This window comes from Pongo pygmaeus, chromosome 2, assembly GCF_028885625.2.
Source record: "Pongo pygmaeus isolate AG05252 chromosome 2, NHGRI_mPonPyg2-v2.0_pri, whole genome shotgun sequence".
Classification (NCBI taxonomy): Eukaryota; Metazoa; Chordata; class Mammalia; order Primates; family Hominidae; genus Pongo; species Pongo pygmaeus.
The window spans coordinates 188429934-188642500 of record NC_085930.1 but is presented as its reverse complement, the minus strand read 5'-3'; the positions used below and the strand labels follow the sequence as shown (position 1 = coordinate 188642500).

Genomic DNA, 212567 nt, shown 5'->3' with positions numbered 1-212567 from the left:
GCTTAAATTCAATATTAACTCAAACTCTTAAAAAAATTTCTGGAAAAGTCAACAGGGTACATCACAGAAAAGCAGGCAGCTGCTGACAGTTCTTTGGTGGAAAAGTAAGTTGCATACTTATCCAAGCTGCCCAAATGATTACCAAGCCAAGTTTGTTTTTCAAAAATAGGTTTTAAGATACACCAAAGAAATCATACAATACAAACATTTAACAATGAAGTTAAAGTATACAGCAAAAGCCATATATGACAATACACACAAATAATGTATAAAAGAAGCCTTTCAATCCTAGAAAACTAAAATGGGGAGAACTTACTGAAGGGTAACATACATAAATGAGTACTGATAGCAAGGAATAATCCTCAACATTTTCCCAATGACTGACTAAGCCTCAAAAAGACAGCTTAAGAAAACGATTAACATGTAATTTTTCTTTTTTCCTAGCCAATTCAGTTCTACTTAGATAAATCTGGTTACCAATCAATACATATATAAATTAGAGTAATTTTTTTTTCTGCTCAATTACTACCATTTTTTCTTTTTCACCTTTTCCCTAATTTTCTCTAGCAACACTTTTTCTTTTGTTTGATCAGTTGAACTCAAAAGATTTGGTACCTAAAATGAGTATCAACTGTCATTGGAACAGCACTTGGAAAATGCAATCCTAGAAAAGGCAAATGTGTAACTGAGGTGCTTGACAAAGTGAAGTGTCCATTCTCCACACGGTAATGTCTCCCATGTTAATCACTAGGTTAATGGCTGCTCCTGGCTAGATCACAGGACCCTGCATGATACTGGAATGCTCCCTGGTGAGGTACTGCAGAGGTATGTGCACAAACACCCACCCATTTAAGCTTTCAATAAATACAAGGCATCATTTTAAACCATTTCAGTAAATTAAAAATATTGCATTTCTATTAGCCTGCTTTGCTTCTTGAGCTGGCCTGGAGTGTTGTTCATGACATAGAAGACACAATAGTTAATTAGTGGCTACCCCAAGCTCTTTAGACTCCAGCACTTCTCGCTCTTCAAGGCTCAGCACCTTTTTTTGCAGCAATAATGATATTCTTTTTTTTTTTTTTTCTTTTTTTGAGACGGAGTCTCGCTGTGTCTCCCAGGTTGGAGTGGCACGATCTCAGCTCTGCCTCCTGGGTTCATGTCATTCTCCTGCCTCAGCCTCCCGAGTAGCTGGGACTATAGGCACCTGCCACCAGGCCCAGCTAATTTTTTTTTTTTTTGTATTTTTAGTAGACACGGGGGTTTCACTGTGTTAGCCAGGATGGTCTCTGTTTCCTGATCTCGTGATCCACCCGCCTCGGCCTCCCAAAGTGCTGGGATTACAGGTGTGAGCCACCATGCCCGGCCATAATGGTATTCTTCATTAGCATTGCCACTGTCATGGGGCCAACACCTCCAGGAACTGGAGTGATATAACCGGCTTTTTGTCTGACTCCTTCAAAATCCACATCCCCAACCAACTTCAGTTTGGCAGTTACAGGATCATGAACTCTATTTATTTCCACATCAATGACTGCTGCTTCTTCCTTGATCATATCTGCTGTGATCAGATTTGGAATACCTGCAGCAGATATTACAATATCTGCAAGAATTGTATGTTTCTTCAACTGCTCTTTGGGAGTATATCGATGAGATATTGTAACAGTGGCATCACCGCCGGGACGTTCATGCACCCCACCTGTGTGCAGTAACATTGCAATGGGCATTTCAACATTTTTTGACCTTCCAGCCACAACCACATTCTTCCCTAGGGTTGGAATGTCAGTTCGCTTAATTATTTCCCACACACCTGATGGGGTAGCCGGTAACATGGAATACTGGTCCAAACACATTCGCCCTACATTAATTACATGAAAGCCATCAGCATCCTTGTCTGGAGAAACAGCATTGCAGATCCTTCTCTCATCAATATGCTCTGGAAGAGGCAGCTGAACAAGGAGGCCATCTACATTATCATCATTATTCAGTTTACTGATTAAATTCAACAATTCTTCCTCTGAAATTGAAGCTGGTTTCACAATTGTCTCACTGTTGATTCCCACATCTGCAGCTGCCCTGGTTTTGCTGAGGACGTAGGAGTGACTTGCAGAATTCTCACCAACCAGGATCACGCTCAGGTGTGGCCGTTTGTCACCTGAGGCCACCGACTCTTCTACCTCCTGCCGCACTTCCTGCTTGATCTGCTGGGCCAGTTTCCTTCCAGAAATTACAACAGCTTCATCTGGAACTGCCGCGAGGTGGAAGGGGCGAGGGCGGAGGGAGCAGCTGTGCGCGGGCTGCAGCAGCCGGGCAGCCAACGTGGACATGAGGGAAGTCGCAGCTATAGCCTGTGCCGGTGACCGCGCCGGGACCTGTTTAATATTTTTAATTTTTAGTAGAGATGGAGGTCTCTCTATGTTGCCTAGGCAGGTCTTGATTCCCTGGCTTCAAGTGATCTTCCCTCCTCAGCCTCCTAAAACGTTGGGCTTATAGATGTGAGCCACTGCACCCAGCCCCAGGTTAACTTTGGAATGCCCTTGGCCCAGAGGAGGGGTCCATTCCATTGGTTGGGGGGCTTAGAATTTTATTTTTGGTTTACAAAGGTATACAATGTATTTGATATACATATATTGTGAAATGGTTACCAGAATCAAATTAATTAACACATTGTTTGTCATAGCTACCCACCGCCTTCTTTTTAGTGAGAATATTTAAGATCTATTCCTTTAGCAAATATTAAGTATATAATACAGTATTGGCCAGGGGCTTTGAGTCTGCCTTGCTGACAAGCTTTGTGGAGTACTCCGAGTAGCAGGGTTATTTGACTACTAGGAAAGACAACAGTTTGAGGTAACAATAATTTAAGAGACTCTATGAAGGGCTGAAAGAGACCATGAAGCTAACTAGCATTTGCCCAGGAAGGGCTGCCTGATTCTCCAGCAATTTTGCTTATGGAAATCTGCATTTTCTTGGTCTGGATAGTCAGCTGCAGCTCCTCACTAGTTTCTAATAACATACTATCTTGCTAAGAGGGAACATGATGGAGTAAAAACATCACAAGTTTTAGGATTCAACACGTGGATACAAATCTTAGTGCTCTTGGGCAAGATCTTTTAACTTCTTCAGTTTCTTCATCTGTGGGGTGAATAAAATAAAGTCTTCCATACAGGGCTACTGAGAAGATTACACAAGCACTTGGCAGAGTGCCTGGCTCATAATAAATACAAATACAAAGGTCTAGAGTTGTTATCTTTACTATTATTAATATATACATTAGTTATTTCCCTCTCTTGTGGAAACAATGGCAAATTTATTTCAGAAAGTTGTTCTTGAACAATATGAGAAATATCTTCTGTTTGGGGAGACAAGATAGTAAATTTCCCAACATATGCTGGATGGTCCTTTTTCTTTTCAATGTCTTATTTCTAAAAGACATAGTAGGGGAAGGGCAGACTCAGAGAGAAGTGTGTTGACTTATTGATTCTCAGGAGCTTTATTTCGAGTGACTATGGACATTGCTCCTGACCCAGTGAATGTCAGACCTTTGATATAACTCCTTCCAGTAATTGAACCCCAAACAAACAATACTATTCTTCTACTTTCTTTTCTCAGCTAAACACCTTTGACATATACTGATCATTTTTCTTTAAATCTTCCTAGACTTTCGGTTCAATCTTTCTTTTTTTCCTTCATTAGCTCTTGTTTACTCCCTTCTGTCTCTGTTGCTTTTTGCTATTCACAAATCAAGTTGGGTTGGGTGGTAAGAATCTTTTTACTTAAAATGATTTTATGATAACTCCAAATGTGAGAGAACAGCAAAGTGAACCAATAGTCTTTTTTTTTGAGACTGAGTTTCACTCTTTTACCCAGGCTGGAATGCAATGGTGTGATCTTGGCTCACTGCAACCTGTGCCTCCTGGGTTCAAGTGATTCTCCTGTCTCAGCCTCCCGAGTAGCTGGGATTACAGGGGTGCGCCACCACACCCAGCTAATTTTGTATTTTTAGTAGAGATGGGGTTTCACCATGTTGGCCAGGCTGGTCTCCAACTTCTGACCTCAAGTGATTTGCCCACCTCGGCCTCCCAAAGTGCTAGGATTACAGGTATAAGCCACCATGCCTGGCTAACCAATTATTTTTAATAGATTTAAAAAAAGAAGTTCAGAAAAGTGTGCTACTTCTCTGAAGTCACACAGCTCATAAGTGACAGAGGCAAGATATGAACTTAAGTTTTTCTAACCTCATAGCTCATGTTCTTTCAAGTATGCCATGCTTATTGTCAAATCTGGGAGATAAAACAAGCACACAGACTATTATAATTCAAGCTAAAGTGGGTTATAGTGACTTAAGTACACAAGAGTAGTTTAGACCAAGTACTGCAAAGATCAGAAACAAGAAGGGATGTGTTCCGTGGGCAAACCAGACATGGCTTTGTGGACTTGATTTGAGACTGGTCTCTGTATGAGACACTGCAGTTCGTGAGAATAGCACACACACACACACACACACACACACACAGACACACACAAAGGAAAATCCCAGCACCTCTTCTCAGAATTAGGAAGAGCCAAGTTTCTGTGGAAAATACCATAGAGATAAAGCTAGAAAGGACAGGTTGGGGCCAGATTATAGAAGGCTATGCCAGGTGAGCAGGAACATATAATTCAGTAAACAACTAGAAACTGTTGTAAGTGCTTAGCCAACAAGTGACTTAATCAGAGCTAAATTTTAGGAAAATGAATTCAACAATAGTATATTGGATGGATTAGGGCAGGGAAAAGCAGAAAGCTCTATTTGGTGCCATGAAGGATACACAGATGCATCAGCCTTGTGTTCTATGTTTAAGATTCTCATTACACAGTAACTTTTTACACACAAAGAAAACTTCAATGAAAGGTAGAATTTAATAAATGTCATTGAAATATACAAAATGTCATAGTAGTTGAAGGTTGAGGTGGCAAAAAAAAAATTGTTTTTCGTTAGTGTAGAAGGATAGATTTATTAGACAATCATTGTCAATGTGAAAATTTTGAAAAGCTGGGTCTGATTTCATGGACATTTAAACTTCCTTGAAATTTATATTTCAGCTCATACATAGACCCAAACAATTAGCTCACCATCTCTCCAACCTAGGAATTCCTTCCAAATACTAATGCCTAAAATCATTTTCTTTTTTTTTTTTGAGACGGAGTCTCGCTCTGTCCCCCAGGCTGGAGTGCAGTGGAACAATCTCGGCTCACTGCAAGCTCCGCCTCCCGGGTTCACGCCATTCTCCTGCCTCAGCCTCCCGAGTAGCTGAGACTACAAGTGCCCGCCACCATGCCCGGCTAATTTTTTGTGCTTTTAGTAGAGACGGGGTTTCACTGTGTTAGCCAGGATGGTCTCCATCTCCTGACCTCGTGATCCGCCCGCCTCTGCCTCCCAAAGTAAAATCATTTTTAAAAATTATATATTAGGATTTCCAGTGGCAGGGTCTGGGGAAGGGGCGGCAGTTGCCATGTCCAGTCGCTAAGGTGGCAAGAAGCCCTTGAAACAGCCCAAGACGCAGGCCAAGGAGATGGACGAGGAAGATAAGGCTTTCAAGCAGAAACAAAAAGAGGAGCAGAAGGAACTCGAGGAGCTGAAAGTGCAGGCCATGAAGAAGGGGCCCCTGGACACAGGTGGAATTAAATCTGGCAAAAAGTAAGCTGTTCCTTGTACCTGAGTCGATGGTGACCATTGATTTCATTCGTATTTAAACATCTGTATTCCCCGCCATAACGTCTTTTGCCACCTATAGCTGGAATGAAGTGTTGTCTTGGAGCCTGTTGTACATTTAAGAAAAAACTTTTGTAAAAATAAAAAATAAAAGATAAAAAATTATATATTACTATAGAAGAGCTTGGTGGCCATGCCTGTAGTCCCAGCTACTTGGGAGGCTGAGGCAGGAGGATCGCTTGAGTCCAGGAATTTGAGTCCAGTGTGGGCAACATAGTGAGACTCTATCTTTAAAAAAAAAAAAAAAGGAATTATTTAGGTATGCAAAAAGGCAAAGTTAAGAGTAAGAGTTTCATTTTTAAAATAAAAGAAAAAAGAGCAAATCTACAGTAAGTTTTATTTTTAGAGCTGCTGCTTTATCAACTAAACCAAGATGAAACACTTATTCATAAGATGACAAAATTTTTTTTCTTCTTAAATTCATTTCTGAGTTAATACATATCTGACTCATTGTCACCAAAGAGGAACCTTCTTGCAGAGACTTGTGCAGCTGCCCTAGGGTCAGTCTCTACCGAAAATACACTTACCTTCATGCAATGCTAATAATGTAAATGTTAGTTGAAATCTGATTTTGATTATAAATAAGATTTTATAAAAATTGACAAGTGGACTAGAATTTTCTTTGCAAAAGTGAGATTTTTAACAATGAGATTTCTGGTTTCTTGAGAAAATACAAACTCCCTAACACAGACTCATTTGCAATGAGAACGTCCATGAAACTCTCAGAAAGTAAGATGGAGCAGTGCAAATATCTGTAACAAGCAATAATGCCACATTGCAGAAAAAGCAGGATTAATGTCATTCTGATTCAAAGCTTTTAAGCTTGGAAATCCATCTGACAGAAAGGATAAGAACTCAAGTTTATTTCAGTTGAAGCAAAACAGGAAGAACAATAAGTAGCTAATTCTGATAATGGGAAAAGAGGGGAAAAGATTAGCTGAGCAATTGATGTTTCCAGATTGAATGAATTGGTGAAGTCTGTGGGATTTGGGTTAAATGTTGGGGCAAATTGGGTGAGGATGGAATGGTTAAATTCACCTACCTGATTTTTGTTTATGAGATCCAACTGGTGAGATAGAGAAACTTCTGAGGCATTCATTTACTGGAGACTCTGCTCTGATTTATTTAGCAGGAAATACAATATTCACAATGAAACCTAAGCGAAAGCAGTTGTGGAGCTGTTGGAAGATAGGCTTCTTTTTTTTTTCTTGCTTTTTTTTTTTCTTTTTTTTGGTGAGATGGAGGTTTACTATTGTTGCCCAGGCTGGAGTGCAATGGCGCGATCTCAGCTCACTGCATCCTCCGCCTCCCAGGTTCAAGCGATTCTCCTGCCTCAGCCTCCCGAGTAGCTGGGATTACAGGCATGTGTCACCACGCCCGACTAATTTTGTATTTTTAGTGCAGACAGGGTTTCACGGTGTTGCCCAGGCTGATCTCGAACTCCTGACCTCAGGTAATCCGCACGCCTCGGCCTCCCAAAGTGCTGGGATTACAGGCGTGAGCCACTGCGCCCAGCCAGAAGGTAGGCTTCTAAGAGCAGGAATAGGAACACACTCAAGCATCAGGTCAGAAAGTTCTGGCTCCATACGTCAGTGCCACCATTTACCAGCTGTTTGATTGAATATAGGAGAGTCGCAGGGGCTGCAGTGTTGCTGAAGCATTCTGGAGTTTCATTTGCACAGTGAGCACACTCTTTCCTTAGGTTGTCTAGCTACTGTGGTAGCTTGGAGGACTTGAAGATGGGGGGTTGGGAAGAGTAAGGAGGACCTGACCTCCCCATGCCTACCCCTGGCACTGCCTCAAGACCTTGAGAAAGATGCTCAATTCTCTGAGCCTAAATATCCCCTTTGCACAATGGGAATAATAATATTCCCTTACAAATCTGTTGAATGTAGTAAATGAGGTTAATTAATGTGAAGTGCTGTCTCCTAAATGCTCCATAAATGTATGTTAAATGTAAAAGATATCAAAGGGGAAATACTAAAGTAGGAAATTTGTTTAAAAGCAGATTGTTTCTGTTAAAAAATTCTCAATTCTGCACTGTTCCTAGATGAGTTTTGGTATCTATTTTCAGATATAGTTAGCCTTCGATATCTTCTGCATCCTTAGATTCAATCAACCTCAGGACAAAAATATTTGAAAAAAATTAAAAATAATAATAGAACAATAAAAAGTATAAAAATTTAAAAACACAGCCTAGCAACTATTTACACAGCATTTATATTGTATCACAGGTATTAGAAGTAATTTAGAGATGATTTAAAGTATACAGGAGGATATGTGTAGGATATGCAAATACCATGCCATTTTATATCAGGTACATGAGCATCCTCAGATTTTGGTATCCGCAGGGGTCCTGGAACCAATATGCCAAGGATACAGAGGGAAGAATGTATTTAGCCCTAATAGTTAATAATAGTTTTTTGTTTTTGCTTTTGCCAAAGACATTTTAAAGAAGAGAAAAGCAGTTCTTGTTTAAATCATCATTACCCTGCGAATACTGTGGCTGAAATTCAAAGGGCTGCGTTTTCCCAAAGAACACTTAAAAACAGGGGACTTTATCACGCTATGAGAGTAGAAGCTGGTTTCTCTCACTCCTGGTCCCTGAGGAGAGTGAATTGCTCTGGAAGCCCTTATTTGCTGCTGTCATTTGGATGGTGAAGTCGTAGAGCAACTCCCCTGCCCCTCCCCACATCACATTAAGACCTAAAATGGGCTGGGTGTGGTGGCTCACACCTGTAATCCCAGCACTTTGGAAGGCCGAGGCGGGTGGATCATGAGGTCAGGAGTTCAAGACCAGCCTGGTCAATATGGTGAAACCCCATCTCTACTAAAAATACAAAAATTAGCTGAGCGTGGTGGCGGGCACCTGTAATTCCAGCTACTTGGGAGGCTGAGGCAGGAGAATTGCTTGAACCTGGGAAGCGGAGGTTGCAGTGAGCCGAGATCGCGCCACTGCACTCCAGCCTGGATGACAGAGCAAGACTCTGTCTTAAAAGAAAAAAAAAAAAAAGAACTAAAATGACAGCACAAAGAAACATGAAGCTATAAAGGTAGCTCAGTGCTCAAATGTTACTACCTCGAAGTGAAGGAAAATTGTAAAAACTGTCCCAAGTCTTAGAACTCATGCCCTACTTCCACCCCACATTGACTATCTCACCTGCCAGGAAAAGATTCCACTTCTAGAAGCATTAATGTTGAACCAAGCATTTTGTTAGCCTGACTCTATTTGTTTTTAAATAGATATGAAGATACCTTTTTATCTGAGAGTGCGTTAACTACTTACAGAAGAATGAATGAATGGAGCTCCCAGAGATTGTCCTTTAGAGTTCTGCATTCATTTGCTCCCTCATTAATTGAAAATTGGTGGGTGCATGTGCTGTGCTAAGACTGTGGCTAGAATGTGATAAGAAATGAGTGAGACCCCGGAGAGAGAGCTTGGCATAAAACAGTCATCCAATTATAAACCTCCGAATAATGCAAAGTACTGTATTACATTCTAGGCACTACAAAATGAGCATAATTATACAAAGGGGAAAACCATGTGGAATGTAGCTTTAATACATCACACACTCTACCTAAACTGAATTTGCTATCATTAACAATTTCACTTGACTTTCTTAGAATTTAAACGGGCTTTTGAAAACATGATTTGGATATCCTGGTCCATTTAGAGAAAATGGCTAAGGAAGTCTGAATTCATGAATCCTTTTTCTCTTAAATATTCCTTGGGGTAAGAAGAGGCATTCAAAATCATTCTCTTGACCTTAGACTTTTGTTCTAAAGAGCAGGCTCTTTAATTTTTTGTTTGTTTGTTTATGATAATGAGATTGGCATTTCTACCAACAAATAAACATGTTTAGAGTAAGAGTTGGTCCACAGGGCTCCTTTTCATCTTTTCTTACCTCCTAAATAGAGTCTGAAGTCTGGTCTATGTGGCTTGGTATCAGTTCAAAGCAATTGTTTCCATCAGGAAACTATTTGCCAAATGGATAAACCAACTGTGGTACTTCCATACCATGGAAAGCTACACAGCAATAAGAAAGAACCAAAGTGTTACGCTAAGTGAGAAGAGACAGCCTCGAAAGGTCACATACTGTATGGTTCCCTTTATATGATAATCTCAAAAAGACAGAACTCTGGGGTCAGAGGACAAATCAATGATTGCCAAGAGTCATGGTAGGGAAGACAGGTGACTACAATTAAGGCTGTAAATGGATAGTATGAGGGAGATTTGGGGAGTGATGGAACTGTTCTGATTATAATGATAATTACATGAATCTGTACATGTGTTCAAAATCACAGAACTGTACACTAAAAGAAAAAAGGTCAATTTTACAGTATAATTTTTAGAATCAAAGCAAAGCCAAAACAAATTTGTAAGGAAAACAAGATGTTTTCCATTGTTTGAAATATCTAACAGAACATATTAGCGTAAATGAAATCAATGCTCTATGGGAGGAAGGAATGGAAAGACAGAATCTTAGATTGTTGGAGTCTCATAGATAATTATTCCAGGGTCAGCAAATGTGCTTGTGGCATATTATATTTCTGAAGTTAGCTGCAATGATATGTGCCATTCAACATGTTCCTCTAGATAAGTCCATCCAGCCTGGGGAACATGGTGAAACCCCATCTCTACAAAAATACAAAAAAATTAGCTGTATGTGGTGGCACACGCCTATAATCCCACCTACTCAGGAGGCTCAAGAATCACCTGAGGTTGCAATGAGCTGACATTGCGCCACTGCACTCCATCCTCGGTGACGGAGCGAGATCTTGTCTAAAAAAAAAAAAAAAAAGGTCTATGTCCCTATCACATGAATTTGTGACTGCCTAGACCAAGTGAGGATAGTGGAAGCAACACTATGTGATTGCTGAGGCTAAGTCATAAAAACGCTATGCATTTCCTCCTTGTTCTCTTGGAACACTTGCTCTTAGAACCCAGCCACTCTAATGTGAGGAATTCCAAGTAGCCCGTGGAAAGGCCTACGTGAAAAGGAACTGAAGTTTCTGCCCACACACCTGGCTGATCTTCCAGCTAGCAGCCAGCACCAACTTGCCAGCCATGTGAGAGTGCCATCTTAGTAAGAGTCAAACTATCTGAGGCTGCATGGAACACAGAACACGTCTGCCAAGCCCTGCCCACGTTGGAAAGTCATGAACAAATTAAATAATTGTTGTTGTCCTAATCCACTAAGTTTGGTGACTTGAATAGAGCAATGGATAACTAATATGTCATCTCATTTTTAAACTCACGTTTTTACTCACTTAACAGAAACAGATCAGAGTTCCTTCTGAAAATGTGTTCAGAAGAGTTCTTGGGATGGAATGAAGCTTAGAGGGCAAGAGTCCATGATTGATTAGTGAAGTCATCCCTGGACATAGTCTGAGAGATGGCACCAATGTTGTCTATTTGTCAATCGTATTAGAATTCAGCACCTTCATTTTATATAATTAAGACAGAATGCAGGCAGGGTAAGATCTGCTTAAGATCACACAGATATTTAGTACCAGAGCCAAAGCTCTAAATCAAGTCTTCTGATGTGCAGTTTAGTGTTTTTTCACTTTACCATGTCCCTTTCCGGGGACCTGAATTCCCTGATGTCCCTGAATTCCCTGATTCCAGGGACCTGAATGACAGGACATAGAGCAGCAGACATATGCCTGCATGCTTCTACTTCCCTCTCCCATGCCTGTGACAGATATCACTGACACTCTCTTAAGGTCACTGGGATGCACTTGGATGACAGATTCCAAATTCCCATGGTTAACGAGAACCTGAGTGGAAATACACAAAAGCTATAACTGATTTGTATCACCAGTGTTAGAGGAGTACAGCAAAGGTGACTCAAAGTACAAACTGTACTTTGATATGGAAAATGCATTGTGTGTGAGCAAGAGGGAAGGCTTTAGGCTTGACTACTCTGTATCAAGGATGTCTGTCTGAAACCACACATAGACTGACTTCTTACAGAATCTACTAGGGAATTGCTTCTCATGTCCTTGGGGAACTGTGCTGTAGATCCTGTTAGATAATTTCCATTTAATATTTTATAACTTATTTTGTTGTAGGTGAAATAAAATCTGTTACTGTAGTTATGATGTTGTATGTATCTAATTTGGCCTCATTTCAAACACAGTAGAATTGGAATGCATACAACACATACAGGGCGGTACTGAAGTATTGTACACTTTAATGGCTCTGTTCTTCACGGTGTGCTTGGCATCATCTGAGAGCAAGGTAGGCTCAGAAAAAAAAAATAGACCATTTCTAGGGTAAAACTTAAAAGCAGGATATACAAACCTATGGCACTATGGATTACAGGGTAGCTCACTGAGTACAGCATTCAGATTCATCCAATGTAGGACCAAGAGCAGAGCTTCTCTGAACTTGATCATAGTGAAGGAAAACACCCTGCAAAAGAAACTGTAACTACACTCCTAGAAAAACAATGACCACTTTCTCCCCTCTTATGATTCCGACTAGCGTGTGGGATGGGGTGAGGTATGCAGGTTATTTGCATTAAACAAGCAGCCAAGTGCATTCACTCATTTATTTGTTCGTGGAGTACCTAGCAAATGCAAGGTGCTCTGTTAAACACTATGGCGGACACAAAGATGAAACGGACAAGGATTTTGTCTTCAAAGGTTCTCTAGTAGGGACCCACCATGCTCTCTTAATAGAGTAGGATTTGAGAACATGGGCCTAATGAGTTAGAAATCTAATTATCAGCCAGTGGCACCCAAACAAAAGATCATGGGGCTTAATCCTTAGGAGTAGGATACATCTCTACGATTCTCTACACAAACCAGCAGGCATTAGAAATGTTAATAGCATGCCCCTTCACCTTTCTCTCTGCCTCCCTTCCCAGTCTCTCTCTTTCGTTCTTCGTGGATTTCATTATCATTGGAAAAATCATGAATTGCTGGATCACTTAGATGCATTACTATGCTCTTATGAAATTATTCCTGATGATAAAATTCTTTTAATCAGCTCCACTTTCAGATTTTCAGTATAGGCTTGTCCTTTAACAAGTAAGTTTTTTTTTTTTTTTCTCAGAAAAATATGCAGCAGGTATGGCAAAACAGAAATACAATATTCTTGGAAGTAGATTCGTTTGGATAATAATTAAACTTTCCTTTTTCTGTACTTGGACTTTATTCTTCTAGTAATTTCTTTGTCTACGTTAAATTTTCAGGAAGGTTGACGTTATCATTCTTTTAAACTCTTCAAAAGACAGTCAAATTCTTGTTACATCTTTTCAGGTTTTGTATTTTCTGTTTAGGAGCTGTTCATTTATATTTCCCCTAATCTTTTCTGGAATAGACTATCTCATTGCTTCCCACTGTGTTTTCCTAAATACCAGCAACTTGTTTTTCAACAAATAATCTTAACCCAACAATCACCTCTCAAAGCTTTATAACATCTGGTAAATGCTAGTGCACAGGAACAAGGCAGAAAAGAATCTAAAAAAAGAATATGGGGCCGGGATCGGTGGCTCACACCTGTATTCTCAGCACTTTGGGAGGCCAAGGTGGGCAGATCACCTGAGGTCAGCAGATTGAGACCAGCCTGGTCAACACGGTGAAACCTCGTCTCTACTAAAAATACAAAAAATCAGCTGGGCGTGGTGGCTTCTGCCTGTAATCCCAGACTTGGGAGGCTGAGACACGAGAATCGCTTGAATCCGGGAGGTGGAGGTTGCAGTGAGCGGACATCACACCACTGCACGGTGACTCCGTCTCAAAACAAAAAAACAAAAAAACAAAAAAACAACAACAACAAAAAGAAAGAATGTGGGCTTTGGAGTTGATCCAATCTGATGTCATGCAAGGCTCTACCAGTACCTTCGTGACTCCGATAAATTAATCTTACCAGGGCATCAGTTTGCTTATCTGTAAAATGGGGATAAAATTCACACTTCAAGGTAATTATGAGGATTAAGTACAGTATAAGAAAGCAGAGAGCATGATCCGTAATAGGCACTCTTTAACAATTTCCCTTTGCTTCCTCCTAAAAATGACAATGATAAAACTCAGGATTTAATCATTGAAACATAAATAGTTACAGATGCAAAACACTCATGTCCCAACGAGCTCTTCTGACACTTTGATATGCAGAATATTTGGCATTTCTCTTCTTTCTTCTTAATGGAAAAATGCTCCTAATATTAGTAAAAATGAAAATTTTGGGGGAAAAAATTATCCACAGTTTCTTTATCTGTGGATAAAGAAAATAGAAACAGCTGCTTCTATTTTTGTCATGGCCTGGCTTTTATACAAAACGGTCACATTTTCCCCACAGTCACAAACAGGGTGTGCTTATCATGGCATCAGCTCTTTCAAGGGACTAATAGATTTATTCCAGGTGATAGTGGGAAGCAGCTAGAGAAGGAGGATTGGAAGGCTGAGGGGGTGTTAAAGTTATCTGATGATATTGTTCGAACCCTTCTCCGGCACAGAAACTCCACAAAGAACTCCTCTGCAGTTTTCGCTACCCAGGGCTGTTTCTTTAAATTGTTTGACGTCAGAGAAGGAATGCTATAGCAACAGTCTGTCAAACTGGAATTAACTCAGAAGAAAAATGGGGGTGGGGAGAGGAAAAATGCTCCCAGGCGGTACTGACTTCAGAGGAAGCAAATTGGATAGATGCATTTATTTTATGACATTTTAAACATAAAACACCCAGATAAATGTGGAAAAAAAAAAAACTCGATTGAGATGCATGTGGTGTTTAACTCACGCAGAGAAGAGCGACTTGGCAGGGATATCTGGAAGGCCTTCCAATTTTATCAATGACAATAGGAACAATAACTTCCAAGTATTGGCCATTTATTTGGAGGCAGGCTTCATGCAAACATCACTTCATTTAATATGCTTAGCACCTTTATAAGGCAGGTATCAATATCTTTATTTTGGCGATGACGAAACTTAGGCCCGAGACGGTACACGGTCCTACAACTAGTGATGGAAGAGCGGGGACTGCAACGCAAGGTTGTGCAACTCTGGGCTTCAGTTTACTTTCTGACATTTAGAATTCCAGAATGGGAAACCTAAATGGGACCTTTGGGGTCTTCTAGCTCTGCCCTTCGATCCTGCTAACAAGCAAACTGGCGCCTGTCAGCGCCAGAAAGGAAATTGGCCACGCCACTTAGACGGGCACTACTTAGCAGCGTGCCCCGGCGCCACACCAACAAGAAAACGAAACTGCCCGGGAATGAATGTTTTTCTTCTCCTTCTGGCAGGAAACGAGAGAGAAAATAGGAAGCAGAAGCTGCGCGCGGCGCCCGCTCCCTTCGCCCCCGCCCGGGCTGCGCGCGCTCCGAGGGTCTGCGCGGCCCCGGCACGTCCCCGCCGGGCCCGCGCGCCTCGTGCCTCGCGCCTCGCGCCTCCAGCCACGTCCCCGCCCCGGCTCCGGCGCGCCGGGGAGTTGGCTGCTGGGAGGTGCGGGACTGGGTGTGGCCGGTGGCTCTGGTCTCGGCGGTGCGCTGCGCTCTCCACGCCGGCTCCGCGCTCCGGGGGTTGCTGAGCGCCCAGCGGACCCCTGCAGCGCGCGGTCGACGCGGGCCCGAGCTCCCTCCAGGTAGGCGGCCAGCTCGCGAGCGGCGGCTCGTCGGTGCGCCCGGCGAAGCGATCCCGGGCTTCTCGTAGGGACGTGGGGCTCCGCGAGCCACCCCTGCGGAACGGGGCCCGAGTGACGGCGCGGGGCGGGGCGGGTCTCTCCTGGCTCCAAGACTGAGGGCTCGGGCGGCCGACGCTGCCCGGGAGGGACGGGGAGGGCGCGCCTGTGTCGCGCTCCGCTGCCGCGCGGGAACCGGCCCCACGACCGCCAGAGCAGGCACTTCCCGGGCGGTCCAGACCGCTCGCCCTGGGCAGCGAGGAACGGCCGGCGGTCCAAGTCCTGCAGAACCCCCGGGTTTCTCGTCACTCCCCGAGGCCTCCTTCCAGGAACTCAGAGCACGAGCCCGTGCGTGCCCCCAAAATAGCGGGTATTCGGGACTGCCCAGCAGGGCTGTTGGGTGGAGAGTGCTGGGAAGACTCATAAAAGTTCTACGCTGAGTCCGAAATTAGTCCAATGGTTTTGTTTCAGATTTATTTTGGAAATGATATAATGTCCAGAGTTTGGAGATGGGAGGGGATTAATGAATTTTGAATACTTGTGAGTTCAGTACAATAAAAAGTGTTTTCCTTTTCTCTCCACCTTTTTCTGCTTCAGAACACAGATGATTGCCATATACTTTGCTATGTATTGCTATTCGCTAAGGGAATATTGAATTTTCAGAAGTTTAAAACCAGGCTTTCATTTGTTTATACAAGCAATACTTTGTTATTTTGCGTCTCCTTGTGTTCCCTTTTCTCCCACTCCTTCCCTTTCTCTTTCCATAAAGGATGAGGATGCATCTTTCTCCCTCTCAGCCACCGACAAAGTAGCGTGGCGTGTGGATTAGCGGGAAGTTTTCTTAAAATGTTCAAAATTTAATTGTTGATTAGAACTTTTATTATGAGTCCGCCTCAGTGTTGCAAACAGAGTTTATGACCATTAAGTACATCTTCTAGGACAGAGAACACACGCTACTTAATTTAAGATGGGAGGGAAGTCATTTCTAGTCGGAGAGGAGAACGGCTGATTAGGTGCGTTCAAAATTGTGTGCTTTGAGTCTCTGCCATTGTTCATTTTAATACTCTTCAGGTGGGGCTTTTGGTTTACTACTGATTCTAGCCTCTGAAAATTTACTGTATATTTCAGTATATGGCTTAAAGACATTTTAAGATTTTCCATGTTGCATTTTGGTTTGTAGATGAATTTGAAACTGAAATAGAAACTTTTAAAATATCATCTCATTGAACGTTGTCAACCCTCTGTATATACATTTATAAAACTGATTAATACAGCTTGTGATGTTTTAGGTTGGTTCAACTCTTTGTGGGCCCATAAACATTATTTAGGAAGTTATTCCGAGTCATTGGCCTTTGTTAACCTGTGGAATTGTTTCTTTTAAACAATTGGCATGTAAGTATGTCAGCACATACTTTTACACTTTAAAAATAGACTCTGGGGCAATTTGAAAATTAAGAATTGGAACTAAGTGTTGGACATTTTTCTGCCCTTACCAAATACTGCCTGAGATGGTGTGATTTCTCTTAGGCGTGTTATTGAAGTCAGCTGGCTGTGTCATCAGTTTCTTTACCTTGCTGACTTTTAATCTGCGTCTCTTATGGACTTATTTATTAAAATATCTCTTCTGGGCTGGGGCAGTGCTGTAAGTTATTCTACTTATATCTCACAGTAACACCATTATCTACTTCCACAGGTAAGGAAATTGTCTGAGGTTTTAAGTAACTTGGCAGTGGTTATGTAGGCGTTGAGTAACTCAACTGGGATTCGAAGCAAGACCCCTCTGTTTCCAAAGTCCATGTTCTTTCCCCTGAGCCATATTAACTTAGTACGAGGGCATGAGGAGTGACCCTCAATTACTCATTAGCATGTGTGTAAAATATCCAAGACATGCCAGAAACATGTTTGTTTTTCCAGCATGATCATTATTGTCTGTCCCATGTTTTTATACAGCTCCTCACATCAGCCATTCTCTTCTCACCACTCTACTCCTAGTTAAATGTCTTCTTCCAAGTTCAAAACCTCCCTTTTGCCAGGGCACAGTATATCCTATTGATATTAATAGGTAGTGATGGCTTAATTATCTTGATAAAATAATAACTCCATTTTAATGTGGGTTTTCTAGAGATAGAGTTATAACTAATTTGGAAGGTTACAAACAGGACGGCAATCTATTTTGGGATATGAGAACCCTTTGATATCCCTCAAATTAAACTAGAGGATATTTTGATAGATATTTCCCTCTGCAATTTATCATACTCTCTGCTGCACCTTCAATTTGTCAGTTACTACAGAATCATTTACATTATTGTACAGTCTCCCATTTTAAAATAAAATTGTTTCTTGATCCAGTGTTCTGCTTCAGTGACTGCCTCATTTGTTTTTATTTATTTATTTTTATAAATAGAAGCGAGATCTCGCTGTGTTGCCCAGGCTGGTCTTGAACCCTTGGGCTCAAGCGATCCACCCACCTCAGCCTCCCAAAGTGTTAGGATTACAGGCATGAGCCACGGCGTCTGGCCCTGCCTCATTTCTCTACCTCACCTTGAGGAAGCGTAGTTTTTTGACAGAACAAAAAATAAATACAGGAGCGATAACCAGAAACTAATTAGTTACCTACAGGCACTGGGTAGGAACTGAGTAAATGGGAACAACAGAAGGAATGGCCTTGTTCTGAATATACTTTTTTGCATAGTTTTGAGTTTTGGAAACTGTTAGTCTTTTTTATGTTGAAAAATAAAATTAACAAGATGTGGAGAGTGGGACTCCAAAACAATACAAACAGCAACAACAAACCGTGTATTTCTGTGAATAATGTAAACTCCCACAAGGAAAAAAAAAATCCCAAGTAAGTTTTGAGCACAGGATTAAAGATTAAAGAACTGAAAAAATAACCTTGAACTCTGTGTAGTAGGCTATTATTTGTATGGTAGAGGTGTAGCAATTCTGAAACTATTTTATGTGCATTATAGGATTGAGCAAATGGGTAAATTCATTGATATTTTGGGAACTGGGGTTTTCAATGTGGAAGAAGATAAATAAAAATAAGAAACAGGCCGGGCGCGGTGGCTCACACCTGTAATCCCAGCACTGGGCGAAATGAAAAGTTAAAAATAAAACTTCAAACAATAACAATGCAGCTTTGCTTCAAAAAGAAAATCTTTGAAAGACTCCATGTAGGCTATCTCTACTCCCTATCTGCCGTCTTCTTCTGAACCCGCTTCAGAGACACATTATCCCTCCTTATTCCATGAAACAATTCTTCTCCAGGTCACCAGGGATGTCAGTCTTGCTAAACTGGATCTTCAGCCACATTTGACACAGGCAACAGATAACTCCTTCCTTATCAAAATGTCGTTTCCCCTTGGCTTCTGGGACACCGCTCTTTCTGATTTTCATCCTGCCTCATTGGCTACAGTTTCTCATTCTTCTCCATCTCAGTCAATGGTACCACCATCTACCAGTTGCTCAGGCTAAAAATTCTAATTCCCCTATTTCACTCATCCTAAATCTATTCCTTCAACAGCAAGTATTATGGGCTTTACCTTCAAAATCACTGCAGATTGGACCATCTTTTTTAAAAAGTTAATTTGACCATTCCTATCACCTACACTGCCACCACCGCCCTGGTGTCAAACTGTATTCTTCCCTGGCCTGGATGACTGCAGGAGCCCCCCAACTGGTTTGTCAGCTTCCACTGTCTGTCTCCCACCAGCCAGCATGAACTTTAAAAGAGGTAAATCAAAGCAGGTTATATCTCAGTCATCAGAACCCATTATTGTTAGATAAAATAAAAACGTTTTAGCCAGGCATGGTGGTGCATATCTGTGGTCTCAGCTACATGGGAGTCTGAGGCGGGAGGATTGCTTGAGTCCAGGAGGTCAAAGTTGCAGTGGGCCACGTTTGTGCCTGGGCAATAGAGTGAGACCCTATCTGAAAAAAAAAATCAGGTTTTTTTTTTTTTTTTTTTTTTTTTACTATGATCAAGAAACTGTGACTGGGCTCTGGCACACTCTTCTAGTCTCATCTGCTGCTCTCTGCCCTGCTCACTCTCTTCCAGCCTCACCATCGTCACTGCTGTAGGTCCAGCAAGTCAGGTTAGTTTCTGCCTGGGCCTTTGCTTGCTGTTCTGCCTGGAATGCTTTCTCCCAATGAAGACATAGCTCATCCTCTCATTTCATTCAGTCCTTACTTAATTTATTTGAAAATAGCCTTCCTCCTCACCCTCTAACCTCTTGAAGTTCTTGCAGTTTTTTTCTTGCATACGACTTATCTGTACTTAAAATTATGTTATTGATGTGCTTTATTATTTATCTCCTAGACAGATACAGAACAAAGCACTGTGGCAATGGGAAGTTTTGTTTTGTTTACTCCCGAATCTCTAGAGCCTGGAATATGTTTGGCACATGGTCAGGACTCAGATATTTGTTGAATGAAGGCATGAATGCATGAATTAATATTTGCTGTATCTTAGCTAATGCCGTTTCAAATGGAGAAGACAGTTTCCAGAGAATCTTACAGTGTTAGTGCTATGTAAGGTGTTTGGTGATGCTGCTAAAGCTTCTCTGAAAGCTGACAAGTTATCAACTTTGAGTGTTTCACGTTATCACCTTTCTTTTGTATGCCCTCTGGTGGAGTGATGGTAATAAGTCTCAAGTGAGTAGAATAGATCAAGAAACTAAAATGCAAGAACCTAGATCACAAACTGGATAATTAACTTAAAAAAATAGATTTGAAAATTTTAATTTTAGTTAAGCCTCCTGAATAATTATAATAAGATTAGAAAGAAAGAAAAGAAAATGAGCCACAGATTTGAAGAGATATCTGGCTTAGGATGAAAAAATAACCTATTGAGCACACCCAAAATGTTTGGATCTCTTAAAAGAATTCCTGCTGAAATATACTTCTGTCCCTTGAAGTATTTTAATATTTTTCCATCTTTAGTTCAAAGATCTCTTTCTCTCAATCATAGTAATAATTTCAGTGAACCTTTATTGACTTTACCATGTGTCGGTTAACGTACGCAAGTGGTGAAGCCAGTGTTCAAACTCCAGCAGTGGAGAACCAGAGTCAGTGCCCTAAATCATCATGCTTCACTACCACCTTTGTGCGAAGGTCCTGTGGATGATGCAGGGACCGGAGAATTTCCTTTGGAGCAATAGTTATGGACAGAAAAATGCTTGGTAAGTTCACAGTGTGTGTTCCTCAGTTCCATTTTCCAGTATGTTTATAGAGAGCCTTTTCTTCCAGAATTGCTGAAAGATGTGTTATTTTATCTTTTTTGAAATAGAAATCACATGAAATGTTTCTACGCTCAGATGCTACTGACTTGCTAAAATAATATAAAGTTTCTCTTAGTGTATATATTTCATATTTATGGCAGTAACAGCTTAATTGTTCCTCCGCTTTTGGCTTTAGCAGGGTTTGTTCATATACTGTATAGTTATTACAAAGGAAATTTAGTATACCTTACTGGGTAAGGACAAACTCCCACCGAGATGCTTATCTTGCAGTAGGAACCCTCTAAAAAAGAATTCACTCAGAAGATATCATTATTCTTAGTATCTCTGCAAGTCAGAGCACTAACACTGTCTTCTTAATAGCTGCATAATGTTTCATTGTATGAATGCATCGTATCTACTCTCCTATTTATATTTTGAATTTTTTGTCATATAAACAATTGGTTAATGAATATCCTTAAACATTAATTCTTACCTATTCAAAAGTGTTGGCCAGTTGCAGTGGCTCACGCCGGTAATTCCAGTACTTTGGGAGGCTGAGGTGTCAGATCTCTTGAGCCCAGGAGTTCAAGACCAGCCTGGGCAACATGGTGAAACCCCATCTCTACAAAAAAAATACAAAAATTAGCCAGGCATGATGGTATACGCCTGTAGTCCCAGCTACTTGGAAGGCTGGGGTAGGAAGATTGATTGAGCCCGGGAGGCAGAGGTTGCGGTGAACTATGATCATCCACTGCACTCCAGCCTGGGTGACAGAGGCCCTGTCTTAAAAAAAGAAAGAAAGGAAAAAAAAAGTATAAAGTACTCTTTTGAGAAGCCATGCTGTTTCTACTCTCTTACTTTTAGCTTGTCATGAATTTTCAGCTGTGGAGAAATTGATGAAATCTACTTTCTCTGTGGAACAGATTCTATCAATTTCTCTATAGCTGAAAAAAGAATACTACTTTGGGAGGGACAAGATGAGGACGATGGCCCCTATGCTCAAAGAGCTAATAATCACTAGGCTCTTATATAGGATTTTTAATTTTTTTTTTAATGGCAACACTTAGCAATGGCTTGACTCAGTTTTTTTCTCCTTATTTTTATATTCAGTTTTTTAACTAAACATCTTTACCCAGAGATTGTTTAAAATATGAAAATTGGTCATTAACTACTTGGTAATGTGAAATCAAAAACCCAGTAAGGCAGCTTAAGCTGAATGAGGTTTTATGTCTAATTGGCATGTGACGTAAATTATATACATTGTGTTTAGGATAGTTAAAAAGGCTTACGGTGGCTAGTTTTTATAAGGAAATAATTTAAGACATTCTAGAATTCTGCAAATTAAATTATGTATGTATGTATGTATGTACTTTTTGAGACAGAGTCTCTCTCTGTCACCCAGACTGGAGTGCAGTGGTACGATCATGGCTTACTACAGCTTTGACTTCCCAGGCTCAAGCAATCCTCCCATCTCAGCCTCTCAAGTAGCTGGGACTATAGGTGCATGCCACTGTGCCGGCGAAATTGTGTATTTAAATGGAACATGGTAGGCAGTTAATTACTTGAGGAAATTGAAATTTGTCAACAAGCGATCTTAGTTATCTGCATTACGTATTAAATGGGCTCTAGGGAAGCTGTTGAGAGGTTAAAAAAAAAAACCACCCTGAAAAATGTGATCTCCTTGCCATGTGGTCTAAAAAACAAAAAAACTTAGTATTTAAAAATTTTAAACTTAGATATTAGTTTTCATGGTTTGTGTTAACCTTACTATGGGAATTAAAATTTATGAACAAGAGATTTCATTTGGTTCATTAATTATTGAATATATCACCAGGGAAACTCTTTGGGGGGAAAAATGAAAAAACCACAGACTCCTCCTTGCTGTAAGACATGAAGAAGATAGAGATAGGTTAGTATGTAAATTTCATTCATGTTTATGTGTTGACTCACCTTTTAATGCAAAAAAATCTTTGCAAAGGTTTTAGAAATGATGACTAGACAGATTATGAGAGGATACTGAAGAATCGGGGGGATTGTGTGTTCTCTTAAGGCGTTTAAGAGCAGTATTGGTATATGTGATAGAGAGTATTGTAGGATAAAAACATCAATAGGAAAATCAGCAGTAGAACAAAACTAAATGTGACTATATGTAACAAAAAATGAATATTCTATTCAAACTGCATGGTAGAGATAAGACCCTTTGAATGATAGATTCTGAGAGCATTAGTGGTAGGGGTAGAGAATTGGGGATGGGATGGAATCCCAAATAACTTGAGTTATTAATTAGCTGCTAATCTAAACCTGAGACAGTAATTGTATAATATTTTGGTAAATGAAGTGTGATCCTGAGGTAGCAGAGATGGATATCTGCTCATCTCAGAACAGTATCATCGTAAGTACACTTATTTGTTAACTAAAACCTCTAAAATTTTATCTTATAGGTAGGCATTATGGCTTTGTTAAGAAAAATGAAATCTACAGTGAAAGACACTGGATGCTGTATTCTATTTCTACTTATTATTGGTAACTTTAAGATATTTTACCTTTTTTTTGAGACGTCTCACTCAGTCACCCAGGCTGGAGTAAAATGGTGAGATCTCGGCTCACTGCAACCTCTTTCTCTCAGGCTCAAAAGATTCTCATGCCTCAGCCTCCCAAGTAGCTGGCATTACAGGTGTGTACCACCACACCTGGCTAATTTTTGTATTTTTAGTAGAGATGGGGTTTCACCATGTTGGCCAGGCTAGTCTCGAACTCCTGACCTCAGGTGATCCAACTGCCTCAGCCTCTCAAAGTGCTGGGATTACAGGCATGAGCCACCATGCTCAGCCATAAGATGTTTTACTTTTATTAAAACTATGAACATAAGGAATTGTAGCTACCTTTCCATGGCTATGGTAATTGCACAAGTTACATTTTGTCCTATGAAGCAGAGTTAGCAAATAAGCTAGATGGTGATGCTTGTGAGGCACTCATAAACATTTGTTGGATGAAAATCTGATATCCCCAGTTGTCATATTCTAACCCTTTAATGGTGGGATTGATTTTTAAAATTTTTGTATGTAACCAAAAATAATATATAACCAAGTCTGGTAAATTTAAAGGGTTGTTTCTGGTAAAACAAAAGCAAGTTATGTGACTTTAAAGTGATACAAAACTGCCAGGTATGGTGGATCACACCTTTCATCCCAGCTGCTCAGGAGGCTGAGGTGGGAAGACAGCCTGAGCTCAGGATGTCAAGACAAGCCTAGACAACATAGTAAGGACCCCATCTCTAAAATTTTTTTTTTTTAATTAGCTTGGCATGATGGTGCATACCTGTAGTTCCAGCAACTTGGTAGGCTGAGGTCGGAGATAATTTGAACCACTGGGTTCAAGGCTGCAGTGGTGAGCAAGGATGGCAGTGCCACTGTGCTTTAACCTGGGCAACAGAACAAGACCCCATCTCTTAAAAAAAAAAAGTGACATAGGACTGTGTGACTTGGTAACGCAGAGATAACTACATGTGGTTGTATAAAAAAAATCCAAGAGATGATAATGCTTGAGTGGGTCATGTGAGAAAAGACAGGCTAAATGTATGATTTTAAATTTACATGATCATAATTTATGTTTCTAATGTTTAGTTCACAAAATCTTAGAGTACTAAAACCAAGAGGCTCCTCTTAAAGAAGGTAGTTTTAGGACTAAGTAAAAGGAAATGTCCTGCTGTTTTACCGAGCTGACAGTAAATTTACAGAACTTGTTACTTTAAGAAGTAGTACAGGTGAAAATATAAGCATACTAAAAATGGGTTCAGTGAATTCATGGACAATAGTTTCAAAACGTATTGTGTAAAATTTAAGAGAAATCCTTAGTGTGTTGAGTTCAGCCACATTCTCATAAACATTTGGTTTCAATGATGTAATACTTTAAATACAAGTTCTGTCATAGCATTTACACTCTAATATGATTATAGTGATGAGCCCCATAACGATGTTTCAGTCGGCCAGGCTTGGTGGCTCACGCCTGTAATCCCAGCACTTTGGGAGGCCGAGACAGGTGGATCACCTGAGGTCAGGAGTTCGAGACCAGCCTGACCAACATGGTGAAACCCCGTATCTACTAAAATACAAAATTAGCCAGGCGTGGTGGCGGGCACCTGTAATCTCAGCTACTCAGAAGGCTGAGGCAGGAGAATCGCTTGAACCCAGGAGGCGGAGTTTGCAGTGAGCTGAGATCATGTGCCACTCAGCCTGGGCAACAAGAGTGAAACTCCGTCTCAAAAAAAAAAAAAAAAAATGATGTTTCAGGCAATGAGTGGACTGTATATAGGGTGATGGTCCCATAAGACAATAATATCTTTTTTTTTTTTTTTTTTTTTTTTTGAGACGGAGTCTCACTCTGTCACCCAGGCTGGAGTGCAATAGTGTGATTTTGGCTCACTGCAACCTCTGCCTCCTGGGTTCAAACGATTCTCCTGCCTCAGCTCCCAAGTAGCTGGGATTACAGGTGCCGGCCACCCAGCCTGGCTAATTTTTGTTTGTTTGTTTTTGTATTTTTAGTAGAGACAGGGTTTCACCATGTTGGCCAGGCTGGTCTCAAACTCCTGACCTCACGTGGTCCACCTGCCTTGGCCTCCCAAAGTGCTGGAATTACAGGCATGAGCCACCATGCCTGGCTTTACCATGTTTTTACTGTCTTTTCTATATTTAGGTATGTTTAGATACACAAATATTTACCATGATGTTAAAATTGCCTGCAGTATTGAGTATGTAGTACAGGTTAGTAGCCCAGGAGCAATAGGCTATATACTATACAGCCTAGGTGTATAGTAGGCAATACCATCTAGGTGTGTGTGAGGACACCCTATGATGTTTGCACAGTGATGAAATTGCCTAAGGACGTGTTTCTCAGAGCATATTCCCATCGTTAAGTGATGCATGGCTGTATTGTTACTTACCTGTTTTTCCAATGGATGAATGTTTCTGATGGGGTGTGTTTCTGTGCCTAGCACAGGGTAGCTGTTAAATACATGTTTGTTGAGTGGAAGAAGGAATCACATGATGATTTAGATTGACAGTAGATCGGAATAATACTCATTTCTTATGTGCTTTTAGGAGTATAGGTGAAAATAATAGGAACAATGCAGAAGAAAATCATTTTGAAAACTTACCCAAAATGTTGACTGGAAAAGAGTTTAAACTTATTCATTTAAAGCTGCTACTGTATCTTTCTCTCTCTCTCTCTTTGTATATATATATACACACACACACACACAGATATATATACATATATACACAGATATACATATATACACATAAATACATATATACATATATACACATATATATAGCAATTTTTAAAAAATGCACTGAAAGAATAGAAACATATCAACACTATACTTAAGACATGTACTCTGCATTAGGTTTTAATTCCATGAATTCCTATTCATTTTTTATTTTTATGCATGAAATTTTACTGGGTATTAGAATTTACCATCCCTGTTTAGGTTCTGCATTGATGACATATCCTGTTCAATGTCATAACCCCTAATTATTAACCGTGTTCACCCCAAATGGATCCATTTATGATACATGGAGAAAGAACTTGTTTTTCTTCTTGGTCAATTTGTGCCTATATCGACTGATCACATTGTTCAGAAAACGTAATCACAAGTTCTTTAAAAAAAAGTAATAAAACATGTAAAAGTCAGCTGGCATTTCAGAATCTAAGTCCCTTTTTAATTCCCAAAATACATGAAACACTATTTTCTCGGTATTTTCTCATGTACTTTGCTACTTTAACAAAGATTAATTCATTTAAGTCTTAATTTAAAAAAAAAAAGTCTCAAGTGTCTCTTTTTTTAGGTAGCATGAACATTTCAAGATAAAAGAAGACAGCTTGGTTCCTAACTAAGCCTGTCCTTCCGGACCTTGGTATTTATTTCATTCTTATATTTCTTTAAGAGTAAAGTAAGACCAAAGGAGGTATAGCTGCCCCCCAAAAATCACAGTTCTGTTTGATGCATTGTTTCTCTCAAGGAAAGAGAAGATAACACCTGAAATATGTCAAGGAATTAATTGTTAATGATTTCTGTGTACAAATATTTTAAGTTGGGAGTGTTGAGAAAATTGCAATTATATAGGAACTTCTTTTCCCTTTCTGAAGCCATTCTTTAGAAAAAAATTCAAAATCTTATCACAATTCATATATGAGAAGTTATTTTGCTTTAAAATGAATTAAGAACAAGGATAATTTTTTGAAATCTATATTCCTTTTAATGTGTAAATCAAAGAAAACATCTGAGGCAAGTCTCAATCACTTTGTGAGGTTTATTTGCCAAAGTTAAGGATGTGTGCCTGGGAGGCAGGTCTATGCCTTTCTCTGAAGATGATTTTGAGGGCTTCAGTATTTAAAGGAGAAAGGGCAGGATATTGGGAAATACACAATTTTCATGTGAGAAATCAGTAGGGGAAAATATTCCATGCCTTTGAATCAGCGAATCTGTATTTTTACATAAGACAGCATAGACAAATAGAGCAGAAGAAGCAGTGAGATATACATTTGTCTCAGGTAAATGGAGGGATGATTTTGAGTTCTGTCCTATGTCCCCACACCTGTGAAGATAAGCTATCAGTTCACATTGCCATGGTGAGCTTCAACAGAACTGCTTTAGGGTAGAGATCTCAGGGCCCACAAGGATTTCCTCGTGGGCAAAGTGTGAGGGAGGTGTGTAGCTTTTCATCTTTGTAGCCATCTTATTTAGGAGCCAAAATGGGAGGCAGGTTTGCATGACCCAGCTTGACTTTTCCTTTAGGCTTAGTGAGTCTGGGGTTCCAAGATTTATTTTCCTTTCACAGATGTCTTTATGTGTAAGTATTTAGATGTTTATCTGATCAGGAAGATTATATAAGTGCCAGTTTAGTGATTTTTAGGAAGTGATTACTGCATGAACACAAGTTCTTGAACTTACCTCCAATCACACGATCTTAAACTGCTTGTGTAAATAAGAGCTTAGACCAGTGGCTCTCAAACTCTAGAGAGCTTCAGACTCACCGTGAAGACTTGCTAAAACACAGATTGCTGGGCTCTACCCTCAAGGTTTCCGAGTCTGTAGTCCTGGGAAGGGATTTATAAATTTGCATTTCTAACAGGTTTCTACGTGATGCTGATGCTGCTGGTCCCCACACTCTGAGAACCACAGATTGAAACTGTTTGGTTAAATTAGTGGTTATCAACCCTGGTTCTGCCCTTACACACTTGAAGAGTCAAGGCCTTAGGGTGGGGGATGGGCCATAGAGTCAGGTGCTGCTAATGCGGTGGGGCAAGTATTTAAATCTTCAGGATGTGGATGTAGTTTGAGAAAGCCCTTCAAATAACTGGTTGTTTTCTTCTATTCTCTGTCCCCCTTTGAAACCACTCTCCTCTACCCCTCAATAGGAGAGTCCTGGTGCAAATTAAACAGTGCTCATGGATTTAGTCCTCTCCCAGAAAATAAAACGCAGCCTTTATCAACAGTTGCCCCAATGCTTCTTAAGGAGTTCAGTAGAGGAAGAAGTAGTTAAATTGCAGCATAAGGCCAAGAAAGGACTTCCTTCTGGTCATTTCTTTTTCCATTTTTGTTTAGAGCACTATACTATTAGATCTGTCAAGTAATCACTGTAGATATTAGCCTGAGTAGTGTTCATGGCTATAGCTTCTTCATATATTTCCCTTGCTGGGCCAAATTGACTTAAATTTCCCAAGACATTAAAAAATGTGTATTATTTAATTCCCAGAACAATCCCATGGGGGTAGAGATCCCCACTGCACAGATGAAGGAATGGAGACTTAGAGTAGTTAAAGAATTTCCGGGGTCACACTGTAAGTAGTCATCTCTGGCTCCATTAGGTTGTGTGAACTTGGCTAAGGTCCATAACCTCCATGTGTAAAGTTTCCTTGTCTGTGGAATGAGAATGATACTGGTACCTACTTTCTGAGGTTGTTTTGAGAACTAAATAGTTACTACACAGAGTTGTGTACATACACGTAATAAATGCTCAATAAATATTATCTCTTGGTTGGCTAACTCCTAGTTAGTACTTTTTAAGTTCAGGGGTAATCCTGCCTTTTCTTTTTCTTTTTCTTTTTTTTTGAGATGAGGTCTCACTCTGTTGCCCAGGCTAGAGTGCAGTGGCACAATCGTAGCTAACTGCAGCCTGGACCTCCAGGGCTCGAGTGATCTTCCCGCCTCGACCTCCCAAAGCACTGGGATTGCAGGCAGATGCCACCACACCTGGGTAATTTTTTAATTTTTTTTTTTTTTTTTGTAGAGATGGATACCTGCCATGTAGCCCAGGCTGGTCTTGAACTCCTGGCCTCAAGTGATCTGCCCACCTCAGCCTCCCAAAGTGCTGGGATTATGGGCATGAGCCACTGCGCCTGGCCTGTCCTGCCTTTGTGCCAGGCAGTCCTCATGTGTATTACAGGTCAGTCTCTTAACAATTTAAAAACACCAAATACTCTTGAAAACTACAGGTTTTTTTTTTTTTTCCTTTTCATAAATAATTTAGTGGCAAAACCTTATACGACCTGAACTCATTTGGTGGCACAGTGTGACCTAAACTATAATAACATGAAGCTATTGCTTAGTCTGTTTTTGTTTTTTTGAGACAGACTTGCTCTGTTGCCAATCAGGAGTGCGGTTGTGCAATCTTTCGCTCACTGCAACCTCCGCCTCCCAGGTTCAAGTGATTCTTATGAATCACTTCCCAAGTAGCTGGGACTACAGGCTCATGCCACCATGCCCGGCTGATTTTTGTATTTTTAGTAGAGATGGGGTTTCACCATGTTGGCCAGGCTGGTCTCGAACTCCTGGCCTCAAGTGATCCGCCTGCCTCGGCCTCCTAAAGTGCTGGGGTTATAGGTTCTTAGTCTGTTTTTTTCCTACCTCGTATGAACATGCTTTACATTTTGCTTCAGAAATTTTAATTCTTGACTCTGTGGGTGCTGCTCTGGGGTCTGGTTGTGGTGTTATGCCAATACAATGAACATACCTTTCTAAAACCTGGAAACTTCCAAATTCTGAAATACATCTGGCCCTAGGGTTTAGGGTAATGGATTATGGGCCTGTGTGTGTATGTATTTATATGTCTGTCTTCCCTTTTAGACTGTAAACTCCTTGAGACCTGGGCCTAAGTTTTATTCATATGTAACCCCAGTTCCTGGCACATTCAGTAAATATTTGGTGAGAGAATAAACCCTACCAGGACATAACAGTTAGGTGAAGGGAAATAGACTGGAGAGCAGTGCCTTATTTATTTCCTGGAACACAAAACAGCCTGCCTTCAGTTCACAAGAAGTTGAATTGTTTTACTTTAGGGGTACTTAAAAATGCTCAATATAATGAGTAACTTGGTAGCAAAACAAAAAACAAGATAAAAAACCAAAAGTTAATGCCATATGCTACAGTTTCAGCATCTGCAACTTCTATTTTCCTCTCTTATCCACTTGCCCCATGCAGCTGTACGGTTTTGACTAACTTCCTGAGAAAGAAAGCCATGTGGAGATGTCTGTGTATGGAATACTTGGGGTGGGTGGGCATGCGTGTTTTAAAATTTCTTGTTTAAAAAAAATCATAAAAGCTTTAAATATTGTACCTGATTCATTATGGTTTTTAAAAATTATCAAGTGTAAGAAATATAAATTTGTATTGCAAAAAGAAAAGTAGAATACTAGAAAATTTGTAACGAATTAAAAATTATGAATAGACTTTTAGAGAAGCAAAAGTAGTTTGTACTTACATTTTTATTTTATTTTATTTTATTTTATTTTATTTTATTTTATTTTATTTTGAGATGGAGTTTCACTCTCATTGCCCAGGCTGGAGTGCAATGGCATGATCTCGGCCCATTGCAACCTCTGCCTCCTGGATTCAAGTGATTCTCCTGCCTCAGCCTCTCGAGTAGCTGGGGGATTATAGGCATGCACCTGGCTAATTTTGTATTTTTAGTAGAGACGGGGTTTCTCCATGTTGGTCAGGCTGGTCTCGAACTCCCTACCTCAGGTGATCTGCCTGCCTTGGCCTCCCAAAGTGCTGGGATTACAGGCCTGAGCCACTGTATCCGGCCTATCCTTACATTTTTAAAGTGCAATTTAAAATGACATTTTTTATGGCTTATATGAGCTTTCATGATCGGTATGAAACTTAGTAGCTAAGAAATACTTGTATTTTCTTTTCTTGTACAGATTAAAATGTGTTCACTAACACAGCAGTATAATTGTACAGCCTGCATAATGCCTTGCTTCAGTAAAAGTTCTGTGGACATTCTAAGGCATGGAGTGAGAAGGCCATTCGAATTATGCAAGTGTATTTTTTTCCATTTTATTTAACAAATTGGCTTGGATACAATGGCTCATTAGTATCTTTTGATATTTGTAACTGGTACAGCTGAACTCTTAAAAGATAACTGATATGCTGCTTTCTGCTCAACAATGCTTTCACTATGTGATAGTTATTTAAAATGTGTTAAATGAATCAAATATTCATGTTGAAACAGTGCTTAGTCAAGAAGTTATGGTAACAAAATAAGAGCACTGTGTTTATGAAACAATTTCTATTTAATTATTAGTTTAAAATTGCCTTAGCGATGTTAATGCCACTTTGAAGATTGTGATAGGCAGCTCCAATGTGATCTTGAGCAAAAATCACTATTGGTTGAAATTCTTTGGTGATTACATTGTCCCCTTCTGATTTTTTTTTGCAAAAGAAAGGGATGGTGTGTGTATCTCATATTCCTCTTTAGCTTTGCTTCCTCCCAAGAGGGAAGTTTCTTAACTAGCTTGATGAAGATAGAACCCTGGGACACATAAATCAATATTTAAATGAATGGAGGAGAAGGACCCACAAAGGTAAAAAGAAGGAATAATTAAGTACAAGTATAATCAGAGAAGTATGGGTTCATGAAAGCCTTAGGAATAAAGTTTCAACAAGGAGGGAGGATCATTAGATTGAGCAAAGAGGTCTTAAGATGCCTTTTGAAAAGAGGCCGTATGGCAGAGTGGTAAACAGCCTGGGTTTCAGAGTCATATGCTTGGATTCAAATCTGAACTCTACCTCTGATCTTAAGCAAGTTATTTAACCTGCCTAAGCTTCATTTTCTTTTTTCTTTATTTTTATTTTATTCCATTTCATTTATTTTATTGCTCCCAGTGAACTTCAGGTACAAGAGTTGGATAAATTATAAATGTACTCACCTTTGATTCCTATAGCACTCACTTTTATATATTTATGTTTGCTTGCTTATTTTATTTATTTATTTTTAAGAGACAGGGTCTCATTCTGCTGCCCAGGCTAGAGTACAGTGGTGCAGGCATAGCTCACTGCAGCCTTGAACTCCTGGGTTCAAGCGATCCTCTTTCCTCGGCCTTTGGAGTTGCTGGGACTACAGGCATCCACCACTCCACTGCATCCAGCTTGTGTGCATTCTTTTTTTCTTTTCTTTCTTTCTTTTTTTTTTTTTTTTTTTTTTTAATGAGACAGAATCTTGCTCTGTTGCCCAGGCTGGAGTGGAGTGGTGTGATCTCAGCTCACTGCAACCTCTGCCTCTGAGGTTCAAGCAATTCTCATGCCCCAGCCTCCTGAGTATCTGGGACTACAGGCACATACCACCACATCTGGCTCACTTTTGTATTTTTAGTAGAGACAGGGTTTCACCACATTGGCTAGGTTGGTCTCAAACTCCTGGCCTCAAGTGATCTTCCCACCTCGGCCTCTCAAAGCTCTGAGATTACAGGTGTGAGCCACTGCGCCTGGCCCATTGTGTGCATTCTTAAGCAATGTATCATTTAGTTGTAGTTGTTTTTTGAATTTTATAAAAGGGATATGATGCCAATGTGTGTCTCCTGGAATTTGCTTTTTTTTCCTCCCAATATTATTTTAAAGATTCATCTATGTTGCATGTAACTAGTTCATTTGTTTTCACTGCTGTATAATAATTCACTGTGAAAACACTACAGTGATCAGTTCTCCTGTCAGTGGGCATTGGTGTTCCAGTTTATTGTTATTATAAGTAGTGCTGTATGAACACTGTTCAATCCTGTGCACATGTACTATAGATTCCTTAGGGCTTATATATCCAGAAGCAGAATTGAATTGTCAGGTTGAAAGATATGTGTCGTCACCTTTGTTAGATGTTGCCAAATTGCTTCCCCAAGAGTTGTCCCATTGAATATGTCCCGTTTCTACAACCTTGCCAACCGTTGGTTGAGACATAAAATGTTATTTAATAGGCATGAAATTCTATCTTATTTTAATTTGCATTTCCCTGATTCCTGAGGTTGAGTGTCTTTCATTTGTATGTGGTCCTCTGAAGCTTTTCCTGCTGTGGTTTGCCAGTTCGTATCTTTGCACATTTTCCTGTTGGATTGTTAGTCTTTTTAATGATTCATTTGAAATAATTACTTGAAAAATTCTAGATGCTAATTCATTATTTGAATTTTAGCTTACAACTATCTTTTCTCAGTCTGTGACTTTTTTTTTTTTTTTTTTTTGGTGTTTTGTTCTTTTGAGGTATCTATGTTCTCATCATAGATACCTTGTGTTTACCCAACTGAAGCTGCTTGCTTTTTTTTTTTCCACCGTTAGAGACAGGATCTCTTTTTAAAATGTTTCCCAGGTTTGAGTGCAGTGGTGTGATTGTAGCTCACTGCAGCTTCAAATTCCTGTGCTTAAGCGATCCCCCCACTCAGCCTCCTGAGTGGCTGAGACTAGAAGTGTGGACCACCATGCCCAGCTGGAAGCTGCTAGCTCTTATAGTTGATCTTTTCTCATCTCCCCAGTTCTCTCATATATAGGAATAATTATAAAAATTGTCAGCAGTGGATGTGTCTGTGTGGTGGGGGTGGAGGGTACAGCTGGTCATTGAACTGTTGGTAAGCCTTTGGGGAGATTCTTCTCCCCTATGTTGAAAGCTTTTGGGTTTTGTTTTTTTGTTTTTTTTGTTTTTTTTTAAATAGCATGCTTGATGCCTCTTTGTCTTCATCTTTGGGGTTCATTTATCAGATCTGTGTTATAGGGAGAAGTCCCACTCAATTTTCTGTTTTGTCTATAACTAGTGTAGATGAAAAACTTTCTGTCTGTAATCACTTCGTGTTTTTATCATTATTTCAGGAAAAGTCTGATCAGTGAGAAATGATTTTTTTGGTTTACTCCCTTCTCACATTGGGCTCTTGATTATTTTAAACTTTAAGGAACACTGAATTAATTGATGCTGCAGTTAGTCCGCCTGGCTAAGACCCAATGGAGGATTTCTTCAGTAGTGGGTGACTGCCTTGCCAATTTCCACCCCCCACCCCCACTTTCCATATTTTTCTTTTCCTCACATCACAAAGCTTCAGACATCCTTTTGCCACTTCCCTGATTTCTGTTTCTTATTAAACTATGGATGTAAAGGAACTGCAGGAGGGCAAGTGGTTAGATGACTTTCTTTTCTGCTGTCAAAATGTGTCCCTAAAGACCTTCCCTTCCTTGAATTTACGCATGCTTTAGATAAACAGCCTGAGGGAGCTACTTACTAAACTATACCTGATGTAATAGTATTGTTTCCAAGAATTAAAAATTTCTATAGTCATGTTATGTACATGCATGTCAATACAGTTTGGCCACTTCGGATCCTTTTACCTTCAAACATATTTACTAGGACTTGCCATATTAGGCTTCACCTGGGGCATCCTATGGCCTTGTTTTACCCTAGTCAGCCTTTAGGTTTGTTTGAGAGTGGTTTATAATCTATTGGTCTGTGCTAGATTCATGCTTTATTGGTATTCTCAGGAATCCAACAGTTGTTGGCTGAGAAGAAAAGATCACCAAAAAATCTGTGTAATCAGAATGTTCTCTCTCCCAAGTGACAAAATGAATCAGTTGTGTTTTTTTTTAAAGAGTGAAAAGTTAGTTCCTCTTTTTAGCAGCAAAAAGGAAAGGGGAAAAAAGGGCAGCTTTGACATTTCTTGTTAGACATCCAAAGAAAGGTTGCGGTTGTCTGGCACAGGCATCACAAGGGTTCTGATTTTGCAGCTTAGCAACATTTCTCAGCCCCTTGCCTTATAACTACGCTCCCTTTCCATCATGCCTGCCCAAACATAGCCGGAGCCTGCTGGACATGAGGTTTGAGAACTCAGAATTTCATGTGAGAAAGTGGGGTCATGTGTAGGCAGTTCTCTTTAAAAGTCCTTGGTGAAGGGAAGAAAAAGGACTGTAAGTGATGGTGCAATGTGGAGTCAAGGAATTTTTTCTTTTTTCTTTTTCTTTTTAAGGGAGGGACTTGGGCATATTTAGCTGCTTGTGGAAAAGACCCAGTTGAAACTGAAAGGTTCTCCACAGATTGTTTGCTGGATGAGAGTGAGGGATTATATAGATTAAGCTGTTAACAGCTGAACACACTGAGGAATCTTAGCTTCACTGATAGTAGCACAAAGAAGCGTTAAGTTCATCCTGATGTGCTGCAGTATGAAGTGCACAGCATCACCTGGAAGGATTCTTGCCAAATATATTGAACCTGAATATAATCTAGCCGGTAGATCTAACTTCCTTCCAGTTTACAAGCAATCAGTATAGAAGATAAACAAGTTAAACAGTACCATAAGAAGTAAACAGAATGGGGTACATTGTGTAGGACAAGTGATTTAGTCTTTTTTTTTTTTTTTTTTTTTTTGAGACAGAGTCTCTTCATCCAGGCTGGAGTGCAGTGGCGCAATCTCGGCTCACTGCAGCCTCTGCATCCTGGGTTCAAGCGATTCTCCTGCCTCAATTGCCCGAGCAGCTGAGATTACAGGCGTTTGCCAAGATGCCTGGCTAATTTTTTTGTATTTTTAGTAGAGATGGGGTTTCGCCATATTGGTCAGGCTGGTCTCGAACTCCTGGCCTCAAGTGATCCACCCGCCTCGGCCTCTCAAAAGTGCTGGGATTACAGGTATGAGCAACTGCACCTGGCTGATGATTTAGTCTCTCTAATAAGTCAATGTCAGAAAGTGCAAAAGAGCAGGCAGGAGATTGATACTTCTAGATGGTGGGACAAGAGACATAACTAAATATATAGTTCTTAATTGGATCTGGATTTGCACAAATCAGATGTAAAAAGACATTGGTGGAAGAGTTGGGGAAATTTGAAAATCTACTGGGTTTTAGATATTAAATAATTTCTGTTAATTTTGGTAGTTATGATAATGGTATTGTGGTTTGGTAGATATTGAAGTATTTAGGGCTAAAATGTCTTGATGTCTGTAATTGACTTTAAAATACTTCAGCAAAAACAAAAGATAAAGCAAATACAGCAAAAAAAAAGTTAATATTTTGTAAACCTATGATGAATATTAGGGTTGTTCAATCTTTCTCTGTTAGAAAATTTTATAAATAAAAAGACTAAAAAGAGAAAAGTATAAGAGATTGAATATACTGGAAGTATAAGATTACTTAAAAGGTGAGAGTTTAAATCACTGGTGGAGGGGCTGGGCATGGTGGCTCATGCCTGTAATTTTAGCACTTTGGGAGGCCAAAGTGGGAGGACCAGTTGAGGCCAAGAGTTCAAGACCAGCCTGGGCAACATAGCAAGACTCTATTTCTCAAAAAAAAAAAAAAAAAAAAAAAAATTAGCCAGGCATGGTAATGCATGCCGGTAGCCCCAGCTACTGGGGGAGGCTGAGGTGGAAGAATTGGGTGCACTCAGGAGTTTGAGGTTACAGTGAGCTATGATTGTGCTGCTGCACTCCAGCCTGGTTGACAGAGTGACACCCTGTCTCCGAATGAATGAATGAATGAATGAATCACCAGTGGAGGAATTGGCCCAAACAGGAAAGAAGTCAGCTATTCTAATAGAAAGGAAGGGCCAGGTACAATGACTTATGCCTATAATCCCAGTACTTTGGAAAGCTCAGGTGGGGGGATCGCTTGAGCCCAGGAGTTTGAGACAAGCCTGGGCAACATGGCGACCCTGTCTCTACCAAAAAAGAAAAAAGAAAATTAGCTTGGCATGGTAGTGCCCACCTGTGGGCCCAGCTACTTGGGAAGCTGAGGCTGGAGGATTGCTTGAGCCTCGGAGGTTGAGGCTGCAGTTAACCACCACTGCACTCCAGCCTGGGCAGCAGAGTGAAACCTTGTCTGTCTCTGTGTCTTTCTTTCTGTCTGTCTGTCTCTCTCATTCACACACACAAAGAAGGAAGATGAGGAATATAATGAGTCAGTTATGTATGTATAGCTTTGTATATCTAGTAGTGGAAGATTGAAAAAGTTCATGTTTGATGGCTTCTACTTTATGATATAGATGGCAAGGTCATCTGCTGCAAGAGGGCTCGTGAGAACGTCCAAATTTTGAAAAGATTGCAAAGGAACTTAAATATTTGATAGCAAAAGCAGAAGCAGTGCATACAAAGCTGTGTAGGGTTGCCAGGTAGTTTTGAGGGCCCAGTTGAGATTGGTAATGTGAATTTGTAGTAGAACTGATATGCCCCATTGTTTGACTTTCTCAATCAATGTTTGGCCACTTGAGTGCTGGCTGAAAGAAAGTAGGTAGCTGATTTCATCCAGGGTTTTGCTTTTGCTGTTGAGTGTGACAAGATGGAAGGGCAGGCAGGCTAGGGTACTGTGAAAAGGCTTGAAGTGCTGGACCTAGAATGCCTGATGAAGTACTGGATGAAGCCTGGTTAAGAAGGGATGAGCCACAAACTCAATATTTTCCACATAAGAGCCCTCATCTTTTTTCTTGTGAACCCTGTATCCATGACTGCAAAGGGCCTGGGATCTTTACCTACTTACAAGCGAATAAATGCGTCTGTTACTGTTTGATGAGACTCCTTGGTCAGAGACAAAAGATTTTATTACTCACGGCGAGTAGCATGGTGTGATGCTGCTTTGTGTTGATTCCCTATGTTCCCCAGTGCCCACAGGGTGACACAGGTAGGCCCAGATGGATGCTGCACATGCACTGGATTTCATCACAGCCTAGAGACACTGAGCTCGGGGGTTTTACCCCTTTTACAGTAAACAGAAGCCATTCTGCTCTTCATCTCATGAGGAGACACTGTCTTATTCCTTGAGGTTGCATGTTGCAAAACAACCCTGAGAGATGGCCCAGGTAACAGCCACCAGGGACTTGTGTTCTTGGCATTCCCAGCCAGAATGTGCAGGAAGGGCCAGGGTCCGTGACAGATTGCGTCGCCCATCATCCCATCAGTGCCCCATCCACGGAGTGATGGTGGTGAGGGAACTGCTTTTTCTTTGTTTCCCATTTCTATTCATGGTACCTCCATCCTTAGGGGCACTCAGCCTGGAAATTCTCATTCGTTTGGTACAGATCATAGTCTATCCCAAGTAACTCTTATTACAGGTAACTCCTGCTTTAGAAGGTCCCTAGTATGTGTGTGTGGCTTTGGGGGAAGGACAGCAGTAGGATGGGTAACAGGTAATTTTTAATAAGCTTAAAAGTTCTGAGACCCAGGCTGGGCTCAGCGGCTCATGCCTTTGGTCCTAGTGCTTTGGGAGGCTGGGGTAGGAGGGTCACTTGAACCCAGGAGTTCAGGACCAGCCTGGGCAATATAGCTAGAACCCCATCTCTACAAATAATAACAATAATAGTAATAATAATAATGCAAATTTTTTAAAAGTCTCGAGGCCCTTTAGGGTCCCTCGATAGTTCTTTCTAGTATGTTAGTTAGTAGGAGGGATGTAAACTAGTTCTGCTTACCCAGAATTTTTTGGGACCCTAAAAATAAAGAGGTATCAAAATCAATCAGGGTTTCTAGGACTTTTGGGCCAGGGATATCTCAGGAATGGTCAGCAAGGGCAGCCAAGGTTGTGACTTTAAAGAGCCTGCACGCTGCTTGTCTTCACTTCAGCAGAATGCTATTCCAGACCGGCTGTAATCTGTCCAGTCTGGCCCTCTCTGAGATGCATACTAAATTGTTAAACAATCAAACTTTATCAGGGAATGGTTAAGACTCATAAATAAAAGATGGAAAATTTGGATAAACAGAGAAATATGCCACAATGTTAAATTGGAAATGGAATATTAGAATGATTTTAGTTCTTCTGGAACTGTTTTATACCTTAATGCCATTCCAGTCAATCCCAATACATTTGTTTTTTAATTGGACAAAATATAAATACAAAGTGAATTCTGAAAGAATAAATAGATACTGGTTTCTTTTTCTTTTTTTTGTCTGAACATAATAAACAGATATTTATACCATAGTTGATGTAATTGTAGGATAGACACCAAAACCAAATTCTCTCTCATGAGGAGAATCAGTCTTTTATAGGAATTTGGACTTAGGACAGTCATTTCAGGCTACAATCTTGACCTAAAAAGATATAAGCTTGGGTTTTGTACTTAGCGGAGCAGAAAAAGTCATTCTGTAGAAAGGAAAAAACCAAGGAAGATAAGAAGAGAAAAGAGACCAGGACAGGTAGAGAAAGAATACTCCCAGTTTCTGGCCTCTAGTGTCTTTTTGAGGTAGTAATATTCCTGTCTTTTGGTTCTGTGATTCATCCTAAATCTTTAGAATGAATATTCCTTTATTTGTTAAGCTATTTCAGGTTGCTTTATTTACTGGAGACCAAAGTATCTTAAGTGATGGGGATACAACAAAGAATAAAGCAGAGACCCTACCTCAAGGAACTTTACATCTTTTTTTTTTTTTTTTTTTTTAAAGCCAGAGTCTCACTCTGTCACCCAGGCTGGAGTGCAGTGGTGTGATCTCGGCTCACTGCAGCCTCCTCCTCCCAGGTTTAAGCAATTCTTGTGCCTCAGCTTCCCGAGTAGCTGGCATTACAGTCATGTGCCACCACACCCGGCTAATTTTTGTATTTTTGGTAGAGATGAGGTTTCGCCATGTTGCCCAGGCTGGTCTTGAACTCCTGGCCTCAAGCGATCCACCCACCTCGGCCTCCCAAAGTGATGGAATTACAGGCGTGAGCCACCACACCCGGCCCTTTACATCTTATCAGAAGGAAAGAGATCACAAATAAGTAAATACATGCTGATGGTGTTGAGTCTCATAGTGAAAAACAAGACAGGGTAAGAGGAGCATGTTTGGGTGCATGTGTGCTATCAGCAAAGTTCCCACTGAGAAGATCACATTTGAGCAGATGTAAGGGAGCAAGGGATTAAAATATCAGGGACAAGAGCTATCCAAGCAGAGGCAGGAGCAAATGCAAAGACACTGAGACTGGGGCCTGCTTAGCATGTTCAGGGAACATCAGAGAAGTCTTTGAACAACTGGAACAGAGTGAGTGTGAGAGTGATAGATGAGGTCAGAGGGGGGTGTGTGTGTGTAATGATACAGGGTCTGTGGGTCAAAATAGAGTTTAGTGGAGCGGAAGACCATTGGAGGATTTAAAGTGACTTGTATTTTAAAATGCTCTCTAGTTGCTCTAATTAGACCAGAGAGTGGTCGAGGGCAGTAGAAAGATACCAGGTGAGAGGTGATCATGGTGGTGTGGACCCAGACAGTAGAAGTGGAGGAAATCAGAATTAGAACTTGGATAATTTTTTAAGGAATAACTGAAATGATTTGCAGATGGATTCGATGGGGAGGGTATGATTAAAACAGGACTTCTCCCAGATTTTTAGCTTAAACAATTCTAAGTAAGGATGGACTTGCCGTTTCCTGAGATGGGGAAGGCTTGGGGGTGGGGTGGGGTTCAGTTTTGAGGTACTGTGTTAGGTGCCAATCCAGACATCCAAGTGGGGAAGTCTCTTGGTGTCCTCTGAACTATTGTAAAATATTTCTCACCGGACTCTATTCTGGCGCTAATTCCCCATAATTCAGCCTCGAATACTACAACTTGGAATTTCTCCTCCATCCTCTGATCATGTTCTTGTATAAAACCCTTCAGTAAATAACCTCATTCTGTATTTACTAAGCATCTTTAAATTCCCTTAATAATTGACTACCTCCGTTGAATTTCAGAAGGTCCAAAAAGAAGTTATATGTCAGTATTGTAAAACCAGATTAAGATGTAAATAGAGAACTGAATCTTTCTCTTGGTCTCTGTTTTTTAACAGCTGTTTTCACTCATTAGCTCCTGAGGTAAACAAATTGAAAAAATGAGCGAACTGGAACAGTTGAGGCAAGAAGCAGAACAACTGCGGAATCAGATTCAGGTAAAACCTTTTCAAAATGTTAGCACTTATTTAGTACCAGGAATCTACAAAATTTGCCTATTAGTTTATCAGTCTATATTAAATGATTTCTAAGGCTAGAAATGGTCTTTTTTTCTCTCACATGTGAAGTAAGAACTAAGGTCTATTTGTGTTTATCATGTCTCGAAAGAACTCTTCAAAATTCATTGCGAACAAGTACCTATGTAGAAGAATGGCCTCTATGAAAGACAGACATAATTCTCTTTTTATTTACATGCCTAGAATCATAGATTTTTGGTACAAAACAATAATGTAGATAGTGTCACAATATAATGTCACACTAGGAAAATATTAATCTGCACATTAGATTGCAGAAAATCATTAGGTTGGGCACAGTGGCTCATGCCTGTAATCCCAGCACTTTGGGAGGCTGAGACAGGTGGATCACCTGAGGTCAGGAGTTCAAGACTAGCCTGGCCAACATGGTGAAACTCTGTCTCTACTAAAAATAGAAAAATTAGCCAGGCGTGGTGGCATGTGCCTGTAATCCCAGCTACTCGGGAGGCTGAGGCAGGAGAATGGCTTGATCCCTGGAGACGGAGGTTGCAATAAGCTGAGCTCATGCCACTGCACTCCAGCCTGGGTGACAGAGTGAGACTCTGTCTCAGAAAAACAAAACAAAACTATCAGTGGCAGCATCAAAACATGTCTGACACCTTTACTCTTGGAATCAACTCAAAACAGCAAGGATAAGAAACAACTACAAACTCCATCTTTAACAAAATTAACAGACATTAGAACTTCAAAGTGTAATGGATGGAGAGGAGTTGCCAAATGTAGTGAAGCAGCAGCACGTGGGGAGGCTCTGAGAGGAGGCGTCTGCGTGGGGAGCACTTTCTTAGAGAAAGCACCACGGTCCCTTCTTTGGAACAATGGGAACAGATGCTTCCTTGGACTTCATTAGCACTGAGAAATATCAAGGAAGGCAGAGCTAAAAATGAAAGGATATAGACATGCCATCTTGTAGGAAGCCTGGCGGTAAGCAGGGTGGAGGAAAGAGGCTTTGAGTTGTGAGTAGCCTGGCAGCTGCCTACTTCTTTTCCCAGAGAAAAGTAAAGGCTAAAACAACGTACAAGGGTAAGCAGGGAGAATCTCATAACTTGGAACACAGCTGCTGCTTTTCCCAGTTTGAACCTCTCACAATAGCTGTTTCTGAAGAATTTGTCTAATTTAAAAGTGAAGAGTAGGCTGGGTGCAGTGGCTCACGCCTGTAATCCCAGCACTTTGGAAGGCTGAGGCGGGAGGATTGCTTGAGACAGGAATTCAAGACCAGCCTGGGCAACATAGGGAGATTCGTCTCTACAAAAACAAACAAAAAAACGTTAGCCGGGTGTGGTAGCTTGTGCCTGTAGTCCCAGCTACTTGGGAGGCTGAGGCGGGAGGGTTGCTTGAGTCCAGGAGTTCGAGGCTGCAGTGAACCATGATCACACCACTGCATTCTAACTGGACAAAAGAGCAAGACCCTGTCTCCAAAAATAAAATAAAATCTCTACAAAGATGATACAAGAAAAGAGAAGAAAGGATTAGGAAAAACAGGGATGGATGAAGAACATTCACCAGAAAAGTGTTGATTCTGAGTGAAGTCATAACCAGACAGACTTGTTGCCAGAATTCAAGGAAGTTAATTATTTAGATGTGAATAAGAATAATGAGTTGAAATCTTAGGTATCTCAACAAGGCTTTCAGAACAAAGGAGAGATTTATTTTGCTTGGGATAATCACAGAAGGCTTCGCAGGCTCATCTCTGAATTCGATGTTACTGCACCCACTAGAAGGAATTTCTGCCCTCTCTACTTTGTGTCACTTACTCCAGATGCTGAGCAGGAGCAGCTGATAGGCTAAACCATGTGGCCACATGCCCATCTCATTTAATCCTCACATCGACTCTGTGAAGTCGATGGTGTTACTTCATGTAATAGTTCAGGAAGCTGAGGCTCAGTGAGATTAAATAAGTTGCCAAGGTAACAGATCCAGGATTCAGACCAGGTGTGTTCTGCTATAACTTAAAGTTGGTTCTCCCAACCTTAGTTACTAATGTCCTTTCCTGCGACTTGTGCTGTAGCCATACTAGTCTGGTTCCCCGAACATGCATTACTCTTTCTCATCTGTTACCTTTTATCAAATTGTTCCCTTGGCCTGGAATTATACTCTCTCTGAGCCAATTTTGCTCTTTGGAAATCCTGTCTGTTGAGTCCTAATCCTCCAAGAGCCCTCCACTTGGATTTATCTTTTTTTTTTTTTTTTTTTTTAAATCAGAGTGAGATAGAGTCTCAGTCGCCCGGGCTGGAGTACAGTGGTGCAGTCTCTTCTCACTGCAACCTCTGCCTCCCAGGTTCAAGCAATTCTCCTGCCTCAGCATCCCGAACAGCTGGGTCTATAGGCGCACACCACCACACCCAGCTAATTTTGTGTTTTTAGTAGAGACGGGGTTTCACCATGTTGGCCAGAGTGGTCTCGATCTCTTGACCTGGTGATCCACCTGCCTCGGCCTCCCAAAGTGCTGGGATTACAGGCATGAGCCACCACGCCCAGCCAAGTTTCTTAACTTCATTGGTGATCAGTATCTTTGCTGTGAAGCAAGAGTACCAATACCCCACTTTATATGTTTCTGCAGGGGATTAAGTGAAATAACACATAGAGGCCAGCAAGTGGCAGTTTTTTACTCATACAGCATGTTGGACTTCTGTTATAGAGCTGATCACAGTCTGCCTTGTGTTGTAGTTCTTATGCACATTTGCCCCTACTGTTTGTACCTAGATGGATAATTTTGTGTCTTAATCATCTCCATATCTCACTAGCATCCCAAGCACCATGTCGTGGGCGCAGGTGCTCACCAAATCATCTCCTCCCATGATTTCAAGTAACCACATATACGTAAAATACTACGTACTTTTCTTCTCAGTTTGTCACACTATATTTTAAAATCTTTCCTTTCTTCCTCCTCCCATCCAGAGATATAATCTAACTATATTTTTACCTCACTATAGTGTAAATACATGGTATAATAGAAATGTATGCTATGTATTGTAAAAGATGATTTGTTTTAAATTTTAAAAAATGCAAACAGAGAAAACAGATTTTGTTTTCTTGTGTAATTGTTATGTCTTTGATTTGGAAAAAAGTATGTGTCGTCTTTCTTTTGCACAAAGATCTTACCAGATTTTGTATTTCTTATGGTGCTGGACAGTATGGAATTCAGCCTTTAATTGGGAATATTTTTTATATTCTGTTTTGTTTTACTCTTTTTTCCCTCAGGGACAGGGTCTCACTGTTTTGCCCAGGCTTGTCTAAAACTCCTGGGCTCAAGCGATCCTTCCTCCTCGGCCTCCCAAAGTGCTGGGATTATAGGCGTGAGCCATCACGCCTGGCCTTATATTCTGTTTTATAATGGATAATAGTGTTCATAAGAGAGAATTCTCAGTGTAAATAGAATCTTTGTATAATGTAATTTTGCACGTAACTGCTGCTAACATATTGTAGAATTCTTGTATTCCAACATGATATTTTAATTTTTGTTATCAGTTTTCACCGTAGTTGAATAATTTCCATTTGCAGTTTTTAAATTGTGTTACTAATATGAATGTAAGCTCAATGAGGGCAGAGATTTTTGATGCCTGTTGGTGCCTAGAATAGTGCCTGACACATAGTGTTCAACCCAGTTTTTTTAAACAACTAACTAAATTTAAAAAGATAGTCTAAACAATGGTAGTTCATTTTCATAAAGCTCGAAGTCAAAGAACCTTTTTTAAGAATTTGGTCTTCAACTCTACCATTTTTGGAACATGGTTCAGGCCCATCACTGTCATTTCTGGAAACTCTTCATTATAGGAAAGTGGGCTTCATTATTCCTTACCAGATGAGGTCTTTAAACCCACAATTTGGCTAAGAATGAAATAATCAAATCATATGTTTTGTGCAACTACTTCTGAACACCCTTACTTAGAAATATTCTAAGTGGTTATAAATAGGTTGAAAGGGCAGCCAGAAAGATCATGTCTGCCATCCAGTGTTTGCTGGGAGCTGAAGCAGGCATTTTTCCCTTGGCTGACTGGAACAAGTTGTCCCTTTGGGACATTTATTCAGCAAACATTGTGTGCCTTCTCCTTGCCCAGGAATATGCAAGTACTTAAACACTGTATAGAAAAAACAAAATTGAAGAGGATACTACTATAACCTTTGTGGAAAAAAGTTTAAGCCTAGCAGGAAGGATTTAATTTCATTTCTTATTTTTCTATGTATATAAATCCTCTAAATTTGTTAATTGATAAATTTGAAAAAAAACTGATGTTTGGTTTAAAACATTTTTTTATTAAATATGTTCTTTGCAGTCTTTAATTTTTTGTTAATTTCTGCTTTACCGTCTTCCTTTTGATAATCCTTTTCAGTTTGTATAAAAATTTGAGGTCTCTCAAATTTTTATTGACATCTCTCAAATTTTGTTCAGAAGAGGCAAATCCATAGAGAAAGAAAGCAAATTAGTGATTGTTAAGGGCTGTGAGAGAAAAAGGAATTAGGAGATATGGGGTTTCTTTTTTGGGGTGATGTAAATGTTCTGTAATTAGTGGTGATGGTTTCACGACATTGTGATACTAAAAATCACTGGATTATATGCCTTAAAATGGTTAAAGTGGTTTGATTTAGGTTATGTGATTTTTATATCAATTAAAAAAATTTTAAAGATGTGGTACAGTGAAAAGTAAATTCACAAATCTCTGTTTTCAATAAAAGTATCACTTTAGTCATTCCACAGGTTTCTAAATGCATTATAATCATCTTTTTTACTTCAGGATGCTCGGAAAGCATGTAATGATGCAACGCTTGTTCAGGTAAAGTTTTGTTTTTCTTTATTTCATTTTGGTAACTTATAAAATAATTTGACATAGAGGCAAATGACATTCAGATTCTTGTATTAGTACTTAATTGAAAAAAAGTTAAATGAAATCTCTGTGTAAAAGCACTTTGTAATTTGTCAAATGCTATACAGTGCGAGTGCTTTTTAAAATATATTGTTAAAATAGACATCTATGGAAAAATAAATGCTATAAAAATATACCAGCTATACCAACATGGTGAAACCTCATCTCTACTAAAAATAAAAAAAATTAGCTGGGCATAATCCCAGCTAGTTGGGAGGTTGAGGCAGGAGAATTACTTGAACCCAGGAGGCAGAGGTTGCAGTGAGCTGAGATCGCACCATTGTACTCCAGCCTGGGCAACAGAGTGAGACTCTGTCTCAAAAAAAAAAAAAAAAAAATATATATATATATATATACACATACACACATACATATACATACATATATATATATATATATATATATATTCAAGGCCAAGCACGGTGGCTTATGCCTGTAATCCCAGTACTTTTGGGAGGCCGAGGTGGGAGGATCACTTGAGGTCAAGAGTTTGACGCCAGCCTGGCCAACATGGTGAAACCCTGTCTCTACTAGAAAAAAAAAAATACGAAATTAGCTGGGCATGGTGGTACCTGCCTGTAATCCCAGCTACTTGGTAGGCTGAGGCAGGATAATCGCTTGAACCTAGGAGGCAGATACTGCAATGAGCCGAGATCACACTACTGCATTCCAGCCTAGGAGACAGAGTGAGGCTCTGTCTCAAAAAAAAAAAAAAAAAATATATATATATATATATATATATTTATGTATGTATATATATGTATGTATAGATTCATATAGTTTATGCTTCTTTTTAAGTAGTTTCTGATTCTTTTTGGTATACCTTGATTAAGTAGTTTTTTCCTTATGAAAACTCTTAGGTTGGCAATGAAATAGTAAGAGGGGTTAAGAAGACTAATATTTTTTAAAAATCTTGGGAAGGCTTCATGTTTAATTAATATTGATCATTATTATTAAGAAAGTATTTTATGTGCTCTACAAATATAAAATTGGCTTTCTTACAGTTAAAATTATAAATGTTTACTGTGATCTTTTGCCACTAGATTTTTATTTGTGGCTGGTTTTTTACTAAAGCGTAGAGGTATATCTATTCTTTTTAGTTAATAGTCTGCAGAAGGCATTCTTATTATATATTTATATGTTATTTATAATAGCACATAGGATTATTTTAAACTAATCATAATTTTCAGGAACATATTGATCCCATGACGGCTCTGTGGAATTATATACATTAAATTGCCTTCAATTACTATAAATGTACTTTATCTTTGCTTTTTTGACTCTTCACTGTTTCTAGTTCAAGTTATCTCATGAACTATGACTAAGGTAAAGAATAACATTTTTATTGCTTTCAAAAGATTACATCAAATATGGACTCCGTGGGTCGAATACAAATGCGAACAAGACGTACACTGAGGGGCCACCTAGCTAAAATCTATGCTATGCATTGGGGATATGATTCCAGGTTTGTACCTGTCATTACCTGTCATTATTAAACTGTTGCAGAATTATTTTCATTAAGAACCATCATTTGCATTTTCTTTGTTTACAAACAGAATATATTCATGAAGCGTTTGCAAAAAATGCATCTCAGATGAACATGTTGCTTTCAATAAGAATATTAATTGACTCTTTAAAAGTTTAAACATTTTTAATATGGAATCCAGGACAACTGTTTAGAAGAGGATTCCCTTTCTTTGCAGTGGGACATTGCAGACATTCTTTGTTTTTTAAACATGCACAAAGCGTTTTTACTGTATATGAAGCTTGAAATTTCAGTTCATAAGCAAATACTTATTGAACACCTATGTGCAAGTTTTTGGATATTGCTATAGTTTCTTATTACATAAATTCGCAAGTAATGGAAATTACACGAAACAAAGGTATTTGTACTGAATACATCTTTTACTCCCTCGACTGCATCACAGAAAGGTGTGTGCTTGAATGTGCAAGCTGACCATCTGCAGGTGCACAGGCACATGCACAGCTGCCATGTGGCCTGCAGTTAGATTGCTCATCACTGTCATTCACTATGTGTATAAGGCTACAGCACAGCCTATGCTTTTTCCATTGTCTGGCAATAGCAGGTGTGTCTGCTGCCACAGTGGTTTACTTGTTCCTTTGATTTGGTTAATCTTAATGGGAAATGTCTAAACCAAGAAACTTCTATGTTTTAATAGAAGTTGCACATTTATTCTCTTCTCCCAGAGACACTAAAATTGTAAAGTAGAGAAAGCCTCAATTGTTGCTCTAATTGGGATACTTGACCACAATAATATAGAACATGTGCCTCTCAGGAAGGGATACATAAAATTATATAATTGACAACTGACATAATGTCTTAATCTTTTTCTTTTCTTTTCTTTTTTTTTTTTTTTTTGAGGCAGAGTTTCACTCTTGTTGCCCAGGCTGGAGTACAATGGCGTGGTATCAGCTCACTGCAACCTCTGCCTCCCACGTTCAAGGGATTCTCCTGCCTCAGCCTCCCAAGTAGCTGGGATTACAGACATCCACAACCACACCTGACTAATTTTTGTATTTTTAGTAGAGAGGGGGTTTCACCATGTTAGCCAGCCTGGTCTTGAACTCCTGACCTCAGGTGATCCAACCGCCTCAGCCTCCCAAAGTGCTGGGATTAATCAGGTGTGAGCCACCGTGCCTGGCCGAATGTCTTATTCCTTTTCTTAAAGGAGTTGAAAATAAAAATAATTTACCTGTTGATAAAGCAAATTTTTAACTCAAAATATAATAACTTGAAACAATGTTTATGGTTCTTGCTTTCCTTAAACGTTTTCTCAAGACTGTTAATCTTCATAGAAAAATGAAACCATCATCCAGGAACCTATCTCACGTAGTCTTCCCACCCATCTTTGTTATCAGTCCATTACTTATTGTTCTCCTCAACACTTATGCTGATGATGCCAATTGATTTCTAAAGAATTTTCTTTAGATTCCATCCTATACCCCACTATCAGATAGATCTTCCCTTTTGTAAAACCTTGTAGTGATTGCTACCCAAGAACCTGATAATGTTATTTACCTCTAGGGAAAGGAACTGGGTGGCTGATGATAGGCCCAGGAAGGTGCTTTTTAAATTTTCTTCTGTATATCCTTTTTTATTTTTTGAATTTTACACCATGGTGAAAAATAAAAATTCCAAACAAGGCTGGGCATGGTGGCTCATGCCTGTAATCCCAGAACTTTGGGAGGCCAAGCGAGTGGATCACTTGAGGTCAAGAGTTCAAGACCAGCCTGACCAACATGGTGAGATCCCATCTTACCAGTCGTGGTGGTGTGCACCTGTTATACCAGCTATTCGGGAGGCTGAGGCAGGAGAATCACTTGAGTCTGAGAGGCAGAGGTTGCAGTGAGCTGAGATCATGCCACTGCACTCTAACCTGGGTGTCACAGTGAGTGTCTGTCTCAAAAACAAAACAAAACAAAAAATTTAATGGCTAAAATTACTTAGGCGTTCATACTCTTTAGTTTAACAAAGCTTTCTGCAGTTTAAGCCCAGTCTGCTTTTCTCAACTTATTTTTCTGTTTTCTCACAAACTGTGCTACCGGAAGACTTACAATTCCTGAAACACTCAGTGTATTTTTCTACCTGTCATTGATCTTACATAGCTTTCTCCTAAAATACAGCCATTTCTCTATCTTTAGCTCTCAACATTTTCTTTCAAGACTCATTCTCTTGTGATTAACTCAACTAGCCATTGTTCCTCCTTTACTCTCCTGTGGCATTTATTTTATACCCCTCTTCTGACAGTTTTTACTTATTTGATTTAATATAAATATGAGTAAATGTCTTATCTTCACCAGATGGTAGAGGCCTCAAGAGCAGGAGATGTATCCTGCGTTGTACCTCTAGTATTGTCATATTCTCAGGCTCTCAATTGGTGTTTTTAGATTGAATAAAATATGGTTGTTAGGCTTCTATGTACATTTTTGTCATTAAATTTAAGTAAGTCAGTAAGTACTAAACCAGTCAGCTAATATCCACCCAAATCTTGTATAAATAAAATGTTACCACAAAAAAGTTTAATCATAGCCAGACATTTTTAGTCAGTTGCTAAATTTTATTTTATGAAATATGTTCAAAATTTTTGGCATGCAGCATAAATTTTTTAAAAGTTGGAAGAACATTTTTTGGTATCAAGTTTTTAATTAGAAAAATTGTATTTTTTTCTGAATTATTCTACATTAATGCAATGCATAACCAATTTAAGCTATTTTTTCTCTCTAAGTGTCAAATTATTTTTGTGTTTGTTCCTCTAGGCTGCTAGTCAGTGCTTCCCAAGATGGAAAATTAATTATTTGGGATAGCTATACAACAAATAAGGTAGAATTTCTTCATAATTCTTTTAAATAACCTTATATTTGTTTGTCTGTTCACCAGTTCTTTCCTTTATTCTTTAACCTCAAACTTAAATTGCTTTCTGAGATAAATTTATTGTTTATTTTAATCTAGTTCTTCTCTTTTGTCTTAGTGTTTACTTTTAATGTTTAACCCTTTTTTATTTCCAAAGATGACTCTGTGTTTTACTAGAGGGCTCATATTTAATATATGAATATTAAAAGAGTACCATTTTACATATACTAATAAATGATTTTTAAAAATTCCCATTTCCTAATATGACAAAGACCTTGAGATTTTTATTTCTAGTTGTGGATAAGTTAGATGGCTAGTGGGAAGCTCTTCTTTGGCCCACTCCAGGCACTGATTTGCGCTTCTGGACTTTTTTAGAAGATACAGTAGATTGGAGGTAAATGACAACTTGTTTAGATCTCTTGGTGGTAAAAGACTGTGGATGGTCCTAATACATCCACTGGAAGGAATCCCCAGTTTAAAATTGTTGAGTAGTAGTGAAAAAGCTTCAGGAATACTTTGATAAGTTAATACCTTTATATCTGTGTATACGTATTAGTATTTTTATTAAACATTTGAAAATACCATTGTGAAATAAACGATAACTTCAACCTGATTGAGATTTTAAAGCTAGCTAAGACCATTTTGTAATATAATAGTTTTTCTTTATTAATCACCATTAAGCATGTTATCTTTCAACTATATTTTCATAAAACAAAAAAATGTATTTTAAGCATATTATTTTAGGTTAAGTGAGAGCATAGTAGTAATCCCGCCACGTGTTGATTCCCTGTATGGACTGTTTAGCCGTGGTATTCTCATACACCTTTCTCTTTTCCATCTGACCTTCAAATGATTGGTGTTAGGGTAACAAGGCAGCAGACAGTGTTGTTTCTAGAGCAATGCAAAACTATCACCATTGTTTGAATGAGATCCCAGAATAAGGGCCTATTAATAGAGGGATGCTAGTGTCATCTTTTCATGGAAGACTCATGTAATCGACTCTGATACTTGCTAATTATCTCCCTAGTTCTTGTTCAGAGTTATGTTGGAGGAAATTTCTCTTTTGAGCACTATTACAAAAGTGAAAATTCTGTTAAAACCTCTAACATTTTACACTTAATTTTTCAAATGGCAATATATTAACATTGAAACATCTTTATGTTCATTATTTTATTAAGAGAATTATTTCCAAAAAGAGCACTTTTTGACTCAAATGATTTGATAATACAAAACAATAGACATTTTAATGTGTGTTAGCGTTTTATTTTTCATGGTTCACTTTCTCAAGCCATTACATTATTTGACTTATCTTTCTTAGATATATTTAATTTTTAATAATATTTACTTCATTGTAAGTGGGTTTATGCAATAGATGACTGTTTTTGTAATCTGAGTGATGTGTGGTGTGTGCCCTACAGATGCATGCTATTCCTTTGAGGTCCTCCTGGGTGATGACTTGTGCTTATGCTCCCTCTGGTAATTATGTTGCCTGTGGAGGCTTGGACAACATCTGCTCTATATATAACTTAAAGACCAGAGAGGGAAATGTGAGAGTAAGCCGAGAGTTGCCAGGTCACACAGGTGAGCTTCCCTAAATATTCTTTCCCACAACACGTGATTCCTTGTGTGGAATGTGCTGATCAAGGATAAATGACAGATTGTGCTCGGCTGGCTAAAGGATGAGGATTAATCAGGTGGGAATGAAATTATTATGAACAAAGGAAACATTAACTTTTTATAGTCATACATTGATCATAATTTTATTTTTCTTTCAAAAATAGCTGTATTGTTTTTGTAAAAAATGATAAATTTACTGCACACAATTCAAACTCATGAAAAATAAGGCAAATAAAATGTTCTCCATTTTCTGCTGCCATATAACAATTATGGGATTGTGGCATCTGTACTCAATTACATAATTGAAAGTATGCATTAAGGTACATTAGTGAAGTGCTTTTCACCATGATAGTGTATTGCTTTGTTTGCCAGTGTGCCCATCATAGTTCAATAGTTTAGTATTGGGTTAGTGGTGTTAATCAGGAATTTATTGCCTCTTATCTGGTATCTATCCATCTGAATTTTTAACCATACTATTTGACCATGCTTTTACAAAATCTCTAGAATGGTGTTTTTCTGACATTTCCATATTTTGAAACACTGATGAATGCTAAGCATTCAAATGCCACATCTTTCATAAAGTCTTCACTGTTGTTCTTCTGATTTCTTACAATATTTTTTTTTAATACTTTTTATTTGAAAAGAAATTTTTTTTAACTGCTCCTTGCAGAGCAGGGCTAACTCATAGGCGGCGTGCCCAGAGGCATCCTCTCACAGTATTTTAAAACTATTTCTCCAGGGTGCTTAACACAGTCGGCCATAGATTATAGTTCTTCCCAAGGTAGTTGTCTTAGGTGGCAGGGGCTGTGTCTTATTCAATTTGGTAACTTTCAGAGTCCCCAGCACAATGTCATTAACATAGTAAATGCCTAAGAATGGTTTGTCGATAAAATTTGGTCTATAGACAGTGTAGGATTTGAAGTAACTAAAAGTAGAACTATGGATTATATTGACAAACACTTGTTGCCCAAGTATTCTATTTTTAAAAATATATATTGCTATTTCATGTGATAACTGAGTTATTCAATCAGTGATAACCTAAAATTTGCTACTCTTTTTGCTGTAGGGTACTTGTCCTGCTGTCGTTTTTTAGATGACAGCCAAATTGTTACAAGTTCAGGAGATACAACTTGGTAAGTTTATTCCAGAAGCACACTGATTATGGGTTTGAGGGTGGTAGCAGGAACTGACATAAGAAGAAGTAATTGTCATGAAGTGTTGTATTTTGTTTTTAATTACAGTGCTTTATGGGACATCGAAACTGCCCAGCAGACCACCACATTCACTGGGCATTCTGGAGATGTGATGAGTCTTTCTCTGAGTCCTGACATGAGGACTTTTGTTTCTGGTGCTTGTGATGCTTCTTCCAAATTATGGGACATTCGAGATGGAATGTGTAGACAGTCTTTCACGGGACATGTCTCAGATATTAATGCTGTCAGTGTAAGTGAATAGCATTTCCAGAGAAAACGTATTATGCGTTTAAAGTGTTGAGCTCTATGGCATGATTTTAACAACAAATTACCTTCAAGGATTCTTACGAGTAATGTGCTCTTATAACTTTGAATCTCCAAGTAATAAGGGTTTTTGATTTTTTAAAAAAGAAAGCTTCAATTCATAGTCCTAGATCTTTTTTGTTATTGTTGGATTTTTTTTGTTGTTGTTTTTGTTTTTTTGAGACAGTCTTGCTCTGTCGTCCAGGCTGGAGTGCAGCAGTGCAGTCACGGCTCACTGCAGCCTCGACCTCCTGGGCTCAAGCCATCCTCCCACGTCAGTCTCCTGGTAGCTAGGATTACAGGTACACACCACCATGCACGGCCAATTTTGTATTTTTTATAGAGATGGGGTTTTGCCGTGTTGTCCAGGCTGGTCTCGAACTCCTGAGCTGAAGCAATCCTCCTGCTTCAGCCTCCCAAAGTGTTGGGATTACAGGCATGAGCCACTGTTCCTGGCAACCTAGGTTTTTAATTTCTGGTGAATATCGCTTTTTTTTTTTTCCCCAAAGTGGAGGGATTATCATGAGTAAACAAGCAGATCGTGGATGTTCTAACAGTGAATTTAGATGAGAAAAAAGTCTTGTCTTTCTGGGACCAAAGTGAACAGCCCAAAGAGAGAACAATAAGGATGAAAAAAGCAGCTGATTAGTGTGGAGTATATAGCTTTTGAAGTCATTGCAACCCGGGACCTAATCAGTTCTGCTGCCATTAAGCACCTGTGTGAAACTAGTCATGCTGCTTCATCTTCGTGAACCTCAGATTCTTCAGTTTTTAAAATAGGGATAATACTACCTACATCAGAGAATGGTGTGGAGACTAAATGAAACTAGGTATTAGATGCTCAGTAAATGGTATAAATTATTATTATTATTATTATTTAGAGACAGCATCTCACTCCGTTGCCCAGGCTGGAGTGCAATGGCATCATCATAGCTCACAGCAGCCTTGAACTCCTGGGCTCAAGTGATCTTCCTGCCTCAGCCTCAGGAGTACTGGGACTACAGGCATACACCACCACACCTGGCTGGTGGTGGTTTTTTTTTTTTTTATCTTTGGTAGAGGCAGAGTCTCACTATGTTGCCCAGGCTGCTCTTGAACTCGTGGGCTCAGCGATCCTCCCACCTCAGAGTCTCCCAAAGTGCTGGGATTACAAGGAGTGAGCTACCATGCCTTGCTGGTATCAGTTATTTATAAGCTACTTCATATTTTAAAAAACTACCTAAACAGAAAATCATAAATAGATTAAGCCAGGTAAAAAGTACTCAGTATATAGGAGGATAAGCTAGTCATAGATATCTGTAAATTAGGGTAAAGTGAAAATAACATTTTGAATGACAATCAAAATGATTAGCAGATGGTCAGAATTGAGGGGGAGGGGTGTTAAAAGAAGGTAGGATACTGCTTGAGTTAGGTTACCTAAGCAGATCAGATGCCAGACAGTACAGATATGACTAGAATGTCCAAAAGTACCATAATTGCCAAGGATTTTAATGTATGAGAAACATTCTAATTTTATAACAAGACATTTTTGGGGAAAAAATTAGTAAGCTTTTCTTTATCGTACACTTATTGAAAGTCATTTCTTTTAAATGATTTTGTAGAAAACATCAGAGAAAGTAAATGCTGTGCTAACCCCATCCCCACCTCTTTGCCGTAGACCAGTCTGGTTAGAATAATAGAGTTTTAGAGCAGGCAAAGTTAACCCTCTCTATCTCTCAGCCCATTACTTTTATCAAGTTGAGATGTTCTCTCATAATTTGCTAAAGTCTTTATCAGGAAATAGTGTTGAATTTTCGTCAAATACTTTTTGTCCATCTATTGAGATGTTCGTGTGGTTTTTTTTCAGCCAGTTAAAATGGTGTGTTTACATTGATTTTCTCCTGTTTTTTTTTTTTTTGTCAAAACATTAGTACCATCTTTTACAAATATAAGTAAATATAGAGGCTTCCTTTTGGAATAAAATGATTCAAACAAAGATACTGTATATATAACAGTTTTCCTTTTTTCAGATGAAATTATGACCAACTTTATTATATTTTTATAATATTTTGAAATTATATTCAGTGATTATTTTAACAGTGACATTTCTCACACTGTTTAGAATGTTAGGCTTAGGAATGAAACTATAATAGTTTCATTTGTGGCTGAGCCCCATATATTCATTGAGTGAGTTGCTGAAATTTTCCATTTGGCTCTACATTTGTGGGGCCTCTAGGTGTCTCTCAGCAGTAAAGACACTGTTAATAATTGTAAACTGTGATTATTAATTTCATTAACTCAGTGCCAGATTCAGTTATTTCTATCATAGATCAACGCTTTTTTCCTCCCCAGCCCCCACTTTATTAAGGTATAATTGACAAATTGTATATATTTAGAGTGTATAATGTGATGTCGTATTAGATATAGGGCTATTTAGGTTATCCATTTCTTTTTGAGTGAACTTTCAAAGATTTTATCTATATCATCTACATTGTCATATTTATTGGCTTACAGCTATTTATTATACTCCCTTAATTTTTTTTGATATCTGTAGAGTTTACAGGATATCCTGCTCTCATTTATGATGTTGGTAATTTGTTTTACTTTTTTCCTGATAGTCTGGGACTGTGGGTTGAATTGTGCCCATCTAAAATGTATATGTTGAAGTCTTAAAGCCCAGGACCTCAGACTGTGACCTTATTTTAAAATAAGGTTGGTCCAGATATAATTGGTTAAAATGAGGTCATAATGGATTGGGTGACACTAATCCAGTGTGACTATTGTCCTTATAAAAGGGGGGAATTTGGAGACAGGCAAGCATAGAGGGAAGATGATGTGAAGAGACACAGGAGAAGACAGTCATCTACAGGACAGAGAGAAGATTACACATCTTTCTGTCACAGTCCTCAGATATCTTGGTTTCAAGTTTCTAGCCTCCAGAACTGTGAGACAATACATTCCTTTTGTTTAAGCACCCAGCTTGTGGTGCTTTGTTATGGCAGCCTTAGCAATGAACATATCTGGCTAGAGGTTTTTTTATTTTATCTATGTATCTATGTATGTATATATGTATGTATGTATGTATGTATCTATCTATCTATCTATCTATCTATCTATCAATAAATCAACTATCTGCTCAGAGAACCAGCTTTTGTTCTGAATGATACTCTGTTTTTCTCTTTCATTGATCTTTCACTCTCATCTTTATTATTTATTTCTGACTGCTTTCTTGGTGTATTAGTTCATTCTCACACTGCTATGAAGAAATATCTGACACTGGGTAATTTATAAAGAGAAGAGGTTTAATAGACTCACAGTTCTCCATGGCTGGGGAGGCCTCAGGAAACTTACAATCATGGTGGAAGGCACCTCTCCACAGGGCGGCAGGAGAGAGAATGAGTGCCGAGCGAAGGGGGAAGCCCCTTATAAACCATCAGATCTCGTGAGAACTCACTCACTATCACAAGAACAACCTGCAGGGAGACCACTCCCATGATTCAGTTACCTTCCACTGGCTCCCTCACAACACGTGGGGATTTGGGGATTACAATTCAAGATGAGATTTGGGTGGGGAAACAAAGCCAAACTGATCACTCGGATTCATTTGCTTTTCTTTTTCTTAGTGTTTTTTTTTTTTTTTTTTTTTTTTTTTTGAGAGAGTCTTTTGCTCTGTTGCGAGGCTGGAGTGTAGTGGTGCGATCTCGGCTCACTGCAACCTCTGCCTCCCGGGTTCAAGCAGTTCTCCTGCCTCAGCCTTCCAAGTAACTGGGACTACAGGCGCACACCACCACGCCCAGCTAATTTTTGAATTTTTAGTAGAGACGGGGTTTCACCATGTTGGCCAGGATGGTCTCGATCTCTTGACCTTGTGATCTGCCCACCTCGGCCTCCCAAAGTGCTGGGATTACAGGCGTGAGTCACAGACCCCGGCCTTTTTTTGTTTTTTTTTTGAGATGGAGTTTCATTCTTGTTGCCCAGGCTGGAGTGCAATGGCATGACGTTGGCTCACCACAACCTCTGCCTCCTAGGTTCAAGTGATTCTCCTGCCTCAGCCTCCCGAGTAGCTGGGATTACAGGCATGAGCCAACACACCCGGCTGATTTTTTTGTATTTTTAGTGGAGACGAGGTTTCTTCATGTGGTCAGGCTGATCTCGAACTCCTGACCTCAGGTGATCCACCCACCTCGGCCTCCCAAAGTGCTGGGATTACAGGCATGAGCCACCGTGCGCAGCCTTTTTTCTAGTTTTTTTAAGATAGAAGCTGATGTCATTGATTTGGAACTTTTTAAAATTTCTAATATTGGAACTTAAAGCCATAATTTTTTTTTTTTTTTAAAGACTGGGTTTCACTGTCACCCAGGCTGGAGTGCAGTGGTGCAGTCGTGGCTCACTGCAGCCTCGACTTCCCTGGGCCCAAGTAGCTGGGTATACAGGCGCGTGCCACCATGCTGGCTATTTTGTGTGTGTGTGTGTGTATTTTTTGCAGAGATAGGGCCTTGCCATGTTGCCCAGGCTGGTCTCGAACTCCTGGGCTGAAGTGATCTTTTTTGTCTTAGCCTCCCAAAGTGCTCGGATTTCAGGAGTGAGCCACCATGCCTGGCCCTTCTTCATGTTTCTTGTGTTTGGATCTATGAGTTTCTTTCTTTTTCTTTTTTTGAGACTGACTCTCGCTCTGTCACCCAGGCTGGAGTACAGTTGCATGATCTCGGCTCACTGCAACCTCCACCTCCCGGATTCAAGCAATTCTCTTGCCTCAGCCTCCTGAGTAGCTGGGACTACAGGCACACACTACCATGCACGGCTAATTTTTTGTATTTTTAGTAGAGGCGGGGTTTTATTACGTTGGCCAGGCTGGTCTTGAACTCCTGACCTCACGTGATCTGCCTGCCTCGGCCTCCCAAAATGCTGGGATTAAAGGCGTGAGCCACCGCACCCAGCCCCTAATCAGATTTTTTTTTTCCTGTCTCCTCCCTTCCTTTGGAGACTTTAAGTTACATAGACATTAAACCACTTGAAGTTTTCCCAGAGCTCACTCATGTTCTGTTCATTTTATTGTTCAGGATATTTTTCTTTCTGTATTTTACTTTGGATGGTTCCTATTGCTTTGCCTTCATACATCTTTTCTGTTGTATCTAATCGGCCATGAACCCATCCAGTGCGCTTTTCATCCCAGACGTTGTTGTCCTTGTCTGTTAATTTTATCTTCTGTGACCTTTTTCTGTTTTTTTCAACTGATTAATTTTTCTCCTAATTATAGGTCATATTTTCTTGCTTTTTTGCATGTCTGGTGAATTATTAGATACCAGACATTGTGAATTTTACCTTGTTGGATGCTAGATAATTTTATGTTCATAAAAATATTATTTAGATTTGCTCTGGGGCATAGCTAAAATCAGACTGGCCAAGTTAAGTTACTTGGAAACGATTTGATCATTACAGGGTTTGCATGTAAGTTTTGTTAGATGGGACCAGAGTGACACCGTGTGTGCTTAATTTTGCCCCACTGGTGAGACAAAAGACTTAAAACCCCTCTTCCCAAGAAATGACGAGGTTTTTCCTGTGTATTATGAGGTTTTCCCTCTGGCTGGAGGGGATAGGCATTATTTTCTTCCTGTGTACACACCAGGGTTTGTTTCCTGTAATCTTTTTGGGTGTTTCTTTCGCAGTTTGATTAGTTTTCTCACACGGCTCTGCTGATTGGTACTCAGTTGACTACCTAAAGGAGGTCCTCAGCATGCCTCTGGAGTTTTCTCTTTGCCAAGCTTTGTCCTCTCCGACACTCTCTGTGAACTCTAGATGCTGTGGACTTCTTGGATTCCCAGTGCTGTCTCCTCAACTCAGGGAGGCCAGTGGGCTCCAGCTGCATTTCTCTTCCCTTCACCATGACCTGTAAACTTTCACAGTAGGACGGTAGTAAGGTAGTAAGATGGAGCAGCTGTAGGAATTATATATTTATTTACTTACTTATTTTGAGACAGTCTCATTCTGTCACCCAGGCTGGAGTGCAGTGGCATAATCTCGGATCACTGCAACCTCCACTTTCCGGGTTCAAGTGATTCTCCTGCCTCAACCTCCCAAGTAGCTGGGACTACAGGCACCCGCCAACACGCTGTGCTAATTTTTGTATTTTTGGTAGAGACGGGGTTTCACTATGTTGGGCAGGCTGGTCTCGAACTCCTGACCTCAGGTGATCTGCCCACCTCAGCCTCCCAAAGTGCTGGGATTACAGGTGTGAGCCACCATGCCTGGCCTCTTTTATTTATATTGTTTCTCAGAGGCAGACTCCTTCGTTGGCTGATATCCAATGTTTTTAGAACCATGTTTTATATATTTTTGTCCAGTTGTTTTTAGTTTTTTAAGGCGTGGAGCAAATCCAATCACTGTTGCTCCATTTTGGCTGGAAGCAGAAGGATAGCCAAGAAGTAATTTTTAAAAAAATATCTTAGTTGAAAAACATTGAGTTGAAGGTCTAAGGGTCTTATGAAGTACTTTTTAAAAAGTAATTAAAAGAGGGGCCAGGCGCTGTGGCTTATGCCCGTAATCTCAGCACTTTGGGAGGCTGTGGCAGGCAGATCACTTGAGGCCAGGAGTTTGAGACCACCCCGGCCAACATAATGAAACACTGTCTCTACTAAAAATGCAAAAAAGTTAGCCAGGCGTTGTGGTGCATGCCTGTAATCCCAGCTACTGAGGAGACTGAGGTAGGAGAAGCACTTGAACCCAGGAGGCAGAAGTTGTAGTGAGCTGAGATTGCACCACTGCACTCCAGCCTGGGTGACAGAGCAAGACTCTGTCTCAAAAATAACAAAAAAAAGTAATTAAGAGAAACCAATACATCCTGTTGAATTTAAGAGTATCAAAAGATGGGAGAAAATTCAAGACGAAAACGCAGATTACCTAGATATAAAAGATTAAAAACCAAGCTAACTTCACACTTTTTTGCAATAGACACTGCTGGAAGGCTTCTGAACAGTATCTGCCAAGTGTTAAGGGAGAAATACTGTGACCCAATAATTTTAAGTATCAGAGATCATAGTCATGATGTGGGGAGAAATACACTAAATATAATATAGGATAAGAGATTAAGACCAAGAATAATCACTTAAGGCATTACACGTAAATGATTACTGCTATTAAAAGATACAGAATAAACTATAATGTTGTATGCAAGAAACACACCTAAAACAAAATGACCCAGGAAGGCTAAATGTAACAGTAAGAGAGTGGGTAAGTCATAAACTGGAAGGAAATCTGTAGTAATATTACTATATTACTATTAACTGAAGTAGAATTGGAGCAAAAACTATAAGATGAGAGAAGTTTTATCTTAATGAAAGGGACAGTAGTGATGCTATAACATTGAAATTCATAAAACAAAAGCCATTAAAAATTCAAGGACCCAAAACACCATTGTGTAGGAGACTTTAGTAGACAACTTGGAAATACTGATATCCTAAGAAGGCACGAAATAAGATACCGAGGATTTGAATAGTGTTATTTAATAATGTTGACTTGAGAGTATATTGTAAATTGCACCATATTTGGGTTTTACCAAGTATGCAGTATATTACCTTTCTAAAATCTGAAAAACTCTGAATTCTGAAAAAGAACTGTCCTAAGGGGTCCTTATAACCCTATAAGGATTGTGGACCTTTTATCTCCTTGCCGTTCGTTCTACAACAGCCACACACATACACATATATATTCTATAAATATTAGTACTTGCTTTAAATGTTTCAACATGACACATGGAGAACCAGAGCCAGTATTTGTTGAATACTTGCTGTGTTCTGAACAATGGGCTATGTACTTTGCGTATGTTATTTAATTCAGTCCTAACCACCACTTTGACAGGGAATCTAAGGCTTAAAAGATTTAAGAATCTTTAGTACCCAACATCGCTCACCTGGTAGGTAGCCAAGTTGGAATGTTAACCTAGATTTGTCTATTAGTACGCTGCCTCCTATGATTTTACATACATCTTTAGAGTAAATGTTTGTTACTTTCCTGTCTAGTTTTTCCCAAATGGATATGCCTTCGCCACTGGCTCTGATGATGCCACTTGCCGGCTCTTTGACCTTCGTGCAGATCAAGAGTTATCATTGTATTCTCATGACAATATCATCTGTGGAATCACTTCCGTAGCCTTCTCAAAAAGTGGGCGTCTCTTGTTGGCTGGTTACGATGACTTTAATTGTAACGTATGGGACACGCTAAAAGGAGATCGTGCAGGTTAGTAAATAAGTCCACATTAGGTTCTGATTTTCAGGAAGTGTGAAGAGGTTCCCATCAGTCGTGTTCTAGGCCTCCATGGACATCTTGGAGTTCTGGAAAGTGGTAACCCGATGGTTCTCATCATGTTCTTTGTTGTTACCTTTTGTTTGTGGTTATAATCCATAAACCATATTTACACTTTTGCTTTCTGAAGAATCACACTGAGGTCTGTAATATTTTCTTGTTTGGTAGACTTCAGAATTAAAGATGGATAGTGAATGTGATTCAGTGTGGTCTTTTAGAAATCACACTTTTCTTATCACCTGACAGGAAACATTGTAACTGCTGGTTTTCTTCCTTCTGAAGCAGATCTTGTATGGGACAGGACATAGACCTGTCGCTTGCCTTAGCCCCATACCCTGAGTCCTCCTCTGCAGCTTCTACAAGATGACAATACACATTAAGCCATACTGGGGACTGTCATTAGTAACAAGTCACACGGAGTAATTTTTAACTATTTTTAAAAATTAAAATTATACTTAAAGGAATCCAATTGTCCTATATAGCTTGTTACCAAAACACAGCAGTTGCTTCATTCCCAACCCATAGTTTCTGCTCCCCAAAGTAACTACATTTAGTCATTTACCTACCCGCCCTCTCTCCCCACCCTCTTTGTTTTGTTTTGTTGAGACAGGGTCTCTTTATGTTGCTAAGGCTGGTTTCTTCCAGCCTCAGCCTCTGGAGTAGCTGGGATTACAGGCTTGAATCACCTCACCTGGCTTACATACATATCTCTAAATAACATGCCTGTATTGCTGTTACTTGTTTAAAAAATAAAAATTCAGGTGTTATCTGTTGTTAACCTATTATCATGGATGATAAGGGTTTGGTTTTAAGCCGCTCCTGCCGTAGCCACATTCTTCCCAACCAGTTTTTCCCATATGATAGAGATTTTGTTTAGAATCACATTCACTGTTTACATAATTCCAACTTTTTAAAAAGTCATTTGCTGCTGAGCCATGAGACGTGTTATGACTTCTTTTGCCATGCAGCTTTTTTTGTATTTTCTAGAGTTAATTTTTTGGTTTATATTCTTAGTTTCTATGTGCTTCTCACTAATGAATCTTCACACTTTCTGCCAGTTTTGATGTGTCTTGGAGCGGATCCATTTTCGTTCATTGTGCTGGGTATTTAGTGAGCCTTTTTGATCGGGAAACTCATTACCCTATAGAACAGGGACACTTGGGGGTGGGGGCTTGTTGAATTTTATTTCTTCTCTATTATCATCATTCCCTTTTTCTAGATCTCCCATTATGTTGAAAATGGGCTTCCTGGACTGATCCTTTTGACTTTTTTTTTTAAGAATTTTTATTTTATTTTATTTTTTTTGAGATGGAGTCTTGCTCTGTTGCCCAGGCTGGAGTGCAGTGGCGTGATCTTGGCTCACTGCAGCCTCTGCCTCCCAGGTTCCAGCAATTCTCCTGTCTCAGCCTCCCGAGTAGACTAGCTGGGATTACAAGTGCGCACCACCATGCCCAGCTAATTTTTGTATTTTTAGTAGAGATGGAGTGTCACCATGTTGGTCGGGCTGGTCTCGAACTCCTGACCTCAGGTGATCTGCCCACCTCAGCCTCCCAAAGTGCTGGGATTACAGGCGTGAGCCACTGCTCCCGGCCTGACTTTTTAATTATATTTTTTATTTTCCATCTTTTTTGCTTTATCTTCTGGGAGGAAACCTCACCTCAGGTTTCAACCCTTCTATTAAGTTTTGGTTTTCATTTTCACTACCATCTTTTTAACTTAAGAGCATTATTAGTGAAAGAATTTTTTTTTTTTTAAGTTTCTTCTTCAAGCATAGTCTTTTGTGTTTCCAAGTTTTTTTTTTCTTCATTTTTGGGGTTTCCTGTCTTTATTTTTAGAATATTTCCTTAAAAGTGTTAGTTCTTATTCATACTTAAGAGTGAGGCACTAAAACCATTTGAAGCTGAGCACATGGCTAGTGTGCTGACTCTAGGCCTCCATTCACTCTAGGCTGGCCATTCACTAAGGAAGCTCTGCTGTGTCTGCCAGTTTGGGGGCTGATTTCAAGAGAAAACCTGAGGGGCCACAACATTTAGCTAGTAAACTTTATTCCCCTTTCAGCACAGTTTTATTAATCTCATCTGTGCCTGTTTTCTTCCAGTCAGGAGACCCTGTTTTACCCTTTCCACTGAGTGAGTCTCTAGTCTTAGACCACAGCGCAGGATCCGTCACCTGACTCTGTAGAGCAGAGGAAGAGGACACCTGGGGTCTCTTACTGATTGATGAACACTTTCCAGTGCAATCTTATTTTACTCTGCCTTTGCCCCTACCTGTTCCAGCGATACCTGGTTCCACCTAGTAGGGACGCTTTTGGAGAATCTGCAGTGTAATTTTGTTACTTGGCTTATTACTAGATTATTCATTTTGAACTCAGTATTTTGGGGTTCATTAACACAGTTGCCACCATCCAGCTTACAAAAGTTCACTGCCATTGCCTGCTCTCATCTCACTGTCCTTGTGGATTTATGTCCTTACCCTTTTAACTCCCCTATGCAGTTGTTGGGGTTCCTGAGGGAGCAGAGGCAGTTTAAGTTTTTTCCAGGAATGATTTTCTACAGCCTCTTTAAAGAGACTGCATGGTTTGCAGTTTTACACTTTGCAAGTAGATTCCTGGAAGTATTCCGTTGCTTAAGGCCAATTACTTTTTAAAGATATTTGGTGTTTTGCCTGGATTGAAACAATTAGTATCCATAACAAAATAAAAATGTGCTTGTTGTCCACACTTACATGCTTGAGTTTTAGTTTTGCTTTGCTTACAAGCTGGTTTCAAGTTGGCTCAACTGGAACTTTGAACTTAAAATTGGATCCTGACTAGTGAATTGCTAATTCATTTCCCTCTCCAGTGTGACTTAAAGTATTTAGCCACAATGTTCATTTTTTTTGTTATTTCAACTCATAATGGTAAATTTTCCCATTGCCAAACATGGCCATACTGGAGATACTATAGAGAATATTAAGAGTTACAAGATGAACTTCTGTTCCTGATTGATTGAAAATGATATGCTTAAGAATATAGAGAGATAATGCAAATTCAAACACAGTGTATTTTCAAAAGTTTTTTGAGCATTTGATGTATTCTAATTTTTCTTATTAATCTTATTGTATTTCTTGTTTTCCTCCAAAATATTGGAAATACATCAAGTGAGTTTAATATGTGAAAGAAATGAGAACTACATGAGTTTCATGGTTTCAGAAAGTTAAAACCAATAACATTCCGGAGTTTGGTGATTAGCATAAGAAAGTAAATAAATTATGTTGGTATTCTTGGAAGCAGTGATGTAAGGCAGCTTTATTCTTATGTTTTTGTTGTTCCTGTGGTAAAGGACTCCTTCAGTGAACTTCATTGAAAATCTTGTTTTTGTTGAAAATAGCATACATAGCTCAGTAGCAAAATTTGGAATATCATGAACTTATTAGAGATGTGGAATAATTGTCTGCATATGTTTTCCTAGATATAAGTTGAATTATAAAATGATTTTTCAAAAATTAAAACCACAAATTGATGCACATCAAAATTCAAATAATCCAAATTTATAAATACATCCAGCTTACTCCTAACTTCTTACTCAGAGAAATTTGTTGTTTTCTTTTAAATTATTATTATTTTTTAACTGATGAGCTTTCAAGAAAACTGGACTGATAGTTTTTAAGTACCCTTTTAAATCTCTGCATATACTTGTTTAATTCTAAAACTCTACAATTGCTAACTTTTTACTAAATTTTTTTTTTCAGGTGTCCTTGCTGGTCATGACAACCGTGTGAGCTGCTTAGGTGTAACTGATGATGGCATGGCTGTGGCAACAGGCTCTTGGGACAGTTTTCTTAGAATCTGGAATTAACAGTGTCATACGTATTCTTTGTTCTCCATTGATATATCTGGAGAAATCAATGCTACAGCCTATAGCTGTGAAAAAATTCTACCTTATATTTGCAGGTGAAGATTTTTCTATTAGATTATATACAAAAACAAGCTTTCAGTAAACTACCAAAAAAAAGTGGGGGTGGGGGAAAAAAGGCAAAGGCGCCTTCTGAGATCAAAAGGACCAGTGTATTAATTTGAGGGGTTGGGTTAATTTAACCTTGATGAATTGTTGTATGTATTCAGAGTCTGTTTTCTTTGTGTAGAACAGAATGTACACATTATAGCAGCTCGCCATTGTGTTTGCATTTTTTAAGAAGTACATTTTTAACTTTGTATACACAAGAAATGTCACATTTTTGAGTTTTGTAATGGAAGAACCAGGCACAGAAACAGAGAGAAATGATACTGTATGTGTGTGTATTTATGTCTGAAGAAAGTCCCCTTGAATTCTCTTTGAATCTAAGAGATCCTGATGGCTTCATGTTTAAGAGCATTGACAGGCGGGGCACCTCTGAGGGGAGTCCATTGTTTCTCATGCATCATTTGCCGTATACTGTTAATCAAAGTGCTTGCTTTCAGTCCTTTGAGGGGACAGATAATCTGAAGGCCAGAGATTAGAGATTTCACTGATATTTTGGACATACATAAGAAACTTCATTATAATTTATTAATAAAAAGTAGGTAATAGCATATAAATGGTTCTTGACATTTTAAAAGCCTGGTTATGATCAGTTGACACTTTGAGTACCCCCCTAAATAGCTGGACTTTCCTATTCATTTCATATTTGGAACTAAGTTTGTAGTGTATACTCATCTTTCAGAAGTTTGGTAAACATTGGGATTGTCCCTGCATCTGAACATCTTTCCCAGTGCTATCAGTATACATCTAGAGAGGAAATGCAATGTGACAGTGTTACATTTGGAGAGAAGTGTGAGATCTAACCAATTGCTAGCACATATTTGTTGTAATACGATGGTTTATTTCATGTTTGCATACTATAAAATCTGAATTGATGTGAAATATCTGTGCCTTTAAATTTCTTAAAATGAAACCTTTAAGCTTTTTGTTGTTTTGCAATATTTTGTAGTATTTCTTCCCTTCCTTAGCACAAAATACTGGTTTCTAAGTGGATTTGCTTCAAAGGATGTCTAGATGTAAGTGATTCCACTTAAAGCCAAAATAAAAATTCCTAAAGCAGTTCTTAAAGGAGTTAGAGAGATATATTAAACAGTTCTTCTGTGGTATAATAATGTGTCTCTTACTAGAATGACCCCCACAACTAAGTTAAAGATACTTTTCCTGTTGGATTTTCTTTTACAAATAAGTCTAAATGATTGATAATAGAAGATTGTTAGTCTTGCTTGATGGTAAAGTCTTGGATTATTCTGATATATAGACATGCATTGTTTTGTAACTTAGTTATTACTTTTCAGATAGGTCTGTGTTAACTTTTGAACATGTGTAACCTTAACCTAAATACTCCCAAACTTTACCTCTAAATTTTTGTTTTTATATTGTGAATGTGCTAATATGTGCATCAGCTGTAAAGATGTTATCAGTTTTGTTTATTAAAATCAGTTGACAATTAGAATAATAATAAAATGGATAAAGGCAAATTAAGATATAGGACCAAAACAGAATATTGTAGATGGCAGTTATGAATGTATATTTATATTTTGGTTAAGATTTCTATTAACTTTTTGGCTGGGCGCAGTGGCTCACACCTATAATCCCAGCACTTTGGGAGGCCGAGGTGGGCAGATCACTTGAGGTCAGGAGTTCGCGACCAGCCTACCCGACATGGTGAAACCCCATCTCTTCTAAAAATACAAAAATTAGCTGGGCGTGGTGGCACATTCCTGTAATCCCAGCTACTCGGGAGGCTGAGGCAGGAGATTCGCCTGAACCCGGGAGGCGGAGGTTGCAGTGAGCCGAGATCGTGCCACTGCACTCCAGCCTAGGCGACAGAGTGAGACTCCATCTCAAATTGGGGAAAAAAAAAAAATTTATATGAACTTTTGCTATTAATGTTTATTTGTAGGCTATTTATATCACTTCATAAAGCACAGCTCTTTGAGAAAAGAATACAGGAATGTATTCATTTCCAGAAAAAGAGGGTTGGGGAAAGTTTGCCATGTAGGTTAGTCAGAAGAAAGCAATTCTCTTATGCATAAAAATAACCTTAAATATGTGAGAGACTGTCTCCTCTACTTAAGAGTTATTATAGTAGTCAGAGGCATACAGACCACAGGAATTCTATGGTCTTAACATATTTTAAAATTACATTTATTTTAATGTTCTTAAAGTTTATGAAGAGCAGTTTAAAGCAGTTCCCATAATTAAATATTTACTCAGCAACTAAAAACTATTTAACCCTTGTGGTTAATTATACACATAAACAAATGGCGACAGAGTAGCCTCACTACCACAATTACCTTCATGGTTACACCTTTGCTTTCTAATAATAGGGGCTGTAGTTGCTAAATCTATTTGTTTACTTGCAGTTTAAGTTGAGCTGATTATTTGTTTAATTCTGTTATTGTTCCTGAGTTCAATGAGTATGTAATTTGTAGAGACGTTGAATAGTTTGGATCTGAGTTTTTAAGGCTGAAAAATCTGGCTGGATTTAGTTTTTAAAAATTTGCATCATCAAGAATATTGCAGTTAATGTTCCTTCTTTTTTTTTTTTTTTTTTTTTAAAGACAGAGTCTCACTCTGTCACCCAGGCTGGAGTGTACAGTGGTGCCATCTTGGCTCATTGCAGCCTCAACCTCTGCCTCCTGGGTTCAAGCCAGTTCTTGTGCCTCAGCCTCCCAAGTAGCTAGGACTATAGGCATGTGCCAGCATGCCCGGCTAATTTTTGTATTTTTAGTAGAGACGGGGCTTCGCCATCTTGGCCAGTCTGATCTCGTACTCCTGGCCTCAAGTGATCCACCAGCCTCAGCCTCCCAAAGTGCTGGGATTACAGACGTGAGCCACCGTGCCCAGCCAGGTTTCCTTCTTTACCTTCTAAGAAACATTTAAACATAATGTGCCTGAGAAGGTTAATTTGTCAACTCTGTAGCATGTCAAGAAAAGTAGTTTTTTGAGATCTGGCAAGAATATTTTAGAGATACATATTCTTTTCTAAGTATGTGATCACCTTGTGGTGTTGAGCATATCGTCCCAAAAACCTGCTTAAGCAAACAGTTCTTGGCCAGGCACTGTGGCTCACACCTGTAATCCCAGCACTTTGGGAGGCCGAGGCAGGTGGATCACGAGGTCAGGAGTTCAAGACCAGCCTGGCCAAGATGGTGAAACCCCATCTCTACTAAAAATACAAAAATTAGCCGGGCGTAGAGGCGGGCGCCTGTCAGCTACTCGTGAGGCTGAGGCAGAGAATTACTTGAACTCGGGAGGCGGAGGTTGCAGTGAGCTGAGATGGCACCACTGCACTGCAGCCTGGGCGACAGAGCAAGACTCCATGTCAAAAAGAAAAAGCAGTTCTTGCCATCAGCAAGGATATCTCCTCCACTTTAATGGACAGGCCTCATTTTTGGCAGCTATGCTATTTGAGATTTAGACTGAATATCCAAGGTTCCTCCCTAGCTCAAGTTTTTACTTGTGATTACACACACCACATTGAATTCCATCTTCAGAGGCAAAGATTTGAGGCTTCATATCTCAACAGCAAAAGGGCCTGTTCAGCAATTCCCTTCATTTTAGACTCATATGACCTCAGAGATTGCATGATAATAGTAAACTAGTCTCCTGGAAATAATGGATGTAGGTGCTTCTAGAATATGTTACAGAATTTCAAACTTAACCTATTAATAGATAAATGGATCTTGACTTAAGGTGACAAAATGAAATTTTTTATTATTGCTTAAAGACGCTGTGCCAATATTGTATATAACTAGCTCCTCCAATACTTTTGGTATTTTGGATTTAATAGTAAGACCTTAAGCATTTTAAATGTGAACATGTTCAGGGAAGTATGCTTTGATGTAAATGTCTCAGATCTAAGTTGTAACACAATTGAATACTTGTGGCTTATTCTTGGTTTAACTTAGGAAAACTGGTTAAACAATTCCCCATTTGGGCCTGTCATCATTTTAATAGTGAAGATGTTCTTTCTATAATCTTCAGGGTCTGAGTCAGGCTGAATTTTTTTAAAAATTAAATATTATGTTCAAATTCTTTCCTTTTTGCCATTGTGAAAAGGCAAAATTTTAAATGATTTCTCCTGTTAGAATTTTAAAAAATACAGGTTGGACCATCTTTCTTATGGGTTGCACAATGAATTTATATTTCAAATTAGATTAAGTAGAATGTGAAGTACATTTCAGATTTACTAGTTTTCTTTCCATTTTTCATTTTGGGTTGCCTCAGATTCAGTGTATATTTTAAAATATTGGTTACATAATAGGTACTCAATGAAATGGTTTATAGTAGAATATCTAAGCTAGCACTTTATTTTAAAAAGTAAATTATTAATCACACATTGATGGTACACCTTGTATTTAGCAAATGTTTGCATGTTGATAAAATCTCCTATGTCTTCTTTCTTAAATCCAGTTACTGATTTTGTAAAATACAGTTGTGTTAAAGCAGCATTACAGGGGGAAAAAGCTATATTCCAACTGGTGTTAAATGTATTCAACAAAATCTTACATCATACAGTATTTATTTCTTAATTAATAGAACTTCAGTGATATACTTGGTAGATATCTCAAGCCTTTTGTCTTTTACACAATGGTGCTCTATCCTATTGTTTTCAAAGAAGCATCTGAACACTTGCATTTCTATTTTCCTATCCAAAGGCATCCACATCTAAGTGTGTTTTTAAAGTTGATTGAAATTATTTTCCTGTTAAAGCATTCTGAAAGTGTTTGTCTTTACCTAGAATGATTTGTACACACTCGTGGTCAACTGAACATGAATGTCAGTAGTAGTCTAATTATGGGAAGGGTAAACATGTTAGATTAAGGCTCTTAAAGCTCTAAACCATATAAACTATGGACTTGTATCATGATTTAACTGTTCTTAGATCTTTCTTACACAGTGATTCATTCCTCTATTTGTACAGTGGCTTTATGAAATGTTGTGAATTGATACTGTAATCAATAAAGTGCTTTTAACCAGATTTCATTGTATTTTTTTAATGCCACACTTTTTTTTTTTTTTTTTTGAGAGTGTTACTCTCTTGCCCAGGCTGGAATACAGTGGTGTCATCATGGTTTACTGCAACCTTAGCCTCCCGTGCTCAAGTGATCATCCCACCTCAGCCTCCGGAGTAGATGGGACTATGGGTACGTACATGCCACTATGCCCAGTTAATTGTTATATTTTTTTGTAGAGACAGGGTCTATGTTGCCCAGGCTGGTCTTGAACTCCTGGGCTCAAGAGATCTGCCTGCCCCAGCCTCCTAAAGTGCTGGGATTATAGGCATGAACTACCATGCCCAGCCAATTTTTTATAAAGTTTTTATTGAGACAGGGGTCTTGCTTTGTTGCCCAGGCATGTCTCGAACTCCTGGCTTTAAGGGACCGTCCCACCCTGATCTCCCAAACTGCTGGGATTGCAGGCTTGAGCCAACAAGCCTGGCCTCTGTAATTTTTAAATAAGCGATTCTGCTTATGGTGTTGATAAATTATATCTTTACTACTTCTTTCACCACCACACCCTTGGGGGAGGATGAGGGTGGAAATTAAGATAAAGATGTTATATAATTATTTACAGATTATCTTAAATTTACTTCAAAATGTGGGAGATAAAACAACTTTGGCCATGAGTTGGTAATTCTTGAAGCTGGGCAATGGAGTAATGAAGGTTTATTATGCTTTCCTGGTTATCTCTGTCCTTGTTTAATATTATTCTATAATAAAATGTTTCTTAAACTTATGAGTCCATGCGGGGGCACATAGGACTACAGGTTGAAGCAGAGGGCAAGAATAAACTCCCCTTTGACACTCTAAATTAGTTCTATTGTCCAGTGAAGAGTACTAAATACCTGTAAATTGTTATGTTTAAGGTAGAAAACTTCTTGAAATGTGCTCCTCTGATGGTATTGTATGACATCTTATACTAATGACTGGTGTATGTAACTTTCACTTACCCTTTTAATGCTTGCCCAGAAGAACTAAACAGTAATGCAATCAAAAGAGGTCTACTTAAGATAACTAACTTACATATCTACCATAAACGTAATTAATGAAAGATAAAAACTCACTAAATACTAGTATAAATGCTACATTTGTCAACTATCAGGCAGGCAAACAGGTTTTATTTTCATCTTGCAAACTTGCATACTGAAAAAAAGTTTTTGTAAAAAGATTATACAAAGTTTAATCCTGCAAACATACAAAGTAAACAAGTGTATGTGCAATAACTTCGAAGTACATCACTCATAATTACATAATTCCTGTATAATTCATGGGCTTGGTCATAGGTGCACATATTTCTAGGCGTAAGAGTTGGCTTTCATTATTTTACTGTTCCATTTCCAACATTCATTATGTTTTCACAATTGATCAGACAGAACTACATAAAACAAGTGATGAAAAAGTTGCCATACCAAACCTATACCAGTGGTACCCCAACTTTACTGTGCATCAGAAACACCTGGATGGCTTGTTAAACCATAGATTGCTGGGCTTCAAACCTACTGTCTGACTCCATAGGTTTGGGTTCAGACCCAAGAATCCACGCTTCTTATAAGTTTGAAGGTGATTATAGCTGTGCGTGGTGGCTCACACCTGTAATCCCAACACTTTGGGAGGCTGAGGTAAAAGGATCACTTGAGCCTGTGAGTTCAAGACCAGCCTGCACAACACGGGGAAACCTCGTCTTTACAAAAACTAGCCAGGCATGGTGGCGTGTGCCTGTAGTCTCAGCCACCCAGGAGGTCGATGTGGGAGGATCACCTGAACCCGAGAGGTTGAGGCTGTAGTGAGCCATGATCACGCCACTGCACTCCATCCTGGGTGACAGACTGAGACCCTGTCTCAGGAAAAGAAGTAATGTCGATGACCCAGGACCAAACTTTGAGAACCACTGTACTATACTAATGAGGTGATACCAAACCATTATGAACTTTCAAGCTTAAGTACTTTCATATAAAGGTTATGGCCTTGAGTTTTGTAACCTAAATTAGGAGTACATGATCTTAGACACTGTTTTTCCATGTTGTAGTTGTTACCTAATCCCACTTACTGTGGCCTGTACCATTTCTTGGGTTATGAATCAGCAATAAAAGCTAAACACCAAAATTAATTTGCATTAGTATACTGCACTCTAGTGTCAATTTGCATAAAAATATATTTTTGAAAGGCTTCAATGGCCTAGTGTTATCTTCTAAGATACCTTGAAAAATAGAGTTGCACCTGCTGTAAAAAGGCTGAATAGCATCTAGAAGCCTTAAAAGGCATAGAAAAGGAAGGACTGTGTATTCAAAGAGAAAAAGCCTTAAATTTTATCCCTCCCATGAAAAGGAAACAAACTACATGTGGCCAAATGTACTGTGTTCCCCGGGACTGTGCATTTCTAACAAGTGTCTAGGAGATACTGATCTGGTAGTCCTACATTTTGTCTAGCAAATTCCTAGAATGGTGTCATTTTTGTACATTTCCATTCCATCTGAGTTTCAATTTTTTTTAACATCAGTTAAAGATTTTATTTGATTCATTAAAGAGGAAACTGGTGAGGCATTTCCACCAGCTCAAGGAAGAATTTTGTAAATGTTACATTTATGGATCAGAAATAACTGAAATGAATGTGCAAATGGAGGCAAAACTGGCCTCTTCCACAGTGGGGAAGAAAGTCAACAGAACCTCCACTAGGCATAATTTACATATGTACAGACTCAATCAGCTTTTAATATAGAAAGATATTTGAACCCAAAATCTTTCATTAAGGTAAAAAGTACAATAATAATTTTTAATGAAATCCTGGAAAATTCATACAAATAAAATTAAAAGCCTCCAATGGGGTATAATCCAGCAATATCCTAGGCAAATGCTTCCTGAAGAACAGCTTTTTAAAAACATCACTGTTTATCATTCAAAATTCAGACCTCTCCTATCTTTGGCTATTTTTATCTCTTCAAACTTTACTCCTAAAATTGCACTAGGAAAGCTTTCCTTATTGGAATCATAATGGGAGCAAAGCTGAAAATGTTTCTTTAGAAACATCTAAGGAAATTACTTAGACCCAAATACTTATAAGTGACTATAACAAGCCTTTATCCTGTTTTACATCCGTTTTAATGGGAATAAAAAGTAAAAACAGCACATTTATTAGTGGTTCACACAGCTGCCATGATGGCAGAGTGACTGTGACTTGCATAAATAATACACCCAAGGACATTCCACACTCCTTGGTAGTTCCAGGTAGTTCCAGCAATGCGATTTACTAAATAAAGTGACTATTCCCATGAAAGAAAGCACCAAAAACTAGTTTTGAGAAAGAAGATGAAAGGCTCAATCTCTAACTCCTGGATGCCAGGAAGCAGAGTTTTTCAGAATCAAAAACAAATTAAGAGCTCACGGCCCCACCCCTCAGGGGTCACATAAGTTGGTACCGTTGCTTGTAACTAATTCATGATTTTAGCCTTTTCTTTACCCAAAATTAAAACTAAGGACATAACACTCTTCAAAAATACACATACCCTGAGATAGATCTTTACCAGAATCTACACAGGGCTTTGCTATTTAGGTACAGTTAGTACAATTCATATTTAAAGTAATTTCATAAAAATAACAACTGTCCCAATCTTACAAGTTTCATTTCCTCCTATCATGGTCACCAAAGCAATCTCTATTGTTAGGATTCTTCATTGCTTGAAGGTAGAAACTGCTTAGTAAAGTTCTCCAGCTCATTTTCAAGTTGAACAGCTTTATTTCTAATTAAAAAAATAAAACACCAATCTAATTACCATAAAGGTCAAGGAGAAAAGTGCATTCCATCCATTATTAAAAGACAAAAACTAATAATAAACAACGAAGAGCATAACAGACAGTGGAATCATATCTTACACGGGATATCCTAAGTTACCTAGAGCCATGATTATGCTTGCAAATTCCCTTTAAATAATGCACAAAGTACAGAGTGTTATGGACATAGAAGGAAAGTAGCAGATGTTACAGTGGCAATGGCATACCAAAAATATTTCCTTTAAACACTAGATTCATCCTTGATGCAGCCAAATGCCCACAAGAGAGGAAAACTGGAACTAAAACTGACAGAAAAACAGATTTGTTTCCCACTCTCATACTATGCCAGGGCACATATTCATTGAGTGGGCTCTCTCTCTCCATTATGGAGGGGGGAAGGTCTTGTTTTACTTTATTCCTGTGTGCATATGCTTCAGGTCATACAAGTGAAGTGTACATCAGCTCTGAACTCTACATTTCTTCAGGTAGCTCTCCTGCAGCATTAGCACATTAAATTCTATCCAAATGGCTGAGCCTAATCTAGTAAAAAATGGAAATTCCAAATATTATGGTATTTATTTTTTTAACTTTTTTCTATTAGAAAAGGTATATATGGGATGAGCTGACTTAAAATAGGAGCAATCGAATACATACATTTCACATGGGTGGGTGAGGCTGGAAATATCTAAGTGATAGGCAGGCATCTTTTCCAGAGATTTTGAAACTAAGGTACAATGAACACGTGTGTTGGTCAGATGAAGACACTATGGATGGATAATCACTACTATGGGTGTTTTAAGTACATGCCCCAAAATCCAGGTCACAAAGACAGTCCCTCCAATTTGTAAACACTGACTACTAAGCTGTTCTTACACAGGCAATTTTGTGTAGCATGTGTCCTAGAAGTAACAGCAGGGACTAAATGAGGTTTAATCGTTCTTCCAAGACATTCTGACAAGCCAGCTAATGGGTAAGCAAAAGTAAGAAAGCTGAAAGTTAAGTTCTTAAGCACTAAGAATTTCCAACTACAGACCAAATGGTGACACTTTCAGTCTTGTCCCCAAAAGCAAATTTTATTAGACCCTAAATAATATATAATGAATCATATCAAACCAGAAATCCACATTTTATCAGGAAATCTTACTTTTGTTTTATGATTTAAGTATACATAATCAATAGTCCCCCATGAAAATAGAAGTTATGGGTCTTGGACATATACAACTAAAAACTCACTTTTAATTATACAACTTCTGTTCTGAAAAGGGAATAATATAGCCTAATGAAGAGTAAATTTCGATCTATAAAGTTCCTTTCGATTCAGATTTGTTTTCTTGTTGCAATTAGCCTTCGGTGAAACTGCAAACCACATGGAATTAAATATGGAAGATTTTCATTTAAACCAACACAAAAAGCTATTAGGTATGAATATAAATTCATTAATAATTTTACATATTTTGTAATGAGACCAGTAAATGTTCAAATTATTGAGAAGAAAGGTTTAAATACCTTAAGAGCTTTGAATTGTTTTGTATTTTCTCCAACTGATCTATTTCTTTGGGTAATCTAGCAATTTCTTCTTCCAGCTGTTTTTGAGTAATATCAACTTGTTGGCACAGGCGAGCAAAAGTGGTAGCTATTTGTCTTAAAATAAAAATTTAGAAGCAGTCATAAATGTCTTCAAAAATGAATAAGCTTTAATTTAAAGCTCACATAAAAGAACACAAGTTTTAAAGAACTTCTAAACTATAGGGAATCAGAACACTAAGAATGGTAAGAGGGAAGATACGGCACTAGTGGGCTGCATTTTATCCTGGCTCAAGAGATGATATTACCTCTGTTATATGGCTGTGAACATGAATAAGCTATATAAAGACAAAAGACAGGTGTGTTTCTTCAGAAGCACAATAAACCTTACTCATGCTTGGGACCCTGCCCAAAGTAAGAAATTATCAAGAACAAAAAAAATTCCATGCACTTTTGTGACATAGGCAAAAATACTTTAAACTATAGCAAAATTTAACAATATTTCTAGAATCAAAGGCTTATATTTGAGGGCTAATTCATATATTAACTTTGGCAAACATTAGATTTTTAATGTTTTTTAATGGGAGCATAGATTTTTAATGGGAGCATACCTCTTCCCATTCCACCAAATCCCAGTATTAGACAGATGAAGCATGTGTCATTCTTTTAATATTTTGTTAAATATTAAAAATTTAGTTTATTTTAACTGAGAAATTATTTGAGGTTGCCTCCATTAACATGCAAAGTCTTCTAAGAAAGATGATCAAGTCAAGTTTTTATTTCCCATAACCCCTAGCATGAATTGCTGCATGGGAGGCAATTAATAAATGTTTGATAATCAATGCATGGAAAGCTACATTGACTTTGTTTTTATTTATATGAATTTCAGCTGATTCTTTGGATGTCCAAGTATCTTAATTAGATGAAAACTCATCCTTAATATAAATTAAAACTATCAGATAAAATAGAGACTCAAAAAATTTGGTCAATGAATGAATGAATAAATGAACAAATTCCTCAAATTTGCAGTCTCCTGGTAACCATTCTCTACAATTATTAACTGTTAGTTCAGACTTTGATTTTGTATCTGAAACAGTTTACTGATCCTGCAATTCCTGTCTCCTGAGTCTAAACAATTTCAAATACTACTGCAAAGTTATCTGTTCTAGAGCTAAGTGTTGACATCACTCTCAGAATTCCTAATTATCCAAACCCCAATCTACACATATAGACAAGGCCACATCCTGCTATGAAGTCTATACCTGAATGTATGTACACAGCTTAGATACACATGTGCCACATTGAATATTTCTCTTCATGTCCTTGAATGCATTCCTTTCCCCTTACCTTCTTGTTTTTGATTTGGGTTGTTGTCTCCATCTGATCTTCCGATATGGCATGTTCAAATCTCATATGCTACACATCTCCTCTAGAAACCTTTATTGATCTACTATCCTTCATGATTTAAGTAACTTGTACAGCCTTGCCTTATGATAATAGTTTATCTTTCTCTTATATTTCTTATCACTCTTTGTATTATAATTATGTAAATGTTAGTTTCTTCCATTAAACTGAACTTATCTTGAACTCAAAGAATTTTTAAATTCTGCTCTGAGAGGCATCCAAATACAGAATATTGTACCCTGACTTGACTGGAGTTCTATATATTTTTACCACATGAATGAAACAAATATTTAAGTTGCATAAAAGCAGAAACCGGGTGGACTTAGGTATATGTTATAATAAAATTCTCCTGAGATCTAAAAATAAAATAGCATTTAACTTATAAATTTGAACTGCAAGAGCAAAAATACATTACGTTCACCATGAAATCAGGAGTCTACCTACCATTAAGTTCATTTGTTAAATGCTAAGAATTCATTCAGCTTTCTTAGACTGCTTGGCCAGGCTACCTCTATTCATTCAGTTTTCTTTATTAAGAAACCATAAAGATCTGGCTGGGTGCAGAGGCTCACGCCTGTAATCCCAACACTTTGAGAGGCCAAGGCAGGTGGATCACTTGAGGTCAAGAGTTCAAGATCAGCCTGGCCAACATGGTGAAACCCTGGCTCTACTAAAAAAAAAATACAAAAAAAAATTAGCTGGGCAAGGGGCTGGGCGTGGAGGCTCACGCCTGTAATCCCAGCAGTTTGGGAGGCTGAGGCGGGTGGATCATGAGGTCAGGAGATTGAGATCATCCTGGCCAACATGGTGAAAACCCCATCTCTACGAAAAATACAAAAAAAAATTAGCCAGGTGTAGTGGCATGCACCTGTAGTCCCAGCTACTCGGGAGGCTGAGGCAGGAGAATTGCTTGAACCCGGGAGGCGGAGGTTACGGTGAGCCGAGATCGCGCCACTGCACTCCAGCCTGGGTGACAGAGTGAGACTCCATCTCAAAAAAAAAAAAAAAAAAAAAAAAAAAAAATTAGCTGGGCGTGGTGGCACACGCCAGCTACTTGCTTGAGTGAGGGAGGTGGAGGTTGCAGTGAGCCAAGATTGTGCCATTGCACTCCAGCCTAGGCGACTGAGACTGCATCTCAGGAAAAAAAAAAAAAAAAGAAAAAAGAAACCACAAATATCTTAAGGGCAATTATTTATTTTTGAGACACAGTCTCTCACTCTGTCGCCCAGGCTGGAGTTCAGTGATGTGATCTCGGCTCACTACAACCTCTGCCTTCCAGGGTCAAGGATTCTTGTGCCTCAGCCTCCCAACTAGCTGAGATTACAGGCATGCGCTACCACTCCTGGCTAATTTTTGTATTTTTAGTAGAGATGGGGTTTCACCATGTTTGCCAGGCTGTTCTCGAACTCCCGACCTCAAGTGATCCGCCTGCCTCAGCCTCCCAATGTGCTGGGATTATAGGCGTGAGCCACCTTGCCCAGCCAGGTACATAAATTTAGAATAGGTCTGCTGAAGATCTTTTGAGTTGGCCATGGTGGCTCATGCCTATAATCCCAGCTACTCAGGAGGCTTGAGGAGGGAGGATTACTTGAGCCCAGGAGGTCAAGACCAACCCGGGCAACATATTGAGACCCAGTCTCAAAAAAAAAAAAAAATTAAAAAATTATCCTGGTGTGGTGGCACACACCTGTGGTCCCAGCTACTCGGGAAGCTGAGGCAGAAAGATCACTTGAGACCAAGATTCGAGGCTGCAGTGAGCCATGATTGTGCCACTGCCCTCCAGCCTGGGCGACAGAGACCCTATCTCTGAAAAACAAAAACAAAAACAAAAAAAATTAAGAACTATCTTTTTAAACCTCTCCAGAGTTCTTGAGAGTTCCTATCTACCAATTTTCTAATGTTCAAACCTAATCTATCAGGAGACTGGAAAGAAGAATAGTGATTAGGAGGGAGAAAGGGCAGCAGTGAGGTTTAGTATTGTTCTATTTTTTCTCATTTATGGCCATCACGAAACATGTTCATTTTGTGATAATTCTTTGAGCAATACACTTATTTTGTGCTTTTTCTGCATGTATGTCATATTTCAGTAACTTTTTTAAAGGAAAGATGCACCTTTCAACTTACTGTTTTACTTGGTGACTGCAGTTTGCACTCGTGGAGCTAACAATCATCTTCAGTTTTTCAGTTGCATAGTTTACAAACTGCTGTTTAAAGGCTCGCTCCTTGGCATGGGTGGTCCAGCTCAGTCTTTCATAAAGATACAAAGCTCCATACATAGTTAATGAAACAGATAGGAGTTTCCAGCCTATAGTTTTCCAAATCTGTAAGATAAAGTCATAGCTTAGTCTGAGAAGGAAAAACACCACTTTGGAGAGTACATTTAAAAGCATTTTAGTTCCCTATGGATCTTTGAGTTAGATACATTTTCTAAAAATGTATATTCCCTCTCCATGAGAAAACCTGAAGTTACCAGAAATCAATCAGGCTTAAAAGGGATCAGCACACAAATAAGGGAGAGCTTTACAAGCTGCCAGATTTGATAAACTGATTCAATGTATCTCAAAAATAAAACGATGTTAAATATTGTAGGTCAGACCCTTCAAAAACCAAAACAAGTATATCCATGCTGTTAATGATATACATTTTTTTAAAGAAACAAATAAGAACTACTACTAAAAATAACATTTAATACTTAAGACAGATCCCCTTGATATTCAGAGAAGGCTAGATAGGGCACCTGGGGTTTTCTTATTACCCCAATGTACAAATATTTCTTTGTGTGCTGTGATGTGAAAATGCTTAGGAAGTATTAAAGACCAGCTAGGTGGTGATAGTTCATTCCTAAAGATGTATGTTTTTAAAAAATTTAAGATGAAACTTGTGATATTTAATTCACTACTTTTAACCTGCAAATTTTCATACTATTTTACAGATCCTACAAACAGAAGTAAATACTGTATACCTTTTGTTTTGTGAGCTAACAGGCAGCCTTGCAAACATTTCAATTTTAATTATACTAAAAATAATGTTTCTTACCACTCCTCCAACAATAATGATGCCCATAGAAGTTCTAGATGTAAGGGATGCCAATCCTGTCACTAATGTAATCATGAGCTCTTCCTGTGATGCATTACCTGGCGTTGCTGGAGTGGTAGGAGCAGTGGGAGTAGAAGCTAAAGATCTAGGGAGCTGCCAAAAAAAAAAAAGAAAAAGAAAAAGAAAAAGGAAAAAAGATTACACTTAAACAACTATAAATTAAAGTTATCTTTATAAAACTCTTTAAAATTATAGTAGCAAATCTATGAGGGAAAAATTACCCTAAATGATGAGTACACCACAAATATATGTAGAAAATAAAAATAATTTGGAAATTCTTATCTACAATATGGACCAATGATATCAGGAACAATAATAAATTTTCATAATATACAATGGGGTCTAAATGTAATAGTAGGCCCTCAACTCTCAAGAGGAACAAATTGTGTTTTTAAAAAAACTAACAACAAAAGCACAATCCTTGAAACAACAACAAAAAATGATAAACTAAAAAAAAAAAAAAAAAGGACTTTGGCTGGGAGCGGTGGCTCACGCCTGTAATCCCAGCACTTTGGGAGGCCGAGGTGGACAGATCTCGAGGTCAGGAGATCGAGACCATCCTGGCTAACACGGTGAAACCCCGTCTCTACCAAAAATACAAAAAAAAAAAAAATTAGCCTGGCGAGGTGGCGGATGCCTGTAGTCCCAGCTACTTGGGAGGCTGAGGCAGGAGAATGGCGTGAACCTGGGAGGCGGAGCTTGCAGGGAGCCGAGATCGCACCACTGCACTCCAGCTTGGACAACAGAGCAAGACTCAGTCTAGAAATACCATTTGACCTAGCCATCCCATTACTGGGTATATACCCAAAGGAATATAAATCATGCTGCTATAAAGACACATGCACATGTATGTTTATTGCAGCACTACTCATAATAGCAAAGACTTGGAACCAACCCACATGTCCAACAATGATAGACTGGATTAAGAAAATGTGGTACATATACACCATGGAATACTATGCAGCCATAAAAAACGATGAGTTCATGTCCTTTGTAGGGACATCGATGAAGCTGGAAACCACCATTCTCAGCAAACTATCGCAAGGACAAAAAACAAAACACTGCATGTTCTCACTCATAGGTGGGAATTGAACAATGAGAACACTTGGACACAGGAAGGGGAACATCACACACCGGGGCCTGCTGTGGGGTGGGAGGAGGGGGGAGGGATAGCATTAGGAGATATACCTAATGTAAATGATGAGTTAATGGGTGCAGCACACTAACATGGCACATGTATACACATGTAACAAACCTGCGCGTTGTGTACATGTACCCTAGAACTTAAAGTATAATTTTAAAAAAATTTAAAAAAAGCTTGTATTTATTCTAGTTTACTTGAAATGTGAAAACCAAATCTTTTAAGAAAACAGAAATGTTTCAAAAATGAATGTAGCACCACCTGCAACAGTATTGGATAAAAGCTTTAGGATAAGCTTTCCCTTAAGCATACTACAGGCTGAGTGTCCCTTATCCAAAATGCTTGGGACCGGAAGTGTTTCAGATTTCAGATTTTTTAAGATTTTTCAATATTTCATAGATGTAATGAGCTATCTTGAGGATGGGACCCACGTCCAAACACAAAATTCATTTATGCTTCATATACCTTATATGCATAGCCTGAAGGTAACTTTATCCAATATTTAAATAATTTTGTGCATGAAACAAAGGTTGTGTACATTGACTTATCAGAAAACATAGGTGTTGCTATGTCAGCCACCCGTGTGAACACTCTATGGTTGTTTGGCATCACCATCATTCTTGACTGAATTTATATACTACTGACAAGCAATCATTTTCTTACACGGATTCACAAAAAGGAACTTAATAGTAAAAATATAAGACACACCATTAATAACAGTGAAAAATAACGTATTCAAACTAAGCAGCACAGTAGCATCACCAGAACACCTGTATCAGCTGTTAAACAGCAACAATGGCAGGCTTTCAGTCTCTACCTACAATGCTATGTTTCGATTTAAAAGTTCCTGTACACAGTACTTTGTTAGGTGAGAAGAAACATCAGAAGCAGTTGAGGGACCAAGAAGTGGGTCCTCTCGGCATAATAAGACATTCTGCTGAATGGCCTTTTAAAATGTTTCCTGCAGTACCACCTACTTGCCTCTTTAACAATGGTTTTTGTTGAAGTCTCTCCTTGATTTTATAAACCTATTTCTTGTTCTGTTATGAATACATGCTGCTCTAGTGCTTCAATAAGCCCATCACCATGCTGCCTATAGGCAGTTGTTCTACGAGGTCAATGAAATCATCTTCATTATCACCATTATCACAATCACCTTGATTTAGAAGCATTTTAGCTATTTTGCCATCAGTTAGTGAATGAACAGCTGAAGCCTCATTATCAATGTTAAACACTTCTTTGATATATCCTTCTTCCAGCTTACGGATGGACTCTGAAGATATTATTTTTTGCATAAGAAGCTCACTTGACATACTTCAAAGTCACCAATTTGCTCCTCATCATCAATAAATGTAGTGACAGGCAGAGGCTGCAGGCATACACAACTGAGTCACTGTCTTCCAAGTGCTGGCATATATGGCATCCTTCATCCTAAACTCCTTGTGCTGGCAACAGCATCTATGGCATCTTTCATTCTAAACTCCTTCTGAAAACCTTCCACACCCAGGCCTCAGTTCACTGCTGCTAGCATGCTGCCCAAAAAAGGTTTTTGTATTTACTCCTCATTGATCTTAGAATACCCTGGTCACAAGGTTGAAATAATGAAACATTATTTTTTATGAGAATTTCAGCTAGACGATGAGCAGAATAGTTGTCAAGGAGTAACAAAATCTTGCAGTCATCATCCGGTCTAGCTTCCCTGCAAGTGCACACAAGCTGCTGGTATAAAATGTTTGTGAAACCAATCAGAAAAGATGTCCCTAGGGATCCATGCCTTTTTGTTAGTACAATAATGGACTAGTAAAAAAATTCATTCCTTGAAAACAGTGAGGACGCAAGCTTTTGCCTATCACAGCAAGTTCACATTTAATGCCTGCTGCATTAGCACATCCCAGCACAGTTATTCTGTTCTTTGCATCCTTAATTCTTGTAGGGGCTGTCTCCTCAAGTCAGATTTTCATCAGAGACAATCTTGGCAAATTCATCAATGAATTTCTCTGCTGTTTTGTGATCAAGATGCTTTAACACCACAAACCTTTAGAAAAGTTAATGCTATCTTACCTTAAATTTCTCTAACCAGCCTATTGAATACTCACAGTTCCCTTTGATTTTCAGTTCATTTTAATAGATGTTTATTTCATGATCAGCATGTCCTTAAGTGGCACATGTTCACTGCAATGCTGATGGATCCACTCTTTCAATACATGATCAAGATCTTCATTTTTAACTTTCTGTAGTGTTTTTTTTTTCATTAACTTCCATCATCATTTTTAGCATGGAACTTCAACAGTTTAGTCCTAAAGAACAACTTTACTAAAGTTGTTCTTTCTTTTAGGTCATATATGGTGTTCATTCCAACATCATTCTTCTGTAAGAAGTTTCTCACTTACATTACTGTCCAGTTTTTCCAACAGCTTAAATTTATGTGCTATAAATAAAAATAAATGCCTCTTCTTTTTCTTATCAATGTCACCCACAAGGGTATCTGTAGGCCTTTTAAACATTTTAAACAGCCTGGGTGCTGTGGCTCACGCCTGTAATCCCAACACTTTGGGAGGCTGAGGCAGGTGGATCACTTGAGGTCAGGAGTTCGAGACCAGTCTGGCCAACATGGTGAAACCCCATCTCTACTAAAAATACAAAAATTAGCTGGGTGTGGTGGTGGGTGCCTGTAATCCCAGCTGCTCGGGAGGCTGAGGCAGGAGAATCGCATGAACCCGGGAGGTGGAGGTTGCAGTGAGCCAAGATTGCACCACTGCACTCCAGTCTGAGCCACAGAGCAAGTCTCTGTCTCAAACGCACCCCCACTCAAAAAAAATAAAAATTTTTTTTAAAAACAGTATCTTTACACCAGAGAAAGGAGAGTAAGTAAAGAAGCCCATACTGGGTAATGCACAAAGGTCTTGGCCCCTTGCGGGGCATCATGGGGAAACTGCTGTTGGTGCACTGGGCCTGCACATGTGCCATTTTAGTACCCTTCATGGGTGTGCTTGTGTGGGGGAATTTGGGCATATGTGGAAAAGATATATTGCAGCTAGAGGAGGCTGTGTCTTTTTTCCCTTGAGGACACTAAATAAACTGTGTGTTGTGTGCCTGCGTTTTTACTATGACCTCATTAAGATCTTGTGTGGAATTTTCCACGTGTGGTGTCACCATACTCAAAAGTTTTTGATTTTGGACCTTTAAGGATTTTCAGATTGGGGATGCTCAAACTAAATATCTACCTCATAAATGGCTCTAAGAGACAGATACTAGCTTTTAAATGTGCAGATTTTGTAAAGCTAGTTTTATTATAGAAAAACCACATAAACAAAATAATAAAGGAGAGTCTTAATTGGTAGATTCAAAGATACATACCTGAAAGATAGGCTCTGATAATCCTAGGAGCACCCTTTGAGCATTTCTAGGGCCCAAAAATCGATGTACAAGGGAAGACCAGCCCAGGGAAAAACGAAATACAATATCCTCTTGAAAATCTGAACATAACTTGTGGTAATTTAGATTATAACTGAGATCAAATTTCTTGCAAGGGATCAGTGTATGTAGTTTATCCTGTATACCAGCTGGAAGTAATGGCTTCAAATTTTCTAGAAAGAACAAAATCACAACACTTATTTTAAGAAAGAATGGTAAATGTTTTACCTTCAATGGAATGCCTGAAGGAAAATAAGCTCTTTACCAGAGTCATGAATGAAAAAACAAACCAGACATGACCTTGTAGACATAAATATTACCAATAATTTCTTGCTGGGTCTGAAGCACTAAGGCGTTTACTTCATCGGTGCATCGATCAGCCAAATTTCTTCCCATACCATCCTCTATGTGCTTATTTAATTCCTGTTAACAATGGTAAATATCCATATTATTTTTTCTCCAGAAAGTATGTAGTTTTTATAAAGACATAAAAAATTCAGTAAACGCCAAAATGGTCTTTTTGACTTTTTTTTTTTTTTTTTTTGAGACAGGGTCTTGCTTTGTTGCCTAGGCTGGAGTGCTTTGATCTTGACTCACTGTAGCCTTGACCTCCTAGGCTCAAGTGATCCTCCTGCCTCAGACTCCTGAGTAACTGGGACTATAGGAGCGTGTCGCCACGCTTGGCTATTTTTTATTTTTTTCTGAGATAGAGTTTTCCTCTTGTTGCCCAGGCTGGAGTGCAGTGGTGTGATCTTGGCTCACTGCAACTTCTGCCTTCCAGTTTCAAGCAATTCTCCCGCCTCAGCCTCCTGAGTAGCTGGTATTACAGGCGCCTGCCACTGGCTAATTTTTTTTTTTTTTGTATTTTTAGTAGACAGGGTTTCACCATGTTGGTCAGCCTGGTCTCAAACTCCTGACCTCGTGATCCGTCCGCCTCAGCCTAACTGTTTTTTGTAGATTAGAGTTCTATGTTGCCCAGGCTCGTCTTGAACTCCGGGGCCCAAGTGATCCTCCCACCTCAGCCTCCCAAAGTGTTGACATTACAGGCATGAGCCACTGTGCCTCGTCCTAAAATGATCTTTATCTCATTCTAAGTATAAATTTTCTATTTACTTTTTATACAAGACAGTTTACATTTATTACAAGAGGGCACAAGAGATCTAACAGTTTCATTTTGTACTGATACACTGAAATGCCAAACCATGAAATAAATGAGGGTATAGAATAATAAGAAACTGTCTCTGAATAATTTTGTCTATACTTCAACTTACACTTTTATATATTTTTAATACATCTGGATTAGGATGAAACTCTGAACAAAATTCATCAACCAAAACAGACAGTCGACAAATTTCATCTGTCATTGCACATGAAACCTGAAAATATGAAAATTTTGGAGTTAAAATAATTAAACAAGATAATCAATTACTCAAAAAAATTAAATTGAAAAATCTTAAAACATTCTTTTAAAGTAACAGGAATAACATTTTTAGCATTATCAAAAATAATTTCCATCCAGGTTATTTTAATCATGAAGCTACTGTTACCCACTTTGTTTGCCACCTCCTCGGTAACCTCCTTGATTTTTTTCTTAACATCCAGTGTTAAAAGGTTCATCTGGTTTCGAATAAAGTCCAGTCTATCAATTTGGTCTTCCCTCTCTTCCACTGAATAATGCCTATTTCAGTATAAAGAGTAATCAACGTTCAGGGTAGTCTGAAGTCCTAAAGCATTTCAGCAAGGGACTCATTCATGTATTGAACCATCTATTAGCATGACTCAAGGAAAAAAAAAAAAAACTTGTAATATCTGAAAGGATTCAAGCAATATTTCACTTATAAAGTATTTTATATAGATGATTTGATAGAAACCACGTTTCTCTACCCATGTGGCACCTGAATCCCAGAAAGGATGAATAAGAATTCTAAGTCTTCAAACACTTCATAGATATGAACAGGCAAAACAGAATGCAATACTGACTTTAGTTAATAAGCAGGGGTCGGCATATAGCACCTTACAAGCCAAATCTAGCCAGCTGCCAGCTTTTGTTAAAGTTTTCTTGAAACACAGCCACACCCATTCATTTACCTATTATCTATCTATGGCTGCTTTTGCTCTAAAACTGTAGAAATGAGTAGCTCCAAGAGACTTTACGGCCCATAAAGCCTAGAATATTTACTATCTGGCTCTTTTTTTAAACAAAAGTTTGTTCACCTCTGGCTGATATAGGAAAATAAAGACCTGAGATCCATTTAAGAAGATCTTTTACTTAAGAAGTTCCCAGGACATTATGATTATACAATCCTCAAATCACATCTTCTTTGTGCTATACTTTGTTCAACATCCTATGTCTTTAAAAATTATTACTAATTAAATCAATCTTATAGACCAAAATTTGGGTACTACATCAAAGCAACTGAGCTAGAAGGAACTGCTACAGCAGCACAATCTCATTAAACAGAGGCGACACGGAGGCTGTACACAGGGGCTGAGTTCAAACGCAGGGTTCTGATCCTTGCGTTTTATATGCTGGCAATTCTCTGCATTTGAACTTAATTCATTCCTAAGAAAGTACCACTATAAAGCAACAGACAGGGACATGAAGGGGTCTTTGTTCCCTGCAAGAGCAAATACATTTAAAATTCCAATGTTATGTCATCTTGGACTTAAGCTTTGATGCGTTTATGTTTCCTTCAACTGGCTTAAGTCCACTGAAGGTCCTATTGAGGCTTAACATCATCACTTTTGTCACATCTAATAACATCCCGATCTGTGTTTCAAGCATACCAAGTTTGTGAGAATTATACTTTGTATCAATAATGCTGGTATTTTCATGTATTCATTGCCACATTTACAAGGTAACAAATAGTATAAAATAATGCCGTACAGTATAACATAAAAGGTACTGCTTACCAAATCAGCTTTCTGGTTGGCAGGTAGCATCGCCTTGTTTGTTCATCAGGTGATAAACAAACACAACTAGTATAAAATAGTGATTTCAAAATACCAATGTATGACTATATTTAAAAATGGGTCGTGGGTTGAATGCAAAAAGAGGATCACCTGTTTTGGACTTCTTCATAAAAATCTGCTTGAAGAAATGGTTCTTCCACTGCTTCAAAGATATTTTAAAGCCACAAAACATTTTAAAAATCACAATTCATACATAGGAATAGTGAGGTCCAGGGAAAATAAATGATGTGTGCAAGGTGGCAGAATAAATATCGACACTTTCAAATATGCACTTAAAAATATATAAGTAGGCATCAGTTAAACCCACAAGGTTGATTTCAGTGTAAAAAGTATTTATAGTACAACAATTTAAAACCTCATCTTAACAAAAGTCTGACAAAAAAACTAACATTTTTATGTTGCAACAAAATGAACTCATACCTTTTCTCTTCAGCTGCCAGGTTTACTGAATCCATTATGTTTTTCACAGTAGCTAGTATCTGTTTAGCTCTGATAGTGTGCTGTTCAAACTTTGTTTTCACTGCTGACTGCGAGATACACTCCTGCGAGGGGCCCAAGCCATAACACATTACTGTAATTCCATCGCAACATTTTCAGGAATTTAAACACAAAAACTTGCTGTTTGTAACTTTAACCAAAACAGAAATAAAGGTAGAAAACAAATGAGTGATAAAAGCACAACTTAAAATTACAAAGGTGAAAAAAATACAAAGATTCAAAAGTAAAAAGGGCTTTAGCAGCAAGTTACCATCTTTGTGTATTTTTACACAGTAATGTGCAATGGTTTGACTCTAACATTAAAAAAAATAAACAGGGTACTATTTTCAATGTTAAAAAATTTCCTCATTAGAATTACTATTTTTATCTGGATCACCTTTAATCCAATTATAGTCCTTCTATCTAGATTCTTCTCATACTTGCAATAGATATAACCTAGTAAAGTTCTTAATTAAGATGTGAATTAGAACAATTCCTTATTTAATAGCTGAATGATACAATGATTCCTGTAAGTTTGCTGAAAAGGACTTCATTGAGTTAAAATGTGAAGAATTTGAAAGCTAACATTTAACAATGTAACATCTAAAATTGTTTATAGAAAAAATATCTGCAGCTATTTAGAAGATAATTGCAATTATTTTCATTAGAATATAGTGTGTACACAAAAGCCTGAATCATGCCGTTATCTCATTTATCTTCAAGCTAACAACCCATTTAAAATAGTTGTTATTTTAAATAAAAAAAAGTCACAAAGCATCACATATATCGATGGATACATTTTGCAACATTTTTGATTCAATTTTCAATATACAGAATACTTATCTAATATATATATATATATATTTTTTTTTTTTTTTGACAGTCTTGCACTGTCACCAAGGCTGGAGTGCAATGGCATGATCTCGACTCACTGCAACCTCCACCGCCCAGGTTCAAGTGATTCTACTTTAGCCTCCCAAGTAGCTGTAATTACAGGCATGCACCACTATGCCTGGCTAATTTTTACATTTTTAGTAGAGTCAGGGTTTTGCAGTGTTGGCCAGGCTGGTCTTCAACTCCTGACCCCAAGTCATCTGCCTGTCTCAGTCTCACAAAGTGCTAGGATTACAAGAGTGAGCCACCACGCCTATCCTATAAATATATATTTACTATGATTTATCATTTAAAATTTATAAAATTGGGCCGGGCGTGGTGGCTCACTCCTGTAATCCTAGCACTTTGAGAGGCCGAGGTGGGCAGATCACGAGGTCAGGAGATTGAGACCATCCTGGCTAACATGGTGAAACCCCGTCTCTACTAAAAATACAAAAAATTAGCTGGGCGTGGTGGCATGCGCCTGTAGTCCCAGCTACTTGGGAGGCTGAGGCAGGAGAATGGCGAGACCCGGAAGGTGGAGCTTGCAGTGAGCTGAGATAGCGCCACTGCACTCCAGCCTGGGCGACAGAGCGAGACTCTGTCTCAAAAAATAAATAAATAAATAAAAATTTATAAAATTTTTTATTACAATATGTCTTATTTCATGTTTACTTCATAGAAAGTCAAATTCTGCACTGAAATATAGCACAGTAACTATTATAGATGTTTTATAAGAGATGTTTATTTTCTATGATAAATTTTTTAAAAATTAGGGATATATTAATTCTCTGATACTCCAATGAATTCATCTTCTCAAACCTCTATATATTTAGCTAATACAAATTGTGGTAATTGCTTCCTGAAGTTCATTACTATCCTTCCTTTAATAAATGGCTTTTAGACTTCAAAAGGCATTTACTTAATACTCTAGTGCTACATTTGTTATCCTGAAATCATCAGGATGCTACACGTGCATTCAAATGTCCTATTTACGACCTATGCTTAGCCTTCATGTCTCTGAAATTATTTGAGCACTCAGAAAGACTATAATCTCTTCTGCTATTTTAGCTCCCCTCTTCAGCATTTCGTTTGAGGTAGAGAAAACAAAACAGATTATTTAGCTATAGAGTACATGAGGGTAATTCATTTAGTCAATATTTAACTCTGAAGCCATTACTTTCTTGCATTGCCTAGCTTCATTTTTGCCCATGGTGAAGCTCATTTATGCATCACTCATTTTCACTGATTTTGAAAAAGGTAATGTAGGAAGTTACAGTATTCCTGTTCTGTATACACCTAAAGATAAAACATTCCTGGATGTTTTCTTCTTTAAAATCACCAATGATTACATAATAGTGAACATTTGTAAACTACTTATTTTTTAATAACTAAAATAATGCATTGATTTTATTTTAAATAAATGCCTCATAAATGTGTCAAATTAACTTCTGCAAAATTATAAAACAAAAATATTTTTAAAAGGAAAAAGATTAAAATAAAGTCTATATTCCTCGATGAAGCAGATCTAGATATCAGCAATGAAGATCCAAATTTGTAGATAACAGCACAGTGTTAGAGCTAGACGAGACAGAAAAGATCTCCAAAAGTTATTAGGCAATATAAATTACTGTCTGATTCAAAAATATATAATGATGAATAAGTATAGAGAAGAAAATAATCACTCTTCTAATTAAAAAAGTATCCCACATTGGTGTTCCCACTGATCTGTAGGATATTTAAGAGGTACCTTGAAAAAAGAACATTGTGCTCCAAATAAGTATGGGAAGTGTTAATTTAAATAAAGTTACCCTTCTAAGTTATTTCTCAGCATCCTTAATACACTAATATGCTAATTAATCTCTATGGGGAACATACATAATATGCAGCAGTTCCCAGATTTATTTTATCAGAAACTCTAATCATACATTAATAATATTAATTTATACAAGTAATTAAAACATAAAACCAACAAACTTTTCAATTTCCCTTGAAAATAGACCCTACAAACACCTAACAACATGCTATTCATCACTGCCAACTTATTTTGATATACTTTCAACAGAAAAGTGCAAGAAATATACCTTTTATCTAGATATATCAAATATTAACATTCAGCCCCTTGTGTTTACTTCTCCCCTCCCTCCATACTCATGCTCGATACTCTCTCTCCTGTGTGAGGGCATATATATATAATATTTGTATATAACACATTATATATAATAAATATACATTATATATAATATATAATAAATATATATAATACATGTCTTGCAATATATATATATAAAATGTATGACTCCTATATATATAAAGAGAGGCATACATTTTTATATATACTTACGTATTATTTTCCTTCCTGAACATTTTGACAGGTCATTACTACATCACAAGCTTATTACCTAATACATCAATACTTGTCTTCTAAGAAAGAAAACATTTATTTGCACAATCACAAAACAATTGTATTCAGAATATTTACCATTGAGACAATACTATTATCTAACAAACAATTCATGTTCAGATTTCACCTATCATCCAGGAATGTCCATTACAAAAAAATCCACTGACATTTTAAATAAGTTATTTTTATACATCTATCTCCCATCATACAACCAAAACTAGTAAGAATTAATGGTGAAATAACTGTGCAAAAGAAATCTGGATTTCTAACTTGCCTTTAGAACAATGCAGTCCAAATGCATTTTGAAACTTTCCAAATACAGTTTTAAAACAATAAGAAAATATATTAATAGACTAACATTGATTTTCCTTTCTTCCCTTTTTTTTTGAAAGAAAAGAGACAGTCTCACTCTGTCATACAGGTTGGAGCACAGTGGTACCTGCATAGCTCACCATCACCACAGCCTCAAACTTCTTGGCCTTCTACCTCAGCCTCTGGGGTAGCTGCGACTATAGTCATGAGCTATCATATCTGGCTTTTTTTTTTTTTTTTCTGGTAGAGATGGGATTTAGTCTTTTCATGTTTTTGCCTAACCTGATCTCGATCTCCTAAGCTCCAGTGATCTTCCTGCTTTGGCATCCTAAAGTACTGGCATTACTGGCATGAGCCACCAACGCCCAGGCTAATATTGATTTTTTTGATTGCTTTTACTGAATTTAATTTTCAAGCCTTGCTTAACTTAGTATTCTAAATGTTTAAAATACTTAGATCCCTTTGAATCAAGTGAATCTAAAGAAGTCCACGGCAAAGGTCAAATTGATAAAGGTGATGAACTTGATACAGTTTTTCTTTTCACAAAAAATCTTGCACGACTACAAAGTAAGCAAATCCCCAAAACAAAGAGAAAATGTGTGTAAAAGCCACATGATGTGACCACAACACAAAGAAACCAAGAAATTAGTAACCAAAAATTGGATAAAATGAATCAAAACACTTGAATTTTAAAAAGTCTTATATTGATAAGGAAATGCCAAAAGGATAATTAGAAACAAAAACCACAAAAACTAAACTAGTACTGAAAACCTTGGGATACGCCTAAAGCTGCAGTCACAGATTCACAATGCTGAATCTTTTCTTTAAGAACAATAAGCAAAAACCAATGCATCTTCAAAGTAAACAATGTTAAAGATGAACACAGGCCAGGCACGGTGGCTCATGCCTGTAATCCCAGCACTTTGGGAGGCCGAGGCGGGTGGATCACGAGGTCAGGAGATCGAGACCATCCTGGCCAACACTGTGTAACCCCGTCTCTACTAAAAATACAAAAAGTAGCCGAGTGTAGTGATGTGCCCCTGTAGTCCCAGCTACTAGGGAAGCTGAGGCAGAAGAGTCCCTTGAACCCAGGAGCCGGAGGTTGTAGTGAGCTGACATTGCGCTGCTGCACTCGCTCCAGCCTGGCGACAGAGCAAGACTCTGTCTCCAAAAAAAAAAAAAAGAAAGAGAAAAAAAGAACTTAGTGAATGAAATCCCCAAAATGATATTTATTAAGTGATAAATTACATAAGAGCTGGGGCTGTGTCTTTGGATGACAAATCATTGGCAAACCCATTAAGGGTGTGTGTGTGTGTGTGTGTGTGTGTGTGTGTGTATGTATATGTAGATATACATTTATATTTAAACATAGAAGTGAGAAACAAGAGATTCAAAACAAACAATTTTATGCTACTAAATTATAAATGTTCAGAAATGCACCAATTTCTAAGAAATCAGAAATTACCAAAACTGACTTAAGAAGTAACAAATACCAGTTTTGGAATAAAGCTGACTAAAACTTTCAATGTAATTAATTACCAAAAAATGTTTTGTCTCTTTCTAATACATTCAGACATAATATTTTTTGCCCAGCTGATTGTTTGGATAAATTCAAGTAATTTTTAACTGATTCTCATTTTAGATATTTCAGACTTAAAATTTTCACTCTAAAGCTGGACGTTCCATGACTTTAAGTAAAAACAAAAAGCTACTGCTCATAAGCAATTTTTTCCATACATAAATTTTAGAATCCCAAAAGGACCATTAGAATAAAACATAAACTGCCAAGTTTCCTCTAAAAACATTGAAAAAGAATAGTTTCTAAGTCTGTCTGATTATTGCAATCACTTGGGGAGCTTTGAATATATATGTGTATAGATTCCTAGACCAACCCCAACCCCCTGGATCTGGGGTTGGGGTTAGGATAGGTCAGGAGCCTGTGGTTCTCTAAAGCACGTCATGTGAGTCTGATGATCAGCCAGGCTTGTGAACCAATTCCCTACAGCATATCTTTTATTCTTCTCATTCCCACCTCCTCAACGAGATATTCTTGGGAAGCACAAGCTATACCATGAACCAATATGGAAGCAGTATAAATGTGTAACAGAACATTACACAATTATAATTATATAAATGTATAATTTAGAAGAAATCAATGATAAACATACATAAAACACATATATACAAAGGTCAATAAATAAGGAAAGACAAGGAAATAGAATAGATCCTCTCCCTACATATTTTCCCCATGGATGAAATAACTGATAACAGTGAGGAGAGGAAGCTGAGGTGGGAGGATCATTTGAGCCCAGGAGTTCGAGGCTGCAACGAGCTATGATTGCCCAACTGCACTCCAGCCTGGGTAACAGAGGGAGATCCCATTTCTTTAAGAGAAAAAAACTGTGAGGAGAGCATCAACCCTTTGGTGAAAGCAAAAGGAAAAGAAAAAAAACAAACAATGGTCTTTGAGTAACTGGGACTTCATGTATCCTATAGCTTGGCTTGAGAGGACATCTACTGATAATCCAGTAGCCTCTGAACAATTAGATCTTATCGAGATAGCTGGCAGTGGATTTGCTTTCTTCCAGTTTGTCTTCATCTGTCTAATAACCTTTTTTCTCTCACCAAATTAAAGATGAGAGATAGTAAGCAAATTTTTTATTTTAAAAATCCTGCCAAGTATACTCAACATTCATGTCCCCCCTATTAAAGCAGTTATACTTATAAGAATAATTACAGATTGAGGTTTCTTCAACGCTGAAGTCACTGTGTTCATTCCTAAGTGGGAAGGTGATATGAATTATATAGGGCAAAATAGGAGTTCAGAAGGTTAATATCTAAAGAACTATTCAGTCAAATGTAGGGTGAGTTTTAATGTCTCTGAATAAAAACACTTACAATGCAACATAACAAACTAGCCTCCCTCCCCATCTACCACTCAGGAACTTCAGTAGTTTCCTAGAAGTTTCTGAAAACGCTGAAGCTCTTTTCTACTCAATTATTCATTTAGAATGTTTGGCACAAAATATGGAGAATGGACATGTGGCAACACAGTATATAAATATAATAAAATTTTGTCAAATGGCATTAATCACGTTTTGTATACTTCTATTAGTCATGCGGCACAAAGAAAAAAAGGATAATGCTTTCTTTGCTCTATTATCCATTCCAACAGCAATTACGCTTGTTTGCTGTTGTTCCAAATTATTGAATACAGGGAATTTCATTCATTGCACAACACAGCAATATTGAAACACAGTTTCTTATTTATATATAAATACATAAAAATAAGAATAAGGAAGAAATTACAATCTTTAATTCTCAATTCTTACAAATCATTTTGCAGGGGCTTCTTTTCTTCACTTTCCACATTTTACTGGCTGTGTCAGTAACTAAACTAAATAATAGCAGAAGTTATTGACAAAAACGAATGATAAAAATAGAAGATTATGCTTTCTCCAACCAAAGAAAGAGTTTTGTATTAGGCAATACAGTCACAAAATTCCTACCTCAAAGATTTGTTCAAAATTCTGAAATTCCTGTAATCTTGCCTGAAATCCTTCAGCAAGTATCCCACCTGTAACGTACAGGCAAAGATTTAAAAACCTAGTATACAGCAAGATATATTTTCTGGTAGGTTACTGATTTTATAATTTTAAATATATATATATATATATATCTCTATATTTCTTTTTCCCCCCCCAAGACAGAGTCTTGCTCTGTTGCCCAGAGCTGGAGTGCAATGGCGCAATCTTGGCTCACTGCAACCTCCGCCTCCTGGGTTCAAGCAATTTTCCGGCCTCAGCCCCCCAAGTAGCTGGGATTACAGGTGTGCACAACCATGCCCAGCTAATTTTTGTATTTTTAGTAGAGATGGGGTTTCACCATGTTGGCCAGGCTGATCTCGAACTCCTGACCTCATGATCCGCCCGCCTCAGCCTTCCAAAGTGCTGGGATTACAGGTGTGAGCCACCGCACCCGGCCAATTTTAAATATTTTTATATTTAAAAAGGAAATCTATAATTAATGCATACCACTTTCTGGCATCCCCTGTGCTTTTTGCTTTCTAGCACTAAGAACTTCCTTTGCTGAAACAAAGAAGATACGATTCTGTGCTTCTAAAGCATTTACAACTTTGAGCTCCTCCACCAAGAAATGTAGGCATCTTTCCATGTGCTGTCTGCGTACCTACAGAGAAAATGGTATTAAAATAATTCTAATAATTGAAACAAATATAATAACCAACGACTATAGACCAATACTAACTTTATTCACAGTGATATAATAAAAGTTACCATATAACTAATGAATTTAAGAAATTCTAATAAATGAAGTTTGATATCTGATGACAGGAAATCTTTCTCTTAACAATTCTGTCTTTTGAACATTTAAAATTCTGCTGGGCACAGTGGCTCACGCCTGTAATCCCAGCACTTTGGGAGGCCAAGGCGGGCAGATCACGAGGTCAGGAGTTTGAGACCAGCCTGGCCAACATGGTGAAACCCCGTCTCTACTAAAAACACAAAAATTAGCTGGGTGAGGTGGCAGGCGCCAGTAATCCCAGCTACTGGGCAGGCTGAGGCGGGAGAATCGCTTGAGCCCGGGAGGTGGAGGCTGCAGTGAGCCAAGATCGTGCCCCTGTACTCCAGCCTGGGTGACAGAGCAAGACTCCGTCTCAAAAAACAAAGTTAAGGTTGGGGAGAATGCATTAACCAGGCATTAGAATTGCAATGTTGGGTTCAAGATTACCACTTGGGCACTGAAGTGAAGATTAAGGGTTAGAAGTTAGGATTTAGTACTAGTCTTTAGCATTATGGCTATGATGAGAGATCTCTATATTAAGACTTGCAAAAATAAATCTAAACAGGAATGCTGAAATATTTGAGGAAAAATAATTTATGAGCGATGCTTCCAAATTCTGAGACCCCAGTTTGAAAGAGCAAGACTGTAAAACAACAGTTAATGACAGGAGGATATAAAACATGATGTTATGCAAAATTCCAATTGGGGAAAAATGAAAGCAAATAATTTAACATGTGAACAGTGATGGGATAGTTTATTTTTATCTTGTCCTCTACATATAATAATTTCGTACTACTAGTAAAATCAGAAATCGTCTCAAGCAAATTAAATAAATATTATTTATAGTCCAAATTCCAGATACTTCAATCTTTTTAAGTTTCTACAATTGGTGTGACTAAAATGCCAAAAAAAAAAAAAAAAGTTGAGGATGCAAATCTTATGAAACTCAATCTGCTGGCCAGAGTATAAATCGACACCAAGCACTTTGGAGAACTCTGGTGCTATATTTACTAAAATCGAACATATTCTTAACTCGTAATCTAGCAATTTTACCTCTAGGTACATATACCCATGGTTTACTAACCTCTGCATTACTGACGTTTTGGATTGGCCAGTGTTTGCTTGGGGGCCTGTTCTGTGTCAGAGCATGTGTAACAGCATGTCTAACCTCTACTCATTAGATGCCAGTAGCACAAAACCCCAGTTGTGACAAAAAAAAAGTATCTTCAGATGCTGCCAAATATCCCATGGGGGTCAAAACTGTCCATCCTCCACACTGAGAACTACCTAACAAAAATGCATACATATGCATACCAGAAGGACATATACAAGCATATGCACAGTAGCATTCATAACTAAATATAGTAAATTAACCCAAATGCTCATCACTGTGAATAAATCAATTGTAGTATAGTCACAGATGGAATACTATACAGCAATGGGAATGCAATACAACTATGCTACGCACAATAATATGGACACATATGACAAACACGTGAAATAAAAACAAAAACAGATGCAAAAGCAGGTATTATATGATTCTGTTATATAAAGTTGAACAACCAGAAAGATTAATTTAGGGGGTCAGAAGTCATGATAAATGGATAATTTCTCCTTGGGAAGTAGGACAGAAGGGAAGCTGGAAAGAGGTAGGTAAGAGGAAGGTTCTGGGGTGTTCAGAATGGTCTGCTTTTTGATCTGGATTTTGAAACAGGTGTGTTAAATTTGTCAAATTTGGACAGGCATGGTGGCTCAGGCCTGTCATCCCAGCACTTTAGGAAGCCAAATTGGAAGGATCACTTACGATTTATGTACTTTTCTGCTATGTACATTTCAATAACAACTTAAACAAAAAAGAAGTTTCAAGCTTTGAAATAACTAGATAGTATAACACAATTTTCCCTCAAAGTAACTTCATACCTTCGTCTTTATCACATACCTACTTCAGGTTTTCTCTATCTATCTTCTTTTCATGGAATAGCTCTTATAATTTTCTATTCTATAAGCAATACTGTTTTCTCAAATAACAATGTATGTGACTGTATTTCAAAACCTACAAAAAAAAATTAATAACTTACGTCTTCCATATATTCTGGCTCTGATGCAGAGGCATCCCAACGATTATTGAGAATGAAAATATTAGGCTTGGAAAGCCGCTCATTCACCTTGTGAAAAAAGTGTTTTTCCTGAAAAACAAACAAAAAAAACCCCACAGTACATTCACTATAATTTACATTTATAATTGAAATTTTATTTTAATGAGAAAGTCTGAACCATTTAGACAATAGTAATTAACACCACCGACAAAGGATCCTAAAAGCACTCTATGAGCATTAAACTTTCAAAGATGAAAAAAACTGATAACAACTTTAAAAAATCATGTTATAGTTTTGAAAGTTTATTTCAAACGACTCTGGCTCCAGACATCTGGCTAAATAATCTTCTAAGTCTGACAGCAGCTTAAAGTGTACACAGTTAAGCTGAAACCTAGAGTATATTCTGGTGAAGCTGGAAATAGCTGACAATACTGAAAATATAAAAAGCCTTGCCTGATAGATGGCAGAAAGAAGGAGTGGTTTATACTTTATTCAAGAGACTTAAATAAGCATCCTAAAATTTCTGGCACTCATTTTCCCTGAGACTGATAAATAACCAGAAGCTAGAGCCATCAAGCCCTATACTGCTAGAGAAATCCAGGGAACTACACACTATAGAAAGACTAGAAACAGCCCTTCTGGTTCTATGAAAACACAAACCCCTTCATTCATGCCTGTTTTTAGAAGTTCTTTCTAATCCATGATTTGGATTTCCCTTGCTTTTCAGAATTAAAACAGACACCGTTTCATTTCCTACCATCGAAACACAATAATATGATTAAACCCTACCGTATTCATTAGTGTTGATTCAGAGTTTGCGACCAAAACGAAGACATCAGCATCTAGGCAAAACTTATCAATCCAGCTATCCAGCTCTGTAGTAACATCTGTGCCTGGACTAATAAGAGTGCAAGAAAAACTGTATTATATTTCTTAAAAAGAAAATTTGGGTTACAGAATTTTTTCAGCTTTTATATATAATTTGAAGTCTAAAAAACAGGATTTCCAGCTGTCATCTGTAAGAAGCCTAGGAAATTTTAACCTAGTGATCTTTGACAAAGCAAACAACATGCTCAATATTTCAATCTTTTTAATGTTTATGCTTTAGATGGCTGAAATATAAAACTAGGCTAATAGATACTAAACAATGAGGGTTCAAGCAGCTATATCCAGTATGGGCTCAGAGATGATTTAAGCACTTATAAACACAAATAAAAAATATAAATTTAATATACCAACTATACTAGGACCTGCAGTGAAGAATTTGCCAACAATAAATCTTTGTAAAAAGTTAAAAAAATTTTTCATTTTAAATTTTTGTGGGTTCATATTAATTGAGTATACATATTTATGAGGTATATGAAGTATTTTGATACTAGCATACAATGTGTAATAATCACATCAGGGGTTGAGTGCAGTGGCATATTCCTATAATCCTAGCATTTTGGGATGCCAAGGCGGGAGTGTTTGAGTCCAGGACTTTGAGACCAGCCTGAGCAACATGACAAAACCCTGACTCCACCAAAAAAAAAAAAACACAAAACAAAAAATTAGCTAGGCTTGGTGGCATGCCCCTGTAGCCCCAGCTACTCTGGAGGCTGAGGTGGAGGGATTGCTTAAGCCTGGGAGGTGGAGGTTGCAATAAGCCATGATCCCACCACTGCACTCCAGACTGGGCAACACAGCAAGACCCTGCCTCCAAAAAAAAAAAAAATCACATGGTAAACGAGGTATCTATTCACCTCAAGCATTTATTCTTTGTATTACAAACAATACAATTATATTCTTTTAGTTATTTTTAAATGTACAATTAAATTGTTATTCAGCCAGGTACAGCAGCTCACACCTGTCATTTCAGCACTTTGGGAGGCTGAGATGGGGGATTACTTGAAGCCAGGAGTTTGAGACCAGCATGGCCAACATGGTGAATCCGTCTGTACCAAAAAATACAAAAATTAGCCAGGCATGGTGGCTACTCAGGAGGCTGAGGCACAAGAATGGCTTGAACCCCGGAGGCGGAGGTTGCAGTGAGCTGACACTGCGCCACTGTACTCCAGCCTAGGTGACACAGTGAGACTCTGACTCAAAAAAATAAATAAAAATCAATTATTGTTCACTACCGTTACCCATTTTGGTACCAAATACTAGATCTCATTCATTTTTTCTTGTATCTATCCAACTGTCAATCTTGACTGACTGGGTCATAGATACAATCTGGCTATGAAATAAAGCTAAACTAGTTAACATTGTATTTAAACCAAATATTTTGGTGTCATGAACATCTTCTCTCTCCTCTGTTTCTATGGATTACTTGAAACACTCATTTCCATTTAAAAGGAAAATCCATTATCAAAAACAAAATGGAGCCAGGTGAGGTGGCTGGTGTGTGTCTGTAATCCCAGCTACCCAGGAGACTGAGGTGGGAGAATCACTTGTGCCCGGCAGGCGAAGGTTGCAAGATCGTGGCACTGCGGCACCGCACTCCGGCCAAAAAAAGTGGCCATCCTTAAAATTTCTTGAAATAGAATCAGACTGATGAATTGGTGCTTTTATGTAACTTATAAAATAAAACCAATACCGTATCTCTTCCTTAATCTAGCTAATGAGAACAAAGTGGCAACTGAATGTTTTAATTTTTTATACCATATGCTAAAGTAAGCAGTATTATACTATTAAATAAACTTCCAGAGAAAATGCAATCCACACGTAATTTTACCTGTCTACTAACACCAGGTCATCTCTCAAGAGGGCACATTTTGCTTTTGGCCAAAACACACGTACAAGACAGCCAGCTTTCAAATCTTTGTCCATGTGAAGGGCATGGGCCAGTTGATTAACTGTCTAAAGCAGGAGGAACAGAAAAAAATAAACTCCACTTGTAATAAAATTCAATAAAAATTAAAAACATTGTGGTACATTTATTTTAGCAAAACAGGTGTATAAAAGGTAAAACTCTGAAATAAAACCTTCTGAGCAATCTTGAGAACCTGAATTTTTAAATTTCCAAGTAGAAAAAAAAAATGGTTCCCTCAAAAAGAACTCCAGCAACAGAATTCTAAGCAACTCCTGATACTGATTTTGTAAAGTATATCAGTTCTGGAGTCTCTGTTCTTTTTGCCTATTTGTATTTTCTGATTCTACTGAAATAAATGTGTATCACTTAGTCATATGGAAGAAATGTCATTAGAAGAAATGTCATTATTAAAATAGGTTAAAATTACATAGCTTTTAACACCCCATAGAAAGGAATGAAATCATGTCTTTTGCAGGAACATGGATGGAGCTGCAGGCCATTATCCTAAGTCAATTAACGCAGAAACAGAAAACCAAATACTGCATCTTCTCACTTAAAAGTGAGAGCTAGGCCGGGGGCGGTGGCTCATGCCAGTAATTCCAGCACTTTGGGAGGCCGAGGCGGGTGGATCAACTGAGGTCAGGAGTTTTGAGACCAGCCTGGATAACATCATGAAACCCTGTCTCTACGAAAAATACAAAAATTAGCTGGGCATGGTGGCACGTGCCTCTAATTTCAGCTACTCGGGAGGCGGAGACAGAAGAATTGCTTGAACCCAGGAGGTGGAGGTTGCAGTGAGCCGAGATTGTGCCACTGCACCCCAGCCTGGGCAACAGAGCAAGACTCTGTCTCAAAAAAAAAAAAAAAAAGTGAGAGATAAACATTTGGGTACACACAGAAATAAAGATGGGAACAATAAACACTGGGAGCTACTACAGGGGTAAAGGTGGAAGGTGACAAGAGCTGAAAAACTACTAATTCACTATTTGGGTGACGGGCTCAGCTGAAGCCCAGACCTATGCATCACACAATGTATCCATGTAATAAACCTGTATATGTAACCAACCCCTGAATCTAAAATAAGGAGGAGGAAAAGAGTGTGAAGAGGACTGGAAGAGCATAGATCAGGAAAATGAGAGACGATTTCTTTAAAATAACAGCATACTTTGAGACTCTGAAGTCATGAGAAGTTTGAATTTTGATTTGCTAAAAATCTTAATCACCAAACAATCGTGATTCCTTCATTTATATGAATTAAAAGCTTGATTAGTATTTTCTTTTCTTTTCGAGACAGTGTCTTGCTCCATTTCCCAGGCTGAGTGATCACGGCTCACTGAAGCCTCAACCTCCCAGATTCAACCAATCCTCCTACCTCAGCCACTCGGGTAGCTGGGACTACAGGTATGCGCCACTATGCTTGGCTAATTTTTGTATTTTTTGTAGAGATGGGGTCTCAGTATATTGCTCAGGCTGGTCTCAAGCAATCCGACCACCTCAAGTGCTAAGATTGCAAGCGTGAGCCACTGTGACCGGCCTTGAATAGTATTTTCATAAACATCATCTCATTTTTCTAATAAGTAATCTGAAGGGTATGCTTATTCTAAAACTTACAGATTGAGTCATCTGATTTACATCAAAGAGCAAATTCACAAAGCAAGAACCACCCATGACTTTACCAAGAAATAAAATAGCACGGATCTTGAAGCACTGAACTTTTGTGTTTGTGGAAGAGATCTTTAGACTCAAGAGAAAATGACCACAATGAGAAACAGTGCCTTAACGAACTGCTTTTAGTCCAGAGTCAACATCTTGCATCCTAATTTGTTTTTCCTTTTATTTTATTTTTTGGCTGAAGGAGTCTATGGCACTGAGTTGAGAAATCTATGAAAGGTAGGGAATTGTCTTTGGCCCTCATCTGATAAAGTTAAAATATTTATTCATAAATATACTTACTACACACTCCTGAGGTAAGACAGTTTCTAAAAACACAGATACATATCAAAAACAGCTTCCAGGGCCCAATTTCTTAAGCAATTCTGTTTTAAAAAGACAAATCGGAGGCCAGGCATGGTGGCACAAGCCTGTAACCACAGCACTTTGGGAGGCCAAGGTGGGACAAATTTGAGATTAAACAGCAATGATATACGATTAAACAGCAATGATACACTTCAATAATGTTAGTCTCGGCTGGGCGTGGTGGTTCACGCCTGTAATCCCAGCACTTTGGGAGGCCAAGGCAGGTGGATCACCTGAGGTCAGGAGTTCAAGACCAGCCTGGGCAATATGGTGAAACCCCGTCTCTACTAAAAATACAAAAATTAGGCAGGTGTGGTGGTGCATGCCTGTAATCTCAGCTACTTGGGAGGCTGAGGCAGGAGAATCGCTTGCGCCCGGGAGGCGGAGGTTGCTAGCCGAGATCGTGCCATTGCACTCCAGCCTGGGCAACAGAGCAAGACTCCATCCAAAAACAAATAAATAAATAAAATAATGTTAGTCTCACTGGAAGGGTAGATTTAAAAAACTTGTTAATTCTAATATACCTTTAAATTAAGGACAGGTTTTATTCTTTCACTAATTTACTATGAAGTAAAAAAAAAAAAATTTAGAGTACTCAAAATATTTAGTGATGGCTTTCAAAGTTAGAAATATTAACAGTTCTTTTTGGCCGGGTGTCGTGGCGCATGCCTATAATCCTAGCACTTTGGGAGGCTGAGGCGGGTGGATCACCTGAGGTCAAGAGTTCAAGACTAGCCTGGCTGGTCAAGACTGTCTCTACTAAAAAAAAAAAAAAAGTACAAAAATTAGCTGGGCACGGTGGCGTGCACCTGTAATCCCAGCTACTCGGGAGGCTGAGGCAGGAGAATCATTTGAACCTGAGAGGCAGAGGTTGCAGCGAGCCAAGATCGTGCCACTGTACTCTAGCCTGGGCGACAGAGTGAGACTCAGTGTCAAAAAAAAAAAAAAAAAAAGGCCGGGTGCAGTGGCTCACGCCTATAATCCCAGCACTTTGGGAGGCTGAGGTGGGTGGATCATGAGGTCAGGAGTTTGAGACCAGCCTGGCCAAGATGGTGAAACCCCCGTCTCTACTAAAAATACAAAAATTAGCCGGGTGTGGTGGCGCACGCCTGTAGTCCCAGCTACTTGGGAGGCTGAGGCAGGAGAATCGCTTGAACCCGGGAGGCAGAGGTTGCGGTGAGCCGAGATTGTGCCATTGCACTCCAGCCTGGGCGACAAGAGCGAAACTCCGTCTAAAAAAAAAAAGAAAGAAATATTAACAGTTCTTTTTATAAGATGTCAGCGATGCAGACAGTAAGTTCAGGACATTGTTTCAGATATATTATTCTGCTAAAGGTTAAAGATCATACCTTCACACTCTTTTTTTCATCTGATCCTTCTGTCATAAGATAGGCTTTATCTCCATCGGTTCCTTCAACACTTAGGAAGCAATTGGTTATATGGCCAATCCCACTAGGGAGAACTTTATCCCACAACATTGCATTGATAACAGAGCTCTTCCCACTGCTTGTCCTGAAGAATATACAAAATCATGAAAAACAAAACATAACAGTAAAAAAATCAATTCTTTCACTGGGTCTAATATCAACTTTTTTAAAATCCAAATTTTGTTAAGATTTCTTAAGACTGCATTTTTATGAAAAGATTGACCACTTGGCTTACACAAATACTAGCAATGTACATTTCAGAAAAAATAAAATGAAGACAAATCCCACCTTTCTCATAGTAGTATCCTCAACTTTTCTTTCTTGCTTTTTGTGGCAATTTGAAATCACAGGTCAAAATTCTGCAACACTATTCCTATCACAAGATGGGGTCTAATATCCCATCTCCTTAAATCTGGGCTGGTTTGTGACTGCTTCAACAAATAATGCACATCAGAAGTGACAGTGGGTGGCCAGGCGCAGTGGCTCATGCCTGTAATCCCAGCACTTTGGGAAGCCAAGGTGGGTGGATCACTTGAGGTCAGGAGTTCGGGACCAGCCTGACCAACATGGTGAAACCCCATCTCTACTAAAAATACAAAAAATTAGCCAGGTGTGGTGGGGGGCCCCTGTAATCCCAGGTACTCAGGAGACTGGGGCAGAAAAATCGCTTGAACCCAGGAGGTGGAGGTTGCAGTAAGCCAAGATCGCGCCACTGCACTCCAGCCTGGGCGACAGAGCCAGACTGAGTCTCAAAAAAAAAAAAAAAAAAAAAGGAGTGACACTGGGTGACTTCCAAGACTAGGTCATAAAAGGCAATGCAGCTTCTTCTATCTTGTTCCCTGGAATATATGCACTTGGAGCCTTGCCATGTAAAAAGTCCACTTACCCCGAGTCTGCTGTGCTGCAAGGAAGTCAAGCTAAACAGAGAGCTCTGAGTAGTGCTCTACTCAACAGTCCTAGTCTTTGAATCATTCCAGCCCAGGTCCCAGACATGTGAGTGAAGATTTAAGATCATTTCAACCCTCAGTTGTTGAGCCACCCCAATCTTCACATCTTCTCAGTTAAGGCTCCAGAGTCCATGGAGCAAAGACAAGACATCCCCGCTGTGCCCTATCTGTATTCTTGACTCACAGAATCAGTGAACATAATAAAATGGCTGTTAAGTTGCTAAGTTTTGGGTAATCTGTTATGCAGTCATAGGAAAAAGGACACATTTGATGGCTCTGAAATGCAAAGAACAACTCATACTCACTTCAGGCACTTGCTTTCCATTAAGTCAACCCAAGTCCCAGATACCACTGGGAGCCTTTTGGTTCACTGCAAAAGAATCCTATCTTTTCAGCATATGTTTTACCTCTTTCCTTTAGCATAAGAGGGAAAGAACTTTTCTTTATGTTATGGATATCATTCCCAACTCCCTTCCCAGGGAATCTTCCTGCCTTCATTAGCTCAACATTGGCTTCTATTGCCAATATACCACATCCTGTAAGGATGCCTAGGATCTCTCTTAAAATTTACTTTCTGGACATTTCATGAAGCCTTGCAGTGATCCTCAAGAGTAGTTCTGAAACCATCCCCATGGGGTTAACAAGAATTACATGCCGGGTTCTGGACAGAAATATGGCTGTAGCTCATTAATAATCAGGCTGCACTTTGGCCCACTTCCTTGTTGCTAAATGTCATGTAACACCAGATACTGACCATTTGCACCCCCATTCTTCCTATAGACAGGAGCTCTGACATTAGAATCATAACACTTTTAAGGATAGCTTAAGATTTTTTTGGGGCCCCCAAATCCAGCAACCAGTTTGAAGACCACCCACAGAGGAATGGGATGGATCGGCATGCGAATACAGCCTAGCCTTATTATCTCCCTGTCCCATGACTTCACTCTGCAAGTTCCAACCAATCAACGACCTCTACACTTTGGGCACTCCAAAAACCTTAAAAACCCTAACCTCAAATTCCTTGGGGAGATGGATTGAGGTTCCCTCCCACCTCCTCATTTGGTGACCCTACGATTAAACCTCTTCTCTGCTGCAACCTGGTGTCTCAGCATATCAACTTGCTGCATACATTGGGTGACGGACCTACTATAGTTAAGTTTGGGTCCCTCCACCCCATATAAGAATCATCTGGGGAGCCCATTAATGATGCAGATTCCTCAAGTGAACTGTGAACCTAAAGAATCAAGACTCTGGGGATACTGTTGGGATGATTCTTAGGCATACTAAAGTGAGACACACTGTCACCCTGCCTTCTCAAACAAAAAAAACAACTGTGGAAATAGAAACTTTTTCTCCTCTACTATCAAAATCAACACAGAACACTTCATAACTAGATATATGGGGATTTTTCCACATGCAGGAAGCAGTTCTCCAGCAAACACCATTCAATTCATTTCTACCTCCTCCCATCTTGGTTCAATGCCAGAACAGCTCACAGAACTCAGGGAAGCATTATACTTAAATCTACTGGTTTATTACAAAGGATATTGTACGTGACACAGATGAGATGCCTGAGCATTCATGCCCTCTCAGCATGCCACTCTCCCAGCATAACCATGAGTTTAGTTACCTGGAAGTCCAATCTTGTTCAAGAGTTTTCATAAAGCCTAATTTTCAGCCTGTCCTCCCCCACCCTTTCTGGAAATGGGTGGGTGGGAAGGAAAGTTCCAGTCCTCTAATCCCCTGATCACTTAACCTTTCAAGTGACTGGTCACCCTCTGAGGTTATCTAGGCGCACCACCCTAAACCACTCATTAGCATAAATTCAGGTGTCATCAAAAAGGGCTCATTATGAAAACAAGATACTCCAATCACTCAGGAAATTCCTATGGTTTTAGAAGCTCTGTGACAAGAATGGGACAAAGATCAAATATATTTCTTTTTATACCATACCAATGCTTTCTAATTTTCCTTTTACCTGGATGGCATTTTTTTTTCTTGTTTGAGACGGAGTCTCCTTCTGTGGCCCAGGCTGGAGTGCAGTGGTGCGATCTCAGCTCACTGCAACCTCCACCTCCTGGGTTCAAGTGATTCTCCTGCCAGGGCCTCTCAAGTAGCTGGGATTACAGAAGTGCACCACCACACCCAGTTAATTTTTCTATTTTTGGTAGAGACAGGGATTCACCATGTTGGCCAGCCTGGTCTCAAACTCCTGACGTCAGGTGATCCACCTGCCTCAGCCTCCCAAAGTGCTGGGATTATAGGCGTGAGCCACCACGCCTGGCCCCTGGCTGGCATTTCCATGGATAGTCCCTCTTCCTCTCCACAGTGCTGTCATTGTTTTTCATTACACACTCTCCCTGGATCATCTCATCAACTCCTGTGATCTCAATCACCAACATAAGCCAATAATTCCTAAATTTCCTAGAATTCTCCCTAGTCCAAGTCTCATATTTCCAACTGCCTTTTTGGTAACTACACTTGAATATATATAGTTGTATTAAACACACACAATTTCTTGCCTATACTACTGTCAGAGGTGTTTGAAGCAGAGCAACTCCATCTTGAACAGGGGCTGGGTAAAATGAGGATGAGACCTACTGGGCTGCATTCCCAGGAGATTAGGCATTTTAAGTCACAGAATGAGATAGGAGGTTGCCACAATATACAGGTCACAAAGACCTTGCTGATAAAAGAAGTGGCCAAATCCCACCAAAACCAAGATGGCGATGAAAGTGACCTCTGGTCGTCCTCACTGCTCACTGTAATATATATATTATATGTATATAATATATACAGTTTAGATACCATGGCAACATCCAGAATGGATGGATATATGGGCTAAAAAGGGGAGGTACCAGCTGGGCACGGTGGCTCACACCTGTAATCCCAGCACTTTGGGAGGCCCAGGTGGGTGGATGGCCTGAGGTCAGGAGTTCGAGACCAGGCTGGCCAACATGGTGAAATCCCATCTCTACAAATAATACAAAAATTAGCTGGGTGTGGTGGTGCACTCCTGTAATCCCAGCTACTACAGGGAGGCTGAGGCAGGAGAATCGCTTGAAGCCGGGAGGCAAAGGTTGCAGTGAGCCAAGATCATGCCATTGCGCTCCAGCCTGGGTGACAAGAGCGAAATTCTGTCTCCCAAAAAAAGAAAAAGTGGGGGACAGGTACTAACCCTCAGTCCTGGGAATTGCCTACCCCTTACCTGGAAAACTCATGAATAATCCACCCTTTGTTTGGCATACAATCAACAAATAACCATAAAAATATCAAAGCAGCAGTTCTCGGGACTGATCTGCCTATGCAGCAGCCATTTTTTATTCCTTTATTTTGTTAATAAACTTGCTTTCACTTTATGGACCCACCCAGAATTCTTTCTTGCGCAAGGTCCAAGAACCCTCTCTTAGGGTTAGGATCAGGGCCCCTTTCCGATAACATTACTACAACTGCCTCCTACCCCTGTTCTCATTCAATTCATTCTCCCCATTATATCTAAGGTTATAATTGTAACATCCAATCGTCTCATGACTATTTTCCAAAATAAAAGAATGCAGAACGCCTTACTATGACATATTAATACAAGGTCTTTTACAATCTGCCTTTTGCTTACAAAGTCTCTTCTTTTGCTATTGTTTCGTAACACCTTAAACTACTTGAGTTCTCCAAACACACTGCGGTCTCCCTACCCCTTTCTATTTACGGCTTTCTGCAAGAAATGAGCTTTTGGACCTTTTTCACATCCAAAGCTATACCTATTTCTCATTCTCAGTAGGACACTTGAGTCATCACCTTCCCAGGAGGCTCTTCCTTCCTACTCCACCCTAATCTGAAGTAGGATCTTTTTAAATGGAGCTATCTCATGCCAGACTCTGTGTAACGCCCTGAGAATATATGGTCAAATGGGAGAAGCAGAAAATAAAAACATAAAATAAGAGCTTTGTGAAAAGTGTTGAAAGACATTAACAGGGTGCTTTAACAGAAAATAACTGAGAAAGAATAATTTAGATAGAGTGCTCAGAGTAAGTGTCTAAGGTAGTAACATTTAGGATGAAATATGAAGAATGAGAAGGCACTAGACATGGATAGAACAAGGAAACGAGAGTCATAAGCAAAGGGAATTGCAAGGGAAAAAGCCCTACGATGGGAAATAGCTTAGAAGGCCTACGAAGTTAGTTTAGTAAATAAATGCCTCTGTTGGTACACAGCACTTGATAGCTGAATAACCAGTTATGGAGCTAGTCATTTGTCTTTGCATATAAGCTGTGGCAAAGATCATCCTATCACTCTGGATTGTTACACCAATGTACGCCTCCTACTCTCCCTCTAGGAATGATGGAGTTGAAAATTTTGGAAGACGTACCTGATCACCGCCCTTTTCTCCCCGCCATAATCCTTACTACCTGTGAACCAGGTAATTGTCAACCTTAAGAAAGACACTAAAGATAATCACCTCTAAATTAGCCAGGCACAGTGGCTCACGCCTGTAATCCCAGCACTTTCGGATGCCGAGGTGAGTGGTTCACTTGAGGTCAGGAGTTCGAGACCAGCCTGGCCAACATGGTGAAACCCCACCTCTAATAAAAATATAAAAATTAGGCCCGGGCCAGGCGCGGTGGCTCACGCCTGTAATCCCAACACTTTGGGAGGTCGAGGTGGGCGGATTGCCTGGGCTCAGGAGTTCGAGACCAGCCTGGGTCAGCCTGGGCAACATGGTGAAACCCCATCTCTACTAAAATACAAAAAAAAAAAAAAAAAAAATTAGCCGGGTGTGGCAGCATGTGGCTGTAGTCCCAGCTACTAGAGAGGCTGAGGCAGGAGAATTGCTTGAACCCGGGAGGCGGAGGTTGCAGTGAGTCGAGATGGTGCCACCGCACTCCAACCTGGCAACAGACTGAGACTCCGTCTCAAAAAAAAAAAAAAAATTAGGCTGGATGAGGTGGCTCACGCCTGTAATTCCAACACTTTGGGAGGCCAAGGCAGGTGGATCACCTGAGGTCAGGAGTTCAAGACTAGCCTGGCCAACATGGTGAAACCCCATCTCTACTAAAAATACAAAAATTAGCCAGGTATGGTGGCACACGCCTATAATTCCAGCTACTAGGGAGGCTGAGGCAGGAGAATCGCTTGAACCCGGGATGTGGAGGTTGCAGCAAGCCGAGATTGTGCCACTGCACTCCAGTGTGGGTGACAGAGTAAGACTCCCTCTCAGGAAAAAAAAAAAAAAAAAAATGCTGAGTTTACTTGGGAATCAAAAATAAAGATTATAATCTGGAATGCATGGAATGGCCTACCAGTGCATTCAGTGAGGGTAAGAGGAGTTTTTATTAGCAAAAAGAGATTTACATAAGCTGCCTAGAAACAAGAGTTATTTGGTTCCAGAGGTTCAACGCCAGTTATTGTCAGTTCATTGGTGGAGATGCCATTACCGGGCAAGAACTCTCCTGAAAACATTTTATCTGAATTAAGGCAGTCCTAAAGTATGTTTATTGATAAGTCTTATCAAAGCAGGAGATTTGAAAGAATTTCTAGAAAGTCCTTGGAAATAGTTATCTCAGACAAGAGCCTCTTTCCTTCTAGGCCTGTCTAGGTATGACAAAAGTGATTTCATCCTAGCTTCTGAAACTTTCACATAATCAGGTAAACTTAAAAAAGAGTAAAACACAAAGTATGCTTACCATTTATCTATATTTCCATTCTTAAAACTGTCTAAGAGCCAATTCTTAGAAATGAGAATCATTAAAAGGTAAAAATATGATTGACTTTCATAAAGCTTCATTTTATACCAGGAGGTAAAATGCACAAATTCTTTCACATGCTAACTAACAGCTTTAACGTTCAACACAGGCAGAAACTTGCGAGGCTGGGGGAGGATGGGAGAAATATTACTTGTTGAAACATCAGACACAAAGCTGATTCCTGGAAACTAATCTTAGAAGTAATAATAAATAATTACCTGCCAAAAAATGCCACCTTCATGTGTCTCCGAGATAGCACCTCACCAATGATGGAAAGCTTGTCTTTATATCCCTGCATTTCTACCAGATCATCCTCAGTGGCTATTCGATCAAGTTCTGGATTCTTATATATTGCTGCAAAATTGAAATGGCATTAGAAAAGTGATATAAATGGATATTAAGTTAGTTATATAATGGAATACCTAAGATTGTATATATTTTGGCTTTATGTTAACATGCCACCCACAGCATCTGAATGTTTGGTAAAAGGTGCATACTCCGTGGCAATGGGTCACAAGAATCCCGCCCAAAAGAATTTCAAGAATATTAAAAGTTGCAAGGGCACAGTCAAAAGTGGACTTCTAGGTCTCAAACATACAAGCTACCCTTGAGACAAGAATACATTTCTAAAGAGAGAAACTGGAACCTAACACTGACCTATTACTGTTCCAACCTGACTGAATGGATCTTCAGATCTTGAGCTCAGAACAGGGAGCCACATACTGAGAAAAAAGTGAGGTTTGAATAAGAGCCTCTCAGAAATTAAGATACAGTTCAAGGTCTCCAAGCTAGGAAAGACCTTGCTACTTTACCACGTTCTATCTGCTTCCCCCAGGGATGAGGTGAAACAGCTCACTTAACACAAAGACAGAGAAGAAAGAGAATTACAGGCTGTATCCCGTCTACAGCCATACCACCCTGAATGCACTCGATCTCATCAGATTGTATCCCACTCTCACTCTCATCAGGTTTAGGGTTTAACCACACATCCCAGCCCTCACCTCTCCTCCATGGCTGGAGATAGTTGAAAAAGCCTGGGTTTGAAAAATAGAAAAATCTTTCAGTTTTGTTTATAACTCAGGAATAGGAGATAACCTGATGTTTACATTCTTATCACCTCTTTTTGAAGGTAAAGACATGAAGATTCATGTGGGCGTGGGGGCTCACGCCTATAATCCTAGCACTTTGGGATGATCACTTGAGGTCAGGAGTTCATGACCAGCCTGGACAATATGGTAAAACACCATCTCTACTAAAAATACGAAAATTAGCTGGAAATCACTTGAATCCGGAGGCGGAGTTTGTAGTGAGCCGAGATGGTGCCACTGCACTCCAACCTGGGCGACAGAGTGAGACATCGTCTCAAAAAAACAAAAACAAAAACAAAAAGATTCATCTGGCTACTGAATGACCCTAATTAGAGACAAACACTGCCACTTAAAACGTCTCCAGTGCACATCCAATTAAGCTTCTCATATCTCACCATACTTTTCTAATGCAGTAATAAAATATGTGCAATTTGGTGAATAATGGACAGACTGGTTTAAGTATCATTACATTTATTTTTGCTTTTCATTTTATTTTTGCTCTTGTATGTTTTTCCTATTTGCTTTGTCTCCTTTTTGCAACATTTTTTACTGAGGTTCTAAAACCTGTAAAACTGAATTCACATTCTAAAGCTGCCATTTCACTAGTGCCTAGCATGATGCATCATCTATAACATGCACAATACACATTTAACTTCATTTTCACTTCCTATTAATTTTTTTAGAAAAAAAATATTTTTAAAAAGTCAACTGTGCCAGCTCAAATTATTTCCTAATTGGAAACAAAGATTCTATACTACTATTTTTTTTTTCTCATTCAGCATTGAATTGTGTCAAGTCTGGTGCTAGGAATACAATGAATCCCAGGCTCCTGCCCTAAAGGAGCTCAAAATCTGGTAAGAGAGAGTTGGGAGAGACATGAAAAAAAAAGTTTGACTCCCAATCTACCAAAGGTTTCCCCACTGTCGCTGGAAAAATTTACAGAATCCCTCCCTTTCCACTGTACAGTTGAGAGGCACATAATCTTTTCTTTTTTGAGATGGAGTCTCACTCCATCACCCAGGCTGGAGTGCAGTGCAACTTCAGTTCACTGCAACCTCTGCCTCCCGGGTTCAAGCAATTCTCCCTCTTCAAGCCTCCTGAGTAGCTAGGATTACAAGCGTCCGCCACCATGCCCAGCTAATTTTTGTATTTTTAGACAGGGTTTCACCATGTTGATCAGGCTGGTCTTGAACTTCTAACCTCAGGTAATCCGCCCATCTTGGACTCCCAAAGTGCTGGGATTACAGGTGTGAGTCAGGGCGCCTGGTCGAGAGGTACATAATCTTAAGAACCAGAAAAATATTTCAACAGTTATCTCTAAACAAGTATTCCCGGCTGGGTGTGGTGGCTCACACCTGTAATCCCAGCACTTTGGGAGGCCAAGAGGGGTGATCATGGGGTCAGGAGTTCGAGACCAGCCTGGCCAATATGGTGAAACCCTGTCTCTACTAAAAATACAAAAATTAGCCAGGCATGGTGGCACGTGCACTGGAGTCCCATTTACTTGGGAGGCTGAGGCAGAAGAATCGCTTGAACCCAGGAAGCGGAGGCTGCAGTGAGCCGAGAACATGCCACTGCACTCCAGCCTGGGCAACAAGACAAGACTCCGTCTCAAAAAAAAAAAAAAAAAAAGAAGTATTCCCTAGTAAGACATTCCTCATCACCTTTAACAGTTATGAAACTCCTTTTTCCCCCTTTCCACTGCAATTCAGCCTCGTTTGAGAAAATGAGATATGTCTGAGGTCTTGGCTTAACTGCTAAGTTGGGGAGGAGACAAGTATAATGGTTAAACGTGGACTGCCTGATTTTTTGTCTGGGCACTTATTAGCTGCGTGATCTTGGGCAAACTGTTTAACTTTTCTTTGACTTGGTCTCTTCATCTTTAAAATGAAAGATGGTGGTGATGAAAATTAAATGAACTATTAACATAGCTATTTCTCATCACCTAGTGGTGATGAAAATTAAATGAGCTATTAATATACTAAAGTTCTTAGTTGTTATTAATACCATTTAATTTTCCCCTTCTGGAGGGTAGAAAAGGGTTTTATTCATTATGGTACTTCTCATAGTATACAGTACAATGCCCCATACATGTGTTCAATAACTAATGTTGAAAGAATAAGCACTTTTATATATTTTCAACAGTAATTACTTTAAGAACTTAAGAAGAACTAACCTTCAACAAAATGTGATCCTTCAGTAACAAACTCCAGTAACTGGTCAAAGACTGCAGTAATCGCCTTCTTAGCCAGCACAAAGTGCTTCAGTGGAGAAACAGGTTCTGCCATTATGCTACTAGAGGGAGATAAAGTTAGAAAAGCACAAACTAAAGTGGATGATAGACATGCAAACTGATGACACACCAGTGACAGTCATCAACTCCCCAATGAAATAAATTATGCTGGCAAAATGTTTTTAGGTAATTCTTTTTTGGGAGTGTTCTAGTCAGACAATTAAAGATGACTTTTGAATGATATTTCATTAAAATAAGTGAAATCTATTAGCCGAAATCTATTAGCCAAAGTCTTGGTTGCAATTTCTACTCAACTTCCCTTTGGTGAAGAAGAAACTAATTGTGACTAAGTCTGTCACTGCATGTGACTCGAAAGTACATCAGGGAACAGGGTTAGTGAGACGAAGCCAAATTCACAAACAATAACGAAGTTATTAAGTTTCTCAACCTGAAGCTCTAGGTGAGTAGGAGTGGATATGCAGAGTGAGGAAATAAAATTCTAAGATCACAATGTGAGGCTGACATTTAGAAAGGTAAGGCTTCAAGAGGGCATTAACGCTTCCAGCCAAAGTACCAGAAACTTCAAGGAATATAAGTTTAAGAAAGCATAGGTGGTTTCTCAAGAAAAAGACACCAAAGACAAACAATCACGGTCTAATCCTGGTGTGTACATGGAAAAGAACAGTGGCCATAAAGAAGGCGGATTCTTCCAGAGAGTCAAGAAATGACCGCGCGAAGGAGCTGCGTGGGAAAAGCCGGGTGGGGGTAACGCCCCGGTCCAGCCGGTGTGAACACCTGCCTTAGAAAAGGCCTTCCACCTTTCCACACCGGGCGCAGGAGTCAGGGCCAGAGCCCACCCCCGCCCCGCGCACGACCGTCCAGGTCCGGATCTCCCACTCCCACCCCCGAGCACGGCCTCGTGGGCTCCGTGGGCTCGACTCGGCCGCCAGCCCCGTTCGCCCGACAGTTGGCTCTCTCCTTTCCCACAGGACCGCGGCGGGCGGCGCCTCGTCACACAACGCCGCGTGCACGACTCCCGCCCCCAGTCCCCAGTCGCTCGAAGGTCACTCCGAGCGTCGCAAACGTGCTGTCGAGGCAGCCGGCACTCACAGTCTCCGCTTCAACTATCACCCTGCAACAGCAACTCGGCCACAGATCCCAAACTGCCTCATCTTCCCGAGAAGTTAAAGGCGGAGAGGAGGCAAGGGGAGTGGCAAAGGGCGGTCACTTCCGGTCTCTTGCCTCCTCTGTTCTGTTTGGCTCCGTGGCCGGAAGCGCATCTATGCCAGGCGCCATTTTCCTTAAGGGCAGAAGGCAAGGTTTGTTGTGGGCAGACTGCTACCAGGAGAGTGGTTTTCCGTTCCCCCTTCCAACTTCTTCCCTTCCCTTCTCCCCTCAAAGTGTCCAAGTCTCTGCCCAGCCTAGGCTTAGCTAGCTTCCAGTGATGGTGGTGGCTGACGCCTGTAATCCCAGCACTTTGGGAGATCGAAGGGGTGGGATATCCCTTAAGCCCAGGAGTTCGAGACTAGCCTGGGCAACATAGGGAGGCGCCCCCCCCGCCCCCGCCCCGCTTCCTCCTCCCCGTCTCTACAAAATAAAAAAATTTAAAAACCTAGCGAGGCGTGGTGGCACACACCTGTGGTCCCAGCTACTTCGGAGACTGAGGTGGGGGGATTGTTTGGGCCCGGGGCTGCAGCGAACTGTGATTTATCGTGCCACTGCACTCCAGCCTGGGCAAGAGAGCGAGACATTGTCTCCAAATAAATAAATTTAAAAAATGACAAAAGAAAAGAAATCCAGATCGTATTACTTTCTGAGCTTAAAAAGCTTTCCAGGCCGGGCGGGGTGGCTCACGCCTGTAATCCCAGCACTTTGGGAGGCCGAGGCGGGCGGATCACAAGGTCAGGAGATCGGGAGCATCGGCTAACACGGTGAAAGCCCGTCTCTACTAAAAATACAAAAAGTAGCTGGGCATGGTGGCGGGCTCCTGTAGTTCCAGCTACTCAGGAGCCTGAGGCAGAGAATTGCTTGAACCCGGGAGGCGGAGGTTACAGTGAGCCGAGATCGCGCCACTGCACTCCAGCCTGGGCGACAGAGCCAGACTCCATCTCAAAAAAAAAAAAAAAAAAGCTTTCCAACAGCTTGCCATTATACTTAAAATTCAAGCTTCGGATGGTAACCACCCAAGGAAAGCCTCCACCTTGCCGGCTGACTAGCCAGAACTGATACAAGACACGGGAATTGCAAATAAAGACTTAGTCACGCAGAGCCGGCTGTATGGGAGACTGGAGTTTTATTATTACTGAAATCAGTCTCCCTGAGCAGCACTGGGGAGCAGAATTTTTAAGGACAATTTGGTGGGTTGGGGGAGGCCACTGAGCCAGGAGTGCTGATTGGTCAGGGATGAAATCACAGGGAGTGGAAGCTGTCTTTCTGCAGGAGTCAGTTCCTGGGTTGGGGGACACTAGATCAGATGAGCCTGTTTATCGGTCTGGGTCGTGCCAGCTGATCCATCAGTTCTGAGCATAGGTAGTCTCAAAGGGAACTTTTACTCTATTTTGTTTGAATTTTAAAAATCATGTGGTATCCTTTTATTAGTTCTGTACTTAATAATTATATTTAATATAATTACTGTATTTTAAAGCAAGAGTGGCATATTACAGGCTATAAATTATAGCACAGTAATTAAATGTTTAATATAGTAAGTAATAAGAAATTTAATCCATTGCTTTTGTGTGTGGAACATGCATATTACCAAAAAGCCAGGAGAGTAAACACAAAGAAGGAAAAGAATTTAAATATAAAGGCTAAAACCAACATAGATATTAACAAAAACTAACGTTATTTGAAATTATCAATTTGACGTATCACTGCCAAATCTGTTCAAGAACATAAAAAAATGAAAGAAGACACAAATTAAGGGGAGAATAACTATAGATATATAATATAAATGCCAACAAATTGAAAAGCTTAGATGAAGTATAAAATCTGGGAAAACATCAAATACCAAAATTAGACCAAGAAAAAATAGAAAACTCGAATAGGCTAAGTTTCCCACATATTCAAAAATAGCCAGGTCTAGATGATTTTAGGGGTAACTTTCTATTACATGTTTAACAAAAAGATTAATCTTGCTGGGCACGATAGCTCACGCCTGTAATCCCAGCACTTTGGGAGGCCGAGGCGTGTGGATCATGAGGTCAGGAGTTCGAGACCAGCCTGTCCAATATGGTGAAACCCTGTCTCTAATAAAAAACACAAAAATTAGCCAGGGGTGGTGGCAGGTGCCTGTAGTCCCAGCTACTCCAGAGGCTGAGGCAGGAGAATCACCTGAATCTGGGAGACAGAGGTTTCAGTGAGCCAACATCACGCTACTGCACTCCAGCCTGGGCCAAAGAGCGAGACTCAGTCTCCAGAAAAAAAAAAAAAAAAAAAAAAAAAAATTCACACTTATGGACTACAGAGGCAAACATAGGAAATATTAGCTACCTGAGGCCAACGTTGTATTAGAATTTTTTTTTTTATCCAAGTAGGGTTTTCCTAGGAATACAGAAATCATCAAACAGAAATCAATATAATCCATAATATTGACAGACCAAAGGAGGAAACCCACATTTATCTCAATACATGCAGAAGGAGTAATTGCTAAAGTTTAATACATATTTATAATAAGTCCTAATATTTATTTATTTAATATTTATTTGCTATAAGCAAAGCTCTAATATTTATTATTTTTTAAATTATCAACCATTTCTCTTTATTTCCCTTGTTCTCTGCCTATACTTACCCAACTCAATATTTAAAGCATGTTGTTACTATTAAAGTATGTGATACTCTTGGAGGAACAAACGATGGAATGTAATTGTGTAAGATACAGATTTACATGCTAATTATGTCCATGGGGAGTTGGTATATGATAAAATTGGTATTATGAATCACTGGGTAAGATAAATTATTTTATTGCATTGGAGAAATTGGTTCAGTTTAATTAACAAAAATAAAGTTTGAATCATATCTATATACAAATTCAGATGGGTATAAGACCTAAACATGAAAAGTAAAACCAGAAAATTAGGAAAAAAGTAGGAAAATAATTTGGGGACATTTTAGTTGGAGAGAATTTTGTAAAATTAACAGGCAGAAGGTACAATGTAAAGGGAAAATGTGATGAATCTATTACATTAAATTTAAGGATTTCTGTTTAACAAAAGACATCCATAACAGACACGTAGGAAATCTATTTTTTGCAGTATATATTGCCAACAAAAATCAATAGTTAAAAATAAAGAACTTCGGAAAACAGAGCAGAAAACCCAACAGAAAAGCAGACAAAGGATAGGGAGAAGCAGTTCACAAAATGAAAGTTAAAATGACTAATAAGCATATTAAATAGTCTCAACCTTGTTAGTAATCAGATTATGCAAATTTAAACAATAATAATGTACTACTTTATACCCTTAAGATTTACAGGAAATTTAAAAGTTGTATGATATTGTTGATAAGCCTGTGAGGAAACATGATCTTGCTGATGGGAATATAAACTTTTAGTCATTCTGCATATATTTTGGAAGTACTGAATCACAAGTATATAAAAAACTTACAAGAACGTGTATGGTAGGTAGCATTATACAAAAGGCAAATACTTAGATACATGAAAGTCAATTTGATATTTAACTGAATTGTAGTTCAGAAAGGTGACAGTTTTCTGCATTATATGGTAAATCTCTTTGAGGTCAAGAACCATAGTTTATCTTTGTATTCCTGAGCACTTGGCTTGATAGCAGATATTCCATAGCTGTTAGTTAAATAGAAGCATAGTAAAATAGTCTTTTTGTTTTGTTTTGTTTTGTTTTTTTGAGGAGTCCCGCTCAGTTGCCCAGGCTGGAGTGCAATGGCACGATCTCGGCTCACTGCAACCTCCACCTTCTGGATTCAAGTGATTCTCCTACCTCAGCCTCCCGAGTAGCTGGGATTACAGGCATCCGCCACCATGCTTGGCTAATTTTTCTATTTGTGTAGAGACAGGGTTTCACCATGTTGGCCAGGCTGGTCTCGAACTCCTGACCTCAGGTGATCCACCTGCCTCAGCCTCCCAAAGTGTTGGAATTACAGGTGTGAGCCACCACGCCCAGCCCGTAAAAATAGAAGTTTTTAAGGTTAAAAAAAAAAAAAAAAAAAAGTTTTTAAGGAAGGGGGTGTCCAATCTTTTGGCTTCCCTGGGCCACACTGGACGAAGTATTATCTTGGGTCACACATAAAATACACTAACGATAGCTGATGAGCTTGAAAACAAAACAAAAAATTGCAAATCTCATAACATTTTAAGAAAGTTTACAAATTTGTGTTGGGCCATGGGTTGGACAAGCTTGTTTTAAGGAGCTGCAGAACCAATGGACTATTTAAGAAAAACTTAGTAACATCTACTGTTCATGGTCATAGTCACATAATTTATTGCTACTGAACAGGGATTACAAATCAGTCATATGCTTTTGTCCTTTATTTTTTAATGTTATTTTCTCTAAGTGTTTGGTATGACATTCCATAAAAAACACAGGGCACATTTTAACTTTAAAGAAAATTATTTGAAGAGTGGTTAGGAATTTGTCATGTTTATTCTACCTTAAAAAGCATTTGACTAATGATGTTAGAAGATCATTTTTCTGAAGTATAAACAAGAAGTTTTGTCTAGAATTCTGCATTCTCCAATTTCAGTCATTCATGTATCACCTACCCAATTTTTTCCATATCCATGTATGACTATTATTATTTACTTCATATTTTTCACCAATTTGCTTTTCTTAAAAAGTTAATTTTGTCCTAAGTAAAAATATTCATGAATCAAAGTGTTGTACCAATTAAATTTTATACCACATAATTTACAACGAAGAAAGTAAAAACTACATACCATATACAATTATTGTTATTATTATTATTAGAGACAGGGTCTCACTCTGTCTGCCCAGGCTGAAGTGCAGTGGCATGATCAATAATAGCTCACTGCAGCCTTGAACTCCTGAGCTCAAGCAATCCTCTCACCTCAGCCTCCCAAGTAGGTGGGACTACAGGCACACACCACCATACCTGGCTAATTTTATTTTAAATTTTTTTTTTTTTTTTTGAGACAGTCTTGCTCTTTCACCCAGGCTGGACTGCAGTGGCGCTATCTCGGCTCACTGCAAGCTCCGCCTCCCGGGTTTGGGTTCACACCATTCTCCTGCCTCAGCCTCCTGAGTAGCTGGGACTACAGGCGCCCGCCACCATGCCCGACTATTTTTTTTTTTATTTTTTTATTTTTAGTAGAGACAGGGTTTCACCATGTTAGCCAGGATGGTCTTGATCTCCTGACCTCGTGATCCGCCCACCTGGGCCTCCCAAAGTGCTGGGATTACAGGCGTGAGCCACCGCGCCCAGCCTATTTTAAATTTTTGTATAGGTGGGATCTCACTATGTCGCCCAGGCTGGCCTCAGGTGATCCTCCTGCCTTGGCCTCCCAAAGAGCTGGGATTACAGGAGTGAGCCTGTGGTGACACCCAGACACAATTATTTTTACATGATTTTCACTTTGAGTCTAGACTATATCTCTAAGGTTCATCCCAGATCTAATATTGTGTCATTCTAGGTTAGGTCCTTCTTCTTTGGCATCTTAGTTGCTCACTAACAATGGATGAATGCCATAAGGAATTTAACCAGAATATTGTAACCATAACGAAGTTATTAAGATCTGTGCCATAATGTTATGCTTAAAATCTAAAATAGACACATTCAAAATTTACAAATTCAGCACAAACTGATGCCAGGCAGGTATATATAAAATATTTACAGGGTATACAAGCAAATGATGTGGGATATGGCATGAAGGGAGTAACTTATTTTAAGAGTTTGGAGAACAGACGGAAGGAAGAATCAAAACAAATCTACTCTATCTTAGTCAATATAGGCTACTATAACAATGTACCATAGACTGAGTGGCTTATAAACAACAGAAATTTCTCACAGTTCTGGAGGCTGGAAGTCCGAGATCAAGGTGCCAGTGTGGTTAGGTTCTGGTGAGGCTCTCTTCCAGGTTGCAGACTGCTGACTTCTCATTGTATCCTCACATGGGAAACAGGTGAGTGCTCTCTGGGATCCCTTTTATAATGGCACTAATCCCATTCATGAGGGCTCCACTTTCATGACCTAATCATATACCAAAGGCCCCATCTTCTGATACCATCACATTGGGGATTAGGATTTGAACATATGAATTTTGAGGGGGACATGTTTAGTTCATGGCAACTTACCTTGTTAGTTGGGAAAACTTTAATCTTTTGAAACTTTCTGAAAACCCAAATAAGATGAGTTGTAAAGATAACAGTAATCAGCCATAGAATATAATTTCAGAAATAATGTATTTTAAAAAAGATGAATAAGGCCAGGAGTGGTGGCTCATGACTGTAATCCCAGCACTTTGGGAGGCTGAGGCAGGTGGATTGCTTGAGCCCAGGAGTTTGAGATCTGCCTGGGCCTCTCTTATAAAAGAAAAAGAAAAACAGAAAAGGACAAATAATGCCATTCTGGACATAACTACAAATGAACAGGGTAGGCAGGAAACATGGGAATTCTGTATTCTCAAATTTTAGCCAACCAAAATCCAGAACAGCATAGTGAATAGCCTTAAAAAGAAAAAAGAAAATTACCCACCAGAAATTACATTTGCTGAATATGATTCCAATTTCTGATTTCAGCTTTACTTTGAAGAGTAAAGGTGAAAATATCAATAATTCAACTGCAGTATTTTTCAGTAGTGGATACACTCTCCAGACAAGATATTAAAAACTAGAAAACTTTGAATTTTCATTCAAAATATGTACTATTCATTACATTTTAGGAATGTAATTCATTCAGCTCAATATTTCTAGCAAGGGGAAAAAAGATGTCAGGTTAGATTCATTTGCCTATGTAAAAACAAACAACAAAGATACACACTTTTAAATGTTCTGTTAATTTCTTTTAAAACTCTCTAAATAATCACCCCTCATAAAGCATGGGAATAAGATTAGTAGATAGTATAATATTCTTTCTAGCAATGTAAGAAAATTTCTTTTTAGAATGAATAAATTACTCTTCACAAATTTATTTTGGGTTCAGATAGTTACCACTTTAACACCAAAGTTACTAAGGAGAATTAACTTAATAAGGAATTGGTGGTGACTGATGCTTTAGTATGGAAATTCGTTATCCAGAAAATTATTTTTCAAATCACTAGTACAAAGTAAATTCCTAACAACTCTAATAGTCTTAAAATCTGTTTTTAAACCTACAAATTGGACATATAACTTTATATAAACAGGTAAACTATATGTGAAAACTTTTAGCTTTGCAAATTTATGTTTTAAATCATGAACGTACACATTTCTTAGATGTGAATGTTGTCTTGAAAGATTAATTTATGGAAAGCCAAATTAACATAAGGAGTATATGTAATCCCATAAACTCAGTGCCATAATAAAAATTCTCTTGTGACTCTATCTTTAGTCATCAGTACTGAGGTTAAAAATTACAGGCAAGGGAATATATATCCCAAAATTTCTGTTTTATTTATTGGGATGAAACTGTTAATTGTACGGTATACCTGACTAACCAGATTAGTTTCTCCACTGGGTTTACCAGTTGATCTTAACTATTTATTTTCACTTAAATTCTTTTTTGTTTTTTGTTTTTGAGATGGAGTCTCACTCCGTCACCTAGGCTGGAGTGCAGTGGTGCAATCTTGGCTCACTGCAACCTCTGCCTCCCGGGTTCAAGCAAGTCTCCTGTCTCAGCCTCCCGAGTAGCTGGGATTACAGGTGCCAGCCACCACACCTAGCTAACAACCCTGTAGATCTGTATAAGTCTATCCTGTAGTCCTTTCGGCCATTTGACAGAAATTGACCAGGGGGTCAGAAACTGGGAATCAGTCTCCAAGTTCTTGCTCACCCCGTGACCTTAGAGAGATGTTTGTCTTTTTAAGAATCTGTTTCCTCATCTGGAAACCAATGGAAATTTTGTTGTTGTTGTTTTTTATTTTTAGTAGAGAAGGGGATTTGCCATGTTGGCCAGGCTGGTCTCAAACTCCTGACCTCAGATGATCCGTCCGCCTCAACCTCCCAAAGTGCTGGGATTACAGGTGTGAGCCATCCCACCCGGCCAACATATGGCCTTTTTAGGCATTAAAATTCCATTAAAAAATTAACACAGCAGCTTGGAAAATATACTAAGTCTCTCGTAAAAGGTAATAAGACATACAAGCAGGCCAGGCATGGTGGCTCACGCCTGTAATCCCAGCACTTTGGGAGGCCGAGGTGGGCGGATCACGAGGTCAGCAGATCGAGACCATCCTGGCTAACATGGTGAAACCCGGTCTCTACTAAAAATACAAAAAATTAGCCAGGCGTGGTGGCGGGCGCCTGTAGTCCCAGCTAGTAGGGAGGCTGAGGCAGGAGAATGGCGTGAACCCAGGAGGCGGAGCTTGCAGTGAGCGGAGATCACACCAATGCACTCTTGCCTGGGCGACAGAGCAAGACTCCGTCTCAAAAAAAAAAAAAAAAAAAAAAACGCAAAGTGGAAAGTGCCAGGATTAAGTAACTCAATGCTTTGTAAATCAGATTTAATAATTAGGAATACTGCTAGTCTATTAAAAACAAACAAAAGCCTGTAACAATTCAGCAAACAATAGATTATAGAAACTGTGAAATTGACAAATAATATACAATTCAGAGAAATGTAAGAAAGGTAATTTAAAATGGTAAAATTGGCAAATTTATAAGCAGGAAAAGAAGAGGCTTTTTAGGGAACAACCATTTTCAATTTCTGGAATACAGGGAAATCTTTTGGAATTTCAAAATAACTCATTGTAAGATGAAGATTTAAAACAGCAAGAAAAACAATGATGACCTATCACTACTGTTCACTGCTGCGAAGAATTCTACTGGAGTGTTTTTTTTTTTTTTTTTGAGACGGAGTCTCGCTCTGCTCGCTCTGTCCCCCAGGCTGGAGTGCAATGGCCCGATCTTGGCTCACTGCAAGCTCCGCCTCCTGGGTTCACGCCATTCTCCTGCCTCAGCCTCCCTACTAGCTGGGACTACAGGCGCCTGCCACCACGCCCAGCTAATTTTTTGTATTTTTAGTAGAGACGGGGTTTCACCATGTTAGCCAGGATGGTCTCGATCCCCTGACCTTGTGATCCACCCGTCTCGGCCTCCCAAAGTGCTGGGATTACAGGCGTGAGCCACCGCGCCCGGCCTGAAGTGTTAATAAACATCATCAGTTAGGTAATCTCAGACTTGAATTGTGGTGCAAGTCACAAGAATACAGTGAAAATGTCTGTCTCTGAAGTAAAACAAAACAAAACAAAACAAAACAAAGAACAAAACCAGGAGTCTTAATTTTTTTAGGTAGGTTTGTTTTTCTGAAGTTCTTTAAGTTAAAAATAAAGCCTGGCCGGGCGTGGTGGCTCACGCCTGTAATCCCAGCACTTTGGGAGGCCGAGGTGGGTGGATCACAAGGTCAGGAGATCAAGACCAGCCTGGCCAAGATGGTGAAACCCCATCTCTACTAAAAATACAAAAATTAGCTGGGTGTGGTGGTGGGTGCCTGTATCCCAGCTACTCGGGAGGCTAGGCAGAAGAACTGCTTAAACTCGGGAGGCAGAGGTTGCAGCGAGCCAAGATCACGCCACTGCATTCCAGTCTGGGCGACAGAGCAAGGCTCCATCTCAAAAAATAAATAAATAAAGACCAACTACTTCAAGCAATTTATGGTCAATCATTGATTTGAAAACTGGGCCAAGGCAAAAAGGCTTTGTGGGACAAACTGTCATTGGGATAGGTCCCTAAGCTGCAGATTCATCAAAAAGTACAAAATTATGCCGGGTGCAGTGGCTCACGCCTGTAATCCTAACATTTTGGGAGGCTGAGGTGGGCGGATCACAAGAGGTCAGGAGTTCAAGACCAGCCTGGTCAACATGGTGAAACCCCATCTCTACTAAAAACACAAAAATTAGCCGGGCGTGGTGGCACACACCTATAATCCCATCTACTTGGGAGGTTAAGGCAGGAGAATTGCTTAAACCTGAGAGGTGGAGGTTGCCGTGAGCCAAGATCATGTCACTACACTGCAGCCTGGGCAACAGAGCAAGACTGTCTGGAAAAAAAAAGTACAAAATTACATGGTTCTGAAACTTGGATATATGTCTCTTGAGTAGCTGCACTGCAATCTTTTCTTCTTCTTTTTTTTTTTTTTTTTTGAGACAGTCTCACTCTGTCACCCAGGCTGGAGTGTGGTGGCGCAATCTCGGCTCACTGCAAGCTCCACTTCCCGGGTTCACGCCATTCTCCTGCCTCAGCCTCCCGAGTAGCTGGGACTACAGGTGCCCGCCACCACGCCCAGCTAATTTTTTTTGTATTTTTAGTAGAGAGGGGGTTTCACTGTTAGCCAGGATGGTCTGGATCTCCTGACCTTGTGATCCGCCCATCTCAGCCTCCCCCAAAGTGCTGGGATTACAGGCGTGAGCTACCACACCCGGCCTACAATCTTTTCAATTACTAACACTTGATCAAAATGTAAAGCAGCAAATAGATTAAAAGAAAACAAACAAACCAAGGCATTACTTAAGGTGTTTTTCCGAAAATCCAATTCCTGGAGCTAGATGTATAAAAAGCATAAAAACAAAATTATCAACAACTAGGTTAATTGTTAGGTGAAGTAGTCACAAAAAACATCCCAGGGACAAAGGTTAGGTTTATGTAACATGATGTAATGGAAACATCACTAGACAGTAAACCAGATAACCTGGATCCCACTCCCATATGACATAACTGTTTATATGTACTTGGCCTCATAGCGATCTACATTTCTATTTCTGCAAGAAACTTAGAAAACTGGAGGGTTTAGACCAGATGCTTTCTAAGGTTATCTTACAATTTAAACTGTTACAATTTTAAGTCTTCTGAGAAACATTTGTATCAGCCGTAACAGGAATGTTATAATTAGATGGAATGTGAGTTGCTAGGAACACAGGTATGCACATACAACAAAAGAGTGGGGATAAAAATAATACCTTCTAAGAATACTTGCAGCCACCATTGTCCATAATACCTTCTAAGAATACTTGCAGCCACCATTGTCCAAACAGACTAAATTCTTGAAGTGGGAAAATCATTGGTCATAAATTGATCTTCCACTTATATCAATAAACCTAAAAAATAATATTGTTAGCAGTGCTTGTTAAATTTGAGGGCAATGATACACATAATTCTATCTTTTTTATACTGCTGTTTCAGACTCTGCTACTCAATTGTGTTCCCTCCCAGATTCATATGTTGAAGTCCTAAACCTCAGCATCTTAGAATAATGACCTTATTTGGAGATCAGGTCTTCAAGTTAAAAGGAGGACATTGGGAGGGGCACTAATCCAATCAATATGACTGGAGTCCTTATAAAAACAAGAAATTTGGCCTGGGGCAGTGGCTCATGCCTGTAATCCCAGCACTTTGGGTGACTGAGGCAGGTGGATCACCTGAGGTCAGGAATTTGAGACCAGCCTGGCCAACGTGGTGAAACCCCTTTTCTACTAAAAATACAAAATTAGCCTGGCATGGTGGCTGGCGCCTGTAACCCCAGCTACTTGGGAAGCTGAGGCAGGAGAATCACTTGAACCTGGGAGGTGGAGGTTGCAATGAGCTGAAATCGCGCCACTGTACTCCAGCCTGGGCGACAAGAGTGAAATTCTGTCTCAAAAAAGTAAAAAAGAAAAAAAAAAAAAAGAGGAAATTTGGGGACAGACTTGCACACAGGGAGAACACCATGTGAACATGAGGCTATCCATCTACAAGCCAAGGACAGACCTGAAACAGATCCTTCCCCCACAACCCTCAGATGGAACCAACTGCCAATAACTCCACTTTGAATGTCTGGCCTCCACAACTGTGAGACCATAAATTTCTGCTAGGTAGGCAACTCAGTTTGTAGTAATTTGTTATGGCAGCCATACGAACTAATATTGATGCTAATTTATCATTTTATTAATAAACAAATGTTGTAAGTTATACATTTTCATGCCAGCAACCCCTATCTCCCAGATCTTCCTAACTTTACATTAAATACTTCAGTGGGTTTTCTGTCAATGAACAATTTGACATCAGAAATTTGGGCAAGAGTCAGGCATAATGGCTCATGCCTATAATCCCAGTGATTTGGAAGGCCAAGGTGGGAGGATTGCTTGAGTCCAGGAGTTTGAGACTGGCCTGGGCAACATAGCGAGATCTCATCTCTACAAGAAATTTAAAAACTTAGCGGGCATGGTGCCACACGCCTGTCAGTCCTAGCTATGCAGGAGGCTGAAGTGGGAGGATTGCTCGAGCCTGGGAGACTACAGCCCGGGAGCTATGATCAACCACTGCACTCCATCCTGGACAACAGAACGAGACCGTCTCTAAGAAAAAAATATTAAGTCTGTGAATGAATTTATGGTTCCTCAACAGAAAATGAAACATCAAGTTATGAATGAGTTATGATACAGTTATTTTTTATTGTGTAAGCCCTTACTAGTTCCTCCCTCATCCCATCTTAAAATATTCAACAATAGATAGGGGCTCAAAAAAATTTTTTTTAAAAAAACAGACTGCCGTGAAAACCACATCTTTTCTTCCTGTGATAATAGTGGCTTCCTAGTGTTATTTCTTATTAATGGGAGTATCCGTGGACTTAATTGTATATTGCATTTTAGTTCTGGTCGTGTAATAATTTAATGACTTCATACACAATAAACTAATCTTGTCTTGAGTTTTAAAAAGAAAAAGTTACTAGCACCCATGGTTAAGGAAGGAAAACTGTAGCTCATTTCTTCAATACATTTGTTTCTTTTCAATTCACGAAATCAGAGAACATGCAAGAAACAGGACGACAGTCACCAAGAGTGGTTAAAACTACAAACTATCACGGAATTGAAAATACCACATTAAAGATATATTTATATACTGAAAATGGAGCAATGCCAATAAAATTTTATAATTTAAAAAAGTTACTTGTTAAAGGCAAATTTCATAAGTTGTGTTTACAATCATCTATTTAATCATCTCCAAAAAAAGGATGAATTTATTATTTTAAACTAACATTCTGTAAGTTAAAGAGAATAATCAAGTTGTCTCATGGACTGGAAGGTGACTTATTAATTCCCTTTCATTTCCAAACCTCATCAAGCAGTCACTACATTTATGAGGCAAGTCAGCTGAATGCTTGAAATCTAGATGAATTTTAAGATCTTCAATTTGTCCTGTTGAATATTCACAATATTGACATAAATAAATCCCTTCAGATAAATGTGAATTTAAATGCTTGCAATATTCTAGCATACTTGAAAAGCCTTTCCCACAGTCATCACAAACATGAGGAAAAATTTTTGTATGTTCAATAGCAACATGCCTGTTAACATTTGTATGAAGTCTACTCCGAAAACCACATACTTGACATACAAAGAAGTTTTTACATTTGTCAAAGGTAATTTTGCTTAAGAGGCTATACTGTCCATGTTCACCATTGTTATACTTATCACTTAACTCTATTAATTTACATGCATGCTCATTTACCACATGGCTATGCAAGTCTTCTGGATCATTAGTTTCATGTTCACAGAACTGACACAAATACTGTTCATCACAGCTGTGCTCCTGGAAATGCAGGTAGAGTTCACTGCTTGAGGAGAACTGTACATCACACTGTTCACACCAATAGAGGTGATCACTAAAATGGGTGTCTGCAATGTGCTGGCTGAGGTTCTCAAAAATTACTGTCTTATAATCACAGTATTTACAAATGTAGGGATCCTCTTCATGTAGTTTGGCATGTTCTATCAGAAGCATATTGGTGGAGAAACTTTCCTTGCATACTCGACACACATTTGAATCGGTACGTTTATGCTTCAGGATCATATGCTGCTTTAGGTCAGAAAAATATTTGCTGTTAAACTCACAAAGTTCACATTTATAGAGGCCACTGCTATTAGCTCTCAGTAAAGGCCATTTCTGCTGGGCAGTCACATTCAAAGCTTGGCTCTTGTCAAGAATTTTACAAAGTTTAGCTGGCGGTTCTTCATCAGTTTGGTCTTGGAGACTTTCAGAGGAATTGTTTTCTGTCTCTATATCATAATCCTCAGAAATTGCATGCACTTCTACAGCAATTGGAACATCTTCAGCAGTGTGAACTTCTATAGGACTCTCCTCTTGGGTTTGCTGGTTGACTGATTCAGGTGAGTCACACTCTTCATCACAAATTTCAATATCAGCAGATTTTTCTGAAGAATAAAACAAACCTATTATATGACTATAACTAAATAAGATCTGTTAAATACAACTGGGCAAAAAGAAATTTACTGCATGCACTTTTTTTTTAATTCACCAATACAAAATATATCAATGCTATAAATTAGTTCCCCCAACCTGCAGAAAAGGCAGTGTGGTCTAGAATTCTAAGTACAGGACTGGGAACCAGGTAGTTCTGATTTCTGTTTCTGGCCTTGATTCCATCTGCAAATTTTGGCAAGTCATTTGATGTCTCGGTATCAGAATCATCATCTGTAAAAAGGGATTTGGAAGAATACTTATTATTTATATAATCAAAGCATTAATTATAGAACAAAGCATCAATTTTTAAATACGATTTTGAATTCCAACAGGAACTAAGGATTTGGATTTAGTCATAAAAAGAGAAGTTATCTATATACCTCAGACACAGAAAATCGCTCAAACAAGCAAATGCTTTAGAATTGATGCCCCATTTGGACTAGATTACACTTTTTGAAGTTCCTTAGGATTTTAAGTTTAAATTACTGAGTTTGAATAAGCCTTTATACCCTCAGGCCAGCCCCAGTGTTTCAAAGTTAGCACAGGGAAACTGAAATACAGGTTAATAGTGAAAACTGGGCTTCAACATTTTGCGAGGGACCAAGTTTTGCTCAGTCTGCCAAGGCTGGAGTACAGTGGCATGATCGTGGCTCACTCACTGCAGCCTCAAACTCCTGGGCTCAAGTGATCCTTCAGCCTCAGCCTCCTGAGTAGACAGGACTACAGGCATGCACCACCAAGCCCGGGTAATTCTTGTTTTTTTGAGATGGGGCCTTGCTATGTTGTCCAGGCTGGCCTTGAACTCCTGGCCTCAAGCGATCCTCCCACCTTGGCCTCCCAAAGACCCGGGATTATAGGCGTGAGCCACCACACTCAGCCCATCCATCATGTTTTCTTAAAATAGATTTTATTTTTTAGAATAGTTTTAGAATTACAGAAAAATCTGAGAGGATAGTATGGAGAGGTCCCATGTATCCCAGTTTCCCCACTACTAACATCTAACATTAGTGTGGCACATTTGTTACAATTAATGATCAATACTGGTATCTTATTAATAAAGTCAATAAAGTCATCTAAATGCCCTTAGTTTTTAACCTAATGTCCCTTTTCTGTTCCAGGATACCACATTCCATTAAGGTGCCATGCCTCTCCATGCTATTGCTGGCTGTGGCAGTTTCTCACTCCTTGAGGAGTACTAATCAGGTATTCTGTAGGATTCCTTGCTAATGGAATTTGTCTGCTTTCTTTTTTTTTTAAATGATTAGGCTGGAATTATGGATTACTGAAAGATAGATCAGAGGTAAATTGCCATTTTCATCACTTCTTATCAAGGGTACATACTATCAATATGATTTATGGTTGTTGATGTTGATCTTGATCACCTGGCTAAGTCTTTATCGGGTTTCAACACTATAAAGTTGTCCTTTTTTTTTTTTTTTTTTTTGAGATGGAGTTTCACTCTTGTTGCCCAGGCTGCAGTGCAATGGCGCGATCTCGGCTCCCCGCAACCTCCGCCTCCCAGGTTCAAGCAATTCTCCTGCCTCAGCTTCCTGAGTAGCTGGGATTACAGGCATGCACCACCACACCCAGCTAATTTTGTATTTTTAGTAAAGACAGGGTCTCTCCATGTTGAGGCTTGGTCTCCAACTCCTGACCTCAGGTGATTTGCCTGCCTCAGCCTCCCAAAGTGCTGGGATTACAGGCGTGAGCCACCGCACCTGGCCTAAAGTTGTGCTTTTACTTTCCATACTTTACCCTTTCTAAGAAGTCACTATGTGCAGTCCATGCTTAAGGAGTGCAGACTTATATTCCACCTCCTAGAGGGAGGAGTAGCTACATAAATAATTTGGAGTTTTATTGCTTCTTGGCCTTTTGGCTAAGATGAAGTCTAATAATTTGGAATTTTTCTGCACAGATTTGCCTTGTCTCCTCTATTTAATAATTTATAACAGCATGAATTCATGGATATTTATTTTATACTCTGGGTTATAATTTTTTGTCCCCAAATAGTTTTCAGTTTTGGCTGTTGGGAGCTCTTTAAGTTGACGTGTGTGCTCCTTTGGCATGCCCCTGTCAAGTGCGTGTGTTTAGGTTTTTTTTAAGTACTTTCCTATTTTCCAGCACTACAAAATGCTCCAGGTTCATCTTGTATATTTCCTGCCCCAGACCTAGAATCAGCCATTTTCCCAAGGAGGCCTAGTTCTTTTTACTAAAGTATGGCATTAGAAACCAAGACCTGGGCACTGAATGTGCTCATACTCACTGTTTCTGGGTGTCATTTCTTTCAGCTTCTCTCAGCTAACAGAGCAAAGTGTGTGTGTACAGTACCACATATATATACACACGCATATCTACAAGCATTCTGTATGTAGCCATCTGAATCTATAGTAAGCTAAACATGAATTCATACTGATGTCTCTAACTCTCTAACTCTACATGTTTTTTGTAATTTATATTTCTGTGCCTGTAACGGGAGCTCAAGGGAACTGGGACAATCTGGTTGCAGAAGAAGCTTAAGCGCAAGTTGTAAATTGTTATCATTCACCAATACTCTAGAACAGAGGAGCCAATAGAAGATCCAACATTGAAAAATACCAAATCATCCTCTGTTCTTTTCTTCCACACTATGTGCTATAGCTGAGTAGAACCGTGTCTAACACTATTCTTAACCTTTCAACATAAATATTCCCAACTCTGAGTCACTCCTGAATTGCCACCAATTCCTAACCAACTAAAGTGGGTTTAGGGCTGAGAGCCGTGGCTCACACCTGCAATCTCGGCACTCTGTGAGGCCAACATGGGAGGACTGCTTGAGGCCAGGAGCTCAAGACCAGCCTGGGCAACACAGCAAGACCCTGTCCTTACAAAAAAATTTTTAAAAATTAGCCAGGCATCGTGGTGCATGCCTGTAGTCCCAGCTACTCAAAAGGCTGAGTGGGAGGATTGCTTTAGCTCAAGAGATCAAGAATGCAGTCAGCCATAATCCATGGAGTGAGACACGGCTGCATGGGTGACAGAATGAAGACTGTCTCCCCCTAACCCCACCCCCTTCAAAAAATGGACTTAGGAGAGTGCACTTTTTTATTTATATGTCAGAAATAATGTTAAAAGTTAAAATTACAGCCAGGCACGGTGGCTCAAGCCTGTAATCCCAGCACTTTTGGAGGCCAAGGCGGGCGGATCATGAGGTCAGGAATTTGAGACCAGCCTGACCAACATGGTGAAACCCTGTCTCTACTAAAAGTACAAAAATTAGCTGAGCGTGGTGGCACGCACCTGTAACCCCAGCTACTCAGGAGGCTGAGGCAGGAGAATTGCTTGAACCCGGGAGGCGGAGGCTGCAGTGAGACAAGATAGCGCTGCTGCACTCCAGCCTGGGCGACAAAGCGAGACTCCATCTCAAAAAAATGATAATAATAATAATAATAATTAAAATTACTTGCTTTCTTAAAAAAATACAACTTTGTTTTCTTACATTATAACAAATTTCAGAGACTTGTCTGTTTTGAAATCATCAATCCACATTTTACCCACATTTTCAAGTAAGGAATAAAAAATGTAAAAGCAGTTTAAAGAAACATATTTTCGAAAATATTAGATATACCTTTGTTGTCAAAATATTTTAAATCTGGCTGTCTCATAGAACAGACACTGTAACAATGATCAGAGAAAATTCCATTGAATCCATCTGCAATTCTGCTTATTCCAGAGGAATCTGAACATAAAATGAAAAATATTTCAAGCACAGTAAACATATATATTTAATGAGAAACTTCCCGTTATCTAACTTATACAAATGTTCTTAATTATAGTATCTGTAATGAAAATATTATATATTTTCAACTTTTAAAGCTTTTATATTTCAGATCCGATACTGACACTGGACTTTGAAAGAACCACAAATTACATACTTTAAAACGTTAACAACTTTGAAATACACAAGGATACATTTGTTTTATACTCAGAATCACACAAAATAAAAATACATGATAAACACTGTATTAACTGCACAAAACAGTGAAATAAACACCAGGAAGGTGTGCCATGTCATGCAGAGAAAGGTTATTACATAGGGGAAATGGTAAGGACCACTTAGGGCTTCTGAATATAGTCATTTCAAGTCTTGTCTAGGAAGGGCCAGTAAGCAGTATACTAGGCTTAATTTCTTCAGATATGAAGAATGTGTAGGCTGGGTAGACTAATAGGTAAGACTGAGATGGTCCCAAGTAAATGTAAGCGAGGTGTATTAGAGATGGCCACAAAGACCCCTTTTCTTATACTGCCAACACAGCAGAGCCAACCTCAATGAAAGGATCTAAAATTACACAGTCATCCAGCCTGGCCAGCATGGTGAAACCCCAACTCTACTTTAAAAATACAAAAAATTAGCCGGGTGTGGCGGTACACGCCTGTAATCCCAGCTACTTGGGAGACTGAGGCAGGAGAATCACTTGAACCCAGAAGGCAGAGGTTGCAGTCAGCTGACATCACACCACAGCACTCCAGCCTGGGCTAGAGAGTGAGACTCTGTCTCAAAAAAAAAAAAAAAAAAAAAAATTACGCATTCAGAATGAAAGTTTACATTTCCTAAAATAATAGAGAGGATAAAGTCTTTTTTCCCCAATAATGTAAAATATTTTCTACCAAGGTTGTCATTACTGGGTCTTAAGCACAGCTTACGAATCAGACATGCAAATCCCAATGATGCTATATAAGTAAATAACCTTGGCTATCTAATTTTAAATATTTATAACCCATAGACCTGTGAGGAATAAAATAATGTCTGTAAAGTTCTTATGTGTGCCTAGCACATGGTAGACAATAAGGAATATATATTCAGATAATGTATTTAAACCGTTCTTTTACCTAAAAATTGACCCAGATATTTAAGTCTTATCTGATCACTTAGGAGAAAATGGATGAGAATGTAATTTTGTGGGAATTAATCCATACCCAACTTTAAAATAATTATACACTGACCTGAATAACGAGACGGGTGTAGAGTCTTCCTTTTTCTTTTTTTAGGATACTCATTCATATCTTTTCAATCTAAAAAATGAAAAAAAAGTAACAAATACGTCACAAATAACAACTGTTAATGCCGTTATAAAAATTCTAACTGAAGAATTTATTGGCAATATGAAATATGTGAGCCACTTGAAAATCTACAGTATAAGAAAAATGTTAAACAATGCCTCTGTATTTCAGATTGTTTTCCAATCAGGTTTCAAGGCAGAAACTGATTTCTGTTTTCTTTCTTACGGAGGTTAAAAAATTCTTTTCCAAATGTTGATATAAATTGTGAGAACTGGATAATTACAATAAACCACATGCTTATTTTATTTTGTGTACATATAAAAAAAGAAACACTGTGCCTATGGCACTATACTAGGAGTTTTATAGGCACATTTCCTACCATTGGAAGTATTTTTATGTAGTTTTCAAGCTAAAGGCGGAGACATTTCCTTTAAAAAAATATTGTCACAAATATGTACCAGCCTCCTGGCTTCCAGAAAAAAGCACTCATCACATAGATCAGAATATAAATAATTTTCAAGAAAAAAATCATTTTCCTATTTATGAGGTAACATTCAACGCTCCACTGAGAACACAACAGGTGCAGCAACCACTGTCCAATTAAATTCTCATTAACTGTTACAAAATTAATTAGTTTCAATACAGTCCACTTACTTGGTATAATTCTTACTACTGGAGTGAGGAAAAATGAATTACAATAAGTTTCTGTAGACGGTAAAAAATGCCTGTAAGTAAAACACGAAAGAAGTTAGTAAGCAAAAATATAGCTCATTTCTGGTACTGAATAATACAATGGCACCAGATCTTTAATCAATTGGAAAGTTATACAGAACTAATTAAGATATATTATTTTGAAAATAATGTACTACAACACTAAAAACTGTATATATTGATAAATATGTGATTATATGTAAATTTCCACATTTCTTTGAAATGATTTACCTTCTATAGATTTTGAGACAGTCTCACGCCTGACCTATAGTTAAATCTTTTGACACCGAATAGGAATATGAATCTGAATTAATGTATTCATCCATAAGGAAAGCAAGCGTAATGAAAGCAAACCAAATTATAAACTTTTTTTTTGTTTTTGATACCGAGTTTTGCACTTGTCACCCAGGCTGGAGTGCAATGGCGCGATCTCAGCTCACTGCAACCTCTGCCTCCTGGGTTCAAGCGATTCTCCTGCCTCACCCTCCCAAGTAGCTGGGATTACAGGCGTGTGGCACCATACCGGGCTAATTTTTCTATTTTTAGCAGAGACAGGGTTTCACCATGTTGGCCAGGCTGGTCTCAAACTCCTGACCTCAGGTGATCCGCCCACCTGGGCCTCCGAAAGTGCTGGGACTACAGGCGTGAGTTACCTTGCCTGGCCCAAATTATAAACTTTAAACTGTTACAGCCCTTATAGATTATTTATTTAAGAAATAAAAGTGGCTGGGCACAGTGGCTCACGTGTGTAATTCCAGCACTCTGGGACGCCGAGGCGGGTGGATCACCCCAGGTCAAGAGATCGAGTCCAGCCTGGCCAATATGGTGAAATCCCATCTCTGCTACAAAAATCAGCCAGGCGTGATGGTGCGCACCTGCAATCCCAGTTACTCAAGAGGCCGAGGCAGGAGAATTGCTTGAACCTGGGAGGTGTAGGGCTGCAGTGAGCTGACATCGTGCCACTGCACTCCAGCCTGGGCAACAGAGCAAGACTCTCTCTCAAAAACAAAAAACCAAAACCAAAAAAAAGAAAAAGAAAAAAGTAAAAGTGATAATAATAATTTACTGACCACCAATTATGTACCAGGCTGTGAACATACTTTATCTCATTTAATCCTATGTAATCGTATGAGATGCAAAATTCACATCACCCTCTCAAAATCATTATTTCCTTCCTGTTATTCAGGAAACTGAGGCACAGTAAAGCCAAAGCTAGATACTCAGTAAATGCTGGGGTTGAGATTTGAATAAAGATTTACCCAACTTTATTAATCTATTTATTTATTTGAAACAGTCTTGTTCTGTCACCCAGGCTGGAGTGCAGTGGCGCAATCCTGGCTCATTGCAACCTCTGCCTCCCCAGCTCAAGCGATTCTCCTGATTCAGCCTCCTGAGTGGCTGGGATTACAGGTACCCGCCAGCACACCCAGCTTATTTTTGTATTTTTAGTAGAGACGGGGGTTTACTATGTTATTCAGGCTGGTCTTGAACTCCTGACCTCAAGTGATCCGCCCACCTCAGCCTCCCGAAGTGCTGGGATTACAGGCATGAGGCACCGCGCCCGGCCTATAACGCTCTTCTTAATACCAAGGTGATACACATGACAGGTGTTCTAGTTGAGGTGCACATACTATTTTTGCTGCTTCACTAAGTTCTGGGTATATCAGCACTGAAGTGATATAATACGGCAGGGAATGAGATAGTGCTTTTTCAGTTTATTTTATTTTTTTTTTTTTTTGAGACAGAGTCTCGCTCTTCCGCCCAGGCTGGAGTGCAGTGGCGCTATCTTGGCTCACTGCAAGCTCCGCCTCCCGCGTTCACGCCATTCCCCTGCCTCAGCCTCCCAAGTAGCTGGGACTATAGGCGCCCGCTACGGCGCCCGGCTAATTTTTTGTATTTTTAGTAGAGACGGTGTTTCACCGTGTTAGCCAGGACGGTCTCGATTTCCTGACCTCGTGATCCGCCCGCCTTGGCCTCCCAAAGTGCTGGGATTACAGGCGTGAGCCACCGCGCCCGGCCTTTTCAGTTTATTAAGCATTTTCCTAACCTTTATTCTATTTCATCTTCAAAATGGTCCTGTGCGGTACATGGAGGGGTTACTATCAAACCCATTTACATTTTTACTGATGTGGAAACAGCCTTAGTGAAAGTTAAGTCAACTAATAAGTGGGAGAACCAGAGATGAAAATGCAAGTACATCTTGCTTCCAGTTCTTAGCTACCAGTTGGGAGAAGGGGAACGGAATAGCCTAAAGAAACAGACAACCATGAAATGTACAGAAATGATACCAATATACAAAATGCCTCACCTCGCCGGGCGCAGTGGTTCACACCTGTAATCCCACCACTTTGGGAGGCCGAGGCGGACAGATCACCTGAGGTCGGGAATTCAAGACTAGCCTGACCAACATGGAGAAACCTGGTGTGACTGAAAATACAAAAATTAGCCAGGCGTGGTGGCGCATGCCTGTAATCTCAGCTACTCGGGAGGCTGAGGCATGAGAATCGCTTGAACCCGGGAGGCGGAGGTTGTGGTGACCCGAGATCACATCATTGTCCTCCAGCCTGAGTAACAACAGCGAAACTCCGTCTCAAAAAAAAAAAGAAAGAAAAAAAGAAAGAAAGAAAAAAATAAAATAAAATGCCTCACCTAACAATGTAAACAATCATTCCTTGAGTAACCATCTCAATTCACTGCATTCAAAAATTAAAAAAAGAAGAGCTGTTAGGATTAATATAGCCCAAAGCTTCACACTTCATGTTCTAAATACTCTAAAAGTATCAGGGAGAACACTGAAAACACTCAGCCGAACATGTTAAGTAATCTCTTGTTATTTCAGAATGCATCTCAAGTTCTTTGGAATTTGAAGAATAAAAGTAAGAAAAGGAAACCACGCGTGGTATTAAAATTAACGTTGCAAGCTGGCCTGGATTCAGGCTGTTAGGTTAGAGGAGGAGGCACATGGATCAGGAAGGGTTTGACTCCTACTTAGGGCCGAACAATAACCAAATGTCTATCGGACTTCCTTTCAGCACAATGGTGATGCCTACTCAAGACCAAAAATGCTAACCATCCTTCATTTTAGCAAACATTTTTATGTGCCTTTTGTGTGCATAACAGCCTTGAAAAAACTTAGCTTCTTACTCAAGGATGTCAGAAACATTTGCTCACTAGTCTTCTTAGCAGGAAGATTCTGAATCACAAGCAACCTATCACACAGTCCCCTCTCCCTCTGAAATACAAACGACATATGTAACACGTGTCACTGCAGGAAAATCAGAAAAATGTTTAAAATTTTTTTATATCACCTAGAAACCAACATCTTTCCACCTGTCATTTTTTTCAACCAACAAGAAAGTCTATGCACAAAATACAATACATACAACAGGCAGTCAGCAATCATCAAATAGATAAACGTTTTAAAAGGCTTTTCATGCAATGTATAGTCTTTCTTCCTAATTGCTATAAGACGCCTTTACAGTAAAAGTAAATAACTCCATTTTTAACGAGTTTAAAAAGAGTTAAGCTTTTTCGTTCTCATTAAAGTAAGTATATGCTTTAAATTGTAAAAGAATTGAAACAAAACATGTTGCAGGAGAGCCTGAACTAGAATCCACTACATGTCCAACGAGGAGGCAGTCTTTACTGCAATAACACAGAGTCACTAAATACTTGATTCGCTATTTTTCAGTCCGGCATAAATCTTTCTCTCTTTGGGAAAAAAAAAAAAAAAAAAAAAGGTACAAACTGCTTCAAATGACTCGTTTCCCTAGACAGTACTTAAAGACAAAACCAAAAAAAGGGTTTCTAAGCACCGTAACGAGTGAGGCGACTCTCGGCTGGAGGCTTTGGGCGCCAGCATGGACGCCCTGCTCTCCGCAGCTACAACTCGTTGCGCGAGCCCGGGGATTCGCCGCCGGAGGTCACGAAGCCGCCGAGCAGGGCCGCAGCGCCAGCGAGGACCCAGGATCGTCCCGAGCCCGGATGCAGCCAGACAAATGCCCGTCGGAGGCGCAGGGCAGGAGTCCCCGGGACTTAGCCGCCTCCACCCCGGCGCCACGCACCAGTCTCGCCCGGGCCCAGAAGCCGGCGCCGAGGAGACTCCCAAGCCCCGACCCCAAAGGTTCCGTAAAGACAACGGCAGCAGGGGGCCGAGGCGAGCCCGGCCAAGGCTTCCTGCGCAGGGGGTGGAACTGCCTTCGGGATGGGGGAGGGGAACCCCATCCCGTCATATAGCTAAGGCAGAGTTTCCAAGTAAAGGGAGCTCCGGTCTCTCCCGCCCTCTCCCGTTAGAAGGTGCGCCCGCACGCCCGCGTCCCCTGGAGCAGTCCTGCGCCCGGCCCACCCGCTCCTCCCTCACACTCACCAGTCAGTCCCCCGAGGCCCGCCCGGCCGGCCCACGCAGAGGCGGCGGCGGCCGAAAGCGCGGCCGGAGGGGCCGCGCGGTCCTTCCCGCGGACGCACGGCGGCGGGCAGCGCTGCTCCGGCCCTAGCGCTCCCGGACGCTGTGCTGGGCCGACCCCTCTCCCTCCCCGCGCGCCCCACGCCCTGAGCGCCAGGCCCCTGGCCCAGGCTCCGCGGCCGCACTGCCCTGGCCGCCTCGCTCTGCGCCTGCGCCGCGCACCTCAGGGGCCCGCCGAGAGGGCGGGGAGGTGACGAGGTGAGGTGGGGGCAGGGAGCGGGCTGCGCGAACGCACCGCACACGCGGCCTGGGAGGGACCACCGGCCCGCAGCCCCGGGGGAGGCCTAGCGGCCCGCGCCCCCTGCCGGAGGCCTTGCGCCGCCGCAGTCTCCTTCTGGGCGGGGAAGAGCCCCTCCCGATCCCCGAGGGCGATCCCACCCTCTAGGATTACTCCACGCCAGGAGGCCAGCGAATTTACCCCGCCCGCCCTCACCGCCCCCTCGAGCCCTGGGGAACTGGGAGAAACGTGGCACACAGCGGCACCTTTCCCACGCTGCTCCTCAAGGGAAAGGACGCGAATGGTCTTGCCCAGGTTAGGCAAGGCAGATGGCATTTCAGACCCCGAAGTGTGCCAGCCGCCTGTTGGGGACAAAGAGGCCGAGGACCGCGTCACAGTTTTACTGAGGCCACACCAGAGAACCACCCAGGGCTGGGATGCTGCCCTCAGGGCAAGAGGGTGAAACCTGAAGACTGCGAGTCGGTGTTGGGTTTCACCCGATTCCTTGGCTCAAGAAATAGTGGAATGAATGAGGAGTTAAGAGGGACTGGACTCGACGATTTAAGTCCTTTCTCGACTTTGACTTTGTTTGAGCAGCTGTAGAAATGATTAAATTACACGAGCATAAATAAATTTGTGAACATGGTTCCATAAATGATCTCTGTGCAAGTGTGGTGTATGTTTAATTCAGTCCTTTTGACAATGAGTTGAGGTTTTTAGTCACATTTTACAAAATAGAAAAGTAAATGTGTGAGAAGCTAAAGACTGGGTCTTAGTTCATTTTGGTAGCCTAAGCCCCTGAGGTTCAAACGGTTAAGAGGATGACTGAGAGCCACGTGGATTATCAGGTACCCAAGGTCACTCTGATAGTTAGGACTGTGATGATGTCTCTTTGTTCACGTCCACTGCGTTTTCTGATAACCACATGCTAATCAACCAATCAATCGCTGGAAAATAATAATCACAGACTTTACTCTGATCCCTTCACCATCCCCCAGGAGATAAAGCTATATTTGAAAGAGACACTACTTTGTGAGGCTCAGTTTTTATGACCTCCCAAATTTTATGTGCGTACTCAGCTCAAATAAATGTTCGCGAATGCTAGTATGGCCCGAATTAAAGTTCGAAGAAATGTAGAGTCATTTTTAAATCCTAGAATAGTTAGTATCTAGCACAGAACCGGGAATCGGTGGAAACCACAAGGGGGTGTCATGCCACCATCTTACCATGTTGCCTTACCACACAGCCTTGTGTCCAACAAAACCTTTATATTTCAAAATGAAGTTTTACTCCAAAATATTTTGTAGTGAAAGTAAACGCACACTCTCCCCAGCATCCCACGTATTGTTTGCACTTAGAGGAGCTTGACTTTGTCTAGATGTTGTTTAACATAGTCACAAATTGCAAGCAATTTCAAGTTCTTGATTAGCTGGAGTGTTTTTCAGTTTCATTTATGGGTCCCTCTTGTCCTCATCTCCCGCTCCAAGGGAGGGTGATAGCTGGGATAAAACCCTAAAATCTCAAGAGTACTAAATTGCAGAGTTTGTTAAATACTATTATAAATTTGATTCAGGGCTATTAAAACATCATTCTTCCAACTTTTTCACACTTGTAGAATAGCTTAATTTCTCCTTCCTTTCCTTCCTTCTTTTCTTTTTTTTTCTTTTTTCTTTTTTTCTTCTCAGGGTCTCACTCTGTCGCTCAGGCTGCAGAACAGAGGTGGGATATCGGCTCACTGCAATCTCCACCTCCCCAGTTCAAGCGATTCTCGTGCCCCACCCTTCCGATTAGCTGAGATTACAGGCGCGAGCCGCCACACCCAGCTAATTTTTGTATTTTTAGTGGCGATGAGATTTCACCATATTGGCCAGGCTGGTCTTGAGCTTCTGGCATCAAGTAATCCGCCCGCCTTGGCCTCCTAAAGTGCTGGGATTACAGGCGCGAGCCACCGCGCCCGGCCACTTAATTTCTTCCTGATTAGAAAATAGTTACGTTTTTAGTACAGAATGGAGACAACAGAAAAGTACAAAGAGCAGAAGTAAATTTACCATAATCTCACAACCCTGAGCTCATCAATGGTAACATTTTGCTTTCTATCTTGCCGTTATTTTTATACCTATACAGACATAAAAATTCGTTTTCAAAATTAGAATGTTGGTTGTGTTTTTTTCTAACAGGTTCTTTTTTCCAATTAGTAAAGCACGAGCATTCTTTATGTTTTTTGTTTGTTTGTTTGTTTTTGAGACAGTCTTGCTCTTTCACCCAGGCTGGAGTGCAATGGCGTGATCTTGGCTCACTGCAACCTCCGCCTCCCGGATTCAAGCGATTCTCCTGCCTCAGCCTCTGAGTAGCTGGGATTATAGGCGCGTGGCACCACACGGGGCTAATTTTTGTGTTTTTAGCAGAGACGGGGTTTCACCATGTTGGCCAGGCTGGTCTCAAACTCCTGACCTCAGGTGATCCACCCACCAAAGTACTGGGATTATAGGCGTAATTGTAGTTTGTTGTTTCTTTTTTAATTTTGTTTTTTTTTTTAATTATTATACTTTAAGTTTTAGGGTACGTGTGCACAATGTGCAGGTTAGTTACATATGTATACATGTGCCATACATATGTATACATGTATAATGGGTGTGCTGCACCCATTAACTCGTCATTTAGCATTAGGTATATCTCCTAATGCTATCCCTCCCCCCTCCCCCCACCTCTGTTTTTTAATTTTGTTAGTGGTACAAACATTTTAAATTGTAGTGAAAGCAATTCTATTAATCTTTTCCTTTGCAAGTTCTATTTTTGGCCTTTTGCTGAGATAATCTCTTCTTCTATGCAGGATCTGGTTGCATTTTTTGCTTTAACTTTTTAGTTTGTCTACAATTTATTTTGGGATATGGGATGAAGAGAACTGGGTAAGTCTGGACTAGGGCCTGAGTAGCTGCAGTTCTAACAAATTTCCTTTCGATGTCCATGCTGCTGGCCTGTGATCACATCTGGAGAACCACTATCCTAAGTCTTTCCTCACCAAACCCCACACTAACCGTATAGTATTTCTCACTATTCCACAGATACGCTCTGCGTTTTTCTCACTTGTGTGATCTAGCACGTTTCTTCCACCTGCAATTTGTTTCGTTTGTTTCTGTAAGATGAAGCTCACAGTTGATCTCTTCTATGAAACCTTGATTTTCCCTTGCCGAAATCTTGGACCAATCTTTAGAGATTCCACAGTAGTTAGTATATTTATCCACTTATCCCCAGAGATCTCGCTCTGTCACCCAGGCTGAAGTGCAGTGGCATGATCTCGGCTCTCTGCAACCTCCTCCTTCTGGGTTCAAGCGATTCTCGTGACTCAGCTTCCCAAGTAGCTGGGACTACGGGTGTGCGCCACGATGCCTGGCTAATTTTTGTATTTGTAGTAGAGACAGGGTTTCACCATGTTGGCCAGTCTGGTCTCAAACTCCTGACCTCAAGTGATCCACCCACTTCAGCCTCAACAAAGTGCTGGGATTACAGGCATGAGCCACCACACCCAGCCTGTATTAAAATTTTATATATTTTTTTTAAATTGATCTTCCCAGTTTGCATAAGCGTCTGCCCTTGCAAAATTTGGCTCCATCTGTTCATCATGTTGTCTCTCTACAGACTGTAATTTCCAGTTTTATTATCTTCCAATCTGCTCCATTTCCCTGCTTAGTACAGTATCTTGCATACAGCCTCATTCATTTCTTTCAGTAGAATATTCATTGCATATCTACCTTGTGTTCAGCACTGTACTAGATACTGGCAATACAGTGTGAGCAAGATAGACATGGTCATTGGTCTCCTGGTCCTTACAGTTGAGTAGGGAATATGGGCAATTATTCAACACTGGAATGTAATTAGTAAACTTACATAGTGCAGGTATGGGAGCACATGACACATGGCCTAGCTTGGTATTCTGTTTGTCGAATGAATTGATAAACTCTGTCATGGTTACCTAGTCAGCTAACACTAGCGCAAGCCTAAGGGACACACTTCTGACTCAGGCATGAGGTGGCTGCATGCAAAAGTCTCAAGTCAGTGATCTCACATACTCAACAGAGCCATCTGAGTTCCAAAATTCCAAGCCACCCTTACACAGGTACAAGGACTAAATTTATACATTTCTTTTTTGAAAGCACTATAGGCCAGGTACGGTGGCTCACACCTGTAATCTCAGCACTTTGGGAGGCCAAGGCAGGCAGATCACTTAAGTGCAGGAATTTGAGATGAGCCTGGGCAATGTGGCAAAACCGTGTCTCTACAAAAAAACAAAAAAACACAAAAAATTAGCCACGTGCCTGTAGTCCCTACTCAGGAGGCTGAAGCAAGAGGATCTCTTGAACCCGGGAGGTCAAGGCTGCAGTGAGCTGTGATTGTACCACTGTACTCTAGCCTGGGTAACAGAGTGAGACCCTGTCGAAGAAACAACAACAAAAAAGCACTCCAACAAAGCCCAGATCTAGCCATTCCAATCAACACACTCAGACAATTTGCTTTCCTAAAATGGGACAGGGACAGTGTTTTGGTTGTGAAAGATCCAGCCTATTTCTCCTTTCTTTTTTTTTTTTTTTTTTTTTTTTGAGATGGAGTTTTGTTCTTGTTGCCCAGGCTAGAGTGGAATGGCACGATCTTGGCTCACCTCAACCTCTACCTCCCAGGTTCAAGCAATTCTCCTGTCTCAGCCTCCTGAGTAGCTGGGATTACAAGCACCTACTACTATACCCAGCTAATTTTTGGTATTTTTATTAGAGATGGGGTTTCACCATGTTGGCCAGGCTGGTCTCAAACTCCTGACCTCAGGTGATCCGCCTGCCTCAGCCTCCCAAAATGCTGGAATTACAGGTGTGAGCCACTGAGCCTGGCTTATTTCTTCTTTCTTGAACCTCATCCCAGAGAGCCAACTATACCCTGTGCTGACCCAGGATCTCTGCTTATCTGTCAAACCTCTTCACTCAGTGCTCAATTTTCAGTATCAGTCTTTATTTTTCCCATTAACTTAGTGAATGACTGAATGAATGAATAACACCTGATTAGTCTTGCATATTAGGATATTAACAATGATTCTTTCTACAGTGTTTCTGAGGCACTGTTCATTTTCTAGAGCACTGACTGTGTTTACATTACCTGAGAGTAAAGGTCATGGTGTATCCATTTGATAGATTTGAATTCAGACACACATACCTGCAAAGATCCGAAGGCTGAACCTCTTCAAGGGAAATTGACACCAGTAGATGATAAAAAGGAAGTATTTCCCCAGTAAATAGATATATTTGTTATCCCTAAGAGGAAAACTTATTGACTGTTTAGGTCTGTGGTAGGCATTACTACTGTTCACCAGCATCAAGGTGGGGTATGGTGACTTATACCTATAATTTTGGCACATTGGGAGGCTGAGGTGGGAGGGTTGGTTGAGTCCAAGAGCTTGAGACCAGCCTGGGCATCATAGTGAGACCCCGTTTCTAAAAAAAAAAAAAGTAAAAAATTAGCCAGGCATGGTGGTACACACCTGCAATCCCATCTCCTCAGGAGGCTGAGGTGGAAAAATCCCTTGAGCCAAGCAGGAGGGTCCACTGCAGTCTAGCATGGACAATAGAGTAAGACCCCCATCTCTAAAAACATGTAAAAATTAAAAGCACTATCCAATTTTTGATACTCTCTACTTTCAGGCATGTAGGAGATTATACTGCCTGTCCTGCTTGAAGTTAGGTATAATCATATAACTTGCTTTGACCATTAACATATCAGTAGAAGTGTTGTGTGTCACTTCAAGGTAGAGGCATTTCATATCCAGTGCTCAATTCTCTAGCCCTCCCTTCCACTGAATGGAGTCATTAGGACCCATAGCAGACACCGTATGAAGAAACAGATTTAGGCTGGGTGTGGTGGCTCACGCCTATAATCTCAGCACTTTGGGAGGCCGAGGTGGGTGAATCACTTGAGGCTAAGAGTTTGAGAGCATCCTGGCTAACATGGTGAAAACCTATCCCTACTATAAAAATACAAAAAAGTAGCTGGGCATGGTGGCTCACACCTGTAATCCCAAGTACTTGGGAGGCTGAGGCAGGAGAATCACTTGAACCAGGGAGGCACAGGCTGCAGTGAGCCGAGATCACACCACTGCACTCCAGCCTGGGTGACAGAGCGAGACTTGGAAAAAAAAAAACCCCACACATTAAAAAAAAAAAACAAATTTAATTTTTTACCTTGTTTGTGATGCAGAGACCTTTGTTCACGTGTTTACCTGCTGACCTTCTCTTCACTATTATCCTATGATCCTGCCACATCCCCCTCTCCGAGAAACACCCAATAATGATCAATAAATACTAAGGGAACTCAGAGGCCGGCGTGGATCCTCCGTATGCTGAACGCCGGTCCCCTGGGCCCCCTTTTTTCTTTCTCTATACTTTGTCTCTGTGTCTCTTTCTTTTCCAAGTCTCTCGTTCCACCTAACGAGAAACGCCCACAGGTGTGGAGGGGCAACCCACCCCTTCACAAATCATTATTGTGTTAAACTGTTAAGCTTTGGGGATTGTTTGTTATTTCAGAATCACTAGCCTATCCTGATAGTTACAAGGGCTAAATTTATACATTTCTTCAGCCACAGTCTGAGTCTAAAAAACAGAATCTATTAAAAATCTATAGTTCAGTAATGTACCTTTGGATTTCATTTGGATTCATTTAAGAAGCATTTATTAAAGCCTACTATTTTCAAGATAACTGTGGTGGCCACTGTGACTGTTTTCACTTTCTTTTATGACTGTCTTCTAAGCCACTGTGGAGCGGGCTGTTTTACTTTCTTTTCTGACAGTCTTGTAAGGACACATTGAAAATCTTTGTAAATCTGTTAGAACTGTAATTTTCATGTTGCAGTTCTCAAGTCTTACAGCAAGTGGTGCCACATACTAAATGGTAACCAAGGGAGCTGCTTTTGATGATCAGGCATATCCAGAGTTTATCTAGTCCAAACTTTGAGTAGCCCAACTTAGCCACTTTGCTTTTCCTGTTATTGCTAATGAAAGTTTAAAACAACCTCAAAGGCGTACTTATTTGTAATAATTGCTAATCTCACACACACACACACACACACACACAAAACAATCTCCTTGCTGGGGTAAGGTGGGGGTGAGGTGGGTCAGGGTAGACGAACAAGACTCTGTGGTGTCTTTTCTCGTAGACTCTACGCTCTGTGAAGGTAGAAAATTTGTGTGTCTAATAAAAAACTAGCACGGTGCTGTCCCACAGTAATTTCCTAACAAGTATGCATTGTATGAATGAAGGACAAAAGGAAGGAGTGCATGAAATCCTTAGCACAGTGTAAATCTTCATACAATGTTTAGTTTATCTGTGTGTTTGCCTAATAGCAAAAGATTTACTTAGTAGGCATTTTTTCTTATTTTTAATTCCTTCCAAAATTATGTTTTGAAGTTTAAAATCTTTATTTTCGAATCGGAAAATTGATGTGGAATCTTAGGACAAAGCTAGCATTAAAGTGAGCTTTACTTAGTCACCCTTAAAGCTACAAGGTTTTCAGGTATTTTTAAGCCATTAAGAAAAGAAAAACGAGGCCATACGTGGTGGCTTACGCCTATAATCCCAGAACTTTGGGAGGCCGGGGAGGGTGGATCGCTTGAGGCCAGGAGTTCGAAACCAGCCTGGCCAACATGGTATAACTCCATCTCTACTAAAAATACAAAAATTAGCCAGGCATGGTGGGCGCCTGTAGTCCCAGCTACTCTGGAGGCTGAGGCATGAGAATAGCTGGAACCCAGGAGGCAGAGGGTGCAGTGAGCAGAGATTGCACCACTGCACTCCAGCCTGGACAACAGAGTAAGACTCTGTTTCAGAAAAGAAGAAAGAAGAAAAACAAAAAGAAAAGAAGAAAAAAAAAAAGAAAAGAAAAAAGAAAAAGAAAAGCTTTAAAGAGGACCATCATGACAGTGAATACTGGCCTTAGTTTTTCTGCTCTTCACAGATGTAAAATCTCTTTATTTAAGAATTTTAAAACGGATCATGTATAATTGATTTGCTCATAAAAATGATGAGGTTTAGTATATCCAAAGGGTAGTTTGGACCATAATCTCGCTAAATGAATGTTTTCCATTTTTAATCTGCATGACTTTTGGGTATTTTTATGGCTTTTGTAAGCTTTTTCAAACACACAGAAGAATAGGGAGAATAATAAATGAACCTTCTGTGTTCAGCACCCAGTTTTCAATAATTATCAAAAAATTGCTATACTTCTACTGGTTTAATCTCTCTGTTTTTTGTTTTTTGTTTTGTTTTGTTTTGTTTTTTGACACTGAGTTCCACTCTTATTGCCCAGGCTGGAGTGCAATGGTGCGATCTTGGCTCACTGCAACCTCCACTTCCCAGGTTCAAGTGATTCTCCTGCCTCAGCCTCTCAAGTAGCTGGCATTACAGGTGCATGTCACTACGCCTGGCTACTTTTTGTATTTTTAGTAGAGATGGGGTTTCGCCACGTTGGCCAGGCTGGTCTCGAACTCCTGACCTCAGGTGATCCGCCTGCCTGAGCTTCCCAAAGTGCTGGGATTACAGGTGTGAGCCACTGCGCCCGGCCGTATCTCTCTGTTTTTTCTGTCCTGTCTTCCTCCATCCATCCCTCCTTCTTTCTTCTTTCTTTTTATCCCTTTCCTGTGGCTATTTATGTATTTATTTATTTGGAGACAGAGTCTCAGTTTGTCATCCAGGCTGGAGTGCAGTGGTGTGATCATGGCTCACTGTCAACTTTGAACTCCTGGGCTCAATAGCTCCTCCTGCCTCAGCATCCTGAGCAGTTAGGAAATACAGGCGCACACCACTAGACCTAGGTAATTTTTAAAATTTTTTTGTAAAGATAGGATCTTTCTATGTTGATCAGGCTGATCTCAAACGATCCTCCTCCCTTGGCCTCCTAAACTGCTGGGATTATAGGCATGAGCCACTGCACCCAGCTTCTGTGGCATTTGAAGGAAATATCAGGTCATTTTACTTCTATGTACTTCTCTATAAAACATTACATCTTCTTACATGAACATAAGTCATTTTCACACCTAACAAAAAATAGCACTAATTCCTTAATATCCTCTAGTACTGATATTTCTTTGTCCTGCAAATGTCTTTTTCCAGTTGGCTGTTCAAAACCAAGATCTAAACGAGGTCCATACATCAAACCTAGTTGTCATATCTCTTTAGTTTCATTTAAGTGGGAATAAACCCTTCCCACTTTTTCATGCCATTGATTTGTGAAAGATGAATTTATATATTTTTCTTTTAAATGTAAAAAGTTTTGTTATGAACAGAACTCCAAAGATCTGCATTGTAAAGAATTTTGCATCTCTGAGTCTTTCTCTGCCAGTTTGCAAAAAAGCAGATAAACATTTAAAATAGAATAGCTTTATAGGGACAAAGAGGATCTGTTTTTATGAATTTATTTGGCTCCATTACAATAAGGAAATTCATATTTTTCCTTTCTTTTTTTTTTTGAGATGGAGCCTCACTGTTGCCCAGGCTGGAGTGCAGTGGCACGATCTCGGCTCACTGCAGGCTCCGCTCCCCAGGGTTCACGCCATTCTCCTGCCTCAGCCTCCCAAGTAGCTGGGACTACAGGCACCCGCCACCTCACCCGGTTAATTTTTTGTATTTTTAGTAGAGACGGGGTTTCACTGTGTTAGCCAGGATGGTCTCGATCTCCTGACCTCGTGATCGGCCCGCCTCGGCCTCCCGAAGTGTTGGGATTACAGGCGTGAGCCACCGCGCCCGGCCAGGAAATTCATATTTTTCAAGGAGAAACAAAACATTATTAAGTACAACACAGGTAATTCGATCATACTTTCCTAGCTTATCACTTGTAATATTTCTTGCTTCTCTGGCTGCTTAATTTTCTTTCCCTGTAAGGACCTGTGAAAATTAAAGTTTAAACCAAGATTGAGAGTTCCCTAAGCAGCATACATCTCACTCTCTTCCTTGTGAACTAAATCCTGATTTGACTGAGGACTACAATGTGTCCATTTAAAAAAAAACTATGTTTTTCAGCCTCTCTTACAGATAAGGGTGGTATTAAGTTGCAGGTCTGGGCCGGGTGCAGTGGCTCATGCCTGTAATCCCAACACTTTTGGAGGCTGAGGTGGTAAAATGGCTTGAAGCCAGAAGTTTGAGCCCAGGGTTTCGAGACCAGCCTGGGCAACATAGAGACACTCCCTCTCTACAAAAAATTAAAAAACTTGTGGGGCATGGTGGAATATGCCTGTAGGTGGAATATGCCTAGCTACTCAGGAAGCTGAGCTGGGAGGATTGTTTGAGCCCGGGAGCTTGAGATTACAGTGGGCTATGATCATGCCACTGCACTCCAACCTGGGCAACAGAGCAAGATCCTGTCTTAAAAAAAAAAAAAAAAGGGAAGAAGAAGAAGAAGAAAGATGCAAGTCTGACTGATGAAATACATGTAGGCAGAGGTAGTTATAAGGGGCTATCAGAAAGCTCCTGCGGTGGCTCACCCCTGTAATCCCAGCACTTTGGGAGGACGAGGCGGGCGGATCACGAGGTCAGGAGATCAAGACTATCCTGGCTAACACGGTGAAACCCTGTCTTTACTAAAAATACAAAAAATTAGCCCAGCGTGGTGGCGGGCGCCTGTAGTCCCAGCTACTCGGGAGGCTGAGGCAGGAGAATGGCGTAACCCAGGAGGCGGAGCTTGCAGTGAGCAGAGATCATGCCACTGCACTCCAGCCTGGGCAACAGAACGAGACTCTGTCTCAAAAATAAATGAATAAACAAAATAAAATAAAAATAAAAATGGAGACAAAACCATTTATAAAGAGAGATGGCCCTTAAATGTATTTTTTAAATGCTCAAATTAATTCATAAGAATTTGAATACGAATTAAAACTGCCTTGAGCTCTCACTTCTCACTGGCACACTGGCATAAATAAAACAATTTAGGCTGAGCATGGTGGGGCAGGCTTGTAATCTCAGCACTTTGGGAGGCCGAGGCAGGGGGATTACTTGAGCTCAGAAGTTCAAGACCAGCCTAGGCAACATGACAAAACCCCAATCTCTACAAAAAATACAAAAATTAGCCAGACATGGTGGCACGTGCCTGTAGTCCTAGCTACTTGGGAGGCTAAGGTGGGAGGATCACTTGAGCCTGGGAGATCAAGGCTGTAGGGAAACTAAATCATCTCACTGCACTCCAGCCCGGGTGACAGAGTGAGACCCTATCTTAAAAAACAAACAAAAAACCAAAAAGTCTTTTAGAGAGATTGTAGGGAAATAGGCAATTTCATGAATGTAAAATGATACACCCCTTGATGCAAGATTTGAACAATACCAGCAAAATTACAGATAAATTTGGCATTTGATTAATAAATCTCACTTCTAGAAATTTATCCTTAAAACACACTAGCATGAATATGAAATCACATATGCTCAAGGTGTGTTTGTGTGTGTAAGTGTTTTTATGTGTTGAAGCAAAAATTATAACATACAATTTGGTGCTCATTATGTGAAGAGGAAATACAGAAGATAATAGTATTTAAAAAATGGAGAGGGTAAAGGGACCTAAATGAAATTCGACTTCTACATTTCACTCAAAGTGGTCAAACATCAAACATTCATATGAGTAGGCTATAGTAAGTTGCATATGTGTATTGCAATAACTAGAGCAAACACTAAGGAGACTACACACAAAGATATACTCAAAACCACTACAAATAAATCAAGTGAAAAAAATTAAAAATCAAATAACCCACAAGAAGTTAAGAAAAGAGAAACAGAGGAAACAGACAGAAAACAAAATTTAAATAGCAGATTTAAGCCCTAACATATCAATAATTGCTTTCAATGCAAATAGTCTAAATATACCATTAACAGAGAGAGGTTGTCAGAGCAGATTAAGAAAATTGATCCAACAATGTTATGTTTATAATAAATTCACTTCAGCCTGGGCAAAGTGACTTACACCTGTAATCCCAGCACTTTGGGAAGCCGAGGAAGGAGGATCACTTGAGTCCAGGAGTTCAGGATGAGCCTGGACAAAATAGCGAAGCTGCCATTTCTAAAAAAACGAATGCAAAATACACTTCAAATTTAATGGCATAGATACACTAAAAATAGAAAAAATAAAACAACTTGATAGATATCTATTTGATTTTTTTGTAAGCTTTTGCTAACATTATTTATAGTGAGCAACAGTTCTTATCAAATATCTATGGATAGTACAAATTCAAAATTATTTTTGTTTTCTGCCAAATCCTTGATCCATTTTTAAAATAAGGCTTCCAAGCCAGGTGTGGTGGCACATGTCTGTAGTCCCAGCTATTTGGGAGACTGAGGCAGGAGGATCGCTTGAGGTCAGGAGTTCAAGGCTATAATCCCACCCGGGAATAGCGACTGAACTCCAGCCTGGGCAACACAGCAAGGCCTCATCTCTAAAAAATAAAATGAATCTTTTATTTTTAGAATAGCTTTAGATTTACAGAAAAATTGCAAAGATAGTACAGAGAGTTCTCTTATACTTCTCACCCAGTTTTAACAATTATTGACATCTTACATAACTTCGGTACACTTGTCTCAACTAATAAATCAATATTGATGTGTTATTACTCACTAAAAAAAGTATTTACAAATTCATAAAACAGGCTGCTTAAATTTATGAGAGAGAGAGGGAGAAAGAGGAGTGTTGCTAATTCCCATCTCATAGGGTTATCCATGTTAGAAAATATCAACATTATTTATAAAATGCACATTATATGCCTGTGGTTATGCTACTCACTGAGGAATACAAAGCTGAATAAAACAAAGGTTCTCAAAGACTACGAGAAACTCATAGTCTTCTGGATTGGACATGTTACTGGGTGGGGGGATGCAGGGCAGGGAAGGTTTCTTGGAGGACTAGTAGAAATCAGCTAAGTGACAGAGGGGGAAGTTTATTGGCCAAAGGGAATGCATAAATAAAGACAATGAGTAACATACATGTCTTGACATTTCTGGAAGAAGGGATTAAATTTGAAGTTGAATGTGTTTAGAGACAGGCAAAATGGGCAGGGACCAGGTCTGAGAGGGTTTTGTATGGCTTATTAAGAAGCTTAAACTTTGTCTTACAGCCAACAGGAAGCCATTTATAAGTGGGGTAATAACCGTTACATTTGTATTCTAGTACAAGCAATGGTGCATTAGCAATGGATTTCTAGCCACAATGATGTGGAATAAGGGTTGTTTCCCTGGAGATGGAAGAGTTAGAAACTATTGCATTGTTCTAGGTGGCAGAAGATAAAGACTTTGAAATAGACCAATGGTATTAAGGACATAAGAACGAGACAAATTCAAGAAATAGGAAGTGAAAGAGTCAGAACTTGGTTATAACAGGGTGTTTGGAGGTGAGGAAGAGGGAATAGCCTAGAAGGAATTCCCAGTGTCTGGCTTGTGTGACTAAGTGGCGAATTAAATGGCATAGGTAATGCAGGATGGGGAGCAAGTCCGCTGGGGAAAAAGGATGAGTTAAGTTTTGGTCTTGTTGAATTTGATATACAGTTGGAGTTTAGTAGGCAGATCAGACACTTCGTAGGAGCCAATCTGGGGACGGAACACATACTGTAAAGATTCATTGTCATAGTTTATATGCACAGCACAGGATTTCAGATTTATTCATTTATGATTCCTGTTTCAGTGTATTGTCTGCTAGTAACACTATCATGTAGCTGTTGCAAGTGATAGAAATTCAATTTCAACAATCTTAGAAAGTAACATATTGGTTCACATACAAGTGGGAGAAAAAGGACACGGAGAATGTAACTTGTGTCAGCATTAGAGGGAGAGAGGTGATGAATACTTCAGAACCTGCAAAATGGATATATTTAATACAAGAGTTAATTTACTTAGCAGACCACAGAAAGCCAAGTTCTGTCAAAGTCCACCAGCCAGGGATCACCAGGAACACAACTGGAGTTAAACAAGTTATGTTCATTTAGTTTGCTGCAGCGAGGGAGAGTACACCTCAGAGGAACCTTGGAAGCATCTCAGAAAGTGAGCATAGGGGAACAGGGAGGGGCTCCTTATAGGCCTAGATTTGTGCTGCATAAGGATTAAGGAATTGGGCTGCCAACTGTGAGTGGAATATAGCCAAGAAGTGGGGGAATTTCAGCAATTGGATATCTCAGACATTTTTTTCAGGAGGCTGAGGAACAAACTCAGACTGAGGATGTCATTGGTAACAAAGCAGCAGTCACTTGGAGGAAAAGATTGTTAGTCTTTTTTTTTAAAAAAGTTTTATTTATTTATTTAGAGACAGGATCTTGCTCTGCTACCCAGGCTCAAGTGCAGTAGGTGCAATCATAGCCTACTGCAGCCTTGACCTCCTGGGCTCAAGGGATTCTACTGCTTCAGCCTCCTGAGTAGCTAAGACTACAAGTGTGTGCCAGCAATCCTGGCTATTTTTTTTATTTTTATTTTGTTATTATTATTTTTGGTAGAGACAGGGGTCTTGCTCTGTTGCCTGGCCTGGACTCAAACTCCCTTGCTATGTTGCCTGGCCTGGTCTCAAACTCCTGGTCTCAAGTGATCCTCCCACTTTGGCCTCCCAAAGTGCTGAGATTATAGGTGTGAGCCACCACACTGGGCCAAGGTTGTTGGTGTTTCTGCAACTGTGGTATGTTCTTATATAGAAAAGTTGTTTCTATGACCTTGCTCGTATTCCTTGGAAACATTGTTCATGTTCTGTTAGGAATATCACAGGCTGATTACCAGTAAGGCTGGTTTTCATTTTCTTAAATCTAACTGCTTATAGGAGGGTGACTCCAAGAAGCAGGCTGATTTTCATAGCAGAATTCTGGAAAGGTTTGAATTAGACACAACAGGCAAGAGTGGGTATGACTGGGACTAAAAACGTGAGGAAGTCTGCATAAAAATGAAAGAAAGCAGTTAGGCCTTTAGAACTCTTTCTCTACATAGCCAGGCTACAACTTCCCACCCCAAGAGAGGATTGAAGCTTTACTTTCTGGAGAGAATCAGAGAGACTCTGGATTTAGAAATATGAGGAAGAGCAAACAGAAGAAAGATCCTACTAAAAAGGAACGGAGGGAAAGTTTGCATTTTCTTTTTTTTCTTTATAATTATTTTATTTTATTTTTTTTAAGTTCCAGGGTACGTGTGCAGGATATGCAGGTTTGTTACATAGGTAAACGTGTACCTTGATGGTTTGCTGCACCTATCAACCTATCACCTAGGTATTAAATCCAGCATGAGTTAACTCTTTTCCCTAATGCTCTGCCCCTCCTCGACCCTCCCCTGACAGGCCCCAGTAAGTGTTGTTACCCTCCCTGTGTTTATGGGTTCTCATTTTTCAGCTCCCACTTATAAGTGAGAACATGCAGTGTTTGGTTTTCTGTTTCTGCATTAGTTTGCTGAGGATAATGGCTTCCAGCTTCATCCATGTCCCTGCAAAGGACATGATCTCATTCCTTTTTGTGGTTGCGTAATATTCCATGGTGTATATGTACCACAGTTTCTTTATGCAGTCAAGAAACAACAGATGCTGGCAAGGTTGTGGAGAAAACACTTTTATGCTGTTGGTGGGAGTGTAAATTAGTTTAACCATTGTGGAAGACAGCGTGGCCATTCCTCAAAGACTTAGAATCGGAAACACCATTCGACCCAGCAATCCCATTATTGGGTATATACCCAAAGGAATATAAATCATTCTATTATAAAGATGCATGCACGCGTATGTTCATTGCAGCACTATTCACAATAGTAAAGACATGCAATCAACCCAAATACCCATCAGCGATAAACTGGATAAAGTCTGCATTTTTATAGTTAGACTTCAGCCCCCTTCCCTGACTCAGCTGTCAGAAAACTGGCTTACAGATTTAGAAATAGGATGATTCCTCCCTTGGGAAACCAGAGAATTGAAGGGAAAAAACTTATAATTATGGGCAGGGGACAATGTGGGCCCCCAGGAAAACAGCTGGGTCCTGGCCTGATCACCCTACAATGAAGGCTACCACTGTGCTCCCAAACAGCTTTGTAGAGCCTTACTTACTGTTATATATGGGCAGTACCCAAGGACCATAAGAGATTTGGGGAAAGCATTCAACAAGAAAGAAAATAAACACTCTTTTTTTTTTTTTTTTTAATTAGAAGAAAAGAGACTCTTTAGGGAGAAGAAGATTTTGAGCCATGAAATAGAAAAAAAAAAAAAAAAACTAAAAAAGGAACATTCAACAATCAAGAAAATGTTTTTGATAATTAAAAATGCATTAGCTAAATTACTGGTTAAATTAGGGACCGGGTGCAATGGTTGATGCCTGTAATCTCAGCACTTTGGGAGGCTGAGGCTAGTGGATGGCTTGAGCTCAGGAGTTTGAGACCAGCTTGGGCAACATGGTAAAACTCTGCCTCTACAAAAATTAGTTGGGCATGGACCTGTAGTTCCAGCTAGTCAAGAGGCTGAGGTGGGAGGATGGCTTGAACCTGGGAGGTCAAGGCTGCAGTGAGCCAAGATTGTGTCACTGCACTCCAGCCTGGGTGACACGGAAAAAAACAATTAAATCAAGAAAAGCTTAAAAAATAATATGAGGAAGTGGGATCATTTGAGCAGATTTAATGCTCAAATGAGGAGTTCCAAAATGACAGAACATAGAAAAGAGAGGAGAAAATAATCAGGAAAAAGTATTAGAAACTTTCTCAGAATAAAAGCTCATGAGTCTCCAGATTGAAGGATCCACAGAGTGCCCAGCAAAATAAATGGAAAAAAATTCCCATGCCTTGATGAAGCATTGTGAGATTTTAGAACATCAGGATTAAAGAGAAGATTTTAAAACTCAAGGAATAGAGAAGGGGGTAGAACACATACAAAGCACAGAAAACTGGACCATGATGAAGCAATACCTTCAAATTTCTAAGGGAAAATGAAATCCAATCTAGAATTCTATAGCTAACATACTATCAATCAAATAAGGGTAGCATAAAGACAACCAAGGCTTTAAAACCCTTACTGTAATAAATTGTTTTTCAGGAAGCTCTGGATAATATACTCTATTGAAAGAGAGGGTGAATCAAGAAAGAAATATGTGAGCTCCAGTAACAACACAAGAGAAAAGTGAGAATTGCCAGGATGATGGTAAACATAATTCACAGAATACAATAATGTAGCAGGCCTAGAATTTTAAAAATCGAAATTAGAATGGTGGAGAGCTCCAGACGTGTCTAAATTTAAAAACAAACAAAGTAGAATACATAGTATTTTTAAAAGCACCAAAAGGAGATTTATACTTCTAGCACAGAGCTTGAAATGAATTAGAAAATTAAGCCAAATGAAGCACATATAAACTCCAAGGAAAATTAAAAGTGAAGTGGCTCAGGTAACAGCAATATGTATTTACATAGTTGTTATAATATAAATACTAAATATTTAACAACAATAATAAAAAAAACAAGGAAGTGAGTGTTTGGGTGTGGGTGCGTGCGTGTTGTGAGGGTGGTTTTCCCACACAAATAGATGGAGGTAGAAGAGATCTAAACTCTTTTGATCAGGAGTAGGATGCCAGTAGAAGATATTTGAACTTGAAAAATCAAATTCCTATGTAATCATGATGTCTGGAATATGGAGTAAAGTGTCAGACACTATAGCCAAAAGAGTTGGAAGTGGCTGCCGTTGGCAGGGCAGAAATTGGGTATGAGGAAGGGTGGAGGAAGGGACTGCTGCTGTATATTAGAAGCCTTATGAAACTATTGGACTTGCGGGGCGCAGTGGCTAACACCTATAATCCCAGCACTTTGGGAGGCCGAGGCGGGCGGATCACTTAAGGTCAGGAGTTTGAGACAAGCCTGACCAACATGGTGAAACCTGTGCAAAAAATTAGCCGAGTGTGGTGGTGTGCACCTGTAATCCCAGCTACTCGGGAGACTGAGGAAGGAGAATCGCTTGAACCCGGGAGGCGGAGGTTGTAGTGAGCTGAGATCGTGCCACTGCACTCCAGCCTGGGGGACACAGCGAGACTCCATCTCAAACAAACAAATAAGCAAACAAATGCCAAAAAACTATCGGACTTTTAAAAAATATGTACATATATTACTTTGATATAAGTAAAACATTATCTTAAAAATTGTAATGAGACAGGAAAGAGGACAAGTGGAAACAATTGAAACCATGTTTTCTGTTTCTGTTTGTGCCTCTGATGCCCTCTCCCTGCCCTGTGGATGGGATTTATCGGAGCTCTGTGGGGTGGGAAGGACTAGAGAGGATGTGTCAGGGTAAGGGGATGGCTGTCAGCAGATCTGGACTCGTAGCTTTGCCGACGGAAAGCAAAGGACTCTTCCCCCCAAACCCAGTTAGTGTAAGAATGACTTACACTTCTCTTTTCACAGCCCCCTGTGTATTTGTGAAGGCTGTTTTATTGTCTTCAGTACGCTTCCTCCCAATGAAGATGTATTTGATGATTACAGAAATATTTGTAAATATTTTATGTACTTGTGTTTACAAATATATTTCTTTTTTCAGAACCATTTGGAGCCTCATAATGATTCCTAGGGATACTAGTTACTGACTATTCCATGATACAGAAAAGAAAAAAACTAGATTAGTGACCACTTTTCTCAAACATATTAACAAAAGCATGTACATATGTGGCACTACATCTTTTCAGTCTAATTTCTTGGCAGAAATTTGTCCTTGCTCCTCACCTGGGAGTGTGAAAAACGCAAAATCTCAAGTGCCACTTTGTCAGAACCTGATTGATTGATTGACCAATTGATTTAGAGACAAGGTATTGCTCTGTCACCCAGACTGGAGTGCAGTGGCACAACTGCAGTTTACTGCAGCCTTGACATCTTAGGCTCAGAAGTCCTCCTGCCTCCGCCTCCGGAATAGCTGGACCACAGGGGCTTGCCACCATGCCTGGCTAATTTTTTTATTTTTGTAGAGATGGGATTTCTTTATGTTGCCCAGGCTTATTTCAAGCAATTCTCCTGCCTGGGATTATGGGCATGAGCCACTGCGCTCAGCCCAGAATCTGATTTAGTCTGAAGCCTGGGTTTCTTTTTCTTTATTTGGCTCCCCAGGTGACTAGGTTATTACTGAACCATCTGAACAAATAATAACTCTATTCCTATTTATTTCACATTTGTGACTGAGGTAAACAAACAGAGTCATTGTTTCCAAAATTTTGTGTGTACTTAAATCACCTGGGGATCTTTCAGAAACAAACAAACAAACAAAACCTTTTCATTTTGGAACAGGAAGTTGCAAAGACAATACAGAGAGATCTTGCATACCCTTCACCCTGTTTCCCCTAGTATTGACATTGTTATGTAACGTTAGCACAGCATTAAAGCCTGGAAATTGACATTAGTACAGTATGTGTGTAGTCAGACGCCATTTTATCACATATGAGATTCCTGTAACTGCAATCACAATACAGAACCAGTCCAAAACCACAAAGATCTCTCTTATGCTACCCCTTTATAATCACACCTCCTATCCCTTTCCCCCTGCTTCCCAGGTAACCTCTAACAACCACTGTGTTCCATCTCTATATTTTTGTGATTTTTGAGAATGCTATACACGTGGAATTATTCAGTGTGTGGCCTTTTGAGAGTGGCTTTTTCACTCAGCATAATACCCTTTTTAAATAAAAATAAAATTCTTAGAATTATTAATTTTAATTATTAATTATTAAATTATTTATTCTAAATAAAATGAAAAATTTTACTTTAAAATCAAATATGTAGATTATATTAGCAGATTTTATTTTTAAATCAAATATGTAGATTATATTGGCAGATTATATATATATATATATATTTCTTTTTTTTGAGACAGACTCTCGCTCTGTCGCCCAGGCTGGAGTGCAGTGGCGCGATCTCAGCTCACTGCAAGCTCCACCTCCTGGATTCACGCCATTCTCCTGCCTCAGCCTCCTGAGTAGCCAGGACTATAGGCGCCCGCCACCACACCCGGCTAATTTTGTTTTGTATTTTTAGTAGAGACGGGGTTTCACCATGTTAGCCAGGATGGTCTCGATCTCCTGACCTTGTGATCTGCCCGCCTCAGCCTCCCAAAGTGCTGGGATTACAGGCGTGAGCCACTGAGCCCGGCCCAGATTAGATATTTTTAAATCAAATGTAGATTATATTGGCAGATTTTATTTTAAAATCAAATATATAGATTATATTAGTGGATTATTTAGATTATATTATATATTTAAAAATGTATATATACATATGTGTGTGTAAATATATATATATATATACCATTTTTTTTTTTGAGACGGAGTGTCACCTTGTCAACCAGGCTAGAGTGCAGTGGCACGATCTCGGCTCACTACAACCTGCGCCTCCCAGGTTCAAGCGATTCTCCTGCCTCAGCCTACCAAGTAGCTGGGATTACAGGTGCCTGCCACCACACCCGGCTAATTTTTGTATTTTTAGTAGAGACGGGTTTCACCATGTTGGCCAGGCTGGTTTCGAACTCCTGACGTCAAGTGATCCCCCAGCCTCTGCCTCCCAAAGTGTTGAGATTACAGGCATGAGCCACCACGCCCCGCCCATTTTTATATTTAAAGAAAAATTTAAGTTTTCTTTTAGCCTCTTTTGGTCATAGGAGAAGCTAGCTTATAGCTTTTTTTCTAAATTACTTTACATGTGGAGAAAGGATTTCTCTTTCTCCTACCAAGAATCTTTTGAGTAGAAAAGACTGTTAATTCTCTATATCTGTGATTATTGTTGTTTTCCATATCAGTGGTCCTGGAGCTTCTTGAACTCAGGATGCTTTTTACCCAAGACCATTATGTATGGCTTCGGTAAACCAAAAATAAGTCATATTTTTGTGCTAAATATAATCTTGTTTTCCTTTAATATGTAGCATAGACAAATTGTAATTGGCTTCAAAAATTAAAGAAAAAATTTATAGGAAAAGAGATCTTAAGGCCGGGCATGGTGGCTAACGCCAGTAATCCCCAAAATTTGGGAGGCCAAGGTGGGCAGATTGCCTGAGCTCAGGAGTTGGAGACCAGCCTGGACAACACGGTGAAACACTGTCTCTACTAAAATACAAAAAATTAGCCGGGTGTAGCAGCGTTTGCCTGCAGTCCCAGCTACTCGAGAGGCTGAGGGAGAAGAACTGCCTGAACCTGGGAGGCGGAGGTTGCAGTGAGCTGAGATCACGCAATGCATTCCAGCCTGGGTCACAGAGCAAGACTCTGTCTCCAAAAAAAAAAGGGGTCTTATAACTGAGAACACTTTCTTCGCCTATAATTGCAAAAAGACACCAGTGCTCTATATCTTTGGGAAATGGGCACATATCAGTCAAAAGAACATTTCTACTCCCCTGTAGATCAAACATTTAACATAAAAAGGACATTGAATTCTTTTTCAATTTCTTACAAAAAGGATAATGTCTCTGATGAAGGGTGGCAGAATATGTCACCCCGAAATATGCCACTTTGGCGTAGGAATTATTTTGAGCTAAAGGGACTTAAAAAACAACAGGTACAAGAAGAATGTTCTGAGTGTCTGTTTTCTTCCTGAAAGTAGGAGATAAAACTCCTGTGTGAAAGGTATCCTCCCTACACTAGGAGGAAATAACATTTTTATCACCAGGGACGGGGAGGTGAAGCACAGAGAATTCTGTACAAACAAAACTTGTTAAAATAACTCTTATCTGCCTCTAGCCTCCCCGTGTATTTTAGTTACTTTTCCACAATTGCCTCTCTCTGTTCAAACTAGTATAAAAGCATTTAGGTTTTGCCACTTCTTTGGGTCTTCATTTTCTTATAAAAAATTCCGTGTCACATAAAACTTACACTAAATAAATTTGTGTGCTTTTCTTCTGTTAATCTGTTTTACGTCCATTTAATTTTCAGGCCCAGCTGAAAACTCTAAGAGGGTAAAGTTTTGCCTCTGCTATACTGAAAAAGAGAACAATATTATACAGTTACATTTGAGAACTCGATGATCTGATATGTCTTGCTTCTTCAGAAATTGCAATATTGTAGTTTTATATAAAGTTCATTCTTTTTTTTTTTGAGACAGAGTTTCACTTTTGTTGCCCAGGCTGGAGTGCAATGGCACCGTCTCAGCTCACTGCAACCTCCACCTCCCAGGTTCAAGCAATTCTCCTGCTCCAGCCTCCTAAAGTAGCTGGGACGACAGGCGGCCGCCACCAGGCCTGGCTAATTTTTGTATTTTTAGTAGAGACGGGGTTTTGCTATGTTGGCCGGGCTGGTCTCAATCTCCTGACCTCAGGTGGTCCGCCCACCTCGGCATCCCAAAGTGCTGGGATTACAGGTGTGAGCCCCTGAGCCCGGCCAAAATTCTAATAAAAAAAATAATAAACATTTAAAAAGTCATTTTATATGGATTTTAGAAATAATTGTAGGAGAAGACAGCAGTGAGTCTTGTATAGCAATTAACAAATACCCTTCTCATATAATTATTGGTATTACAAATTTACATTTGTTAGCTTTCTTTTTTTAATGTGTAGAGAGGGAAGCATTGAAGAAACATGTTTTGGCTCCTTTTCCTACTCTTGTGTTCCCACTTTTCCCCCTCCATATCTCTGCTTTGCTTGGTGAAAACAGATATGTAGGTGTTGCTGGGCGCAGTGACTCCATAATCCCAACACTGGGAGGCCGAGGTGGGTGGATCACTTGAGTCCAGAAGTTCAAGAGCAGCCTGGGCAACACAGTAAGACTGTCTCTACAAAAATAAAAATAAAAATAAAATAATTAGGTGCGGTGGCTCATGCCTGCAGTCTCAGCTACTCGGGAGGCTGAGATGGGAGAATTACTTGAGCCCAAGAGGTCAAAGCTGTGGTCGCACCGCTGCATTCCAGCCTGAGCAACAGAGCGAGACCCTGTCTCAAAAATGAGTACAATAAAACAAACAAACAAACAAATAAATAATGGTAGGGAAAGCAAGATGAAGTAAGAGCCTGGTAAGAGGGCGCATGAGTGAGCTCAGTCAGTCTCTTGGATATTATTTACATGAGGGTGTAAATTCAGAATGGAACTCAGTGAACAGTCAGGAGTTCTACAAATGACTGAAAGGTTTCAAAAAGTTGTTGATGACATTTGAAAGAACAGAAATAAGGTCTTCAGGGAGGATATTTGAAACTATTTAATTGTAGAGACAGTTTTGTTTTGTTTTGTTTTACAGGCAGCCATCAATCTGCTTTTGGTCTTTATACTTCTGCCTTTCTGTGGTGGACAGAACCCGAGGTGACCTGCATGATTCCTACCTCCTGGTGTTCATGCCTTTGTGTAATACCCTCTCCTTGGGTATGGGCAGAACCTAAGACTTGCTTTTAACCAATGGGATATGGCAAAGGTGATGGGATGTCACCTCTGTGATTAAGTTAGCATAACAAATGTGATGACATGTCATTCCTGTGCTTATGTTACATTATATAAGATCCTGACTTGCTAGCAGATTGGCTCTTTCTTGCCCTCCTGAAAGCATTGAAGAAGCAAGCTGCTATGTGACAGCCATTAAGAGGGTCATGTGATAGGGAACTGTGGGCAGGTCATGGCAGCCTCTCAGTTCTCCAGCCTCCAAGTGGCTTCTGTCAATAACCTAAGGGAATGCTGAGATAGACCTTTCTTCAGTTGAGCCTCTGATGGGACTGCAGTCCTGGCCAACACCTGGATTACAGCCTAGTGGGACCCAGAGAGAGAGAACAAATGTGTGTTGGTAATATTGTGTGGAAGATAATAAATGTGTGTTGTTTTATGCCACTAAGTTTGTGATGCAGCAACAGATAACGAATTTGCTTTTTTAGAAATTTCATACAAATGAAATACCATAATAAATCATCTTTTGTCTGGCTTCTTTCCCTTAACACATGCCTTTGAGATTCATCAATATTGTTGCATATATCAGCAGTTGTTCATTTTTATTGCTGAGTAATATTCCATTTATGGATATACCACATTTGGTATATCCATTCACCAGTTGATAGACATTTGCATTGTTTCTACTTTTGGGCTGTTATGTTTCTACTTTGGGCTATTATGAATAATACTGTTACTGTAATAATACTAATACTGTAATATTTATGTACAAGTCTCTGTGTAGATGTATGTTTTCATTTCTCTTGGGCAGATACCTAGTAGTGGAGTTGCTGGGTCATATAGTAGTATGTTTAACTTTTTTAATGCTGCCAAACTATTTCAAAATCGGCGGCACCACTTTACATTCTCACCAATGGGTGACAGTTTCAGTTTCTTCACATTCTCTGTAAACATGGTATTTTCAGTTTTTAAAACCGGTATCTCACTGTGATTTTAATTTTTGTTTTCCTACTGACTTTGGAAAAGTGCTTATTAAAATCTTTTGCCAATTATTTTTTCGATCGAGTTGTTTATCTTTTTATTGAGTTGTAAGAGTTGTAAGGATTCTTGTTATATTCTGGATAGAAGTCTTTTAACAGATGTATCAGTGAATGTTCAATCAAAGAACCAGAACAATTAGGAGGCATATATATATATATACACACACACATATATATTTTAAATACGCACAGATTTTTTAAATCAGAAATTTGGCCTTATATAAATCAGATCAGGGATCTGATTGTGCCCTGTGTACAAGCTAATAAGTTAGCTTGTTATTATTTCATGAATGCTGACAGGAGATATAAGAATCTTGGGACAGAGAAAAAGGATTTCATACTGGTGGTACAATTAGCTGAATGAGAATAAGCATTTTGGCATCAGCTCCTCTTGCCCCTCAAGTTCCACGGAGTAACGTGAATGACACTGATGGGTGACTGAACACACAGTGGCCTTATAGGAGAAGAACACTGAAGCCGAGGCTGTAAACAGCCTGCTCTTTGTCCGGGAAGGAAACATTACTTCATCCCACAAGGTTACTCATGGCAGCTATCACCCTGAGAAATGGCCTGGGTAAAGAGCTCTGAGGGCCTTGTGTTCTGAGCATTCTCAGCAAGAATGTGCAAGGAAGCTCAGGGCTCATGGTGAAGACTCTCCCAACAATCTAACCCTTGCCCTCTAAGGCTCCTTTGGGTATCAGGAGAAGTATACAAATACGTTATCAGTGAGACTGAAACAAGGTTGTGCTGGTCCTTGTGTTTGTACACAAATGGTGAAGGGCACATTCAGGAACTGTCATCGATGGTCTCAGGCATAGGGGAATAATTCAGCATCAGACACGTCCACATGAGTTTCTGTGTTTTCATTAGCATATAGACGGGGATAACAAACTCAGTGGTAGGTCAGATTTCCCCTCACAGCTGCTGCTTGTTACAAGTAGACCACAAGATCATTTTGCCAGACTGTGTTGGTGGGTATAACAGACAGAGAGAGCATAAACTCTTCTCCCCCTCCCTCTACTTCCTAGGGTCTAAGGTATTCCCCACTCTGGTGCTAGGGTGTTGCTTTCCCTTCACGGCCACAACATTGATGTGTCCATTCTAGTAACTATAACTTTTTTTCTAAGGATCTCCTATTTGTACCCAGGGGGATCAGGTATGAGAGGAACAAGGGCATTTTAATGAAATTTACAGAGATCCATTTTATCTTCCACCTTGGCTCACACAGACCACTCTACAAGGACTTGGTGATTGACGTACTGAACCAAGTGATCATTACCTCTAGGATCTAGGACCGTATCAGTCCAACAAGTTTGAACTCAAGAACAGAATCGAGTAAGTTTGAATTCTTAGGCATCCTTTTTGCCTGACTGTTACACAGAAAGTATACCAATCACACAAGTCTGGGGCTGCTGTTAGTGGAATAAAAGAATCATTGTGCTCAGAAATGGTCGGGATAAAAATCTCACATTTTCAAAATAGGTCTATATAACCCCTTCTTTCTTCCTGATCATTACAAAGAAGGAGGCTAAAAGGAAATGATCTCTCTCTGGGGATAGCCACGTGCATTGACCAAGCTACCTTATTAAAGTGTTTGAACCAGAAGGAAGTGAGAGAGACAGACTAAGAAATTTTGGGGGTTGATCTTTTGAGAAGTCTGTTTTAGTGCTCTACAATACCTAACGCCAGCTCACGGCATTAGGTGGGGAGCAGATTCTATGGTGGGGAGCATGGAATCTCCTTTGAATAACTTGATTATTGGCCCATTGTCAGACAGTCTTTGAGGGAGAGAGGAGAGAGAGGGGAGATGATACGATGGCTTTAGCCTGTGCCTGCTGAGCTGAAGCCTGACCAATATTCCTTTCTGGACTGCCTGCTCTTTGGATTGTGAACTTGCTTAGACAGCTCCTACAATAGCATAAACCAACTCCTTGTAATAAATCACACACACATTGGAAATTGTTGGGATGAACAATTTCGGGAGTGAGAACTAGGAATTCTCTTTTGGACATCTTTAGTAGATGGTGTAGACCTCCAAATGGAGAAGTCAAGTAGGCGCTTGGATGGTTAATAAGCATGAGGGCTATAGACGTAAATTTGGGACTTATGATTATAGAGATGCCTATTTTAAACCATGGGTCTCCTGTAATTGGATAGGATCGCTAAGGAGAGAATGTATACAGAGAAAAGAAGAAAAACCACAGCTGAGCCCTGGGTAGTCCACTGTTTAGAGCTCTAACAAAGTAGGGAAAACCAGAAAAGAAGATGGAAGAGTCACGGTCCCTGAGGTAAGAGAAAACCAGAGAGTGTCATGTCATGGAATCCACGAGCAAACAATATTTCAAGAAGCTAGAGGCCAAATAATTCTAATGTTGGTAAACTGTAAAAGGAAGTGACTACTGGATTTTTTTTTTTTTTTTTTGACACAGGATCTCACTGTGTTGCCAAGGCTGGAGTGCAGTGGCTCAATCTCAGCTCACTGCAGCCTCTGCTTCTCGGGTTCAAGAGATCCTCCCACCTCAGCCTCCCAAGTAGCTGGGATTGCAGGCATGCACTATCAAGTCCAACGAATTTTTGTATTTTCAGTAGAGATGAGGTTTCACCATATTGCCCAGGCTGGTCTCGAACTCCTGACCTCAAGTGATCTGCACACCTTGGCCTCTCAAAGTGCTGGGATTACAGGTGTGAGCCATCTTGCACTGCTGTAATCATTGGATTTGATAATCACAATAAATCAGCGTTCATATGAAACATTTTGGAGCACTTTTATAACATCTGTAATCTCAGGATTTTTCTCTTACGTGAGATAGTGGGAGGTAGTTATAATCATTATTATCTCTCTTTTATTAATGAGGATTTGGGGCTAAGATAGATTTTAGGGAATTGCTCAAAGTTAAAGTAGCTAGTCATGGCAGACCTGGGTTAGAACCAGATTTCTTTATTGCAGCTCATTTTTCTGATTCTAAATCCTGGTTGGCATAGGACTCATCTGCAGAGCTTTCTAAAAATATAGGCACAAATGTCTCATCAAGGAACTCTGGGATAAGGGTCAGGTCATGAGCATAAAAAAATGCACATATACAATTCATCAAGTCATTCTAATGAGAGGCCAGAGTTGAGGATCTATAATGAGTTAGTCTATAATGTGTTCTGAGCAACCGTTAAATTAGACTTCTTAGGATGAAAGTCTATGCAAGATTTGTTTAACTTAGCTCACGAAGGTCAGCCGAAATTTCTTTTTATTATTATTATTATTATTATTATACTTTAGGTTTTATGGTACATGTGCGCAATGTGCAGGTAAGTTACATATGTATACATGTGCCATGCTGGTGCGCTGCACCCACTAACTCGTCATCTAGCATTAGGTATATCTCCCAATGCTATCCCTCCCCCCTCCCCCCACCCCACAACAGTCCCTGAAGTGTGATGTTCCCCTTCCTGTGTCCATGTGTTCTCATTGTTCAATTCCCACCTATGAGTGAGAATATGCGGTGTTTGGTTTTTTGTTCTTGCGATAGTTTACTGAGAATGATGATTTCCAATTTCATCCATGTCCCTACAAAGGATATGAACTCATCATTTTTTATGGCTGCATAGTATTCCATGGTGTATATGTGCCACATTTTCTTAATCCAGTCTATCGAAATTTCTTTGAGTTTCCCCAGGGTGGAAATGCTAATCAACCCCTTTGTTAATGCCTCCGTTCAATCTGCTAAGTGTTTTCTTATAATTAGTCCCCTGCTTCTGAATGGAGAAAACATTATTAGGGTTTTATCTAATCACAATACATCGTGCAACACCACACGCAAATCTAGACATAAGTCAGAACTGCCTTTCCCAAAAGACAGTTATTTTCTTTGTGACTGAACTTCCAAATTTAACTTAGTTGTCTCATCAAGTGAATTTCCAGGACGAGGTTCCCCAGGTTGAGAATCACTTAGAGTGACAAGAGATGCAACAACTGGGAACGTATGGGGATTGTCATCTGCAAGTTTATGAAATAAGGATTGTATCCAAAACATAAGCACTTACCTGCTACAAGAGAGAAAATTATGATTTATCGGTAATTTAAAGCAGGGACTCATACTTATTAAATTGTGAGGTATTTTTTCCCCAAATTTTTTGTCACCTAGGCTGGAATGCAGTGGTGTAACTGTGGCTCAATGCAGCCTTGACCTGGGCTTAAGTGATTCTCCCCCCTCAGCCTGCTGAGCACCTGGGACTACAGGCATGCTGTCCTTCCCAAAAATTTTTGTATTTTTTGTAGAATCGGGGGTTCCACCATGCTGCCCATGCTGGTCTTGAACTCCTGGGCTCCAGGGAAGAAGTGTGTACAGACATTTTTTTCTTGACTCAATTGTAAGCCTTTCCAGAACAGGAACGGTGTCTTATTCAGCTCCCACAATATTTAAGAGTAATAAAGGATCAGTCAATGTTTGTTGAATGAATAAGTGAATGAATGGGTGATAGCTTCTTGTAGTTTCTGATTTATTAATAAATAGGTAATATATAAATTTTTCAACACTGAGATTTTGCTTTGTATCTTTTTTTTTTCTTATGTGGTTTCTTTCTTTCTGACGTCATGCTGCTTGTTTGTTTTCATATTGCAAGATTTGAAGGAAGCTTCAAAGAGCTGAGGCGATAACGCTGCTTCACAGGCAAGTATTCCCTCCCCACCTTAGTGAAGAAGGCAATTACTATTTTCTCTTTCTGCTGAGGGAATGAGACTCAGAAAATACAGGGATTTATATTTCACAGACTTCGCAGTAAAATTAGCATTCGAATGTTTAGCCTTCACAGTGACAGAAGCAATTCTTTATTTTATTCTGCTGATTCCTCTTTTCCTCTGCTTTTCTATTTATGTGTGGGGAATCTATGAGATAAAAATAACCCCTGCATTTCTTATTCCTTTCTCAAAGAAAACATTTCCCAGATAAGAAATAATGTTCAAAATAAGAAACATTAAAATAAAGGATAAGGTGAGAGGCCAAGGGACATGAGCAATGGTGTTACCTAGCTTGTCCCAGCTCTATCTTTTAAAACATTTTTATTGTAAAATATTGCGCATTTGTTTAGAAACATGCATCAATTAATTCACACAGCTTAACAAATATTTATAACAGAAACATCCATGTAACTGGCATTCAGATTAAAAAATTAAACATTGTGAGCACTTCAGAGTAATCCACCTATCAATTTCTGATTATAATCCCTGCCCTCTTCCCAGGGGTAACTGTTTTCTTTACGTTAATCACTTTCTTTCTTTTCTTTATAGTTTAACCACGTCTGCGTACATCCTTAAACAATATTGCATAGTTTTTGTGTGTTTTCAAGCTTTATATAAATCATAGTGTATATATTCTTTTATATTTCTTTTGAGACAGTCTCACTCTGTCACTCAGGCTGGAGTGCAGTGTGCAATATTGGCTCACTGCAACCTCTGCCTCCCGGGTTTAAGTGATTCTTATGCCTCAGCCTCCTGAGTAGCTGGAACTACAGGCGGGCACCACCACGCCCAGCTAATTTTTGTATTTTTTGTACAAACGGGGGTTTTGCCATGTTGGCTAGGCTGATCTTGAACTCCTGAGCTCAAGTGATCTGCCTGTCTCAGCCTTGAAAAGTGCTGGGATTAAAGGCATGAGCCACTGTGCCCAGCCTGTATAAATTCTTTTGTGTCTTTTTGCCCTCAGCATTATGCTGTAAGAGTTACTCATATCGCCACATGTAGCTGAAGTTGATCAGTTTTGTTGTTAAATGACATTCCTGCTTGAATATACTATAATTTTTTTAAATGTGTATGTATGTCTTTAACTTTACTAGATACTACCAAATTGTTTTCCAAAATAGTTATACCACTTTACAACCTCACCAACATTAGAGTTCCAGTTACTCTGAATCTTTACCCACACTTGGCATTCTTTTTTTTCCCCCGCCTTATTTGTGACTATTACAGTGCCAGGATAGTGTGTATCAGTGTGGTTGCAATTTGCATGATAACTAATGAGGTTTACACTTTTTCATTGACAATTTGGATTTCTTGTTTTGTGAAGTATCTGTTCAAGTTTTACTCATTTTTCTGTTGGATTGTATGGCTTTTTCTCAGTAAATTTGGTCTGTCTTCGAGTTATAAAGGTGGGCATTGACAGTGAAGTTCTGTGGTAATAGCCTACCTTTCTAGAAAACTGTTAGATGCAGTGTAAATTTTTGTTTTTGTTTTTGAGATGGAATCTTGCTCTGTTGCCCAGGCTGGAGTGCAGTGGTGTGACCTCAGCTCACTGCATCCTCTGCCTCCCAGGTTCAAGAGATTCTCCTGCCTCAGCCTCCTGAGTAGCTGGGGTTACAGGCACTCGCCACCACACCTAGATAATTTTTTATTTTGAGTAGAGATGGGGTTTTGCCATGTTGCCCAGGCTGGCCTCGAACTCCTGACATCAGGTGATCTGCCCTCCTCGGCCTCCCAAATTGCTGAGATTACAGGCATGAGCTCCCCGCCCAGTGCTGGGATTACAGGTGTGAGCCCCATGCCTGGCCCAGTGTAAGTTTTTGGGAGTAGGGTGAGGAAAAGAATTGTGTGTAATGGCTTCTCCTTTTCAGATGTTACCTCCAGGCAGTTCATGAGTTTTCTACTCTTGAGCCTGGGTAAATGACTCTGTAAGATTTGAGTAAGTGCCACCAAGGGAGAATACAGAAAGCTGATATCAGGAGACCATTTAATGGGGGACATCAAAGGATATTTATTGCTTGGGGAAGACCTTCTGTTAATTATTACCTAGAAACAGAGAGCAGAGCATTCGCTGGCTGATCAGCCCCCTAAACTTGTGACTCCCCTTTAACTAATGCTTTGAAGATAATTCAAATTCCCATTAGACCCATTACCTCATCTGGAAACCACTGTTTACATGGAAATGAGCCAAATGAGAAAGGGATTTTCTGAAACAATCCCCTGGAGGAACACATCTTCCTTTCCCTTAAATAAAGTAAAGAGAAAGTGGAGGACAGAGAGGAAAGTAGAAGAAAGTTAATTGTAGTTTCTGATAAACACTCTGCTGGAGCACCTTTGTGCGTCTTTAAGCAAGCACAAGCACTATTTAGGGAGAGCTGATGGGCTAACTGCAATCTAATGACTGATAATTGATCTTTTAAACAGTTTTTCTGCACAGACGATTAATCTGAAGAGTTTTTTTTTAAAAATAATGCTTGAATTATTAAAAAAATAATGGTTGGATTATTTATGGTTGAATTATTTAAAAAATAATGGTTGGAATTTTGCAAAGCATAATTTCTCAAACAAGACAGGAATTATAACTGTATTTTTTTTTGAGACAGAGTCTTGCTCTGTCACCCAGGCTGGAGTGCAATGGCACAATCTCGACTCACTGCAACCTCTGCCTCCCAGGTTCAAGCGATTCTCCTACCCTCAGCCTCCTGAGTAGCTGGGATTACAGGCACCTGCCACGACACCTGGCTAATTTTTGTGTTCTTTTAGTAGAGACAGGGTTTCTCCAAGCTGGCCAGGCTGGTCTTGAGCTCCTGACCTCAAGTGATCCACCCGCCTCGGCCTCCCAAAGTGCTGGGATTACAGGCATGATTCACTGTGCACGGCCAGGAATTATAACTCTTAATAAGCTCAACAAAGGCTGACATTTGGGTCTTTTACATGCACCATTGTTTTTCCAGAGCCTTGAGCAGTGCCTGGTACATGATAGGGATTCAAATACTCATGAATAAATGAATGAGCAAATGATTTTTTTTGACATTGATGGATAATGAATGCTAATAGGTTAATAACAGAAGGAAGCAAAGATGATGGTCAAAGAGTACAATTTTTAGTTATGCAAGATAAAGAAGTTCTGGAGATTTACCATTTAGCATAGTGCCTATAGCTAACAATACTGTACTACATATTTAAAATTTGCTAAAAGGATAGATCTTATTTAAAGGATTTTTAACATGAAAATAATAATAATAATAAAATGAGGTGGAAGAAAACTTTGGAAGGTGATGTATATGTCTGTGGCCTTAATGGTGGTGATGGTTTCACGGGTGTATACTTATCCCCAAACTCATCAAGTTGTGCACATTAAATATGAACAATCTTTTTCCTGTCATTGTACTTCAATAAAGTGTTTTTCTAAGGATTATACTTGTTATTACATGAACACATGCAAGCACACGAGTCTACTTAAATTTAACCATGTTTGTGACTTCCCAGTGGAAAAGACGCACAATTCTGCTCTTAGATAATGCGTAAATAATTAATGAGAATGCAAACAGTTTTACAGCCACAGACACAGGCAATAAGCTTAAAGTCTTAGTTCTTGAGGGCAAAAACTGCTTCACTCCCACTCCTATTTCTTAAGGATTCTCCTGGTTAGAAAGGCTTAAAATACGCTCTGTACATAAAAGGTTCTCAAAAAATATCCAGAGGACGAACATCATATGTCCAGAGGATGAAAATCATTTACCTGAAGTTATAATTTAATTCATTGCAAATCAACATATCTCGTGTAGCATTTTTTGCCTGTTGGAAATCAGCCCTGACATGCGAAGTGTGTGGGTGGGACTGCATCCCACTGATCTCTGTATTCTGAGTGCACTGCACATGACCTGGTACATAATAGGGTGCGATCTTGTTGATTGAATGAATTAATCTGTCCTATAAAGAAGAGTTGAAGAAGCTGAGTATGATTAACCTGCAGAAAGATAAGTCTTTGGAGAGAAGAGGAGATTGCTGTCTTTGGAGATTTGAGGGCCTAACCTGTGGCAGATGAAGAGCAGAGTGAGGAGGCTACGCGGACACTTCCAATAGGCAGATTTTTATTCATTACATATCAGCCGAGGAGCAGTTTGATCTTAAAACCAAAACGCAGAAGAGAAAAAAGTTGCATTCCTTTTCTGGGTTATTTTTTGCAAGGCATTTTTATGGGGCACCTCGCTTCCCCCTCTTACTCATTCCCTTGTTTTCTTCCAAGGTTTACCTTATGAGTTCCCTGACTCAGCAGAAAAGCCCCAGCTCTCTATCAGCAGATCTGCTTCCTGAGGAATGATGATTCTCTCCGGGTCATTACATACGCTACATTTCAAGGCTTAGAGTTCCATGGCTACCATCAGTTAATATATAGCTCTACCTTTGTCTATAAAAATGAGCCCTAAGACATGGTAAGACATAAATCAATTTCAGGGCCACCTAAACCTCCACAGCATTGCTCCTAATGAGTGTTGCTAAGGACTCCCCATAAATCAACGTGAAAAATTAGTCTCTACAAACAGTGATGTATCTGTTGCCCTTGGTATTAATTTGGACATTACCTTGCTATTAATATGAGTTTATCTTGGATTAAAAATATTAGTTTTACCTTGACTTTTGTTTGGATGACAAAAATCTCAACTATTGGGCTTTTACATACTAATCTTTTCTACTTTAAATTCAGACCTCATCTTCTATTTAGAAAATGCAGGGAATCGAAGAGAAGTGCTATGACTTAGAAAGAGACCAAGAACAGGAATAGAAAGCGTTCTCAACTTGTCAGCTCCTGAAGCTTCATGCAATCTTAGGTAAATTGTCCGATTTCTTAGCATCTCATGGTCCTACCCATAAAATAATGTTAACAAGAGAAATTTACCACATTCTTTCTGCTGGAGGATGAAGGTATGCTTAAAAATTGTTGGCATATATTATTAAATTGTCCCTGGAAATAGTGTAAAAATGACTAGATTTAAGTCATTTTGTCAAAATATTTTAAAAAAATATATATTCATCCATACTTCTTTCTTATGAACAGGGCCATATGGGACCTGGCTTGGGGGCATGCCCCGGGTGAGCTTTACAGGTGGAATTATGGTGACGACATAGGAGTCCCCAAGGAGAGCTTGTCCAGAGTGAGAGGGCCAGAAGGGGAATGTGGTCAGTTTGAGGGATGGCACCCAAAATGCCTGAAAATCAACCTCAGCAACTCATCAGTTTAACAGTGCCTCACTACACGTGGTGTGATAGAAAGGTCAGTGTTAGGAAGCTTGGGTTAGTTCCAACTCAGCTACAAACTGACAATAACTCTGAGCAAGTCATTTAACCTCTCTGTGGTACAGTTTCTTCATCTGTAAGTTGAGGTATTTCAGCTAGTTTGACACTTTCCAATACAATGGCCGCCAGCCACATATGGCTATTGATCACTTGAAATGTGTGTGGCTAGTGCGGCTGGGGAGAAACTGAATTTTAAATTGTATTTAACTTTAATGAATTCAAATTCTTATTTATTTATTTATTTATTTACTTTTTTACTTACTTAGAGGCAGGGTATCCCTTGTCACCCAGGCTGGAGTGCAGTGGCATGATCTCGGCTCACTGCAGCCTTGACTTCCTAGGCTCAGGTGATTCTCTCAACTTAGCCTCATGAGTACCCAGGACTATAGATGTGCATCACCACAGCTGGCTACTTTTTTGTACTGTTTTGTAGAGATGAGGTTTTGTCATGTTGCCCAAGCTGGTCTCAAACTTCTGGGGCCAAGCGATCCACCTGCCTTGGCCTCCCAAAATGCTGGGATTACAGGTGTAAGCCGCCGCACTGTCAAATTTAAATTTAAAAATGGGAAGAGCATAAAACATTTTTATTTTAAACAAAACGTAGTAACTTTGACAGGACTACATTTTACTTTAGCCGTTGAAAATTTAGTATCCTTACTGAGATGGGTTAGAAGTGTAAAACCGTATGTAAAGGACAGTGTGAAAGACACTATAAACTATCTCATTAATAAATTTTTGTATTGACTATATGTTTATGTGATAATATTTTAGATATGTTGGAGTAAATAAAATAATACTATTAAAATTAATTTCACCTGTTTCTTTCAAATGTTTTAAAAATGTGGCTACTAGAAAAATTCAAATTATTTATATGGCCCACATTGTATCCATATTGGATAGTGATAGACTAGGTGATCTCAATTGCATCTTCCAACAATAAAGCCTATTGTTCTAGGTAGCTAATGGGAAGCTTCAGCTCCGAGTGGCTTTGAGCATGGACTTTCAAAGTAGAGAGTATAAATTATACCCCCCTTGCCAGCTATGTGATTTTGGGCAAACTTCTTGACCTCACTGGGCCTCAGTTTTCTCATCTGAGGACTAGAAACACATCTTCTTCATAAGGTTGTTGTAAAGGATTAAATGAAATAGCATGTGCAAGGCACCAAGCACAGTACCTGCGACCATGTTGAAATAAGTTCTCCCCAACTTTCTCATTTCTCTGATTGAGAAATACCCATGAGGACCAAAAGAGGAAACAAGGGTTAGGAGGGTTTTAGGAAGCACGAGTTCTTTCGTGGTGGTGCATGCCTGTAATCCCAGCTACTTGGGAGGCTGAGGCAGGAGAATTGCTTGAACCTGGGAGGCAGAGATTGTAGTGAGCCGAGATCACACCATTGCACTCCAGCCTGGGCAACAAAAGTGAAACTCCGTCTTAAAAAAAAAAAAAAAAGAGCCAGGGTGTACAGAGGTTTAGGAGGTCAAAGGAAATGCATGGCTTTGTCGACATGGATCAGCCATGTTCAGGTCTGATCCTTGACTTGATCCAGATGTCCACTTTCTAATCCTGCAGCTCATGTCTCTCCCTCCGTTCACTCTTCCCTTTTAGCCCTGACAGTCTTTCTGTTAGTTATATTCTAGGCCTTTATAGCTTGCTGGTCTCAAGATGTAGAATTGCTGAAAGATGTAATTCAGACTGTTTGGGAAAGAAGACAAGTTCCTCCCTCCTTCCTGGGTTTCACTGTGAACCATGGAGGTTTCTACGATACATGGTTCCAACTGCTGAAAATTTACTGTCCTTATTGAGATATGTTAGAAGTGTAAAATACAGACTGTATTTCAAAGACAGTATGAAAAAGCCAGCTTTTGTAGCAGGCACCAAGCTTGTTTTACTTTATACAGGCTCCCTAATTCCTCTCTGCCAGTTCAACCCTCAACTGATAAACCTGGCAGGATGAAAAATCAAAAGGGCAAGAGATAGAACATTTGTTTTAGGCATTGGGACAACTCCAAGTATTAAGAATAACAGATTTATTTCGTGCTGTTTCATTTAATCAAGTTTATTCATGGCAAATTTTATTTTTTATTATTTTTATTTTTTATTTTAATTTTTGTGGGTACATAATAGTTTTATGTATTTATGGGTTACATGAGATATTTTGATACAGGCATGCAATAATCATGTCAGGGTAAATGGGGTGTCCATCATCTCAAGTATTTATCCTTGTGTCACAAACAATCCAATTATACTCTTTTAGTTGTTTAAAAATTCGGGGAGTGGAGGGCAACTGGAGGGAGAGCATTAGGACAAATACCTAACGCACGCGGGGCTTAAAACCTAGGTGATGGGTTGATGGGTGCAGCAAACCACCATGGCACATGTATACCTACGTAACAAACCTGCACGTTCTGCACATGTATCCCAGAATGTAAAGTAAAATAAAATAATATAAAATCAAATAAAGGAATCATTAATGAAACCTACATTTGCAAAATAAGTCATAAATATTGAAAAGAAATAAAAAGTACAAAAAAATTATTTTTGTCTATAGTCACTCTGTTGTGCTATCAAATACTAGTCTTATTCATTCTTTTTGTTTTTTTGTACCCACTAACCATCCCACTTGCCTCCCTACACCTCCCCACAACCTGCCCCACTACTCTTCCCAGCCTCTGGTAACCATCCTTCTACTCTCTATCTCCATGAGTTGAATTGTTTTAATTTTTAACTTCCACAAATAAGTGAGAATATGTGAAGTTTGTCTTTCTGTACCTGGCTTAAATTTCACTTCACATAATGACCTCCAGTTCCATCCATGTTATTGCAAATGACTGGACCTCAATTTTTTTATGGCTGAATAGTACTCCATTGTGTATATGTACCACATTTAAAAAAATCAATTTGTTAGTTGATGGATTGCTTTCAAATCTCGGCTATTGCGAATAGTACTGCAATAAACATGGGAGTGTAGATATCTTTGGGATATCTTTTAATCTCTTCTCTTTTCTTTTCTTTTCTTTTCTTTTTGAGACAGAGTCTCGTTCTGTTGCCCAGGCTGGAGTATAGTGGCGTGATCTTGGCTCACTGCAACATCTGCCTCCCGGTTTCAAGCAATTCTTCTGCCTCAGCCTCCTGAGTAGCTTGGATTACAGGCCTACACCACCGTGCCCAGATAATTTTTGTATTTTTAGTAGAGATGGGGTTTCACCATGTTGGCTAGGCTGGTCTCCAACTCCTGACCTCAGGTGATCCACCCTCCTCAGCCTCCCAAAGTGCTGGGATTACAGGCGTGAGCCACCTCGCCTAGCCTGATTTTTTTCTTTTGAGTATATGCCTACCTCTATTTTCAGTTTTTTGAGGCACTTCCAAACTGTTCTCCATAGTGATTGTACTAATTTACATTCCCACTAACAGTGTACAAGGGTTCCCTTTTCTCCCTATTCCTGTCAGCATTTGTTATTGCTTGACTTTGGGATAAAAGCCATTTTAACTGCGGTGAGATGATATGTCATTGTAGTTTTGATTTGCATTTCTCTGATGATCAGTGACGACACCTTTTCATATGCTTGTTTGCCATTTGTATGTCTTCCTTTGAGAAATGTCTACCCAGATCTTTTGCCCATTTAAAAAATTGGATTATTATATTTTTTCCTATAGAGTTGTTTGAGCTCCTTTTATATTCTGATTATTAACCCCTTGTCAGATGGGTAGTTTGCAATTATTTTCTACCACTCTGTGGTTTGTCTCTTCACTTTGTTGATTCTTTCCTTTGTTATACAGAAGGTTTTTAATCTGATGTGATCCTATGTGTCCACATTTGCTTTGATTGCCTGTGCTTATGAGGCATTACTCAAGGAATCTTTGCCTACTCCAATGTCCCGGAGACTTAATGTTTTTTTTTACTGGTTTCATAGTTTGAGGTCTTAAATTTAAGTCTTTAATCCATTTTGATTTGATTTTTGTATAAGGCTAGAGATAACAGGTCTAGTTTCACTCTTTTGCATACGGATATCCAGTTTTCCCAGCACCATTTATTGAAGAGACTGTCGTTTCCCCAATGTATGCTCTTGGCAGCTTTGTCAAAAATGAATTCACTGTACATGTATGCATTTACCTCTGGGTTCTCTATTCTGTTCCGCTGATCTATGTGTCTGTTTTTATGCCAGTACCATGCTGTTTTGGTTACTATAGTTTTATAGTATAATTTAAAGTCAGATAAAGTGATTTCTCCCATTTTGTTCTTTTTGCTCAGGGTAGCTTTGGCTCTTCTGGGTCTTTTGTGGTTCCATATGAATTTTAGAAATTTTTTTCTATTTCTGTGAAGAATGTCATTGGTATTTTGATAGTCATTGCATTAAATCTGTAGATCGCTTTGAGTAGTATGGACATTTTAACATTATTGATGCTTCCAATCCATGGACATGTAATGTCTTTCCTTTTTTCTGTCTTCTTCAATTTCTTGCATTAATGTTTTATAGTTTTATTTTAGATATCATTCACTTCATTAGTTAATTCCTAGGTACTTAATTTTACTTGTAGCTATTGTAAATGGGATTTTTAAAATTTCTTTTTCAGATTGTTCACTGTTAGCATATAGAAATGCTACTGATGTTTGTATGTTGAATTTGTATCCTGCAACTTTACTGAGTTTGTTTATCGGTTCTTATAGTTTTCTTGATGGCATCTTTAGTATTTCCCAAATGTAAGATCATATCTGAAAACTAGGATAATTTGACTTCTTCCTATCCAATTTGGATGCTCTTTATTTCTTTCTCTTGTCTGATTGCTCAATCTAGGACTCAGTATTATGTTGAATAACAGTGGTGTAAGTGGGCATCCTTGTTGTTTTCCAGATCTTAGAGAAAAGGCTTTCAGTTTTTCCCCATTCAGTATGATACTAACTGTGGGTCTGTTGTATACGGTTTTATTATGTTGAGGTATGTTCCTTCTGTAACCAGTTTTGTGAGGTTTTTGTTATGAAGGGCTGTTGAATTTTATCAAGTGCTTTTTCAGCATCAATTGAAATGATCATATAGTTTTGTCTTTCATTCTGTTGATATGATGTATTACATTAATTGATTTGCATATGTTGAACTATCTTTGCATCCTTAGGCTAAATCTCACTTGGTCATGATGAATGATGAGTGATTGAGTTAGTGAATATTGATGAGTTATTGAATGATGAGTTATCGAATATTGAGTTTGATTTGCTAGTATTTGAGAATTTTTGCATCAATATTCATCAGAAATATTGGTGTATAGTTTTCTTTTTTTGATGCGTCTTCATCTAGTTTTGGTATCAGGATAGTACTGGCCTCACAGAATGAATTTGGAAGTATTCCCTCTTTTCTTTGTGTTTTTGAATAGTTTGAGTAGGATTGCTATAGTTTTTTTTTTAATTTGTTTGTTTATTTGTTTGTTTGAGACAGGATGTCACTCTGTCACCCAGGCTGGAGTACAGTGGTGCAATCTTGGCTTACCACTGCCTCCACCTTGCCTCCCAGGCTCAAGTGATTCTCTAATAATATTTGCTTAATATATCTGGGTGCTCCAGTGTTTGGTGCATATATATTTATCAAATTGTTATAACCTCTTGCTGAATTGACCCCTTTATCATTATGTAGTGACCTTCTTGTTCTCTTCTTATAGTTTTTGTGTCGAAATCTATTTTTCTGATTTATCCAATTTATTTGTCTGACTCCTGCTCTTTTTTTGGTTTCCATTTGCATGGAATATTTTTTTCCATCCCTTATTTTCAGTTTACTGTGTATTCTTGGATAAGTTACTTTCTGAGCCTCAATTTCCTCATCTGATAGTTGGCATCTATTAGGGTCTATCTTACAGGACTGTTTTAAGGATTAAATGAGACAATGCACAGTGCCTGGGGCATGATAAGATATGGTAATGAGGAAATAATTACTCAGGCCAGATACAGTGGCTCATGCCTATAATTCCAACACTTTGGGAGGCTATGGTGGGAGGATCGCTTGAGCCCAGGAGTTTAACACCAGCCTGGGCAATATAGTGACACCCTGTCTCTCCAAAAAATGAAAGAAAGAAAGAAAATATTAGCCCAATCTTGTGGTCACATGACCGTAGTCCCAGCTACTCAGGAGGCTGAGATGGGAGGATTGCTTGAGCCTGGGAGGTTGAGGCTGCAGTAAGCCATGATTGTGCTACTGAGCTCCAGCTTGGGCAAAAAAGTGAGAACTTATTTCAGAATAACTAAAAAATGGCAGTTATTATTGTTGTTATATTTATTCAGAATTGTTATTCAATTATTATTATGTAATAATCAAGTAAAATTATGCTTTTTCTGTAGCATCTTTTTATCTCTTCTCTGATTTCTTTTTTAAAACAAATTTAAAAACATATTATAATATTAAAAAACAGAGACCAGGTCTCCCTATGTTACACAGGATGTCCTCAAACTCCTGGACTCAAGCAATCCTTCCGCCACAGCTTTCCAAAGTGCTGCGGTTACAGGCGTGAGCCACTGTGCCTGGTCTTGCATTATTTCTGTTAGGGTTATTTATTTATTTGTTATCTGTGTAATTTATTTACTTTGATGTTTAAAGCAAAGAATTATAACTCAGTGAAGGATATATCCTCACATGTAACTTGCAACTCTAAATATGACCTTATCTAAGAGGGTATTAGTTTCAATTATGCTGCCCCTATGGGTCATTGCGTCATTGAAGTGAGACTCTTCTGTGTGTCCCATAAAAGTGCACTAAGGCAACTGAAGTCATTTGATGTCCTCAGCCCCCTTGGCAAGCACAGAGGTGCTCAAAAGACTGATGAATTTGGCACTAAGATTTTTCTTCCACAAGACGGAGAAATCACCAAATGGATTTTTTTTTTTTTTTTAAGCAAACTAAATATTTAGCCACCTTTTGGTTTCACTTTTTTTCTTTTTCTTTTTTACTAGTCACTGACTTGAAGCTCATGGTTTTACTCTTTAACAGCAGCCAGTCAACTGCAGGTTCCTGGGACAAAAAGCAAAAGGAATAATGATCCCTTGTAGATTCCTGAGTCACCTGTTTTGTGGGCTGCGCTGTGTCTGCGGTCAGCACCACACCGGCTACCTCACTATTGCTCAGGGTTTGTGCTTTGGGAGCTAGCCTGGAAGCTAAGAACTCTCACTTTCATCTGGTATTAATTTCTTTTCTTTTCTTTTCTTGCTTGCTTGCTTGCTTGCTTTTTTTTTGAGACGGAGTTTCACTCTCGTCACCCAGGCTAGAGTGCAGTGGCGCGATCTCGGCTCACTGCAACCTCTGTCTCCTGGGTTCAAGCGATTCTCCTGCCTCAGCCTCCTGAGTAGCTGGGATCAGAGGCTCCTGCCACCACGCCTGGCTACTTTTTTGTATGTTTAGTAGAGACAGAGTTTCACCATGTTGGGCAGGCTGGCCTCGAACTTCTGACCTCTGGTGATCCTCCCACCTTGGCCTCCCGAAGTGCTGGGATTACAGGCGTGAGGCACCATGCCCATCCTGGTATTAACTACTTTCTAAAGGCGCTTCCTGTTGCACAAGAATGCTGCATGCAGGAATTCCTGTAGACACCTGAACCCTGGGCCTGCTGCTCCCTTAATTTGAGGGAAGCTATGGATGTCGAGCAGAATAGAGCTATTTCATTACTTGACCAGGTTTCCATGACTTTTTGCACATACCTTCATTCCTGCACCTGTCCCACGTAATTATCCCTTTATAGCTCTTTCACCAGCAGGAATATAAATGTCATGGCAGGGCCACCATGTTGCAAATTCCCAGGGTCCATCATGCAGTTAGTAGCTTGTGTGAATGGTACTTCATGGAGGTGGCAATGCACAACCTGAGCAGCCCTCTGCAGTAAGTCCAACTGTGGATGGGGCAAAATGAGTGGTTAGCAGAACTGGCCTTGTACATCTTTTATTCTGGCATTGGGTACATGATAGGCACTCAAGAAATATTTTTAAATGAATGACACTGGTCTTCCCATTTATTTTGAGTTGATTTGACCCATCTTAATCAGTGGATCTTTTCAACTAGTCAATTGTCCTACCCTTCCACTCAGGAAGGTGTTTCAGTTTTAACAGATTTTTGTTATTGGTGTTTTTTGCACATTCAGCAAAACCTCTGGAAAGAAGAGTTCATATCAGCCCCTCATGCGGAGGGAGCTGTGAGTATTCAGGCTGCTTGGTGCTGCTGCGGTCTTTCCAGCAGAGGTGGCTGGTCCTAGAGTGGTGGTTTGGTCCATTCTTGACCTATGATGATGTTGGGAAATAACTCAGTGATGTGGTGTCATTTTTTTTTATCTCATAGATGTGGCTTTGGAGAAGAGATTAAGTTTATATCTTCAGAACATAGCATCAATGAGTTTGGGTCATAGCTGCAGCCAACTCAACCAGAAACAGATACACAGTATGCAACAAAGTGGGAATAAATTCAACCCATTTTCGTAATTTGGAATATAGAGCCTGAGGGGTGAAGTTGTGGGTGGCTTATCTGTCCTGGGTTCTTCCTATTTCCTGAATTTATACTTCAGTGAAGGGAAATTTTGCTAAGAACGTTAATGTGCCAGAATGGGAAAGCCCCCTAATTAGGCCCTCACCTCTGAATTGTTCCAGTTCAGGTGGACAAGTAGTTTTTGAGCACTCACTATGTGTCAGGCTCAGGGTGACCTTTGTGATTTCCACTTCCTTCTGATCTTTTCACCTAAGGCTGTGGGACTTGTGTTCTGGGAGAAAATTAGAAGCTACATCATCCTTATGGTTCTGAAAAAGTTGAGCTCCCCAGACTTGGGTTCTCGTGATCTGCTTCTCAAGTGTTAAAGAGGAACATAAAGCCATGTAGAAAATCCTTTTCTCTTGACAAAGCCTGGCTTTCAAATTCTATTGTGTGCTGCAGTCACTAAAATTATACATTTCGATGTCAGAGACTGAATGTTGACATCCTTATTGTAAAAATCCTATCCCCACTTCTGGCTTAGCTGCCCCAGAGAGCTCTGTGTCTCGGCCTGACTAGAGAGAAGACCACACAGTTAGAGATGCAAAACAGGAAATGCCATTAACCCATTAACATATTTCAGGGTGAATATTTCTTTGCATTTGGCACTTTGCAATCTAGTCCAGGCTTAAGATTTGTAGGATTTCTTTTGCTGTTTCCCTTTTTTTGCTTGTCAGGGAAACAAGGTATAAATATTTCAACTTAGACGAACCAGATGGGGTAACCCACGAAGTTGTTGATTGTTTTTGCCCACCTGGCTGCAAAGCGAGGCAAGTAATCATGTGCTCTGGAAGTAGTCATGGTGTAGTATGTCCTTACAGAGAGAACTGATTCCTTGCTGCCAGAATGTTAATGGCAATGTGATCACTTAACTTTGCCAATATTGATAGTTTGCTTCAATTTATGATTGATTCATAATTATAATTCATTATGATTAACAGTTCATATTCAGTTAGAAGATAGGCTTTAATTCATGATTAATAGCTGGCACATAGAGCAAATTTGATTTTCTAGCCTATTTGCCCTTTCCTGGATCATTTAAAGTGGGTAAGTTGATGGGTACTTCACTCATGACCATCTTTATGAGTATGCGAATGGGTCAGTTTTTCTGCAAAAGAAGGCAGAAAATAAGAATAATTACTTTCATATTTTGGTGAAACTTCTTTCTTTTACCTAAATGGCAGAAATTCACTCTTTCAGAGACAAATGAAAGAAACCCAACTCAGTCTGGCTTCAGCAGAAAGTGAATTTACTGACTCTTGTAACAGGGAAGTGTATCCAGGAGTGGATTGGCTTCAGGCAGAGCTGGATCCAGAAGTTCAAACATTGCCATTTGGGCAACTTTTCTCTCTCTACCTTTTTCCCTCTCCTTGTCTGTCTTACAGACAAGTTCCTTCCATGTGGTAGGTAAGATGGGTGACAATATCTCAGAATAAAATTCTCTAGCTGAACAGCCCTGGTGAAAACAGAATATTTGTCTTCCAGCATCCTTACACTACTCTCAGAGAAAACTCATTTGCTCCACTTGGGTCGTGTGTTCATTCTGGAAGTACTCCCACACTGGGAACATGGTGTATGTGAACTGGATGATCTGGGTGAAATACTCCTCCCTCTGGGAGGGTGGCCGGATACCACAATTGAGAGGTCCCTAAGGACACACATGGTCAAGGAGTAGTTTTTCCAAAGGAATCAGAAGAAAAGGGGTGGGAAGCGGGATGAGCAGACAAAAGTTGTAGTTACCACAGTCTTGCAAATGGTCTCTCAAAATATCTCCCTTCCTCTCATTCTACCAGATACTGCTTTTTCTTCTGGAACTGTCTGGGTCTCTCCAGCTTCAGGAAGCTTATTTCTGTCCTGTCTCTCCTTCACTGTCTTCTGGCACTCATGGGCCATGCCACCAATTAAAATAATACATGCTGCTCTGTATTCTTTTGAATTAATAAAAAAATTTTATTTTATTTTATTTTGAGACGGGGTTTTGCTCTTGTTGCCCAGGCAATGGCGTGATCTCGGCTCACTGCAACCTCCACCTCCTGGGTTCAAGCGATTCTCCTGCCTCAACCTCCCGAGTAGCTGGGATTACAGACATGCACTATCACACCCGGCTAATTTTGTATTTTTAGTAGAGACGAGGTTTCGCCATGTTGGCCAGGCTGGTCTCGAACTCCTGACCTCAAGTGATCCACCCGCCTCGGCCTCCCAAAGTGCTGGGATTACAGGCATGGGCCACCTCACTCGGCCGAATAAAAATATTTTAAATTTTATAAATGATTTGATGATGCAGCTGACTACAAAAATGACAAAGTTAATAAAAATAAAATCATATTGTATAAAAGCAGGCATTGCCCACTACCCTGCATAGAGTGGGCATTTAATAATATTTATGATTTGATTTAATGTTTATGAAAGATAGTCAGTGACTGTGGGGCATGGATCTTGTACTCTCTGAATGCCCTAGCGGGCCTGGAGCAGTGGCCAGTCTGCGAGGCTTATGTGCTGAATGTGTCGAGGATAATCCAGAGGCCTGCTGCCTGTGTACTCTCTGGTCTGGCAAAACTTTTCTGATGCTCATACAATGTAGTTCCAGTTAGAATTTACTGAAACTGTGTGTGGTGGGGATACAAAGAAGAAAATCTCCATGTTTCTAGCCTTTTACCAACCAATGCTATCTAAAGAAGATCCCGTCTCTGCAGTGCTAAGCCTAGGACACCTTGTCGTGCTGACTGGTGTAAGAGATAAACATAAGGTTTGGAAAAAGCAGGGGATTTAAACAGAATTACATAAGAAACGGCATTGCTCAACTGGAGAGGAGCCATTCAGGGATGCAGGGCTGAACTATTTTGTTGAGGTCAGTAGAGAAGAGACAGAAGAGAAATTGAGAGTACCAAGGGTACTATGTGAGATTGCAGGGAAACAGAGATATAAAAAGAATTTTCAGGGCACATGCTTCAGATTACATACTATAATGTCCTCCCTCACCTCACTCCAGTTCTGCTGGTATTTCAGCTGAATCAATTAGAACCCATTTGTTAAAAGTCACCGAAAAGACATCTTTATAGCAAAAAACAAAACAAACAAAAAAACGGTATTTCTAGCTCCTGTAAATAAAATAGTATCACGTAGTTTGATTAGCTTGATTTAGGTACAGTTTCATCTAGGATCTCAAGCAATATGGTCAGAATTTCATTTCTGTTCAGCTTTTGACTCTACCTTCTATCATGTTGGTTTCATTCTTTGCTACCACGAGAAGGTCCCAGGTGTTCAGAGCTTTAATCTCAGTTTCTAGTCTTGTGGAAAAAGAAAGCTTGTCTCTCTTCCAACAACCCCAAAAAACGTTCCTCAATGGCTCATTGGCTCTATATTCATTCACATGCCCAGCCCTGAATCACAAATGAGGGTAAGGGGATGTGCTGCTCTGATAGGCTATGCCTGAGTCATATGCTTCATCCTGGAGATAGAGATGTAAGGCAAGAATGGAGACGGAAGGAAGGCAGGCTGGTGTCAGAAGAAAGTTGGCAAGAGTAGGAGGGAAAGTATAAGAAGGCCAGTTAAAACAGAACATATTGAGAGCCTCTAATAAAAGTTTGAGTTTATTGTTTCAGCCTTTTTTTTTTTTTTTTTTTAAGACAAAGTCTCACTCTGTTGCCCAGGCTGGAGTGCAGTGGCGTGGTCTTGGCTCACTGCAACCTCCACCTCCCAGGTTCAAGCGATTCTCCTGCCTCAGCCTCCCAAATAGCTGGGATTACAGGTGCACACCACCACACCCAGCTAATCTTTGTATTTTTAGTAGAGAAGGAGGTTTCACCATGTTGGCCAGGCTGATCTGGAACTCCTGGCCTCAAAGGATGCATCTGCCTCAGCCTCCCAAAGTGCTGGGTTTACAGGTGTGAGTCACTACATCTGGCCTGTTTCAGCCTTTTGAAGTTGGATTTGTTTACTTTTTTATGTGACACTATATTGAGAGCTAAGAAAACGTAAATTTATCCTGGTCACCAATACCTGTATTTGTTGTGTGTTCTTGACTTTCCAAAGCTCTTCCGCAAATCCTTATAATAATCCAATGAACTTAGTGACTTATCTCATTTACAGGTGAGGGAGCTAAGGTACAGAGAGGGTAAATAGCTACCCCCATATGGCCCAGGCAGTAACAGGAGGATGCTGCCTTCAAACCCAGGCTGTCAGTCCTTGCATTTTCCACTCTGTCCTGGGAGAGAGAAGGAATGCACAAATTGTGTCCGGAATTGGTGGGTTCTGGGTCTCACTGACTTTAAGAATGAAGCCGCAGACCCTCGTGTTACAGCTCTTAAGGTGGCGCGTCCGGAGTTTGTTCCTTCTGATGTTCGGATGTGTTCGGAGTATCTTCCCTTCTGGTGGGTTCGTGGTCTCGCTGGCTCAGGAGTGAAGCTGCAGACCTTCGTGGTGAGCGTTACAGCTCTTAAAGCGGCGCGTCTGGAGGTTCGTTCCTCCCGGTGGGCTGTTGGGCTGGTGGTCTCGGTGGCTTCAGGAGTGAAGCTGCAGACTTTCGCCGTGAGTGTTACAGCTCATAAAAGCAGTGTGGACCCAAAGAGTGAGCAGCAGCAAGATTTATTGCAAAGAGCAAAAGAACAAAGCTTCCACAGTGTAGAATGGGACCCAATCGGGTTACCACTGCTGGCTCAGGCGCCTGCTTTTATTCTCTTATTTGGCCCCACCCACATCCTGCTGATTGGTAGAGCCAAGTGGTCTGTTTTGACAGGGTGTTGATTGGTGCGTTTACAATCCCTGAGCTAGATACAAAGGTTCTCCACCTCCCCATCAGATTAGTTAGATAAGGAGTATGGACACAAAGGTTCTCCAAGGCCCCACCAGAGCAGCTAGATACAGAGTGTCGATTGGTGCACTCACAAACCCTGAGCTAGACACAGGGTACTGATTGGTGTGTTTACAAACCTTGAGCTGGATACAGAGTGCTGATTGGTTATTTACAATCCCTGAGCTAGACACAAAGGTTCTCCAAGGCCCTACCAGAGCAGCTAGATACAGAGTGTTGATTGGTGCACTCACAAACCCTGAGCTAGACACACAGTGCTGATTGGTGTGTTTACAATCCCTGAGCTAGCCATAAATGTTCTCCAAGGCCTCACCAGAGCAGCTAGATACAGAGTGTCAATTGGTGCACTCACAAACCCTGAGCTAGACACAGGGTGCTGATTGGTGTGTTTACAATCCCTGAGCTAGACATAAAGACTCTCTACTCCCCACCAGACTCAGAAGCCCAGCTGGCTTCACTCAGTGGATCCCACACGAGGGCTGCAGGTGGAGCTGCCTGCCGGTCCGGCGCCGTGCGCTAGCACTCCTCAGCCCTTGGGCGGTCGATGGGACTGGGCGCCGTGGAGCAGGGGGCGGCATTGGTCGGGGAGGCTGGAGCTGCACAGGAACCCACGGAGGGGGGGAAAGGCTCAGGCATGGCAGGCTGCAGTCCCGAGGCCTGCCCCGCGGGAAGGCAGCTAAGGCCCAGCGAGAAATCGAGCGCAGCGCCGGTGGGCTGGCACTGCTGGGGGACCCAGTACACCCTCCGCAGCCGCTGGCCCGGGTGCTAAGCCCCTCACTGCCCCGGGCCGGCAGGGCCGGCCGGCCGCTCCGAGTGCGGGGCCTACCAAGCCCACGCCCACCCAGAACTCCGGCTGGCCCGCAAGCGCTGCGCGCAGCCCCGGTTCCCACTGGCGCCTCTCTCCCCACACCTCCCTGAAAGCTGAGGGAGTGGGCTCCGGCCTTGGCCAGCCCAGAAAGGGGTTCCCACAGTGCAGCGGTGGGCCGAAGGGCTCCTCAAGTGCTGCCAAAGTGGGAGCCCAGGCAGAGGAGACGCCGAGAGCAAGCGAGGACTCTGAGGACTGACTGCCAGCACGCTGTCACCTCTCAAAATGAGGCGGTTCCAGTGTGGATAGGAGGTGAGCAAAGATTCCAGAGGTAGGAGGAGTCCTCAACAGACTGCAGTGACTAAGACTGTGGGTGGAGCTGGTGGTGGTGAAGGCGACCTATGTGAGTCAGCTTCCAGCTTGGGAGACTGATGAGGTGGATGCTGCTGTCGTTAATTAAGATAGAAAACACCAAGCTCCTCAAGGATCCTGGTTCCTTGCTGCTGGGCGTTTGGACCCAGGGCTTGGTCTTGGTGCTTGCGTGGCCTGAGTTTCTGCGCATAGTCAGCTGTCTCGGTTTCCGCTCCTTAGTCCCAGCACCCCAGTGCTGCCTTGAGGACTGGTCCAATGGTTGGGCTTTGGTGTCCTAACTCAAATCCTGCAATCCCCTTCTTCCTGGCTTTCTGACATGTTGGTCAGGGCTGTTCCTCAAATGGATAAATATTTCTCAGCGGATGAGCTATCATCCGGACTCCTGATTATTGGTCCTGGCTTGGATGTGCCAGAGCATTGCTTTCCTTGGCTGCCTGCATGGGGACGAGCCACAGGGCTTGCCTTCTCCAAGGCTCCTAGACCCTGATTCCCTGGCTTGATGGCTTTGCCGTGGTTACCAGGTCTACTCTTGTTCCCCTTGCTGACCAAACCTTTTCCCACCTTTGAGCACTCCAGCCTGGGCGACCAAGCGAGACTTCATCTCAAAAAAAAAAAAAAAAGAAAAAAAGAAAACAAACAAACAAACAAAACTAATTGATTTAACAGCCGTTTATCAAAAAACCATGTCATTAAAGAATGAAGCCTTTGAAACTTCGGCTGGTCATCTGCAAAAGAGCTCATGTCATTGTTTTTGTGTCATATTCTTAAGTTCATCTGGGCCATTCTCCTAGTCACAGGCCCGTGTTTATTAGGAGAGAAACCCAAGAGTTTTGTGTCCTCAGCCTCTCAGGATTTCAGATTCATGGTTCTGATATTCTCAGCTCTGAAGCAACTGTATTTTCATCCAATTGAGTTCTAGTCATGAGCTCTTGTGAGTCCAGACTCATTAATCATAAAAGTGTCTGTGCTGGTGAGGGTGTCTGCCTCATCTTGCTCATGTGTAGATTTAATGAGGCACAGCATGAGGGTTACCTCAGCTCATTCTGTTCACTTTCAATTCATCCATGGTTTTATTCTGCACATCCCTAGCCCCACTGTGTTATCACAGATTTGAAATTCAAGGACATAATGTATTTTATAATTTTATGTAATACCATACCTGAGATAAAATTTTAATTGTGAAAAAATTAGTTATGTATTCAACAGCCATTTATAAACTGTGTATTATATTCCAGGCATTGTGCTAGAAGCTCAGGATAAGGATGAGTAAGAGAATGTCCTTGTCTTTGAGAAGCTGATAATCTAAAGGGCAATACAAGACAAAGGGGATGATTACAGTCCAATTTGATGAGGGCCATGGTACAGTGAAGTCTTGGTTTTTTTTTTCCTGAGATAAGATCTCACTCTGTCACCTAGGCTGAAGTGCAGTGGCACAATCACAGCTCACTGCAGCCTCGAACTCCTGGGCTTGAGCAATCCTCCCACCTCAGCCTGCTGAGTAGCTAGGACCACAGGCACACACTACCAGGCCCACTTAATTTTGGAGAGAAGTCTTGAACGATAAATACAAGCTGGTCAGACAAAGGTGAGAGGGATCAGAAAGAGAACAGCAAGAACAAAAGACAGGAAGGCATGGATGAGCACGGGACAGCAGGGAGTGATGTGAGATCAAATCAGAGAGGTATCTGTGCCACGTAAGGAACTTGAATTTTAACCTATAGAACAGCCTTTTCCAACACACACACACACACACACACACACGTATAGAGTATATGTGTGTGGTAAGAGCACTTAACTTGAGATCTACCGTCTATATAAATGTGTAAATGCACAATACAGTGTCAAGTACAGGCACAACATTATACAGCAGATCTCTAGGATTGATTCATCTTACACAACTGAGTCTTTATGCCCGTTGAACTGCAACCTCCATTTCCCCCTCCCCAGCCCCCGGCAACCACTGTTCTATTCTTTGTTTCTGGAAGTGTGACTATTTTCAATACCTCATTTAAGTGGAATCATGCAGTGTTTGTTCTTCTGTGACTGGCTCATCTCACTAAGCATAATATCCTCCAGGTTAATCCATGTTGTTGCATATTGCAGAATTTTCTTCTTTTTAAAGGCTGAATAATATTTCCTTGCATATATGCTCCCTGTTTTCTTTATCCATTCATTCATTGATGGACATTTAGGTTGTTTTCACATCTTGGCTATTGTGGATAGTGCTGCAATGAGCATGGGAGTGCCTCCTTGAAATTCCCTCTCTCTCTCTCTTTTTTTTTTTTTTTTTTTTTGAAACCGAGTCTCACTCTCTCGCCCAGGCTGGAGTGCAGAGGTACGATCTCAGCTCACTGGAACATCCACCTCCTGGGTTCCAGCGATTCACCTGCCTCAACCTCCCGAGTAGCTGGGATTACAGACATATACCACCATGCCTAGCTAGTTTTTTGGGTTTTTTTTTTTTTTTTGGTATTTTTATTAGAGACGGGGGTTTCACCATATTGGCCAGGCTGGTCTTGAACTCCTGACCTCAAGCGATCCACCTGCCTCGGCCTCCCAAAGTGCTGGAATTACAGGTGTGACCCACTGTGCCTGGTCATTCTCTTTGAGACTCTGATTTCAATTTTTTTGGAAAAATACCCAGAAGTGGGATTGCTAGATCATATAGAAGTTCTATTTTTAACTTTTAACAAAACCTCTGTACTGTTTTCCATAGTTGCTGCACCAATGTATAATCCCACTGACAGTGTACAAACATTTCATTTCCTCCACATCCTCGACCAACTTGTTATCTTTTGGTATTTGGATAGTCGCCATCCTAACAGGTGTGAGGTAACATCTTACTGTGGTTTCAACTTGCATTTCCCTAATGATTAGTCATGTTGAGCATCTTTTCATATGCCCGTTGGCTATTTGTTTGTCTTCTATGGAGAAATGCCCATTCAATTCCTTGCTCATTAAAAATAAATCAGGTTATTATTATTATTGGCTATTGAGTTGTATGAGTTCCTTATCCATTTTAGATGTTAACTCCTTATCAGATGTATGGTTTGAGAATATTTTTTCTCATTCCATAGGTTGCCTTTTCACTTAGTTGATTTTTTCTTTGTTGTGCAAAAGTTTTTTAGTTTGATGTAGTCCCACGTGTCTATTTTTGCCTTTTTTCCCATTGCATTCCTTTTCTTTTTTTTCTTTTTTGAGATGGAGTCTTGCTCTGTCACCAGGCTGGAGTACAGTGGCGCGATCTTGGCTCACTGCAACCTCCGCCTCCCAGGTTCAAGTGATTTTCCTGCCTCAGCCTCCCGAGTAGCTGAGACTGCAGGCGCGTGCCACCACGCCCAGCTAATTTTTGTATTTTTAGTAGAGATGGGGTTTCACCATGTTGGCCAGCATGGTCTCGATCTCTTGGCCATGTGATCCACCCGCCTCAGCCTCCCAAAGTGTTGTGATTACAGGCGTGAGCCACCATGCCCAGCCTGCTTTTATTTTTCTTTCCAACTTTTATTTTAGGTTCAAGGTGTATATGTGCAGGTTTGTTACATGGGTAAATTGCATGTCACAGGAGTTTGGTGTACATATAATTTTGTCACCCAGGTAATACCCAATAAGTAGTTTTTCAGTCCTCACCCTCATGCCACCCTCCACCCTCAAGTGGGCCTCTGTGTCTATTATTCCCTTTTTCCCTTCTTTGTATCTGTGTATACTCAGTGTTTAGCTCCCACTTATAAGTGAGAAGTATGGTACATAATATGTACCACATATTATCACTGATGGGTGTCTAGTTTGATTCTATGTCTTTGCTATTGTGAATAGTGCTGCAATGAAGATACATATGCATGTGTCTTTAGGGTAGAACAATTTATATACCCTTGGGCATATACCCAGTAGTGGGTCAAATGGTAGTTCTATTTTAAGTTCTTTGAGAAATCTCCAGACTGCTTTCCACAGTGGCTGAACTAATTTACATTCCCACCAGCAATGTATAAGCATTCCCTTTTCTCTGCAACCTTGCCAGCATTTGTTATTTTTTGGCTTAAAAAATTTTTTTTTAATTTTTTTAAACTTTAAGTTCTGGGACACATGTGCAGAACGTGCAGATTTGTTACATAGGTATACATGTGCCATGGTGGTTTGCTGCACCTATTAACCTGTCATCTAGGTTTTAAGCCCCACATGCATTAGGTGTTTGTCCTAATGCTCTCCCTCCCTTTGACCCCACCCCCTGGCAGGCCCCAATGTGTGATATTCCCCTCTCTGTGTCCATGTGTTCTCATTGTTCAACTTCCACGTATGAGTGAGAACATGAGGTGTTTGGTTTTCTGTTCCTGTGTTAGTTTGCTGAGAATGATGGTTTCCAGCTTCATCCATGTCCCTGCAAGGACATGATCTCATTCTTTTTTGTGGCTGCATAGTATTCCATGGTGTATATGTGCCACATTTTTTTTTATCCAGTCTATCATTGATGGGCATTTGGGTTGGTTCCAAGTCTTTGCTATTGTAAATAGTGCTGCAATAAACATACGTGTGCATGTGTCTTTATAGTAGAATGATTTATACTCCTTTGGGTATATGCCCAGTAATGGGATTGCTTGGTCAAATGGTATTTCTGGTTTTAGATTCTTGAGGAACTGCCACACTGTCTTCCATAATGGTTGAACTAATTTACACTCCCACCAAACAGTGTAAAAGCGTTCCTATTTCTCCATAGCCTTGCCAGCATCTATTGTTTCCTGACTTTTTAATAATTGCCATTTCTTTGCTTTTTAATAATAGCCTTTCTGACTGGTACGAGATGGTATCTGATTGTGGTTTTGATTTGCATTTCCGTAATGATTAGTAATATTGAGCACTTTTTCATATACTTGTTGGCCATGTGTATGTCTTCTTCTGAATGTCCTTTACCCATTTTTGTTTTTGCTTGTTGATTTGTTTAAGTTTCTTACAGATTCTGGATATTAGACCTTTGTTGGATGCATAGTTTGTAAATATTTTCTCCCATTCTGTAGGTTGTCTGTTTAATTGGTTGATAGTTTCTTTTTCTTTTTCTTTTCTTTATTTCTTTTTTTGTTTTTTTGAGACAGAGTTTTGCTCTTGTTGCCCAGGCTGGAGTGTAATGGCACGATCTCGGCTCACTGCAACCTCCACCTCCCAGGTTCAAGTGATTCTCCTGCCTCAGCCTCCCAAGTAGCCAGGATTACAGGTGCTTACCACCAAGCCTGGCTAATTTTTTGTATATTTAGTAGAGATGGGGTCTAGCCATGTTGGCCAGGCTTGCCTGGAACTCCTGACCTCAGGTGATTCGCACATCTTGGCCTCCCAAAGTGCTAGGATTACAGGCGTGAGCCACCATGCCTGGCCCTGATAGTTTCTTTTGCTGTGCAGAAGCTCTTTAGTTTAACTAGGTACCATTTGTAAATCTTTGTTTTTGTTGCAATTGCTTTTAGAGTCTTTGTCATGAAGTGTTTGGCTGAGCTGATGTCCCGAATGGTATTTCCTAGATTTTCTTCGAGGGTCTTTATAGTTTTAGGTTTTGCATTTAAGTCTTTAAATCATCTTGAATGGATATTTGTATATGGTGAAAGGGAAAGGTCCAGTTTCAATCTTCTGTGTATGGCTAGCCAGGTATCCCAGGAATATTTTTTTAATAGAAGTCCTTTCTCCATTGCTTGTTTTTGTCAGCTTTGTTGAAGATCAGATGGTTGTAGGTGTGTAGCTTTATTTCTGGGTTCTCTAACTTGTCCCACTGGTTTATGTGTCTGTCTTTGTACCAGTAATATGCTGTCTTAGTTACTGTACTCTTGTAGTATAGTTTGAAGTCAGGTAGTGTGATGCCTCTGGCTTTGTTCTTTTGCTTAGGATTCCTTTGGCTATTCTAGCTCTTTTTCTGGTTCAAATGAATTTTAGGATTTTTTTTCCTAATTCTGTAAAAAATGACATTGGTAGTTTGATAGGAATAGCTCTGAATCTGTAAATTGTTTTGGGCAGTAAGACCATTTTAACAATATTGATTATTCCTATCCATGAGCGTAGAATGTTATCCCATTTGTTTGTGTTGTCTCTGATATCTTTGAGGAGTGTTTTGTAATTCTTGTTGTACAGATCTTTCACCTCTCTAGTTAGCTGTATTCCTAGGTGTTTTATTCTTTTTGTGGTTGTTGGGAATGGGATTGCATTCTTGATTTGGCTTTCAGCTTGGGCATTGGTGTATAGAAATGCTGCTGATTTTTATACATTGATTTTGTATCTTGAAACTTTGATGAAGTTGTTTATTTGATCTAGGAGCCTTCGGGCAGAGACGGTTGGGTTTTCTAGGTATAGTATCATATCATCTGTGAAGAGAGAGAATTTGGCTTCCTGTCTTCTTATTTGGATGCCTTTTACTTCTTTCTCTTGCCTGATTGCTCTGGCTAAGACTTCCAGTACTATGTTGAATAAAAGTGGTGAGAGTGGGCATTCTTATCTTGTTCTGGTTCTCAAGGGGAATGGTCCCAGCTTTTGCTCTTTCAGTATGATGTTGGCTGTGGGTTTGTCATAGATAGCTCTTATTATTTTGAGGTATGTACCTTTGATGCCTAGTTTGTTGAAGGTTTTTGACATGAAGGGATGTTTACTTTTATCAAAAGCCTTTTCTGCATCTTTTGAGATGATCATGTGGTTTTTGTTTTTAGTATTGTTTATGTGATGAATTGCATTTATTGATTTGCATATGTTGAATAAAGCCTACTTGATCATGGTGCATTAGCCTTTTGATGTGCTGCCAGATTTGGTTTGCTAGTATTTTATTGAGGATTTTTACATTTATGGTCTGAATTAATTCAGGGTTATTGGTCTGAAGTTTTCTTTCTTTGTTGTTGTTGTGTCTCTGCCAAATTTTGGTATCAGAATCATGCTGGCTTTATCAAATGAGTACGAAAGGAGACCCTTCTCCTCAATATTTTGGAATAGTTTCAGTAGGATTGGTACCAGCTCTTCTTTGTATATCTGGTAGAATTCGGCTGTGAATTCATCTTGTCCAGGACTTTTTCTGGCTGGTAGGTTTTTTACTACTGATTCAATTTTGGAACTCATTATTGGTCTGTTCAGGTATTCAATTTCTTCCTGTTTCAACTTTGGGAGGTTGTATGTTTCCAGTAATTTATGCATTTCTTCTAGGTTTTCTAGTTTGTGTGCACAGAGATATTAAAAATATTCTCTGAGGGCTTTCTGTATTTCTGCAAGGTTGGTAATATCCCCTTTTTCATTTCTGATTGTGTTTACTTGGATCTTCTCCCACTTTTTTTATTAGTCTAGCTAGCAGTCTATCAATCTTACCTATTTTTCAAAGAACAAACTTTTGGTTTCAGTAATCTTTTGTATGTTTTTTCTCATCTCCATTTCATTCAGTTCAGCTCTGATTTTGGTTATTCTTTTCTTCTGCTACCTTTGGGTTGGTTTGCTTTTGTTTTTCAAGTTCCTCTAGGTGTGATGTTAGGTTGTTAGTTTGCGATCTTTCTAACTTTTTGATGTGGGCATTTAGTGTATATGGGCACTGCTATAGCAGTGTCTCAGAGATTTTGGTATGTTTTGTTTGTTTTCATTAGTTTCAAAAATTTTCTTGATTTCTTCCTTAATTTTATTGCTTACCCAAAAGTTATCCAGAAGCTGATTGTTAATCTCCATTTAATTGTTTGGTTTTGAGAGACGTCTTGGTATTGATTTCTATTTTTATTGCACCATGTTCCAATAATGTGGTTGGTATGATTTTGAGTTTTTTGAATTTGTTGAGAATTGCTCTATTGTCAAGTGTGTGGTCAATTTTAGAGTATGTGCTGTGTGCAGATGAGAAGAATATATATTCCATTTTTGCTGGGTGGAGTGTTCTGTAGATGTCTGTTAGTTCCATTTGGTCAAGTGTCAAGCTTAGGTCCCAAATATCTTTGTTAGGTATTCTATCTCAATGATCTGTCCAATACTGTCAGTGGGGTGTTGAAGTCTCCTACTATTTTGTGTTTATCTAATTCTCTTTGCAAGTCTCAAAGAACTTGTTTTATGAATCTTGGTACTCCAGTGTTGGGTGCATGTATATTTAGGATAGTCTTCCTGTTTAATTGAATCCTTTATCATTATGTAATGCCCTTCTTTCTCCTTTTTGATTGTTGCCAGTGTAAAATTGGTTTTATCTGAAATAAGAATAGCAACCCCTGGTCTTTTTTTGTTTTCTGTTTGCTTGTTAGATCTTTCGCTTTTCTTTGAGGCTATGGGTATCACCGAACGTTAGATGGGTCTCCTGAAGACAGCATACAACTGAGTTTTGCTTCTTTATCCAGCTTGCCACTCTGTGCCTTTTAAGTTGGGCATTTAACTCATTTACATTCAAGGTTAATATTGATATGTGTGGATTTTACCCTGTTATCATGTTGTTAGCTGATTTTTATGTAGACTTGATTATGTATTTGCTTTATACTGTTGATGGTCTATGTATTTGAGTGTATTTTTGTGGTGATTGGTAACAGTCTTTCATTTCCATGTTTAGCACTTCCTTAAGGACCTCCTATAAGTCAGGCTTGGTGGTAATGAAGTCCCTTAGCATTTGCTTGTCTGAAAAGGATTTTATTTTTCCTTCACTTATGAAGCTCAGTTTGGCTGGGTATAAAATTCTTGGTTGGAATTTCTTTTCTTTGAGGATATTGAGTATAGGCCCCAATCTCTTCTGTTTTGTAGGGTTTCTGCTGAAAGATCTGCTATTAACCTGATGGGATTCCCTTTGCAGGTTACTTGCCCCTTCTCTTTAGCTGCCTTTAGTATTTTTTTCCTTTGATTTGACCTTGGAAATTCTAACAACTATGTGTTGTGGGGATGGCCATCTTGTATATATCACAGGGGTTCTCTTAATTTCCAGACTTTGTATGTCAACCTCTCCAGCAAAGCTGGAGAAATTTTTGTGGACAATATCCTCAAATATGTCTTCCAAGTTGCTTGCTCTCTCTCCCTTTCTTTCAGAGATACCAATGACTCATAGATTTGGTCTCTTTACATACTCCCATATTTCACAGAAACTTCGTTAATTTTTTAAAATTTCTTTTCTTTATTTTTGTCTGGGACTGAATTAATTCAAAGAACCGGTCTTTGAGCTCTGAAATTCTTTCATTAGCTTGATCTATTCTGCTGTCAATACTTCTGATTGTGTTATGAAATTCTTGTGAATTTTTCAGCTGTTTTAGCTTGGTTGGGTTCTTTCTTAAAGTGGCTATTTTGTCTTTAATTTCTTGAATTGTTTTACTAGATTCCTTGGAACGGTTTTCAACTTTCTCCTAAATCTCAATGATCTTCATTGCCATCCAGATTCCGAAGTCTATGTTTGTTATTTCATCCATTTCCTTCTGGTTAAGTACCTTTGCTGGGTGGGTAGGGAGACCATTTGGAGATAAGGAGACACTCTGACTTTCGGAGTTGCCAGAGTTCTTGTGCTGGTTCTTTCTCATCTGTGTGGGCTGATGTTCCTTTAGCTGTGGTGTAAATTTGAGTATAATCGGCTGACTTTATTTCTGCATGTTTTCAGAGGGCTGAGGTTTTGTGTAGGGTCTTTATTTGTGACTGAATTCTTGTCCTTTGTGCAGGGTCTCTATTTATGGCAGACTTCTAGCCAGATATGTTAGCAAAATATTTTTGGTGTTGATGTTTGTGTTGTGATCTAGTAGACAGCATTTAACTGTAATGGCTGGTAAGTAGGCTCCTGCTCAGCCATGTGGATCCTTGGTATTTCCTTGTGTTTGCAGCTGTGCCCCATCTCAGCTCTCTGAGAGTGTGGGCTCTTCTCCCACATGAGTGCTGGCTGCAGATCTCGGCTTGGCTTTCCTGGGCTGCACACAATAACCCTGGAGTGAGCTTAGGCTTTATGTTCCCTCCCCAGCTTGGGGGCAGCCGGGGAAGGGACCTTGGCAGTGGCAATGGTAGAGGGCCTTTCACTTGTGTCTTGGGGCTCCACCCCAAAGAAACACAGAAGGGCTGCCAATTGGAGCAATCAGCCCTGGGTGGGTCAGCTGAATTTAAGGCCCAAGCTGGGGGCCTTACCTGGTGATGAGCAGGGTGGGTGGGGAGCTCAATGGGGTGAAGACTGGCATCTTTTCTGCAGGGCTGCTGTGATGTGCTGGAGGTGTAAATAAAGCACTCAGGGTCTTTGTTTCATTTCTAGTCCAAGGGCAGCAAAGGTAGTACCACTGCAGTGGCAGTGGCAGAGGAGCTTTCAGTGGCTTCTGGGAGCTCCACCTCAAAGGAACATAGAGCCACTGCCCATGGGATTTTTCAGCCAGAGGTCGAGTGGTTGTGTTGTTGGCCTGAACCAGAGGCCCTGCCTGGTGAAGGGCAGAGATTTGTGGCTCAGAGGGAAGGGAGACTGGGCTCCACTATGTGTGGCAACTGTGGTGTGCTGGAGACAGAAGCAAGAAACTCAGGTTCTTTGTTCCTTTCCTAGTCTGAGGGCAGCAAGGGCAGTGCTGCTGGATGGCAGAGGCAGAGGGGTTATCAGTTCCACCCTGGGGAAACAGAGCTGCTGTCAGTGAGGATGTTCAGCCAGCGGGTGGGGTGGCTGCTCTGTGCGCCTGAGCCGGCAGCCCTGTCTGGTAAAGAGCAGGGGTCAGGGGCTCACAGGGAAGAGAGACTGGGCTTTTCTCTGTATGGTGGCTGTGATGTGCTGGAGGTGCAGCAGAGCAACCAGGCCCTTTCTTCCTTCCCTAGACCTAGGGCAGTAAGGGCGGTACCACTGCAGCTGCAATGACAGAGGGTCTGTGGGTTGTCTCTGGAATTTCCTCCCCAGAGACATGCAGAGCAGCCACTGACAGAAGTGTTCAGGTGGGGCATGGTGGTTGTCCTGGGGGACCAAGTCGAGAGGCCCTGCCCAGTGAGGGATAACAAGGGCAGGGACCTACTTGGAAAATAGTTTGGCCACTTTTTGATATGGCAGCTGTGCTGTGCTGTGCTGTGCTAGAGGTCCGTGGTAGTCCTTAAGCTCTTGGCTCTGTCCCAGACCTCAGGGCAGCAGGGGGCAGGAGGTGCCAAGTAGTAAAAATGGCAGGCCTGCCTGTTACCTTTGGGAGCTTCATCCCAGGGAAACGCAGTGCTGCTACCAGCTTGAGAGCTCAGGTGGAGGGGGGGTGACTATTCTGGGGGCCCAGGTCAGGAGGCGCTGCCCAGTGAAGAGTAAGCAGCAGGAGTAGAGACCTGCATGGAAAACTGTCTGGCTGCTTTTCAGCAGCTGCACTGTGCTGGAGGCCCATGGTAGTCTTTAAGCTCTTTGCTTTCTCCTGATCCTGAGAGCAGCATGGGCAAAAATGGCAGGCCTGCTTGTTATCTCCGGGATAGTTTTGCTTTTGTTGCCTGTGCTTTTGGTTTCATATTTAATAAATCATTGCCAAGACCAATGTCATAAAACTTTACCTCTGTTTTCCTTTATGGACTTTACAGTTTCAGGTCTTATGTTTAAATATTTAACCCGTTTTGAGTTAATTTTTGTATATAGTATGACAAGGGTCAAATCTCATATTTTTCCATGTGGATAACCAGTTTTGTCACCATCATTTGTTAAAAAGCCTCCTTTCCTCATTGAATATTCTTGGCACCCTTACTGATGATCAGTTGACCATATATATGTGGACATATTTGTAGGCTCTTAGATCTGTTTTATTGGTCTATATGTCTGTTTTTATGCCAGTACAATACTGTATTAATTACTCTAGCATTGTAATATTTTTTCAAATAGAAAAATGTGATGTCTCCAGCTTTTTTCTTCTTGCTTAAGATTGCTTTGCTTATTTAGGGTCTTTTGTGGTTCTATATAATTTTTAGGATTTAAAAAAGTATGTAAAAAATGCCATTGGGAGTTTGATAGGAATTACATTGAATCTATAGGTCACTTTAGGTAATATGAACATTTTAACAATATTGTCTTCCCATCTATGAACATGGACTAGCTTTCCAATGATTTTTTTCATTAATGTCTTCATCAGTATTTTGTAGAAGTCTTTTAGAAGTATATATCTATTTTTTTGATGCTATTGTAAATGGAGTAGTTTTCTTAATTTCCTTTTCAGATAGTTTGCTGTTACTGAATAGAAATCCAACTGACTTTTGTATGTTGATTTTGTATCTTGCAACTTTATTGAATTTGTTCTTAGTTCTAACAATTTTTTGGTGGAGTTTCTAGAATTTTCTATGTGTAAGATCATGTCATCTACAAACAAACAGAAACATTTAATCACCGCCCGCCCCCCGACCCTGCCACTCCACCAATCTTGATGACTTTTCTTTCTCTTGCCTAATTGCTCTGGCTAGGACTTTTAGTATCATGTTGAATAGAATTGGAAATAATGGTCTTCCTTGTTTTTTCTTGATCTTAGAGGAAAAGCTTGCAGTTTTACACTGTTAAGTATGATGTTAGTTGTGGGGCCTTCCTTTATTATTCTGAGGTAAATTCCTTCTATACCTAGTTTGTTGGGAGTTCAAGTTAGCATAAGGAAGGAAATAAAAAAGATTAAAGAAGAAATAAACAAAACAGAGAGTAGAAAAACAATAGAAAAAATCAGCAAAATTAAGTGTTTATTTTAAAAAAGTGAGACAAAATAGATAAATCCTTAGCTAGACAAAGAAAGAGAGATGACTCAAAATGAGAAATGAAAGAGGGAACATTATATCTGATGCCACAGAAATAAAAAGGATCAAAAGAGACTATTAGGAACAATTATATGCCAGCAAATTGGATAACCTAGAAGAAATGGATAAATTCCTAGAAGCCTACAACCTACTAAGGCTGAATTATGAAGAAATAAAAAACCTAAACAGATCAATAGTAAATAAGGAAATTGAATCAATGATCAAAACCCTTCCAGCAAAAAAAAGCCAAGACCCAGATGGTTCACTATTAAATGTTACCAAACATTAAAAGAATAATTAACACCCATCATTCTTAAACTATTCCAAAAGAACTGAAGAAGAGGAGGAAACACTTCAAAGCTAATTTTATGAGGCTAGCATTACCCTGACACCAAAGCCAGACAAACACCCTATGAGAAAAGAAAACTACAGGCCAATATCCTCTATGACACAGATGTAAAAATCTTCAGCAAAATTCTAGAAAACCATATTTAACAGTTCATTAAAAAGATCGTACAAAATGACTGAGTGGGATTTATTCCTGGGATGCAAGGATAGTTCAATATATGCAAATCAATTAATATGATTTACTACATGGAACTAAGCATCAAAACCACATGATCATCACAAAAGATGAAGAAAAGGCATTTGACAAAATTCAATGTTCAAGACATATTCTTAAAAATACTTGTTTTATATATGATGATAATCACTCTTGCATGGGAAAAGGGTTTCATGGTTAACCAAATGTGGAAAACACTGATTTAAGAGACAATATTAATAATGTTCAGTTGATACTTACCTGTTTTTATTTAGCATTGTGCATCATCCTATGTTAGGCAGAGGGGATACAGTGGAAAACAAATAGACACGGACTCATATTTATGGAACTTGAAATCCAATAAGAAAAGCTGGAATTAAACAAATTATTGCACATAATTTGTTAAGTAATTATGAATGAGAAAAGTCTCAGAAAGGAACCTGCAGAGTGTTATTGGATATAGTTTAGAGTGGTTAATATGAATAATAATTAACACTCTTTTAGCTCATGCCATGAACCGGACATTGGGCTAAGAGCTTCATAATCATTACATTTAAACAAGCCAAGTGGGGTGTATGCTAATGTGCCTTTTGCATTTCCTAGTGTTGGACATGGTATAGAGCATTTCCTGAGTGAATCTGACCTCAGAATACTTTCTTTTTTTCTTTTCTTTTTTTTGAGACCAAATCTTGCTCTGTTACCCATGCTGGAGTGCAGTGGTGGGATCTTGGCTCACTGCAGCCTCTACTTCCCGTGTTCCAGTGATTCTCCTGCCCCAACCTCGTAGGTAGCTGGGATTACAGGCGCATGCCACCATGCCTAGCTAATTTTTGTATTTTTAGTAGAGATGGGGTTTTGCCATATTGGTCAGGCTGGTCTCGAACTCCTTACCTCAGGCAATCCGCCCTCCTCAGTTTCCCAAAGTGCTGGGATTACAGGTGTGAGCCACTATGCCTGGCCCATTTTCTTTTTTTTTAAATTTTTAATTAATTAATTAATTAATTTTGAGACAGGTTCTTGCCCTGTCACCTAGGCTAGGGTGCAGTGGCATGATCACAGCTCACTGCAGCCTTGAACTCCTGGCCTCAAGGGATCCCCCTGCCTCAGCCTCCTGAGTAGCTGGGTATACAGGCATGGGCCACCATATCTGGTTAATTTTTAAAAAGTTTTTCTTTATACAGTTGGGGTCTCTCTGTGCTGTCAAGGCTGGTCTCAAAATCCTGATCTGAAGTGATTCTCCCGCCTTGGCCTCCCAAAGTGCTACGATGACGGACATGAGCCACCATGCCCAGCTAATTTATTTATTTAATTATTTTTATTATTATTATTTTTTGAGATGAAGTTGTACTCTTGGTGCCCAGGCTGGAGTGCAGTGGCGCAATCTCGGCTCACTGCACATCTTGGGTTCAAGTGATTCTCCTGCCTCAGCCTCCCAGATAGCTAGGATTACAGGCATCCGCCACGCAGCAAATTTTTTGTATTTTTAGTAGAGACAGGGTTTCACTATGTTGGGCAGGCTGGTCTCGAACTCCTGACCTCAGGTGATCCACCTGCCTCGGTCTCCCAAAGTGCTGGGATTACAGGCATGAGCAAACGTACCCAGTCTTTCTTTTTTTTTCTTTTTACAGAATATCCATAGGATAGTCATTCAATTCTATGGCAATTTTAGCAAGGCTGCTGTGAATCATGGAGAGCCATTGAGGGGTTCTCACATGGGGAGAGAAAGGGTTAAAATCTAATTTCTCAAATGATAGGAAACATTTACACTGAAATCCTGGTGATTGAAAAATGGCCAGAAACTTTAGAGTTAGGCATCTTCAACTTTGCCATTGCATAAGAGTTACCTTTACTTTTCAAAATACTGGCCTATTTTTTATTTATTTATTTTTTTTGAGATGGAGTCTCACTCTGTAAACCAGGCTGGAGTGCAATGGTGCGATTTCGGTTCACTGTAACCTCCATCTACCGGGTTCAAGTGATTCTCCTGCCTCAGCCTCCTGAATAGCTGGGATTACAGGCACCCACCAGGACACCCAGTTAATTTTTGTGTTTTTAGTAGAGATGGGGTTTCACCATGTTGGTCAGGCTGGTCTCGAACTCCTGACCTCAGGTGATCTACCCGCCTCAGCCTCCTAAAGTGCTGGGATTACAGGCATGAGCCACTGCGCCCGGCCAATACTGGCCTATTGAATAACTCTAGGTCTTTTGGAGAATAGTCTGTATTTTTTACAAGGTCCAGATATATGAAAAACTGGTAATACCAGTTGTCTCTGTGGAGGGTTATTGGGTAGCTGAGCAACAGGGATGGGAGGAAGACTCTTCACTGTAAAGTGGTGAACCATGGTTAAATATTACCTATTTAAGATAAATGTGTAAATTTAAAAGAGTCTCTGTAGATGATCTAGATACAGCCAAGACTGAGAACCACATGTATAGTTAATTAGTGAATTAAAAACAAAATAATGTGAAACAAGTAATTAAAATTTTCTATTTAAGATAAGATGTGCTAGAATACATTTGATGATTGAGGGGTTAATAACCTTAAAGGAAGCAACTTTCCAGTGATGGGACGGAGAAGTTAGATCACAGTGGTTAAGGAGTCAGGAAAGGGGGTAAGCAGAGCCAAAGACTGTAAGCTGTTTGTTGATGGGCAGCTGCAAGGCAGGCTGTCTAAACCCTGACGCCTCCACTCATGAGCTGTGGGACTTGGGAAAGTTTCTCAGTCTCCCAGATTCCTCATTGTAACATAGTATAATATTATATGCCCTATGATTCTTCAAGGATCTAGAACCAGAAATACCATTTGACCAAGCAATCTCATTAGTGGTTATACCCAAAGGAATATAAATCATTCCACTATAAAGACACATGCACACATATGTTTACTGCAGCACTATTTACAATAGCAAAGACATGGAACCAACCCAAATGCCCATCAATGATAGACTGGATAAAAAAATGTGGCACATATACACCATGGAATACTATGCAGCCATAAAAAAGAATGAGATCATGTCCTTTGTAGGGACATGGATGAAGCTGGAAGCCATTATCCTCAGCAAACTAACATAGGAACAGAAAACCAAACACCGCATGTTCTCACGTATAAGTGGGAGTTGAACAATGAGAACAATGGACACAGAGAGTGGGACAATACACACCAGGGCCTGTTGCAGGGTTGGGGATGAGGGGTGAGGGGTGGGAACTTAGAGGATGGGTCAGTAGGTGCAGCAAACCACCATGGCACACATATACCTATGTAACAAACCTGCACGTTCTGTACATGTATCTTGTTTGTTTTTTTTTTAGAACAAATAAAAAATATATAGTACTAGAAAAATCTATCTTATCTATCTATCTATCTATCTACCTACCTATCTATCTATCTATCTATCTATCTGTCTGTCTGTCTATCTGCCTACCTACCTATATCTCTCTCTCTCTGTCAATCATCTTTCCTAAAAATGGTACAGGATGGTGGGGTGATGAGGAAGAAAACGACAGCTTACATATTCTTATATATAAACTTAGACATATAGGGAAGGCTGAATGTTTTCAAGGCAGGAATTGTTTGCATTTCTCTGCACAAGCATGTTGAAACCTCCCCCAAATGAACCAACTGAGATGGGAGTATAGATCCACTTGAGTAGACATGTTCCATTTGGGTCAAGAAAGGAAAACAATATGTTGAGTCAAGCTTAAAAAAAAATCCTAAACCATAATTGTCCACTTTCTTAGCAAGGAGAACAGTAGTGTTCAATTCCTTTAGCCCCAATGCCACAATGCACCTCCCCCAACTTTTTTTTTTTTTTGAAGGAGTCTCGCTCTGTCTCCCAGGCTGGAGTGCAGTGGCAGAATCTCAGCTCACTGCAAGCTCCGCCTCCCAGGTTCACGCCATTCTCCTGCCTCAGCCTCCCGAGTAGCTGGGACTACAGGTGCCTGTCACCACACCCGGCTAATTTTTTGTATTTTTAATAGAAACGGGGTTTCACCGTGTTAGCCAGGATGGTCTCGATCTCCTGACCTCGTGATCCACCTGCCTCAGCCTCCCAAAGTGCTGGGATTACAGGTGTGAGCCACCGCGCCCAGCCCCCAATGCCCCTTTTAAAGCAAACATTTTACTATTCTGAAATCAAGTGCATAGATAGTATAGCTTACCTGCATGCATTAAAAAATAATATAATGGCCTAACTATGGGATACAGGAGAAATTAAAGTTAAGTAGTTTATTATTATTATTTTATTTTATTTTATTTTTGAGATGGAGTCTCACTCTGTCATCCAGGCTGGAGTCCAATGGTGTGATCTCGGCTCACTGCAACCTCCACTTCTTGTGTTCAAGCGATTCTTTTGCCTCAGCCTCCCGAGTAGCTGGGGTTACAGGCATGCACCATGACGTCCGGCTAATTTTTTGTGTATTTTTAGTAGAGATGGGGTTTTGCCATGTTGGCCAGGCTGGTCTTGAACTCCTGACCTCAAGTGATCTGCCCACTTTGGCCTCCCAAGATGCTGGGATTACAAGTGTGAGTCACCGCGTCCAGCCAGTAATTTCTCATTAAATACTTAATTCTTCATGTGAATCCTTGAGCATGGCTACATCAGTAATACAATGAAGTGGTCAGTTGCTGACATGTATATGGACAGTGTGGATGTGACAGCTGGGAACAGGCTGTATTGGGTGTGTTATTATCTTGGAAACTCAAGTACCATGAACAGCTTTGCTGATGGTGATGTGGTTTCCTAAAATGGTGAAGAACTTTGGAAATGTCTGAATAAAACAAAGTACAAATTTCCCTCGATTTACATAGTAGATGCATTTTAGAGAAATTCAGTGGATATTGAAAAAGCACAAAAAATACTTGAAAACAAGGTATTTTGTACTTCATGTAAAATGGCATTAGGTTTTAACTCAGATCATAATAAGTAGCCCTGTCATCTACATTAATTTCCAGTGGAAATGAAATTAATTTCCATCACACTTCGGGCAATTCTTTGTTGTGTGGGACTTCCCCGCAAACTGTAGGACATCTACTACATGTAGCTCTCCACTCCCTAAGTGCCTGGCAGTGCCCTTCCAATCATGGTGACAACCAAGAAACACCCTCACCCACAGATTCCCAAATGCCCACCAGGAGGTGGCACCGTTCCTTTTGAGGTGCCATTAAATATTCCACTAAAGTGGAATATTTGAGTCAAATTGAACTCTACACTATGAGAGGCTCATTAAATGCTTGTGGAATAGAATGAGCAGGAATCTTGCAGATCCTCACAGCCATCATTTTGAATTTTAATTCACAATGTGGAGAGACTATAGACACAAATAGAAGAGCTATACAGGGATAGCCTAATGGTTTAATCTTTCAAGCCTACCCCAATTTGTTGGAAGTTGCTGCCTTTATTGGTGAATACAGAATAATTTTTGCATTAGTGTCCAGCTTATTCAATCATCCAGGAGCTATTTACTGAGCATCCATGCCAAGCACTATTCCAGGAGCCGGTGATACAGTTATAAATAAAAGACACAGATTCAGGCCCTCATGGAGCTAAAATTTCAAGCTCAGCAGGAGCTAACAAAGGTGTGCGCCATGGGGTCGGAAACATACTATCCATGAATTTGTCTTACCTGAAACAACAGAGTTACGTGAATTACTACTAATCCTCAAGGACTTTCCTGGGATTTTGTTTTATTTTTATTTTTTATTTTTGAGACAGGGCTTCACTCTGTCATCTAGGCTGGAGTGCAGTGGCGCTATCTTGCCTCACTGCAACCTCTACCTGCTGGGTTCAAGTGATTCTCGTGCCTCAGCCTCCCAAGTAGCTGGGACTACAGGTGTGTGCCACCACACCTAGCTAATTTTTGTATTTTTAGTAGAGACAGGGTTTTGCCATGTTGGCCAGGCTGGTCTCAGACTCTTGGCCTCAAGTGATCCACCTGCCTCAGCCTCCCAAAATGTTGAGATTACAGGAGTGAGCCCCTGTACCTGGCCTGGGATTTTATTTTTAAAAATTAAGCACTGGGGCCAGGTAGGGCCAGGTACGGTGGCTCATGCCTGTAATCCCAGCACTTTGGGAGGCTGAGGCGGGCGGATCACAAAGTCAAGAGATCAAGACCATCCTGGCTAACACGGTGAAACCCTGTCTCTACTAAACAAAATACAAAAAATTAGCCGGGCGTGGTGGTGGGCGCCTGTAGTCCCAGCTACTTGGGAGACTGAGGCAGGAGAATGGCATGAATTCGGGAGGCGGAGCTTGCAGTGAGCCGAGATCTCGCCACTGCACTCCAGCCTGGGCAACAGAGTGAGACTCTGTCACACATACAAAAAAAATTAAGCACAGGATATAGATTTATTTTTCTATTCTTTGTCTTTTTCTCCTTAGAAAGAGAAACAGAAAAAAAACAAAATAAAATAACTTTTAATTGATTAAGAATTCAGGTTATTTGCATTCTTATTAATAGGGGTTATTCTATAACGTTTAGGAATGCATCAAAATTCATGATCAGATATCACTTGCCAAGAATGGGGGCTTCATCAAATCCAGAACAGAATTTATCTAAAAGTGATCAAGATGTGCAGACTTATAAAAAGCTATGAACATCCTGTCTGTGTAACAACTTGGCCAGCAACATTCCTGGGGCAAAGGGCTAAGGCTCCTTCAAGCCTTGAGAATTTGACACTTATAAGAATAAACCCAAGCTCCTCCTGAGCGAGGAGGCCAAATATTGTCAGTAGAAGCGTGGACTTTTGGATGTGATCTGTTCTGGAGCCCCGGACCTAGCCCTTGTTACTTTGTGATTTTTGCACAAGTTCCTCAGACTCTCTGGTCTTCTGTGTCCTCATCTGCTGAATGAGCAAAAAGTTCCTACCTCCTCAAGTTCTGTGTCTGAAGGACATTTTGTTCCCACAGCACTGAGCACAATCCCTGGCACATGGTTACTCAGGGCACCCAAGTTATCATTATGTGTCTAGGGAAAGTTGGGTTGGGCGTGCAGTGGTTGGATTCTCTTCTTTCTAGGTGAGCGCTGCCTCTCATCAGCTGATGGGGGAATCCTTGCATTATTGTCACTCCAGGAGAGAAGATACCTGCTTCCTGCAAACAAACTTATGGTTTCATACACTTTATTGGACCTTAAAGGCAGATCTTTTTCTGTTTTGTTTTGCTTTTTTGAGATAGAGTTTTGCTCTTGTTGCTCAGGCTAGAGTGCAATGGTATGATCTGATCTTGGCTCACTGCAATCTTTTCCTCCTGGGTTCAAGCAATTCTCCTGCCTCAGCCTCCCAAGTATCTGGGATGACAGGCATGTGCCACCATGCCCAGCTAATTTTGTAGTTTTAGTAGAGACGGGATTTCATCATGTTGGTAAGGCTGGTCTCAATCTCCTGACTTCAGGAGATCTACCTGCCTCAGCCTCCCAAAGTGCTGGGATTACAGGGGTGAGCCACCACACCCGGCTTAAAGGCAGATCTTAAAAGCACATTAAATCGGCCAGGCGTGGTGGCTCACCCCTGTAATCCCAGCACTTTGGGACGCCGAGGCGGGTGGATCACAAGGTCAGGAGTTCAAGACCAGCCTGGCCAAGATGGTGAAACCCTGTCTCTACTAAAAATACAAAAATTAGCTGGGTGTGGTGGTGGGCACCTATAATCCCAGCTACTCAGGAGGCTTAAGCAGGAGAATCGCTTGAACCTGGGAGGCAGAGGTTGCAGTGAGCCGAGATCGCACCATTGCACTCCAGCCTGGGTGACAGAGCGAGACTCTGTCTCAAATTAAATAAATAAGTAAAAGCCCATTAAATCATCTGCTCCAACTCCCACATTGCACAGAGAAATAAGCTGAGTTCCAAGGAAGCAGCATAACCTGAGACTAGAAATGGTGCTTAGGTTCCTAAGCCCAGGCCTCCAAGGCCTATTTACTGCATAATGTGACCTGATGTCTCCCAAAGTATAAATGTAGGGCCACCTGTGTTAGGATCACATGAAGGGTTTTTTAAAATATAAGTTCTTGGGTCCTTCACCCTAATTGTTTTATCAGAATCTCTAGAGATGGGACCTGGGAATCTGTATTTAACAGAGGATCACACTTGAGTTCAAGAACCACTCATGTAGTAGAACAATTACCTCAACTTAAAATATGAAATGTGTCTGTACCAAGTGCCACCTGGTAAAGACCCGATCACAGTGGATTTCAAACAAGACAAAATATTGAGGGCTGTTGAACTGTTGAAGAATTTCAGCTATTATTTCTATTAGCTTCTGCCTCACTATCCATTGAGTTGTTTGTATGCCAGGATAGGCCCAGTTCTCTGGCTCTTGTGAGCTTGTGTAAGTCAGTGTAGCTCTCTGCCTTGAAAAAGCCCAAAAAGTGAATTAACGTTTGTATAGACTTAGAACTGTAACTAGCTCAGAAATAGTAGTCATAAGTATTATCACTCAGAGCAGGAAAAGCATCTGCACAGAGGTGACGCTGGTTTCTCTGATGTGAACCTAGTTCAGGCAGTCAGGTGCCCATTTGATTAGCAAGATGGCTAGAGATAATAATCAGGGTAAAGGAAAGGAAAGATCCCATGGAAGGCTCCAGAAGTTTGTGGCACAGAGCATACTTCCTTGTTTGTTTTCCTGCAAAGAGAATGTAAGATCAGATGTGACTTTACTTTTGACAGTTTGAATTCTTGCTCACGTCAGCAAAAATTCCCCATATTGGAATGACTGTCCAGTTAGGGGTTTATTTATTCTCCCACTCACAAATATAGATAGTCACGCAAAGAACATAGGCTGTTGTATAAATTTCAGGCTGTTGTCAATGATTTGTGCATCTCTAAATTGGAAAACACAGACATAGTTTTCATGAACATGGAGAATTTCAGCTACAAAAGAATTCTTAGCCATAATAGGTATTGTATATTTAATTGAGAAAGTGTGAAAAACAATGAGGAAGTAGTTTCTCCAGTATGGTGAAACTACTTTTTCTTTTTTTCCCCCTAAGTAAAGCATCTACTAAATGCAAAAGAAATGATTGTGGACTCTGGAACCTGGAATCCATGATGCCAGCATTTTGTAGTAATAGCCTCTTTCATATATAGATCTCACAACAGTTTGTAGACACTAAGTTTTCCATGCTCCTGCAACTCACGCTGAGTTTTTATTTACTCCCTTTTTACTCTGGAAAAGCAGGGCAGGAAGTTTTTAAAGGGTTCCTTGCAGTTACAAAGCTAGAATTTGAACCCAGTGTCAAAGCCTGTGGGTCAGATTGGGAGGGGGCCCACGTTGTGAGCTTGACAGTTAATTCATGGTTGCTGTCTTATGGAGCAGGCAGTGATCTTTAGTGACTCAGAGGAAGGAGTAAGCTGAGGGAGGGTCCAGGAGACCAGAGGTACAGTGCCTGGCATCTCTTATCACTGCATTCTAAGTGGCTTAGCCTTGCTGTGTTCCTGAATGCACACATTGGGATTGCAACTCACACCGACCACTTTAGGTTCTTCTTGAGAGACAGGCTGTGAGTCCTGAATGGAGTACATGTGTGTAGGGGGCTTGGCTTTCAGGCCAAGAGTGGAGTGAGTGTGGTATTTGGTGGACAGAGAGGCCAGTTGGTTATCAAGTGAAGGGGCATTAGGGAAAAAGTTCAGAGGGCAAAAAGCTATGTTGCTCCTTCTCACTTATTGTCCATGAGTATTTTCTTTTAAATGGAACCAGAATCATAAGATAAGAATGCCCAGGAGGCTCTGGTAAAGGCAGGTGCAAGTTTTGTGTGACAGGAGTCTCATGGACTAAAAAATGATCGTATTTCTGAGGTTGAATCAAATACATAAAAGCAGCAGCAAATCACACACTTCTTCAAAGAGAGTTACCAAGTTGCAGGGGAAATTTATTAGCACATCTGAGTCTGGAAAGGAAAAGCTATCTCGTATATACAAGGTTAAGTTGGAAGAAGGAGGCAGAAAGAAGAAATTCCAGTTGTTATCATTATTTTTTATTCCAAATTGCATCTGTTCACTAAAAACAAATACTTTGGACTGGGTGCAGTGGCTTACACCTATAATCCCAGCACTTTGGGAGGCTAGGCGGGCAGATCACTTGAGGTCAGGTATTCGAGACCAGCCTGGTCAACATGGTGAAACCCTGTCTTTACTAAAAATACAAAAATTAGCCAGTCGTGGTGGCACGTGCCTGTTATCTCAGCTACTCGGGAGGCTGAGGCAGAAGAATCGCTTGAACCTGGGAGGTGGAGGTTGCAGTGAGCCAAGATTGAGCCACTGCACTCCAGCCTGGGTGACAGAGGGAGACTCCAACTCAAAAAAACCCAAACAAATATTTTATAAAATAGAAATAGAAAA

General features: G+C 39.9%; 4 protein-coding genes across 17 annotated transcripts; 1 reads left to right on the top strand and 3 right to left on the bottom strand.

The window, feature by feature from the left end:
• Positions 1–915: 915 nt before the first annotated feature.
• On the bottom strand, positions 916–2336 carry LOC129033578 (bifunctional methylenetetrahydrofolate dehydrogenase/cyclohydrolase, mitochondrial-like). The gene is made up of 2 exons (XM_054482335.2): positions 1360–2336; positions 916–1049 (listed from the first exon to the last, which is right to left on the bottom strand). Exons 1-2 carry the CDS (start codon positions 2322–2324, stop codon positions 980–982), a joined length of 1035 nt encoding a protein of 344 aa, XP_054338310.1. The 5' UTR covers positions 2325–2336; the 3' UTR covers positions 916–979.
• Positions 2337–12231: 9895 nt separating this feature from the next.
• GNB4 (G protein subunit beta 4) lies at positions 12232–70409 on the top strand. 5 transcript variants are annotated; one of them, XM_063662449.1, is made up of 11 exons: positions 15033–15338; positions 28885–29040; positions 40609–40707; positions 45534–45572; positions 47021–47127; positions 49941–50004; positions 51453–51615; positions 52718–52784; positions 52893–53094; positions 61142–61358; positions 65154–70409. In XM_063662449.1, exons 3-11 carry the CDS (start codon positions 40651–40653, stop codon positions 65258–65260), a joined length of 1023 nt encoding a protein of 340 aa, XP_063518519.1. In that variant the 5' UTR covers positions 15033–15338; positions 28885–29040; positions 40609–40650; the 3' UTR covers positions 65261–70409. The 5 variants fall into 5 exon arrangements, with proteins under 5 accessions (XP_063518522.1, XP_054339573.1, XP_063518519.1 ...); XM_054483598.2 differs by lacking the exon at positions 28885–29040 and having other exon boundaries at positions 14995–15338; XM_063662450.1 differs by lacking the exon at positions 28885–29040 and having other exon boundaries at positions 15050–15338; positions 40626–40707.
• Positions 70410–71529: 1120 nt separating this feature from the next.
• On the bottom strand, positions 71530–115698 carry MFN1 (mitofusin 1). 3 transcript variants are annotated; one of them, XM_054483596.2, is made up of 18 exons: positions 115566–115698; positions 114399–114517; positions 111353–111488; positions 104372–104534; positions 100929–101053; positions 99002–99110; positions 98195–98302; positions 95849–96002; positions 95324–95391; positions 88169–88290; positions 86327–86453; positions 86047–86151; positions 85096–85198; positions 84719–84948; positions 80161–80313; positions 79249–79445; positions 75703–75837; positions 71530–74165 (listed from the first exon to the last, which is right to left on the bottom strand). In XM_054483596.2, exons 2-18 carry the CDS (start codon positions 114508–114510, stop codon positions 74087–74089), a joined length of 2226 nt encoding a protein of 741 aa, XP_054339571.1. In that variant the 5' UTR covers positions 114511–114517; positions 115566–115698; the 3' UTR covers positions 71530–74086. The 3 variants fall into 3 exon arrangements, with proteins under 3 accessions (XP_054339571.1, XP_054339570.1, XP_054339572.1); XM_054483595.2 differs by having other exon boundaries at positions 114399–114514; positions 115566–115679; XM_054483597.2 differs by lacking the exons at positions 104372–104534; positions 111353–111488; positions 114399–114517; positions 115566–115698 and adding an exon at positions 102172–103951.
• A 10496-nt stretch (positions 115699–126194) lies between these two features.
• ZNF639 (zinc finger protein 639) lies at positions 126195–140329 on the bottom strand. Of its 8 annotated transcripts, none has more exons than XM_054483592.2 (8): positions 139926–140309; positions 138209–138252; positions 137868–137986; positions 135503–135573; positions 134792–134860; positions 133416–133526; positions 129908–130042; positions 126195–129762 (listed from the first exon to the last, which is right to left on the bottom strand). In XM_054483592.2, the coding sequence occupies exons 5-8, from the start codon at positions 134847–134849 to the stop codon at positions 128609–128611; spliced, it is 1458 nt and encodes a 485-aa protein (XP_054339567.1). In that variant the 5' UTR covers positions 134850–134860; positions 135503–135573; positions 137868–137986; positions 138209–138252; positions 139926–140309; the 3' UTR covers positions 126195–128608. The 8 variants fall into 8 exon arrangements, with proteins under 8 accessions (XP_054339567.1, XP_063518516.1, XP_054339568.1 ...); XM_063662446.1 differs by lacking the exon at positions 139926–140309 and adding an exon at positions 138704–139893; XM_054483593.2 differs by lacking the exon at positions 139926–140309 and adding an exon at positions 139375–139849.
• Positions 140330–212567: the final 72238 nt, after the last annotated feature.

What these genes read in the sequence shown, in the direction of transcription:
- LOC129033578 (XM_054482335.2), bottom strand. Translation starts at nt 2,324, where the DNA reads ATGTCCACGTTGGCTGCCCGGCTGCTGCAGCCCGCGCACAGCTGCTCC. An exon ending in AAGAATACCATTATGGCCGG is followed by an intron (nt 1,050 to 1,359) that starts GCATGGTGGCTC and finishes ATTATTGCTGCA; the next exon opens with AAAAAAGGTGCTGAGCCTTG.
- GNB4 (XM_054483598.2), top strand. Translation starts at nt 40,651, where the DNA reads ATGAGCGAACTGGAACAGTTGAGGCAAGAAGCAGAACAACTGCGGAAT. An exon ending in AGTTCAGGAGATACAACTTG is followed by an intron (nt 52,785 to 52,892) that starts GTAAGTTTATTC and finishes TTTTAATTACAG; the next exon opens with TGCTTTATGGGACATCGAAA. An exon ending in GCTAAAAGGAGATCGTGCAG is followed by an intron (nt 61,359 to 65,153) that starts GTTAGTAAATAA and finishes TTTTTTTTTCAG; the next exon opens with GTGTCCTTGCTGGTCATGAC.
- MFN1 (XM_054483596.2), bottom strand. Translation starts at nt 114,510, where the DNA reads ATGGCAGAACCTGTTTCTCCACTGAAGCACTTTGTGCTGGCTAAGAAG. An exon ending in AAGGTGGCATTTTTTGGCAG is followed by an intron (nt 104,535 to 111,352) that starts GTAATTATTTAT and finishes TATATTCTTCAG; the next exon opens with GACAAGCAGTGGGAAGAGCT. An exon ending in TGCAGTCACCAAGTAAAACA is followed by an intron (nt 75,838 to 79,248) that starts GTAAGTTGAAAG and finishes TTTTATTTTAAG; the next exon opens with ACAAATAGCTACCACTTTTG.
- ZNF639 (XM_054483589.2), bottom strand. Translation starts at nt 134,849, where the DNA reads ATGAATGAGTATCCTAAAAAAAGAAAAAGGAAGACTCTACACCCGTCT. An exon ending in AAAATATTTTGACAACAAAG is followed by an intron (nt 130,043 to 133,415) that starts GTATATCTAATA and finishes CCCTTTTTACAG; the next exon opens with ATGATGATTCTGATACCGAG. An exon ending in CCACACTGCCTTTTCTGCAG is followed by an intron (nt 129,763 to 129,907) that starts GTTGGGGGAACT and finishes TTTATTCTTCAG; the next exon opens with AAAAATCTGCTGATATTGAA.